Genomic DNA, 261660 nt, shown 5'->3' with positions numbered 1-261660 from the left:
AAACACATACAATTTTAAACCAAAAACAATTAGGGGTAGTAACATTAGTATGCCAGTAGTTGTGGGAGACCATCCAGAAAATATGTTATACCAATGGTAAAGCTGTTATGTCTTTCTGCAGTGGCAATTCTTAACATGTCCCCATTTGTGTGTATAATATGAATGGTTCTGTTTCCCACATTGTTTTGTTTGTTTGTTTGTTTGTTTATTTTTGTTTTTAGGAACTATGTTACCTCTTTACCTTTTTAAACAGATGATTGGTAACTGTTTGCCATTCAATGCCAAGATTGATAGAGAACTCAGCTAAATCAGAGCGCACAGTAAGCTGAGACTTTTTGGTTGTGGCAAATAGTAAATGTGATTATTGGTAAACACAGTACTTACATTACATGTACATTTGTCTACCGGTGGGTTGCTAACACTTTTATCCTTTTAAAACACTTCTTTCCAAGAATTAACACACACATTGCCCATTATACAATACTTTGGTCTAATTATTAATTTTATCCCACATACAGGATCCTAGTGAGATGTCTTTACTACAGGGCTTTGGAGCAACAGGCATGGATAAGCATACCCACTTTTGAGGAGTCCACTTGGTACAACCTCTAGTGTCCAATAGTTTCCCTTCCTCCCCAGCCCACTGGCTTGAGGTCTGGGGTAGCCAGAAGGATCCCAGGTGCAATTTGTGGAGTGGGCTAACTTTCCATATCTTTGTTTCCAGAGCCTGTTGATGTGCAATTTTAACAACAATTTCTTCACTTAACAAATTTTGTCTTACCGTACTGGAGCCATATTGCATCCAGTTATATTGATAGGTATTAAACAATTATCTTTTTCTTTGCTTTAACAGATGTATCAAAACCTTAATATTCTCTGATATTACTCAAAACATCTTATGTTCTAAATATCTGCATTTCAGTACATTCCGTAGCTATTGCAGTATGTTTTTTTAACTTTTATTTGTTTTTGTAATAGGTTGTTCTGTAGCTGGTATTAGCTTTTTCTGAAAGACAAAAATAACATTTTTTCTACCCCTTTCAGGGTGGCATTGATTATTGCTTAAAAGATTCCTTTCTTTTACAAATACCCTTGCTGATTGCAGGCAAAACAGAGGAATTACCCCCATATTTTCCTGTTTTTTTTGGTTCTATAGGCAGGCCAGGTTTTAATGGCTTCTACTTTTTAAGGGTTATGGGGAAATTATTCCACTGTTTAGTTATTAAATTCATGAGGTGGTGTACCTCAAGTTTTTCTTCTTATATAGCAGACCAAGTTTGTAATGTTTTTCCTGCTGTGTTAAGCTTAAGTTTATTCACAGGTAATAGCTGAGAAGCATCATTACCATATTACCTTAAAGGATTTTTCCAAAAATCATACACACTATACGTTGTTACAGGGGTACTTACTAACATTACATTTATTTCAATGTTTAATATTAACAATAACATTAGTGTCAAATCTATTAAAGATATTTTGTTATACCATGTCTTTTATTTAGGCAATTTCTTTTGTGCTGGCAGTTCTCACCTCCCTTTATCAGTTAGGTAATTTGCATCAACACAGGCTTGGCTTTTGGATTCAAAGCCATCAGCAGAGCTCAGAGACTCTGTCTTAAAAGGGACACAATCAACTTCCACCAGAGTTTTGATTTCTTTCCACTTTCAACTCCTGCTTGCAAAACACACAGAGATCTGAAAAAGAAAACACAATCTATCGCGACTCTTTTTGGAGCCCTAATAGGATTTTAATTCAGTAGCACGTTTCATTTGCATTTCTTTTACCCCTTTCTACAATATACACTGCATATGTTCTAGGGAAAAAGCGCATTCCTTCTATACTACAACTTTTTTTTTTTAAACATTAGCCATATCAATTTTTACATAAGGTGTAACTGTTTCTTTTGTTCTTACAGAGTTTTCATGTACCCTTATCAAAGTGACAGTCTGATTACACAGAGCCATTTTAAGGCTCAGTGTTTTTAACGTTGCTTCTTTTTGTTTTGTGCACCTCACCTCTGCTGTTGCTTCAGAGGGTCACTATTAATGTCTTATTCTTTCACTACAGCTCTTATCTGCTATTGTTACAAAAAAAAAACCCAACCAACCAACCAAAAAGACTCTAGAATCTCTCCCTATTCTCCTGATTTTGACTGTCCTATTGCAGCCATGACTTGGTCTTTATTTAAAAACATTTTAAATTTTATAAAGAATCAATTTACCCCTTAAGGGTTAAATGCTAAATCCCAAAGCCAAACAACACTAATTATCTGTGTCTTGCAAAAAGGTTTATCAGTTTTGAAACTTTAAGAGTCAAATGAATTTTTAGTGGCATTAAAAACAAAAACAAAACCAATTTATCTTACACCTACAAAACAGGAGTTTTACAAACCAGATGTGCTGGTTTAGATTCTTAGAACTTTACATATTTTCACAGACAAATAGATACATACACATTTTCTTTTCCTTAACATTCCTTTACACTGCTTTGTTTTTACATAGCTGTATATATATTTGGATTATTTACAGGCATTCTTCTGGAAAAGGGCCCATTTTCCCTTCAGAATGGCTGCAAAGAAACCAAGAATTCTCTCTCTTTAACATGGTCCTTTTTAACATTTTCACAAAGTTTAACTGCTTAATTCTCTTCAGCCTCTGTAGAGTTAACTTTTCACTCTCTTTCCTTAAATCACTTGTTTATCTCCCAAAATGACACCTTTTATCACCTCAGATTTCACCATTTTAAGTATTGTTCCAGGGGTTCATGCCTGCACTTACTGCTTTTCTTACTCCTGACACTATACCCTTAGGGCTTCCAACCTGTTTTTCAGTTTCTTTATCTGTTGCTTGCCTGCTTTTCTGGACCCGATCCTGCTTTTTTTTTTTTTTAATGAACCATTTGTGAGTGATATTGTGGTCACTTCACAATTTTGAAAGAAATGTTTAAGGAAAGTGACCAGGAAGGGTGGGGGCTAGTTGAGGAGCCCACCCTCTTTGCTGAATTGCTAGTGGAACACTAAAGAATCAGTTTTTGAGGCAGACAACAAAGGGGAACAGAACAAGGGGCTTTTTATCCTTTTTAAAATGAGATGGGAGTATTAAGGGGGTTGGATCGATCCGGGGTGGGTTTTTGAGAACGGGGTAAAGGGGAGCGCTCGGTCTGGTGGTGGGAGAGGAGGCTTTTAATAAAGCTTTTAACTTATTATTTGAATATTTGAGAGAGGCGAGTTTTGATTTTGTCCAGCTACGCTTTGCCTCTTCCCACCACTGAATGAAACAATTAACCTCTTCTTTAGCCAATTTAGTTTTAGGTTGGCTGAGTTTGTCCTTTAAGACGTCCACTCGGTCTTTGTTCCAAGATTTTAACAGTGGCCACTGAGTTTTGGGATCCTCCTGAGTTAGCCTAGACCATTTTTCCAGAAATTTACAGGAGTCCGGATCCTTCTTACAGGAGTCTGGACCCATCCTAAATACATACATGAGCCGGCATTCATTTAGGGAACTGTCCTGACTTAGATGTCTGGTTACCCATACAGGAGGACTTCACACACCAATCGCACAAGAAGGAAATTCAGGTTCGTCAGAGCGATGCCCGGTGCAACATACAAAAGGAGCCCACAGGCTACTGCCTCAATCGCCCTTGCTTTCACCCCAGGGGTTTTACCCAAAGTGCGGTGCGGCTGCAATTGTGCAGATTCCACTCAGTCAGACCGCGGGGACAGGAACCCCTTGGTTGGCCGATCCCCGGACGGAGATGGCACCCAGACTCAAACACTCCACAGACACAGAGACAGGACAGTCCTCAGTCCGGACAAAACACAGAAATAATTACCTGACCAGATTCCTGATGTCAGATCCCGGGATCCCTACCAGAACAGAGTGGGAACCAACAGGTTCAATGGCGTAGACTTCACTGTGGTCGTGCGCCTTTCCGTTCTGGTGGAGGCCCGCTTGGGCCAAATGCCCAGGTGCCGGCTGCCACGGTCGTCCTACAAAAACGGTCAGGAATCACACAGCCCCAGTGAAGACGGTTGCCATCTCGGTGGAATCTCCAAATTGTCAAAGTTAGACTCAGGACTCACAGTTTGTCAGACCACTCTGTTTTATTAGCACAGCGCTCTGCTAATAACGCCCAGATAATGTGAGCACCATGCAAGACACAAACTATCTTATTTATACAGATAAAAGGGTGAGAACTTAACAAGAGAAGCAGAATCAGATAAGTTTACCTGGGCTAGGCATGCATATCTTATTTCCTTACTAATTATTACCGATCTTCTGTTAATGTTTCGCCATTAGCACCATTGTTTATGCCTAATGTTTCTTTTCCTGGCACCTGTATTTCAACATTTCTTATTTCTGCTTAAAGGTACATACAACATTTCTTTAATCCATTCTTATTTTTACAATATAATTCATTCTACTTTCACATCCCCCATTATTATTATTGAGTTTTTTTTATTTTAATAGCCTCTCTAATCTCTCTGAGCATTTCACAGTCACTATCACCATCCTGGTCAGGTGGTCGGTAATATATCCCTACCACTATATTCTTATTATTAGAGCATGGAATTTCTATCCATAGAGATTCTATGGTACAGTTTCATTCATTTATGATTTTTACTTAATTTGATTCTACACTTTCTTTCACATATAATGCCACTCCCCCACCAGCACGACCTGGTGGCTATTTATTCTAACCAATATATATTATGTATTTTCTGTGACAAAAATACCTCATGAGCTGGTGTGCCAGGTCCGACCTCTCCTCCAGATGGCACGGACCTCTCCATCCTAAAGTAAATCTGGACCCACACTCCCTCACACCTGCTGTATAGTCCATTCAGTGCTGGAAAGTTCCACATACACCGATGATGATCTTTGGCCATATCTACACTACAAACTGTGGTCAACACAAGTCAATCAGGGTACAACTGCTGCAGTTAGTATATCGCTCATGTGTGTGCATGCTTGGCACTTGGCACGTCACATGCTCACCAGGAATGCTTGTGTCAAAGCAAAGTGTGGTGCACCAGGGATAGGTACCTGAGTGTACCATGCACCATTCTCTGGTGTAAACCCTTCTGGAGAATTTTCCTAATGTGTTGGGGGGGACACATGAGTCACACAGGAGGGGCTGGGAGCAAGGGGTCAAGTTTCCAGCATGCAACTTTCTGAATCCCGTAATGCCATCCCTATCCCATAATTTTTGCACCTCCTTTAAAAATCTCATAAACGTATGCAGCTCTTATTGCTGTCGGCCATTTCTGACAAAATCATGAGCCCATACAGCTCTGCACTATTGTCAAGAACGTTGCAAGCAGAGGACAAATGATCCTCCAGTATTTGCAGAGCTGCAGGAACTACCGCAGGAAGTACCACAACAACGGGGGACATGACAATTTCTGTGATTATACTTTTCTAATCAACATAGCAAAAAACAATTCAAGGTTATTGACATTCACAGAGCAGCTGCAGATGAGGGAGCAATGCTTCTGAGCCTGAGAAGGAAATATTAACTGGTGGGATCATTTTGTAATGCAGGTTTGGGATGATGAGCAGTGGCTGTGAGGACCACAAGGGCCCAGAGGAGGCACAGAGACTAGGGAGGAGCAGCAATTATATAAAGGCCACAGAGAGCTGACAGAGAGAAGTAGAGTATAAACAGATCATACCAGATTTATTACGGTAGGAAGCAAAGCTTGCCCTACACACATATAAGAGGAGTGGTACAAAGCAGTGCATATATATATATACATATTTTATTTTTTTTCATTTTTATAGATATACATATTTTATTCAGGATTTTTTACGTTTTCCTTTTTCACTCATTTTCTATTTTGTTTTTTTATTTATTTTTTGTTTTTTGATCCTATTTGGTCTTATTTATTTATTATTTAAATTATTCAGAACAACCATCATTCATTTCAACATCACAACACATACAACAAATCACATTATCCAAAAAATCAAATTATGAAAGCATTACATATATTTTCTATCCCCATTATTTATCTTTTTTCAGTATGAATATTTCCAAGCTTCAACTGTTTACTGTTTGCTGGTTTTAATATGGTGGTATTATACCATAACTCGCAAACTTCAAAATTAAGCTAAAGCTATGAAAGGCTAAACTAAAAATAAAGGGCTAAAGCATAATTAAAATTTTGTTTTTTAAAATTATATAAATCACTTGTGGCATATGGGACATTCCCTATTGCAGGGGGAGAGGAGTGCTGTATGCACTGTGGTTTCATCTGTGTTGCTCCTGTGTTTTGTGTGTGCACTGCTGTGTTTATCCTGTAAAACGTTATGTCCTTTTTTTATGTCAGTGGGGCTTGTGTTTTTTAAGTGTGGGAGGTTTGTTTCTTTTGGGGGTGTTTTTTTTGTTTTAGTGTTGTGCAAACTTTTATTTGGGAGTGGGAGGGGGGCACTGGGGTATTATGGGGGGGAAAGGGGAGTATGTGGGGAAGACTGAAGGGCGGGGGGTGAGGTGGCGACGGAGGCATGGCTTTTCTTCATCGGTATTTTTTTTTCATTTTTTCGTTTTGTTTTTTTTTTTTTCATGTTTTGTTTTTTGATATTAGATCTGCCCCGGGGGATTGATATAATGATCCCATGCATATCCAAATATAATCTATGTGTACCCACTGCTTGTGTGGTTGTTGTAAATATTGTTATTGTGTACTGGCTCTACTTCAGTTGTTGTCCATCTCTGCCAATCTAAATTTCAATGTATTCTATTTTTTAACCAAAATTTTATGAGTTTTGTTGCTTACAAACCAACATAAAATTTATTACATTATAATTGTGTATTAAACAATATAATGCAATTAGCATACAACCATCCTATAACCTGCATAATAACTCTGAGTGGATATATACTTCATATACACTTTACAGAAAACAGAGAAGAGACAAAGACAGTCTGATTTCCTTGCAATCTATCCTTTCCCTATCTTGGAGATTGTCAGGAGTCTTGAGGGTCCCTGGTCAGGTCCGGATAAGGTCGGGTCCCCTAACTACTGACATCCTAACACTAACACATTCATTCTCTGAACACAATAAAAAAAAAAAAAAAAAATATATAAAAACAAAAACAACCAACAAAACATGGATAAAACCACAAACACAAACTAGTTGAACACAGTGGGTTACTAACACAACAGAAAGTTACATACATTACCTTACAATATACCATACCATAATATCCTCCCCTGCTCCCTCCCAGTCTCCTGTCCTCCTCCTCGCGCGAGGCCTCTCCTCCAACCACACCTAGAGAGGCACCCACTTACCACTGTCCCTGCTCTGGCGGAACAGGCTCGGAACAAGATCTCTGTGTTGTGTTGTCTCTCTCTGTCTCTAGAGACACCGCCGCCCCCCCGCCCGCCCGGATGATCGCCAGCCGAGCCGCCAGAGAGCAGCTCGAGCAGCTTCTCTCGCTCACTAGCCAGCTAGCCCCAGTGTGATGTGATAGGGCCTGGAGAGGGCTCCTGCCCTGCCCTTAGCCTGCAAGGGCCTTCTCTCCTGAGCTAGTCAATTACCCCAAGGAGGCACAGAGACTGAAGAGGAGTATAGAGTAGAAGCACAGCTAGCATAGAAAGATTCAGCTGAGCGGGGGCCCCCCCTGGTTTCGGAGGAGTGACACATGACACACACCGTACAAATATATATATATATATTTTTATTTTTTGATCAGATATATCAGATATAGCATATTTTTTTTTTTTTTTTTTTTGCAGAGGTGGGGTACACAGGTATTATTACTTGTACTAAACGTTTTTTTTTTTTTTCCCTTGATCCCTGGTATATTCAATATTTATTATTTTTTATGTAAATGGATCATGATCATTTAGCAATAGCATCATTTCCTAGAACAACCAAGCACATTCCCAAAACAGACAACTAAGCACAAATCATATTATCTATCAGCTGCAAGACTTTAGGAAGCACAAGGCCACATTCCTGGATCTGTGTGCTGAGCTCGCCCCTGCCCTCCAGCATGGGGACAGCAGAACGAGAGCTGCGCTCACAGCGGAGAAGTGAGTGGTGATTGCACAGTGGCTGCTTCCAGCACCGCACTGCTGCCAGTCATTGGAAAATCATTTTGGTGTTGGAAAAGCCACAGTGGGGGGCCATTGTCACGCAACTGTGCAGGGCCATGAATTGTATCTTACTGTGCAGGACTGTGACTCTCTGCAATGTGCAGGACAATGTCGATGGATTTGCAGCTAAGTGGTTTCCAAACTGCAGAAAAGCGATAAATGATCTGCACACCCCTATTTTGGCACCAGCTCACCTTGTCAGAGAGTAAATCAGCACAAAAAGCTACTTTTCCATGGTTATGCAACTGTGGATGGAGCAACTGTGGGTGGAGCACCAGGGATGCTTCCCTGGTATCAACGTTGTCTGGTCAAGAAGGGTGCATGACGCTTGCAGCTTTAAGAACATAAGACTTTTCAGGAAACTGCAAGCAGGGACAATTTTTTTCTGACTGGCGGATTACCTTTGGTGATACTGAAATGCCAGTAGTGATCCTGAGGGACCCAAGCTACTCGCTCTCTTGACTCATAAAACAGTACACTGGCTACCTTGACAACTCAAGGATTCAACTAGCAGCTTCACAGGGGCAGAATGACATTTGAATCTGCTTTCGGAAGACTGAAGGGATGCTGGCAACGTTTACTCACTAGATTAGATCTCAGTGAGAAAAATATCCCAATGGTTATAGCCAGGGCCATCCCTAGACATTGTGGTGCCCTACGCAGCCCCCAACAAGGGGGGGGCTGGCTCCAGGCCTGTGCGGGGGGGGGTCCCCAGGCCTCCGCAGGGGGGATGGCTGTGCCCAAGTTCTGTGGGGGGCAGGAGGAGGCTTAGGGCTTGGAGAGTGGGGGGAAACTGCCCCCCAGCACAAGCCGGCGGAGCAGGTTGGGGCCCGGTTGCTCCACTTCCTACCACCCAGTGATTGCAGGGCGGGCCCGACCCGCACTCACCGGGCGGCAGGAAGTGGAGTGACCCAGCCCCAGCCCACTTCACTCTGCTCCCCTGCTCCCAGGCTTGGGACTTGGGGGTCAGAGGGGAACCGCCCCGCCCAGCACTCACAGCTGGGAGGCAGTGGAGCAGAGCAGGCTGAGGCCGGGTCGCTCCACTTCCCACCACCCGGTGAGTGCAGGGCATGCCCGATCCCTGCTGCGGTCCCCCAGGATGTAGCTCAGGGGAAGAGGTGGAGTGGGGGCAGGGCTGGGGCGGAGCAGGGCTGGAGGCTTTGGGGAAGGGGTGGAGTGGGGGTGGGGCTGGGACTGAGCAGGGGTGGGAATAGGTGGGGCTGGAGCAGAGCAGGGGCTTTGGGAAAGGGGTGAAGTGGGGGCAGGGCTGGGCAGGGGTGGGAAGAAGCGGGGCGGGGGCAGAGCAGGTGTGGGGGCTTTGGGGAAGAGGTGGAGTGGGTGCGGGGTAGGAGCGGTGGCAGCTTTCCTGGTTGGCTCAGCCAGCTGGAGGATTGGGCTGCCCACTGGAGCAGCATGCAGCTGCGTAGGGCACCAGGAAATTTGGGGCAATTTGGTGCCCCAAATTTCCTGGTGCCCTATGCAGCTGCGTAGTTTGCATATGGGTAAGGCTGACCCTGGTTATAGCTGCCTCTTGTGTCCTGCATAACATCTGTGAGGCAAAGGGTGAAAAGTTGCTGCCAGGGTGGAGGTGGAGCAGATGAGTGCTGGCTTTGAACAGATCAAAGGGCCATTGGAAGAGTTCCACGTGGAAATAGCGGCTGAGCGAGGCCTTGGAAGAGCATTTCATTGGTCCGCACAGTAATGTGCCATGCTGGACTGTGCTCTACCTGGCCCTGAAGGGCATTGGGTGTTGCTAGGAATTGTGTAGTGCAGGGGTAGGCAACCTATGGCATGCATGCCGAATGCGGCACGCAAGCTGATTTTCAGTGGCACTCACTCCAGACCGGCGTCCTGGCCACCAGTCTGGAGGGCTTGCATTTTAATTTAATTGTAAATGAAGCTTCTTAAACATTTTAAAAACCTTATTTTTTTTACTTTATATACAACAATAGTTTAGTTATATATTATAGACTTAGAGAAAGAGACCTTCTAAAAATGTTAAAATGTATTACTGGCATGCGAAACCTTAAATTAGAGTGAATAAATGAAGACTCGGAACACCACGTCTGAAAGGTTGCCGACCCCTGGTGTAGTGCTTGGTGTACATTTATGAATATCACTCTGTCTTTTAGTGAGCCTATGAATTATGAGGTGCTCCCTGTACATTTATAATTGTTACACTGTGTTTGATACTCTACCTATGAGTTCTGTGGACCTGTACAATTACAAGTAGAGGGTGCTTTGAATAGCACTAGGCATTCTGCAGTATGTGTTATGAAGTAATAAAGATTAATATATTTCCAAAAAATAAAAATTTATTGCATATCCAAAACAATGCAAAAAAATAGTGTGCGATTAAAAAACAAACATAAAATAAATTCACAGAACTCTACAATTAGAACAGTACAAAACTTTCGTATCCATTTCAATCCATGCTGCCCAACATACCTGACCTGCGAGAGCCACGGTTGGTGTAGTGAAGCGGAGGTTTTCTTTACTGTCCCCCGCCCGGTGTGGAGTGTTAGGTGTAGGGCTGCAGCCCCTGATGCCAGGTAGAATGTTGAGGGGAGTGGGGAGCTGCTGAAATGGAGTTCTCCATTTACCACAAAGGGAAGTGAGCTCTCTTAGACCTGTAGGTCAACACGAGTCTGCAGCATCTGGAATTGCTCCCTGAGAAGCCCCATTATGTCCTGCTGGGACTCCTGGGCCTTTCTCCTGGCCAATCTGTCTTTGTCCAGGCTGTCTGCTGTACTCCAGGCTCTCTGTTCACAGTCCAATGCAGCAGTGGCTTGCAGGATTTCGGTGAACATGTTCTTGCTAGTCTGCTTCTTTCTCCTCCTCATTAGGGTCAGGCGTGCCACAGCGGTGGAGGGAGGCAGCCCTCAAAGCCACAACGGCAGCAGCTACAGCTAAAACAGACAGGTGTATTATTGTATTTATAGTCACAACAGTAAGCGAAAGAGAAGATACATTTCAGAACTCCCTTCCCTTATTCACTTTAAATAAGACACACTTATTGACACTTCAGCATGGGAGCACCGCTGCACAGCACCACCAGGGACAAGGAGGGGGCAGTAAATGCGGAGGGATTTATGTATAAAACAATACCATTTTCAGCCCCTATTTCCATGGGCACGAGTACAGGGAATGGCACTGAACACTGGGATCATTTTCCACAGGCTGTGGTGATTTTAGCTGATATCTCACTCCTGAGGGTGACAACAGCACAGAGAGCACATCTGCTGCTGGTATCCCAAAGCTGCCCCAGCCCATATGCCACTAGACTGTTTATTGTAATGATGCCACCAAAGTCATCAGGGAGTGGCTGGGAAAGTGTCCCTCTGTGGAGGAAGAAATTAGGCAGCCATCCCTAAAAACCTTTGGGAGGCAATCAGAGAGTACCTCCATGAAAGTTTCATTGAGATCTCTCCGGAGGATACAAGAGACATCACTATGTGCATAAACCAATTGCTCCATATGCCACCCCACCTGCCTAACACTGCAGGGAACAGCTAATAATGCTACTTCTGTTTGTTGTATCGCTATGTTTGCTCTTATGAGTAAAACAAAACAAGCAACTACCCATGTCCTGCTAACCTGGGGATGTTCCAGGTGCTATTGTCACATTTAAACACTGTAAGGGAGAATGCATGCACACAGTTACCTGAGGTGCCTTCCCCTGCATCCGCATCTGTGCTCAATTGGCAGGACTGTTTGTCCATCTGTTTGTCCACGATGGACTCTCGAATGGATCCTGGCTTGTGTCAGAGCTGGACCCCACTGCCGCTTCTCCTCCTATTCTTCCTGCGCCTCATCACTCTTCCTGTCCGGGGTCTGTGTCTCGGACTCCTCAGAGGTATCTACAGTGCATTACGGGGTGCTGGTGGGGTCTCCGCCAAGTATGGTGCGCAGCCCATTGTAAAAGCAGCAGTCTGTGGCTCAATGCTGATTGTTGGCCTCCCTGGTCTTGTGGTATGCGTGGCACAGCTCCTTGGCTTTCACCCGGCACTGCTGCTGATCTCTGTCATACCCCGCTGCCTGCCTCCACCGTGCAATCTATTTGTAGATGTCCCCATTTCTACAACTGGTCTGTAGCTGTGCCCAAACAGCCCCTTCTCCGCACAGGCCTAGAGAGCCAGTACCTCCAGGCTACTCCAGGCAGGAGCACATCTAGAGCATGTAGCCAGCATAGTCGGGCAGTTGCACACATAACCCTTCTGCCAGGCGCAGTCAGCAGCAACTGGGGCCAGGTTCAATATCTAGGGGTCCGTCTGAACAATACAGAACAGAACTGGCTCGAGCCCGCACCCCATAACCTGGGAAACTAATCACCCCTCAGCACCTCTCAGAGGCAACACTTCCCCATCCACAAGCACTGAGTCTGTGTATAACAAAAGAAAGCTTTTATGAAAAGGGAAAGGGAAACCAGCATTAATTTGGCAAAACACCACAACCATGATTCAAAAGTGCCTAATCATAAGCAAACTACCTCCCCGCACAGTATTTTGGGCAGTGTCCTTTGCCTCAGTTTTCCAGCTCGCAGGGTGAAAGTCTGACAAACAAATGTTCCTTTAACACGCCACTCCCCTTCCCTCCAGGGCACCCCACTCACAGTTGGTCGTCTGTGGTGAACAAAGACCCAGACTCCAGAGGTGTGTTCACATGAAGGGGGGGCATCAAGCTGCCGCCACCACCTCTGCAACTGCTTCACTGCTCCTATTAGCTCTGCCGCTGCCACTGCTTGCCTCCTGTGCCACAATTATCCCTGCTGCTGTAATCGCTACTGGCCACTCACTGCCACTGCTGTGATGCTGTGTTGTGAGGTTCCACCACTGAGCCCAGCTCTTACTGGTTTCACTGAGTAGTGGGGAACCTCTCTGTTGCTGCCTCTTCATCCTTGTTCAGCATAACTCTGTCCCCCCACCAGGTCTAAATAGCATCAATAATAAAAAAAATAGTTGGTGGAAAAGAACATTTGGAGGCAGCTGTTTGCATTTCACTTGCATTTTCAGGCATTAGAGGAGTCCCGACATTAATGTAAAAATGGATTTCTAATAGCTTACAGTTGCTAAAAATCATATTTAAGGCTCTGGAAGGAAAGGACTGCTTTGTCCATAAGAGGCTTTCTTTATGTCTTCCAGCTATGCTTCATGTAGAGAAGCAAATTATGAATTAGAGAACAAAATGGAAAAGTTGATAAAATCATGAGCATATTTTTAAATTATGTAGAAAAACAGAAATTATTAATTATAGAGTGTGGGATCCAGTGAAGTTTGAAGTAGTCTATATATCTTAGTGCAGTATTTCTTCTTGCCATGTAACTCTTACCAATTATTTTTAAAATTATATGCTAAAGACATAGAAGTCACATCTTTTCCCTATATCTATTTTTCATTTATATCCATGGATTATATTTTGAGGGGATACAAACTGTTCAGAGGACTTCTAGCTATAACATTATATGCTTGGGCTTTTCTTTTAAATGTAATTATGGTAGCTTGTCAATATCGATAAAAAAGTATCATCTACAAAATCATGCCTGAGTCTGTGGGAACCTCTAAAAATCCTATCACATTCTCCCATCACAAAATCTAATGATAGACTAGAACTCTTAATCTTTGAAACACAAGTGACAGCAAATAAACTGTTCAGTTATTTAGAAAACCTGCAGGAGGCAAAACAAAAATCACATTAAATTGTATATATTCAAAGAGCAGAAGAGAGAGAGCAAGTTTAACATACCTGTACCGTTTCACTGGACCCAGCAAAGCCTGGACACAGAATGCCTCCACTTACAGTTTTTCACACCTCTAGTTCAAATTTGCTTTTTGTTTGCTTAAGAACTTAGCTCAAAAGAAAAGAATGTGTATCCCTGTGTGATTTATGTGCACTACAGTCTATACACTATAATACCTTCCTGTTACAGATGTCTGTAGGTCTTATTCTTGGCTGCATTAAGACAGTTAGCAATGATAAAGTATGTATTAGCAGCAATCTTTGGTCTCTCTTTTAACCTTTTCCTTTACTGCATGTTCTATTATGCTTGCATTGTGCAGCCTGTTGACTTCTTATTCAACTAGAGCAGTGGTTCTCAAACTTTGTACCGGTGACCCCTTTCACATAGCAAGCCTCTGAGTGTGACCCCTCCCTTATAAATTTAAAACACTTTTTTATATATATTAATACCATTAAAAATGCTGGGTTTGGGATGGAAGCTGACAGCTTGCGACCCCCCCATGTAATAACCTTGTGACCCACTGAAGGGTTCCGACTCGCAGTTTGAGAACCCCTGAACTAGGGTCACCAGATGTCCTGATTTTATAGGGACAGTCCCAATATTTGGGGCTTTGTCTTATATAGGCTCCTATTACCCCCCACCCCCTGTCTGGATTTTTCACACTTGGTATCTGGTCACCCTATATTCAACAAGGACCTGATTGAAAGACCACTGAAATCAATGTGAGAGTTTTCAATGACCCAATGGGTTTTGAATCAGGCCCCAAAATCCCCAACATTTGTTATTCTCCTTTTTTAAAATATTTTAAAAATTATAATTTCACTCTTTGTAACAATTAAAAGGAACAAGACATGAAAAAGACCCTTTCATAAAGGATGAAATGTGGGTGTACATTTACAAATAAATTTTGTTAGATTCTAACAGTGATATCAAAATGAAATGGTACAACTCCTGCACACTGCGGCTTTGATTACAACCACTTAGTGATCTCTCAGTCAAGCATAGGGAGTCTCACTCTGTGAAATAGGCTTTATGGGTGTGATCCAATGGCCACTGAAGCTAGTGGAATGTCTCCCATTGACTTCAGTTGTCTTTAGATCAGGGCCTGAGTGAAGACCACTCTGAGGAACTTTTCAGGGAGCAGCTCCAGCCATGGCTGTATTCTAATTCATTTAACAGCCTATTAGTGTATTCCAGAGGATTCCCAGTGTCAGTCGAGCTAGACAATGGGTACTCTGTTTCTGAGGGCTGGTCTACAACACAGAATCAGGTCAACTCAAGGCATCTTACATCGACCTAACTCTGTAAGCATCTACACTAAAATGTCGCTCCTGCCAATGTAACTTGCCCATTACTCCGACTTAATAACTCCATCTCTGCAAAGGCGTTGTGCTTAGGTCGATGTAGTTAGGGCAACACAGTGTCAGTGTAGACGCTACATTACTTACATCGACTTTAATGGCCTCCAGGTAGTGTCCCATAATGCCCCACCATGACCGTTCTGGTCACCTTTTGGAACTCTGCTGCCAAGGGGCCAAGTACACTGGTATATGCCTGTGACATTCCCCAGGATACAATCTGGACCATTATCAGAGGGGTAGCCGTGTTAGCAGGGGCGGCTCTAGAAATTAGGCTGCCCCAGGCAGCGCGGTGTGCTGCGCCGCCCTTCCTCGGTCCTGCGGCGGGTCCCCTCTTCCCGCGGCTCCGGTTGAGCTCCCGCGGCAGGTCCACCGGAGCCCCGGGACGAGCGGACCTGCCGGAGGCATGACTGCGGGAGCTCCACCGGAGCCGCGGGAACAGCGGACCTCCCGCGGGCACGGCTGCGGACGGTTCGCGGGTCCGGCGGCTCCGCTTGAGCTGCCGCAGTCATGCCTGCGGGAGGTCCAGCCGAGCCGCGGGATGAGCGCCCCCTCCGCAGTCATGCCTGCGGCAGGTCCGGTCGTCCGCAGCTCCGGTGGACCTCCCGCAGGCATGACTGCGGCAGGTCCACCGGCCCAGCCTGCCGCCCCCTAGATTTGGCCGCCCTAGGCACCAGCTTGGTTTGCTGGTGCCTAGAGCCGCCCCTGCGTGTTAGTCTGGATCTGTGAAAGCAACAAAGAATCCTGTGGCACCTTATAGACTAACAGACGTTTTGCAGCATGAGCTTTCGTGGGTGAATACCCACTTCTTTGGATGCAATCTGGACCATTGAACAGCTGTGTCCCCAGGTCTCCAACAAAGGGAGCCTTCTACACTGCTTTACTATGAGATCAGCCACTCCTGGCCAGATAACGCAGTCTCCAACATGTAACTGGCTCCCAGCTGCACACTATTGAGTGCTACTAGCTAGCCTCATGAATTAAACTGCCAGGCAATGCCAGCAAGTTCTCTAGTCCCAGACATTCCACCACAAATGTGAGTCTGGTACTGCCCATGCCGCTCACTGTGCAGTACAAGCTCATACAAAGTCCCTCATTTCTTCAAAAGAAAATGATAATGCATCAGCCTTATTGTCCCAAATAGAGTTTCCTATGCACTTTAATCCAAACACACTGGTTAAGATTAAACAGTAAAACAAGTTTATTAAGTACAGAAAGATTTTAAATGATTACAAGTCATGATGCATAAAAGTCAGAATTGGTTACAAAGTAAGTAAAAATATCTACATTTAGCTAGCTAAATGAACTTAAAAGCAAAAGGTTTGTCTCAACATAAGCTGCGGTAAATTTCAGCCTGAGACCCTTCCCCCTTAATTCAGCGTCCTTCAGGTATTCCTTGATGTCTTCAGAAGAGAGAGATGGAAGAAGAAGGAGAGGTGACGTGAAGGCCACTGTGGCTCATTTTTCTACCACCTTCCCCTCTGTGAGGATTACCCCCAGCTGGGGTGCAGGCAGCAAGCAGTTTGTTTTGGACATGAGATTTGCATCATCTCTGTGATGAAATGTAAATTTCTTGTTTATACCTTTCCCCCTGCTGGAAAATGGCTGCTAAAGCAGGTGATGACTTTAACACTGGCTGAGGCCAGTGTGTCTTTGTCTCTGAAAAACCAGTTTGTGGGTGTTACCTGAAATTACAGCATATTTCCATAAAAATCATACACTAGAATCTTATAGCTTCATACACAGTGTTGCTGCACATATTTAAACAGGACAATAATGTTCAGCAAATTATGAGTTTTCCAATGATACATTTTGTACAAAGTATGCCTTGTGAGGTATCGTAGTCCTGTAAAATGGATGAACAAAATGGTATAGCCTGTCACAACGCCCCTCCCCTCAGAGGCCTTGATAATTTTTGAAATTCTCTTTCCTCTTTGGCCAGAGTAGAGAGCTCTCCTAGCAACTACCCAGCTGACTATGCCAGCTCCACACTGCAGACACACTCCTGACTGAAGTACACAGAAGGAGGTGGATCGCCTGGGTCTCTGAGGTGAAGAGGCTGTGCAGGCACAGCTCCGATCCAGCTGTAGAAACAACGATATCTACAGACAGATTGCGAGGGGCATGGAGGAGAAGGGCTACAAGAGGGAGCTGCAGCAGTGCCATGTGAAAGTCAAGGAGCTGCAGCAGGCAAACCAGAAGGCAAGGGAGGCTAACAGTCATTCTGGTGGAAAGCCGCAGACAAAGAGCTGCATGCCAGCCTCAGTGTAGCCATCCCCCTACCCCCAAAAGCCCCAGGGATACTTCAGGGGAGCAGGAGTCGGAGCCTGAAGGAAGAGGAGGAGGAGTAGTGTGGGGGATCAGCAACAGAGGGAATCCAGTGGCGCAGCAAGCCAGGACTTGTTTTTGACTCCTGGATAGTTCAGCTAGTCCCTATAGTCCTGCATGGGCGAGCTTGATGCAGGGGAAGGAACCTCTGGTAAGTATGCAGTTTGCTTTAATATTGCAGGGACACAACTGTTTATTTACTCTTTTTTACTTATGCTAGAAGAGGTAGTGAAACAACCAGTAGAGGTAGAGTTGTTATCTGCTTCTCATTCCTCTGTACAGTTGGGCAGCAGGGGGCCTGAAGATCAGTTTGTTAATGTGCACCAGATGACCTGTGAATCCTTCATGGAGGTCTCAAGGAAACTTTCCTGGAGGTAGCGTGCAATCCTCTGCTGAAAGTTTCTGGAGAGGGCTGCCTTACTTCTTCTGCCGTGGTAGGACACTTTCCCATGCCACTCAGCAATTACTTCAGCAGGCACCACTGCAGCACATAGGCTAGCAGCATACGGACCCGGTCTGCAGCCAGACTCCTTCAGGAGCTGTTCCCTTCCTGCCTCTGTTACTCTCAGGAGTGAGATATCAGCTAAAATCATGTCCACCTGTGGAAAACAGAGCCAGTATTCAGTTCAATTGCCCTTTGCCCTATATGGATATACTTATGCCCACAAGCTATCCCCCACTTTTTGTCCTAACTCACTCCCTTCCCATCCCCCACCCCCAGGCTGTACTCACCATGGCTGGGACTGCTGCTGTGCTCTATGAATCCCAAGGAGAAGTGAGAATATGGTGCTTGCAACTCGTGTGGATCAAGAGGAGTGAGTTCAGTATACTAAGTTTCCATTTATCTTGTGAAAATACTTTCAATAGTACCTCTGTGCATTGTATCATGTCTCTCCACCCACACCAGCGGAGCAGTTCAGCCAGATAAGGAGGAGAAGGAAGAGGATGCGAGATGACATGTTCCAAGAGATGCAGCAAGCCTCTGCCACTTCGGATACCGAGCACAGGGCTTGGAGGATCACCCTCGTGGACAGCATGGACAGGGATGGAGCGGAGGGGAGAAAGGCACAGGAAAAGGAGATAGACATGCAGCAGGAAATGCTAGCGCTTCTCAAGTGGCAAACAGACATGCTGGGGACTCTGTTGACCTTCAGGTTCAATAGACCCATGCTCACCTCCCTCTGCAGCCCATACAGACCTGCATTCCGGGACCTCCCTACATATACACCCCATATTCCACGTGGCATCCAGGGCCACTGCACTCCACCTACAACTCCACCACAGGGAAGAGTGCAGACAATCACATCCGCACATACACCAACCATGTCTCTCATAGGTCAATGTATGTGTTTGTGAAATGGAAATGACTGTTCTTTCCCCTGTGGAAGTAGAGAAAGAACTGACAGGGATTTGAAGGGGATTTCAAATCCACTCAGTCTCCTTATGTGAGCAAGAGTCAGGCTAGCTGTAACCCTAATAACGTGAGATTTGTAGAAGAGAGGATTGTGTGAAGCGAGTGGGAAAGAACTGTATGAAAAGTTGTTGCGACTTTGTGTTAGATAAGTATAGAATGCAGACTATAGTCTAAATAGAGGTGAGAAAAAATAAGATATCAGGATGACCTATGTATAAACAAAATGCAGCTGTTGCTCATAATTGTATGTAACAAAGGTATAAATGCTTGCTGTAATTGTTTACTGGGAGAGATCTGTTTAGCTCTCTCCCTCCATGCAACTGCTAGAGCTAATAAAGTATCTGACTTGCTGCACCCAACCTGAGAGTGCGAACTCTGTTTTTCTCTGACATCCCATTCAAAAGTTCTTTTCCCTGTATTTATGAAGTTTCATTCAGTTATTTTAAAAAAGTCTGTTTACATGGTTTTGGAACAAAAGTCTATTTTTGGAAACTTAATTCATCTTTATTAGTTCACAAAATATGCTGACTGGGGTTGACATTATTTAGAGATAATAGCAATGTTATATTTCAACACACTCAGCACTCATTACAAGGGTCATAGCAGGGTGCAAAACAACATTGTCAGGCACAGCACATTATAGCAACACACATTACTGTGGCTCACTATTAAAATGGTATTTCAAAGCCTCCCTGAGCCATATAGCTCCCCATTGAGCTCTTCTTAGAGCTCTAGTATCTGGGTGCTAAAAAATCAGCAGACAGTTGTTCCACATCCACCCTGGCAAAAACGTGTCCCCCTTTGCTTCACAGATACTATGAAGTACACAGCAGGCAGCTATAACCCGTGGGATATTTTTTTCACTGAGATCTAAACTCATGAGTAAAAAAACAATGAGGAGTCTGGTGGCACCTTAGAGACTAACAGATTTATTTGGGCATAAGCTTTTGTGGGTAAAAAACCCACTTCAGATGCATGGAGTAAAAATTACAGATACAGGCATAAATATATATTGGCACATGAAGAGAAGGGAGTTACCTTACAAATGGAAAACCAATGTTGAAGGACAATCTAGTCAAGGTGGGTGTGGTCCACTTCCAATAATTGGTGAGGAAGTGAGAGGGAAAATTGCTTTTGTAGTGAGCCAGCCACTCCCAGTACCTATTTAAGCCCAAATCAATGGTGTTAAGTTTGCAAATGAAACTTGTTTTTGTGGATCCAGACTAACACAGCTACCCCTCTGATACTTTAAACTCATGAGTAGAGAGCACCGGCAGCCTTTCAGACAGCCAAAGGCACATTCAACTGTCATTCTGCACCTGCTGACCTGTAGTTGAAGCGCTTGGGGATGTCGAGGTGGCTGGTGTACGGCTTCATGAGGAGTAAAGGGTAGGCTGAGTCTCACAGGATCGCTACTAGCATTTCAACATTGCAATGATAATCCTCTGGTCTGGAAAGAAAGTCCCTGCTTGCAGCTTTCTGAACAGGCCTGTGTTCTTAAAGATGCACATGTCTTGCACTTTCCCTGACCATCCCCATGATCCACCTGCACTTGCAATACCATAGAGAAGTAACCCTTTCTGTTGATGTACTCTGTGGCAAGGTAGTCTGGTGCCAAAATAGGGCTATGTGTACCATCTATCAACCCATTGCAGTTCAGGAACCCCACTGCTGCAAAAGCATCCACTATGTCCTGCACATTGCTCAGGGTCACAGTCCTTCATAGCAAGATGTGATTAATGGCCTGCACACTTACATCACAGCAACCCCCACGGTGGATTTCCCAACTCCAAATTGATTCCTGACTGATTGGTAGCAAGCTGGCACTGCAAACTTCCACACAGAGCTCACCACTCACTTCCCCACTGTCAGCGCAGCTCTCATTTTGGTGTTGCTGTGCTGAAGGGCTGGGGAGAGCTCTGCACACACATCCGGGAATGTGGCCTTGAGCATCAGAAAGTTCTGCAGTCACTGCTCATCAATCCCATACCAGCATAACAATGTGATCCCACCAGACAGTGCGTGTTTCTCAGGCTCACAACCAATGCTCCACCATCTGCAGCTGCTCTGTGAATGCCAACAACAAACTTGAATTGTTTCTTCCTATGTCCCAGCAAGGCTACAATGCACAGATGTTCCCTGCATCACAAAAGTTCAGAGCTGTGCAGGGTCCTTGCTTCTCACACAGATGGTAGATGTGTGGGTTTGCGAGGCTTTTGAAATAAGGCACAAAACATTATGGGATGCAGATAAAATTATGGAACGGAGAAAACTGAATGATGGGTCATTGAAATAATGTTCCCAGTCACCACTGTATTACTCATTTGCCCCCATGAGGCATTGCAAACCCTTCCCAAACCCCCTGTGCTTGATGATGGTAGGTTGCACAGTGGGATAGCTACTCACGGTGCACTGCTCTCTGCATCGATGCAAGCGCTGGTAAGTGAGGAGACATTCCCACGACACAAGGAGCGTAGTGTGGACACGTAAAAGTGATTTAATTACTGTAGTGGCTGTATGTTGATGTACTTAAGTCAACTTAATTTTGTAGTATAGACTTACCCTGAGATGAAATCAGGCCTGATATACTGAACTAGTGGGGTTTCACCAAAAGATGGTGTTGCCAGCATAGAATCCTCGAGGACAGCAACAGTGGTTTGTTGCCTGGTGTGCTTCGCTCCAATAAAGACACCAAGGTGGAGAAGCAGATAACGTTTATTTGAGATCTCAAAGCTTGTGCGAGGAGACACACACGTCTCAAATCAAGCACACACATACAAGTTGTTTCTCCCTTCTTATACCTGATTTCAGCTAGGCATTCTCATTACCGCCCACTATTCTTTCCCCCCCCCCCACTCCCCTCCTATATAGTAGACACATTGTATAGCTAGCAATTACACTAAGCAGGTTAAATCATTCTTAACAGCAAACAATTCAACTTATTAGTAACTTTTCAAGGCTGTTAGCTTGTTTTACTTTCTTTGGCTGAGGGAGGCAGAATAACAAATCAGACACAAGTAGGCCTCTTTATTATCTCCTGGTGCCAGTGTTGCACTGATAAGGAGCTATTTACACATTCCATTCTTAATTCTGGCCTGTAAGGTCGATTAGGGTTCAAACATGGAAGTACTCTGGACAAACATAGCATTAACTTGGGTTCATTCAGGCCTGGTACAGAAAGGCTTCATTAACACTGTGGTTTTCCACCCTCCTGAGTTACCTAGGGCTATGCCTAATGACACCAACAATTCCCCCCTTTGAGAATACTCAACAAACTTTTGGCTGAGTGTTCTCATACTTTGAAGACAAAAAACAATTAAGCTCTAGGGAGCTGGGGTTATTAATGAGGGGGTATTCAGTTCCATATTCATCCTTCCCATGGACCCGGCAGGATTCGGTATGTGGGAGCCCACACCCACCCTAACCAGTCCATATGCTTGGAAGGAGCACTGTGAATGTCCACACTTCCATCCAGAAAGTGTCCAAATATGTCATCATGACCACAGATCAGATGGTTCCTGATGCATCTGTAAGGGCAGTGGACCAAGTCTGGTGCTCAAGATCAATTTAAACATACCAGATCCCACTGCAATGCCTTCCCAGTCTCAGTGATTTTCAATACCATCTCTGTCAGCAACTTCTGGGTCATAGAACTAAGGGTGGAAATGACATGTAACTCGCCAACTCCAGCCTGTACTTGGGATAGCTGAGCTTTAAAAATAAGGCTAGTGGCCTTGTCTAGTTGGCCCAATTTCTTATCATGTTCTCAGCTTTTAAGAATATTTCAAATGGCTGCCGCACTATTGGCCCTAGTCCACAGGGATCTGGTCAATTCCCTCTTCTTGCAGAGGAAATAACCTAGGCTCTCTGTTGTGCTAATCTAATGGCAGCCCCTTGTGAGCAATACATGCTGAAGGATTTATCCAAAACACAGGGCGCAGCCTGTAGAATAAACCCCAAAATCCAATCAATACCACATTCCCAAACAGGGGTCCCACAAATTTCTTCCTGCCAGTGTATAATTCTTTGTTTCTTCACCACGGTCAGTTCTTAATGTCCTTTTTGGTCAGGAATTCCTGGATTTTGGCACTTCACAACGGTGTTGGTGGTCAGCAGGACTTAATAAGGGTCTTTCCAGCGTGGATCCAAAGCAGTCTTTCGCTGGTGGACCTTTACATTAATCCAGTTTCCTGGTTCCAAGGAGTGGCAGGGCTTCTAGGGTCTTTGTGTAGTGCGTCTTTACCTGTGAAAAAAAGAAACCTAACACATTTCATTAGTACCTGTCAGTGATTTGCAGACTTTACAGCTGTGTGGGCACATTCAAGCCCCCCCCCTTTTCTTGGTTGTTAGCCGAGTCTTAGCTGAGAGCAGTGTCCTTGAATGGGGCCAATGCCCTATCCTTAAACTGAGCATGTTAGCTATTTTTCCTCAGTTAACTCATTCTTCTTCCTTTTTCTCTTTTTGGCTTCTTTTAACCTACAAAGGAAACTTAGTTTTCACTTATACACCTTTTTAACAATGAACACATATACATTGCCTTTATACAGTACATTAGTCTTATTATTTAAAGTTTGCCACATATATCCTTTTACTAAAATAACTTTTTTTAGAGCTTTGGGACAACAAGCTAGGACAAGCACACCCACTTTGATGAGTTTATTTCATACAACCTCTAGTCCAATAGTTTCCCACCGTCCCCAGCCCTCTGGCTAGAAGTCTGAGGTAGCCAGAAGGATTCCATGTACAATATGGGGAGTGGGTTAACTTTCCATGTCCTTGCTTCCAAAGCCTGTTGGTATGCAAGTTTTAATAACAATTTTCAATTAAAAAATTTGGCCAATAAAGTTTCTCTTTCTCTTACTTAAGGAAATGTATTAGACTTTAGTATATCACATTTTTCCTGATTTATCCAAACACTTTGTATTCCAAGTTGAACAGAACAAGTATCTGCATTTCAATCCAACCCTTTTGCCTGATTCCAAACCAGACCATCCCATAAAAATATTAAACACAACAATTCTGGCCACAAGACAAACACCACAAGACAGAACATAGAACACAAAACATAATGTTTACTCTGCCATCAAATGCATGGTATGTTGAATGCTGTTCAGCTAGCATCAGTTTTCTCTGATTATCTAAAAGACAAAAACAGAGGTCTACCCTTTCTGGGCAGTCAATCATCGCTTAATATATACAAGTACCTTCATTGATTTCAGGCAAAACAGGGGGATTACCCCATATTTTCTTATATATGTTTTATAGGCAGCCCAGGTTTCAGTGGCTTCTACCTTATCAGTTAGATAACTTGCATTAATACAGATGCTTTCTGGCTTGCTTTTTACTTTTAACTCCTGCTTTTAAACACTGAAAGAAAACATCACCACTTATAGTGCCTTTAGAGCCTAATAAGATTTCAATTACATAGCACTATATACATTCTTCAGATAATTCAACTAAATGGGTCATAGTTAAATGATTGCAATCTAATAATTTCTTTGCCTGAATTTATTTACAAACATTTCAAAGACACCAAGAATTTTTCTCTTTAGCATTTTTACAAAGTTCAACTGCTGTTCCCTCCAGCAACTACAGAGTTAACTTTTCACTCTGCCTTAAATCACTCGCTTGTTCTCCAACAACCACTTTTATTAACTTAAATCACCATTCCAAGTATCCTCCTGGGTATTTGAAATCCTCATGTTTATACCTATTTACTCCTTTCTTCCACTAGACCCTCAAAAGTTTCCAACCTGTTTTCCAATCTCTCTGTCTGTTGCCTGCCCGCCTGGGCCCGATCCTTCTTTTCTAGATGAACTTCCATGGGCACCAATTTGCTCCACTACCAGTTTTAACTAGGAGGGTGGGCTTCTCAACTAGCCCCCACCCTTCTGGTCTTTTCCCTAAAACATTTTTACTTACAAGACTACCCGAGTCCTCCCTTGTGAGGCTTGCCACCTGGGCAAAATGCATGGCCCACTGGTGTTTAATTATTTAATTTCCTCTTGTAGCAAACACACTGCTGTTACGGCGTATGCTGAGCACAAATGGTTAAATTTTGGCAAGTCCCTGAAGGACTGGTACTTGCTTAGCCAGAGCTTCCTTTTCTAGCTGGAAATCCTGTCTCAAGGCCTGCAACTTGCCCTGGGCGCAAGTTTGAGTTGCTGCCTGGGTCATGATCTATGCTCTTAATTGCTCAATTCTAGCTATCAGGTACATATTTGTTCCTTTTCTCCAACTACTCTATTGCCCAGTCCTGCTACAACTGGGGGTAGATCCACTTGACACCCTTCCCGGTCAACCAGGGTGGAGAGAGGAATGCTAAACCCTTCTCCAGTTCTCAGACTTACTGCAGCTGAAAGTAGGCTCACCTTTAATCATGCAATCCTCAACATATAACACCAACAGTACCAAACAAAAGAAACATAAAATAACAAGAGTAAAACAGATAGACAATATAAATTCTACAGGGCTCCCCCATTCTCAAGTGCTCACCAAACTGTGACAAATCTGTTACCAATTTATCTACTGCAGGACGTTGGGGGAGGATAAAACACACCATATAACCAAATTTTAACGCTTCATTAAAAACAATAAAACAACAATGGAGAGTATTGGGAATGCTCCCACATCTCTCAAAAAAATATAAATGCCCCAAGCCTTAAGCCACTTTAATACTCACACATATCCAGACTGGCCACGTCTGTATACAACATTCAAAGAAGGGGAATAGGTGGATGGGAGATTATCCTGTATACAGCTTGTCCAGAATTTCCAACATGCTTCCACTCTTGGGAGAGCTGTTCTTTTACACCCTGGAATCTCCTGCAGTGTTTCTTTCAGAGATTCCAGTCCAGGTCACCAAGCCACACCAGCTCTGGGGTTGCAAAGACTGTTAAATCTCACTGAACAGTTAAGCTTTGCGAATGCAATCTCAGTTCTGTAACTTGTATTGCCTTTGGTTTGCCTTTGTCTCTATTTTCCCACGGCCAGCTGGGGCCAAAAGCAGTTTTTTCTTTGTACTTAGCATAGTCTGCATTGATTCTTGACCTTGTACGCAGAGCAGCTCTCTCTTTATCTCTGGGCTTAGCCGAGTTTCAAATTAACCCATTCCTAGACAAATTGCTCACACTGTGTCAGAGGCTTTTCTTTGGTGATTAAAAGCTCCTCTGAGATATATGATCTTATCTAGATTGAAGGTACCTTCTAATGGGCATTGTTTAGATGGATTTTCACGCGTGTAAAGATTCCAATTCTCTAAATACCTGCAGGTTTCAGGACCATAATGTACGTACATATGATATGCTGGGGTACCCTTATGGGGTGAGGTGGAATGTTTAGACTGTCCCTTACCCATTTTCCACTTACACACACACACACACACAGAGGGTGCCCTGTCCGCACTAGCAGCTCATAAACTAAGGATCTCTCCCTACAGGGCACTCACACAGGAGAGACTAACGAGAATGACCATGACTCTCCTACACCTCCCTTCAGCAAAGAGCGTCGGCTAGTCTCTAGGAGACAGCGCCGCTTACTCTGATTGTGTCCAGTGAGATGATCAGACTGTCAGTAGCCCACACAGAAAGGAAGGGGGGAGGGAAGATGGGTTCACACACTCCTAGACCCAGGTAGCTTACTCGCCGGACGATGCCAGGCAGAGTCAGCCCACCGTGGGTTGGATCTCCTAAAGATCCACTAGTTACCGGGCTTGCGTTAGAGTAGTCCTGATCATGAGCTTTTGCTTCACAGGGTACTCTGGGCATCTTCCGGTAACAGTCACTCACGCTGGTATACACACACACCAAGGCCATTATTTCCTATTACCACGATGCATCTTATCTTGCTGCACAGTCAATAAATTCAGATGGCGTCAGCCCAACAGAGACAGACATCCCCCCGGACAGTTCTCCTCCCAGTGCAGCTCTGGGGCATATGATGGGGGATTTTTACAAGAGCTCTCCATACAAACAGCTTCAGAAGCTACCTGTTCGCTGACAAAACAGAAGTAATTGAAGGATCATGTTATAATTAAGTGATCCATCCGGTGGCCACCTTTCCTGGCTCTCTAGCTGATATTGAGGCCAGTCAACTATACAGAACCTCTTTAGTTTACTCTTAGTCATTGGATCCAAACCAAACACTTTCCAATTTGCTAGAATGCATTCTAGGGGCGTACACCGTGCCCTGCCTGTACTCTATCCCTGCCCCATACCTATGGGAAGACACTGGGCGTCCCCAGGTCTTAACAGGCAAACAAGAGGTTAACAGCACTGGACTGTTCCTACCTTATCCACAGGACCGGTTCCTCACCGTCGCCCACAACTGCTTCTCCACTATCTGAGTGTGTTGCACCATTGTGCCTTCCAAGGTCGGCCTGACGCGTCTCTGCCGAGGCCCCCGGTAAAGGCACCGGTGCGTGCTGGGCGTCGGCTGTGACTGTCGTCCACCGGCCATTGGAGGAGTCCGGGCAAGGCACAATTTTGCCTCGAGCCCACCCAGGGATGCCAAAACTGTTGCCAGCACAGAATGCTCGAGGACAGCAACAGTGGTTCGTTGTCCGGTGTGCTTCGCTACAATAAAGACACCAAGGTGGAGAAGCAGATAACGTTTATTTGAGATCTCAAAGCTTGTGCAAGGAGACACACACGTCTCAAATCAAGCACACACATACAAGTTGTTTCTCCCTTCTTATACCTGATTTCAGCTAGGCATTCTCATTACCGCCCACTATTCTCCCCCCCCCACTCCCCTCCTATATAGTAGACACATTGTATAGCTAGCAATTACACTAAGCAGGTTAAATCATTCTTAACAGCAAACAATTCATCTTATTAGTAACTTTTCAAGGCTGTTAGCTTGTTTTACTTTCTTTGGCTGAGGGAGGCAGAATAACAAATCAGACACAAGTAGGCCTCTTTATTATCTCCTGGTGCCAGTGTTGCACTGATAAGGAGCTATTTACACATTCCATTCTTAATTCTGGCCTGTAAGGTCGATTAGGGTTCAAACATGGAAGTACTCTGGACAAACATAGCATTAACTTGGGTTCATTCAGGCCTGGTACAGAAAGGCTTCATTAACACTGTGGTTTTCCACCCTCCTGAGTTACCTAGGGCTATGCCTAATGACACCAACAATGGGGTGCTGGAACAATTTATATAGTGAGGGCACTGAGAGCCATTGAACCAAACTGTAAACTCTGTAGTATATGATGGAAACCACTTCAAGCCAGGGGGTGTGGCAGCACCCCCAGAAACCTTAGTTCCAGCACCCATACCAGAAGACCAAGATGTCTCATTGTGGCCGAGACATATTCCAAAGGACAGGACACCGCACTGAATCCAGAGCATTAATCTCTTTTATTCCCTTTCTTGCATGCACATAACAACAAGGCTATTTCTGCTAGAAGTGGGAATGTGCAAATTGTCTTTTTGCAGAAATCAGCTATATTTTATGCTTCTTGCAGTCAGAGCCACTATGAATGATATTGTTCTTTATGGTTACACTGTGATTAAAAAGAAAGAAGGAGAAAATGGAGTAATAGGGACAAATTCACTGGCACTCATATCACTCTGTAAAAGTTTGGAGTAATCAAACACACCCTCGTGTAATATTTTCTCCCCTTTGTGTATGTTCCAAGGGAGAGTAATGAAAAGATTCACTCACAGGCTGACATCATTTCAGCCTATTTAGTTCCTCAATTTTAAAACCTGTCAGCTTTCAACAATCAGGCAGAGACCAAAATAAATAAATAAAGCAAATACAGTACAGAACTGTGGTAATCTAAACTACTAAAAAAGGGCAAGCAGCATTTTTCTTCTGCAGAGTAAACTTTCAAAGCTGTATTAAGACAATGTTCAGTTGTAAACTTTTGAAAGAACAAACATAAGATAACATGGCCGAGGTGTTCATAAATCTGAGGTTCTACTGTAATAGGCAGTTGTCACAGCACATTAACTTAACTTTGGGATCAGAGTAACTAGATTCTTGCTGTATCTTGTCCAGATGCCTCTGGGTGTAATGATGTGGGGGATATACATGCTATACAGTATAGACATCAGCATAAGAGGTTTTAACATCCTTACATTTGGTAGTATTGAAAGCAACAGCAGTGTTACAAAACAGCAGTGTATAAACTGAAGAAAAACCATAGTGCTCATTGCATAAAAATAATATCCCCATCTCCCCTTAATATCTCCCTCTGCTCCTGCCCATCTCAATTCCCAGCTTCTAGTCCCTCTCCCTTCAGGCTCCTATCCTCCATCCCCTCCCCATTCCCACTCTTCCCCCTTACCCAACCATTCCTTACTCCTCTATATTTGAAGCAGGCAGACTCACTGGGTACCTACAGCAAGTGCACTGAAAGCATTGAATAGACAGTCTCCCTGCTCTCAGTTCTGGCACTAAAGCAGCCCCTGGCATCTGGGAGGACCAATTTCAAGGAAAGTCCTGCTTAGCCCTTATAGCCGGGGACGGAGTATGCTCTTTGGAGAATTTAGCTGCAAAGCTCTAAGAAGACTCTACTGACCATATGGAAAGTGTGATTATTCTGAGTCTTATAATTTCTCCAAAGTTGGACAAATTTAATGGAGGCAGCAGACGGGACATCCACAATGATTATCCATCATGACACTCAAGCATTTTTCAGACTCCCTGCTTCCCAGGATAGAGTCCTTCACCTTTTTAATATGGTCTACATTCCTGGTCCTAGATGTATGACCTTACATTGGCCATATTGAAACATATGTTGTTTTCTTACACCCAGCTTTTCAAACCAATCCCAATTGCTCAATATCAGTGATAACTCCTCTTCATTATTTACTTTAGTCGCTGATGTTTAACATCCTCCTTAGTTATTATTGAAATGGAAAGTATTTCATCATTAATTATCACCACCCAATATGAATACCTCATGTAGCTTTTTCCTAAATACAGCACAAAAATATATATTGAACATTCTGCTTTTTCTTCATTATTATTGACAATTCTAGTATTTCCATCTAGTAACATACCATTGTTAGGATTCCTTTTATTCCTTATAAATTTAAACGCTTCCTTTTTATTGTCCTTTACTCTGCTGGTTATAGATCTCTCCTTGTGTCCTTTTTGCTTCTCTTATCAGTTTTCTGCAATTCCTCGCTTCTAATTTATATTCATTGCTACTATTTTCCCTTAAAAAAATTTTTTTTAATATAGCTGCTTTCACTTCCCCTCTAAGAGAGGCTGTTTTTTAAACCAATGTAGCCTTCTGTCTTGATTGTGGAATCATCTCTTTGAGCATCTAGTAAAAGTGTTCTTAAATTATTCCAAATTATAATTCATTTTTTGGTTTACATACTTCCTCCAAGCTGATTTGGCTAATTATTGTCAATTTTGTGACATTTGGCCCTTTCAAAGAACCAATTATATATATTCTAGTTGGGACTTTATTCTATTTACACATAGCAAATGTAATCAACCCATGATCACTTGTGTCTAAGCAACCAGAAATTTTTAGTTCTGTGACCAATTCCTCATTATCTATCAACATGGGATACAATATAAAATTCCTTCATGCTTGATGCAACACTTTTTGAATCAGCAAATTGTCATGTATAATTTTTAGAAATTCCAAAGATTGTTTAGCACTGGCATCATGAGACCTCCAGTAAGTCATTTGGATTGCAATTACCCCATAATAATGCAGCTGTTTTTCCTACAGATAGATAGGTGCTTTACAAGCCAGTCATTGTGCTCTCTAGTCCAGTCTGTAGCAAACACCAACTAGTACCCAAACTTACGTTTTATGTGTTAGAACATTGACCAATAAGATATTGTTCCCTAACCTCATTCTTACAAATGGCTGAACCATTTTAGCTGAAACTTTTTTAAAAATTCAGCCTTCGGCAGACAGCTGACATGAAAAAAAATCAATCCAAACAGTTAAAGATTGTTAAAAGTTAGAAGCCAATGAAAACAGGGTGTTATAATGGGAAGTGTTGGGCAACCTTAACCAATGGCTACTGTGAAAGTAGAATGAATTATATTGTAAAAATAAGAATGGATTAAAGAAATGTTGTATGTACCTTTAAGCAGAAATAAGAAATGTTGAAATACAGGTGCCAGGAAAAGAAACATTAGGCATAAACAATGGTGCTAATGGCGAAACATTAACAGAAATGGGTAATAGTTAATAAGGAAATAAGATATGCATGCCTAGCCCAGGTAAACTTATCTGATTCTGCTTCCTTTGTTATCTTGTTAAGTTCTCACCCTTTTATCTGTATAAATAAGATAGTTTGTGTCTTGCATGATGCTCACATTATCTGGGTGTTATAAGCAGAGCGCTGTGCTAATAAAACAGAGTGGTCTGACAAACTGTGAGTCCTGAGTCTAACTTTGACACTACCTTTGCCACCTATAACACACACACACGAATTTACACGAATAGAGAGAGACCAACGGTATAATAGTATTAGTTACACTCAAATTGGTTTATTATTTGCTCAAAGTAAACTAATGAAAAAGAGTCAAAGGTATTTAAAATCTCCACATGATACACATAAAAATGCAGGTGTGTCTCAAACTAACCTTTGGTAAGGAAAAATCTTAATGCCATGAAGCACGAGGGTAATCCTCACCATTCTATCCATGATAAGGGAGAGGTTCCAGGTTAAAAAATGAAATGACATTAACATTACATTCTTACTGATAGGTTTGCGTAAAAATGCATGAGTCAGACTGTAGGTCTGAACAATAAAAGGCAGGAGAAACACAGAAACTGATATCAATATCAGTAGTTGGGTTCCATTCTCTCTGCATAAGCCTTGTTACTCCATTCTGAAGAGAACTATAAATGATCTGGTTTCAATTTTAGGACGGCCACATTGGGTCTTCTAATATGTGGACTAGAGGGAATTATATCTGCAGCTCCACATGAACAACCAATCACATCCCTTTAGAAAAAAAATAAAGGAAAAGGGATCTTTAAAGTAAGATATTCCCAGTACCTTTCTAGTGTAACGGAAATTCCATAAGTATATAATATGGCTACAGTTAGCAGAACAACAACAAAGAATGACTTGAAGGACATCTCAGTTTTCCCTTTATTGAATGTTGTTAATACACCATTTCAAGTGTGCTTTAGCTACTTTATACACAGTAAGTGCCTGGTTTATATAGAATCAAAACAAATAGGTTGGAAGATATTATACTAAAGACATTATACTAGGTTAGCTTATAAAGGCCAAGAGGGACAACAATGTTAGCTGACACTCATTGGCTGTCTATACAGCCATGTAACAAAATTACTCCTTTGTATTGGATTGCAGGTATGAACATTTATACTTAAGACGCCGTCTATGATCACATAGTAAAGATTGTAGCATAAAATATATGCACAAGGAAATAGAGAAAAAGTTGCAACTGTATTTCCTAGGAATTTCAGGAATTTGGTGCGTTTCAGGCTTTTTGTTGATATTTGCTAGCTTAGACATGCAACATTAACATTATCTTAACACCACTTTACTCACATTTCCTAGTTTTTTAAAAAAGAAATTCCATCGTCTGGAAGACGTAGCACTGCCTCATTCAGTGTTTACCTTACTCAGTGTAACACTGATTCCTGCAGCTCCTGCGTCTCTTGGTGAACACCTTGTGCCACTGAAAACTTCATGCAAGAGCACATCAAGATTCAAACGTCATGGAAAAATCACCGGTCTTTGGAACATAACATTTCCAACTGTACTAGCTAATCATGCTAAATGAAACAGGTTTCTGACAGAGGCTTGCTTTATTCAGGTCTGAACTGTGACTGGCCCTTGCGTGCGTGCATGCAGCAAAAGGGCAGAAAGAACCGTCCCACTTTGTTTGCCCTGCATAAGGGCCAGTCATAATCCCAGTCCCAGCACTCAAGGAGCTGAGGACAATGGCTTCAGCCCCCCCCACCACACACACACTCTTTCTCTCTCTGGATCATGGAGGAGGCTAAGTACACCAGAGAGAACAGGCTGCTTCAATCCAAAGTATGATGCAAGCTGTGCACCTGTCTTGTAAACTGGGAAACCCTGAGGCACAATTTCTCAATCTAGGACTGTGTGGCTTCCCTACTGAGACTGTGTCTGGCTGCTACAATCTAGTTCTTAATGACCAAATCTCCCCAAATTTTAGGAAAGTTTAGACATGGACTCCACAGCTCAAGTTCATCATTAACAGGAGCACACTGGTAGCCAGTGAGGACACCAAAATATGAGTGAGCACAGTGTAGCACAGGGGTGGGCAAACTTTTTGGCCTGAGGGCCACATCGGGGAATAGAAATTGAATGGTGGGCCATGAATGCTCACAACATTGGGGTTGGGGTGTGGAAGGGGGTGAGGGCTCTGGTTGGGGGTGAGGGCTCTGGGGTGGGACTGAGCATGAGGAGTTTGGGGTGTAGAAGGGTGCTCTGGGCTGGGACCAAGGAGGTTCAGAGGGCAGCAGCGGGATCAGGCCTGGGGCAAGGGTGCAGGAAGGGGTGCAGGTTTCACCTGGGGGTGTTGGTTTTGGGGTGGGGCTGGGGGTGAGAAGTTTGGCGTTCAGGATGGTGCACCGGGCTGGGATCGAGGGGGCTGGAGAGAGGGAGGGAGATCAGGGCCGGGGCAGAGGGTTGGGGCATGGGGAGAGGCTCAGGTGTGCAGGCTCCGAGTGGCACTTACCTCTAGTGTCTCCCAGAAGCAGTGGCATGTCCCTTGTCCAGCTCCTACGTGGAGGTGCAGCCAGGCAGCTCTGACCACTGCCCCATCCGCAGGCACCGCCCCTGCAACTCCCATTGGAGCACCGGAGGGGTCCATTGCAGAGCCGGCTCCAGGCACCAGCTGAGCAAGCAGGTGGTTAGAGCGGCCAAGGGGAAGGGGTGGCACGTCAGGCTCTTCAGCAGCAATTCGGGGGCGGGTCCCTTGGTCCTTCTCAGAGGGAAGGATCTGCCACCAAAGAAGACAGCGGAATGGTGGAGCTACCGCCAATCGCGATTGCGGGGGGGGGTTTGTTTTGTTTTTCCGCCGCTTGGGGCAGCAAAAACCCTGGAGCCAGCCCTGGTCCATTGGAGCACGTAGGAGCAGGAGGGTGGCCATGCCGTGGCTTCCAGGAGCCACGTGGTGCGTCCTCCAACCCTGCACCTTGGCTGGAGTGCCAGAGCAGGCCAAGCTCCAGACCCTGCTCTTCAGCGGTAAATATGCCCAATGGTCTGTGATGAGAATTATTTCCTGGGTGCTGGCTGGTGAGTCTTGCCCACATGCTCAGGGTTTAACTGATTGCCATATTTGGGGTCGGGAAGGAATTTTCCTCCAGAGCAGATTGGCAGAGGCCCTGGAGGTTTTTCGCCTTCCTCTGCAGTGTGGGGCACGGGTCACTTGCTGGAGGATTCTCCTGCAGCTTGAGGTCTTTAAACCATGACTTGAGGACTTCAGTAACTCAGACATAGGTTAGGGGTTTGTTACAGGAGTGGGTGGGTGAGATTCTGTGGCCTGCACTGTGTGGGAGGTCAGACTAGATGCCCATAATGGTCCCTTGTGACCGTAAGTCTATGAGTCTATGTGCTTAAAACAACCCGCAGTTTGCGCCCCCGTGTAGCAATACTGATTTAAAGCGTGCGGGCTGCAGGGCTGCCCAGAGGATTCAGGGGGCCTGGGGCAAAGCAATTTTGGGGGCCCCTTCCATAAAAAAAGTTGCACTACTATAGAATACTATAGTCTTGTGGGGGCCCCTGTGGGACCCGGGGCAAATTTCCCCCTACCCGGGCAGCCCTGGCGGGCTGGTAGCTCAGTCTCAGGAACAGCACCCAGCATGGAGCAATTACATATACTCTTGGCTTGCTGAGCCATAGAGAGAACAATAATATCTAGCCACAGTCAATGGCCTAGAGAACAGAAGTGCTTGTATCTTAGTTCCTGGTAACTGTACCTTCATAGCCTTGACATTCTAATTTGTCAAACTTCCTTTACGGTTAATCTGTAAGAGTGAAATGCATCAACAACTTTAAGCCTAAAGAAATACAAAGATTCCCCTACTCAAACTTCCATAAGGAATTCAACAAACAAAGAATACTACCAATACAAGGCGGAGGTGACAAGTAACTGTTGATAGTGGGAGGACACAAATTTGAACCACTCCCTGAAAAAGAGGAAATAAAAATAAAAATATAAATTCATGCAGAAATCAGGGGGAGGGGAGGCAGGGCACATGACCCGCATGCTGGCCCCTCTCCTCCAAACAGACACACGCATCTCCTCTGATGCACAGTATTTCATTAGACACAGAAAGAGAAACTCTAGTCTATGGTATATGTTAAAGGTATAAACTAAAAGAAAATGGCTGCACAGCAGAGCAAGGTGGAGAGCCCTCCTCTTGCAGGCTGGTAAGAGCCAAGGGACTATGACAAGTTACTAAGCAGCCCCCTGCCTTCTCCTATCAGACAACCTCAAATGGAGAAGTCCCACTCTCCTAAACTGTATTAGACAGAAAATAAACAATTCAGAGAAGGGAAGAACACATCAGGGGAATGGCGCACTTCTGTTTAATGCATGGTATGCAAGGGGAGAGAGGAGAGCGTTTGCCTTTCCATACTTGGATGTCTGGCCCAGGCAAAGGTTCTTTGCCCACACACAGATGCCTTTCAGGAGGAGTGTCCGGCAACCTTTGATATCAGGTCCTTCCTACCTTCCCCAACCTTGGGGAGTCAGGATCTCCAAGGAGGGGGGAATTAACCTGACAGTGGAGGGAAAAGGGGTAAAATCTGACAAGCAGGAGGCAAAGAGGGACTCCTGGCAGTGCCCATAGTGCTCTGACTGCTGGGGCTTTTGCTTCAGGTTTATTTAAAGAAAATGTCCCTGTAGCCGCTCAAGCACTCACCGCTATGGCGCCTTCAGCTGGTCATTCAGGAATTAGCTCAATTCCAGGCTTGGAGCGCCTCCTGTTAGCCAGTGTCTCTCCTGACTCAGGTCCCTGTGCCCCTCCCGGACCCTGGTGCCTTTTACCTTAGGGTTCTGCCCACCGCAGTACCCCCACACTCTGGGTCTCCCCTCCCAGGGGAACCCCCAACCCCTATGCCCACTTTGCTTCAGTGCTACTGCCAGTCATCATCTAGCCCCCTTTCTCTAGGGCAGACTGCAGTCTGTAATGGCCATTCATCATTGGCAAGGGGGTTGGACCAGCTGCCTCTGCCTATCCGCAGGCTGCACCTCTGCAGCCCCAGTACCTGCTTGGGCCTTAAACAAGCAGGCGGCAAAGAGGGACTACTGGCTATGCTCATAGTGCTCTGACTGCTAGGGGTGTTGCTCCACGTTTATTTGGAGAAAATATCCCTAGAAATTTTTTTAAATACTGGTAAACAGGACTACAGTTTCTCCCCTTTCCTGCTACTTCATCCACGTCCTCCCTGTTCTATTACCATTGACTATGCTCCCCTTTTCCTAGGCTCACAAACTCCATTTCAGTTCTGACTCCTTCTTCGCCCACATCCTGTTTTTAAGGTAATAAGGCTGAATCACTTAGACATGCTAGTAAAGGACGGCACCTTGTTATATGTTATGGGCTACTCTCCACCAACTAAATCTCCACTCTCATTTACTCCTACTCTGCCGAAGAAAGCAACACTCTTCACAAACTTCCCTCTCTATAACGCCCTTCCTCACCTCTCACCTGTGGCTTTGCATCATCTCTAATGCTACCTCTTATTCTTGGAACATTCACTCCCATTACTTCTCATCTGTTCTATTTTTAAAAACCCACTTCTTCCATAGATCTTCCCTACCCTGATCACTTCATCTGCCTCTGCATTTCCAACTCCTTAATGGTCTCCTCCATGTTTTGTCTTGTCTCAGTTCAAGTGTAAACTCAGTTCAGGGCAGTGACATTGATGTATACCATGCTTTGTAAAATGCCATATGCATTTATGATGCTACATGGATAATTAACAATAAAACCCTACAGTCATTACTGGTAGGGCCCAGAGCCAAACCAGAGACCTAGAGAACAGACCTTTTTAGAGACCCATGCCATCCTAACCCCAATGTTTTCACTTCTTGGTTTAAACTCTCATACCATCCAATTATGAGAGCAAAAAGAATGTACAATCACATCTCCCACAAACACACCTCTTTATTACACAGTGACAGAGATGATGCATAACCCTTGATAGTGGAGGGGCACAATTTAAACATGCACTCACATATTTTGAACCCACTTCCCACAAAAAACGAGAAACAAATATATAAACTCTGGCAGAAATCTGGAGGGGGGGGGTCACATGACCCCCCCACATGTTCTCCCTCACGTCACTTCGCCAAAATCAATTCCTAAGAGGAAGTTTATAAACAGTATAATATATTTCTGCAGAGAGAGAGAGAGAGAGAGAGAGAGAGCAGCCTTTAAAGCTTTTTAAAGATACAGACTAAAGATACCGTAAAGCACAGCAGTGTAAGGAGCCTTTTGACACACTGGTAAGAGCCATGGGATCACAAGAGTTTACTAAGAAGCCTTCTGTGCTCTCCTATCAGACAACCTTAGATGGAGAAGTCCCGCTCCCCTAAATGGTATTAGACAGAAAATAAACAATTCAGTAACGGAAAGAACATGCCAGGGAAAAATGCACCTCCGTTTTATGGACTGATGTGCAAAGATGAGAGAGATGAGTGTTTGCCTTTACCCTCCCTGGATGTCTGGCCCATGCAAAGCTTCTCTGCCTGTGCACACCTTTTTACGAGGGCTCATTTCTCTTTTCTGTTTTATTACATGCAGTTTAAATAATAAAAGGTTGGTATATTCCTCTGTTCAGTGGGCGCAGCACATTCTGCCTATTATCATACTCTGTGTTGTATCCCTATTCCTAGCTTATATGGTAAATGTTTAACCCTTTTCTATGCCTCTGTGTGTTTATCATGTGCTTCATCCTGGGTGTGTGATCGACAATTTGTTTCCTAGTCATTTCTCTACCAAAAAATAATATAATGGGAGTTTTGATACTGGTTCAAACCCCAAATCCATGTAGTCTATTATTTTGCCTGAAGCAATTAACAATACTAGATGCTTTTAGGTGGTGAAATATTGTCACAGTGCACCTCATTAGTTGTGTGATCCTTTCTCACTTTCCCTCATCCCCCATTCAGTGCTTAAAGTGGAAGTGGAGAGGGACCACCAAGGGTTGCAGACCCAGCTAAAAATAATAATTGAGCTGGGTAACTGAGCAGTGCACTTTCAAGCACGTTTTACCAAAGCTGATTATGATAGACCCACTATTTTCAGACCACTTCAAGCACTGCCTCCACTTACCACTCCCATCACACACACACGCCTCTGGATCTCACATTCTGGAGTATGAAATGTAATTACCTATACCAACTTAGTTTGTATAATCATAATCATAAAATTATCCAGGCTACAGTATTTGACCGTGCTGGCCTCCTACTGCAGTGAATGTCCCTGGGGAACTATGAGGTAAGACTTCTTTTTATGTGTTCCAAATGTCCTAACGTTTACTTTCATCAGATTCCACATTACCTATGGTATTATGGGCCATTAAAAAAAAAGAAAGGACTGATCCATTTTCAGTATATTCTTCATACCTTTGTGTGCCTCAGTTAAATCTTTCTCTATATCTTGTGTTCTTATACCACACCCATCACCATGGCATCTTGAGTGTTTCACACTGTTCTAAGGTGTACTCATAAAGATATAGTAATCTTTTTTCCTATCTACCATCTGGCCTTTTGTTTTGGCTTTGGGTATTTTTTGTGGGCAGACTGTTTAAAGAAATAGGTTTTATATTTTGCTTTGAAGCTTCAAAAATTCATGGTCAGTCTGATCTCTTCCTCAACTGAGTTACAAATTCATGGGCCAGCTTCCCAGATAACTCTCTGGCCTGCTCAAAGAGTGTCACTTATAGATGATTGGGGGGGGAGGGGAGAAGAGGAGGAAATTTGCAAAACTTTTTTTTTAATTTGCCTTTTATTTTGAAATTCAAACTTGTATTAAATGACATACTGTACTTTGAAAACTTTTGACAGGCTCTATCGTTAGTCAAAAATGGGGTTGGTAAATTATAAAAGTTTTACTGACTTTTTTCCATTTTTTTCAAATTTTTACAAATTAAATTTCTTCAGCGTTTCAAAATTTGAAAAATTTCACCTGGCTCTATTTTCATTTTTAGGGTTGACAGTTCACTGTTCCAGGGCATCACAGCTGTCATGACCATGCAGAATGAGATGTTTCCCTGGGTAACTTGGGCCAGACCCCTGAAGTGTTTTGGAGATGAAGGCCAAAACCTTGACTATGACCCAGAAATTCCATTGTGAGCCAGTGAGGACAGCAGAGCACTGGGATGATGTACTCAATGTGGTCTATGTTGCTAAATAGAGAGGCTGCTGTGTTCTGGACCAATTGTATCTTTTATAAGGACATGTTTTCACCCCTAGATACAGAAAGCTACAGTCAACTATGGAGGTCACAAATGCATGGATCGTCTTGGCTAAGTCTGAACCTGACAGAAAAGGAACAAAATCTTCTTGCCAGCAATAAGGCTATTTCCTTGGCTGTGACGAGATCCTCCAGTCCTTCTGTCTAAATAATCTTAGCCCTGGTCTACACTTGGGGGGGGGGGGCGTCGAGCTAAGATACGCAACTTCAGCTACGCAAATAGCGTAGCTGAAGTCGGCATATCTTAGGTCAACTTACCTGGCCATGAGGACGGTGGTGAGTCAACCGCTGCTGCTCCCCCATCCAGGGCCGATGAAAGAATGTTTTGTGCCCTAGGTGAAACTTCCACCTTGCGCCCCCCCCACCCCTGCCCTGAGGCCCCCCCATGGCAGCTTCCCCCCTCTGCCCTGAGGAGCCCCCCTTGAGGCAGCTCTCCACCCCCCCCCAGCTCACCTCTGAAGTGAAGCAGCGATGGTGTGCTCGGGGAGGAGGCGGGGCAGGGGTGAGCTGCTTCACTTCTCCCACCTCCCAGGCTTGCGGCGCCAATCAGCTTAGGCATGCTCGGGGAGGAGGCGGGGCAGGTGTAAGCTGGGGTGGGGAGTTCCCCTGCGTGCCACCCCCCCCCTTTCCTTGCTGCAGATGGCCCTCCCCGCACTCCCCTGCCCCAGCTCCCTCCGCCTAAATGCTGGTGGCGACCGGGGTGGCCGAAGATCCGGCTGCCACGGTCGCTGCCGAAGAAAATGCCGCCCCTCAAATCCCAGCACCCTAGGCGTCCGCCTAGGTCGCCTAAATGGTTGCACCGGCCCTGCCCCCATCGACTCCGCTTCCGCCTCTTGAGAGCTGGAGTTCTGGGGAGCACATTCAGGGATCAATTTAGCCATGTCTAGATGAGACGCGATAAATCAATCCCTGATAGATCGATCTCTACCTGCCGCTCCGGCAGGTATTGAAGACCTGCCCATAGGCTTTTGGGCTATGTAAGTGCTGCCATATCGCCAACTTTTTCACATTTCCAAGGCCTTTTCAATCTCCATTCTATCATAATTACTGAAGTGGTCAAAACTGGATGCTGCAGTGCAGTGGTCTCAAACTCAATTTACCTTAGGGCTAGTGCCAGTCCTAAAATCCTCCCAGTGGGCCAACAATGTGACTGAAGATGGTGTTCAGAAAAGAAAATGTTTATATTGTATTTTTTATTTTGAATTTCTTAGAAATAATAAAACTGTCATACAACTTTATACAATTCTTCGCCTGCCAGAGAATTTTTAGTGTTTGCCAGACACCTGGCAATGCTTCAGTTCTGTCAGTTTGTTGATGTTTGGCTTCAGTGACTAAGCAATTGAAACCGTCAGGATTGCCACAAGGTTTGCATCAGAGAGTTGTGTTTGGTATTTTGACTTGTTTATATTCGTTGTGGAAAAAAGTGACACTGCTTCCATGGCTGACTCTCCCCAGTGAGTAGTGATGGTATCTCTGTCCCTCTCCCCCAGCCAACAGGATCTGCAGGAGGCAGCGCCAGGGGCGGCTCTAGGAATCCTGCCGCCCCAAGCAGGGTGGCGCGCCGCGGGGCGCGCTCTGGCGGTAGCTGGTCCCATGGCTCCGGGGGACCTCTTGCAGACGTGGCTGCGGAGGTTCCACTGGTCCCGCAGCTCCGGTGGAGCATCCGCTGGCATGCCTGCGGGAGGTCCACCGAAGCCGCAGTACCAGCGGACCCTCTGCAGTCATGCCTGTGGGAGGTCCACTGGTCCCGCGGCTCCGGTGGACCTCCCGCAGGCATGACTGCGGAAGGTCCGCCAGAGCCGCCTGCCACCCTGCCTGCAAAATGCCGCCCCAAGCGCGCACTTGGCGCGCTGAGGTCTGGAGCCGGCCCTGGGCAACGCCTACAGCAGACATTGCCAGCAGCGTGTCTGCCTGCATCTCTCTTTCACTGGCCGCAGTGGGGAGTAGGATGACCAGATGTCCTGATATTTAACCCTTTGCCCCGTGTCCCAATCAATGTACCATCGGGATGCCGTTTGTCCCGATATTCAGGTAAGGAGGCGAGTGTGAGGGAAGCACTGACCCTGTTGGTTCTCTGGGGCTGGGGCACCCACAGGGAAAAATTGCAGCCAAACTCCCCGCTCCTCACCTCCTTTTCCCTCTCTCCTCCCAGCATGCTGCATCCCCACTCTCCCCAGCACTTTGCTACCTCTTAAAGCTAGGATAATGCAGACCTTCTGGGGCTCAATACTATTGAGAACATGTTCAAAACCTTCCTGCAGGATCTCACATTTCCTCATGATGTCATAGTGAATGTTGCAATGCAGAAAAATCCCAATGAATGTTGAAATGTTCTGACTGGTGGTGGTGATTATTGTTGGATTGTTTTTATGTTTTTTTAGAATAAAGTTAAAAACTTCCTGGTCACTTCTCTAGGAGAGAGGAGTTGTTTGGAGTTTTCATTCTGGATCAGACCATGGGCCAGATTCTGGTTCTAGCTATGGCAGTGCAAAGAGTCTCCGAAGCGGCTACACACTTTTTAGCTGAGCATTCCCATGACTGGGGTGGGAGGAACCCAAGCTGGCACAATGCCAGCCTTTCTGCAGCTACACCAACTCCTTCCATCACCCACAAGGGTAGGGGACTTGATGGGGTGTGGTAAGAGCACTCCTGTACTCTTGCAATCTCCAGATGTATATGTAGTAATGATTCTGTTTGGTGCCCTGCACATTTACATGTAAGATGTCTGCCTGCCTGCTAGAGGATTCCCATTGGAGGCTCCTGCATGGTTAGGGACACACATTACTTTGTATTTTTTTATTAATTGAAAATCAAAACAATCTAGAGTAAAAGTGGATGCTTTGAAACATCTGTATATGGAAAGGCTATTCCCCAATCCCTTTCCCCCATCATACCAAGGATCTCTGTGAATTTCACATACATTCAATGCAATCAGATCAGCAGAAGGAAAAATCTCATACAGGTGGAACATTTGTTACATTGATTCAGTAGACAAGTTGTGACTCAAGGTGCCTAGGATAGCTCACAATGAAAATGCCAAGGTCAGGGCAGGCTTCAAAAAGAAGAGCAGATTTTCCCAAAACTGGTGGTTAACACTGACTATAGTTAGATTAATGAACCAGTCACAAACTGTGCTCCCAATCCCTCCCAGTGGTTATCAAGAAGCTAGAAAAAAGAACTAACATAGCCCCCTTTATTGCATTCCAGTCTCTGGCTCCCAATCAGCAAATAGGTCCAGAAAAGTGAAAAGTTACTTAAAACTCTATTCACCTTACAAAATGTTCTTCTGATCCCCCAAGGGCCAGCCACATTACCAGATCAATACTAGTTTGGATATTACCCAAAACACCATGCTTCCAGACAATCATTTAGTATCTAGTTTCTAGTATTAGAAAAGAAAAGAACAGGAAGAGAGTTGTTAGATGGTCAAAGCAATCAGATACATACATATGACCTCAGAATCCATATATCAGGTTCTTAGCAGCACTGGTTGGTTTGCTGACTTGTAAAGTCCCTCTGGAACACATCCAAACCATGGCTGGGTCTATCAGTCCTTTATTCAAAGCTTTAGTTTGTATAGAATCATAGACTATTAGGATTGGAAGAGACCTCAGGAGGTCATCTAGTCCAATCCCCTGCTCAAAGCAGGACCAACACCAACTAAATCATCCCAGCCAGGGCTTTGTCAAGCTGGGTCTTAAAAACCTCTAAGGATAGCGATTCCATCACCTCCCTAGGTAACCCATTCCAGTGCTTCAGAAGTTACTCCAGAGGTGAGAAGCATGACTGAAGATGAAATTTCAGCTGCCTTTTTATATTCTTTTCCATGTGGCTTATACATCTTTTGTCCCAAACACAAGTTCACAGCACATGGACATGGAAAAGTACTTGGAGTCCCCTGTCCATAGGCATATCCCGACATGTCCTGCTGACTCATAGATGTAGCCCTGGCTTCTCTCAAAGAGTTCATTGTACAGCTGATTGCCCTTGATGAGCTATCAAGGAGGCTGGATAGTGCTGATGCTAATCTGTCTGGGGGTGTGCCATAAACAGCTAGTTAAGGGTTAAGGTCTCTCTTACCTGTAAAGGGTTAACAAGCTCAGTGAACCTGGCTAACACCTGACCAGAGGACCAATCAGGGGACAAGATACTTTAAAACCTCGGTGGAGGGAAGCCTTTGTTTGGGTTCTTTGTTTTGGGGGGTGTTCTCTCTTTGGATCTAAGAGGGGCCAGACGTATATCCAGGCTCTCCAAGCTTCCCGAAATATTCTCTTCTATTCAGCATAGTGAGTATTAGAAAGGCGGATTAGTCTTTTGATTGATTTCTGTATTTGCAAATATGTGTTTGCTGGAACAATATTTTACCTCTTTGCTGTACTTGTACTTATGCTATAGTCTCTCTAGTTTTTATAAGCTGTATACCCTGTAAGCATTTCCATCCTGATTTTACAGAGATAGTTTTTACTTTTTCTTTCTTTAATTAAAAGCTTTTCTTTTTAAGAACCTGTTTGATTTTTCCCTTGTTTGAGACCCCAGGGGATTAGTCTGACTCACCAGGGATAGGTGGGGGGAAGGTGAATCCCTCTTTGTTTTAGATTCAAGGAGTTTGAATCAAAGAAGTTTTCCCTGATGACCAAGGGAGGGAAAGTCTGGGAGGGGGAATGGTTTATTTCCCTTTGTGTTAAGATCCCAGGAGTTTGGATCTAGGTTCCCCCCGGGAAAGGTTTGGGGGGACAGGGAATGTGCCAAAACACTATATTTTTGGCTGGTGGCAGTGTTACCAGATCTAAGCTAGGATTTAAGCTTAGAAGGATCCATGCAGGTCCCCATCTTTTGGACGCTAAAGTTCAAAGTGGGGAACAAACCTATGACAGGGTGTAACCCAGATACACAGCACAAGTTTGATATATCAATGAACAACACATTTATAACTCATGATACAAAGATGATAAATATATAAGAACGAACTTATCATATTTAGCAAATCATACCTTTTCCACTGATACTTTACATAGCATTTCTGGCATAAGAATCATTACAATTTTGTAATATTGGTACTGATAATATAATTAATGATGTCCCATATTCCATACAGCATCACACGAGTGCCTACAACTAATAGCTTTATGAGCTACAAAACACCAAAAGTGCTTGACTGCTACAATCAACCACCTGTAATCATCTTTGTAGACAACTTCATGCGATTTTCTATGAATAAAAACTGTCTTCCGGCTCATACTGTATCACTCTCATAAAGGTTCATTTTCAAATCATAAGGATAGTTAAACAAGGCAAAATCCTTCTGGTACAGCTTCTTGATCTTTTCAATTTGCTCTGAGCTCAGCTTTCTGAGATATTCCAGGGTGATATCATCATTAGTACGTTTCTCTGAGCTATGTGTCTTAAAGTTAGGGTAGTGCAGATCCTCTGGGGCTCCAATGTTCCTGAGAACATGTTCAGAATCTTGTTCCAAGGTCTCAAACTTCCCCAGGATGTCATAGTGAATGTTGCAAGGATCACAGAGTAGAAACATTGGTTGCCAGTGAATATCCAGATGTTCTTGTTTTTTTGTCAGAATAAAGTTAACAAACTCCTGGAAAGTCACCTTTTCAGTTGAATTTTTGTTTTTCCTGAACATGGCCTTGATCTCATTTGCCACAGTGATACTATAGTATGGCTCAGAGTGCAGAAGCTTGTCTCTGTAAGCTGAAACCAACCGTTCCAGGGGATCTCTGGTGAACATCACTTTGGTGTAACTGGTCAGCAATTCCTCCTGGTAGTCAGAAGGGTAAGAACTCAGCTTCTTTATCAGTGGGGTACGGTGGATGAAGTCCTGTTGGACTTCATTAGCCTTTCTGCTCAGGTTCATTGTGAGGAGAAGGATGATTTTCTTCCAGTTGGAGCAGCCCACCTTGGGCACCTCACAGTAGATGAACTTGTGATTATGTTCCACAAAGATCTGTCTTGCAACATTATGTTTCAGTTTGCTTTGTGAATGAGAGAGGTTGTTCATCAGGCAGGTGGAGTTCAGTATGTCTCTGCGATAGACTTGACTCATCAGCCAATCTTCCTTAGGAACTGGAAAAGAAGATGTGTGCAAGAAAGGAAGATACACCATCAGTGTAAAGTCATTTCGCTGAATTCTCTTTTAGGAAATGAATGAACTCAAACTAATCACTTGAGGAATGAAAATAGCAGCTCAAGATTAACACGAATCTCTAGTTCACTGTCACTTGCCTACACTATTACAGGTGTGCAACACAAGCTACCATGATTATTAAAAGGCTTGTTAGAAGGAGAACCTGGGAAATGAATGGCAGGAGCAATATTCTTACGGAGAATCCTGCCATGCATCTTCAAACACTTACCTTCAGTGGGAAATGTGGCTTTTTGTGGGTTTCTCTTCCCTACATGTGTCAGGATAACAAAGAATCTGACAGGCCAGGCCCATCAGATATTTTATTTGTATTATTTGTACATGCACCCTCGTTGTGCTACATATTTTATATGCTTCAAAAAGATGGTCTCTGTTCCAAGAAACACAAAATCCTTCTATCTATATATTCTTTACTTACTCATCATTTTTGTTTGCCACTTGTAGAATGCCCCAGAAAGAAGACTTCCAAAAATGAAAATTAGGACAAGGAAAATGAACACCTTCTGGAAAACCTTGTCCACCATGTTTTCCCAAGAAGGAGAAGGATGTGGCCTTTGTGCAGGGAATTTGTCTTCCTAGCTACAAGAAAATGAGAGACACTTTATTGTATGAATTTTGTTACAAAAATATCATATGCTACACAGAGTATAAGAGGTCAGAGAATCAGTGAAATGCCAGGAATGTACTAGAAAGAGGCTATTTATTCTAACCAATGTATATCATGTATGTGATATATTTTCTGTAACAAAAATACCTCACGAGTTGGTGTACCAGGTCCTACCTCCCCTCCAGATGGCACAGGCCTACCCATTCTAAAGTAAATCTGGGCCCATGCTCCCTCACACCTCTTATAGTCCATGCAGTGCTGGAAAGTTCCACATACACCTATGATGGACTTTGGCCGTGTCTATACTACCAGCTGTGGTCAACACAAGTCAGTCAGAAAATAGCTGCTATATTTAGTGTATCGCTCATGTTCATCCATACTTGGCTCCTTGCATCAGCACGTCACATACTCACCAGGAGTACTTGTGTCAAAGCAAAGTGCGGTGCACCATGAGTAGGTATCCCAGTGCACCATGCACCATACTCCAGTCCAATGCCTTTTGGAGAATTTTCACAATTTGTTCTGGGGCGCACAAGAGCGACGCAGGAGGGACTGGAAGCAAAGGGTCAAGTTCCAAGCATGCAACTTTCTGCGTCCCATAATGCCATCCGCACCCCCAGGGCCGGCTCTGGCTTTTTTGCCGCCCCAAGCAAAAAAAAAAAAAAAAAAGGGGAGGGGGCGCCAGAGCGGCAAAGCAGGGAAACAAACAAACAAACAAACACAGTGCAGCCAGAGCGGGGGGACACAAAAAAACGGCGCGGCTGAAACTGCAAGGCGGGGGAGAAAAACAAACAAAAAAAAACACGGTGCGGCCAGAGCGGTAAGGGGTTGGGGGGACCAAAAACAAAAAAATGGCACGGCTGGAGCGGCAAAGCAGGTGGAAAAAAAAAACCTGCAGCACAGCCGGAGCGGTAAAGCAAGGGGGACAAAATAAAAACAGCACAGCCAGAGCGGCAAAGCAGGGTGGGGGGAACAAAAAAACAGCACGGCTGGAACGGCAAAGCAGGGGGGGGGGAAACCTGCCGCACAGCTGGAGCGGTAAAGCAGGGGGGATTAAAAACAAACAAACAAACAACACGGCTGGAGCGGCAAAGGGGAGGACGGGGGGAACAACGGCGCGGCCGGCAAAGCAGGGGAAAAAACAAAACAAAAAACCCTACAGGGCAGCCAGACCAGGGTGCAGGGGGACTCCCTGTGCTACAGAGTGGCACCTGGTCTAGTGGGGGGGGGGAGAGAAGGGGGGCGGCCAGCACTTCAGCGGGGAGCTCACCCCGCAGCCCCGATTGCCGCGACGTCTGCCTGGAGGGCTCCGCGCTGCTCCGGTCGGTGGGGAGGGAAGGACGCGGGCTGCCCTGCCGAGTTTGCTGCAGGGCGCTCCCCTCCTCCACGCCCTACAGGGCGGCCAGAGCAGCAAACAAAACAAAAAAAAGCGTCCGTGCCGCCCTAGGATTGAGCGGCATGCCGCCCCCTAGAATCTGCCGCCCCAAGCACCAGCTTGCTCAGCTGGTGCCTGGAGCCGCCCTGCCCACCCCATAATTTTTTCACCTTTTTTAAAAATCCTATAAACGTGTACAGCTCTTATCACGGTCAGCTCCCCTCACCTCCCACTGCAAAACAGCACACCCACACCCCACTGCCAAAACCCATGATGGAGGGGACCAGTCAGTGCATGGGAGGGTCCACAATACTCCCCACTGCAAAACAGCAAAGCACTTTGGAAGGAAGGAGGAAACCTTGCTGCTGTGCCTCTGGTGCTCCCCCAACCCCAGCTTCACCTCCAAAACATCCCTCTCTTCCAGGTGCATTGTAGGGTGCTGGTGGGGTCCCCACCAAGTATGGTGTGCAAACTGTTGTAAAACCAGCAGGTCTGCAGCTAGATACCAGATTGATTGTTGGCTTTCCTGGTATGCGTGGCACAGGTCCTTGGCTTTCACCCGGCACTGCTGCTGATCTCTGTCATACCCCACTGCCTGCATCCACCGTGCAATCTATTTGTAGATGTCCCCATTTCTACAACTGGTCTGTAGCTGTGCCCAAATAGCCTCTTCTCCGCACAGGCCTAGAGAGCCAGTACCTCCTGTATCAGAGGGGTAGCCGTGTTAGTCTGGATCTGTAAAAGCAGCAAAGAATCCTGTGGCACCTTATAGACTAACAGACGTTTTGCAGCATGAGCTTTCGTGGGTGAATACCCATTTCGTCGGATGCAAGTAGTGGAATACATGCTCTAGATGTGCTCCAGACAGGAGCACATCTAGAGCATGTAGCCAGCATAGCTGGGCAGTTGCACACACAACCCCTCTGCCAGGTGGAGTCAGCAGCAACAGGGGCCAGGTTCAATATCTAGGGGTCTGTCTGAACAATACAGAACAGAACTGGCTCGAGCCCCCGCAAGGGGCGGCTCTAGCTTTTTTGCTGCCCCAAGCACTGCAGGCAGGCTGCCTTGTGTGGCTTGCCTGCGGGAGATTCCCTGTCCTGCGGATTCGGCGTAGCCACCGCCAAATTGCCACCAAATCTGTGGGACCAGCGGACCTCCCGCAGTCAAGCCGCCAAAGGCAGCCTGACTGCCACCCTCACAGCGACCAGCAGGGTACCACCCACAGTTTGCCGCCCCAGGCACACGCTTGGAGAGCTAGCGCCTGGAGCCACCGCTGGCCCCCACTGTTAAATCCTTGGGGCAGCCGGTGTAGGAAGCAATCACTTGAGGCCAGAGAGCAGGCAGCTAACCAAAACCTCCATTTTATTTACAGATATACAGAGAGCTCACTCAGCCGGTTGAAACCGGTTGAGCTAACCCATAATAATCTAACTCAGTTGCCATAGCAACAAAAACCATGACAACCAAATACACAACATATTCCTCCCCCCCTAATAAGAACATCCCCTAAATAAAACACACACTAGACTAGAGAATGAGGGTAGACTGCCTCCATTCCCGGCTAAACCCTGGGGATTATTTTGCCCCATAACCGTGGGTTCGCCCTAGCTAAAGATCCAGCCGATGAGGAGGCCTTCTGTCTCTAGGTGGATTACGGCGAACTTCTGGTGTTATTGCACCCGAAAGCACTAGGGGCTCAGGGTCCGCAGCACGAACAGGTGAGGAGGTGGTATCAGCTCGTGCTGGGCAAAGGGGTATCTCAGCCGCCGGCAGTAATGGAGGAGAACAGTCAGAAACAGGTGACTCGTGATTCGGTCCTCACCAGAAGAGGTGAAGTCAGACCCTCAACTGCAGATGGGTCCTGAGGACTGGCATGACCTGGCAACAGCTGATCTACATGTCGCCGCCAGGTAAGATTCTCTGCAGTCCGGACTGTGTAGGAAACAGGTCCTGTTTGAGTGATGACTGTGGCCGGAACCCATTTAGCTCTGGAAGTATAATTCCGAGCCAAAACTGGCTGTCCCGGGCTAAAGGTTCGGTCTTTTGCTCTGGGTGCCCGTCTGATGACTTGATATTGCTGCTGATGTTGCACAATTTGTCGGGGTTCAGAAGGTTTCAGCAGATCAAAGCAAGTGCGCAGCTGTCGTCCCATCATTAGAAAGGCCGGAGATGCGTTGGTCGTAGCATGAGGTGTGTTTCTATAGGAAAGTAAAAAGGTATCCAGACGCTTTTGAATGGAGTGTTGTCCCCTTGCTGATTTCAAAGCGTTTTTCATTGTCTGCACAAATCTTTCAGCTAATCCGTTGGTGGACGGATGATATGGTGCTGACGTGATGTGGTGTATCCCATTTGCCTTCATAAAATTTTGAAACTCCTGAGAAATGAACTGCGGTCCGTTGTCGCTCACAAGTTGTTCTGGCAGACCAAAACGACTAAAGAGTCCTCGTAGTTTTTGGATAGTACTCTCTGCAGAAGTGGACTGCATCATAGAGACTTCTGGCCATTTAGAATGGGCATCTATTGCCACCAAGAACATGCTTCCTTCAAGGGGGCCAGCAAAGTCAACGTGAATGCGTTGCCACGGGTGTTCAGGCCAGTCCCATGGGTGTAGGGGTGCCCACTGGGGTGCATTCCTCACACCCTGACATGACATACAAGCTTTTGCCTTCTCTTCAATAGCGCTGTCCAGTCCAGGCCACCAAAAATAGCTTCGTGCAATTTCCTTCATGCGCACTATTCCACAGTGACCGGAATGTAACTGTTCTAACATCTGTGATCTCAGTGGTGGTGGAATAATGACACGTCTCCCCCACAACAAACAACCAGATTGGACCGATAACTCCGTCCACTTGGACATGTAGGGAACAAGGTCGAATGAGACCGGAGAGGTTTGTCGAGATTTTCCATGCATCACCAGGTCCATAACGTGGGACAATACTGGGTCAACGCGAGTTGCCTTCTTTTATCTGAGTAGCAGTGATGGGTGTATTCTCTACCTGTTCAAAGTAGAAGATTTCCTTTTGGGCACTATCTTGGTGTTTGACCGGCAAAGGCAACCTTGAGAGGCCATCTGCATTGCCGTGCAGAGTGGATTTCCGATATTTGATTTCATATGTGTGTGCTGAAAGTAACAATGCCCAACGTTGCATACGACTAGCAGCTAATGGGGGAATGCCTGTGTAGGGTCCAAAAATTGATGTCAGAGGTCGATGGTCTGTGAGAAGAGTAAATTTTCGCCCAAACAGGTACTGATGAAACTTCCGAATTCCAAAAACAATTCCTAATGCCTCACGTTCGATTTGGGCGTAGTTAGTTTCTGCTTTGCTTAGAGTGCGTGAAGCAAAAGCAATAGGTCTCTCTTCTCCTGAAGGCATAATATGTGACACGACTGCTCCCACTCCATAAGGGGAGGCATCGCAGGCCAATTGCAGTGGTAAGGATGGATCAAAGTGCGTTAGAACTTCAGAATTTAGCAATGCATCCTTAGCTTTGTTAAACGCAACATCACAGGCTTCAATCCACTTCCAGGCCTTGTTCTGCCCAAGGAGCTCATGAAGTGGTTTTAGCAGTGTGGCTAACTGTGAGATGAACTTTCCATAATAGTTCAGGAGTCCTAGAAACGAGCGCAGCTGGCTTACATTTCGAGGTGGGGGAGCCTCCACAATAGCTTTAACTTTTGCAGGGGCCTTATGAAGACCTGCAGAATCAATGATGTGTCCCAAATATTCAACAGAGGGCTTGAAGAATTCACACTTGTCTTTGCGAACTCATAGGCCATACTCTTCCAGTCTTTGTAGGGTAGCCTCTAAATTCTTTAAGTGATCCTCTTCATTCCTTCCAGTGACCAGGATATCATCCAGATAGCACTGAACTCCTGACAAGCCACACAAGATCTGATCCATAGCCCTCTGGAACAGGGCGGAGCAGATGTTATTCAAGGGTAGGCGACAGTATCGATAAAGCCCCTTATGAGTCACAATAGTCAACAGCTCTTGGGACTTTTCATCGACGTGCATCTGTAAATATGCTTGACTCAGATCAATCTTACTGAACTTTTGTCCCCCAGCCAGGCCTGCGAAGAGGTCATCGATGCGGGGAAGCGGGTATTGCTCTGCACACAACACTGGGTTGACAGTGACTTTAAAATCACCGCAAATCCGGAGAGAGCCATCTTTCTTCACTATTGGAATGATAGGAGTGGCCCATGAGCTATGGGTAACTGGTATTAGGACTCCATTGGTGACCAGGCGCTCCAGGTCTGCTTCAACTTTCGGCCTGATGGCATATGGCACAGTTCGGGCTTTCAGATATTTTGGTGGACTGTCAGGTTTAATGTTCAATGTCACAGTAATTCCCTTCATACTTCCCAAATCATCTCCAAAAACAGCAGCATGTTTCCTTAGAATAGGGGTTAGACTGGTTTCTTCTTTAGTCATCCGGTGCACTTCTGCCCAGTTCAGTTGAATCTTCCCAAGCCAAGACCTACCCATTAAGGCTGGGTAGTCACCTCTCACCACAAACAGTGGCAATTTAGCTGCCTGTCCATTGAGCTCCACCTTAACATCAGTAGTGCCCAACATGGGCACAGCTTCACCTGTATACGTCTTCAGAACAGTTTTTGTTGCCTTAAGCGGAAGATGCTGTAGCTTTTCCTTATACACAGTCTCAGGAACCAGCGAGACAGCTGCACCGGTGTCTAGTTCCATGCGTATAGGTTTGCCCTCCAATAAGGGGGTTACCCAGTATTCATGTGAGCCCGCTGCCAAAGACAAAACATGCAGTGGCACTTCCTCTTGTGAGGAGGTGTCACCTTGATCATCCTGGGTCTGCTCTAGGGTATGCAAGGTTCCTCTTTTTGTCGGCCAGACCACAGGCCTCTTTTTCTTTTGTTTACAGGCATACTCAATGTGTCCCTTTTTGCCACAGTGGCGACACACCAGGTCCTTACACCAGCATTCTGATGCCTGGTGACCCAGCTTACCACAGCGGTAACATTCTTGACTCTGCACCGTTTTGTGGGTCAGTTCTTGTGACACTTTTTGCACCCTAGGGGATGCACCGATGTATTGTGCCTCCCTTGTAGCCAGTTCCATGGAGACAGCAAAATCAACAGCCTTCTGTAATGTAAGCTGAGCCTCTGTCAGTAGGCGCTTCCGTATAGCTTCACTGCAGAGGCCACACACTAACCTGTCACGCAGGGCATCATTTAACATCTCTTTAAATTCACAGTGTTCTGCTAGCTTTTTTAAAATGGCTACAAATTGTACAACTGTTTCATCTTCCTTTTGGTCTCTTTTGTGGAACCTATATCTTTCAGCAATTACCAGTGGTTTGGGGGAGAAATTAGACCCCAGGATTTCCACAATGTCACTGTAAGATTTAGTCTCAGGCTTAACAGGGTGTAGTAAGCTGTGTAGCAGAGAGTAGGTTTTAGCCCCTACAACAGTTAAGAATATTGGCACCTTCTTCACTTCTGTAATGTCATTTGCAATACCAAAAAGCTCAAAACGCTCAGTATACACATGCCACTGCTCTGTATTCTCATCAAAAGGCTCCAGGGGCCTGGTCAGAGTAGCCATGATTTTTAGTTTCACTTTCACAGTCAGTGCAAACAAGCAGCTTTTTTTGTTTGTTTGTTCTTTACCTTGACTTCTACTTCCTTCTGTTACTGGAGCAGCACCAGGATCCCATCCTCGTCGCCAGTGTTAAATCCTTGGGGCAGCCGGTGTAGGAAGCAATCACTTGAGACCAGAGAGCAGGCAGCTAACCAAAACCTCCATTTTATTTACAGATATACAGAGAGCTCACTCAGCCGGTTGAAACCGGTTGAGCTAACCCATAATAATCTAACTCAGTTGCCATAGCAACAAAAACCATGACAACCAAATACACAACACCCACCCAGTAACCTGGGAAACTAATCACCCCTCAGCACCTCTCAGAGGCAACACTTCCCCATCCACAAGCACTGAGTCTGTGTATAACAAAAGAAAGCTCTTATGAAAAGGGAAAGGGAAACCAGCATTAATTTGGCAAAACACCACAACCATGTGCCTAATCATAAGCAAACTACCTCCCCGCACAGTATTTTGGGCAGTGTCCTTTGCCTCAGTTTCCCAGCTCGCAGGGTGAAAGTCTGACAAACAAATGTTCCTTTAACTCACCACTCCCCTTCCCTCCAGGGCACCCCACTCACAGTTGGTCGTCCGTGGTGAACAAAAACCCAGACTCCAGAGGTGTGTTCAGGGGCGACTCTAGCAATTTCGCCACCCCAAGCACGGCGGCACGCCACGGGGGGGCGCTCTGGCGGTCGCTAGTCCCACGGCTCCGGTGGACCTCCTGCAGACGTGCCTGCGGAGGGTCCTCTGGTCCCGCGGCTCCGGTGGAGCATCCGCAGGCGACCAGCAGAGAGCCCCCCGCGGCATGCCGCCCCAAGCACGCGCTTGGCGTGCAGGGGCCTGCAGCCGGCCCTGGGTGTGTTCACATGAAGGGGGGGGCATCAAGCTGCCGCCACCACCTCTGCAACTGCTTCACTGCTCCTATTAGCTCTGCCGCTGCCAACGCTTGCCTCCTGTGCCACAATTATTCCTGCTGCTATAATCGCTACTGGCCACTCACTGCCACTGCTGTGATGCTGTGTTGTGAGGTTCCACCACTGAGCCCAGCTCTTACAGGTTTCACTGAGTAGTGGGGAACCTCTCTGTTGCTGCCTCTTCATCCTTGTTCAGCATAACTCTGTCCCCCCACCAGGTCTAATTTAGCCCCTGGACTTGTTTATCTGTGACTTCAGCTCTAGTAATCCCTGAACAGAACCCAGGGCTCTCAATTGAGTCCATTCAAATCTGTTGTTAAACACCAGAGAGGAAAGGGAAGGCGATGGGGAGGGGAGGGTCAAATGGTGTCAAGTGTTCTTTAAACACAGCTCACATCACCAGGTAACACCACCAGTCTCCACACTCTCTCTTTTTTTACTGGGATTTGGCATCCCTCCTCGCTGCTTACCAAGTGAGGTGAGGTTCAGGCTGGCATACTCTCCTCCCAACCCTGGCCCTTCAGCACAGCTTCAGGGAACGCAACCCTGTCTGCTCGCCCTGCCTGCCAGAGCCTGCATGGAGAGCATGTTTAGGAGGGAGTTTGGGGGGAAGGGTCTACACAAGCTTCTTTCAATTTGTACATTCAATCTGCCATGGATTACCAAACAGTTATCAATCCCAAACTGGTTTGAAACTAAGTACATCAGACAGTACGTAAGAATGAGTTATGATGAATCTGTTGCTGAAGTCTCAATACTGTAACCTTATGAAGGGGTCTTTGTCATGTCTTGTTCCTGTTAATTGTTACAAAGAGTGAAATTATAATTTTTTAAATATTTTTTAAAAAAGAGAACAAGAAATGTTGGGGATTTTGGGGCATGATTCAAAACCCACTGAGTCACTGAAAACTCTCATATTGATTTCAGTGGTGTTTAAATCAGGTCCTTGTTATAGATGACCTCAACAGGCTGCACAATGCAAGGATAATAGAACATGCAGTGAGGGAAAAGGTTAAAAGAGAGACCAACGATTGCAGCGAATCCATACTTTATCGTATTGCCAGCTGTATTATGCAGCCAAGAACGAGAGCCACACACATCTGCTACGGAAAGGTATTGTAGTGTACAGACTGTGAGGCATGCACAGCATTCAAGAATAAATCTTCTTTTCGTTTGAGCCAAGTTCTTAAGCAAACAAAAAGCAAATCTGAGCCACAGGTTTGCAAAACCTCACTGAACTCTGTTGAAAGGAATCCTGTGTCCAGGCAGGAAGCTTTGCAGGACTCCTACCCAGCTCCTGGTGTTCCTCGCACCAAGTCTAGTGGCAGTCAAATGAATTGTAATCCAAAACCAGCAGAATTGATCACTTTGACAAAGCAGCTCTGTTGGCTCAACACTGAGGCAGAATGGGGTGTGTTTCCATCCTGCTTACACACATGGCAAGGGAGAGTCGGTAGGTATGCTCACCAAGCTGGGGAACCAGGAAAAGGCCTTTAAAAAATACACAGGGGTTTCAAAGTGGGCGGTGGCTTCTAATCTCCATGACCTTTGGGCAGTGGAGTTCACATTTGTGACAAGAGCAGAAACTTTGGGGCATTGTGAGACAGTTGCTGGAGGACTGTTAGGGTCAGCATAGGTCACGCAGTGTCTACATTCACTCTACATTTACCGGAGTACATCAAGCACGGCTCACTGCCGTTGATAAAGGTACCATCACTGTGTAGCCATAACAGGGTTCTTATGTCAGCAAGTAACAGATGAGAGTGTAGACACATGCACAAGTAGGTCGACACAAGGCAATTTATGTCCACCTAACAGTAGCGTACACCAGGCCTCAGAATCATCACACGGAGTGGATCCATTGAGCTCTATTACAAAGAATACATAGATGAAGCCCTTAGACAACACGTTATGAGGACAGTAAAGGAAAGCAACCAAAGTAAAGCAAATCTGCATATTCCCTCAAAAAAAGCAGCATTTATCCTTTATAAAAATAAGTACAACAGTAGCAAACCAAAATATGACTGCATCACTAATGTAAACTACAGTACTTTGGATCATTATTGTAGAGTACTGTAGCACTTTTTTTAAGAATAGACTCATTCAATGAAATTATGAATTGGGGAATAAAGCTGGCAATTTACTGGCAAGTCAACCAAAGCAAATGGTACAACTAAGAGTCACCTCTGTGTACAGTCACCTAACAAAGAATCTCTTATAGGTCCCTTTCAAATTAATGACATTTTCCCGACTTTCTATCAGAATCTTATTCAGGCTCAGTCATTAAGACACAGGTAATTGTGAGACTTTTTCCTCTAAAATAAACTTTTCATCCATTATTTAAGAAAAGAGACATAGCAGTATATTTCAATCCAGCATAATCAGTGATGACCAATTAATTTAACATATAGAGAGGAACAGACAAAGATGGTTTCTGTCACCGTTATTGTTTTCACCCAGGTTTGGACCCATCAGTGAGTTAAAAAGAGAAGGAACTGCCAAGGCCCAAATTTTTAAAAGGGTAGAAACTGATGTCTCTGTGCAAAATTGTGTATACACGCCCATAGGCACAGGCACAAATAATTTACTCTTGTTTGCAATGAGTCTTTGCAACACCCCTTCAGTTATGAGCGTTGCAAAGCAGAGGGAGTTTAAAACTTCCATATGTTGTAGCAGAGTCCATCCTGTAAGAATAAATGTTGGAATTAGTTGGAAATTTTAGGTGACTATGACTAGGATAGGAGCCTAACTATCTTAGGTGCCTCTGAAAAATATGACTTACTATCACATATTTTAAGACTATAAAAGGGTTAATATGTTCTGGAAATAGCATCAATAATGAAAATACAGTTGGCGGAAAAGAAAATGTAGAGGCATCTGTTTGTATTCCATCTGCATTTTCAGGAATTACAAGAGTCCCTACATTATTGTAAAAATGGATTTCTAATAGCTTACAGTTATAAAAAATCATATTTAAGGCTGTGGAAGGATAGGAATGCCTTGTCCATAAGGGGCTGTCTTTATGTCTTCTAGCTATGCTTCATGTAGAGAAGGAAATTAAGGATAAGAAAAAAAATGGAGAAGTTAATAAGATCATGATCCTATTTTTAAATTATGTAGAAAAACAGAAATTAGTAGCTATAGAGTGGTGTAAACTCCAGTGAAGTTTGAAGTAGTCTATATATTTTGGTGCAGTATTTCTTCTGGCAATGTAACTCTTCCCAATTATTTTTTTTAATTATATGCTAAACATTTAGAGTTCACATCTTTTTCCTATATCTATTTTATATTGATATGCATGGATTATATTTTGAGGGGGATACAAATTGTTCAGAGGATTTCAGCTATAACATTATATGCTTGGGCTTTTCTTTTAAACGCAACTATGGCATCTTGTCAATATCAATAAAAAAGTACTATCTACAGAATTATTCCTGCGTCTTTTAGCACCTATTGGAAATCCTGTCATATTCTCCCATCACCAAATCTAAAGATAGAACTCATCCCATTTAGAAAACGTGAAGGAGGCAAAACAAAAATCACATTAATTTTATATATTCAAAGAGCAGTAGAAAGAAAGTAAGTTTATCATACCTGTGCTGTATACTTGAACCAAACAAAGCTTCCTGCCTGGACATGGGATGCCTTTCTATAAAGTTCAATGCAGTTTTGCAAACCTATGGCTCAAATTTGCTTTTTGTTTGCTTAAGAACTTGGCTAAAAAGCAAACAACACTACACTACAATACCTTTCTGTAGCAGATGTGTGTGGGTCTCGTTCTTGGCTGCATAAAACAGCCTTCTGGAAATCCAATAAAGTATGGGATTGGCTGCAACCTTTAGTGTCTCTTTTAACCTTTTCCCTCACTGCATGTTCTATTATCTTTGCACTGTGCAGCCTGTTGACTTCTTCTATAACAAGGACCTGATTTAAACACCACTGAAATCATTAGCCATCTTGTCATTGAAACATATGTTGTTTTCTTACACCCAGCTTTTCAAACCAATCCCGATCGCTCAATAATAGTGACAGCGCCTCTTCATTATTGACCATTCCCCCAACCTTTGTGTCACATGCCAACTTTTCAGCAATGATTTTATATTTTTCTAGGTCACTGTAAAAATATTAAATAGTGTTTATCCTTTTAAAATACTGGTACACAACATTAGTTCTCTTTCAGTCCTCTGAAACTTCCCCGGTGTTCCAAGATTGATTGAAAATGAACATTAATGATCCCAAGAGCTCCTCAGCCAGCTCTGTTTGTTTGTCCTGCGTAAGGGCCAGTCATAATCACAGTCCCAGCGCTCAAGTAGCTGAGGACAATGGCTTCAGCCACACACACTCTCACATGTATATCATGGAGCAGGCTAGATACACCAGAGAGAGAACAGGCTGCTTCAATTCAAAGTATGATGCAAGCTGTGCCCCTGTCTTGTAAACTGGGAAACCCTGAGGCACAATTTCTCAATCTAGGACTGTGTGGCTTCCCTACTGAGACTGTGTCTGGCTGGTGCAATCTAGTTCTTAATGACCAAATCTCCCCAAACTTTAGGATAGTTTGGATGTGGACTCCACAGCTCAAGTCCATCATTAACAGGAGCACACTGGTAGCCAGTGAGGACACCAAAATATGAGTGAGAACAGTGTAGCAGGACTGATTTAAAGAGTGCAGGCTGGTAGCTCAGTCTCAGGAAACAGCACCCAGCATGGAGCAATTCCATATACTCTTGGTTTGCTGAGCCTCGGAGAGAACACTTAGGCTATCTTGGAGAAAATACACAGAACTATCCAACAAGACTAGACAGGCAATAACCAACCAAGACAATAAAATCTATTTTGGTCTAGCAAGTCTTTATTGAGCATGCGTGAACTGCGATTTTTCAAAAGCTAACGACTTGGACAAATTTGTATTGATTTTCATGGGAATGGCAAAAGATGCATCCATCCCCCTGACAACATTAAAGTCCCTGCTCCACGGAATCGGGATGCTAGAATTTCTCGAAGAAAAGGTCAACAGAATTTTTGAACATGAGTAAAACAATACATTTTCCCTAGACTCATTCTCAGAAACAGCTGCAACATTTTGTCTGAAATTTTTCAAAAAATGAAGCCTGAGGCAGACAACTGGCATGGAAAATTTCAGTGCAAACAGTTATAAGAAACTGAAAACAGGCTCTTATAATGGGAAGCATCAGGAACCATCGTAATATCCAGTACTACACGTTCAGATTATAGTAATTTACAATAATATCTGGGTGCGGTCAATGGCCTAGACAATAGAAGCATTTTTATCTTAGTTCCTGGTGTCTGTACCTACGTAATCCTGACATTCTAATTTGCCAAACTTCTTATACCGTTAAATTATAGGAGAGAAAAGAATGAAAATCTTTAATCCTAAATAAACACAAAGATTCCCCTACTCAAACTTCCATGTCAGACAGGCAATTCAACAAACGAAGTATTCTAACAATACAAAGAGGAGGTGACAACTGTTGATAGTGGAAGACACAATTTTGAACTACTCCCCCCCGCAAAAAAATATATATAAATATAAACCTGGCATAAAAATGCGGGGGGCACGTGATCCCACATAACCGCCCCTCCCCCCATGCATCACCTCTGATACATTGTAATTCTTTCGGGGTGTGGGGGGGACTCTAGTCTATGGTATCTTTTAAAGGTGTAAACTAAAAGAAAATGGTTGCACAGCAGAACAAGGTGGAGAGCCCTCTCACATGCTGGTAAGAACCATGGAACCATGACAAGTTACTAGGAAGTCCCACTGCCCTCTCCTATCAGACAACCTCAAATGGAGAAGTCCCACTCCCCTAAACCATATTAGACAGAAAATAAACTATTCAGAGTGGGGAAGGGCGCACTTACATTTAATGCATGGTATGCAAGGGGAGAGAGAAGAGCATTTGCATTTACCCTACCTGGATGTCTGACCCAGACAAAGGTTCTTTGCCCACATACAGATGCCTTTCAGGAGGAGCGTCTGGCTGGCAAACTTTGTGACTGGAGGGCTCATTTCTGTCTTCTGTTTCACAACATACACAATGTTTAAAAGTTGGCGTTTCCCTATGTTCCCTGTGGGAAGCCCCATCTGCAAATTGTAATGCCGGTTAATGTCCATGTTTCTGGGAAATATGGTCAATGTTCAACCCATTTCCATGCCTGAGTATGGTTCTATAGCAACATCTTGTAGCCTGCCAAGTGCCTCATACTCATATAATCTAGAGCGAGAGGAGAGAGGAATTCACTGGAGTTTTCATACTGAATCAGACCATGGGCCAGATCCTGGCTCCAGCTATGGCAGTGCAAAGAGTCTTCAAACCTGCTTCACTTGTTTAGCTGAGTATTCCCATGATGGGGGAAACCCAGGCTGGTGTAATGCCAGATATATTGCATCTGTGTACCTCCTTCTTCCACCAAGCCAAAGTTAATGGTATCTAGTTTGCATATTAATTCTAGTTTGCATATTAATTCAAGTTCATTTATTTGACCATAAGCTTTCATGGGCTACAGCCTACTTCATCAGAATCATAGAATGGAACATACAGTAAGAAGATTATATACATATACATACATATATACACACATATATATACACACATACACACACACAGAGAGAACATGAAAACTTGAATTAATATGCAAACTAGATACCATTAACTTTGGCTTGAATAGAGACTGAGAGTGGCTGGGTCGAGGGCCGGCTCTAGCTTTTTTGCCGCCCCACGCAACAACAACAACAAACAAAAAAAGGGTGGCCAGACTGCCAAAGCAAAAAAAAAAACCGCAGCCACAGGGAGCGCGTGGAGGGCAGTCAAGGCAGCTCGCAGGAGAGTGAAGGGCAGCGCCCGCCCGCTCCCTCCACTCATGGGCAGCCAGGCACTGCAGCCCACTCGCAGCCAGGCGAGAGGGGCTCCCCGCTCTGGCCTTGGGGTGCTTCTCCCGGGGGCTGCAGGAGATGCTGGCTCAGCCGCTCCTTTAAAGGTGGCTCGGTGCAGGCGGCAGGGAGTGGCTCATCCCGGAGAGCCCGGCTGCAAGGTGAGCGGCGGGGTCGCTAGTTCCTGCGCCCCTGCAGGGCTGGCCTGGGACTGGCGGAGTGCAGGGAGCTGGCGGGGAGCTCTGGAGCTGCGGACCGGGCAAGAGGGACGCCCCACTCCGGCCTTGGGGTGCCTCTTCCGGGGGCTGCAGGAGGTGCTGGCTCAGCCACTCCTTTAAAGGCAGCTCAGCTGGGCCGGGCTCAGAGCGGTGCGGGAGGCGGAGGCTGGTGCAGGTGGCAGGGAGTGGCACATCCCAGGGAGCCAGGCAGTACGGTGAGCAGTGGGGATCGCTAGTTCCTGCCACCCCCAGGCCAGGGTCCGTGCCCCTGCAGGGCTGGGCTGGGACTGGCAGAGCGCAGGGAGCCAGCCGGGGGTTCCGGAGCTGCGGACCGGGCTGCCAAAGCAAAAAAAAAAAAAAGAAAAACCATGGCAGGGCCGCCAGAATATGCTGCCCCAAGATTGGCCGCAATGCCGCCCCTTACAATGTGCTGCCCCAGGCACGTGCTTTCTCGTCTGGTGCCTGGAGCCGGCCCTGGTTAGATCATTACACAAATTGAATCTATTTCCCATGTTAAGTATCCTCACACCTTTTTGTCAACTGTCTGAAATGGTCCATCTTGATTATCACTACAAAAGTTTTTTTCTCCTGCTGATAATAGCTCATCTTAATTAATTAGCCTCTTAGAGTTGGTACAGCAACTTCCACCTTTTCATGTTCTCTGTATGTATAGATATAGACGTATCTTTTTACTACATGTTCCATTGTATGCATCTGATGAAGTGGGCTGTAGCCCACGAAAGCTTATGCTCAAATAAATTTGTTAGTCTCTAAGGTGCCACAAGTACTCCTGTTCTATTTTGCATAAATAACAGTGATCATAAAATTATCGAGGCTACAGTATTTGACCATGCTGGCCTCCTACTGCAGTGAATTCCCCTGGGGGATGATGGGGTAAGACTTCTATTTTTGTGTTCTAAATGTCCTAACATTTACTTTCATTAAATTCCACCTTACCTTTAGAATTATGGGCAATAAGAAAAAAGAAAATTGACCAGTCCTTTCTTTATATCCTTCATACCTTTGGGCGCCTCAGTTAAATCTTTCCCTATATCTTGTATTCCTATATCACATCCATCACCATGGTATCTTGAGTATTTCACATGGTTCTAAGGCATACTCAAAGATATTATCATCTTTTTTCGTACCTACCATTTGGCCTTTTACTTTGTTTTTGGCATTTTTGCAGGAAAATTGTTCAAAGAAATAGGTCAGTCTGATCTCTTCTATAACCAAGTTACAAATTCATGGGCCAGCTACCAAGATAGCTATCTGACCCATAAGCGCCAACTTCTTCTGGCACCGGTGGGTGCTCGACCCACTCTGCCCCCAGCCCCACCCTGACTCCACCCCATGCATCGCCTCCTCCTTTCCCCATTCCAACACCTTCCCCAAAGTCCCCACCCCAACTCCGCCCCCTCCTTGCCCCTATTCAACTCCTTCCCCAAATCCCCGCCCCAGCCCTGCCTCTTCTCCGCCTCCTCCCCTGAGCACACCACGTTCCCGCTCCTCCCGCCTCCCTCCTGGAGCTTGCTACAGCTGTTTGGCAGCGGCAAGCACTGGGAGGTAGGCGGAGGAGCTGGGAGGAGTGCTCAGGGGAAGTGTGCTCAGGGGAGGAGGCAGATGAGGAGGAGGCAGGGGGGGCCAGGAGCTTGGCTGCAAGTGGGTGCAGAGCACCCACTAATTTTTCCCCATGGGTGCTCCAGCCCTAGAGCACCCATGGAGTCAGCGCCTATGCTCTGACCTGTTCAAAGATGGTCACTTACAGATGATTGGGGGGGGGGAAGGAGGAGGACAAAGTGGGAAATTTGCAACTTTTTTTTTTATTTTCACATTTTATTTTCCCAACATTTTATTAAATTCTCACGCTTTATCATCAGTCAAAAGTGGAGTTGGCAGATTATTAACATTTTATTGATTTTTTCCAATTGTTTTCCAATTTTTACAAATGAAATTTCATCAGAATTTCAAAATTTGAAAAATTTTAACTGGCTCTATTTTCACTTTTGTGGTTGACAGTTCCATTGTTCCAGGGCATCACAGCTGTCATTACCATGCAGAATGAGGTGTTCCCCAGGTAATCTAGGCCAGGCCCCCTAAAGAGTTTTGGAGATGAAGACCAACATTTTACTAGAACCCAGTAATTCCATTGTGAGCCACTGAGTACAGCAGAGCCCTGGGATATTGTACTCTATGTGATCTCTGTTGCCAGACAGAGACGCTGCTGTGTTCTGGACCAATTATACCTTTAATAGGGGTGTGGTTTCATCCCTAGATACAGAAAACTACAATCACAAAAGGGTAACAAGCCTTGTGGACAGGGAAGAAGCGGTAGATGTGGTATATCTTTGACTATGTGACAAGAGCATTTGAATGGGCTTACCATGCTTAATATCAACTGTGACATTGCACGAAAGCTAGATTTTTCCTCAATAATTGGTGCATTTGGGCAGAAAAAGGCTAGAAAAGCATTTGTTAAATAAAAAAAATATTCAAATTATGTCTCACTCTTTTTTGGTGCCTTATTTTGTTTTCATGTATTGTCATTTTTTATTTTTATTATGGCTAGGGGCTTCAAAAGCTGGAATGGCCTGGGGCTCTCTGGACCTCTGAGTGGACCTGATTGCACTGCATTCAAGCTTTTGCCCTTACTTTCAAGACTTGGCACAATCACGTTGCCAACTAAATCTCCACTCTCATTTACTCCTACTCTGCCCAAGAAAGCAACACTCTTCCCAAACTTCCCTCTCTATAACGCCCATCCTCACCTCTCACCTGTGGCTTTGCATCGTCTCTAATGCTACCTCTTATTCTTGGAACATTCTCTCCCGCCCCGCATTACTTCTCAGTTGTTCTACTTTTAAAAACCCACTTCTTCCATAGATCGTCCCTACCCTGATCACTTCACCTGCCTCTGCACTTCCAACTCCTTAATAGTCTCCCCCATGTTTTGCTTTGTCTTGGCTCCAGTATAAACTCTTCAAGGCAGTGACATTGATTTATACCATGTTTTGTCAAATGCCATATGCATTTATAATGCTACGTAGATTGTTAACAATAAAACCCTACAGTCATTACTGGCAGGGCCCAGAGTGAAACAAAGGGCCTAGAGAACAGACCTTTTTAGACACCTGTGCCATCCTAGCCATGAGGTTTTAATTTATTGGCTTAAACTGTCATACCATCAAATTATCAGAGCAAAAAGAATGAACAATCATATCCCCCACAAACACACCTCCTCATTACACAGTTTTCACACACTGGTAAGAGCCATGGGATCACAAGAGTTTACTAAGAAGCCTGCTGTGCTCTCCTATCAGACAACCTCCGATGGAGAAGTCCCGCTCCCCTAAACTGTATTAGACAGAAAATAAACAATTCAGTGATGGAAAGAATGTGCCAGGGACAGGGCCGGCTCTGACTTTTTTGCCACCTCAAGCAAAACAAAAAAAACCAACCAACCAAACAAACAAAATAAGGGCGCAGGGCAGCTGGACCCAGAGGCAAAGCAAAAATAAATAAATAAATAAACCCCAGGGCGCAGGGCAGCCAGACCCAGAGACAAAGCCCTAGAACTGGACGGAAGCCGCCCCTTAGAATCTGCCGCCCCAAGCACGAGCTTGCTTGGCTGGTGCCTGGAGCTGGCCCTGGCCAGGGAAAAGTGCACCACCATTTTATGGACGGTTGTGCAAAGGGGAGAGAGGTGAGCATTTGCCTTTACCCTACCTGCATATCTGGCTGTAGTAGGTTGAAGGCGCAGTACCTCGCCGGCTGGGTCCGGGGAGGGCTAGTCCACCTCACTCAGTCTCTGGACTTCGCTTGCTGTGGTGGGGGAATCAGCAAGGTCTGTCAAAGTATGGCTCCAGCCTGCACTCAGGTGGCGCTGCAAATAATCAATAAGTCTAGGCTCTGGTTCAGAGTGGGGCAGCAAGCACAGTCACTTACCTTGGGCCTGCATGCAGGTGGAGCAGCAAATAGGAATGTAGCCCAGGCTATGCTTCAGGGCCGGACAGTAAACAAAGTAACTCAGCTCCAACCTGTACTCGGGTGGGGCTGCAAGAAGTTAATGAGCCCAAGCTCTGGTTCAGAGTGGGGCAGGAAACAAAGTGACTCAGCCTGGGCCTGCACCCAAAGTCAGTTCATTCAGGCTTTCATTAACCCGCCCTCCTTAAGTCCGGCCCCGGTCTCCGGCATTGTCCTTCCCGGCCTCATGGCAGATCGAGAAGACATACTGCTGGAGAGTGAGATATCAGCGCATAAGTCTGGCATTGGAGTTCTTCATATTATGCAATGATTTCAATGGGACATGGTCCGTGACCAAAACAAAGGGGGTCCCCAGGAGACAATACCAGAGGGCCTCAATGGCCCATTTAGCGGCCTGGGCCTCTTTCTTGATTACTGCATATTTACGTTTGCGGGGAAACATCTTATGACTGAGATAAAGGACGGGGTGTTCTGTTCCCTCTACCTCCTGGGAAAGAACTGCTCCAAGTCCCACATCTGGTGCATCGGTTTGTAAGATAAAACTCTAATCAAAGTCAGGACTGAACAGACCAGGCTCCTCGCACAGGATTCGTTTGAGGGTCTGGTAGGCATGTTCACAGGCGGGTGACCAGTGTACCTGGCAAGGGCTGTCCTTTGTTAGAAGGGCAGTGAGTGGTGCTGAGATGGAGGCAAATTTAGGTACGAACTGGCAGTTGTAGCCGGCCAAGCCTAGGAACTGCCAGATCTGTTGTTTAGTTGTCGGGGCCAGGCAGGCCTGTAGGGCCTGGACTTTCCCTACCAGTGGGCGGACTAGCCCCCAGCCAAGAGCATACCCCAGATAGGTCACCTCCTGCCACCCAATCTGACACTCTTGGGGTTGGCCATTAGTCCAGCCCCTCATAGCCTAAGTAAAGTGGTGCCCACTCGAGTTGGATGGTCATCCCACTCCTGGCTATAAACCACGATGTCGTCTAGGTAGGCCCCAGCATACTCTGTGTGAGGGCCCAGGAAGTGGTCCATGAAATGCTAAGATGTCGCACGGGCCCCATGAAGGCCGAAGGGCATCCGAGTAAACTGGTATAAGCCAGTAGGGGTGGCAAAGGTGGTCTTTTCCTTGGAAACGGAGTCCAGGGGGATTTGCCAATAGCCTTTTGTAAGGTCCAGTGTGGTAATGTACTTGGCTGCTCCTAAATGATCCAGCAGCTCATTAACCCAGGGCATTTGGTAGGCGTCAAACTCAGAGTTTGCATTGACTTTGCAGAAGTCAATGCAGAACCGGAGTGTCCTGTCAGATTTTGGGACCAGCACAACGGGGCTATGCCACTCACTTTGTGAAGGTTCTATGACACCTCTCTCTAACATCGCTTGGACTTCCTTCTATACAATCTCTCAGGTCTGTCAGGGAAGGGGACAGGCGGCTTGAATAGTGTGCTGTACCACACTAGGGTACCCCAGTAGCACAGTGAACATCTTACGGAAAGCATTCAACAAGCAGCGAGCATTCTTCAGCTGGTGAGAGGGTGTTCCCCAGTTGTGGCTTCTCAATGGCGGCCTGATCAGAAATCTGGGGACCTAAGGCAGGCTCAGGAGGATAGGGGGTAACCATCAAGCCTTCCTGGATTCGCCACATTTTCAGGAGATTTGTGTGATAAATCTGGTTCTTCCATTTCTGGTCAGGTTGGTGCACTTTGAAGGTGACATCACCCACTCAACAGACTACCTCATACGGGCTGTCATAGGTTTGTTCCCCACTTTGAACTTTAGCGTCCAAAAGGTGGGGACCTGCATGTACCCTTCTAAGCTTAATTCCTAGCTTAGATCTGATAGCGCTGCCACCAACCAAAAATATAGTGTTTTGGTACACTTTCCATTCCCCCCAAACCTTCCCTGGGGAACCCAAGACCCAAACCCCTTGGGTTTTAACACAAAGGGAAATAAACCATTCCCCCACCTTTCCCCTCCCAGACTTTCCCTCCCTTGGTTACCCTGAGAGGCTACACTGATCCAAACTCCTTGGAGCTTAAAAAACAGAGGAATTCACCATCCCCCCTCCTTTTCCCCCCCCACCAATTCCTGGTGAGTCCAGACCCAATTTCCTGGATCTTAAAACAAAGAAAAATCAATCAGGTTCTTAAAAAGAAAACTTTTAATTAAAGAAAGAAAAAGTAAAATTTATCTCTGTAAAATCAGGATGGAAAAATGTTTACAGGGTATTCAGTTCATATAACCTAGAGGGACTCCCTCCCCCCTTCTAAGATTCAAAGTTACAGCAAACAGAGGTAAAAAATCCTTCCAACAAAATACACATTCACAAGTTAGAAAACAAACATAAGACTAATCCGCCTTTCTAACTAGTACTTACTATTTTGAACATATAAGAGACTGTTTCAGAAAGATTGGAGAAACCTGGTTGCACGTCTGGTCCCTCTTAGCCCCAAGAGCGAACAACCCCCAAAACAAAGAACACAAACAAAGACTTCCCTCCAACAAGATTTGAAAGTATCTTGTCCCTTCATTGGTCCTCTGGTCAGGTGTCAGCCAGGTTTACTGAGCTTCTTAACTCTTTACAGGTAAAAGAGACATTAACCCTTAACTATCTGTTTATGACACGGGCCTTGCCATCAGATGGGGAGTTCTGACTCCTCAGAGGGTAGCAGAAGGAGCACCTGGTCACCAGGCTCAAATGTCCAGGCCCAAGCCTGCTTCTTCTAACAACACTCCTGGGCTCCTTGGGCCACTCGGAAGTTCTCCTGGGCCAGGGCTCCCACCCAGGCTAGTCGGTCACGTAGTTGAAGAACATACTGTGGTAGGCCTTGGGAGGTTGACGGACTGTGCTCCCAATCTTCCTTCATTAGATCCAAGATTCCCTGGGGTTGCCGACCACACAGGAGTTCAAAGGGAGAAAAGTGGGTTGAGGCCTGGGGCACTTCCTGGATGGCTAGGAGCAACGAGGGGAGCATCTGGTCCCACTGTTGTAGCTCCCATGGGAGAAGCTTTCTGAGCATACTCTTCAGCGTCTGGTTAAACCGCTCAACTAGCCCATCTATTTGCAGGTGGTACACGGACATCTGCAATTTGCTGATGCCCAACAAGTCACCTACCTGGTGAAGAAGTGGGGAGATGAAGTTAGTCCCTTGGTCCATGAGAAGCTCTCAAGGAAGCCCTACCCTGGCAAAGATCTTTACCGTCTCTGCCGCAATGGTGTGGGTGCCGGGCACTGGTGTTTTGTAGCAGGATCACCTCAGAGAACTGGGTCACATAGTCCATCAAAACCAAGATATACCAGAACCCAGCATTGCTCTTTGGGAGGGGTCCCACCAGGTATATGGCGACCTGTTTGAATGGGACACTGACCACAGGCAAGGGGATTATGGGGGCTTTCGGCACCCCTGGACTGGCTGTTAATTGGCATTTGGAGCACGAGCTGCAGTAATTTTTGACCTCCTGGTAGACCCCAGGCCAAAAGAAGCAGGACAAAACTCAGACCAGGGTTTTCTTCTGCCCTAAGTGACCGGCGGCCAGGATGACATGAGCCAATTTCAGGACGGCCCTCCGGTGGCACCGAGGGACTACCAGTTGGGTCCGTTCTTCGTGGGTCTCGCTCTATATGGTAGAGCTCGAATTGGGACCATTGTCCAGCCCTATGGGGGACAGTGATAGGTCCGTTGACATGAGCTACTTGCTCATAAGCATAGCTGAGGGTGGGGTCTTCCCTCTGATCCCGACAGAAATCGGCAAAAGGACCTGGTGCAGGCTCTTCTGACTGGGGCCCGGAGAAGTTGGCGAGGGGGCTAGTTTGGTAGGGTCTCCTCCCTTTGGCTCCACCTCTTCATCAGCATGGGGTCCTCCTGAGTCAACACCCCTACTAGTTCCCTCCCCAGTTTCTCCCTCTAGGGCCATCAGAGGGTGTGGCATTCTGTGACTAGCCTGTCATGGCAGGTTCCCAAAACCTGGCAAGTCCCGTCCAAGGATGATCAGATATGCAAGAGTGGGAGCCAGCCTGACAGTCATCTCCTCGGTCACCCCGTAGATGGTTAACAACACCCGGATGTGAGGGTACGTCCTAATGTCCCCATGAATACGCTGGAGACATATTTCTCCTTCCAGCATCCTGGGATTGGGGAGGACCCCCCTGATGGATAAGGGTCTGTTCGCATCCTGAGTCTAGGAGCGCCACAACCCAGCGGGGTCCTTCTTCTACAGGGGTGGTCAACAGGGCCATCCTTAGGCATGTGCACCAGACACAGCTGCATAGGGTACCATGACATTTGGGGCACCAAATTGCCCCATATTTCATGGTGCCCTAAGCAGCTGCGTGCTGCTTACGCGGCAGCACCAGCCCCGGTGACCAGCCCTATCTCTTGGCCACCACCCCCTTGCAAGGGGCAGGGCTACCCTAGAAGGGTGTGGGGCCCCGGACAACTTCCTCCACCCTGCCTCTTACCCTTCCCCCTGCTCTGCCCCCGGACAGCCCCCATTCCACCTCTTCCCCCAACAACCCCACACTCACCAGCAGCAGGAAGCAGAGAGACGCAGCGACAGCCCGCTCCGCTTCCCTTGCCCCAGCCCCAGCCATGTTGCTCAGGTTGGGGAAAGGACTGCCCGCGGCTCTCACCGGCGGCGGGAAGTGGAGCGCCGCGGCTGGGAGCTGGCAGAGTAGAGCAGGCTCGGGCCGGGCTGCTCCACTTCCCGCCGGTGAGTGTGGGGGTTGGGATCCATTCCCTCAAGCTCCCTCCTGAGCGACACAGCTGGGGCCGGGGCGAGGGAAGAGGAGCAGGCTGCTACCAGCCCCTCACAGTTCCTGCCTCCCAGACCGTAGGGGGGAGGCATAGGCCCCCCCCACATCCTCCCCATGCGGGGGCTGCGTATGGTACCCATATAGCTAGGGATGGCCCTGGTGGTCAGCTTTGGGGAGGAAGACTTGCGGGCTCGGGATTCCCCAGCACAGACTTGTCCAAAGCTGCAGTCCATATCGGGACACTCCCTCTGTAACTGCCCATAGCCGCCGCAGGAAAAACAAGGTCCCACCTCGGACCATCCCAGTTGGGTGGCTCCCTCGGGCAGAGGGCTCCCGCAGTTGTCAGGGCCTCTGGCAGGGGGAATTTCTGGTGGTTCTCGAAACTGGGGCCTAACCGGATGGGGCGTTCCGCTGCCTCAGCCGGCAGGGTTTTAACCAGATGGACATCATTTGACCCTAGGGCCCAACTTTGGGCCTGCCGATGGGGCGGCCGCCATGGGGTGGGCGCGGAACCCCAGGGTCCAATCCCCATAGGAGCTTCCGCCGCCAAAATGTCCTCCATCAGGTTTACACAGTAATAGCTCCTTTGTCTTGTAGAATCTACATCTACAATGTAGATCACACAGAAGCAGCCAGTAGGAGAGTGGAGCAGCTTGCTGCAGGAAGTGTAAGACCCCTGCTGGGGCTGAGCTGTGCTGTCAGTGAGGGGCAGCTGGGGCGGCTTGCATGGCATGCTCGGAGAGCGGCCTGCAGGATCTGCAGGCTGAGGCTCTGCTGCTCCCTGGGGAGAGAAAGGAGGGACGCAGCTGCTGGCAGCTCTGCTGGCTCTCTCTTGTGGAGGAGCGGCTAAGCTGCTTTAACCCACTTCCCTGCACCCCAGCTTTCTACCCTCCCGACCCTGCTTTGGCATGAGGGCCACGCACTCTCTGCCTCATAGTCCTGCCACCCCCATACCCCCTTGCCAGAGCGAGAGCCCAGCATTCAGCTCCCCAGCCCGGGCGCAGGACGGACTCGTGAAGGCAAAGCAGGTGACACGCTCCCATTGCCCTGTTGCAATTGCACTTGGCCTGCTGCTGCATGCCAGGGACTGGAGAGGAGAGTGCCCATTTTACCTTGCGGCTCTTTGAATCCTACCCCACCCGCCGCCCCCCCTGGCCAAACCCAGATTGCGCCCTCTCCCCCGTCCTCACCCAAACCCAGTCTGCTTCCCTTCCCCTCCCCAGCCAAACCCGATCCTCCCGGTGACTGAATCTGTTCTGCTCCCCTTGCGCTCCCCAGGCAAACCCAATTCCCCACTGACCCGAACCCAGTCTGCTTTCCTTCTCCACCAAACCCAATCCCCCAGTATGACGAAGTAGCTGCCATTCTAATTTTATAAAAACAACAAGGAGTCCAGTGGCACCTTAAAGACTAACAGATTTATTTAGGCATAAGCTTTCCTGGGTAAAAAACCCACTTCTTCAGATGCATGGAGTGAAAATTACAGATGCAGGCATTATATAATGACACATGAAGAGCAGAGAGTACCTCACAAGTGGAGAACCAGTGTTGACAGGGCCAATTAGATCAGGGTGGATGTAGTCCACTCCCAATAATTGATGAGGAGGTGTCAATTCCAGGAGAGGCAGAGCTGCTTCTGTAATGAGCCAACCACTCCCAGTCCCTATTCAAGCCCAAATTAATGGTGTTAAATTTGCAAATGAATGTTAGTTCTGCTGTTTCTCTTGTCTTTTTGTTCAAGAATAGTTACTTTTAAATCTGTTATAGAATGTCCAGGGAGATTGAAGTGTTCACCTACTGGCTTTTGTATGTTACCATTCCTGATATCTGATTTGTGTCCATTTATTCTTTTACGTAGGGACTGTCCGGTTTGGCCAATGTACATGGCAGAGGGGCATTGCTGGCACATGATGGCATATATAACATTAGTAGACGTGCAGGTGAATGAGCCCTTGATGGTGTGGCTGATGTGGTTGGGTCCTCTGATGATGTCACCAGAGTAGATCTGGGGACAGAGTAGGCAACGAGGTTTGCTACAGAGATTGGTTCCTGGGTTAGTGTTTCTGTGGTGTGTAGTTGGCTGGCGGACTCCTTGTTGTTTTTGTGGATACAGACTAACACGGCTACCCCGATACTTGACACCATGCAAGGCTCTAATTTTATAAATTTTATTAATAACAATTGTAACCCTTCTGCCCCTCTGAGTTGGCAGCAACAAGGGCCGGGTTCAGATATGCAGCCCTCGTGGGCAGAGTTTTCCTTTGAACACATCGAGCGCAGGTCTCACATTTCCTGCGAACATCTTCAGCCATCCGGGGCCAATAGAACCTACTTCGGATAAGTTCCAGGGTCCTCTCCATCCCTAAATGTCCAAAGTCATCATGCAGGGCCCTCATGGCCAGGCCTCTGTACTCTTTTGGCAGCACTAGTTGGTTCCGTTGCCTTTGTAGAGGGTCTGTGGTCACACGGTGTAGCACTCCCTGAATCAGTTTTAGCTTGGTCCATTCTCTCAATAGTAGTTTACCCTCCAGGTTAGGTGGGACAACCGCAGCTGGGCCTCGCCCCTCCCTTTTGGCAAGTAGCGTATCACGAATGTCAATATCTTGCAGCTGGGCTTCCTGCCAGTCAGCCGCATTGAGCACGGGCAAGGGAGATTGGTCCAAAGCAATATAGTTCACTGAAGCAGAAGGCACGCATTCAGGGGGCAGTCCCAAAGCTTCAGCAACGCATCCATGAAGGCTCTCATGGGCCTCTGGCTCTCGGCGACTCACACTGCAAATAGCTCTCACTCCATCCGTGGGTATCACAGCAACTCCTGGTGCTTGTGGACGCCTGGACAATGCATCTGCATCTACATTGCTTCTCCCTGATCGGTATTGAATGCTGAAGTCATAGCTAGCCAAAGCGGCCACCCATCTTTGCCCTGTAGCATCCAGTTTAGCACTTGTTAACACATAAGTCAGTGGGTTGTTGTCTGTCCACACCTGGAACTGAGCACCATACAAGTAGTCTCGAAATTTCTCAGTGATGGCCCATTTCAAGGCCAAGAACTCCAGCTTGTGGGTGGGATAGCGTGTTTCACTATCAGACAGTCCTCGGCTGGCAAAGGCTACAGGTTTACGCGTGCCTTCCACCTCCTGGTACAGTACTGCTCCCAGACCCTCCAAACTGGCATCTGTATGCAGGATAAATGGCTTGCTTGGGTCAGCAAAGACTAGGACAGGGGCATGAGTTAGGCAAGTAATGATTTCTCGAAAAGCCTTTTCACATCTCTCATTCCACCGTGGCCCAAAGGTTCGAAGGGGCCATAGTGTCTCTGCACGGAAGGCCTTTTATTCCTGGTCTTAGATTTGTTCTTGCTGGACTGATATCCCTGGTAAGATCATTGAGGGTTTTACAATTGTAGCATAGTTTTTACAAATCTGCGGTAGTAGCCACTAAACCCAAGGAAAGTCTTGAGTTCTCTGTAGTTGCTTGGACGTGGCCATGTAGTGAGGGCTTCTATTTTATCAGGATCAGTACTCACACCCTCTTGGGACACGATGTGGCCCACATACTTCACCGAGGTCCTGCAGAACTGGCATTTGTCAATTGAAAGCTTCAAACCATAATCCTCCAACCTATCAAGCACTTTAAGAAGTCTTTCTTCATGCTCTTCCAAAGTTCTTCCAAACACAATCAGGTCATCCAAATAAACTAACACTTGCAGTAAATTCATGTCTCCCACAACTTTCTCCATAAGACGTTGAAATGTGGCAGGTGCTCCAGAAATCCCTTGGGGCATGCGCTCGAACTGATAAAACCCTAATGGGCAGATGAAGGCTGTCTTCTCCTTATCTTCTTCACCCAGAGGATCTGGTAGTATCCACTCCGAAGATCCAACACAGAGAACCACTGGCTTCCCAGTAAACAGTCTAAAGCATCTTGGACTCGAGGCATTGTGTACTGATCAACCACTGTACGGCGGTTCAGGGTGCGGTAGTCAATACACATCCGGATTTTCCCATTCTTTTTACGGACCACCACAATGGGTGAGGCGTATGAGCTGCGGGACTCTGTAATGATGCCATTTGCAGCCAGCTCTTGAAGATGTTGTCGCACATCTTCCATCTCGGAGAGAGCAAGCCTCCTAGATCTCTCTCGGAAAGGTCGGGAGTCATGTAGTCTGATGTTGTGCTCTACTCCTTTTGCACATCCCACATCCCACTCATGCAGTGAGAACACCTTGGGTCTTTCACAAAGTTTCCTCCTCAGGCGATCTTTCCACTCCTCCGACAATGGTGAATCTCCAAAGTCAAACTTTGCTGGGTCTATTGTCGGAACTTGAGTCTCGCACTGGGGTTTCACAATTGATTCAGGCTCGAAGAGCTATCTTTTGTCCTTGCTTCACAACAACATCTCGACTTGTTTCATTAGCAATCAGTATAGTCACCTTTTCCTGGGCTTCAGCAGGTAGGGTTATGACTCCACTGGGGACCAGCACTCCTTCCGGGAGCTCTCCTTCAACTGGCTGCTCTATCATTGCTAATGCCCCTTTACTGCCTTTCAGCCTGGTACTCATGACAAGCACCTCTTGCTCTGTCCTTGCGGGCACTACTAAGGGGGTTGTGCCCATGTACTTCAGTGCCCCAATCGGTAGCTCAGATGTCTCCTTTTTAGCACTCTCAATCTTCCTATAGGCTTCAGCACAAAGCGTATGGATCATCAGGGTACTCAGGTACTGGTCCCCAGCCCGTCGTCTGCAGTAATTCGCGAGCACCTTGAAGAGACTGGAGTTGGTCCCTATCAGCACAGACACATCAGAGGTCCCTTTAGGGTCAGGGCATATTAAGGCAGCTGTGTCTACCTCTTCCGTTACCCCAGCAACCTCCTCTGGGAATTCCAGGTGCACTATGACATACCCTTGGTAGGGGTATTCATCCATGCTGAGGCCACACAGACCAATGCCAGTCAGTGGCTGTATAGGCAGGTGCCTAAGCATCTGTTGGTAGAATGACTGAAATATAATAGTCACTTGAGATCCAGTGTCAAGCACGGCTTTACACTCCACCCCTTCAATCCTCACCATGACCTCTGCTCGCAGCCCTATCAGTCCTGCAGGGATCCCAGCTAGACGGTCTCTTTTGGGGGAATCTGCAAATCCTGTAGGTCTAGGTGGTCTCTGTCCCCAGACCTTCTGGCCGCTACTGGGTCTTTCCCAACTGCTCCTCAGCTTTTCATACACTAAGGAGGGGTTCTCTTCCTTATGGCAGTTAGTAGCACTGTGCCCATCCTGACCACACCGATAGCAAAAGAATTGCCCTTTCCCCCTTCGCCGGGGTGGGACAGTGGCTCTAGATACTGACTTCTCCATTGTCACAGTCTGAGGCTCCTTATTCCTGGAAATCTTAGCTCGGTCAACGGTGCTTTGCAGCTCAGCTATCCGTTCTGTCAGGACCTGCATTTGTTGGGCAAGTTCCTCTGTAGTGCTCACCATCAGTACACTGGCCATTTGCAGTGGCGTTGTGCTGGCTGGTTCCAATGTTTGGGCTTCCCAACACTCGCTGGCAGCCTGCCTTTCTTCCTCTTCCCTGACCTCCTTTATCAGCTGGGAGTAACTTGGGGGATGATCCTGCCGTTCTCTTAGTCGGAGATGAAGTAGGATCGGGTTCTGATACCGAGTCCCTCTTACAACTTGATCCAGTCTGGTCTGATCCATCTGCTCAGCAGTCACTGCTCCCCTCATAACAGCTCTCTGAAGCAGTCTCTCCAGCCTCTGTATATAGGCTGAAATTTTCTCACCCCTTTCCTGTCGGGAATCAAGGAATTTACAGTAACTGTCTTCAGGGCTCTCTACGCTCCCAAAGGTATTATCAAGGGCCTCTAGGCAGTCCTTCACACTGACCTTAGGGTCAATGAGCTTCAGGGTGCGAAGTACATCTAATGCTGGGCCACTAAGGCTCTCTATTAGACATCTTCGCTTTTCTACATCAGGTACTTCACACTCCAGCAGCATTTCAGTGGTATGCTCCAACCAGGGTTCAAACTCCTCTTCCCCAGCAAATAACCTTAACTTACGACAAGAGTTTGACGTAGCATAGGCCAACACAATCTTTTCCAATATATGCCCCAGTGCTTGTGCCCAATCATTGGCTGAGGCTGCCGCCCCTGAGCTAGGGGCTGCAGGACTGGGGCCCAAATCCGACATATTAGCCATTATACAAACAGTAATTCCCTCAAAATATAAAGACAATTGTTTCCCAATACAGTGGAACACTCAACAGGTGCTTGCGAGGGGTACTGACCCAGGGATCCCGGACGAGCCCCCAAAAATGTAACCCTTCTGCCCCTCTGAGTTGGCAGCAACAAGGGCCGGGTTCAGTATCCAGGGGTTCCGTTTCAATAACACAATGCAAAACCGGCTCGAGCCCCCACCCAGTGACCTGGGACAATTACCTACCACCCCCCCGGGCGCCTCTAGGAGGCAATACTTCCCCACTCGCAAGCACGAAGTCTGAGTGTAGCAAAATCCTTTTAATAAAGGAGGGAAACAATGTGGCATCACGTTGGAGAGACACCACAAACAGGACTATACACAAACCATAAGCAAAAAACCCACCTCCAAGTACATTTGGCACTGTCCTTAGGGTCTTAAGTCCAATCACCCCAAAGTCCAATAACCCAAAAGTCTCTGTCTCCGGTCAGTGCCACCCCAGAGTTCAAAAGTTTATCTGCATAGTTTTACACCCCCCTGCCTGGGTGGAAATGGGGTCGCACACAGGGTGCTAGGGACACCTTACGTGGGCCAGGGCCGACTGCCCCGCTTCTCCGTGGAGTTCTGCTGCAGCCTTCACCACGACTGGCTCCACTCCACCAGCTGTGCCGCTCCTCCAGCAGACCCATGAACCACGTCAGCCGTCCCCCACAAACCGCTCCACACTGCTCACTGTTCCATGGGCTGCTCCAACGTGCTGCAGACTGCTCCGCTCTGCCAGCTGCTTGGTGATAGATCTTCAGGCTCTCCCACTACTTAACACAGCACTCAGTGATCTCAGCTTAGTAAGCTTAGCTCTTTTAGTGATTTCAGCGCTTAGTGATTTCAACTTGTAGTAGGAGAGCCCCACTGCCACATGGCCCAACGTGAATTCAGGTCGGCAACCTCTAGATGGACTCCTAAAGGATTCAAAATTAGCTCTGCTCTTTAACAGTGGAGAGAGGAGGAAGTGCAATTGGTGTTCCAGGCCCTCAAAAGGGGCCCATACCATCAGGTACACACACCAGTCCCCAGCCTCTCTCCCTTCACTGGGTTTTGGAACCCATGTCCCTTATCTAGCAAGTACTATTTAATGTAGGTTGAGTCATTTCTGTCATAAAGCAGTCTCATAGTTCCTCATTCACATAATTAAGGTAACAGCCCCTTTTTTTCCTTCCTGCCCCAATAACAAAGAAATTGGGGATTCCACAGTGTGAAAATAACCATCCCATGCTGCTGTGTGTTATGCTAAGTGGAGTGGGTTTACCAATGCAACTGCACATTCCTAAAATTCCTTTGCCCACTCCTCATAATGTACCACCAGATGTCAGGGTAGATCTCATCCTGACTCTGCTTACACAATAATTGGATATTATAAAGGTAGAATAAAATGTAGTAGATTTTGATATGAAAGAATGAAGGAAGGAAGTGACAGTGTATTGTGTATAATGTATGTGATTTATTTTAAGATCCATGCTATGTTGTGCAAAGTGAAAACAATAACAATGTCAACACTGTCAGGTTATTCATTTATTTTTATTAAATATATAGTCTAAATAATTAAATTAATAATTTTTCAAGCCGAACGTGTATTAATTATAATGAACAATGCCATATTATGCAGTATTCATTTTTGAAAGTTTATAATAAGCGATGCTCCGGAGGGGAGGAGGTGTGGGGGGCAAAAGGTGGAAGTTTCGCCTAGGGTGCAAAATATCCTTGCACCGGCCCTGGTTGCCCCCAGATGGGTAAGTTGTTCCCCGGAGACGTCGCCAAAAAGTTTTGGGGCTAATATCCAGGGCATCTAGGATGGCCATGTTTACTCACTCATAGTCTCATAGAATTCAAGATCAGAAGGGACCATTATGATCATCTAGTCTGACCTCCTGCAAGATGCAGGCCACATAAGCCAATCCACCCACTCCTGTCTCATGCTGCCTCAATCGTTAACCCCCAATACGTTGTCTATGTGCTTCCAGTTAGATAGGGTGCAAAAACAGTTGCTCATTGTTCGCAGGGCCAGCCGGCCACTGTGGCAACATGATCAAAGGTCTCCAGGAACGCTTCTGGGTCGTCATCAGGTCGCATCTTGGCGAGCAGGACAGAGGGATGGGGGGGGGTGGAGCAGGCCCCCTCCTCTCCCCATGCCACCCGCAGAGGGTTTACCAGGTTGGAGAATCAGTGGCGCCAACTGCTGTAGACATTGCCACTGCTGTTCCTACCACTGAGCCCCCACTTGCTGGAGGAGCTGATGCTGCTGGGCACCCAGCTGCTGCACTAGCAGCTGTTGTTCCTACTGCCGGCCCTCAGCCAGATACTTTATAGGTCAAACTATTTCCATCATGTATTTTTTTTTAAGTCCTTGTCAATGGCAATTCCCGACCCCCTCACAGCAGGGGCTGGGATGATGCCCACATTCTCCACCATGTGTAGTAGGTTGAAGGCGGAGTACCTTGCTGGCTGGGTCCGGGGAGGGCCAGTCCACCTCACTCGGTCTCTGGACTTCACTTGCTGTGGTGGGGGAATCAGCAAGGTCTGTCAAAGTATGGCTTCAGGCTGCACTCAGGTGGCACTGCAAATAATCAATAAGTCTAGGCTCTGGTTCAGAGCGGGGCAGCAAGCACAGACACTTACCTTGGGCCTGCACGCAGGCAGAGCAGCAAATAGGCACGTAGCCCAGGCTATCGTTCAGGGCCGGACAGTAAACAAAGTCTCTCAGCTCCAACCTGAGTAGAATAAGGGCTCTGCCATCAATCAAACGTTAACCCCATCCCCTGATCCCTTAAACCTCACCCACCTGTCACCGGAAGTCCACCTGTGGAGGTATTACTTCCGGGGTCAAGCCGGACACATGACCAAGGTGTCTCATGTGACCCCTCTAAGAACTCATCCCACCACCCTCTACCAATCAGGATGGGTTTCACCCCCGTAGCAGCACCCCGAGAGGAGATTTGACCAATCGGGAGGTGTTCTGGAGCAGGGTGACCTGTCCGGAAGTGGGTCTTGTGAACCCTTTTGGAACTCCTCCCACCTTCCCTCTACCAATCAGGCGGGATTTCAGCCACTGAGGACCACCCCTGAGGGGAGGTTTGACCAACTGGGGGGAGCTCTGGGGCAGGGTGGCCCGTCCGGAAGTGGTTCGTGTGACCCTTCTAAGAACTCCTCCCACCATCCTCTGCAAATCAGAGTACAGCAGCACCACCACATAAGTTCCAGTGCTGGGCAGAAGAGGCCATCTCTTACCAAGAACACATGTTTTAGAAATGATAGAAATGCTGAGAGGAAACATGGACTCCTTCACCACCCCGTGAGAACTTGGACTTTGTTTTAGCCCCCAGCACCTTTGGACTTGTGTGGAGAAAGCGCTACATCAGCAACAGTTCTGACAAGAGCCCTTTGACTCAACCATTGATGGATACATCAGAACCCAACCCTGAAACCCAAGCCCTCGTGAGGCACCCTAATGAGTGTGATGGACTCTCGTTGTCCACCGTCCTGGAGGAGGAAGGCGATCATAGCTCAGAGGAGTAATCAGCAAACAAGGTGAACTGAAAAGACATCGCTCAGGTAAATGAATGATTAAGAAGTGACAGTCGAGGATGGGGTTTAATGGAGTTAGGAACCAACCCGGGATTGCGTAATCTAAAACAGCGACAGTTCTGAGGAGGAGGAGGGAGTGGCTAAGGGGAGCCCTTTGGCCCAGCCATTGATGAATACACCGGAACACAACCTAGAAACCTAACTGCTCATGAGGCACCCCTGTAGTAAGTGCAGGCCCTGATAAAGGCCCAGTATGAGGCCTGAGGCCTGAACTAAAGTAATGGACAAGACTTAGCTAAAAAGCAAAGTAAGGCTGTGAGCTGAAGGCCGGCTCAGTTCACAGAAGCTGGCAAGGACAGGGCTGATGTTGCATAAACATATATTCACTTAGCATACCGAAGTATAAACACAGCACCAGAATACACTGTACTGGAACATTCCATAGATAATAAAAGGACAGGTCGACCCATCCCAATGACAGGGGCAAAAGGGTAAAATGATGGATAGAGTTGTTTTGATCGAACCAACATGTACAAGGTAAGAGGCGGCACCTTAATACGTAGAGAGATTGAGCCTTGCTGCGTAGAGGGGTTGCACCTCAATACGTCAGGTGTGATGTGTAACTTGTTTGTATCTGTGTATAAGAATGCATCCCTGGGGCGGTGTCTTTGTCCAGCCGAGGGGACAGTGGACAGTCCCGCCACTGACTGAGCCGGGTCCATTGCCAAGAGGCACCTATTAGTAGTATGCCCGGTAGACTAAGTAATCTACGCGGAACTGCAATTGTGTCTGAGGTCGCAATAAACCTAGTCGACGTGACTTTGCATCTTACTAGACTCTGTGGTTATTGGGGGTTCTCGTTGGGTCTGCTGTATCAGCTATCTGCGCAGAGCTGGGGCAGCACACAGAGGGAACACACACACGCAGCCGAGTAATATCAACATTGGAGAAAGCAGAGCACCACACCGGTAGCATCTGACAACAACCCCGATGAGTGTGATGGCCTCTCGTTGTCCACCCCCTGGAGGAGGAAGGTGAACACATCTTAGGGGAGTCACTAGTGGACAAGGGGAACGGAAAAGACGTCACTCAGGTAAATGAACAATTAAGAAGTAACAGAGGATTTTGTGTGTGCGCGCGCAGGTGCATTTGCGTGTAATGGGGTTAGGAACCGGGGTTGTGTAAATCTAAAACCAAGCAGGGGAACATACACTTGTTTCTTTTCTGAAAAAATCTCTCAACAGTTCGAGGATGCCATTCTAGAGGATCTAGAGACTCTGGACAGCATTGCATTGAAGAGAGAAGTTGAACCAGGCCCACCTTGTTTTTGCTCAACACAGATACAAATTGTTGAAGAGGACTCCGAGGATGACAGCTATGAGGAGTTTAGGAGGAGGCTTGGCATGGAATTAACTGAGCCAGTGCCACGTTGGGAGCATAAAAAAAGTTATGCGGACTATTGTACTGTTTATGCTGTCCCTGCCTTAGGGAAAAGTTTTTTGAAGATTGTGAGGGCTGTGTCATAGATGTGTCAGGCAAGCAACACCATGACTCTGTGACTTGGACTTCAATGGATATAAACTGCAAGCTCCAGGGCCTGTGTGCTGAGCTGTGTTTGGAAAGCTTATTAAACACTGTTATTGCCATAGGTTATGGTATGCAATGTCTGTGCTTAACTCAAGAACATTTAGCACAAGGGGTGACCTTGATAAATGCTGTGCAATTCAGTGGAGACCCTGACCGTGTTTTAAAGAAAATGACCAAACCGGAAGATGCCGGCTTACAACGTTATATTGACCATCTGGCCTGCACAAAAAGTTACCGAGCCCTGCTTAAGAAAAAGACTGTTTGTAAGAAATCTAAAAGGATTAAGTTAGAGAATGGTGAGGGAACAAACATGCAATATAAAACTTGGTAGCTGTAAATAAAAAAAAAAAATCTATTGAAAAGTGCTTTTTGACTATCTGTGTTTCCGTTAGAACAGTGGTCTCCAAAGTGGAGTGCGCGCACCCCAGGGGGTGTGCAAAAGGACCCTTCGGGGTGCACGGCAGGAGGAGCACCGCTGGAGCAGCACCGCTTCGGCAGTTCGGGCGAGAGTCTGAGCACTCTTTTTTTTCCCCCTTCGGCAATTCGGGCAGGAGGGGGTGCGTGCTCAAAAATTTTTTTTACTTATAGGGGTGTGCAATCAAAAAAGTTTGGAGACCACTGAGTTACAGGGCCGCCCAGAGGATTCAGGGGGCCTGGGGCAAAGCAATTTTGGGGGCCCCTTCCATAAAAAAAATTGCAATACTATAGAATACTATATTCTCGTGGGGGCCCCTGCGGGGCCCAGGGTAAATTGCCGACTCCCTCCCTCCCTCCTCCCCTCCGCCCCAGGGTGGCCCTGGGAAAATAAACCTTCCGCATCTCAGCACAAACCCAGTTTTGAGAAAACTTCTTTACAAGGTATCACTGATTCTCAGCATCAGCTAGTGCTAAAAGGCACTAAAGCTCATTAAAAGGGTTGGACAAATATTTTCCGTCAAAACTTTTTTTGTATCGAAAACTAGGGGTTTTTAAAAAGCAGAAAAAAATCACGGACAATGTCTGCTTTCCTTCAAAATTTGTTGTGGTTTTTTTTAATTGAAAAGCTGAAATTAGTCTGCCAAAATCTGAATATGGTTTGGGGTTTCAGAAGTGTGGGGCCAAATATTTGCTGCTTGCTGTGTTTGATTGTTTAAACAAACAATAAAAAAATTCTGCTTAAAAAAAATCCAAAACTTTTGAACCACCTCAGCTTGTGACCAAACGCCTGAGCCCATCCAGTCAGAGATTTTTCCAGATTTCTGATACTCTGCTGGCTTCCTCGACTCATATCTGTCTCCATAACTTTGGGTTCATTTAGCTTAGAACATAAGAATAGTCATACTGGCTCAAACCAAAGGTCCATCCAGCCCAGCATCCTGTCTACTGACAATGGCCAATGCCAAGTGCCCCAGAGGGAGTGAACCTAACAGGTAATGATCAAGTGATCTCTCTCCTGCCATCCATCTCCACCCTCTGACAAACAGAGGCTAGGGACACCATTCATTACCCATCCTGGCTAATAGCCATTAATGGACTTAACCTCCATGCATTTATCTGTTTCCTAGAGACTGGCTCCATGGGGTCCCTCACAAACTGGAGTCGGTTACTGTGGGTTTGTCTTTAGTATAGCTTATGTATATACTCCACGAACTGAGCATTTGAGCTTGTTCCTGAATCTAGGATGAGCCTATGTTGTGAAAACTGAAATGCTTAAAATAATACATGCATGTGAATGGACACAGGGTGCTAAAATTAAATTAACCCAGGGGTTCTCAGACTGGGGGTCGGGACCCCTCAGGGGGTCATGAGGTTATTACTGGGGGTCACGAGCTGTCAGCTTCCACCTCAAACCCCGCTTTGCCTCCAGCATTTATAATAGTGTTAAATATATAAAAAAGTGTTTTCAATTTATAAGGGGGAGGGGGGTCGTCGCACTCAGAGGTTTGCTATGTGAAAGGGGTCACCAGGACAAAAGTTTGAGAACCACTGAATTAACCCCTCTGAAGCCTCAGGGAATGCAAGGGAGGGGGGTCTCCCTTGGTAGGGTTGGGAAGGAGGTAGGTAGTGTAGGATATTGCTCTTCTTATGTGATCCCTCCCCCAGTGTCTAATTTTAAATGAAGCTACCATCCCCTGACATGAATCTGCCTATGGCACTGAAACTAAATATAGACTATAATTTGGCATTTGAGAAGGGAAAGGGATGGTAGCCATAATGGAAAAGCTAACAGCTTGGCTCTTCCGCAAGCCTCAAACTGCTGAATGAGCTTTAGGGTAGGGAAGGCTGTGCCTCCCAAACAGCCTGGCCCTGCCCCCTATCCGACCCCCAACCACTTCCTGCCCCCCAACTGCCTGCCCCCCTCAGAATCCCCGACCCATCCTGCTCCTTGCCCCCTCACCATTCCCCAGAGACCCCCACCACCACCCTGGGACCCCACCCCTGCTCCCCGTCCCCTGACTGCCCTGACCCCTTTCCACCCCCATGCTGGACCTCCGGAATGCCCACAATCCAACCCCCCCCCCCCATTACCTGTCCTCTGACCACCCCCTCCAACCTCTGCCTTCTCCTTGTCCCCTGGCCTCCCTGCCGCTTATCTAGCCCCCCCAGCCACTTGCCCCTGGCTCCCCCCTCACCCGGAGGAGCCTCAGCGTGTCGCATCCAGGAGCGTCCCTGAACAGCTGCAGCATGGCTCCGGCGGGGCCTGAGCTTCTCCCCGCTCAGAGCCGCATGGTAAGGGGGTGGGGCTGCGAGCTCAAGCGGGGCCTGAGCTCCCTCTGCTAGGCCTGGAGCTCGCAGCCCCACTCCCTTACCATGCGGCGCTGAGCGGGGAGAAGCTCAGGCCCCACCGGAACCACGCTGCAGCTATTCAGGGACACTCCTGGATGCACTGAGGCTCCGGGAGAGGGGCGGAAATGGGGGGGTCAGGCCAGGGTGGGAGCCTCAGCCGTTCTCTTGGGGGCCCCTGCGGAGCCCGGGGCCAGGGGCAAATTGCCCTACTTGCCCCCTCCTCTGGGCGGCCCTGCTGTGTTAGAAGGTCTCTGTGGCCCTTAAGTGAGCTAAAAGTTTTAATGGAGCATCTTCATTTGTTTTCAAGGAGCTGTATGTCTTTTAATAAAAAAAATAGTTTGTGAGAACCTACTTTGTGTAAAAGAGTCCCATTTACAGCAAAAAGCTGAAATGTATGTTGTAGAATCTTGGGGGGGACCCTAAAAATGTGTTTACAATTTAAAAAAATAGGGATAGTTCAAGGATAGTGTTTGAGTACAATAAAGCTGACTCATCCTGTTGAACTGGATGGTTTTAACCACACCCGCACTGAATAGCGGGTGGGTAATCTCAATTACCCTCCCTTGTTTCCTTCAGGGTTAATCATACTAGTGATCGTTGTCACGGAGTGTAGGGGAGTCAGGCCCTGCACCCCCGGGCTCCCTGCCGATTCACCAGGCCTCTCAGCGAGCCAGTAAAGCAGAAGGTTTATTTAGACAACAGGAACACAGTCCAACACAGGTCTTGCAGGCACAGATAACCGGATCCCCCCCGGTTAGGTTCATCTTGGGGCCCCACAGCCCCCCTCGGGGATCAGAGCCCTCTCTCCCTGCTTCCCCTCTTTCCCCAGCCAACTCCAGTCTGCCCAACCCCCTCCGGCCCCTCCTCTCTCCTCCTCTTCTTTCCCGGGCCAGGAGGTCACCTGACCCCTTTGTCTCCAACACCTTTAGCCAGCACCTTTGCAGGGAGGGGCCCGGCCATCAGTTGCTAGGCGACAGAACGTCAGGCATTTGGCTGCATGGACTTTTGCTGCTAGATACTTAGGATCTGTACCCAGCCCCCAGTAAGACCAGTCCCACTTCGTCACAATCAGTAATTAAATTTTATGGGTGTCCACAGTAAGGGAGGTGGGTGGGTGAAGATGGTGAGCTCTGATTAATATGAAATGAAATAAAACCTCAGGAGTTGGTATAACTCTATTGGACAGTTTAAATAAAATCTCAGGAATTGGTTAAACGCTCCGGGTCACTCTTTCTAGCAACTCAAAGTCATTAAAAGTTTAAAATAATATGTTTACAAAAAAAACCAAGGATCTAACCCAAAACTGAAACGTTTCAAGGGTTCAGAAATCTCCATCAGACTTCAGAACAAGCATTTGCTCTAAAGACAATCAAACATTTAAAAGCTATGGGTATTTGTAGGGTGCTTACTATGGTTGTGATACACCCATTTTATTTCATAAACAACCCCCAAACTTTAAGCATGAAAGAAACATGTTTAAAAAACAAAACAAACAAGCCCCAAGACATTCATTGATATCTGCAAGGGGTCCCCACTTGGGAATGAGTACAGTAACATTAAGGATTGTTATGCATGGTGATTTACTGTTTAATACTGTAAGAAAGCCCTACAGAAAAATGTATTTTAACTAAAAAAAATTAGCCAAATCAGCCCAGTTGTGCAGATCACAAAAGGGAATGTGGGGGGGGGGGCCTATAGTCCTTAAGTATCTACTAATTCAGAGTTGTGATGATCTAATCTACTTGCTAACTACAGGCTTTTGAAGTCGGATTGAAACAGAGTTAGGGTGGTATAAAAACCTCAGTTTGTAGTTTCTGTTGAAAGAGGACAATCTTGAATTGAATTGCTGCTGGACTACAAGAGGAGGTTATGCTCCCTGTTTTTAATTCTGAAAATATATATTATAATGACAGGTTTCAGAGTAGCAGCCGTGTTAGTCTGTATCCGCAAAAAGAACAGGAGTACTTTAACAAATTTATTTCAGCATAAGCTTTCGTGGGCTACAGCTCACTTCTTCGGCTGCATAGAGTGGAACACACAGATAGAAGGTATTTATATATACAGAGAACATGAAAAGGTGGAAGTACGCATACCAACTGTAAGGCCTTGTCTACACTACAAGACTATTTCGAATCTACTAAAGTTGAATTTGTGGATTCGACCTTATGAAGTCGAATTTGTGTATCCACACTAAGGACACTAATTCGAATTTCTGAATCCACATTAACAGGGCCGGCATCGACTTTCGAAGCGGTGCGCTGTGGGAAGCTATCCCACAGTTCCCGCAGTCCCCGCTTCCCATTGGAATGCTGGGTAGAGCTCCCAATGCCTGCTGGGGGAAAAAATGTGTTGAGGGTGGTTTTGGGTAACTGTCGTCATCGAACCGTCAATCACGCCCTCCCTCCCTGAAAGCGCCGGCGGGAAATCTGTTCGCACACTTTTCTGGTCGGTTACAGCGCAGACGCCACAGCACTGCGAGCACGGAGCCCGCTGCGATCATCGCTGCACTTATGGCCGTTGTCAACTCCTCGCACCTTATCGTCCACCTCTTCCACGGTCAGCTGCTGAGAAATCGGGCGAGGAGGCTCCGGCAGCGCGGTGAGGAGAGTGGCGCAGACCTCTCAGAAAGCAGGGTACGCCGGGCAGTGGAGATCATGGTGGCAATGGGTCAAGTTCATGGTGTGGAACGTCGATTCTGGGCCCGGGAAACAAGCACGGACTGGTGGGACCGCATAGTGCTGCAGGTCTGGGATTAAACAGAGTGGCTGCGAAACTTCAGGATGCGTAAGGGCACTTTCCTTGAACTCTGTGACTTGCTGGCCCCTGCCCTGAAGCGCCAGGACACCTGGATGCGAGCAGCCCTGGTGTGCCCTGCAGTTGATCCTGCCCCCGATACTCTGTACCCTGCTAATGTAGGCTATCCCGTGCAATTATAAATCCCCTGCCCCCCCCCACATACACACAGTCTTCTGACACGAAAGACGTGACGGAAAGAGTGAACAACAGCAAACAGCTTTTATTAATCTACTACATAGTGGGGTGATGAAACTTGGATTTGGGACTGGGTGATCCTGTAAGGGAAGCGCTTCTACACAGTTATAGCGTCAGAGGTGTGTGGTACATTAGCGCTCAGCTGTGGTGCAGTGACAGTTCTCACGGCCCCTACCGCCCCTCCGTCTTGTAATTTTCGGTGAGGGGGGGACAGGACTTCTTGGCGTTGGAGGGTGGTTGCAGATACAGTGCAGGGGGGCTCTCTCCTCCTGCCTGCGGTCCTGCAGAACATCAACAAGGCGCCGGAGCGTGTCCGTTTGCTCCCTCATTAGCCCAAGCAGCGTTTGAGTCGCCTGCTGGTCTTCCTGCCGCCACCTGTCCTCCCGTTCGCTGTGTGAGCGCTGCTGCTGAGAGAGGGTCTCCCTCCAGTGGCTCTGCTGGGCCGCCTCGGCTCTGGAGCAGGCCATCAGTTCCTGAACATCTCGTCCCGAGTCTTTTCTTTCGCCGCCTAATCTGAGCCAGCCTCTGCGAGGGGGATGCCGGGGCAGTCCGGGAAAGACCAGAAGCTGTGTGATGGGAAACAGTAAGTGATTTCCTTGAACAGATACATGTTTGCGAACAGTGAACACAGTGTAGTCAGTTTCTCTGAACAATACCATACAGGGCACCAAGTTCCATGAGATCTCAGGACAAGTTCGAGATTTCGGAATACGCTCTCATTGGCGGCGCCATTGCACAGGAGAGCGGACAAGCGGGGAGAGACAGCTGAATCCGTCTTGCAGACAGTCCTGGTAAGCCTTAAAGTAGATAATGCTTATCATTTAGTGGATAGCTGTGCTCTCCTGCTAAAGGCAATCTGTAAAGCAGAAAGGCTGAGCCTTTTCCAGCCCCTCCCGCCAGTGCACGGGAAAGATCAATGTATGCTTGTTCTCTGTGGCCTCCAGCACGTGGCTGTTAAGCGAGGGTCGTTGTTATGCAACCTAATTTAAAACCATTAACAGTAGTAACAATACACTAATTGCCCTACTTAGATGCAGCCTGTACAGAACGACATCACCCTGAGGCGGGTCACTCGGAGTCAGAGAGAGCGGATGCTAAGGGAAGCCCTGCACAGACCAGGACCATATGCAGCAATGCTGGTGGAGGCGATGATTCCTCTGTACATTAGGATGTCCTGGCGCGGAAGAGTGTGCTTCCACGGAGCACCCAACAAGGCACCTCTCCCCAGGAACCTCCTGCGGAGGCTTTTCGAGCTGCTCTCTGAGAGCTTTTTTGAACTGTCCCAAGAGGATTATTGCTCTATTCCTATATGTGTGGACCTACTTTTTGTATAGTTTGAGATTTAAAATTTTTTATATAGTATTTCTATTTTTTATATACCTGTTTTTTAAAAAATAAATGTTTCCCTGTTTGTAGCACTTACCGCCTGATCCTTCCCCTGATTCTGAGTCCGGGTTAACGGGCGGGGAGGGTTGGTAGGGGATCTCTGTGAGGGTGATGAAGAGATCCTGGCTGTCAGGGCAAGCGGTATTGTGTTCGCTGTCGCCTGCGCCGTCCTCCACAAACCCTTCCTCATCTTCCCCATCGGCGAACATCGCCGAGGAACTGTCCAGGTACACTATGCCATCGTCAGAGTCCACGGTCACTGGTGGGGCAGTGGTGGCAGACCCACCGAGAATGGCATGCAGTGCCTCGTAGAAGCGGCATGTCTGGGGCTGTGCTCCGGAGCGTCCGTTTGCCGCTCTGACTTTTTGGTAACCTTGTCTCAGGTCCTTGACTTTCACGCGGCACTGCATCGCATCCCGGCTGTATCGTTTGTCTATCATGGCTTTGGAGACCTTCTCGAAGGTCTTTGCATTCCGCTTGTTGGAGCGCAGCTCCGAGACCACAGACTCCTCGCCCCACACAGCGATCAGATCCATGACTTCCCAGTCAGTCCATGCTGGGGACCTCTTTCTATTCTTGGATTGCCCGGACTCCTCTGCTGGAGAGCTCTGCATCGTTGCAGGTGCTGCGGAGCTCGCCCCGATGTCCAACCAGGACGTCAGATTCAAAGTGCCCAGACAGGAAAAGGAATTCAAATTTTCCCGGGTCATTTCATGTGTGGCTGGTCAGAGCATCGAAGCTCGGACTGCTGTCTAGAGCGTCAACAGACTGGTGCAGTGTGGGATAGCTCCCGGAGCTACTAAGTTCGATTAGCATCCACACCTAGCCTAATTCGAACTAGCCATGTCGAATTTAGCGCTACTCCACCTGTCGGGGTGGAGTACCAAATTCGAACTAAAGAGCCCCCTAGTTCGAATTAAATGGCTTCCTGGTGTGGACGGTTGAGCGGTTAGTTCGAATTAACGCTGCTAAATTCGACTTAAAGTCCTAGTGTAGACCAGGCCTAAGAGTCCAATCAATTGAGATGAGCTATCATCAGCAGGAGAAAAAAAACCTTTGAAGTGATAATCGAGATGACCCATAGAATGTGTGAGGATACTTAACATGGGGAAATAGATTAAATTAGTGTAATGACCCAGCCACTCCCAGTCTCTGTTTAAACCTAAGTTAATTGTATCTAATTTGCATATTAATTTGAGTTCAGCAGTCTCTCTTTGGAGTCTGTTTTTGAAGTTTTTAATGTCACTCTTCAGCCATGCTGTCCTTACTAAATAATGGTACCTATCTTTATTGCAGTGTGATCTGTTTAGCATGGAACCAGTAACTTTAAGCTGCATTTCACCACCAGGCCAAGGTAAAAACAAAAACAATCTTTAACTACAGTTGTGCTTAATACTGTTTAATACAAATTTTCAGGTATTACACAGGTTGTATGAGGGGTTTGATGCATTTAGGGAATAATACTAACTAAACATTTTGCTTGTTCTTTAACCCAAAGGCCCAAACACACATGGGGAAACAGAACCAACATGCGCCAGCAACCCTTTATCCTGTGGTAGAAGGTAACTTTCTGCATATGGCTTTTAAATTCATGTGGGTTTATTGAAAAGTATTTTGTTGTAAACTGTTGGTTTTAAACTGCTGGGTTTTTATGGCTGCAAACTGATGGTATGGTGTCTTTCAAACTATCAGAGTGTTTATCTCTGCAAAATGGTTTTTAAAATTTGGTTTTTAAAAGCAATTTGGTTTTTATTCTGCAAAAAATGAGATTTTTTTTAAATGGGGTTGTCTGTCTTCTTAAAAGAGTTGGCTTTAATGTTTAAATTGTTAGTGATTCAGGGGCCTAAGCTACAGAGAGGTGTGGGTTTTTTAAAAAGTATTTTGTTGCAAACAGTTGGTTTGGTGTTTGAAACTGATGGGGTGAGTAGGTGGGTATGTGTGCGCGCTGTGGTTTTTTTAAAAAGGTACATTGCGGGGGTTTGGTTTTTTAAAGTATATGGCTATGAACTGATGGTACGGTGTGTTTCAAACTAACAGGGGTTTCTGTGCAAAGTGTGTTTTAAAATGGATTTTAAAAGTTGGCTTTTAAAGAAGTTTGGTTTTTATTTTGCAAAATGAGATGTGGTTTTTAAAAAAAACTTGTGGTTTTTTTTTATGTAGTAGAAATAAACTCAAAACCTAAATTTGTTGTACAGCCTGAAATGGATTATTTTGTTTTAAAGCCATGACTTTTTAAATAGAAAAACACCCTAATAAGTATTTTATTTTTTAAGTTTACATGACAGTTTCATGAGATTTATAATAATATTGTTGTCTGCCCACAGTACGGTCAAACCACGAGAGACCCTTAGACCAGAGGGTAAACAAGCTCAAAAGAAAAAGGAAAGAGACAGCTGAAAAGGAAAATTCAACAGCTGATGGATGGATGAAGCCCAGTAAATATATTTTGCTTATTGGTTTGGTTGCTCTATGAGGTTTTGTATTTAAAGTAAATACATAGGTATGGGTGAGAAAGATGCTAAAGTTAAGTTTTGTAAAATGTCCCCCCCCCCCCCCAAATCAGGCATGTGAAGCTCTCCTGACAATGCACAGAAAAACATTCTGTTAGTTTGAAACACTAGCTGTTTGATGCAACACTGTCCAGGGCCTCTAGAAAGGCATCATTGAGCTGTCGAGAGATTTTCAGAAAGGACACAAGCATAAGTTCCCACTGCTTGTTTTCAGATTTACATAACCTAGGTTCCTAACCCCATCACACACACACACACACACACACACACACACACAAATCCTCTAACATTACTTCTAAATCGTTCATTTACCTGAGCGACATCTTTTCCGTTCATCTTGTCCACTGGTGACTTCCCCGAGCTGCGTTCACCTTCCTCCTCCAGGAGGGTGGACGACTAGAGGCCACCACGCTCATCAAGGTGTCTCACGAGCAGTTGGGTTTCAGGGTTGGGTTCTGGCGTATCCATCAAGGGCTGGGCCAAAGGGCTCCTCTCAGCCACTCCCTACTCCTCCTGGGAACTGTCGCTGATGTAGCACTTTCTCTGCAGATGGTCAAAGGCCCTCAGGGCTAAAACAAAATCCAGAGTTCTCATGGGGGTGGTGAAGGAGTCCATGTTTCCTCTCACCGTTTCCACGATTTCTAAAACGCGTTCTTGGTAAGAGATGGCCTCTTCTGCACAGGGCTGGGACTTGTGGGGTGGTGATGCTATGCTCTGATTGGCAGAAGGTGGTGGGAGGAGTTCTTAGAGGGGACACACAACCCTCTTCTGGGCAGTTCATTCCTCCCCAGAACCTGCACTATTTTGGTCAAATCTGCTCTCGGGGTGCTCCTCTGTGGCTGAAACCTCTCCTGATTGGTAGAGGACGGTGGGAGGAGTTCTTAGAAGGGTCACATGAACCACTTCCACATGGGTCACCCCGCCCCAGAACTCCCCCTGATTGGTCAAATCTCCTCTCAGGGCTGTCCTACATGGGTGAAATCCATCCTGAAGGGTAGAGGGCAGTGGGAGGAGTTCTTAGAGGGATCACATGACATGTTTCTTCCGGTCATATGGCCAGCTTGACCCCAGAATTAATGCCCCCAGGGGTGGGACTTCCGGTGACAGGCCGGTGGGGATTAAGGGTTCAAGGGGCAGGGTTAACATTTGATTGATGATAGGGCCCTTATACTACTTCTGTGGTTACAGTGTGATTAAAAAGAAAGCAGGGAGAAGTGAAGTCACAGGGACAAATTCATTGGCACTCATATCACTCTGTAAAAGTTTGGAGTGATCAAACACACCCTCATGTAACATTTTCTCCCCTTTGCATGTGTTCTAAAGGTGAGTAATGGAAAAATTCACAGCCTGCACAGCATTTCAACCTATTTTCTCATATTTTAAAACCTGTCAGCTTTTTATAAATGTGACCTGCAGTCCATAATTATTTATTACTGAGTTATCATGAGTGCCTAACAGCCTCAATCTGGAATGAGTGATCCATCATGCTATTCTGCATATACACAAGTATCAGAGGGGTAGCCGTGTTAGTCTGGATCTGTAAAAGCAGCAAAGAATCCTGTGGCACCTTATAGACTAACAGACGTTTTGGAGCATGAGCTTTCGTGGGTGAATACCCACTTCGTTGGATGCAAGTAGTGGAAATTTCCAGGGGCAGGTATATATATGCAAGCAAGAAGCAAGCTAGAGATAACAAGGTTAGTTCAATCAGGGAGGACCTAATGCTATGTACATCGGCCAAACTGGACAGTCTCTAAGGAAAAGGATGAATGGACACAAATCAGATATTAGGAACGGCAATATACAAAAACCTGTAGGAGAACACTTCAACCTCTCTGGACACACAATAGCAGATCTTAAGGTGGCCATCCTGCAGCAAAAAAACTTCAGGACCAGACTTCAAAGAGAAACTGCTGAGCTTCAGTTCATCTGCAAATTTGACACCATCAGCTCAGGATTAAACAAAGACTGTGAATGGCTTGCCAACTACAGAACCAGTCTCTCCTCCCTTGGTTTTCACACCTCTACTGCTAGAACAGGGCCTCATCCTCCCTGATTGAACTAACCTCGTTATCTCTAGCTTGCTTCTTGCTTGCATATATATACCTGCCCCTGGAAATTTCCACTACTTGCATCCAACGAAGTGGGTATTCACCCACGAAAGCTCATGCTCCAAAACGTCAGTTAGTCTGTAAGGTGCCAAAGGATTCTTTGCTGTATATTCACACACACCCCCAAATAGATGGTCCCTGCCCTGAAGAGCTGAATTGTAGTACAACTGTAAGACAGGAGAAGACAGGTGGATACAACAGACTGATGGAAGGAAGCACACGGTAACAATGAGAGTTATAATTAGTGTCATAAGCAGTTGCCACAGCACACTGAGTTAAGTATTTTTCAGAGTAGTTAGATTCTTGCTGTATCTTGTCCCAGTGCTTCTCGGTATAATGATGTAGGGGGATATACATGCTGCATGGTAAAGACATCAGCAGAACAGACAGGGAGATTTAACATCCTTACATTTGGAAGTGTTAAAAGCAACAGCAGTTGCTTTAATCCTGTTACAAAACAGCAGTGTATAAGCTGAAGAAAAACCATAATGTTCATTGCATAAAAATAATATCCCCATCTTCTCTTAATATCCTGCTCTGCTCATCTCCACTCCCAGCGCCTAGTCCCTCTCCCCCCAGGATCTAATCCTCCATCCCTTCCTCCTTCCCATTCTTCCCCCTTACCCAACCATTCCTCATCCCTCTATATTTGAAACAGGCAGTCTCACTGGGTACCTACAGGGGTGCACTGAAAGCATTGAATGGCTTGTCTACCTGCTCTCAATTCTGGAACCACAGCAGCCCCCACCAACTGGGAGAAGCAATTTCAAGGAAAGTCCTGATTAACCCTTACACTCTGAGGATGGAGCATACTCTTTGTAGAATTTAGCTGCAAAGCTCTAAGGGTATGTCTACACTACGGGATTATTCTGATTTTACATAAACCGGATTAGTAAAACAGATTGTATAAAGTCGAGTGCACGTGGCCACACTAAGCACATTTATTCGGTGGTGTGCGTCCACGGTCCGAGGCTAGCATCAATTTCAGGAGCGTTGCACTGTGGGTAGCTATTCCGTAGCTATCCCATAGTTCCCGCAGTCTCCCCTGCCCATTGGAATTCTGGGTTGAGATCCCAGTGCCTGATGGGGCAAAAATCATTGTCGCGGGTGGTTCTGGGTAAATGTCGTCAGTCATTCCTTCCTCTGGGAAAGCAACGGCAGACAATCATTTCGCACCCTTTTTCCATGGATTGCCCTGGCAGATGCCATAGCATGGCAACCATGGAGCCTGTTTTGCCTTTTGTCACTGTCACCGTCTGTGTACTGGATGCCGCTGACAGAGGCGATACAGCAGCGCTACACAGCAGCATTCATTTGCTTTTGCATGATAGAGACGGTTATCAGTCGTTCTGTACCGTCTGCTGCCATTGTAAATTGGCAATGAGATGACGGTTACCAGTCCTTCTGTACTGTACTGTCTGCTACTGTCATGGGTGCCCCTGGCTGAGGTCGGCCGGGGGCGCAAAAGACAAAAATGGGAATGACTCCCTGAGTCAATCCCTCCTTTATGGTATCTAAAAATAGAATCAGTCCTGCCTAGAATATGGGGCAAGTGTACTAGAGAACCAGTGTATCAGAGAACCAGAGAGCACAGCCGCTCCGTGTCAGATCCCTCAGAAATGATGAGCTGCATGCCATTCACAGAGGGTACCCCTGCAACAACCCCACCTGTTGCTTCCCTCCTCCCCCAGCCTTCCTGGGCTACCGTTGCAGTGTCCCCCCATTTGTGTGATGAAGTAATAAAGAATGCAGGAATAAGAAACAGTGACTTGTTAGTGAGATAAAATGAGGGCAAGGCAGCCTCCAGCTGCTATGATAGTCCAGACAGGACATTAAACAGTGTTGGGGAGAGGAGCCCAGCATCCCGCTGCTAGGATAGTCCAGGCAGTACAGAATCTTTTCTTTACACATGATGGAGCTCAGCCCCCAGTTGCTATGATGAAGATGGTTACCAGCCGTTCTGTACCATCTACCCAGGTGCCCCCAGCCGACCTCACCGGAGGCCAGCCAGGCGCACTCACGGGCTGATGATGAGGACGGATACCAGTCATATTGTACCATCTGCCACCAGGGAGGGGGGAAAAGGATGCTGCAGTTTACTGCCGCAGCATCGCATCTACCAGCAGCATTCAGTAGACATAGGGTGACATTTAAAAAAGTCAAGAGACTATTTTTTTTCCCCTTTTACTTCTGGGGGTGGGGGTAAATTGATGAGCTATGCCCTGAACCACCCTGGACAATGTGTTTGACCCTACAGGCATTGGGAGCTCAGCCAAGAATGCAAATGCTTTTCTGAGACTGCGGGAACTGTGGGATAGCTGGAGTCCTCAGTCCCCCCTCCCTCCCTCCATGAGTGTCCATTTGATTCTTTGGCTTTCCGTTATGCTTGTCACGCAGCAGTGTGCTGAGTCCCTGCTGTGGCCTCTGTCTGGAGATTTTTTTAAAATGCTTTGGAATTTCGTCTTCTGTAACGGAGCTCTGATAGAACAGATTTGTCTGCCCATACAGCGCTCAGATCCAGTATCTCCCGTACGGTCCATGCTGGAGCTCTTTTTGGATTAGGGACTGCATCGCCACCCGTGCTGATCGGAGCTCCACGCTGGGCAAACAGGAAATGATATTCAAAAGTTCGCGGGACTTTTCCTGTCTACCTGGCCATTGCATCCGAGTTCAGATTGCTGTCCAGAGCGGTCACAGTGGTGCACTGTGGGATACCGCCTGCAAATACCGTCGATTTGCGGACACACTAACCCTAATCCGATATGGTAATACCGATATTAGCGCTACTCCTCTCGTTGGGGAGGAGTACAGAAACCGGTTTAAAGAGCCCTTTATATCGATATAAAGGGCCTCTTAGTGTGGTCGGGTGCGGCGTTAAATCGGTTTAACACTCCTAAAATTGGTTTAAACACGTAGTGTAGACCAGGCCTAAGTCTTTACTGAACATGGCGAAAGTGTGATTATTCTGAGTCTTATAATTTCTCCAGATTTGGACAAATATTCCTGGGGACAGCAGACAGCACATCCACAATGATTATCCATCATGACTCCCAAGGGTTTTTCAGACTTGCTGCTACCCGGGATAGAGTCCTCCACCTTGTAAATATGGCCTGCATTCTTGGCCCTAGATGTATGACCTTACATTGGCCATATAACAACAACAACATAATTTAAGCTAACTAATAGCAATACAAGCAATAACATTTTTATAGCAATAATATGATGGGGTTGTTGTATGTATGCCGGCAATAAGTGTTGTGTTCGCCATAAAGGACAGCAGAGCAAGTGGTTCTATGTGAGAACGGGAGTTAGACAAGGGTGTGTTATTTCGCCCATTCTATTTCTTGTGGTCACAGATTGGGTGATGCGGAAAGCCACTGAAGATAGGCCAAGAGGGATCGCATGGGGACCCTCTGGTTATATTGAAGACTGTGACTTTGCGGATGACATCGCCCTGATTTCAAGCTCTCAGACGGACCTCCAAGAGAAGACTGATAGAGTAGGTAGAGTAGCAAGGTGCGTAGGACTTAATATCCATGCCGGTAAGAGCAAAATAATGAAAGTAAAAACAGCCAGCTCGACGAAGACAGTGTTATGTGATGTAGAATTGGAGGAGGTGAACGACATCAGATATCTTGGTAGTTACATATCGGCTGATGACAATATTCAGAAGGAGATATCTACCAGAATCGGTCTTGCAGCAAATGCATTCTATAGACTTCAGAATATTTGGAGGTCAACAATCTTGCAAAAGAAAACCAAGGTAGAGATCTACAGGTCAAACGTCCGCTCTGTGTTGCTCTATGCAGCGGAAACATGGAGGACCAACAAGAAGATAGAAAGTCAGCTTCGGGGCTTTGAAGGAAGGTGTCTTAGGCAAATTCTTAACATACATTGGCCGTAGCGTATCACCAATGTTGAAGTGAGCCAATTAACGGGCATCAACAATATAGTGGATGAAGCCAAACAACGAAGATGGAGGTGGCTGGGGCATGTGTTGAGAATGGATGCAACACCCTCGTATTGCCCTACGATGGACACCACAAGGAAGAAGGAGGAGAGGTAGACCATTGGGGACGTGGCGAAGGACCATTGAAGAGGAAATGAAAGGTATGGGAATGAAGTGGGATGAAATCTGTCGTCTCGCTCAAGAACAAAATGAATGGAGGAGAGTGGTTGGCGCCTTATGCTCCACAGGGAGTGAAGAAGAAGAAGAAGAAGAAGTTGTACAGTTTTAGTTATAAAGCACAATACATTATACTTAGTACATAAAATAGACACTTTATAAGCTGTATGAAAGGCATATTTTTTAACTTGATATATATTTTGAAATATGAATTTGCCCTTTTACTTTAGAGATTTTTTGAACTTTTGATAACAATGAAAGCAAATTTTGAAACCATTTAGGTACTAAACTAGTTTAATTAAAGGGTATTTGAAACCTAAGGGCTACTGGTTTTAACATACACATAGCTAGTAGCAGCTTGAAAAAAGTAAGTGTCTTGTCAGGGTAGTTTTTTGTTCTTTACCCTTTTAAACATTGTCATGAACAGTGACAACTTTTCCTGGCTTCAGTTTATGGATACACTGAAGCTGTGGGGTTTTAACGGCCAACATGTTTATTAACTTCTTATTTTTATTGAAATGTCGGGTGTTATTTTAGGGGCACTAATTATAAGTTAGTTAGGTGTACCAGGTGGTTTAATTTTCCAGATGTTATGGTGAATAATTTAGTTTTACATCATTTTTTCCATGGACCCGGCAGGATTTGGTATGAGGGAGCCCACACACCCCTAACCGGTCCATAAGCTTGGAAGGAGCACTGTGAATGTTCACATTTTCACCCAGAAAGTTTTTAAAGTATGTTTTTATGGCCACAGATTAGATGGTACTTTTGATGTGTTTGTAAGGACAGTGGGCCAAGCCTGGTGTTTAAGATTACTCTGAATGGCCATTAGCTGGACATTTAGGAAATTCTGAATTTTTAAACATACTAGATTTTACTGCAATGCTTTTTTAGCCTTAGTGATATTTAACACCATTTTTGTTAGCAACTTTTGGGTTATTGAACTAAGGGTGGAAATAACATGTAACTTGCCAACTTCAGCCTGTACTTGGGTTAGCTGAGCTCCAGAAATAAGGATAGTAGCCTTTTTTAGTTGGCCTAATTTTTTATTACGTTTTTGGCTTTTAAGAATATTTTAAATGGCTGCTGCACTATTGGCCCTATTCCATAGGGATTCGGTTAAGGTTTTTTTTTTTGTTTGTTTGTTTGTTTTAAAGAGGAAATAACTTAGGTTCTTTGTTGCGCTAATTTAATGGCAGCCCTTTGTGAGCAATTTGGGTATATAGAGGTGATTTGGAAACTGGATAAGGGCAATGTAAATTTGACAGTTTTTAGTGTTGTATTAATTACAGTTTATTGATATTTTAATACTTTTTTTGGTGTAGTATTATATTATACCTGTTATTTAACTATTTTTAGGTACTTTTAAGAGGCATTAACATTAATAGCATAGGAGGGGGTGTATTGCAATAAGGTACAGGTTATATTATTAGCTACTGGAATAATTTTAATACAGGTAAAATGTTTAGTGGCAGAACAAACTTTTTGGGTATTTGTTTGATTATTCACTAATTGGGTAACCAAATAACAATAAGGGCCTTTTTTATGTAACACAATACAAATTTTAGGAATAGCCATCATAGAACCCAGTATTTTAATTATAGATTTTTGGGGTTTATTTATAGTGATATTATAGATTTTTATTTTTATTGATTTATTTTTTACTTATATGAAATATTCTGAACTTTAAGAATATTTTTTTAAACAATTGTTAAATAAATTACTAAAGTGTGAAGGCCTTGGCCATTGGTGGACCTTTACATAGACTTAGTTTCCTGGTTTTAAGGAGTAGCAGGGCTGCTAGGGTCTTTGGGTAGCGCTTCTTTACCTGTGAGAAAAGAAACCTAACACATTTTATTAGTGCCTGGCAGTGTTTTGCAGATTTTACAGCTGCTTGGGCACATTCAAGCCCCCCCTTTTTTTGGTTATTAGCTAAGTTTTAGCTCTGAGCACTGTCCTTGAATGGGGCCAGTGTTTTATTTTTAGACTGAGCATGCTAGCTATTTTTTTTTTTGGCTTTTTTTAATTTACAAAGGAAACTTACTTTTTATTTATACATTTTTTTAACAATGAATACATAAACATTGTCATTATACAGTACATTAGTTTTATTATTTAATGTATGCTACATATACTTTTTTACTAAAATAACTTTATTACAGAGCTTTGGAGCAACAAGCCAGGACAAGCACACCCATTTTGAGGAGTTTATTTAATACAACCTTTGGTGTTCAATAGCTTTTTACCATTTCCAGCCCTTTGGCTAGAAATTTGAGGTAGCTAGAAGGATTTTATGTACAATATGGGGAGTGAGTTAACTTTTTATGTTTTTGCTTCTAAAGACTGTTGGAATGCAAATTTTAACAATTTTTTTAATTTAAAAAAATACTTAATTGGCCAAATTGTTTTTACTTAAGCAAATGTATTAGACTTTAGTATATTATATATTTTTTATTTATTTAAATACTTTGTATTTTAAGTTGAATAAAACAAATATTTGCATTTTAATGTAACTTGTTTGTTTGATTTTAAACTAGATTATTTTATTAAAATATTAAACAAAACAATTTTGCCCACGAGACAAACACCACAAGACAGGACATAGAACACAAAACACAATTCCTATTGTGCTAGTAAATGCATGGTACGTTGAATGCTGTTTAGCTGGCATTAGTTTTTTTTATTATTATTATTATTTGAAAGACAAAAAACAGGTCTACCCCTTTTGGGCAGTTAATTATTGCTTAAAACATACAAATACCCTTATTGATTTTAGGCAAAACAGGGGAATTACCCCATTTTTTTTGTATTTGTTTTATAGGCAACCCAGGTTTTAGTTGCTTTTACCTTATTAGTTAGATAATTTGCATTTAATACCGATGCTTTTTGGCTTGCTTTTGGATTTAAAGCTATTTACAGCTTAAAGATTTTTACTTTAAAAGGGACATAATGAACTTTACCAGAATTTTGATGGCTTTTTATTTTTAACTTTTGCTTTCAAGCACACAGTGATTTGAAAGAAAAACATTTTTATAGTGCCCTTTAGAGCTTAATAGGATTTTAATTACATAGCACCATATACATTTTTTGCTAATTTGACTAAATTGTTTATAGCTAAATGATTGCAATTAAATAATTTTTTGCTTGAATTTATTTATAAACATTTTAGACACCAAGAACTTTTTTTTAGCATTTTTACAAAGTTCAACTGCTGTTTTTTAAGCAACTACAGAGTTAATTTTACTTTTTTTTTTAATTACTTGCTTGTTTTTAACAGCCATTTTTATTAACTTAAATTACCATTTGATATTTACTTACTTTTTTTTATTATTATTATGCCCTTAACATTTTTAACCTGTTTTTTAATTGCTTAATTTGTTGCCTGCCCACTTGGGCCCAATCTTGCTTTTTTTGCTAAACCGTTCTTTTTATGGGCACCGTCTTAGTTTTACTACCAGTTTAGCTAGGAGAGTGGGCTTTTTAACTAGCCCTTACCATTTTTGGTTTGGGTTTGTTTTGTTTTTTTAAACATTTTTACTTACAAGGCTACCCAAGTCCTCCCTCGTGAGGCTTGCCACCTGGGCAAAAACGCATGGCCCATTGGCGTTTAACTATTTAATTTTTTTGTGTGGCAAACACACTGCTGTTACGCTGAGCACAAATGGTTAAATTTTGACAAGTCCTTGAAGGACCTGTACTTGCTTAGCCAGTGCTTTTTTTTTTTTTTTTTTTTTTTTATAAACTGGAAGTCCTGCAACTTGCCCTGGGCGTAGGTTTGAGTTGCTGCCTGGTTCATGATTTGTGCTTTTAATTGCTTAATTTTAGTTAAGTACACATTTAAAAAAAAAAAATTTATTGCCCAGTCCTGCTATGACCGGGGGTAGATTTACCTGACACTCTTTTCGGTCAACCAGGGTGGAGAGAGGAATGTTAAACCCCTTTTTAGTTTTTAGACTTACTGTGCCTGAGAGTGGGTACACTTTTAATTATGCAGTTTTTAACATACAACACCAACAGTACTAAGCAAAGCAAACAAAATAACAAGGGTAAAACAAATAGATGGTGTAAATTTTGCAGGGCTTTCCCCTTTTTAATTGCTTACCAAACTGACAAATTTTTGTTACTAATTTATTTTTTGTGTTAGGTGATTAGGCTGACACTACAGGATCGTTGGGGGAAGATAAAGAAAACACACCATAACACTGAATTTTAAAGCTTTATTAATAAAATAATAAAACAACAACGGAGTGTGTTGGGAACGCTTTTACATTACTTAGGAAAAACATTAATGCTTTAAGCCTTAAGCCACTTTTATACTTATACATGTACGTTCAGACTGGCCACGTCTGTGTATAATGTTTAGAGAAGTGGAATAGGTGGACGGGAGATTATTTTGTATACAGCCTGTCCAGAATTTTTAACGTGCTTTTGCTCTTGGGAGGGCTGATTTTTTTACACCATGGAATCTCCTGTGGTGTCTTTTTCAGAGATTCCAGTCCAGGTCGGCTGCCTGTGGCTTTTTTAGTTTTACCAAGCCACACTGGCTTCAGGGTCGCAAAGCACACTGTTGGATTTTACTGGACAGTTAAGCTTTGCAAATGTAATTTTAGTTCTGTAACTTGTATTGCCTTTGGTTTGCCTTTGTTTATATTTTTTATAGTCAGCTGGGGCCGAAAGCAATTTTTTTTTGTACTTAGCATGGTCTGCGTTGATTTTTGACCTTGAACGCACAGCAACTTTTTTTTATTTTTGGGCCAAGCTGAATTTTAAATTAACCTGTTTCTTTTCTTAATAGCCAAATCGCTCACACTGTGTCAAAGGCTTTTTTTGATGATTAAAAGCTCTTTTTAGATGTATGATTTTATTTAGATTGAAGGTACTTTTTAGTGGGCATTGTTTAGATGGATTTTTATGCGTGTAAAGATTTAATTTTTTTTTTAAATACCTGCGGGTTGTTGGACCATAATGTATGTACATGTAATATGCTGGGGTACTCTTAGGGGGTGAGGTGGAATGTTTAGACTGTCCTTTACCCATTTTTTTATTTACACACACAGGGAGGATGCTTTTTTCGCGCTAGTGGCTCATAAACTAAGGATTTCTTTTTACAGGGTACTTACACAGGAGAGACTAACGAGGATGGCCACGACCCTTCTACATTTCCCTTTAGCAAAGAGCGTCGGCTAGTCTCAGGGAGACGGTGCCGCTTACTTTGATTGCGTCCAGTGAGCTGATTAGACTGTCAGTAGCCCACACGGAAAGGAAAGGGGGAGGGAAGATGGGTTTACACGCTTTTAGACCCAGGTAGCTTCCTTGCCGGACGATGCCAAGCCGAGTCAGCCCACCGTGGGTCAGATCTTTTAAAGATCCTTTAGTTATTGGGCTTGCGTTAGAGTAGTTCTGGTTACGAGCTTTTGCTTTGCAGAGTACTCTGGGCGTTTTTTCGAAACAGTCACTTACACTGGTGTACATATACACACACACCCCAAAGCCTTTATTTTTAAATACCACAATGCATTTGTACTTTACATCCAGACTTAATACACATGAGGCGGTATAACAACCCCTCAGCACCGGTGCATACCTAATGCATTTTCCTATGCATTAACCTTATTGGCCAACCAAGCAGTTTCCCAGTACTGCTTCAAACTAACCTTGTTGGGGTGGCAAAACTGTTTTTCGATACCATTTTGCATTTGATTCTGCTGCACAGTTAATAAGTTAAGATGGCATGAGCCCAACAGGGACAGACGTCCCTGTGACAGGTTGGATCACAGGAACCCCCTTGGAAGCTGCCAACCGATGTGCCAAGACTACTTCTATCCCAGTTTTCATTGCCAGCTCAGGACTCCAGCACCCTGTCTTGCCGAGCCAGACACTCTTGTCTACTTCAACAAAGACCCAGAGTCTGAATTACCGGCCCCAAAGCTGCAGGTTTACCTGAAAACAGCTCACAGAAGTGTGCTTGTCTTTAGCACCCAGATGCCCAACTCCCAATGGGGTCTAAACCCAAATAAATCCGTTTTACCCTGTATAAAGCTTATACAGGGTAAACTCATGAATTGTTCGCCCTCTATAACACTGATAGAGAGAGATGCACAGCTGTTTGCTCCCCCAGGTATTAATACATACTCTGAGTTGACTAATAAGTAAAAAGTGATTTTATTAAATACAGAAAGTAGGATTTAAGTGGTTCCAAGTAGTAACAGACAGAACAAAGTAAGTTACCAAGCAAAATAAAATAAAATGCGCAAATCTATGTCTAATCAAACTAGATACAGATAGGATCCTCACCAGTTCCAGAATGCTCCCTTTTACAGGCTAATCTCCTTTTAGCCTGGGTCCAGCAAGCACTCACACCGGGTGGTGGGGGGGTGGAGAGGCTCCTTCTTTAGCCAGCTGAAGACAACCTCGAAGGGTCTCCCAGAGATTTAAATAGACTCTCTCTTGTGGGTGGAGACCCCCTCCTCACCCTGTGTAGAATCCAGTCACAAAATGGAGATTTGGAATCACATGGGCAAGTCATCTGCCCATGCATGACTCAGGACTTGCAGGGAGCAGCCATTACCCACATGCTACCTTGAATGTTCTCAGGTAGACTTCTTATGTGGATTGGAGTCTTCCAAGCTCTTTTGTCTATTAAATGCTTCCTGATTGAGCACATTCCTTTCCCAACGAGTGACCAAATGTTTTAACTAAGGCTACTTAGAAATCAAGCAATTATACAGCCAATGTTCATAACTTTGAGCACACAAATGGTGCCTACATACAACTAGAATGAACATAACCTTTACATAGATATGTTACATGGCATATGCAGCAAAACCCTATTCCAGTTATATCATACATACATTTATGAGCACCCCCACCCCATAAATCCTTATGGAGTACATTGTCACAGTCCCCACGGACAGTCCTCCTTTGACACCCCAATAGAGATTTCAAAAGGATTTTTACCTTTATTGTGGCGCCGTGGAGTTCAAAGGGGAACAATCCGTAGCAGCCGTCTGTGGGCTTTGCCATCCCGGACGAGCCCCCAAATTGTCGGAGAAAAACTCAGTTCTCACTTTTTGGTTGGGTACAGCAAAGTCAGATACTTTATTCTGTTTAGAAGCTACAGCAGGGAGATATGTTAACGCCTTATGGAGTACACTGTCACACCCTCCCCCTGAACTTACTGCCAGAGACTTGCACACTGTCCATGGCGGAGGCAGTACCTGTAAAATTTCTGTTTGTCTTTGGTCACACTCCTTTTCAGTACCTTGAAACCATGTGATGGTGTCTTGGCATTTAGCCATCAATGCCATGAGGTGGTGTGCCTCAGTTTCCCCTTCTGCACAGCAGCATGGGCTTGTTATGCTTTTGCTGCTTTTTACAGGTATGGTCTGAAAAGTAACATGCTGGTCAAGCTGTCTTGTCACCATTCCTAGCATGTACAACAGCTTCTTCCACAAATCAGGTATGTCCCACATCTTTAAAGGGTTTACCTGTATGAATTCTTTTGCTTTATTCCATAGGTGAATTAGCCAAAGACACAAGGTTAACAGCAAATCTACAGTGGACAGGCTTCATTCACTCAATTTGACTTGTTTAGCATCTATTGCATTGTCCCAGTTTTCTGTGCCCTCTGATGCAGATCCTTCTGCCTCTTTGGGGAAGGCTTCTAATTCAGGCATGTGGTTGAGTCTTTGGCCACGAAGGGGTGTACTACAACCATGCCTGCCCTTGGCCCCTCCCTCTGGAATTTCTTGGGGCTGGACCCCACTCCCTTGTGAAGTTCCAGCCATGCAGAACCTTCCCCGCCCCTGTCTTGGAGAGAGAGTTTAATCTCTTAAAAGTGTAGCAAGAACAACATTTTTCAGTGGGGTGCTCTGGACCCCTTTGGGCATCCCACTTTCTGTTCCCAACAGGTCAGCTGGATGGACCCTCTTCTCCAGAAGACCTAACCCCCGGGTTTCCCTTAGAACCTGACCCCCAGGAGAGGGGGCTGGCAGCTTAAATGCAGACTTTTCACCCTCCTCCTGGGAAAGTCCCTCCCTACAAAAGGTGGGCAGACTCTCTGCCCCCCCCCTCACCTTCCATCTGGGCTTCCCTCTCTGGGCTCCCCTCTGGGTCAGACACTCTTGTGTCCCCCAAAAGGGAAGGTGACCCTGCTCCAGCTGTGGGCTCACAGCTACTAGCTATGAGAGACCTCTCACTGGCCAGCAAAATTCCCCCCCTTTCGCTCAGGTTGGGCTGGCACCCAGCTATAGAGTCCTTGGGGCCTGTTCCCGCCGCAGCGGTCCCCAGGACCCCAACTTCCACCTTTGGGACACACGAATGTGGGCACCCCAGGGCAGGCCCTGCCCCGTCCTGACCTGCAACTTCCTGGCAGTCAGCAGCTGGGGTGGCCCTCCTGTTACAAGGTGGTACATCCCTCTCCCCCGGGGAGATGATTACGGGACAGGAGTTGGTTTTGTCCAGCCCCTCCCTCTGGAACTTCCTTTGAGCCCCGGGGCTACAAGAACTGGCTACAACCAGCCCTGCCCCGGAAGCTGTATCCTGCTGCAGAGGAATTCAAGAAACACCCTCCTATTCCACCAGCAGTCCATGTGACCTCACCCCCCCCTCCGGGGCTTTTAGCACAAGATTCCTTCTCACTGCTAACCAACCCTGGGATAGATTTTGCCACATTAAAGAAATCATTTCCCAGTAGAAACTATGCAAAATTGTGTGCCACCGTTGCAACAGTCAGTTCAGCCTGCAAATCCCGAGTTTGCATGTGTACTTTAGCTAAAGGTGCAAGGACTTTGTAACCCCCTACCAGCACTAATTCTGCCATTTTACCTGGCAACAAATCCTTTTCCTTGATCAGGTCCCTCCGGACCACAGAAATCTCAGCACCTGTGTCCCTTAAACCCCGAAGCACTGCACCATTAATTTTAACAGCATGCATATGCTCAGGGGTGGCTCCAGGCCCCAGCACACCAAGCGCGTGCTTGGGGCGACATGCCGCGGGGGGGCGCTCTGTCGGTCGCCGGGAGGGCGGTAGGCGGCTCCGGTGGACCTCCCGCAGGCGTGCCTGCGGAGGGTCCGCTGGTCCCACGGCTTCGGTGGAGCATCCGCAGGAGTGCCTGTGGAAGGTCCACCGAAGCCGCGGGACCAGCGGACCCTCCACAGGCACATCTGCAGGAGGTCCACTGGAGCCGCGGGACCGGCGACCGGCAGAGCGCCCCCCGCGGCGTGCCGCCATGCTTGGGGCGGCGAAATTGCTAGAGCCGCCCCTGCATATGCTCATTGCTTGGTTGTGTGGAAGCAAGCTTTACAAATCCTGTGTGGAAAGAGGCCACAGCCTGGCTCTGAGAAGCCGCAGCTTCATGTGTTACTTGTTGCCTGTTTCCTCTCATCAAGGGACACTTACTCCTCAGGTGCTCAGTGGACTCACAATGATAGCACCTCCTGGGCTCCTCTGCTTGCACAGGAAATTTAGGACAAGTACCAGGGGAATGGGGAGGTGACTGCCCAGCCTCTTTTTTCCCAGACCCAGGGGTAAAACGATGATTCTGCTTTCCCCCCAACCCTGTACCCCTCTGTCAGTGGGTTATGTTTGATTGCAGCTTGTGCTTGCTCAGAAGAGTCTGCATACTCAGCTAATTCACCCACTGCATTTACCTTTTTGTCCCACAAATACTGTTTTACCTCATCACTACACACATTCAGGAAGTGTTCCTGAGTAACCAGATCACACATCCCTTCAGAGCTTGTAATGCCTTTCCCCCGCACGCATTTATCTACCAAATCTCTCATTTCATTGGCATAAGCCACATTACTTAATCCAGATCCCCTCTTAAGACTCCTGAATTTAACCCTGTAGATTTCAGGTGTAACCTGAAACTGTTTCAAGACCAGTTCCTTAAATTTACCATAGTTTGAAGCATCATCAATAGGCATCTTATTGAATATGTCCAGAGCTCTACCAGTCAATTTTGCTATCGATGTGGTCATCTTCTGATCTTCAGGGATCACATGGAGGGTGCACAGTCTCTCAAAGGTGATGAAATACTCAGCGATATCGCTAGACTCGTTATACTGTGGACATAGTCGCTCCCATTTATGGATTTTTGGGGAAGTGGAGCCAGCAGGTGGAGGGTTTTGTCTCCTCGGCTCCATTACAGCCAGTTCATGTTTTTGGGCCTCCCTCTGGGCCCCCATAGCCCTCTTGTGGGCAACTTCTTCCCTTGCATTTTCTGCCTCCAAAATACTAATTTCTAATTGTTTTAGTTCTAGCCATCTCTTATGTTCATTTTCTTTCTCTTTTGCTTCCGGCTTGGCCAGCTTTAGTCTATTAGTGGCGACACTAGTACTCATTTTCCTGCTTTCTTGTGCTGGGCCACACCCCTCTGCAGTTCACTGAAACTGAGATGCTCAGCTCAGGGGATGCTTAATTAACAGAGACTTTCACAGTGCCCAGTGTTCAGCCTTTCTGGAAAATTTGCAACCAGTGCAGTTTTAGCTTCTTCTGACCTTCAATCTTATTTATTTTGCTTCCTTTTCTGTCCCTACTTCCCTTTCCCGAAATAAGCAAACAAAATAACAAACCGGTAACCACTTTGTCTGTTCTCCAGCCACCACACCTAAAACTCACCTAAAATCACTACCAGTACCTTAAAGCAATCAGCTGTGCACAGACCCTGCTCGACTACGCCACTGTGACGGATTGGATCACAGGAACCCCCTTGGAAGCTGCCAACCGATGTGCCAAGACAACTTCTATCCCTGTTTTCCTTGCCAGCTCAGGACTCCAGCACCCTGTCTTGCCGAGCCAGACACTCTTGTCTACTTCAACAAAGACCCAGAGTCTGAATTACCGGCCCCAAAGCTGCAGGTTTACCTGAAAACAGCTCACAGAAGTGTGCTTGTCTTTAGCACCCAGATGCCCAACTCCCAATGGGGTCTAAACCCAAATAAATCCGTTTTACCCTGTATAAAGCTTATACAGGGTAAACTCATGAATTGTTCGCCCTCTATAACACTGATAGAGAGAGATGCACAGCTGTTTGCTCCCCCAGGTATTAATACATACACTGAGTTAACTAATAAGTAAAAAGTGATTTTATTAAATACAGAAAGTAGGATTTAAGTGGTTCCAAGTAGTAACAGACAGAACAAAGTAAGTTACCAAGCAAAATAAAATAAAATGTGCAAATCTATGTCTAATCAAACTAGATACAGATAGGATCCTCACCAGTTCCAGAATGCTCCCTTTTACAGGCTAATCTCCTTTTAGCCTGGGTCCAGCAATCACTCACACCGGGTGGCGGGGGGGTGGAGAGGCTCCTTCTTTAGCCAGCTGAAGACAACCTCGAAGGGTCTCCCAGGGATTTAAACAGACTCTCTCTTGTGGGTGGAGACCCCCCTCCTCACCCTGTGTAGAATCCAGTCACAAAATGGAGATTTGGAATCACATGGGCAAGTCACCTGCCCATGTATGACTCAGGACTTGCAGGGAGCAGCCATTACCCACATGCTACCTTGAATGTTCTCAGGTAGACTTCTTATGTGGATTGGAGTCTTCCAAGCTCTTTTGTCTATTAAGTGCTTCCTGATTGAGCACATTCCTTTCCCGAGTGACCAAATGTTTTAACTAAGGCTACTTAGAAATCAAGCAATTATACAGCCAATGTTCATAACTTTGAGCACACAAATGGTGCCTACATACAACTAGGATGAACATAACCTTTACATAGATATGTTACATGGCATATGCAGCAAAACCCTATTCCAGTTGTATCATACATACATTTATGAGCACCCCCACCCCATAAATCCTTATGGAGTACACTGTCACGGTCCCCACGGACAGTCCTCCTTTGACACCCCAATAGAGATTTCAAAAGGATTTTTACCTTTATTGTGGCGCCGTGGAGTTCAAAGGGGAACAATCCGTAGCAGCCATCTGTGGGCGTTGCCATCCCGGACGAGCCCCCAAATTGTTGGAGAAAAACTCAGTTCTCACTTTTTGGTTGGGTACAGCAAAGTCAGATACTTTATTCTGTTTAGCAGCTACAGGAGAGAAAGTGCACTAGGACATAGGGTCTCCCCTTCCTAGACAGGTCTCTCAACAGGTAAACAATTACAGCAAGCATTTATATTTTTGTTACAGACAATAATAAGCAACAGCTGCATTTTGTTTATACATAGGTCATCCTGATTTTTTTTTTAAACTTTTAAAGAGACACCAGTCTACATTTCATATTATTTACACATTCTCTACACAAGGTCGCAACAACTTCTCACACAGTTCTTTTCCACTTGCCTCACACAATCCTCGCGTCTACAAATCTCGCGTTATTAGGGTTACAGCTAGCCTGACTCTTGCTAACAAAGACTGTCTTGCATTAAGATCCCCTACAAATCCCTGTTAGTTCTTTCTCTACTTCCACATAAGAATAAAGTTGTAGGGATATATTACTGACCACCTGACCAGGATGGTGATAGTGACTGTGAAATGCTCAGGGAGATTAGAGGGGCTATTAAAATAAAAAAATATATAATAATAATAATGGGGGATTTCAATTATCCCCATATTGACTAGGTACATGTCATCCCTGGATGGGACGCAGAGATAAAGTTTCTTGACACCTTAAATGACTGCTTCTTGGAGCAGCTGGTCTTGGAACCAACCAGAGGAGAGGCAATTCTTGATTTAGTCTTAAGTGGAACACAGGATCTGGTCCAAGAGGTGAATGTGGCTGGACCGCTTGATAATAGTGACCATAATATAATTAAATTTAATATCCCTGTGGCACGAAAAACACCACAGTGGCCCAACACTGTAGCATTTAATTTCCGAAAGGGGAAATACACAAAAATGAGGAGGTTAAACAAACAGAAATTAAAGGGTACAGTGCCAAAAGTGAATCCTAACTCTGCAAGCTGCATGGAAACTTTTTAAAGACATCATAATAGAGGCTCAACTTAAATGTATACCCCAAATTAAAAAACATAGTAAAAAAACCAAAAAAGAGCCTCCGTGGCTAAATAACAAAGTAAAAGAAGCAGAGAGAGACAAAAAGGCATCCTTTAAAAAGTGGAAGTTAAATCCCTAGTGAGGAAAATAGAAAGGAGCGTAAACACTGGCAAGTGAAATGTAAAAATACAATTAGGAAGGCCAAAAAAGAATTTGAGGAACATTTAGCCAAAGACAAAAAATAACAGCAATTTTTTTTAAAATACATCAGAAGCAGGAAGCCTCCTAAACAACCAGTGGGGCCACTGGACGATCGAGGTGCTAAAGGAGCACTAAAGGACAATAAGGCCATTGCAGAGAAACTAAATTAATTCTTTGCATCGGTCTTCCTGGCTGAGGATGTGAGGGAGATTCCCAAACCTGAGCCATTCTTTTAGGTGACAGATCTGAGGAACTGTCCCAGATTGAGGTCATTAGAGGAGGTTTTGGAACAAACTGATAAATTAAACAGCAATTAGTCACCAGGACCAGCTGGTATTCACCCAAGAGTTCTGAAGGAATTCAAATGTGAAATAGCAGAACTATTAACTGTAGCCTGAAAAAACAATGAGGATTCCTTGTGGCACTATAGAGACTAACAAATTTATTTGGGCATAAGCTTTCATGGGCTAAAACCCACTTCATCAGATGCATGGAGTGAAATGTACAGTAGGGAGGTATAAATACAGAGCATATGAAAAGATGGGTGTTGCCTTACCAAGTGGGGGGTCAGGGCTAACAAGCCAATTTGATTAAGTTGGAAGAGGCTAGTCTCAAGTTCTTGTCAACTGTTGAGATAGTCAAGACCCAGGCAGACTGCGAAGAGCTACACAAGGATCTCTCTCTAAACTGGGTGATTGGGCAACAAAATGGCAGATGAAACTGAATGTTGAAAAATGCAAAGTAATGCACATTGGAAAACAATCCCAACTATACATATAAAATGATGGGGTCTAAATGAGCTGTTATCACTCAAGAAAGAGCTCTTGGCATCATTGTGGATAGTTCTCTGAAAATATCCACTCAATGTGCAGCGGCAGTCAAAAAAGCAAACAGAATGCTGGGAATAACTAAGAAAGGGATAGATAATAGGACAGAAAATATTATGTTGTTTCTATATAAATCCATGGTATGCCCACATCTTGAATACTGTGTGTAGATGTGGTCGCCCCATCTCAAAAAAAGACATACTGGAATTGGAAAAGGCTCAGAAAAGGGCAACAAAAATGATTATGGGTATGGAACGGCTTCCATATGAGGAGAGAGTAATAAGACTGGGACTTTTCAGCTTGGAAAAGAGACAGCTAAAGGGGGATATGATTGAGGTCTATAAAATCATGACTGGGGTAGAGAAAGTAGATAAGGAAGTATTGTTTACAACTTCTCACAACACAAGAACGAGAGGTCACCAAATGAAATTAATAGGCAGCAGGTTTAAAACAAATAAAAGGAAGTATTTCTTCACACAACACACAATCAACTTGTGGAACTTCTTGCCAGAGGATGTTGTGAAGGACAAGACCATAACAGGGGTTTAAAAAAGAACTAGACACATTCATGGACGATAGGTCCATCAATGGCTATTAGCCAGGACGTGCAGGAATGGTGTCCCTAGCCTCTGTTTGCCAGAAGCTGGGAATGAGCGACAGAGGATGAAAGACTTGATGATTACATGTTCTGTTCATTCCCTCTGGGGCACCTGGCACTGGCCACTGTTGGAAAACAGGATACTGGGCTAGATGGACCCTTGGTCTGACCCAGTAGGGCCATTCTTATGTTCTTATTACCATTGTTAAGATTCCTTTTATTCCTTATATATTTAAAAGCCTCCTTTTATTGTCCTTAACTCTGGTGGCCATAGATTTCTGCTTGTGTCCTTTTCGCTTCCCTTGTCAATTTTCTGCAATTCCTACTTTCTAATTTGTATTCATTTCTATCAATTCCCCCTTTTTTCCATTTGTTTTTTTATTTTTATGGCTGCTTTCACTTCCCCTCGAAGCCAGGCTGTTTTTACAACCAATATAGCCTTATTGCTTGATTGTGGTATTGTCTCTCTTTGGGCATCTTGTAAAAATGTTCTTAAACAATTCAAAATGATCGTTCACATTCTTGATTATATTCTTCCTCCCAGCTGATTTTGCTCATAATAATTATCAGCTTTGTGAAATTGGCATTTTAAAAATCTATTATATCTATATGACTGGTTTGGTCACAGAGACTCCCTTGGGACTGTCACCTGATGTGCTGAGACTATCTCCACGGCACCCTCCGGCACTAACACCTCCGGAGAGGGAACTCAGTCGATCCCCAAGCTCCCAATGCTTGGTGCCCTGAAGCACAGCTCCTCCATGGTCTTCCTTTTTGGAGACCTTGGAGTTGGAGTCAGACTCCTACTGCTGCTCCGATAAGAGCAGGAGGTCCAGGTCACGGTGGGAGGGATAGGCTTACTTGGCGCCATGGCCACCACAGTGGTAGAACCCCTTGCAGTGGCCCTTCTGGACTCCCTGGGCTTTTCACCAGAGCAAGGGAAGGAGCCAAGAGTTCCACTCAGTGGCGACTTCAGTGGCATCGACCACATTTATCCCACCAGCTGAGTGACCAGACACTGAACAGCCGCAGCCAATTGACACCACCAGTGGCACCAATGGTGACCCCAGCACCGACAGCGCCCCCAGTGGCACCGCTGATGCTGACACGTTCAGTGCCAACAACCCCAGCTCCAAGCATGGCACCATCCGTGTCTGCTCCTGCACAGAACCTCAGAGTGACAGGATCCCTTGGGTGCCGATGGCAAGGAGCAGCTGCTGTTCTTTGGAGCTTCCTCCCCATTGTTGCTGGACAAGGCACTGGCTGACACCACCATAGCCCCGGCACTTGAGCAGAATCAGGTGTTGCAGCATTGTCTGGGCAACAAGGCAGTGGAGGTAGTAGAGGACTCCAATCCCATGGTGGATATCCTCATGCCCTCTGAACCTTCCTGTATTGCCCTGCCGCTCATTAAAACTATCACGGACACCAACAAAAACCCGTGGCAGACCCCAGCCTCATTGCCACCCACTGCCAAGCACAATGAATGATGATATTTTGTGCCCTCTAAGGGTTATGAACATCTTTATTCCCAGCTGCAACCTGATTCCCTTGTTGTGGACACTGCTAACCAGTGCGAGCGGCAAGGTTTTCAAGGCCCCTTCCCCAAAAACAGGGAATCTAAAAAACTTGACCTTTTCAGGAGGAAAGTCTATTCCACAGGTGGATTGCAGCTCCATATTTCCAACCAATAGGCCATTGTCAGAGGTACTCTTTTAATACCTCGACTGCAATGGCAAAATTTGCAGAGCTGCTCCCCTAAATTCTCATGCCAAGTTTTCGGCGCTGGTTAAGGAGGGGAAACTAATCTCCTGAGCTTCCCTCCAGGCTGCGCTGGACAGTGCTGATGCAGCCACAATAATCATGGCTACAGGGGTGGCCATGAGAAGGGGCTGTTGGCTCCAGGTCTCTGGTCTCCCATACGAGGCCCAGCAGACCATACAGGACCTCCCCTTTGTAGGTGTGACTGTTTTCAGAGAAGACAGATAAAAGGCTACACAGCTTAAAAACTGTAGCATCACCCTCAACTCCTTGGGCCTATACATTCCCCCCTTTGCAGCAGAAGCATTTCAGGCCTCAACCTCCTCCGCGGTTCTACCACCAGAATGGCTCCCAGAGGAGGAATAGTGTTGTGTATTTGGTTGTTATGGTTTTTGTTCCTATGGCAACTGAGTTAGAGTATTAGGGGATAGCCCAGCCAGCTTCGGCTGGTTAGGTGAGCTCTGTGTCTGTAAATAAATGGTAGTTTTGTTAGCTGTCTGCTCTCTGGCCTCAAGTGATTTCTTCCTAAACTGGCTCCCCCAAGGATATAACAAGTGGCAACGATGGATGGGATTCCGGTGCTGCTCCAGTAACAGAAGGAAGTAGTAGTCAAGGTAAAGAACAAACAAACAAAAAAACTGCTTGTTTGCACTGACTGTGAAAGTGAAACTAAAAATCATGGCTACTCTGACTGGGCCACTGGAACCTTTTGATGAGAATATAGTGCAATGGCATGTGTATACTGAGCATTTTGAGCTTTTTGTTATTGCAAATGACATTACAGAAGAGAAGAAGGTGCCAATATTCTTAAGTGTTGTAGGGGCTAAAACCTACTCCCTGCTACGCAGCTTACTACACCCTGTTAAGCCTGAGACTAAATCTTACAGTGACATTGTGGAAATCCTGGGGTCCCATTTTTCCCCCAAACCACTGGTAATTGCTGAAAGATATAGGTTCCACAAAAGAGACCAAAAATATGATGAAACAGTTGTACAATTTGTAGCAATTTTAAAAAAGCTAGCAGAACACTGTGAATTTAAGGAGATGTTAAATGATGCCCTGCGTGACAGGTTAACGTGTGGCCTGTACAGTGAAGCTATACGGAAGCGCCTACAGACAGAGGCTCAGCTTACATTACAGAAGGCTGTTGATATTGCTGTCTCCATGGAACTGGCTACAAGGGAGGCGCAATACATCGGTGCATCCCCTAGGGTGCAAAAAGTGTCACAAGAACCTACCCACAAAACGGTGCAGAGTCAAGAATGTTACCGCTGTGGTAGGCCGGGTCACCAGGCATCAGAATGCTGGTGTAAGGACCTGGTGTGTCGACACTGTGGCAAAAAGGGACACATTGAGTGTGCCTGTAAACAAAAGAAAAAGAGGCCTGTGGTCTGGCCGACAAAAAGAGGAACCCTGCATACCCTAGAGCAGACCCAGGATGATCAAGGTGACACCTCATCGCAAGAGGAAATACCACTGCATGTTTTGTCTTTGACAGTGGGCTCACATGAATACTGGGTAACCCCGTTGTTGGATGGCAAACCTATACGCATGGAACTGGACAACGGTGCAGCCGTCTCGCTGGTCTCTGAGACTGTCTATAAAGAAAAGCTACAGCATCTTCTGCTTAAGGCAACAAAAACTGTTCTGAAGACGTATATGGGAGAAGCTATGCCCATGTTGGGCACTATTGATGTTAAGGTGGAGCTCAATGGACAGGCTGCTAAATTGCCACTGTTTGTGGTGAGAGGTAATTACTCAGCCTTAATGAGTAGGTCTTGACTTGGGAAGATTCAGCTGAACTGGGCAGAAGTGCACCAGATGACTAAAGAAGAACTCTAGTCTAACCCTTATACTAAGGAAACATGCTGCTGTTTTTGGAGTGGATCTGGGAAGTATGAAGGGAATCACTGTGACATTGAACATTAAACCTGACAGTCCACCAAAATATCTGAAAGCCTGAACTGTGCCATATACCATCAGGCCAAAAGTTGAAGCAGACCTGGAGCACCTGGTCACCAATGGAGTCCTAATACCAGTTACCCATAGCCCATGGGCCACTCCTATTGTTCCAATAGTGAAGAAAGATGGCTCTCTCCGGATTTGTGGTGATTTTAAAGTCACTGTCAACTCAGTGTTGTGTGCAGAGCAATACCCGCTTCCCCGCATCGATGACCTCTTCGCAGGCCTGGCCAAAAGTTCAGTAAGATTGATCTGAGTCAAGCATATTTACAGATGCATGTCGATGAAAAGTCCCAAGAGCTGTTGACTATTGTGACTCATAAGGGGCTTTATCGATACTGTCGCCTACCCTTCGGAATAACATCTGCTCCCACCCTGTTCCAGAGGGCTATGGACCAGATCTTTGTGGCTTGTCAGGAGTTCAGTGCTATCTGGATGATATCCTGGTCACTGGAAGAAATGAAGAGGATCACTTAAAGAATTTAGAGGCTACCCTACAAAAAGACTAGAAGAGTATGGCCTACGAGTTCACAAAGACAAGTGTGAATTCTTCCAGCCCTCTGTTGAATATTTGGGACACATCATTGATGCTGCGGGTCTTCATAAGGCCCCTGCAAAAGTTAAGGCTATTGTGGAGGCTCCCCCACCTCAAAATGTAAGCCAGCTGTGCTCGTTTCTAGGACTACTGAACTATTATGGAAAGTTCATCTCACAGTTAGCCACACTGCTAAAACCACTTCACGAGCTCCTTGGGCAGAACAAGGCCTGGAAGTGGACTGAAGCCTGTGATGTTGCATTTAACAAAGCTAAGGATGCATTGCTAAATTCTGAAGTTCTAATGCACTTTGATCCATCCTTACCCCTACAATTGGCCTGCGATGCCTCCCCTTATGGAGTGGGAGCAGTCGTGTCACACATAATGCCTTCGGGAGAAGAGAGACCTATTGCTTTTGCTTCACGCACTCTAAGCAAAGCAGAAACTAACTACGCCCAAATCGAATGTGAGGCATTAGGAATTGTTTTTGGAATTCAGAAGTTTCATCAGTACCTGTTTGGGCGGAAGTTTACTCTTCTCACAGACCATCGACCTCTGACATCAATTTTTGGACCCTACACAGGCATTCCCCCATTAGCTGCTAGTCGTATGCAACGTTGGGCATTGTTACTTTCAGCACACACATATTAAATCAAATATTGGAAATCCACTCTGCACGGCAATGCAGATGGCCTCTCAAGGTTGCCTTTGCCGGTCAAACATCAAGATAGTGCCCAAAAGGAAATCTTCTACTTTGAACAGGTAGAGAATACACCCATCACTGCTACTCAGATAAAAGAAGGCAACTCGCGTTGACCCAGTATTGTCCCAAGTTATGGACCTGGTGATGCATGGAAAATCTCGACAAACCTCTCCGGTCTCACCCGACCTTGTTACCTACATGTCCAGGAGGACGGAGTTATTGGTCCAATCTGGTTGTTTGTTGTGGGGGAGACGTGTCATTATTCCACCACCACTGAGATCACAGATGTTAGAACAGCTACATTCCGGTCACTGTGGAATAGTGCGCATGAAGAAAATTGCACGAAGCTATTTTTGGTGGCTTGGATTGGACAGTGCTATTGAAGAGAAGGCAAAAGCTTGTATGTCATGTCAGGGTGTGAGGAATGTACCCCAGTGGGCACCCCTACACCCATGGGACTGGCCTGAAAACCCGTGGCAACCTATTCACGTTGACTTGAAGGAAGCATGTTCTTGGTGGCAGTAGATGCCCATTCTAAATGGCCAGAAGTCTCTATAATGCAGTCCACTACTGCAGAGAGTACTATCAAAAACTACGGGGACTCTTTAGTCGTTTCGGTCTGCCAGAACAACTTGTGAGCGACAACGGACCACAGTTCATCTCTCAGGAGTTTCAAAATTTTATGAAGGCAAATGGGATACACCACATCACTTCAGCACCATATCATCCATCCACCAATGGATTAGCTGAAAGATTTGTGCAGACAATGAAACCACGCTTTGAAATCAGCAAGGGGACAACACTCCATTCGAAAGCGTCTGGATACCTTCTTACTTTCCTACAGAAACACACCTCATGCTACAACCAAGGCATCCCCACAGCCTTTCTAATGATGGGATGACAGCTGTGCACTTGCTTTGATCTGCTGAAACCTTCTGAACCCTGACAAATTGTGCAACGTCAGCAGCAATATCAAGTCATCAGACGGGCACCCAGAGCAAAAGACCGAACCTTTAGCTCGGGACAGCCAGTTTTGGCTCGGAATTATACTTCCAGAGCTAAATGGGTCCCTGCCATGATCATCACTCAAACAGGACCTGTTTCCTACACAGTCTGGACTGCAGAAAATCTTACCTGGCGGCGACATGTAGATCAGCTGTTGCCAGGTCATGCCAGTCCTCAGGACACATCTGCAGTTGAGTGGTCTGACTTCACCTCTTCTGGTGAGACACTGAATCACGAATCACCTGTTCCTGACTGTTCTCCATTACTGCCGACGGCTGAGATACCCCTTTGCCCAGCACGAGCTGATACCACCTCCTCACCCGTTCGTGCTGTGGACCCTGAGCCCATGGTACTTTCAGGTGCAACAACACCAGAAGTTCGCCGTAATCCACCTAGAGACAGAAGGCCTCCTCATCGGCTGGATCTTTAGCTAGGGCGAACCCACCGTTATGGGGCAAAATAATCCCCAGGGTTTAGCCGGGAATGGAGGCAGTCTACCCTCCTTCTCTAGTCTAGTGTGTGTTTTATTTAGGGGATGTTCTTATTACGGGGGGAGGAATATGTTGTGTATTTGGTTGTCATGGTTTTTGTTCCTATGGCAACTGAGTTAGATTATTAGGGGATAGCCCAGCCAGCTTCGGCCGGTTAGGTGAGCTCTGTGTCTGTAAATAAATAGTAGTTTTGTTAGCTGTCTGCTCTCTGGCCTCAAGTGATTTCTTCCTAAACCAGCTGCCCCCAAGGATATAACAAATAGGAATGGCAGAAAAAGGCTGCACCTGTCCTCAGGCCAGGGCTCTGGCCAACCCAAACTACTTTCCAGCCCCAAACCAGCCTTTTGAAGGTGCGATCGAGGACAGTGCACCAGAAGAAAATCTGGATCTACCCGATCTTACCTTTTCCTCCTGTCTGTCCCCTTTCTACTTTGCATGGTCCCGTATCACTTTGAACTGCTAGTTGCTCTGCACAGTAGAGGGCTGGCAGTCTAAACATTCTCCCTAGCATCTCAGAACCTAAGGGTAACTCAACACTGACAGCTTCTTCATACTGGAAGGACTGCACTGTCTCCAGCATTGTATCAGCACAGAATGTTCCGGTGCCTACCCCAGCACCAAGACCTATGGAGACTACCACCTAGCCTCTGGTACCAATCACTTCCGCAGCATCTATCCCTCCTCCAGTACCAGATCTCAGCTACAAAACCATTTATAGTACCAGCAGACCTATCAATCAGTCCAATACCCAAGTCTTTTTTTCTAGATCATTGGACAGAGGTGATCCTTAACCAGCTCTCTCCTTTGGCTTCAGTCCATCCCACACTGTGCAGACTCCATATCCTGGACAGGACTGCTCCTCAGCTGGAGAAAACTTACTTCTAGATGTCCTCCACTCCTGAATGCACTGGTGGGGATCTCCCTCCGCCAGACCCCAATCTCCACCCTGGGTGACCCAATGGGAGATTAGCAGGGAGATGAGAGGGGTCTAGAAAGACAGACAGACCGTAACACGGACCCTTAGTACCTGTGTGCCCACTTCCACAGTTTTGCTACCAAATGGAGCAGTATTGGTCTCGCTGGAGTGTAAAAACTCATGTCAGAAGATCTACTCCTACAGTTTCTTAACTGACATCCCCTTCTCCAAGGAGACAGCTACATCTTCCTCCAGCTGCTCTGCTTCCCCAACCTTAGCAGGTACAGGAGCAGTACATCAGTGTGGATGACCAACCTTCCCTAGTCCAGGAGCCACCAACTTCTCAAGAAGCCACTTTCTCATCTCCTCTCGATGAGGCCATAAATCCACCTTCAACATCTCAGGATGAGTTTAAGATTTTTTCATGATCTCCTCAAGAGGACTGCTGAGACTCTAGACATTACTCCTGATGTTGTTCAGAACAAACAACATAAATTGTTGGTGATTATCCATGCTGCAACATTGGGCAGAATAGCAATGCCCATAAACAAGGGCCTTCTTAAGCCTGCTAAAGTGACCTGGCATACTCCCACCTCCATCCTACCAATCTCAAAGAAAGCAGACAGAAAAATATTAGGTCCCTGCAAAGGAATTTGAGTATTTCTTCCAACAGCTGATTGATGGCCCAAGAGAAGGCTAAGGAGCAGGAGGCTGCTAAGAAAACCCATCAAGAAAGAGACAAAAAGACTGGACTTTCAGCTACAAGGTGTACTTCTCCACCAGTCTCCAAAGGATGGTGGCAAGTCGCCAAGCCTTGCTCTCAAAATATGTTTTTCTCCTTTGGGGCAGGCTGTTGTCATGGATAATCTGCCACAGGGACAGCAGGGAGAGTAGAAGACCCTGATGACAGAGGACTAACTGACAGAGAATCTCCCTGCAAGCCATGTTGAATGCCTCTGACACAGCAGCAATCACAATGACATCTGTCATCACCATGAGATGTGCTTCCTGTCTCTAGGCATCTGGAATCCCCTGGAGGCCAGATTTTCTTTGCAGATCTTGCATTCGAGGCTACTGATATCTTTACCAGTTCTACAGATGTGAGACTATGTAGCGCTAAAGACACAAAGGCAATTCTGGATCATTGGGACTTTACGTACCTACATCTCAGATTTAAGCTGTAGTGTAGATCTGCCCTATCTAACTTGCGTCGCTCAGGGATGTGAAAAAGATACTCCCCCCAACAAGCAACCCAAGTTACAGCCACCTAAGTGCTGTCCACACCAAATGTACATCAGCAAGAGACTCTCTTCTGCCGACATGGCTTCCGCCTCTCCCGTCGGCATAGAGTGTCTTCACCAGATGCGCTAAAGCAGCTCAGCTGCATCAGTGCACCTGCGCCAATTTAGAGCTTCTAATGTAGACCTGTCCTCAGAGAAGCCTACAACAAGTGTAAAAGCACTTGTCTGAATCCACATGAAAGAGACCAGCTCCACAGACGTTATCGCAGTAGTCTTCCATCCAGGGGCGGCTCTAGGAATCCTGCCACCCCAAGCAGGGCAGTGCGCCGCGGGGCGTGCTCTGGCGGTCGCCGGTCCTGCGGCTCCGGGGGACCTCTGGCAGACGTGCCTGCAGAGGGTCTGCTGGTCCCATGGCTCTGGTGGAGCATCCGCAGGCACGCCTGCGGGAGGTCCACCCGAGCCGCGGGACCAGCGAACCTACCGCAGTCATGCCTGCAGGAGGTCCCCGGAAGCCACGGTACCACCGGACCCTCCACAGTCATGCCTGCGGGAGGTCCACTGGTCCCGCGTCTCCGGTGGACCTCCCGCAGGCATGACTGCGGAAGGTCCGCCGGAGCCAGCTGCCACCCTGCTGGTAAAATGCCGCCCCAAGCACGCGCTTGGCGCGCTGGGGTCTGGAGCCGGCCCTGCTTCCATCCACCATGCTGCACCTCCTCCCAGGATACAGCTTTGACGCAAGTGTTGAGAGCCCAGCAGGACAGCCTATCAATTTAAGAATTGTCAGCGATGGAGAATCTACCAGTATCCTTGGTAAATTGTTCTAATGATTAATTACTCTCACTTAAAAAATTACATCTTATTTCTACTCTGTATTTGTCTAGCTTCAACTTCCAGCCATTGGATCACATTATACTTTTCTCTGCTAGACTGAAGAGCCCTGTATTAAATCTGTTTCCTGTATAGGTTCTAATAGACTGATCATCCCTTAACCTTCTCTTTATTAAACTAAAATAGTTATAGATTTCCTTGAATCTATCTATAAGGCACGTTTTCTAATCCTTCAATCAATCTCAGGGCTCTTCGCTGAACCCTCCCCAATTTATCAACTTCCTTGAATTTTGAGCACCAGAACTGGACACAGTATTCCAACAGCAGTAACACCTGAGCCAAATACAGAGTCAAATAACATCTTTACTCCTACTCGGGATTCCCATTTATGCATCCAAGGATCGCATTTGCTCTTTTGGCTACAGCATCACACTGGGAGATGCTACCAAGGCTTACAGGCAAGAACAACTTGACCAGCAGACTGAATAGAGTTCTTTGTAATGTTCAAAAGGATGCCATTATCTGTGATATTGCCTTAGCTGCCATTCCCCATCTTCCTACGATGCAGGAACTGGACCAGATGCTAACTGGTTGGGAAGGAACTGTTGGGAAGGAAGCCACATACCCCAGGTTCTGAAAAATGCAAAGATAGATAATTACTCTATATAAAAATAAAGGGGACAGAGCAGACTGCAACAATTATCAAGTGATATTTGCTCAGTGTGGTCAGCAAGATGCTTAAAAGCGTCTTGCTGAAAAGATTAAGTCCTTGCTGAGAGAGTCTACCGAGAGCCCGAGTGGGTCCAGAGCTAGACGCTCGATGACTGACATGTCCTTCACATTGCACTTGTTGCAAGAAAAAAAAGCTGTGAACAGGCATCTCTCTACATAGCATTCATTGACCTACAAAAGGCCTTCAATATAGTTAGCAGGAACGGCATCTATAGGATTCTGTTGAAAATTGGATGTCCACAAAAGATCCTCTCCCTATTCAAGGAGTTCCACGAGTGAATGAGGACAACTATACAGTAGGAAAATGAAACAGTTTAGTATTGATACTGAATGAAGCAAGGCTGCATCAAAGCCACCAGCTTTGGCATCTTCTTCTCTGTTCTTCTTAAATAAGCCTTTAGAAATGATCACTCTGGCATACTAATTGAATCAAGGATGGACAGCAGCTTGTTTAACATCAGATGGTTCCAGAGCAGAAGGCATGTCACCCAGCTCATTATTCAGGATCTGTTTTTCCACAGATGATGCTGTGCTATATTTGACTCTAATTTACCTGATGAACTGCAGGTCATGATGAATATGTTCTCTGATGCATGCACCAAGTCTGGCATGGTAATCAGTATCAATAATGTCACAAGATACCACCTTTCCACCTAAAACCGATGTCAATGAAGCTCTGGATAACGTGGGTCTCTTCTGCTATCTCGGCTCAATTAACCTTGATAAAGAACTTGATGCTAGACTCAAAGCTTCTGTCACTTTTGGCAAATTTACCTCACGTTTGGAGCAACAAGTTGCTAATCCTGAACACAAAGGTGTCCATGTATTAGGCTTGCATCCCTTTGTACCCTCTTTTAGGATTGTGAAAACTGGGTTACATACTCCAAGCAGGAGCAAAGATTGAACCGTTTCCACCTCCGCTGTCTTATTAAAATCCTTGGAGTTACTTAGGACCAATGGATCACCAATGATGAGATCCTTGAGAGAATCAGCCTACAGTCTATGCAGACTATGCTGGATGTTTGCAGGCTTTGCTGGTTGGGACCCATGGAACGCAGGCCCAAGGCTGCGCTCTTAAGAACTGCCTGCAACGCATAGGAAGGCCAAAGTGCCAATACTGCAACAAGGTCAAGCAAAGTCTCAAGAAATTCAGCATTCCCACTGGGAAAATCCTGCTCACAATCACTGTTTGAAGAAATCAGATTAAGGCTGGTGCAATCACTGTGGAGTGCCATCACAGAGCCCAGGCTGAGGCCTGCAGGCAAGCCAGGAAGCAGAATATGCTTCAACCTCCACCTGGCAAGTGGACCTGTAGCGACTGGAAGGTTTGCCGCTTGTGCATTGGGCTCTTTCCCATACCAAACACCACTTGTGGACTTTGTTGCGTCTTCTTTAATCTGTCAAGATGTTGGATGGCGCACTGGGAGCTAGTGTTCAGCTGATTATCCACCAAGACCCCCAAAATCTTTCAGATCACAGCTTCCCAGGACAGCATCCCCCATCCCCAGGCCTACGTTACTGGTTCCTAGATGAAGGCATTTATATTTAGTGTTAAAATATGTTGTTTGCACTCAATTTACCAAGCAATCCAGGTCACTCTGAATCAGTGACCTGTCCTCTTCATTATTTACCACATCCCCCAATTTTTGGGTCATCTGCAAACTTTATCAGTGATTTTATGTTTTCTTCCAGGTCATGGATGAAAATATTAAATAGTGTCGGTCAATGCCTCTGGGACCCCACTGGAAATAGATCCATGATGGAAGGCCTGTTTTTACATAGATGACTGGACATATGAATTTGCATACCTTGGGGAGACTGGCTTAGAAAGAGAAAGTATTTGGAAACGTATGGTCTATTTCTTGGCATGTATGATCAGTGATCCATTGTTGTTCACTGTAGCCCTCTTATTTCCACTTTACCTATGCTATTCATCGAACACTTAGTTTGTCTTCTCTATTGCCAGTTCTTTCTTCAGGGAACCAGCACCCCCCATTTTTACCTACTTAAGAAAAAAAATTATCTACTCCCCCCACCCAAATATTGCCTTGATGAAAACTTCCAGAAGTCCTGTGACCCTGCAAGAATACACTTAGCATTTTAAAAGTGCATTTAGTTAAAATTAAGCAGGAAGACAAAAGCACAGATGTATTTTAAAGTGTTCAACAGTGACCAATAGGTATATACCTACCTAAAAGTGACAAGACAAACTATTATAAATAGCACACTTAGCAGATGATCCAGACACACTGAATTTTCCCAATGGATTTAGTGAGATGAGGTCAGTTTCTGCAGATTTGCTTTCTTCAGAAAAGATTCCTTGATGAGAAGTCTCTAGACCAATTTAGAAAATGTCAGAAAAAAAACATGCTACCAAAACAATAGTGTCCACCATATAAGCCACCTAGTTTCATGACAGCTCTCTTCAGACAAGGGCCTGTGTGTATGCAGGGCAAGCCAGGAGACAAGCCAGATAAAACTGAAGGAAGTTTAAGTGATGTGGGATCCATTTCTTTAAATAGCTTCTCTGATCTCAGTTTCATGTTTCAGCATTTCTGACAAATAATGAGATGGGAGAAGAGCAGCTCAGGTTTCTGTGGAATGAACAGAGGTAAGTTTGGGTCTGCAGTAAGGGACAATAGAAAGGCATAAATCATAGTGAACTATCCTTCCCAGTGGCTCTATTTCACTCAACAGCATCATGGAGCCCACACTTGATTTTCTTCAGAAGTAGAGAGCTGCTCAGAAAACAATTGTCCATTTTCCCATTATTGAAAAGTGCTGCTGTTATTAAGTTTTTTTTATAATGGTGGTGTTTTTTAATCATTTCAAGTCATGTTATGGACAAAAATGCATAGGAACATGGGAAAGAACACAGGTTCCAAGCATGTGGAGATCGGAGTGTCTCATATCAGGGATTAAACATGATCAATCTTATTAAACCAACCAACCAAGTTTATTTATAGAAGTCTGTACATTTGTAATGAACTCAGCTAGGACACCAATGAAACAAAAACAAATAAACCCATCCCTTCCCAATGAGCGGGAGGTGTCACTCACCTTTACATGCACTTAAAAAAGCAAAAATATGATTACATCTTCATACACAATTAGTTCTGTAACTAGTCAAGAAATGGAGTCCCTTGATGCAACACAGAGAGTGGTTTGCATACAGTAACTCCTTGGCTATTGCCTCTGTTCGACAGTATTTCCGCAGAAACCACTGAGGCTTCCAGAAGGTGGCAAGTGGTAGCTGATAACTGGGGATGCTCAGGACATAACCACTTTACAAGTTCTGCACACTAAATTCACTGTGTGCACCTGTCTTTTTAATTTGATAAACTCCATTAATTAATTAATGTGGGAAAACAAAGCAGATGTACTATTTACAACACTATGAAGGTCTCATCACGGTGTTTATTATAAAGCCTGTTTCTTAGTTTGTAACTCAGTTGTAGACGTTTATTCTGGGATGAAAAGCATGTAAAAAGAATTTAGGAGTAAAAAGTTGTCATTGTAACCCAAAATAGTTTTTAGTAATTGTTGTAGGCAATTCAAGTTTTGCCTTGCACAATTTTGCAGTTATTCTTTAGTAAATCTTCAGAAATTTTGATAGCTGGGAAACTGTCTACTGCAAATAAAGTTTTTTTATTACATATCTGTAACTTCATTGTAGTTGCTGCAAAACCAAAATGATACCAAATGCATATCTATCCAGTGGATCATGATGTCTCCTATGAAGCGATAATGGCAGATTCCATAAATCCACTTTTTAAAAAAAAAATGTCAAAAGGACATATGTAGATGAGAGCCCACAACAGCTCCAGAGAAGTTGCTACAGACAATCAAGGAAAAAGTCTCTGATTACATATTTACACAATAGTCCATAAAGGAGTTCCAAAGCTATGGACTATCTAGTAAATAAGCTATTAAAAAGTACACAACTTGTTTACACAGCAAATACGAGCTGCTTCAGAGGTGGAATTTTTTTTTATACACAGTTCATTATATCAATTTTCACACAATTACATGACATTTCTTTAAAACTACTGTTAAAAAATTAACAAAAGGAAATTAAAATAAGAGCTAGATTAAAGTTTCATTAAGGATCCAACAAGCAAGTCACCAAGAGTCAGATTCAGGTTTAGATATCACCACTATATAGGCTCTTAGAAAAATAATGCTACAACACTCCACCAGGAAGTGTCAGGATCTTCCTTTCCTTCAAGCCTCAATTTAGAAGAGCATCCTTATTTGTTCAGCACTTAAGCTCATGCTTTGGTGCTTAACTCAATCAGGGCCTCTGAATTGTCAGACCTCTAATGCTTTTTTTAATTTAGTTCTTAGTTCAGTATATTCAGTTGCATTTGTTTTGAAAAGCTCTTTGTTAAATGCCACTTATATTTACACTGGATTTTTACACCTGAGTGATTATCAAGCAGTCATCTTGTTTCTAGTCAAACATTCCATAAAGCCATACAATCCTTGTGCTAGTGTTTTACTGCACCTGTACCAGTTATATATAGAAAATATGCATCAGCAACTGCCCTCATACATTTTCAGTACAGTTTCTACCTTATCCTTCCCCTTCCACACAATATAAACTGATTTTTTTTTTAAAGCCAAGTTTAGAATTGCTCACAAAGCAAAAAAACCAAAAACCACGAACAGGTTGAAGCCCAGTAAAGACAAAGTGACATGAGAAAGATAGGACGCTGAACAATTAGTTGGATTTGTAGAAGAAATATAGGAGCCTGCCTAATGAGTGCCCAGGGGCATCCCAGAAGGATCTACTTCATTCAGTTACAGCAAGAGACTCAAGATACACTACAAATCTACAGAGGACGAGTCTCATACAAGAGTTGTTTGTGGGACTCTCAACAAGTATGTGTGAGTAAAAAGGGGAACGTGAAGGTACACAGCTATATCAGCCAGGCCTGTTTATTAAGAATCACATTTAATGAGTTTTTCTTTCTTTCAATTTCAGATGCTCAAATACAGCTGGTAGAAATTCAAAACAGCCGTAAAGAAATGTGACAGACTGATACAAATAGTACTGCAGCATAAAAAATGATAAAAAACACCTGAAAAAAAGTCACGTAACACCCTCCCCCCAAAAATTTACACTTTGAACCTAAGCCAGTTTTTGAAGTTTCCCTTCTCCAAAGCTAGGAGGAGGAAGAAGAGGAGGAAGAAAGTGCAGATGACCTTCAAGCCACAAAGGTCTTGTGCCAATGTTTACTCGCCATGCCTGGTGGTGGTATGTAAGGAGAGATCACTGAGTGCCGATGCTGCCACCACCAAAGAGATTCCTATAGAAATCCCAACTTGAGGCTAATACTGAACACTTAGAGTAGACCAACGAGCTGCATCAACAATAAAAAAAAATAATAAAATCAAACTAAAAGAAGTGGGAGAACCCCAAATAGCACAGATCCACATTTGTGAAAGGGCAAGAAGGGAGGTCTATACAGTAAATAGTCAAATGGTTTATGTTACAGATGACTGGCAGTTTTAAAGAGTCTCTTCCCAGCTCCATTGCTGCTCCAACCCAGAAGGGAAACTGAAAAGGGAGGAAGAAGAGAAGTTGGGACATCATCGTGGAGCATGCAGGATTGGAAGCAGCGGAGTGGGTATGCTCAAATAAGCCCCCGCCTTTTCTTGTAGTCTTCCAGGTTCAGTGATCGCCGAGGGGCACCATCTTTTGCTGGTGGAGCTTTGGAGGTGATGGCAAGCGTCTTAGACTCTGTGGGGAAATAACAGAAAGTCAGTGCTAGAAGACATGGAAGTGGAAGTTCTTTTGCTTGGTGGTAACGGTAGGAGAGAAGAGATTTCAGCCTTCCCTGCCACAAAATAAACCAAGCTTCTTTGTGACAACTTCACCTTGGAAGTATGTTTAGCTTCTCTGCTAAACATAAATTAATAGTACATTGAACTAAGGGCATTTCCAATTATGTGACAAGCATGTTCACTTTTGACTTTGCACCTCTTAAACCTGCTCTCTGCCACCAATGTTTCCATCTCCGGAAGAAACTACTCTGAAGTTACCAATGTTGCTGTCTCACATGCTGCATTGAAGTGTTCTGACAACGAAGGATATTTGTTACATGAGCATAGCAGAGACACAGGACAGAACTCACAGGGGGGTGAAACAGCCAAGTTTTCTATGCAACATTTCTTTACTTGCGTAATAAAAAGCTTTATCCAAGCCAGGTTTTGTCACGCTGAGTAGTGCAGCCTCCCTGACTCCCATCTCATTCTCCTTCAACCCATCCAACACACTAATGTTAAGATGCAACTTCACAAAGAATCTATCTGCTCTGAGCACATACAGTCACACTCAGATCCTGATACTGGTTCTCTCTCAGTAGTAAAAGCCAAATTTTGCAAAATCCCAACTCGTCACCCACTCTTACATTAGATTTAAGCTCCCTGCCATGGCATACACTGCGCTGTCCATCTTTTCGCTCTTCGCTTTGGATTTGCCTCCCTTGCTCACTTCATTCCTCCAAAGCCCTTCACTCCCTTGTGTGTCCTTGAACTCTTGTCTTTCCGACTGCTTCCAGACTGACTCTTATGCCTACAAGACCCTTCTTAGCCTGTTCTGCCACAACTTAATGTTCTCCTTCATTTCCCTCCTGAAACTACTACTTGGGAACATAGGAACTTCCATATTGGATCAGCCCCATGGTCCTCTTCAGAGAGGCCTGCTAGCTCTAGTACTCCAAGCAACCTGATGCAAGTTAATCTTCATTATTCACACTATGTTACACTCCCACCCACTCCCTACATTTATCAAGTTGTCTGTTTAGACTGCATGCTCTTTGGGACAGGGGCCTTGTCTTCCTATGTGTCTCAAGCCCATTGCTGGCACTGGATAAACAAACCCCACCATCAAAAAGGCTATGTAGAGAGGTAGCTACAAGTTCACTGCTACAATTAACATCTTATCTCCTTACCTCAGTAGGCTACTGTCCTGGTGCCCCAAGAGTTTTACTAGCAACATGCACCTCAAAGCAAAGTCACAGATGTTCCTGTGGTACAGCACCTTCTCTTAATAGGTATTTGCCAGAACTACAGTACAAAGCCCGCAAGTTCCATTCCCAAGTCCACTGCTGATCCAGACAGCAGTTGACTCCCAACTAAAACTGGCAGCCCTGGTCCATATACTTCTGTAATCTAGCAAAACTGGAAAATCACCTCCCTGCACATACATAAGACACACCCACCTGAGCTGGGAACCTGGAGATCAATCTTCACATCAAAGTCATGCACTTTGAACAGGTCCTCTGAGAGGTCACTAGCTGATTTCGAATTCACGTCTTTGTCCTTCCCCTGACCCTGAAATTTAAACAAAGTTTCAGCAGTAGCAGCAGCACAAATCTGACAAAGAGTCAAAGCCAGAGATGAGAAAGTTTTATTAGCTACCAACATGTTCAGTCTGGTCCTTCTGTTGTAAGAGAGGCTACACATTTATCCTAATTATTAGCTTAATTGTAAAAAGTGAGTGAAAATTCACAAAATGACACAATAACCTAGAACACCACAGATAAAAAGGAGTTCCAAAATGGAGACAGACTGAATTAGTCCAACTTAAAAGGCCTGCTGATATAACTCAAGGCCAGTGTTAAGATCATGCCAGGTAAACAAGAGAAGTAGGGAACTGGAAGTCAATTAACCAAAATGGGTACGTAGAAAATTAGGCCTAATCGGTGAACAAAATAATGAGGGGATGGGGTATTGCCCCACCACTCCCTTTTGGGGGTCTTTAAAAGACTTTGGGGGAAAACAATTGAAGGACGAATATGGACGCTGGCTAAAAGACTGGCGAACAGGAAAGAGCGAGCTTCACCATCGGGGCTGTCATTCTCACCATCTCTCAGACCTTGCAATCTACCGTGAAACCATTAGGTCTTCATCATCCTAATCCTGAAAATATGTCCTAACCAGACTGGGGGGTGTGTGTGCAAAAGGGACCCAAATGACATTGCCATCTCCACCTGACTCCTCAACACCACCTGGGGTACAAGACAGTCTTCCCTGTCCCCTTGTGTGTCCTTTCCCTCCCCCACTTCATTTTCTTCTCTTTTCTATCCCTCTCCTTTTTCCTTCTGTCTAATAAAAGCCTGGCTTAGCTGGCTAAGACTGTTGTGAAATACACACTGCTATAACCAAAAGATAAATAAAAGCAGCTCAACTAACTTCTTTTCTTTCCTCCAAAAGGACAGCTATTTCCACCTTTATGTCATGTAATACCCTGCCAATTAGAGGGTGTGCAGAGGTTTCTTTTTGAAAATGCTCTCCGGCAAAAGGGTACAAGGAAAGTTAATATTAAAACCTTAATTAATAGTTTACATTTCAAATGCTTTCTCCCCCTCTCCCCCCCCTTCTGTATTTGTAATAAAAGGTTAAAGACATTTAATGGTGTTTGCGCCATGGTACTAAGCAGGCTGAGGTCTCTGTACCCCGAACCTTGTGTAACACTGTTTAATACTGGACAGTAACAGGGTCATGTTAACACCTCTAATTCTTTGGGCCCATTCATCCCATCTCAATTAATACAACACTTCTCTATAGCCATGACTCCAAGGCACTATGATAATACAAATAAATAGTAATGGTACCTTAAAATTAAACTGCAGGATTCTAAATAAAAAGGTGGAGGAACACAGCAGAGGAGGGATGCAGTACTTGCCTTGCCCATGTCCTTTGGAGCATCCGGTAAAGCACCAGATCCATATTTTGCATTTAGTTGGGCGAGGATGGCAGCTTGGACAGCAGGATCCCTGGACTATGAGCAAGAGAGACAGTGAGCAACTGTATTTCCTTGGTGATACCCATGCGAGATCTGCCCTGACATTAAAACTCAAAATGCTCAGATTCAAAGAGCTTACGGCCCGAATGGGCCATTAGATCATTTCGTCTGACTTCCTATACACACACACACATATATGTGTGTGTGTGTGCGCGCGCATATATTAAAAAAAATCAGTTACCCTGTATTGAGCCCAATAATTTGTGCTTGGTGAAAGTATAACTTCCAGGAAAGCAACCAGTCTTGATTTGAAGACATCAGGAGAGGGAGAATCCACTGCTTCCCTTGGTGGTTTGTTCCAATGATTAATGACTCTTACTGCTAAAAAAACCCCAAAACCCTGTGCCTAATTTCTAACTTGAATTTTTCTGGCTTCAGCTTCCAGCTATTGGATCTTGTTATGCCTTTCTTCCCTACATTAAAGAGCCCTTTAGTATGGGGTATTTTCTCCCCATAAAAGGTACTTGTCCACTGTAATCAAGTCACCTCAATCTTTTTTTGATAAGTTTAAGTCTCTTCCTGTAAGGTATCTTCTCCAGTCCTCCAGTAATTTGTGTGACTCTTCTCTGCACCCTCGCCAACTTTTCAACATCCTTTTGAAACTGTGGACTCCTAAACTGTATGCAGTATTCCAATGTGCTATACAGAGGTAAAAAAACCCTCCCTACACCTACTCCCATTTACACAAGGATCACATAGCCCTTTTTTGCCACAGCATTGCACCACGTTGAGCTGCTTATTCACTATGACCCCTAAATCCTATTCAGAGTCACTGCTTTCCAGTCCACAGTCCCTCTCTTTCCCCTCGGATGTTTTAGGAAACTATGCACTCAACTGAATATTTTAAGCGTTAAAACATATTATGTTCCACAGTGAGACTTTGCAGCTATACCAGCACAGAGCAGGTTGTTGTCCCAGAGCTGTCCTATAAGAATTTACTAGTGAGTTCCAAAGCACCATCATCTCCCCGCTCCTCCATGCCCATGCCTGGATCACTACATCTCCAATACACTTCACCAAGAATAATGGGCTGTAACACTTTTTCCTTGTGGTGGGTGTACAGATCCTGGCCTGAGTATGTATCACCATTGTATCTGGACAACTGTTCCCAATAGCCCTTCCTAACTGTGCCACTAAGTATATTTATTCTTTTCCTTTCTGTTCCACACATGGACAGGCTGCACTGCTCCCTACCATCCTCCACTTGCCTTGGACTCAGTGTTATACTTACATTGGACACTATCGTGGGCTTGCACTGCCGCCTAGTAAAAGGGTCCATTTGCTGGTTTTTCATATTGTGACTTTCAGCCTGCAGAAGAAGCAATGAACAGTTTTACATAGCTCACTACTTTCATCTGTCTTGCCTTTGTCAACCCCCACACAGACACCATGGCCATCTGCAGCATCAAGGTTAGAAGGACAGTAAGCACCACCAATAACCTCTACTAGGTCATAGCCATAAATTTTACACTCCAATCACTCTACTCCCTGAAAGACAAAGTGGAGAGACTACTTGCATACCTCTCACGGATGTTGTGAGACTTAATTAGTGTTTGTTAAAATACTTTAAAGTCCCTTGAATGAAAAGCACTACAGGGCAGAGCAGTATTTCCCTCCATTACTATACCTCCTTAAGTCTGATTTCTTACTCATGCAATGCCTGGTATGCCAATATTACAACCACCATGGAAATCAGCTGAGAATGGGGCTGGTCATGGGAGGGGCAAGTAATTTCTTTATAATACCACTTTCTGAGTTTTGTTTTGTTTTGAAAGAACATCTTGTAGGATAAAATAAAATGTGGTAAACCTCACCATGTAATCAGCTACCCGCCACTCCCTTACAAATTCTTTTTTCTGGTAGCCCAAGTATTGCTTCAGCATTTCTTACCACTAGAGCCTTCTCCGACTCCACAATGTTCCATTCTCGATTCCTCTGGTTGATGTAACTACAAAAAAGAAGCGGGGCAGAGAGGAGGGGAGAGGAGACAGAGTACAACAACAGTGTTACTTAATGCACGCTACCCAAAAGCAGGAAATCATAGAAACCCAAGACTGGAATGGACCTTAATAGGACATCTAGTCAAGTCCCCGTCACTGAGGCAGAGCTATGTATTATCTAGAACAGCGGTTCTCAACCAGGGGCCCGAGGCCCCCTGAGGTGCCGCAAGCAGGTTTCAGGGGGTCTGCCAAGCATGTCTGGCATCAGACTTGCTACAGCCCAGGCCAGAAACCCAAAGCCCTGCCGCATGGGACTACAACCGGGGCCCCCAAGCCCCACCACCAGGGGCTGAATCTGAAGCCTGAGCAACTTAGCTTTGTGGTGCCCCCTGTGGTGTGGGGCCCCAGTAAATTGCCTTGCTTGCTACCCTCTAATGGTGGCCCTGGCTTTTATATGCTGAAAAAGTGTCATTGTGGCACAAGTGGGCCATAGAGTTTTTATAGCATGTTGCGGGGGCCTCAGAAAAAAAGCTTGAGAACTCCTGATCTAGAAGACCATCCCTGACAGGTATTTGTCTAACCTGTTCTTTAAAACCTCCAAAGGAGATTCCACAGCCTCCGTAGATAATTTGTTCCGGTGCTTAACTACCCTTGCAGTTAGGAAGTTTTTCCTAATGTCTAACCTAAAGCTCATTTGCTGCAATTTAAGCCCATTGCTTCTTGTCCTGTCTTCGGTAGATATGGAGAACAATCCCCTCCTCTTTATAACAACCTTTTATGTACTTGAAGACTGAGAGGGGGAGAAAACAATCTTCTCTTCTCCAGATTAAACAAATCCAGTGTTTTCAATCTTTCCTCATAGGTCATGTTTATCAGACATTTCATCATTTTTGTTGCTCTCCTCTGTATTTTCTCCAATTTGTCCACATCTTTCCTAAAGTGTGGTGCCCAGAACTGGACAAAGTACTCCAATTGAGGCCTTACCAGGGCTAAGTAATCCTTTATGTGCCTGGCTAGTTTAATCTCATTTTGTGCCTTGGCCTAATTTTTTCCTTTATGCTCATTTTTTTAATAGTCATTTTATTTAAATGATTGCTCTCACTGGCAATCATTTTCTGGCACACAACTCTTTATTTGAGATGGTTGGGAAGAAAGATTTCATTTTTGACAGCAGGAAGTGGATTCTGGTGCATATGATCAGAAACCGCAAGAGGATAAGTAGCATAATTAGCAACCACGGTATTCAGGTCATAAGTACATGTACGGGAAAGAAGTGCCAGAACTTGCAAGTAGCATTAAATTTTTTTTTAATTGGTTTCTCTCTTCTGTTGCCTTTTTATTGATGTGCTTTGAAGGGACAATGCCAACTTCAGGTACCTACCTGATTGCAGAAATGTTTTTTGTCCGCTGGCGGTCCAGGGCCTCTGCTCTTTCTTCCAGTTCATTAAGCTGATCTTGAATCTGTTTTGCCTTGTCCTGGTCCCCCAAGTCCTCTGCCATAGCCTTCAACCAACCAGTAATTTGTTAGGCATAATTCTCCACCACAGGGCCAGTCATAGATATTAGGGATAGACCTAGAGTCATCTAGCCTGTTTTACTTCAGTGGCGTTCTTACTTCTACCACTAGAATAAGAGGATCTCATTTTTCGTTCCTATACAGAAGACCGCTATAATTTGATTAAAACTCATCTTTCCCCTGCCCCATACAGGAAAAGACTGATTATTATTGCAATTGTGAATTTTAGTTTAGTTAATGCAATGGGAGTTTAAATCAGCCTCCTCATTCAATGAGATATACAATACAACCTTTGTCTAGCGTGCCACCTGGTGGCAGTGATCAGACATTCTTTCAGATAGTCAAAACTCAAAAGCTTCTCTCTCACCAACAGAAGTTGGTCCTATAAAAAATATTACCTCTCCCACCTTGTCTCACTAAAACTGAACATACACCATCACATACCCCACAACTCCACATAAGTGAATTTCAGTAAATGATGGCTTATCTATAAAGTTAAACCAGTCCAAAATGTGCAATAGCAAAGTTAACAGGATGCTAAATCCCTTGTTTTCTTGGGTTTGTATTTTCTAGTACACCTCTACACCTTGATATAACGTGACCCGATATAACACGAATTCAGATATAACACAGTAAAGCAGTGCTCCAGGGGGCTGTGCACTCCGGTGGATCAAAACAAGTTCAGTATAACACAGTTGCACCTATAACGCTGTAAGATTTTTTGGCTTCCGAAGACAGCGTTATATCGAGGTAGAAGTGTATCAACTTAATGAGAAAACCAAGTGTAGATTTTTCCTTGGTGTGAGAAGCTACGGCAATTTTTATTCTTCAAAAGGTATTTTAAACTGTTTGACTTTTAGGCCTGTGCTATGCACATGACCAAGTAAGCCACTCAAGGCTCTGAATATTCAAGTCTCTTCACATGAGATGTTGACATGGAAAGAAACCACAACAGCCAGTAAATGGTTCAGCCATCTACTTCTTTCAATAGGAATTTGAACAGCAAGCTGTAAAAAACCAATATAGGCAAGCAATTTTCAAATTCTCCGAAGAGTATATAGTAGCAATAACGAGGAAAGAAAGTGAACTTCTACAGCCACCAACTAGGAGCGTCTCACCCTGAGAACAAGAAAGGACAGCTGAGACCGCTGCTGGCTGTTGTGCCTCATCAGCAGGTGGCAAGTGCCCTCCAATGGAGGAGGAATTTAATGATTCTGACTGGGCTCCAGATGTTCTGGAACCCAGCAGTTCTCTGCGTTCTATTTGCTGTAGAACTTAAGTCAAGTTGCTGCAGAGTACGTTGTGCTTTGGTTATAATTAGCATCCAAATAAGCTTGGATTCTTCAATCAAGAGAGCTTTGCACTAAGTAGGTGAGTATCATCTCTTACCTTCTCCTTTAGTAGCTGAGTTTTCTTCATGGCATAGTTGGGAGGGGCTTTTCGGAACCTTTCTTTCTCTTTCACAATCTTTCACATGAAGCAGAACAGAAGAGAGAAGTTATAACAATATATTCATTTTATAATACCTGGAGGAGCTACAAATGACAGGCCAACCGGTCCCATTAAACATAAGACAATATTTACTTCTACAGAACTTTTTTTTTTCAGCTGTATCTGACCTTTGCATTCATTACGCTACCAAAACACAAATTAACAAGTTACAACTTTCACTGTATATATGGCCTATAACAGACTAATGACACCAAATTACACTTAGTAAATACTGAGCTAGTAAAGAGCTGAAGAATTGATAATAGCCAACTTTAACGTGATGCCAATAACTACTTAGGACTCTGTACTATTTTACTCAGCTCAGAAGAGTAACAAAGCAAAGGAACTCTTTGCAAGGCTGCAGAACAAGCCTGAGATTGGGCACAGAACACAGAGAGAATATAATAAAATAGGAGTGGGTATTAAAAATCAGGCCTATTTAGACCCCAAACTATTCTTTCCATCTCTGTCATTTATTCCACTTAATTTTGTTACTTGTACCTTTCCCATTCAGCCCCACTCAGGGCCGGCTTTAGGTACCAGCAAACCAAGCACATGCTTGGGGCGGCACAATTCCAGGGACGGCATTTTTTGCTTCGGCAGTCCGTCTTCATCCTAGTTTGGGTTTTTGTTTTTTGGCTTGGGGCGGCAAAAAAACTAGAGCCGGCCCTGGCCCCACCACAGTGAAACCAAGCACGTCTGACTTCACAAGTGCCAGAGCTCTGCTCTTGTGAATTCCTGCTCCTTTTGAGCACTGCCCTAGTGTCATTCTAGGAGACACTACTTACAGGGCCACATCTCAAAGTACAGTCAATTCATTTACCTCCTCAATGTCTTGGTCATTAAATTTGTAGTTGAGGGCTTCTTTGATGGACACTTCCTTCTTGTTTATCTCATCTAGTGTAGGCAACTGCATTCCAGCAGAGAACATCTAGATACAAAAACAGAAGGAGTCAAGATCATTCTCCACTCAGAGTATCTCTGGCAGAGAGCTGCTGCAAAGAGGAAAAATTTGGGCAAACTCACCGCTTCCTTCCACTTCATGAACTCACTTTCAGTAAATTCCTGATTTGAGACAAACTCCAGACGAAACACACGTTGGTCATTGCCATGCCTATAACAAAGAAAAAAAGTTACCAGGAACTAACGTGCCCATCTGCTGGATACAGGGCAATGACTTGGGTCTACAAAGGAAGACAAAAGGTTCAATGCACTCTAGCCAGTTGAGTGACAATTTAGGCTACTCTCATTTTGTTCACTACATGTCTACCTCCATCCCAAAATTCCTGCACACACTTTGGTGGGTCAGTTCTGTTCCATTCTGCATATGAAAGACTGTATTGGGGGGAGAGGGGGGAGAGAAGAAGCATACTGCCAGATAGCCGAGTAAAGTATACACAAGAAGCTGAGGGGAGGAAAAGCCAGGTAGACTGCAGTGGGTGGTGGTTTCTCTCAGGTACCAGAAAAAAAGTCTAACCTGATTCTCAGACTTGGGTTTGTGGACTTGTTTGGGAGCTCTGAAGAAAGGCTCTGGTGAACTGTTTGTTATAATGATTCCTGTCCTGTAACCTTATTAAGAGGGGAGGTGGCATTTGGTCAATGTGTGTTGGTTTCTCCCTGCCCTGAGCTATTTAAGTGACTCTACCTTGGGAAATTACTGAGACAGACTGACAATATCCTGTGATGTTGTGAACAAGCCTAATAGAATTAAGATAAATTTAATTCAATAAAGTTAAACCTCACTGAAATAGGGTTAATACTCTTGGGGTAAACTGTATTAAAAATGCAACTGTGTTGTTGTGGCATTGTATGCATCTTCTCTAGCAGCAGGGAGGATGCTAAATGAACTTCGTCCATCAGCAGCCTTTGAAGCCAGGCCATCCCTCTCCTTCCCCCCCTCTACTCCCCCCCCCCCCCCAAGAGATACATATTCTAGTTCAAACTGGATTCTAAAGTGACCAACAGACAAAGAAAATACTTTCTGATAAATAACCTGGGTTTAGATGGACTCAGGGCAGTCTTTCTGATCCAGCCAATGGACAGGACCGCTGATCCATGGAAGGTCCCAATCCTTTGGGGAGGGGTGGAAGAACTTGGTCTATTAAGGCCTCATAGGACTGGGTGCTTGTTCTGAGCTGGAGCTGTGGTGAACTGTTAAACACAAGGACTCTCCTAGAGTGGGTGGTTAAAGGATTTATCCTGCCAGAATCCATGTTAGGACTGGGGTTCCTGGTAAGCTTATTAGTGTGCATGGAGATTTTCTCTGTAATGTGTATACCTTAAGTATAAAGTAGGGTTGCTTAGAAAGCACTGCGTGGTAACATATTAATAGCAATTATACTCTTTATCCATCTCTGAAGAGAGAGCAAAACACGTCTGTTTCAGCAGACTGTCTTGGCTAGCAAATAAACACGGCAAGCAGGGAACTGTGCAGCCTGCAAATACCCTGATCACAAGGGGAAGAGACATGGGTCTCCACCCAGAAATGCAACGACTAGGAGCATCCACAGGGACACACATCTCAAAGAATCATCATTACTGCACAAAGCAAGTAACTTCCTCCTCTTCTTTGAGTAGTGTCTCTATGGGTCCTCCACGCCACGTGACTCCCGTGCAGTATCCCTAATGGGAGGCTGGGGCTTCAGCATCTAGTCTGTTATGAATGACAATGCTGCGGAAGCAAAGACAGCATCAGAAGCACAGCACCTGGTAATCGCATAGTGTTTTGCAAAAGTATGCTCAGACGCAGAGATTGCTGCCCTGCAGATTTCAGAGATAGGGACATGCCTGAGGAAGGCGACAGAGGAGAAACCCGATCTCGTGGATTGTGCGTGGATTCTGGATGTAGGTACTACATGAACCTGATAGGAGTGTTTGATACAGTCAAGTTCCATTTGGAGAGTCTCTAGGACGATATAGCTGCGCCTTTAAATCTTTGTGCAATGGAAAGGAAAAGCTTAGGAGATCTCCTAAAGGCCTTCAGCCTGTCCAGGTAAAAGGCCAGGGCTCTTCTAATGTCTACTGTGTGCAATATAGCCTCCCTATTATCATGGTGAGGCTTAGGGTAAAAGGTCAGGAGGTGAATGAGCTGGTTTATGTGAAAAGATGAGGTCACCTTGGGGATGAACTCAGGTGTAGCCTAAGAGTAAGCTTGTCCTGAAAAAATATTGTATAAGGTGTGTGTGCCATCAGTGCCGCTATTTCCTCTATTCTTCTCACCGAGGTGATCGCCAACAGGAAGGCAGTCTTCATAGACTGGTATGTAAGCAAAAGTAGCCATGGGTTCAAAAGACTGCCTAGTCAAGCTCTTTAGTACTAAGTTTAGGTCCCATGTTGGGGTAGGATGTCTGGGTTGGGGAAAAAAGGTTTACTGTACCCTTGAGGAATTGATCTGTGGTTGGGTGTGAGAGCACTGAGTATCCCTCTATTTGTTGATGGAAAGCTGCTATGGCAGCTAAGTGAACTTTGAGTGAACTAAGAGATAATCCTGATTTCTTGAGAGTCAGTATATCATCTAAGACCACTGGGAGAGTAGCCAATGTCAGGGAAATTTGTCTGGAATTACACCAAACTTAAAACAAGGTAAAGTACAATGTGTAGCCGATTTTCTACTGTGTAGTAATACACCCTGTACCTCCTCAGAGCAGGATCTTTCTATGATCAGCTGGGCAAGACACAAGCGCACCTACAGTGGAGCACCCATAAGGATACTACTCGAAGACGACGACTAAATTATAGTGTCCTTAATGCTAAGTGAAGGAGACAACCTCCATCTAGTTTCTAAACAGTATCAGAAGTTCTCACCACCAGCCAGTTAGCATTCTACTTCTGATGAGCATCTCACATGGCTCTCAGATTACCAGGGAATCCCTACTGTCTGGGGAAACTAGCTGCCCTGATGAACATTCCCTTAGGGTACGTCTTCACTACCCGCCGGATCGGCGGGTAGCAATCCATTTCTTGGAGTTCAATATATCACGTCTCATCTAGACGCGATATATCGAACCCCGAACGCGCTCCCGTCGACTCCGGAACTCCACCGGAGCGAGTGGCGGTAGCGGAGTTGACGGGGGAGCCGCAGACGTCGATCCCGCGCCGTGAGGACGGGTAAGTAATTCGAGCTAAGGTACTTCGACTTCAGCTACGCTATTCACGTAGCTGAAGAGGCGTACCTTAGATCGACACCCTCCCCCTCCCCCCAGTGTAGACCAGGCCTTAGAGCAAGGATTTATCTCCTTAAACTAGGCAGCAAAGGCTATTACCAGCCATCAGAGGTGTGAATGATTAATAAGGCTCTTTCAGAGAACCTATCAAGTTATTGCAGACCTGCACCAAATGCATTCTCCAAACATTTGGGAGAATTAAGAAAGCAGGTGTCTCATTTTCCTACCTCACCAGGATGTTGTGAGGATCATTGCATTACCATGCTGAATGCCTCACAATCTTTAACGGGGTCCATATAGGTACCCGAGAGAGAGAAAAAAAGAGAGATTTCATATTATGTCCACCTATCCACCATCTAGTGTTTAAGCAGCACTGTGCTCTGGTCCTTGTTCTGTCTCTGCCATAGAGAAGATACATTTCCCCATTGCCCTGTGTGGAGGTGATGAAGAGGAAGAAAAAAATACAGATGACTGACATCGCACAGCAGGAATATACAGACATCTGCTCTGGCAATCTCCAGCTGAATTTCTCAGACCACAAGGGACCGAGATGGCCATTTTGTGAGCTATTTACCATCTCCCTATTTAAGGGGGAAGAGTGTTCTGACAAGCATGTTGTGATGATAGAAAAAAAAAATCTGCTTTATGGCTCTCGTCTCCATACCACACAGAAAACATTACATCCCATAAGAAGGCAATGCACCAATTGATAAAATTACTGTGTCACCTTACCGTAACTGTAGTCCTTTATTTGTCCTGGTACCCCCAAGCTGGTAAACCTTTGCAGTTTCTACAACACCAGTTATTTCAGCAACCTAAACCATAAAAAAAGATGTGCAGAAGAACAGACTGTGAGGACTAAGTTCATGCCATTTTCTGAACACTATCCATACTTCAAAGTCCTCTCCACTTGAGACCAAGCTTAGTCTGATTAATAATTCTAACTAAAAATCATCATCTAGAGCAAAGAAAGTTACACTGAAGACTCGTCCCTGCTATGTTAGCAGATACTGTACAAGTTACTTTGTAGAGGTTTGTTCTTCACCTTCAGCTGGCAAGCAGCTGGCAGTTTACAATGCCAGCTGAAATAGGTATGGCATTTAAGTGGTCTCAATTCTTCCCCAGTAACATGGTGTGTATAATCCTACAGTAAAATAGCTGTATCTGGTATGGGGAGGAAATAAAATACACCTTCAGCACTGCCCCATGTGTTAAGCACAATCACTCTGAAGTACCAGTTTTTGACTGGAACTTCAGGAGGATGCTGCCATATTCTTTCATGTAGTCACTGTGATGAACAGCAAAGAAAGATTAAATTATCTCCCCAAGAGGAGTCAGATTATTTTATTTTACACAATTAGCACAAGAGGAAAAAAATGGATCTATGTTCTTGCTCATCAGTACAGAAAACCAATTTGACAGCACTATCTTGTCTTCACTGTTGAGCACAGCTGGTGTTAAATCCTTTACCAACGTCCTCAAATTCACTAACAGGTTTTGAAGCAGCAAAGCATTTTTTCCTCCAATTACTCTCTCTTCTGAAGTGCACAGGCAAAGTGGAAAGGTCTGGTACCGTAGTGCATACTTTCTGATTTCTCAAGAGATGAAGTGGTAAGAATTTACGGGAGTGACCACAAATTACAGGAAGCGGGAATCATACTGATCCTTACTTGGTCATAACAACAATAACTCAAAAACTAATTTTCAATACAGAACAAAGAGAAGGAGAGCAGCATCAGTTAGGGTCGGAAGACTAGGTTTTCAATATTGTTTTAGTATGGCCCCAATTTATCACATTGATTTAGAAATCAATAAGCTGCAGCTCCCTATTTGGCCACCTTACCCCTCGATTTTTTTATTTTTATTTTTTTTAAAACAAGCCGTCTCCACTACTCTAACAGCAGCAGGCTCCTTCAGTACATAATGAAGGATCTTTTACTTGTAACCACCCAATAATTATGAGCTCTCTCTCCTGAGAGACCAGACAAATAATGGTAGCTGTGAATATTGCTGTGCTACTAAATGGGATCAAATCCCTGGAAGACAAACTCACTCGATAGACAGGTTTACTGTTGTGGTTCCCAATGCCGATACGCACAAAGCAGCCGGTGACTGTCTTGGCAAAGAAGGGCATATGACACCAACGCTCTAGCTTATGCCGAGATAACCGTACCCGATTCAGTTCTTCGGGTAAGGAGACTGGCTGGGATTTGGGAGGAATTTCTTCTTTTCTGGTTTGGAAAAGACAAGGAGGACAAAAGAAATGTAAATCCATTAGCATCAAACAAAGGGGTTTCAATTAGTTATCTAAAGCATTTGTAAAAGGATTCAATGTGTCAGGATGGAAGAGTGTAGTTATTTGAATTTAGTGCTCATGAGAGGTGTCCAATAGAAAGCTCTGGAGAAAAAAGCCCTATATACATAGGACAGGTACAGCATGGGCAGTAGTTTCCCTTACACTTCTCAACTATGAGCCATGTTCTTCAGGGTGCAAGTACTGTTGTCTCCAGGGCAATTTAATCGTTGGCCCAAGGTCACCAAATCACAAATCAATGATAGTAAATTTCAGTCACTACAAATATGGGCACAATTTGAACAGTGATGTAGGATTCTTATCCCACCATTACGAGGCTCCTCAACCAGTCAGTTTATACTCAACATTTTTCACAATGCAAGTGTGTAGCTTCAATTTTTCAACACAACTGGGGCTATTTCAAAATGTTTCCCCAACTAGTTTAGCTCTCAAGGGTTAAGTGCAAACTCTGGTGCCAACAAGCAAGAATTACCTCATCTTCCAATCACTGCAGACAACAGGAAAGAACACACTTGGGTCACAGGAGAGTGTTAAATCCTAGCTGCTGATCCAGTGGTGGGAAACTGGACTACAAGAGGGAATGCAAATAAATCCCAAATCTAGCTGCACGTAGAAGCCCGCAAATGACATTGCCAAGAGGCAGAGCCACCTCTGATGCACCAAGTTGCTCCCACTTAATCCTCTAAACCAAAACATGGTCAGACAGGTATTTTAAACACACACACACACACGACAGCAGTTTTCTATAACCTGTGTTCAATACTTACTCTTCCTCCTCATCAGATGAGGATGATCTGGATGTGCGATCACTCTTCTCACTAGACTTATCATCCTCTTCTTCCTCTTCATCATCTGAGTATACTTCGCTAGTTTTTAATGGCTGTTTTTTTGCAAGCAACTCAGCTGAAAAAGGAAATAATTGAGCTTTTATTTTTGCTGAAAGCTTCTCCTTGCACTTGGAACCTTCAGTTGTAAGAGACAGGATAACCAGATAATAATGTGCTCACAAGCTGAAAACCAGCTTCATAGCATGCAGTTACACTTACATCTAAGCATTCACTTAGTCACTGTAGGTTTACTATTTGAAACAGAAACAGGAGTATGCAAAAGTTTCCTAAATCTCAGCTGTGCTCATTTGAAACACTGGGTGGAGAACAGCAAGGTGATAAGGAAACAGGATTCACATATGCATACTTGAGCTTATTGTTACCTTGCCAGTCTATCTGCTCATGATAGCAACTTTTGGAAGAAAAGGCACAGACCCCTAAGGGTCTTTTTAACCATTCTAGGCAAGGACCAAGGAAGGCCAAAAAGATAGTGTCACAACTTCCGTCTGCAACAAGATGCCTGGGGCATGTGGTGGAAAGAACAAAATGTGTTCTGGTTACATGTATAGAAACAGATGGCCATAGATAAAACATTACTAAGAAATTAACAGAGAGTCTAGGTGGTTTAGGGGTTCAGTAATGGAACCTTTCACCTCTAGGTAGCCACTTCAACCACATCTCAAGCTGTCAGGAATGAAATGTTGCCAAGTGATCACTATTCAACAGACTGCGTGAAATTATTTGGTGGTTTCAGTCCACTCCCCAGTGAATACACATCCCTGTCTCACAAGCCACCACCGACAACTGGCACCTTTGTTAGCAATTTCAGTCACAAAACCAAGGAATGAGTGAACATGGAAATGGCAATTTTGGAGTGAACAAAGGTCAAGGTTGGAGCATATTGGGGCGGAATGGGAGTGGGGAAGCTTGATTAAAGATTTTGGGCTACGTTTACATGAAGTTGTATTGAGGATTTAAAAAAAATTAAAAACTACACAGTTCCGAAGATATTACAGGGTTTAGAATCAGTTCAGTAGGCCACTAAAGAACAAAATGTATTGGCTTTTAAAATGGTGGAGGCAGCACTCTAGGGAGAAGTGGGTTCAGGAAAACTCTGCCCAAAACAAGAATTGGGGGCAAACAAAGAGGAAATGGGGAACAAGAAAACCACCATTAGTTTCAAAACCAAATCAACCCACTTAACTGAGCTTTTTGTATTGACACCAGTTTAAAGATTAGTGCCCAAGCATCACCTGCCAGAGCCGTATTACATGATTAGGAAATGCACTCCAAATTATGTTCTTTGCAGGTCAACAACAACAAATTTTCACACTCACCTGTTCTGTTCTTCCTTTTCTCTCTCTCTGCTTTCAGTTCCTCCATGGCCTGAGATTTCTTATCCAGTTTCTCATCCCGCTTTGACCGTCGTTCTTTGTTGTGTGACATCACCTAAAGGGCGTGCACAGAGAACACTTCACTACCTAGCCAAAGCTCAGAGACTGAAATGAAGAACAAAGTTAAAAGTTCTCTATTCTAGAATTCAAGCTGGTTGAAATTTTTCATTCAAACCATTCAATGAAGTCCCTTTTCCCTCCCCCAAAAAACCTGAAAATTTTCAGAAAAGCCTTTGAGACTCCTAAGCTCTGTGTCAAAACTGAAGATTGATATTTCAAAGTTTAAATTTTTGTTTCTCTCTTCTTTGCTTTTTCCTTCTTTTTTTTTTTCCTTTCTTATTCCTTTCTGCCATTGAGTGTTGCCTAGAGTTTGTTTTTTGGCTAAATTTCAGAACTTCAATTTTGGAAGAATTACAGAATGGCAAAAGCAAAAATGAAACTAATTTTGCGAGTCTCAGAAGTTTTGAAAAGTTAAAATAGCAAAAGAAAAATGGGGAAATCAAGGTAAATAATCCTGGACATCATTCATCTTATTGCACGCAGTGACAAAAGGGAAAAAGGGGGATGAGGAGGGAAAAGTTATACATTTTTCAAAATATATTTTGCATAGAATTTCAAAAAAATTTCAAACTCTGCAAGATGGAAACAACCTGAAGATGCCATTTTTCACAAGAGATTTTTCCATTCTGAGCACCTCTATCTCAAATGCCTGGTAGTGTAGTATGGAAGGTTCTATCAGCATAAGTTCTGAGCGACTTATGCAGGATATTCTTGGACAAAACCTTTCTAACCCACGACGAGCTGGGTGTTCTGTTTATGCTGTGGGTTACAGAACTACTATAGTACAAATGATTTGGATTCAAGAATTCCTATTTTTCCCCCCTCCAGACTTTCTTGGTACCACGAGCCCAACAGCATAGACATCAAGGGCAAAAACCAACTAAAATTTTTAGATGTCGCTGAATGTTTCCTAAAATAGCTCTACTACCATCACTGTAAAGTCTGATCTTGGAACTTCCCAATGGAACACAAGTAGGAAGCTCAGGCCCTTGCCTTTCCAGTGGTATAAAGCTCTCATTTCTAGCCCTCCTGGGTTATGAGATCTGTCACTGGTGCAAGAGTGCATATTACATAACCTGCACTTGAGACCGATGACATTCCTTTGCAAGGGCAAAAAGACCAACAACAATGAAAAAACATTTCACTGGCAGGTTGTTTTTCAAAAAAAAAAAAAAGTGGCAGTTGTTTGAAGTTGTTCAAATGTTTGGAATTTTAGAGGTAGCCCTTAGGAAAGATGGAATAGTTGGCAGAATATACGAGTCAATTAAAGATGCAGAAAAAAAAGTAACACGTGGCTCTGCCATTTATCACATACAAGTAAAGTACACACAAGGGATGTTACCCCGGTAGGAGATAAAAGACTGTATAGACAAAGCGGGTTCTTTCTTTATATTTGCTAGAAGAATAAAATTGTGTAAATTAAATTTCACACAGAAAGCTATATTAAGAGAACATTCAGGTTGCCAAGTGAAGCACTCAAGAGGCAAGAAATACCAAAGTATTCTTGCATAATTAACTCTTACCCCTTATGCATGTGAATTACAATACAGTCCTTCATGACATGAACACATTCCTTCAGAGCCCTACCTCTGGCCCTCCTAGAACATTGCCACATGCACTTGCACGTGTAATGAGAAATTCAGCTCAACTTCCTTATAAATGCAGGTAATATTCAGAGGTTGTTTTTCAAAGAGAATTCTTGTATAAAGTCTGGACACATGCACAACACAGGTTTAAGAACTCATAACTTGACTTAATTCTAAACAGATTTTCACCAGACTACAGAAAGCCTCTAAGTTGCAGATGTGCTTATGTCCCTACCACCTTTTACACATCTGCTGCACACCAGAGGGGCACTAGGAGCTATTAATTTAAAAAAAAAAATAGAAAAAAGTATTATTTATTTTTTGTGCTCAAAAATGGCTCAACTGTTTTCGGTCAAACTCCCCTAAAAAATTCACTTCCACCATGGGACCAATGTGGGAAATTTCAGCTTGAAAGGTAAAAGTTTGACAAAAAGATATAAGCAACAACAAAAAGCCCCTTTAGAATGAAAACAGTTAAGCAAATATTATATAATAAAAGAATATAGCTATATATTTTCTTTAATTTATACGCTCTTTGTGATCTGAAAACTCAAGACTACATTGAGCACAGAAGTGACCTGACTTCCCTGCCCCCCACCAGGTTGCTGGGAGGGGTATGGAAAGTGGCAGGAAGGAGGGCAAAAGGCAGCAGCATTCCGCTGTGGGATAAAGTGACTCTAGTAGTGAGAATTGCTGTTTCTTACCTGGCATTCCTGGATCTGAGAGAGCTTTTTCTTCTCCTGCTCTTCCTCTTGCTTTTTCTTTTTCTCCTTTTTTTCTTTCTTTTTTGCTGTTTTTAGTTTCTTCTTAATTTCAAATCTGGGCATAAACAAGTGGGGCAGAAGAAAGTAGATGAAAGGGCTGAAACCAATTTCTGGCATGACTCGGATAAGGACAGGGATCAGATTCAAGAAGCATTATGGATTAAAAACTGAGATGGACAGTAAGTATAAAATATTGAGTTCTCAATCACTGAAATAGTGCCTGAAGTTAAAGAAAATGGATACATGCTCAGAATCTCACAGCTGAGCCACAGTTATGCCATGATAAAGTGGGAATTGGAACAGTCAAGCCAAGTACAGTAAGAACCAGTAGTTGAAGTTTGATAGTAATCTAGAACCCAGACACCTACTACTTGGAAAGGTACATGTGATGCCATGTTATACCTAGGGGAACAGACATACTAACTTGCAAATTTTGTTATTTGTTACATTGCAGAACAGGGCCTAAATATAATCATGTTCTTTAGATTTCAACCTAAAAAGCTTGTGAAGTTTCTTTTTCAGCACCCATACAAACCTCAATGTTCAACTCTACAGCTATAGACCTTTCCAAAAGAACCAGAAAAAGCATGCCTCTAGTATTCATAAGCTACAAGAACAAAGTTTATTTCAAACTTGGTCCCAGTTCTATCATACACATAATTCACATTATAAAACAGCCAGAGAATAAAGACATGGCTTGACAACATTATAATAAAACTACAATTAGGGTTTCCATTCAAACACCAGCCAACTTGGGAGGAGACATGCACAGAATGGGTAGGAGTGCTGCAGCAGAGTGATTGAGCCTACAGCGGAGAAAAGCAGCATATTGTTGATGCCTGCATATACAAACTCAATGCTGACTTGTACAGCATCATTTATGTAGATGGGTCTTCCAGTGGGTTTATGCTCAAATAAATTTGTTAGTCTCTAAGGTGCCACAAGTACTCCTGTTCTTTTTGCAGGTACAGACTAACACGGCTGCTACTTTGAAACCTGTCACAGAAACAGTGTTAGTTTTGCTTTTTTTTTTTTTAGGAAGCGAAGAATCTAGATTTTCTGGTTAGAGAACACCATCTCTACTCTAACAGCCCAATCCTGCAAAAGATCGAGCATGTAAGTAACTTTACTCAAACAAGTAGTTCTATTGGAATGCTTAGCCCCCCAAGAAGAATGTTGACCAGCTTTTATTAATGTGCTCTGTTGAGGGACCAGAGCTGAGTAAATTAATTAGTTTCCAGTTCTCATCAACCGCCTTTCAAGAGGCTCAGTCAATGAAGGCTCTCTACCACCCCACTAGGAATCTCCAAAAACCCGCTGCTGAGCCCTGGAAGAAGGTATTCTGTTCACTCAAGAAGGGTACCACTTGCCAGCCACTGGTCCCAGCTCCCAAGATGTTATCGGAAAACCACAATTAGTGTTTCCAGAGTTTCAAAACACCAGCTCCATGCTGGTTGGGGGAGAAATTAATGGATTCCCTTTTCTCCTACCCTCTGATTCTCTGCACAAAGCCTGCATCAATTCACCTCAATAGAGTGTTAACACAAACCTAGAGACAACAGTTTAAATTCTCAGCTTCAACTACTTCCTCTGCTAATTGCTTTAGCAGAAACATCCATTTCAACTGAGGCTGTGAATGCAGAGTGGGTAGAATACCACCAATTTTTCACCCAAACTGATTCATGAACCATCTGAAGACAGAGACTGTTCAGAGAAGACTTGGAAGAAACTGCTAAAAACAGATTCTAGTAACAGCCAGGCTGGGCCAGACTCATGAAGATCCCATAACTGATCATACTGGCATGGGTAGTAGGCCAGAACCCTCCCCTCTACAGACCTGCCAGAGGAAAGGAGGGAAGAAGAGATGAAAACCTTTGAGAAAAAGTAGAATAGAAAGGAAAAATCTGTTTCATGTAAACCATGATTTTGTCAGTTACACGCAACAGCATCACCTTTAACAGAAAGAATTTTATTACTGAAATAGCAAGTTTGACAAGAGAGACACATAACCACTCAATCTAAGGCCTTGTCTACACTACAAAGTTTTGTTGACAAAAGGTAGCTGTTCACCACTCTGGAAGTGTCTAGCCAGACAATGAACCATCACCTGGTTAAGAAGCCATTCTTTGGCAGGAAAAAGGGGTGTGAGCAAAAAATGTATATCTTGACAGTAGAACAGATGGAAGTTCCCATGCAAACAGACTTGCTTTCGCCTGAATCCCAACTGGAGATGATTCTCAAAGAAGAGAAATGCTACAAGATAGATAATCTGGAGAATGTTCCCCTTTCTCCCCTCATCTCTAACTTATGAGATCAACAACATCTGAAAGACAAGGAAGCATCACTGAACTGGGGGAGGAGTCTCTCACCACATGCTTACAGCAGTCTGGCTGGATTAAGAAGCATGTGGTGTAAAAGCATGTGGTGAGAGAAACCTTTTTACTTTAAATTCACTTAGCTTGTTAAGTTAGATATTCACTTGAATTTTACCTTTTATATCTTTGTAACTAATTCTGACTTTTATTCCTCATTACATGTAATCACTTAAAATCCATCTTTCTGTAGTTAATAAACTTGTTTTATTGTTTGGACAAATCTGGGACTGGGAATTTGCTGGTGTCACTCTGCAATATAATTCAAGAGTGAATGGCTAGAGCACTCATATAACTCAGCTGGCAGTAATTTGCATGCGAGAGACCATATGTGAGCAGGCCAAAAGTGGATGCTCTCACAGCAAAGCAGTGTAAAAGGTACCCCAGCTTGAAGAACTGAGAGGACACAGCCGTTCAGCAATCCAGATTGTACCCTGAGTAATGTCACATGGTCTTCTCATGGATCAGTAGCTGGTTGGAAGACAGGAAACAAAAGGGTATGAATGCATGCTCAGTTTTCACAGTGAGGGAGAGGTAAATAGCAGGGTCCCCCAAGGATCTGTACTGGGACCAATGCTGTTCAACATATTCATAATAAATGATCTGGAAAAAGGGGTAAACAGTGAGGTGGCAAAGTTTGCAGATGATTGCAGTTAGCTTTGGATTTAACTAAGAGTTACAAAGGGATCTTACAGAACTGGGTGACTAGGCAACAAAATTGCAGATGAAATTCAATGCTGATAAATGCAAAGTAATGCATGTTGTAAAACATAATACTAACTATACCTAAGAAATGATGGGGTCTAAAAATTAGCTGTTACCACTCAAGAAAGAGATATTGGAGTCGTCATGGATAGTTCTCTGAAAAACATCTGCTCACTAGTAGCGGCAGTCAAAAAAGCTGACAGAATGTTAGGAAGCATTAGGAAATGGATAGAAAATAAGACAGAAAATATAATGCTGCTAGATAAATGTATGGTACGCCCACACCTTACTACTGCATGCAGTTCTAGTTGCCCCATCTCGAAAAAAGATATTAGAATTGGAAAAGATACAGAGAAGGGTAACAAAGATAATTAAGGGTATGGAACAGCTTCCATACAAAGAGAGATTAAAAAGACTCTCTCTGTTCATCTTAGTAAAGAGAAACTAAGCAGGGATATAACAGAGGTCTATAAAAGCATGAATGGTGTAGAGAAAGTGCATAGGGAAGTGTTATTTACCCCTTTGCATAATACAAGAACTAGGGGTCACTCAATGAAATTAATAGGCAGCAGGTTTAAAACAAACCAAAGCAAATGCTTCTTCACACAATGAACAATCAATCTGTAGAACTCATCGCCAGAGGATGTTGTGAAGGGAAAAAGTGTAAGTGGGTTTAAAAAAGAACTAGAGAAGTTCATGAAGTATAGGTTCATCAATGGCTATTAGCCACGATGGTCCAGGACATAACCGTATGCTCTCGGTGTCTCTAAACCTTCAACTGACAGAATCTGGGACTGGATGACAGGGGATGGATCACTTGATAACTGCCCTGTTCTGTTCATTCCCTTTGAAGCATCTGGCACAGGCCACTGTCAGAAGACTGGATCCTGGGCTAGACAAACAATTGGTTTGACCCATTATAGCCATTCTTATGTTCTTAAGAATTCATAAACTTACCTTCTCTTCAACACTTCCCTCTTCTCTATCCGGTTAAATAGCTCCTGTTCCCTCTCCTTCTCTGTCATCTGTTCCAGCCGAGCTCTGTCCTCCTCATCTCCCATCAGGTCCTCCCCATAACCATCATGGAACTCCTCATCTTCAGATGATGAATCTGAATCTGAGCTGGAGGAGGAGCTGTTGCTCTCAGAATCAGACACTTCACCTGAAATGAAACCATGGGACAGTTACGTTATGCTGAGGTAAAACTAAGTACTCCAGCTTGGCCCTACCAACAATGGATGTGGAATATGGCAGCTGTATTAGTTCTCCACTATGCTAGTAACAGTATGGAATAAGAAGGAATCAGATTAAAGCCAATTGAAAGACAGTACATTTAAAAACTCAAAATGGAATACTTTGCTTTCACCCAAAATGCACTACTATCTACAGGGTATCATGAGTCCAAGGACTTTACAGAATTTCCAAGAGATTATGGTGTCACTACTGTTCCACCATAATGTCCACTCAAAGATGCAAAGTTTTCATTTTGATAAGACTGTTAAAAACTTATTTTTCATGAAATGTAGAAGTAATAAAAATATTGAGTGAGAGTATGTGAATTTTTCACGTTGTTTTGATTCAGATCAGGTTGACACACACTGAATATAAGATATCAAAAGTGACTACCATTTTTGAATTTTTCAACCCTTTTTGACAGGAACGTTAAGGTCCTGTGATCTGATTTTTGCCCCATATATTACTTTGCATCTGCTAAGTAAGACGCAGTACCACTTAGGGGTTCCAATTTTCCTACAAGTTAGTTTTAATACACCAACATGAAGCTGGCAGCTTAAGCACTGTCAACATCATCATTCCCATAGCTGTTGAAACAACAGAATGTTGTTTGCATAGGACTTCAGGTGACAACATTGCTGAGGATACATCTAGAGTACCCGCCGGAGCGGCAGGTAGTGTTCAATGCATCGGGGAATCGATTTATCATGTCTCATCTGGACGCGATAAATCAATCCACTAATCGATGCTCGTATTTCACCTCGGCAAGAGTAGTAAGCGGGGTCGGGGGGGGGGGGCAGGGGGCACGGCAGTCGACTCACCGCCATGAGGACAGCCAGGTAAGTCGAACTAAGATACTGAGACTTCAGCTACATGAATAGCGTAGCTGAAGTTGAGTATCTTAGTTCGAACCCCCCCGCTAGTGTAGCCCAGGCCTAAGCTACAACACAGGCTAGAGCTGAGACAGACTCCCCCAAGGGATAGTTCCTTGAGGAGACCTTAAGTTCATCTCTCAGCTCAACTGATGGTAGTTTATAGTTCCATACCCTTCACCACCTTTATTGCTAGACAACCCAAGAAGGCAATCAATTATAACTGCCAGTACCTCCCCACCATCACTTTACAAACAAATTAGCTTCAGGCACTGCTGAGAACAGAGCTTAGGCCTCTGATAGGACCATCCAAATATTACCCAGCCATACTGTATTTCAGATTGATTGGTCCACACTGTTATTTTAACCAATACACCATACTGCCCTCCCAGAGTCACGGATGGAATCTTGGATTCCTGACCCCACCCCCAACAGATACTAAAAAGCAACACAGCCCTAGGACCCTATGAAATCTGTTTTTTTATTGTGGATTTTCAGATTTATTATTTTCTGATTGCTTTTTTCACCTTTTTTAAAATGAATTCGGTCTTTATGGGGTTTTTTTAAATCAAAATTGTTTGATACATTGACTACAATTAAGTAGTCTTAATGTAAATGCATAAAAGTGTTCAGAATTGGATTGCAATGGGAAAAACTGATATCACAGAAAAACCCTACAATTTAAACCAAACATCCTGCAGATAGAGTATACAGTAAAAGTAACACATTTTAAATCATTTTTTAAAGTAGTGCTCAGTAATGTGACCAAACTAACATTGCTGAACAGTAACACAAGTACACAGAAGTAAGAGCTCTTAGTGTCAATTCAATTGAACTAATATTTGAATTAAAAAAGTAAAAAAAAAATGCACTAAGCATCAAATATTTCATCCTTGCAGCAGTCATTGTTGCCATTTTAAATTCAACTCAGTACTTTCAAACGTCCTATATTCTGAAGGAATACTTAAATTCATTTCAAATTTGATTAAATGATGTGATAGTTTGAAATTAGTTTATTGCTGAGTAGCATTACAAATTGACAAACAAATGTCATTTTTGCCATCTCTGGCAGACATCTCCACTGTGGTACAACATGGTTAGTCTTGTAGTGTTTCCTTCAGAAAGTGATTCCCTCTTGGCTGCAAGTAGATTTTTATATTTACTAAATCTTCTCTCTGCGTCTACAGAGCTGACAGGGAAAAAGACGTAAGGGTAAGACAACCTGCTATTTTACGTATTGGAGCATGAGCATGAGCTTTTGTGGGTGAATACCCACTTCGTCGGATTCATGGGTATTCACCCACGAAAGCTCATGCTCCAATATGTCTGTTAGTCTATAAGGTGCCACAGGACTCTTTGCTGCTTTTACAGATCCAGACTAACACGGACACCCCTCTGACCCCTGCTATTTTAGTCGCTCGTCCTTTCATAACCTTCCTGTAAGTGCGAAGATACAGTGGATCTGGGATGGGCTCATTTTGAGTGCTGCGCAGAAATACCAGCCATTGTTCATACAGTTCTGGTGAGTGATGAGAGAGAGGTGGTAGCCTGCTGTGCTGATCAATGTTTTGTTGCATGGCTGGAGTCTGCCTGAGAGCCGCAACTCCTGTGAAACTAACACAGCAAGGAACTGAGTTCTCAAAAGCTGCACTTAAATCCCAGATGCTGGCCCTTCTCCCATAGCCCTTGCACTCCCTGGTGGCCCTAGCACCACGCAGTTAGCTCAGCTGTGTAGCCTGCACTGCCCGTCTGCCACTGCAGTCCTAATGTTAGGGAGAGCCTGGATTCTGTATTGTTTTGATTCCACGATTCCATCCGAGTGCTTGTTAATGGAGATTTTATAGGGCTCTACATCCCCCAACTTCAATCTTGCAATCTAGCACAAATCCTTAAACTCATATGCTCTTATATCAACAGATTGGCATATCTGATTGTCACACAGTTCATTCACTTAGGAAATTATTCTGCCTTAACATTGCTGAGGTCACTGTTAAGTTTTCCAGTCAGAGTTTGTTTGATAAAGCTGGGGAACATATTGCTTTTCAGTATTTGTTGGAAATGGAAGTAACAAACCTAAACTTCTCAGAATGTTATCACCACTACGGCAGGCATTATGAAAGTGGCAAAGAATATGGGAGAGTCTTCCCTTAATTTATTTTAATGCTTTTAAGGTTTTGAGTCGGTGGGATGTATCTGGATGCAACAAGAACTGTCATTGTAAGTTTTTCTTTGCATTAACATGGATTACAGCACCTTCCTCTGAAATCTGTTACCAGCCACTGTTCAAGACAGAATAATGGAATAGATAAACAATGGGTCGAAAGTCTTCCTAGATCTATTCCATTACCAGATACCTGCCTGACATTTTTACCATAAACAAAGTTACACTTGACTTTTCTTCTACAATGTCAGAAACACATAGTGTAAGAATTTTGATACAGTGTATAGGATAATTATATGAATACATAATTAAGTATTCCCCATACAGCATAGTACCTGTAATGACAGTCAAAGGAAAAGTTTATGGGAATGTGAGCAGGGAATGAGGGGGAACATCCATGAGAATAAAAGATAGTGGGCCCTAAAGGGGAGGAACAAACTAGGGGGCCTAAAAACTCTGCACTCCCCATCTTTAATTTCTAACAAAGACAGATAGGTTTAACATTTTTCTGTTGAAGTACTATTTAGTATTTTTAATAAGTGCTTTCAGCAATACTGTACTTAACTACATGCAGTTTGAGGTCAGTGCCGAGCCACCGCAAGTCTAAAAATCATTTGATGAGACCATCTAGATTACTAGAAGCATAAAACAAGTATTCTGAAGATGATTTGGGGTATCACTGACATACTGAATAGCACATAAAATGAGGTAGGCTTCATTCTGAGTAGCACTGTCAGCTGGTGCACAAAGAGTGTTTTCTTACCCTCTTCAGGTGCTGAACTCTCAGCTGAGCTCTCTTTGTCTGAGCTGCCTGAGGAGGCAGCTTTGTTCATCTGTTTCTTCATAGCTGCCTTCTTCTCTACTTTGCCAGCTTTTCCCTTCTTTTTGTTTTTAGAACCTCCAACAGTCCACTGAAAAGTAAAAGAAAAGGACAAACATGAGACAAGGCACTGGAAGAACCCACCCACTATCCTCAAAAATAATCAAGTTCATACCACTGTGTTAGAAATAGTTTTGAGAAACATCCCAATATACAGGCAGCTGGAAGACAAATCAGTGCTACAAAAAAACTGAGGCAAATGGCAAGCCATGCATTTGTCCCATCAGACCTAACAATCGGTCACATAAAAAGCAACAAAGAGTCAGGGCTGCCTGGGGAGGTGGGGGCGGGGGCAAATGGGGCAGTTTCCCCTGGGCCCCGCAGGGGCCTCCCCATGAGAATATAGTATTGCAACTTTTTTTTTTATAGAAGGGGCCCCTGAAATTGCTTTGCCCCAGGCCCCCTTAATCCCCTGGGTGGCTCTGCAAAAAGTCCTGTGGCACCTTATAGACTAACAGACGTAAGGACTCTCTGTTGCTTTTTACAGATCCAGACTAACACGGCTACCCCTCTGATACTTGACAATCAGTCATATGAAAATCATCCAGATTTTTACTAGCTGCTAACGGATGGCTCATATTGATAGGACAATCCAGTTTTAAGGCACAGAAAGGTCCCCAAACTCTAAAATCATTGTTTTGTAATATTTAACAGCAAGTCTGAGTACTGAGGGCTTTTACCCAGAAAAAATAAAGTTTACCACTATAGCTGGACATTTCTTATTCAGTGTTTTAGCTTTAGTCTCCCACTATTAAACAGGAAAAAGTGACTGATTTGTTTCCAAATCAAGTTTAGTCAAGAAGCACATTTTAGATTCCACTAAGGGAAAGAGGTATAGAGAGAGTCCCACAAAAAAAGTCCTCATCCTCAACCCCTACCAGGAATACACAGAACAGACAAGTATCATATGTGCAAATAATTGCAGTTTTTTGTCCCTAGATTAATGCATGGAACACCAAATGCAATAATACAAAATATTTCCATATACGTAAGACACACAGTAACCGTTGCAACAGGAACTATAAATTTAGTTTGACTTTTATACTTAAAAGGCTCAACTTCAGCATTCTCTTAACATCCTTCTCTGGTTGTTATGATGTTTAAATTAAAAGCTTCCCGGGGCAGGACTGTACCATCTTGTAAGGGGGTGGGTCAATGAGATTCTGTAGCCTGCAATGTGCAGGAGGTCAGACTAGAGGATCATGATGGCCCCTTGTGACCTTAAAGTCTGTAAGTATGTATGGAGAGCCCCTAGGACATGATACAAAAGATTAACATTGTGTCCCTGTAGTTGCACAAATTCCTTTTACCTTCTATTACACTATATATTTTCTGATTAGGTTTCTTCTTCATCCTTTACCACTCATCACCCAGTCACAGCTGATCGACCCACAAGAAGGGTCAACGATCATTCAGTAAACATATAGTGCTGTTAATATGTTCTGGTCCCTTATTAACTATCAGTAGTCTTGTACTTTTGGGAATTCCCACTGGATATGAAAGAAGGTTCTATTTCCAAAATGGGTAAGAGTTTTAAAATTTTTGTATCTTCACACCATGCCATTACATTAACCTCATTCCCGTGACCACCCACAGTCAATGTCAGGTGGACTGAACCCTATTTAAGCAACTAGTCCCTTAAATAGAAAATCCTTGTGGTAAAGCAACAGATATCCTTTTGCATGAATGAGATCTTGCACTCAAGACCATTCCCCCAGGCTATTTTAAAAAGAGAGGAGACACAAAACTACTGCCTAATTAATAGGTCTGTCAATTAATCGCAGTTAACTCACACGATTAACTCAAAAAATAATCACGATTAATCGCACTGTTAAACAATAGAATACCACTTGAAATTAAATATTTATGTTTTTCTACATTTTCAAATATATTGATTTCTGTTACAACACAATACAAAGTGTACAGTGCTCACTTTATATTTTATTACAAATATTTGCACTGTAAAAATGAAAAACCTCATACATTGCACTACAGTACAATCTCTTTATTATGAAAGTGCAACTTAAAAATGTAGATTTCTTTTGTTACATAACTTCTCTCAAAAACAAAATGTAAAACTTTAGAGCCTACAAATCCACTCAGTCCTACTTCTTGTTCAGCCAATCACCAAGACAAACAAGTTTTTACAATGTCACCTGAAAGTGAGAACAGAAGTTCGCATGGCACTTTTGTAGATGGCATTACAAGGTATTTACATGCCAGATATGCTAAACATTCGTATACCCCTTCATGCTTCAGCCATCATTCCAGAGGATATGCTTCCATGCTGATGATGCTCGTTAAAAAATAATGTGTTAATTTAATTTTTGACTGAACTCCTTCAGGGAGAACTGTATGTCTTCGGCTTGGTTTTACCTGAATTCTGCCATATATTTCATTTTATAGCAGTCTCGGATGATGACCCAGCATGTTTGTTTTAAGAACACTTTCACAGCAGATTTGATAAAACGCAAAGAAGATACCAATGTGAGAGTTCTAAAAATAGCAACAGCACTAGACCCAAGGTTTAAGAATCAGAAGTACCTTCCAAAAATCGGAGAGGGACAAGGTGTGGAGCATGCTTTCAGAAGTTTTAAAAGAGCAACACTCAGATACGGAAACTACAGAACCCGACCACCAAAAAATAAAATCAACTTTCTGCTGGAGGCATCTGACTCAGATGATGAAAATTAACATGCGTCAGTCTGCATTGCTTTGGATCGTTATCGAGTAGAACCCAGAATGGATGCATGTCCCATGGAATAGTGGTTGAAGATGAAGGGACATATGCATCTTTAGCACATCTGGCATGTAAATATCTTGCGACACTGACTACAACAGTGCCATGCAAACGCATGTTCTCACTTTCGGGTGACATTGTAAACAAGAAGCGGGCAGCATTATCTCCTGCAAATCGTAACCAAGTTTGTTTGTCTGAGCGACTGGCTGAAGTAGGACTAAGTGGACTTGTACGCTCTAACGTTTTACATTGAAAAATAAAACAATGCAGTTATTTTTTGTACATAATTCTACGTTTGTAAATTCAACTTTGATGATAAAGAGATTGCACTACAGTACTCGTATAAACTAAAAATACTCTTGTTTTTTACAGTGCAAATATTTGTAATCAAAAATATAAAGTGAGTACTATACACTTTGTATTCTGTGTTGTAACTGAAATCAATATATTTGAAAATGTAGTAAACATCCAAAAATATTTAAATAAATTGTATTCCATTCTTTTTTTAATTGCGCAATTAATTGCAATTTTTTTTTTAATCGCTTGAGAGCCCTACTAATTAAGTATTATTCGGAGTCAGTGTCAGATCTGAACGTAGTCACATGTATACCTCAGACCACACCTGTTATTCCTTTTGGCACATATCAACTCCCATCCTCCTTGCCTGCAATCAATGGTCACGTTAATCAAACCTGACTTTGTTTTCCTTCAGCAAGTATCCTTTTTCATCTGGTTAGCCTGCCATTCCTAGAATGCCTGGACACCATAGCTTTCTGAATTAACTCTCTTGATACTCAGTTATAGACCTCATCCTCTGACCTGTCAACAACTTTTTATTTTTCCCTAGCTCTTGATTTTTATGTTCCCTCTTTCATCCTCTCCACAACTGAAAGTTACTTAGTGCTGCGCAGTGCGTTCTCTTCCCATGTTTAAATATCCTTTGCTCATCAGTTTATGGAGGCTCCATCACTTCCATAGTTTTTGAAATTTATACAAGTATTATAGACTGATCAAACAGCTAACGTATATTTGTCTCAAAACCCACTAGCAGCTATTATTAATACTAACCACCAATGATCTTGTGAGATCTTGGGATAGTGAGATTTGACAGATACTAGCAAGGTGTTTATCGGTGTAGTCCATGCTCTCAGCATCCCTCTAAGTGTTCCACTTATTGTCACAGATGTTAAAGACCTGCAAAAATCATGTAATTTCTTTATGGATTTTTTTCTCTTTTAACATTAAGCTCTGCCCTGCTTCCACATGGCTGTTCAGGAGGGAAAAAAAGCAGAGAGGGAATGAAGTAGAACAGAACAGATAGCTTCCTTCCCCCATTTCCACTTCACAAGATATTGATTCAGCAAAGGTGCTGCTGCATTTCACTTAAGAGGCCAATGAGTTGCTAAACTGTTATAATTACATCTGCTACAGATCACTGACTTAGAAACACACTTCTCACCAAAGCAGAGCAAGCCTCAGAGGAGCCACAAGAGCTGCAAAAATAGTGAGGTGATAATAGTGTACTGCTGATTCTCAGCTGGGCTAGTTTACAAATCTGGGGATGCAGAACACATGCAACTGGATAACTGACTGAAGGAGAAAGTCATGGCTCTGTCCCTCCCTTCTCGCAAACCCTACCATGCCAAGAGCACCAAACACTGCAGAATTCAGCCATAATGAAAGAAGAGGAGAGATGAAGATGATTTTCCATGGTTACCTTCTTGCTAAGACGACTTCCATCTGTTGCATGCAAGATATTTTAAAGTCAGAGTCTTCACTCATGGAAAAATCTACTGCAATGATCAACGTGCATGAATAGCACATGGTGGAGCAGAAATATGTACTCCATCTTAATCAGTGTGGGTGAAAACTGAACACTGCTTTATTTTTTCTGTAAATTTATATTCCTATTTTGTGCACAGTGAATATGGAGGTTTGCAGATTGAATCATAATGCAATCAAATCCTAAATTAAACTTCAGAATATGTATGGACAGGTTTTTTTATTTGTATTTATTCAGAGTCCAAAAACTGAATATAAATACTTGTGCAAGGTGACGAGACAGTCACTGACTATGAACTGAATTTTTCACATCCCCAAGATGTACATTACACTTAAAACTACAACAATAGATGGCTTAGAACAAATCAGCTGTGTGCCAGAAAATCAAAATACATAAGGTGAGTGATTAAAAGCCAACAGTCATCAAACAAAACAATTTACTTGTTACTAATACCACCTAGCTCTGATATAGCATTTTTCATCTGTAGATCTCAAAGATGTACAAGAATAATAAAAAGTCACTGGAATGAAGCTTCACAGCATCATCTCCTTCTTTAAAGACAACACCACAGTTTTGTTTCAATCCTTGTTTTCTATAAATGTCTCAGCAGAAGAACTATAGCCAATCGCATTCTTCCTACTCAGTTATATTTATTGGAAAAACACTTCACTACGTGCTAGAAATTTGGGAGAATGGCAGTTTATCATTGGTCTACGCTAGTGGTTTTCAATTTGTCAAAATGTTCTTTCCTGCGATTGTAGAAAGAAGAATTCAAACAGCTCCTGGTGTGACCATTTTTAAGAGGTGGAATGAACCATCAACTCCACTTCCTGCAGAAAGATGTTTGCAAAGCCAACTGTAACATTGCAACAGAATATTTTTACTCGCGTAGTTGTGCAAACAGCTTGTTAATTTCTCTCTGTCTTACGGGGTCATTATTATTTTTAATAAAAACGAAATTAGGAGACACCGATCCCCAGTTCTAGAATTCCTAGACACCAAGACCAAACAAAAAACCCCAAAGCCAACAGCCAGGCCTTACCATATAACAGAAATAGCCATCCAAACCCTTAGAACAAGAGAGATCAGAAATATCTTGCTCTCCTCAGGCATTCCCACTTCCTCAAAAGCTCTGGTAAAAAGATGTGCTCTGTAGCATGCTGATGATCATCAAATTTGGGCTATTTCAGACAAGGTTTTCTGGAGGAGGTTAGAGGGGAACAATGCAAAGGGCTGTTCTAATGCCAAGCCCCTCAACTCCAAAGAATACTCAAGTTCTAAAGCAAGCAGTCCCTCAAACTGAAGGGCTCTCAAGCACCTCCACAGATCTCACCTCTGACAATATCATATGGGGAGAGCAGTAGTTTTAAGCAGGCAGGTCAAAAACCATTTAGGCCATTTTCTCATAGCATTAAACAAGTGCTGAATTTTCTAAAGATATTTGGTGTATTGAGCATACAATTACAATTCTGCATTTGGTGAATTCCAAGTGAAAGGAAGACAAGTTCTTTCTGAAGCCATTGTCTCTAGGCTTGGTTATGCCTCTCAGAGAGGCCAGCCTCACTTTACATGTGTCTATACACGGGGGTTCTGAGTATACTGTATAAAAAAAATATTATCACTATTAATAATGTCAGAACTTTCAGACAAACAAGCTATAGCATCTCAGATATACCATGTCAAACTTACCTCATCATCACTGTCTGAGGTCTCGGAGTCTGAAGAAGCTGTTGGTTTGCTAACAGGTGGCTCTTTCTCCTCTGAGTCGCTGCGTTTCCGTTTGGCCAATGACAGGAGCTCCTATACAAAAAAAAAGTTTACACTTATTTTAAAGCCAAATAACTGAATCTGCTAATCCATGTTCTTATATTTGTGCCCTTCTCTGTAGTATCCAAGTACTTTCCAAAAGCAGTAGGCCTCTCAGTCAGCGTCAGTCATCAAGTTTGTGTTTGTATTGCATGAAAATAAAAACAGGTCAATGCTGGAAAAAGATTTTGAAGATGACCAGCCATAAGTGCTAAGTATTATTATTACTGTTTACTTTGTAAAGAGACACGGCATCAAGACAGATTACCTGTTGGTGATGCCACATGGCAAGATGCGTTACAGACACTTTAAGTGCATTGTTGCATGACCCAAAGGCCAACTGCCTCTAATTAGTCAGGTAATTCCTAAGTAATCTAATTTTTTGAAGAATGTTAGTAGTTATATACGTTTTAAATAAGTTATTTTAAAGTTACAAAGGCATCAAGACATACATGATTCAAAATCCTAACTGGTCTATTCAATCCCTCTTCACATCCCATAACTACAATAAAATGATACACTCAATCTTTGGATAAACACATTGATATGGCAGGCCTCAGGCTGGAAGACTGTAAATTAGCAGAGTCACGCTCCCACAATTCAAAGTTCTAGTGAGCACTTTCAAAAACTGGAACTGAAAAAAAATATATAAAAATGCATTATCAAGAGGAGTAAATCTATTAGCCAAAAGTAGATGTCAAGTGTCAAGAATCAAGGACTCCACTAGTAGGTCCAGGCAGGGCCGGCTCCAGGGGTTTTGCCGCCCCAAGCAGCCCCCCCCTAAAAAAAAAAAAAAAGCCGCGATCGTGATCTGCGGCAATTCAGCAGAAGGTCCTTCGCTCCGAGCGGGAGTGAGGGACCCTCCGCCGAATGGCCGCCAAATACCTGAAAGTGTCGCCCCGCTCCGGAGTGGCTCCCCCAAGCATCTGCTTGATAAGCTGGTGCCTGGACCCGGCCCTGGGTCTGGGGCAATAAAATAAACTCTTGTTACCTCAGCTAGGTGGGGCTGGGATTCTATGTTCTGGTTTATCAGACACAAACTAGCCAAAGGCTGCTGCAGAAGTGTCAACTCTCCCTAGCTTTTAAAAGGAAGAGGAGCTTTTTGTCTTCTGTTTGCTGTAAGGATGTAAAGTGCCACAACTTCTCTACCCTTACCTTATTTATGGGCTCTCCCACCATGAATAATTCCATTCCCTGGTATCATTCCTAGCTTTTTCAAAGAGCACAAGCAACAGCATGAAATTGACATGATTCTAGAGTTTAGCTGTTACCTGCATGGTTCTGAACAGCAGATTCTCTAAAATCCTTCACTACTGCTGCTGCTGAACTATCAGCAGCAGCATCACCACATGGGAACTTCTGCAGTCTTGGGAAGATAACACCAAACTGGTTTACATTAGTTTGTACAAATGGAAGCTTGACTTCACAACCATATGGGTTGGAACTTCATTTTTTAAATGCATGTAAATTCTGCAGAAATTGATGGCTTAGGTCCGCACACTTGCTAGGGAAGCTTCCACTGGCAAGTGTTTTTTTCAAACCTCTCTCTGAAACAAAGGCATGTAACATCAGAAGATTAAGTTTATATAAGTTATTGTTTGAAGCAGGGGTTCCTGACCCTTTTTGTTGGAACTCCTAACCACTTGCACAGAAATGGCTGAATGGCATCCCTCACCCCACCTCCCTGTGTATCCCCTCGCACTGTCACCATTGTCCTTTTATTCTTGACCATTTTCCTTCTTCTGTCCTAAATGTGGTTTATTTGTTTTTCTTTTCTGAGTAACTATTCTCAAAGATTCCTCCTTCTCCAATTTACCAAAAGACTATATGCTGCAAGGCTAGAGATGAGGCACCAATCAGGGCCCTATCTGGCATATGCTTTCCCAGCTGAGCCATGCTTTCCCAGTGGAGTCACAGAAGACAAAACTGCATCTCTCTGCTACCCTGTGCCTTAAGTCCAGTACATGTGAGCTGCTAATATGGTTGTCTCAAAGGCCTCTGTGGAACAGTAAGAGTCAATGGGTAGCTTTGATGGAGCTATCCACAACTTCACCCACAGCTGAGAACATGTTTATAGTGCATGGGTGAAAGGATCCACAAGCTACCCTCACCCACAATGTTCCTCTTCTCTGGCCTATGCCAGCCTGCTCTAGCCCTGGCTTGTGGTGGTCACTCTCGAGCCATTTAACACTGTGAAATTTGTATGAATTTAGTGATGGTGAAGAGCTGACAGCCCTGGAGACTGAAGTTCATTATTCGTGCAAAGAACAGAGATACAACCATAGCATCCATGCAAGTTTTCTCATCACTGCTCCACTACTGTTTCTCAAACTTTCCTGAAGGAGCCACCTGCCTAGGTCAGAGTCAAATTCAGTCTCCAGGCGATGTTCATTCTTCATCTTTCTACCAAAACTCCAAACAACAGAAGTTTGTTTAAATTTGTTTTATTTCCCAACATCCCAAAAACTTCTCCTATGAAGTTACCAGTTAATGACCCAGTACCTGCATCTGCTTCAGATATACGTACGCTTAAGAATATTTAGCCAAGATACCCAACTGAATGACCGTCCTTATGTGATTTATAATATATACTGTACAGAAATATATCACATCACCAGTGACTGTTAAGATTACAGAAAATTAAGACGACAGGAAGTCTTTTGAACAAAGTCCACTCCACAGGGCACAAAAAGTGGAGTCTAACTTCCATGCCGTTTTTGAAGATCTCATGCACTTTAATTAATGCCATGTACAGTATTTATCTTTGGGGTTCCTCTTGGGATGTACAGACACTCTACCTCACCACCATTTTTGGGCTCCTAACCTCAAGTAATCTCCCACCAATTGAGCTCCCCAGGGTCACCACTGAGGTTCAGTGGAAACTAATGAATGTATATTAATAATTCCCATAGTAGCCTGTCTCAACCCTCTACGGGCATACTGTGCTAGAGGGTCTGGAGAGAGAGGGGACCTGATTGAATTTATCTCCTCCTAATTGGTCTCCTAGCATCTGAAATACCATAAGAAAATTAACTGTTCCTTTAACTATATTCCACTTACTCCTGCAGTTTTTGGTGTACCTATAGGCATAGGCCACCTGAACCCTCAATGTGAGGAGCATCAGCAACTGAGTGACACTTTTCCCATGGAGCCAGCACCAGGAATAAATCCAGGGGATTAAAGCATTTTAGAGCATCAATCTTTCTCCAACTTTTAGCAGCCTATATACCCTCAGACCTTCACCTCTGAAAGAGAACACGCTAACACCTTTTCCTAGCAAGTAAGACTAGCTATGAGAGAGGACTTTACAAATGCTCTCTTTCCAGGGCCTGGATCAAAGTAGCCACCATTCTACACTACAGACATGTACCCTCTGCCCCACATCCTAGTCCAAACTGATGTCAAGGTTTCCATGGATCCTTAGATTATCCCCAGGGGAGTTGTACCTTAATTAGCACCTGTATCCAGGGCTCTAGCGTTTCTGTTGGCACCCCCACCGCCCCACGTCAATTTCACCCCATGCCACCCCCAGGTGCCGAGCTACTCTCTACCAGCACCCGCTGCCTCCCTCCCCCCACATACGCTATGCCCGGGGGTCTCTCCCGCGGCCCCGGAAGCCAATCGGGACCCCATCCCCGCACGGGGAGGCGGGTCCGAGGCCTCCCCCGGCAGGGCGGAGCGAGCTCCGGCCGGCCCCGGCGGGGGGACAGTGGCGCCCAGCCGTGTGCTCCGAGCGGGGAGCCCGAGCCCAGGCCCCGGCCCTGCCTCCCGCTCAGCTGCGTACCTGGTCCAGGTTCTCCTCACTGCCGCTGTCCTCGGTGTCGGAGTCGATGAGGACCCGGCCTTTCCGCTTCTTCACCATGGCGGGGCCGGCTCCGCCGCGCTGAGGGGCCCGCGGACGGTGCGGCACTGAGAGCGGCTCGGCCTCCCCCGCGCCGCCCGACCGCCCTGGACACAAAGGGCACCGAGCATGCGCCCCGCGCCGCCCCGCCCTCTGGGGCGGGGCCTCCGCTGCCACTGGCGGAGGGGGGCGGGGCCGGGCCTGGGTGCACGTGCCTGTGTGGGGCTGCTGGGACGCGGCGTCCCCCGGGGGATCGGGGTGTCTGTCACCGCTGCGCCGCGCCTGCCGCCACGACCCCTCGGCGCCCCGGGTCGCCCGTGGGCTGCAGCTCGTGGCTACCGGGTGACTGCGGCCGACAGGGAGTGCGGAGAAATATGTTCTCCTCCGTTTTCCAGCGCGGGCTGGTGTCTCAGTGCATCTGGCAGCGCTCTGAGCGCAGACACGTTCACTGCTGCCCCGGAGAGTCAGGCTGATTGCCCCCGTGTCGGGGTGGGGCTTTCATACAGCAACTGGGGAGAGAAAACATTTAAAACGCGGGAAAATGTGACTCTGAAGTCTCCAAATTGCGAAGGAGGGGCGACTACAAAAAGGTGTGTGTGTAATACACAAAAATAATTTGAACTGAGGCTTGAAATTGACTAGATAGCAATGTAAGCAGCGACACCCTGGGCAAAGCCCCATTGACGTCAGTAGGGCTCCTTAGGGGTGCAAAAGTCATGATGCAGAGCTTGTTTCAGGATTAGGGCTCAAGGGCTCGATCCTGCTTCCACTGAAATGTTTAAGTCAGCGATCTAACTCCGACGGACTTCACTGGTGCAGGATCAGGCCCGAAAGGAGGACAAAATGTATCCTGTTGTTTTTATATTATAACTGAATGGGTTCAATCATGAGAGCGGGTTTGCAGCACACTTTATAAAATCACCTTTTAATAAATAAAGCTATAGAGCATTGCAGCTTCATGACCACACAAATATCAAAACAGTCAGCTAGCTCTGCGTATGAGAGTACAACCTGAAGTTTTTACTTAGGTTGTACTTGGGCAAATTTCCCATTGACCCCAGAGAGATCTGACTTAGCGAAGTGCTCAGATACCATACCATGGTGATAGGTACCATATAAGAAATATTATAGAATTCAAGATTTGCCCCTGGATAATAGAATATAACCTTCTTTTCTAAAAGCACAGATTATATATTTCGTCCTCGATTCCGCATGAGGCTCTGCGCAGGCACAAGATCCACTTGTATGGAGCTCATTGTCTCTGTAGTTGTCAAGACATTTTCTTAGCTGTACATAGCTTTAGATAAGGACTAACGGTTGTCATTAATAATAATTACTTTTGTAGTCAAGACAAAAGTCTTAAATAAATGGTAGTTAAGATTGTAAATCAGTATATATTAAAATACCATTGATATTGGAAAGCCATGAACATTAAGGTAATGCTTAAACCCCCAAACAACAAATGTTGAGATGTATCAATGATATAGTTAAGGTATTTTAAACAGCCTTAACTCTGACCTTCCCTAACACCACAGAGTATCGTCATTACTATGGATACTTTCAATGAACAGTAGTATAAATTAGCCTGTACTGTAGTAAGTATCACACGCGTAACTAGTTAACAGTTCGTATAATGAAAAAAAAATCCTTAATGCTGTTCATAGCATACAGAAAAAAACCCTTTTAATGTTCCAGTAAAACTACATGTAAACATTAAATACTTTGCACTTACAAATTTCATTTAAAAAATTTCAGCTGAGGATCTCAAAACACTTTACAAGCATTAATGATTTAACTTTGACAACCTCTTTGTGGCGTAGGGAAACGTGACGCACACAGGGGACTTGCTCAATGTTTATCACACATGGAGATAGTGATACAGTTGGGACTAAAAACCAGGAATCCTGAGCCCAAGCCCTTGCTGTAACCAGTAGGTGATGCTGCCTCCTGGCAGAGGGATCCGTATCCTGGAGGGACACACACACACGGGAACCCAGCAGCAGACAACGACATGAAGGCTGAGCGGGGAATGCGGTGGGCGTAACTGTGAGCACTGAGGTTCCAAGTGCCTCGCTCCCACATTGCAACGCCTATGGGGGGTGCGGAACCTTTGCGACGCGGCCAGGGTTCCCCTGACGGGGCTGAATGCGGCGGACCCGGTCGCTAGAGGCCGAGCGGCCTGCGGTGAGGGGGAAGCCCGCGGTCTCTGCTGTCAGGTGAGGCGGGGGGCGCGTGGCTGTCCCATGGCGGGCTCACTCGGGAGCAGCGGGGGGGCAGGCTACCCCCGGGGAGGGGGGCTGGTCTGTGGGGAGGAGGTTCCTGACTCTGGTATCGGCCCGTCTCTCCTCAGCAGCGATCAGCGCCCCCAGCCTGGTGTTCCCCCATGAGCTGGTCTGGGGAGGCCGGCCGGGCGCTCACCCTCGCAGATGTGTCTTGCTGCTGCAGCTGGGCGCCTTGGGACAGTCACCCTGTCCTGACGTGATGCTGCCGAGCTAGCCCTAGAGTAGCGTCTAGGGCCGCTGCACTCATAGGCGGACGCCGCACATTTCCTTAGGGGGTGGGCACCCAGGGATTTTTTTTTTAAAGGCGAACATTTATTGAATACTCAATCAGAAAGGACATTCTTTTTATTTATATTTATTTATTATTATTTTTATTGCATAATACAACAATCCGTACTTTAAAACTAAACGAGCGTATCATGTAATTAAATCAAAATGCAAATCTTTTTTTTTTTGAGGCATTAGGGTGTGCCTGGGCACTCTTGGCATACCCTGCATGCAGGCCTATGGCTGTAATCATGCCTGGAAGGGTTGGCCCCTCAAAGGTAAATGGTGGAGCTCCTTTGTGCTATTTGGGCATAAGTTTTCGTGGGCTGAAACCCACTTCATCGGATGCATCAGGTTTTAGCCCATGAAAGTTTACGCCCAAATAATTTGTTAGTCTCTAAGGTGCCACAAGTCTCCTCGTTCTTTCTGCTACGGACTAACATGGCTACCATTCTGAAACCTTTGTGCTATGTGTCATGTCCCTGCACCCTCACACATCAGGGGGATTAGAAAAAGCAACCCATCAATTAGGGCAGTGCTTAAAACGCATATGAGTGCAGAGGGGAGCTTGGTGGGAATGCTTGTGTGTTAAGGGGAAGTGAATGCATGGGGATTATTCAGCTATGGGTGCATTTGTATAGTCACAAAATGCTTCAGATTTGGTAGAACTCCAGCTCTCCAAAAGGTCTCTGAGGACCCCTGGAGACTGGGCAGTGAGGTGCCTGCCGAGGCAAATTTTAAAGGTAACCTGCAAAGAAGAATAATTGGGCTTTTGCTCTGAGTTGCTTCTCTGTGATCTATAAAAAAAAAAAAAAGGGCTGAACTTTTTTTTTTTAACGATAGTTTTCTCACTCCTCCCCTTCTCTGCTTGTGTTTTACTTTAGAAATCTGGGTTCTGCTTCCATGGAAAATTCTATGATGACCAGCAAACTAGTGAAATGGTGACATCACAAAAGTCAAAAGAGTAAAAACTGAGCCCTTTAGAGAAGGGGTTTTTAGTCAGACTGTTTAAAACTCTCTTTTGAGTTGTTTTAACATCTGTGATAAATTAACACTTTGGAAAAAGGATGTCTTTGCTAAAGAGTAGAAGAGCCCTCCACTAATATATGTGCTGAAATCTGACTTTACTTATAAAAACTTCTGCAATAATTTCTACTTAACTGACTCAATTGAAGTTCTATAACAGTTACGTTTTATGAGTACTCTGTCTCTTAGATCAGTGTTTACATGCTTTTAAAGTGGAGATCAGAACTGTCATGTAATTTATAGAATGAATTCTCCAAAGCCTATGGGGGACCAGGATAAATCTATGTTGAGCCTGGCCTATTAATCTTCACTGTACTTCGGAAGGGCTGAGGGCTGCATAACATTCCCAGGACTGTCAATTCTCTTTTAGTTAGTAACTGTATTTTTACTTCATCCCTAGCCAGCAGGGAACTGCAAAACTTGAGCGCTTTCCTTGCCAGCCATTCTGATTGAACGGTAGTGTGTATGTTTATGGGGTGGGAATTCCTTGTCCTGAAAATGATTTTAGGCTACAATACATATTCCCTTGGTCTGTCAAGAAGCAAACATGGGACATGAGAATAACAATAATGCTACAATCTGTTTCTCCACTCTCATATTAGTTATGTGCTGGATAAGCAACACTTTCTTCTTGACTTGACACATGTGTTCTTCTGCCATGCTCTCTCATCTTTGGTCTGCTACTGCCTGCCTGGACATATCATTGATTAGGTGGCAGACTCCCACAGGACAACTAACAATAGCTGCTGCAGAGTAGCACAGTGCTAGTGTTGAAGCTGGCTATAGAGGCAAATGGCAAACTAATTATAACTGATATAATTTCCTGATGCAGTCAGTACTACATGTAAAGTGCTTCTGTGCTTGAGCTCGTTGCTCCTATGTAACTGCTTCTGACACTGCAAGGAAAGGACAAGAAAAGAGAGGAAGAAAATGAGAAGAATTGGAGGATAAGCAAATGCAGAGGGTTGGAGATAAGAGTCCTACTGATGTTCCACAAAGATTTTTAACTTTGAATTATATGGGACATCAACGTTCAAAAGAAACTCTGGATTAGGGAGGTTGGACTTTTTAATTAAGAATTCCCATGGGGAAAGAACAAGTACAATCGTCACATGCATTATTGGTGCTTTGAAAATATTTATCTTGAACACCTCCTTTCTTAAAAGCCCAGAGGAAATAATGTATTTTAAAATGTCAGGTCAAGTTCATAGCAAGTCCAATCCAGTCTAGTTTTACTTGTCTGAAATTGTAATAGCCAATACATGTGGCCTTGAACATTAGGGATGTGAAATAGAGGGAAAAGTGTGTGGGGGGAGAGTAGCAGTTTAAAAAGACTACAGAGAACACCCTTTCTTCTCCTAAGGGGAAGATTGTCATACTTTTTGGGGGGGTGAGAGGGGGAGGCTTTAAAAGCATTTTTGGGAGTTTTTTTTTTCAGATGCAATCTGCCATCTTAAATCCTCCAGCCAATTTAACTCTTCCTGGCATTTCTATGGTGCTAGCCTAAATTTGATCTGTTAGGCATGCAAGGTGAGTGAGTGACAATAATGACAGGCAGAATGAGGGAAGGTACGGTATGACGGCTTAGACTTTCTGCATATTTGCATCTGAAAGGTCATAACTGAACGCCAGATGAAAGGACCATAGCAGTCCATATGGCATTATGATTAAGCTGCTGTGCTTTTCCCTATGGACTGAGCTACACTTAAAATGCTACAGCTACGCTGCTGTAGTGCTTCAGTGTAGACACTGCCTATGCTGACAGGAGAGATGCTCCAACTGGTGTAGATAATCCACCTCCCCAAGAGGCAGTAGCTAGGGCCATGTCTACACTAGAGAACTTACAGCAGCACAGCTGTAAGATCTCTTGTGTAGCTGCTCTATGCTGATGGGAAAGAGCTCTCCTGTCAACATAATTACTCCACCCCCAATGAGCAGCAGTAGCTATGTCAGTAGGAGAAGCTCTCCTGCCAACATAGCGCTGTCCACACCAGTGCTTATGTCAGTGTAACTTACATTGCTCAGAGGTCTGAAAAAACATAAGTGGCATAAGTTATGCCAATATAAGTGGTAGTGTAGACATAGCCTAGGTCAACGGAAGAATTATTCCTTCGACCTAGTGCTTTCTACACAGTGGGTTAGGTGGGTATAGCTACGTTTCTCAGGGATGTGGATTTTCACACCCTAAGAGATGTAGCTATACTGATGTAAAATTCTGTGTAGACCAGGGCTATGCCTCTTACTGACTCCGTCACTTTCCCCCCCTGGGAAGAATACGGTGCAGCTGAATTCTGGGCGTTTCAGTTTTTCCATGTCTGGCATTTGGTACTGTTGGAGACAAGATAGAACAGGGGTTTTCAAACTTCATTGCGCCGCAGCCCCCTTCTGACAACTAAAATTATTACATGACCCCTGGAGCGGGGAACTGAAGCCTGAGCCAAAGCCCGAGCACCACCACCCTGAGTGGGGGAAATGGGGCAAAGCCAAAGCCCAGGTCCCACTGCCCCAGGTCGGGAGGCCAAAGCTGAAGTCCCAGGGCTTCAGCTCCGACAGGGGGCCTATAACCTGAGCCCTGCTGCCTCGGGCTGAAGCCTTCGGGCTTCAGCTCTGGTCCCAGGCCCCAGCAAGTCTAAGCCAGCCCTGGCAATGCCATTAAAATGGAGTCGCAACTCACAGTTTGAGAACTGCTGAGATAGAAGATGAGATGGACCGTTGCTGTCCTGTATGGAGTTCCTGTTTTTTTTCCCCCACGTTAAATACCAGATTGCTTCAGTTACTGGAATGGCCAACACTGGATGATATTGTCAGACAAAGATCACAAGGGATGTTGGACTGAATCTGGTCTTTCATAACCTTTGTTCCATTACTTCTTTAGATGAGAGTTCCTTCAGGGTTGTCTTTTTAACTTGTGCCTAAATAAGGGATATAAAGCAGGGGCTGAGCTATTGCATTATAAAGTCTACCTTTGTCAAGTGACCTTCTCCTGTCCTATGACAGAATTCAACACACTGTGGTATCTGGGTACCACCGAACTTAGAGTCTGAGTCCCAGTCTTCATGTTAATAGCTAGGCTGTGAATATTTCTATGGAGTTACGTATCTGCAATTCTCCTTTCACTTCCTGTCAGGTTATGTTGCACATATGTAGTGATTGTTCCCAGACATGTAGTTATCTTGAAATTGTGCTCAGATTTGTTAATTTAGAATTCAGGAGTCCTCCAACAGTTATGGTAGGGTATTTAGGAGCTATTTATACAAAGAGATGAAATGGGTATTTTTTGAGCTAATGTGACTTTTATTTTTTGCTTTCTTCAGTTTTCTCTTTTGCTTAAAGTATTCCCTGCACACTAAGTTCCATCTAGTTACAGAAACTTTGCAACTTTTAAAAATATTATATAAGAAATTCTGTGGTTAGGTTATCAGACTTGAGCATCTTTCAGTCTGTGAGTTTCTAGTGGGATGCCTTTGATATGAACTCTAAAATAAATTCAGTAATGAATTGGAAAATTAATAGTCATTGAGCTGGATAATAAGATACAGAAGCCAAAAAAAAAAAAAAAAAGCGAGGAGGAAATTCCCTCTGAATTACTAGGTTTCATGCAATTTGTACTTATTTGTCCTAAAAACACTGTTAACTATGCAATGATTCCATAACTGGTTTGGGTCAAAATTGTTCACAAAATTCTCTTCACACAATGCTTTAAAGCAGGGGTTCTCAAACTGGGGGTTGGGACCCCTCAGGGGGTCATGAGGTTATTACACAGGGGGTTGTGAGCTGTCAGCCTCCGCCCCAATTCCTTCTTCGCCTCCAGCATTTATAATAGTGTTAAATATAAAAACGTGTTTTTAATTTATAAGGGGAGGGGTTGCACTCAGAGGCTTGCTGTGTGAAAGGTGTCACCAGTACAAAAGTTTGAGAACCGCTGCTTTAAAGGTACACCATCAACTTTTAAAATTATATATCTCTTTGTAAAAGTTGCATCTATTGTTGTTACAAGTAGCACCTGAATTTACTATAATGGAAAGAGACTCAGGAAATATTTTCAGTTGATTTCCTTTATGCATTTGACAGTACTTTGTGTAAGTCAGTCAGTTTCTCCTGTTTGTGTGTGTGTTTCACACAAGGGCAGACAAAAAGTGTTTACAAATTAGGAAAATGCCACTATAAAGTCACAGGACGACTCAGCAGGTGGAGTACCTGAAACTACTTTTAACTCATTTATTTTTTAAATTGACTGGATTTCAAGTTGGTGTCCCTTTTAAATTAAACTTGCAAGAATGCTTCAAGTGTAGCTTCTCTAATTGTTTCTTCTCATTACAGGTGGAGGCAAGCTACATTAACCAAAATAGGATATATCTATTTATTTTTTTGAAGAATTTGTTTCAAACCTGATAATCAGAATTCCTTGAGGAAGATAACTATTCTTCAACCTTGTTTATCATTATGGCTCTATCTTTTAAACTGCTGGACGGTGTCTTTCTTTCTAGTAGGTGCCATAGGCAAAATGCCTTGCATCCTTTGCTTGGACCTCTCCTCACTGATTGCATCTCAAAATTGTACAGTAGCTATAGGAGACCAGGGACAGCGCCTGATAACACTCCACCTTGGAAGATGAATTTCAGCTTTGAGAAGGGAGTGGGTGAAATTAAGAAACATTTTGGCCTCCTGAAAAAGGAGTTGGTGGATCACTGGAAAGGGCCTGAGGGCTATCCTTTAGACGAGTACTTGTTGGAACAGACTAGAGTGGTCTGGGAGTTTCGCAGCCAGAAAGATTTAGATGAGTGGGTGGTTTCTTCTGATGCCGAGATCGGAGGGAAAAGTGAAGCCTACCTAAAACTGGGTAAGAATAATCAGACTGCTCTGCTGTATGGGACCCTCAATACTGAAGCACCTCGAGATGGGGAGACAGGATACAGTGGATATTGTGCAATGAGAGCCAAACTGCCAAAGGTGAGTATAACTTAGTGACTTGAGTTATTAACATTCAGTGTTGAATCAGTCAGCATTTCTCTGCAGTCAGGACTGCAGCAGTAGAGACTTGGGTGGGATTCTCTCTCTAGAAGAATACCTTTTTGTGTCATGTTTGTTTTCTTTCCTCATTTAAATTAAATTCTCCTGGATGCAAGAAAATAGAAACAGGCTGAAGTTACATACTATGCATCTCAATCTTATTGCACAAAATTAACTTCACTCCACGCACAACTGGAGAAAACTCTACTCCTTGGGTGTTTATTCTTCTGAATATGAATAACTGATGTATTTACTTGGCATGGTGCAGGGAGCTTACAGATGAACTTTCATTAGTTCACACATTTCACAGTCTGTCCATTGAATAAAAAATGCAAAACTCATACTATTGCTTTTTACTGGTGTTAGCTAATTAGGTTTCTTGAATTTAAATTTATAACCACTTAATGTGTCAATTTGGCCAAAACAAAGGCAGCCTTTCCCCTAAACTCAGAACCTCTTGAGACTTTCACAGGAAAATCGATTGCCTTGTGTTTTACAGCTGTACAACTGCTTGTCATACCAGCCAGAATAAAGTGGTCTTTTACTTGTTGCAAATGTATCAGAGCATCTGAAGGAATGAGACATTGCTGCGTCAATCCCTTCAGTGATGTAATCGCTGCCCTGCTCTGTGAGCAGACTCAATGAAGCCTTAGCTCAGGGCTAGATCTTCATTTTCAGGAAAGAAACAAATGACTCTTTTTTTTTTTTAATCAGTATAAAGTGGATTTCTTACTACACCTTGATAACTGAGTAAGAGACAACCTTGTGTATGGTCTCCCCACAAACCAAAGATCTCCTGCAACAAGTTTTGTATCCAGAATTGGTTTGTTTTAAATGACTGGTTTAGTGTCTAATCTGGAGTTAGTGTGTGTATACATATACAGCCAAATTGTCTAGGCCTTAACTCTCAGGATATGCATCCAAACTCAATTTTAGATCAGAGCACTTCCTATTTTAGTGGAGTCAGGAGGGAAACACTCTATATTGGAATATGCCTCTTTAAAGATCTGCACTTGGGTTCTGTAGTGTGTCAGAATCTGCAAGGGACAAATCTTTTTCTGCCAAGAGACTGAACCTAGTTCTAACTTGAACAAAAACCAAAAAAGGTGAAGTTAATATGGTTTACTATTGTCTGTTTCCTACACTCAGTGAGGAACTATTTCCCTTCCTATTTTACATTTACAAAAAAAGGTGGATGAACACCCAGTCAGAAGGAAAAGCGTAGAGTCAAATGTATAAATAACACTGCTTTTGTAAAGCAGAATAAAGAGGGTATGCAGTTAAATCACTTTCTTAGGACTAGGGCCCTGGGGGATAGAAAGAATGTACAGGTCAGTCAAATGCCATGATGACAGAAGCAATACAAGAACTAGAATAGGTAAAAATGGACCAAATTAAGTGTATGGGTGAACACTTAAGAAGTCATTCAAAGGGAGACTGCAAAGTCCAAAGAACAGAACACAAGACTTTCAGATGTGGATATATTCCCGCATCTGCCACTTACTTGCTGTGTGAAGTTGGCCTTGTTGTTTAACCCCTCAGCTCCTCAGTTGTAAGAGTTACCCTCTTTTCCAAAGAAATTTGAGGGTAATTAATGAGGCATAAGGGCAAGGTATAATTTTTAAACTAAGGAAGATGCATACCACAGCACTGCCACAAGCATAAAAAGAACAGCCCCAGCCTTCAGGCTAGCGTTAATATTATCTGTTGTCCATGTTACCTGAAAAACTAGTAAGCAGGAAGAAAATTGCTGCTAAGTAACCATGGAGTATACCTCAAAACTGAGGGAAATTTAACATGTTTCTTTGGTACTGTCGTAAGCCCCGAGTGTGCAACTGTTCGGCAGAGGGAGGCTCTGTTTCCCCAGAGCCTCATTAATCTCAGTGGGGCTCCTTGTAGGTGCTTGGGTCTGCCTGTGTGGAACCAGTTGCAAGATCAGGGCCCTATCTTATAAAATAAAGGCGATGAGATAGGGAAGGTGTGCAAGATTAAGAGGAATTGGACATTTATATGGATAACAAGCGTGTTGGCATCTAACACATTTTGGAAAGGATGGTAGTTATATAAAAGCTAGTTTCAGGGCTTAAGCCAATTTTTATTAGGGATTAGAATGTGACTTTCATAGGGGGCAGATTGTCCCACATCTGCCATCTGTGAGGTTTCTTGCACCTTCCTCTGAAGCATGCTGAGCTAGATGGAGCATTGGTCTGATGTGCTATGGCACCCCTTTTTATGTGTGGAAGTAAAAACAGATGGTAGGTCTGCTACCTTTGAGAGGGTAATCTGATGCTGGGAATGAAGTCTCACTTGTTGTTGTGATTGAAGAAACAGCAAGTATGAACTTCTAGAGCAGTGGTCCCCAACCTTTTTGTGTGGTGGGCGCCGGACGACTAGCCGCCGAGGAGCATGGTCGCCGGACAAGCAGCTGCCAAAATGCTGCCAAGAAGTGGCGCCATCAAGAGGCGTCGCCGCTGAAAATCAGCGGCATTTTGGCAGCAGCACTTCTTGACGCTACCGCTTCTTGGCGGCATTTCGGCAGCAATGCTTCCTGGTGTTGTCACTTCTCGGCGGCATTTCGGCAGCTGCTTGTCCGGTGGCCAGTAGGTGGGCGCACATAGATGCCCCGCTGTTGGGGACCCGTTTTAGAGCATGCAATCCCATTTGAGGCCTCTTACAAAATTTCAGTAATGTGTGTGACTGATAGTGTAGTGAAAGCCACTCACTCTTGCTTTCCTTATCCTCTAGTTTCCAGTAGGTCACAATAGATAGTTTGGATAAGGAGTGTCCAGAAAGGGGAAATTGATCAAAGTGGTAGTTACCTATGGTCTTCGTAGTAGTAATTCTCATTGAAATATTAAGCTGCAGTAAGATGCTTTGTTTATACCTTCTAGGGAGCGTTTGAAACTAAGAAGTATTATGATTGGTCAAACTTTAATAGTCTGTATTTACGCATTCGTGGTGATGGTCGACCCTGGATGATAAATATCTATACAAACCCATACTTCTCCCATCAAAAGGATGACCTGTACAATTACTTCATGTTCACCCGAGGGGGTCCATACTGGCAGGAAATTAAGGTAAATTTGAATATTTCCTGGGGACTGAGGAAGATTAATTCTCTTCAGTACTGTATTGCTTTAAAGATTGCTGCATTTATGCATACTTAGTTCTTTGGCTTATCAATACTGACAGAAGTTTCCCGAACAGCTATTCTCTGTTTCTATTGAGAAAACAGTTAGCTTATATAATTTTGTCTAGTCACATGGTCAGATCACGGAGTTCCAAAGAGCAACCAGCAACAGTCACCACAGAAGAATATAGGGCTGGAGTGGACTTCAGAGGGAAACAAAGAATAAGTTTAATCTGGTCTATCTTCTGCGTATTAACTCCATGTATATGATTGGTACTATTGAAAGAGCCAGACAGAGCATAAAATGGGTTATTAAGCTTTATGGGGAAAGTAGTTCTCCTAGTATTGTATGTGTACATGTAAAACTGAAGTCCATATTTCTTATGGTCAGATACCATTCTCCAAGTTCTTTCTCTCAAGTCAGGGGAGGATCCAGGATGATCAGCACCCACTCTGGTTAGATAAGGTAAGTTGTTTCTGCACCTTACTATCATTTAATGAGAATTTCAGTAGTGTAACTGTATAAAGGAAGACCATTTAAAACTCTTCAAGGTATCTAGAGCTATATGAATTTGAAATTGCAGTATTTTTTTCTTCACAGATTATATTAAATATATATAGTTTCTCACCTTTCCTCTTAATTTTCCAAATTTAAAATCTCTTATCAAAACAAATTTGAAGAGATGTAGTTACTGAGAATCGGTTGACAATTTGAGGCTTTCAGAGTCTTGAAAGAAACTACTGATGAGAGGAGGCAAAGTCCCGCACTTGGACAAAAAACTGGCAAAGAAAAGTAGATATAAATGGTCAATTATGGCAAGAAAGTGGGATCTACTAGAAGAGGTATTAAATATGTATTAGCAACGTCAAAAGGGTGAGTAGGGAGGTGATAATTTGTAGCTAACAATTCTTTAGGATAGTCAAGGCAGAAGAAACCAAAAATTAGGTGAATGGGTAACACTGTTGCATATGAAATTCACTGTTGGCAAATGCAAGGTAAAAAACAATGGAAGCAATGGGCTATTTGTACATCTTACTGGATTCTATGTTAACTAACTCGGGAGAATACTGGTCATAACTGAGGACTGGTCAACGTGCAGTTTCTGTCAAAAACAAACAAAGTTAAGAGAAGAAAAGTCATTTTATGTAGTACCCATTACATAAATCAATGCTATGTATTCACCTGGAATACTGGGTTCAATTTAAGTACCCAGTTAAATAAATATATATATAGTAGGGGGTTCAGAGAGGGGTGATGAAAGTGATTAACAGCATGAAAACACTTCAGTAGTAAGAATGAAGAAACTGGAACTGTAGATGAGACATGGTAAAGATATACAAAATAGCAAGTGATAGAGTAGGTAAATCAGATACAAGAACAAGGGGAATTCAATGAAATTAAAGCTTAAATGCAAACTAATAGAATACTCAACATTACCCCATCAGACTCATTACCACAAAATATAATTGAGATTACAGGCTTAAGGTTTAAAAAAGGAGTATACCTTTTGTATAGTTAATGAGAATATCCAAAGTTACGTTAGTGAAGATTAAAAATAAAACCCAAAATGTTGTAAGAGAGGCCTCACATTTCAGGGCATTAGCCACCCACTGTTTGATGAGGGCCAGGAAGAAACTATCAGAGAGAGTAACAAGCTATAATTGGCTACTACAGAATTTCATGTACTTTCCTTGGTCTGATTGGGTATGGGAATTCTTGTATGTAATACCTGACATTCCCTCCTTACACACCCCTAGCTCCCCCCCAATGGCCTCCATCCTTTTACCAGTTTTCTTTGTGAAAACCTTTAGTAGTCTACTTAAGTCTGAAATCCTAAATTACATGGAAATAGTCATTATGTCACATAGGAAGTTTGCCATGGATAAATGTCTGCATTTTTAGCAGTATACTTAAAGGCAGAAACACAGAAATTTGCAGCATTGAAGAATTTTCCAGGTTAAAAATTCCAGGGCTTTTCCAGGCTCAATAAGACACCCCTTTTTCCATATTGCTCAACATCATTCAAAGACTTAATTGTTTAGCAAATACACAAGGGCACATTATATCACTCTTAATCACTTTCTGTAGTATTAATCCAAAGAGTTTCAGGAGTTAATTTTGCTGTAGCAGTGTTGCACATTTGGATAGATTTATGTTGTAACATGAATATGCCTGTGTGGTCAATGCACTGTATGGAGAACATGGAAAAGTTTCCTAGGTTTTACTACCTTTAATCTCACCATTACTTGAAACAGTATCCAAATGAATAACCAATTTCTATTATCAGATTAGTACTGTTGGATTCACATTGGGAGACAAGGCAGATGGCCCTTTCCAGCTGGAGATAGACTTTATTGGATTGCTGAAGGACAGAGCTCACACAGAAGAATTCGCCTATGAAAAATATGAAAGAAATCCCAAGGTCTAGATGGACCTGCAGTCCTGTGGAACGTACTTCAGTAGCTCATTTTATTAAATATTTATACAACACCTTGTTAAACTTGAGTTTCTTCATGCATGGTGGGAGAGGGAGTTCACGTAAATATTAAAGAGTAACTGCATGAAGTGAGTGGGACAAACTCCATAATAAACTGAGTAGACTTGCATCTTAAGAACATATAGTATTAAAGGTTTCTTGTGACTTCCACCAGCCTGTTGCAGAAGTCCACTGTGAAAACAGACCATCTGAGATTATTGCTCTGTTGGTGGGGAGATAGTTTCAAAGAGAATCAGGGTCTAGTAGTGCAAAGTTATGTTAGAAACTGTTGTCTGGATCTATTGTTCAGGCACATGCCTATTTGTTAGAGGCAGTTTCTATCCCAAAACTGACAAGGCACAATTCATAAGATAATAGGGGCTTGTAATGCTGTAAGATTTCCTGGTTTGTATTTTATCTCACCTTTTAGAATTAGAATAACCTTCCCTGTTTAATACTATTGCACAGAGAAAACCATAGTCCTTTTCACAGCCAGGGGACTAACAGATGTTAGGACTGTTCCATAAATTGTGGACCAACTTCCCCAGGGCCCACAGAGGAGTAGACATGGGGGTGGACAGGAGTCCAATCTCAGGCTTCCATTTAAAAAAAAATCAATCTGTCGTGGTTACAAAGCAAATCTTCAAAACATGAGCATGTAATGAATGGAGAGAACCTTGGGGGGGGTGGGAAGCTTTGAGGTGTCAGCTACCACATTTCAATGGACATTGTGTCAATATCATCATCACAGACATCTAAGTATTTCATTACTCCACGCCTTTAAGAAAGGAGAAGTATATGAAGATTGTCTAGGATTCTCCAAAGTGGGGATTCAAAAGCTGGGAAAGGCCTACATGTGTTAATTTATACAACAGATAGAGTGCAGAGGTGATGAGATTTTCCCGAAGCAGGTTTGGTTTTCAAAATGCATACATTTGTTTTAGGATAAGGAGTGCTGGGTTTCAGTTCTTCTGTAATCCCGAGGAAAGGTTTATATTTAATAAAGGATTTCAATCAAAATAGTGTTCAAAAAGTGCTCAACTTAAAGTCTAGAGAGTTAAAACAGTTCAGATGCTGTATCTGCTTATAGTCCCTGCCAGTTGTTGAGACATATTTTCCTATTTAAGTGTCTTTCTCCCATTTGTCAGACTCAGACAGTAAACTGATAGAACCATACACAATATTGTCAAAAACAAAGTAACAGATATTCTGTAACATTATCCCTCTGTCCCTGCTAAACACTATCAGTAAGTGTTTCAAAATTCTAATTTAGGACATCTCAACAAGTGGCCTGCGTCAGTAGAAGTGATTAGGTGGACCATGAAGCCTGGCAAATGGTAATACATTCCTTTTCTTTAGTGGAAGAGAGGATATGACCTGTATGTATGAGCACATCTGGCAATTGCATATAGTTAAACTTTGAGTGTCTGCCTGTCTTACACCCACACTTATTATTTAAGTCATCAACAGCATTAAATACAAAAAAAATTTATTTTCCCCAATTAAACAGTATAAAATTTTATATAAAAAGCTTTTCTATTTCTGAATCTAATGTTTCAGCAAATATCACAGGAAAGGTTAAGCCTAAACACAAAAGTGAACCTATTACTTTGTAAATATTTGCTCAGAAGTCCAAAGAGCTGTAATGAAACAACAACTGCAGTGCCTCCTCCCGCACACCTTCCCCTGCGCTTCCAGTCTATTCCATGATGTTTAATGATAAAAATCAAGGTAATTTTCTTTACAGATTACCTTTGGGAAATTGCTGCTATTGCTGCTACAGGCTTTCTAAATCTACTCTAAGTACATCATACCTCGAAAGAACTTGGTTTACTAATAGAGTACCTTCTAAATGCTTCAGGCTAGACAACAACTGTTCTATTATGCCAAATTTTATCCTGTAATAAATGTGGAGAGGGACAAAAAACTAATAAATTGCTCTTCACATATCCAATTAGCAACCTACCAAGGTTTGTGTTAACTTCTACTTATTTTTTTCCTATCTCACTCTAAAAGGATACCATTATTTAGGGCTTTTAGTTCTCCAAAAAGCCCTTATAATATGGTTTCCCCTCTCTTAGAGATTGCTGTTTACTTCACAAAGGACTTATATATAGGAAACAGCTCTAATTGCTGCAACACATACCCTACTTGTCAGCGAAGTCTCTCAGTGTCTTAAATTTCTTGATAATGGAACATATTTTGAAGTTATTTTCATCTAGAGAAATATGCCCAACTGATAAGTGACTCAGTGTGAATAAGCTTCATGATTATCCCTTTAACATTTCCTCTTTTCCCCCCTCCCTTAGTATCTCATCAGTCTAATAGTTTTATGAAATCTGCTGACTTAGGAGGAAGCTTTTGTTCAAAATTTACAACCAAGAAAGTCCAGCCAATCTAAAATCTAACTGGATGAATGGCTCCAAGTAATTTGAGATAATCTGGCCTCTACTTAAAACATATAAGATTTAAAGTTTCGATATTTTATCCAACTTGTAAAATCACTAACAATGTTAAGCTCAACAGCACTAAGAAAGCCTGCCCTACATGGCTAGTAACATCCAGTCAACTCAGGTGACCTGACTCATCCTTTAATGCACACACAAACAGAAATATTTACAAAAGGTAGGAAAGATTTTTCCTGAGAACAGTATTTACAGTGAGTCCTTAAGAAGTTACTAAATTCCTCTTAAGCCATGGATAGTCCTCTGCGGGTTCCAAGCAGCTGAGCCTTTTTCTGCTTTCTCTCCAGCAAATGCTTCTCACGCCTCCCTTCTCTGAAAGTGAAAAAACAAATCACACGAAATTGGAACAAATGAGCAATTAGTTGCATAGGCATAGAGATAACTATATGCATAAGCAATTAGAAGGAATCCTTTAGGTTAGGTAGAGGCTCCCAGATTCGCTTAGTCAACATGTTGCACAGGCCATCTGCTCCATTTTCTACTCATTAGATTCCATTTAGAAGTGTATGGCGGGAAGAAACTTCAAGGAGTCATCTAGTTCAGCCCCCTCCACTGAGGAAGGACCAAGTAAACAGAGGCCATCGCTGACAGGTGTTTGTCTAACCTATTTTTAAAAATCTGACTCTTATGAACTCTTTTGCAGAAGCACAACCCATAAAGCATACTGGTCCCACCGTACAAGGCTATATCTTGAGCTGATCAACCACCTGTTAAAATCAAGGTGGGGCCCAGCATGCTGGGACCTGTACTTTCCAGCAGTCAAATTTAGCCCAGGTAGAGAGGAGCTCTGAGCTATACTTTGGCCATCCTGATGCTAAACATTTTGATAGAGAAAAATTTCTCTAACATAAGTATGGTTCAGGACAGAGCATTTATTTAAAGGTGTTGGCTTGTCATATATTTAAGTCTTAGTGTTCTCCTACAGAGTTCTAGTGTTAAAATGGCACCTAAAACACCCTTGTACTGACCTGGTCTGGAGACGTGGCTGTTTGTAATCTTTTGTGTGTGAAGAGACACTGCTATTCATAGATTTATTCAGGACAGTGTTTTCTTTTGAGTCACCCCAAGGTTTCAGTCTTCCTACATTGTAAGAAGCAAATAATAAAATAAATAAATAAATATAAATAAATAAAACAGACCAGCTAGTTATTAAAATTTAGTAATTGTCAGTATTAACAACATAAATACACATATTCTCATCCTCAACTCTACAGATAACATAAGTTGCCTGACTGCATCTAAGATCAAGCACAAACACCCCAGTCAATTACATCAATCTGGATACTAGCTGGCTATTTGGGGAGAGGGCTTTTTGCTGGGGGTGGCAGAAGCCTCCCCCCACAGAACCCTGCCTGTGGGGCAGCATAATGGAGCCCTCTCTGCTATCGTGGAAGGCAGGGATCTGCCACCATGGTCCTTGGCTGACCAAATCCTTCTTGTTCCTTAATCTACCGTGCCCTGTTTTAGGGGGAGAGGAAGTGGCCTGGTCCAGGAGAAGAGCAGCCTCAGTTCCCTGCCATCTGAGCAGAAAGCTCTGAGTGGGGCTGTCTTGACAACACAGCAGCAGACTCTAGGGTCAGCAGAAAAAACTAACCGTACTAACCTTTCATAACTGTTGTTGTTCGAGATGTGTTGCTCATGTCATAAAATCACAGAATATCAGGGTTGGAAGAGACCACAGGAGGTCATCTAGTCCAACCCCCTGCTCAAAGCAGGACCAATTCCCAACTAAATCATCCCAGCCAGGGCTTTGTCAAGCCTGACCTTAAAAACCTCTAAGGAAGGAGATACCACCACCTCCCTAGGTAACCCATTCCAGTGCTTCACCACCCGCCTAGTGAAAAAGGTTTTCCTAATATCCAACCTAAACCTCCCCCACTGCAACTTGAGACCATTACTCCTTGTTCTGTCATCTGGTACTACTGAGAACAGTCTAGATCCATCCTCTTTGGAACCCCCTTTCAAGTAGTTGAAAGCGGCTATCAAATCTCCCCTCATTCTTCTCTTCTGCAGACTAAACAATCCCAGTTCCCTCAGCCTCTCCTCATAAGTCATGTGCTCCAGCCCCCTAATCATTTTTGTTGCCCTCCGCTGGACTCTTTCCAATTTTTTCACATCCTTCTCGTAGTGTGGGGCCCAAAAGTGGACACTGAGGCCTCACCAATGTAGAATAGAGGGGAATGATCACATCCCTCAATCTGCTGGCAATGCCCCTACTTACACAGCCCAAAATGCCATTAGCCTTCTTGGCAACAAGGGCACACTGTTGACTCATATCCAGCTTCTCATCCACTGTAACCCCTAGGTCCTTTTCTGCAGAACTGCTTCCTCGCCATTTGGTCCCTAGTCTGTAGCAGTGCATGGGATTCTTCCGTCCTAAGTGCAGGACTCTGCACTTGTCCTTGTTGAACCTCATTGGGTTTCTTTTGGCCCCATCCTAATTTGTCTAGGTCCCTCTGTATCCTATCCCTACCCTCCAGCATATCTACCACTCCTCCCAGTTTAGTGTCATCTGCAAACTTACTGAGCATGCAGTCCACGACATCCTCCAGATCATTAATGAAGATATTGAACAAAACTGACCCCAGGACCGACCCTTGGAGCACTCTGCTTGATACCAGCTGCTAACTAGACATGGAGCCATTAATCACTACCCATTGAGCCCGACGATCTAGCCAGCTTTCTATCCACCTTATAGTCCATTCATCCAACCCATATTTCTTTAATATTCTAGCAAGAATACTGTGGGAGACCGTATCAAAAGCTTTGCTAAAGTCAAGGACTAACATGTCCACTGCTTTCCCCTCATCCAGAGCCAGTTATCTCATAATAGAAGGCAATTAGGTTAGTCAGGCATGACTTTCCCTTGGTGAATTCATGCTGACTGTTCCTGATCTCTCCAGTGTAAGTGCTTCAGAATTGATTCTTTGATGACCTGCTCCATGATTTTTCCAGGGACTGAGGTGAGGCTGACTGGCTTGTACTTAAGAACATAAGAAAGGCCATACCGGGTCAGACCAAAGGTCCATCTAGCCCAGTATCTGTCTACCGACAGTGGCCAACGCCAGGTGCCCCAGAGGGAGTGAATCTAACAGGCAATGATCAAGTGATCTCTCTCCTGCCATCCGTCTCCATCCTCTGACAAACAAGAGGCTAGGGACACCATTCTTACCCATTCTGGCTAATAGCCATTTATGGACTTAGCCACCATGAATTTATCCAGTCCCCTTTTAAACATTGTTATAGTCCTAGCCTTCACAACCTCCTCAGGTAAGGAGTTCCACAAGTTGACTGTGCGCTGCGTGAAGAAGAACTTCCTTTTATTTGTTTTAAACCTGCAGCCTATTAATTTCATTTGGTGACCCCTAGTTCTTGTATTATGGGAATAAGTAAATAACTTTACCTTATTCACTTTCTCAACATCACTCATGATTTTATATACATCTATCATGTCCCCCCTTAGTCTTCTCTTTTCCAAGCTGAAGAGTCCTAGCCTCTTTAATCTTTCCTCGTATGGGACCCTCTCTAAATCCCTAATCATTTTAGTTGCCCTTTTCTGAACCTTTTCTAGTGCTAGAATATCTTTTTTGAGGTGAGGAGACCACATCTGTACACAGTATTCGAGATGTGGGCGTACCATGGATTTATATAAGGGCAATAATATATTCTCAGTCTTATTTTCTATCCCCTTTTTAATGATTCCTAACATCCTGTTTGCTTTTTTGACCGCCTCTGCACACTGCGTGGACATCTTCAGAGAACTATCCACGATGACGCCAAGATCTTTTTCCTGATTTGTTGTAGCTAAATTAGCCCCCATCATGTTGTATGTATAGTTGGGGTTATTTTTTCCAATGTGCATTACTTTACATTTATCAACATTAAATTTCATTTGCCATTTTGTTGCCCAATCACTTAGTTTTGTGAGATCTTTTTGAAGTTCTTCACAATCTGCTTTGGTCTTAACTATCTTGAGAAGTTTAGTATCAGCTGCAAACTTTGCCACCTCACTGTTTACCCCTTTCTCCAGATCATTTATGAATAAATTGAATAGGATTGGTCCTAGGACTGATCCTTGGGGAACACCACTAGTTACCCCTCTCCATTCTGAGAATTTACCATTAATTCCTACCCTTTGTTCCCTGTCCTTTAACCAGTTCTCGATTCATGAAAGGACCTTCCCTTTTATCCCATGACAGCTTAATTTACGTAAGAGCCTTTGGTGAGGGACCTTGTCAAAGGCTTTCTGGAAATCCAAGTACACTATGTCCACCGGATCCCTGTTGTCCACATGTTTGTTGACCCCTTCAAAGAATTCTAATAGATTAGTAAGACACGATTTCCCTTTACAGAAACCATGTTGACTATTGCTCAAGAGTTTATGTTTTTCTATGTGTCTGACAATTTTATTCTTTACTATTGTTTCAACTAATTTGCCCGGTACCGACGTTAGACTTACCAGTCTGTAATTGCCGGGATCACCCCTAGAGCCCTTTTTAAATATTGGCGTTAAATTAGCTAACTTCCAGTCACTGGGTACCGACGCCCATTTAAAGGACAGGTTACAAACCTTAGTTAATAGTTCCGCAACTTCACATTTGAGTTTTCAGAACTCTTGGGTGAATGCCATCTGGTCCCGGTGACTTGTTAATGTTGAGTTTATCAATTAATTCAAAAACCTCCTCTAGTGATACTTCAATCTGTGACAGTTCCTCAGATTTGTCATCTACAAAAGCCAGCTCAGGTTTAGGAATCTCCCTAACATCCTCAGCCGTGAAGACTGAAGCAAATAATCCATTTAGTTTCTCCGCAATGACTTTATCGTCTTTAAGCGCTCCTTTTGTATTTTGATCATCAAGGGGCCCCACTGGTTGTTTAGCAGGCTTCCTGCTTCTGATGTACTTAAAAAACATTTACATGTTCTTCCCTGTGTAGTGTCCATTCCATTGTAGGTGGGTGTGCTCACAACATGCATCGGTGCTGAAAGTTTTTCCCTCCATGGTATTCATAGGGGACCAGCTCTGGTGCCCTCTGGAGTGGCCCACGTATTTGCCGGTATAAGGGGCGCCGCTGGCTTCTTGCTGGAACTCTGAGAGAGGGGAAGGAGAGTGGGTCATGGAATGGACATTAGCAACACATCTTGAAGAACAGTTACAAAAGGTTAGTAACTGTTTTTTCTTCTTTGAGTGATTGCTCATGTCCATTCCATTATAGGTGACTCCCAAGCAGTACCTCTGGAGGTGGGCAGGAGTTCATGGTTGTGTCAGTTGCAACACAGCTCTGCCAAATCCAGCATCATCTCTGGCCTGCTGGGTAATGGCATAACGTGTGGTGAACATGTGTACCAAAGACCAGCTCGCAGCTCTGCAGATGTCCTGGACAGGGAGATTCACCAGGAATGCAGCCGAAGACGCTTGAGCTCTAATAGCGTGAGCCTTCGCTATCAGTGGAGAAACAGCCTGTGCCAACTTGTAACATGTGCCGAGGCAGGTGGTAATCCAGTTTGAAATCCTCTGAGATTACACCAGAAGGCCCTTCATCCTGTCAGTGATCACAGTAAAGAGATGAGTCGATCTGTGGAAGGCCTTGGTGCACTCCAAATAGAAAGCCAGGGCATGCCTGAAATCTAGAGTGTGCAGGCATCTCTCCTCATTGATCATGTGATGCTTTGGACAGAACACTGGGAGGAAGATATCCTAATTGTCATGGATGTGCGACACCACCTCCAGCAGGAAGGCCGGATAGGGTCGCAGCTGAACCTTGTCCTTGTAGGATACTGTATACAGGGGCTCTGAAGTGAGGGATTTAATCTCGGAGACTCAATGTGCTGAAGTAATTCCTACAAGGAATGCAACCTTCCACAACAAGTACAGAGGAAACAAGAAGCCATAGGCTCAAAGGGTGGACCCATGAGCCTGGAGAGGACCAGGTTATGGTCCCATTGGGAACCGGGCCCCAGATTGGCGGAAAGAGTCTTTCAAGAACCTGATTGTCATCTCATGTGAGAATACAGATCTACCCTGGATACGGGTTTGGGGGGAGGGATAGCTCAGTGGTTTGAGCATTGGCCTGCTAAACCCAGGTTTCTGAGTTCAATCTTTGAATGGGCCATTTAGGGATCTGGGGCAAAAATCTGTTTTGGGATTAGTCCGGCTCTGAGCAGGGGTTTGGACCAGATGACCTCCTGAGGTCCCTTCCAACCCTGATATTCTATGATTCTAAGGCCAATATGGCTGCCAGGTGCACCTTGATCGAGGAAAAGGCAAAGCCCTGGTGCTTCAAGTGAAGCAGGTAATCCAGGATGGATTGCAGGGGTGACTGGGTCAAGGAGATAGTCCACTCCGAAAGGGAGAAATGGTTCCACTTTTCCAGGTAAGCCACTCTGGTGGAGGGTTTTTTGTCCTTCAAGAGAACCTGCTGTACCTGACTAGAGAACATTTGTTCCTCTAGGTTCAGCCACGCAGCAGCCAAGCTGTGAGGTGGAGAGAGGTGAGGTTCGAGTGCAAGAGCTGACTGTGATCCTGTGAGACTCTCTCTGGGAGGCTGTAAAGTGGCCACAGGGTCAGGTCCATGAGCATGCGAACCAATGCTGGTATGACCATGACCCACACCTTGTCCCTCCTGATCTTCAAGAGAACCTTGCTCATGAGTAGAATCGGCAGGAAGGCGTGCATCAGGTCTGTGGACCATGACAGGAGAAAGACATTGGAAAATGAGCATCTGCCTAGGCCTTGCAGAGAGCAGAACTGATGACACTTTCTGTTCTGTCTGGTGGTGAACAGGTCCACTCGGGGAGTTCCCCACTTCTGGAAGAGCATCCTGACAACTTCCGAGTGAAGGGACCACTCGTGGTGAGAGAAGAAAGGCCTGCTGAGGTGATCTGCCAATATGTTCAGGATGCCAGGGAGGTGCGAGGCTTCCAGGTGGATTGCATACTGAATGCAGAAGTCCTATAGACATAGGGCTTCTTTGCACAGAGCCAACAAACCAGCTCCCCCCTGCCTGTTGACATAGAACATGGAGACTGTGTTGTTCGTCAACACCTGCACCACCTGACCGGACAGCTGGGGAAGGAAGACTCCACAAGGTAGGCAAATGGCTCTGAGTTCTCTGACATTTAAATGTAACACAAGCTCCTCCCAAGACCATAATCCCTGCGTCCGCAAAGAGATGCGCTTCCCAACCGAGGTCAGATGCGTATGAAATCAGGGAGACCGTGGGTCATGGGCTTACGAACGGCACACCTTCCATTACCAGAGTTGGATCAGACCAATGCTGCAGGGAGGTAAATACCTGTGGGGTGGGATCGTGACAATCTTGTCCAGGTGATATCTGTCCAGGGAGTAGACTGACGCCAGCCACATCTGGAGGGGACGTAGCCTGAGTCTCACATGACAGACAACATACATGCATGCTGCCATGTGCCCCAGTAGTCTGAGGCAGACCCAGGCAGTGGCAAGCGGATGGGCTGTGATACTGGCAATCAGATCTGCCATTGCCCCGAACCTGGTCTCCAGCAGGAATGCTCTGGCTCGGATAGAGTCGAGTACCGCTCCAACAAATTCTATCCTTTGAATCGGAATTAATGTTTATTTTTGTTCGTTTATCAACAGGCCTAAAGCTTGGCAAGTGGCCGGCAACTTCTTGACACTGCGCTGGACCTGGAGCGGCCTTTGATGAGCCAGTTGTTGAGGTCTGGGTAGATCTGGATACCTTGACATCTGAGGTAGGTCGCTACCACCAACATGCACTTCGTGAATACCCTTGATGCCTTTGCTAGGCCAAAGGGGAGCACTGAAAATTGGTAGTATGAAATGTAGGAACCGTCTGTGTCCCTGAAATACTGATATGTGAGTAGGCATCCTTCTGGTCGAGGGTGACGTACCAGGATCCAGGGAAAGAATGATGAAGGCCAGGGAGACCATGCGGAACTTCAGCTTCTTGAAATATTTATTGAGGCCCCGCAGGTCGAGGATGGGGTATAGACAACCTTTGGGATCAAAAAATAGCAGGAATAAAAAACTTTTTCCCATAAGTGCAGAGGAACTTCCTCTACTGTTCCCACCTGCAGAATGCCTTGCACCTCCTGAGCGAGTAGATGCTTGTGAGAAGAGTCCCTGAAAAGAGACAGGGAGGGAGGAAGGGAACAGAAATAAACTGAAGGGTATATCCCCCTGCAACTGTGCTGAGGACCCACTGGTCCGATGTTATAGAGGCCCAGGCAGGGAGGAAGGGAGACAGGCGGTTGGGAAAAAACAGGGATGCTGGATCCAGAACATAGGCTGGAAGTTCACCCTTGAGCACACCCTCAAAATGCCTGCTTATTACCTAATTAGGTGAGGCTAGAGCTTGAGTGAGCTGAGGAGGCCAGCTGATGGCCTTGCCGGCGCTTGTAGCCCCTGCCCTTTTTAAGGAATGGCTCTGAACGGGAAGGGCCCCTGAACCTGTGGGACTGTTGCGGCTTGAACCACTTCCTTGTGGGCACCTAAGTGTACAGGCCCAGCGAGTGCAAGGGCCATGCAACTTGCTGTCTGTTCTGCAAACAATGCCAAGCCGTCAAAGGGAAGGTAATGGATGGATTGCTGAACTTCTGCTGACAAACCCGACGACTACAACCAGGATGCCCGCCTCACTGAAATGGCCGAAGTCATAGACCGGGATGCGGAGTCTACTGCAACTGAGGCTGCTTGCCTGCCCTGACTACCGTTCTGCCCTCCTCCAGAATAGCCAGGAATTCCTTCCTGGGCTCCTCAGGCAGCGACTCTGCGAACTTGACCACTGACTGCCAAATGTTATAATCATAGTGGCCACGTAGGGCCTGATGGTTGGCCACTCTTAGCTGAAGACTGGCCATAGAACAAATCTTTCTACTGAAAAGATCGAGCTTCATCATCTCCTTATTCTTAGGGGTCGATCCCGGTTGGCCTTGTCTATCGTGCTCATTGGCTTCTGACACCACCAGCAAGCTTGGAGCAGGGCGTTTGTACAGGTATTCAAACCCTTTAGTGGTGATATAGTAACTTCCGCTCCACCCACTATGAGATGGGTGGCAAACCCCCTCCTCCCTGCCCAAGGGCTTTTATCAGTTTCACAACTCCCTCACAAACTGGTAATGCCACCTTTGAGGGGGCTGCTGCACTCAGCACATCGAACAGGGAGTCCAAGGGCTCCACCAGCTGCTCGGCTTCCAGCCCGAGGTTTGAAGCCACATTCTTCAAAAGCTCTTGGTGGGCTTTTGTGTCATCCTGGGGGACTGTGTGAGAGGGCCCCACTATCGCCTCGTCGGGCAGAGGAGGCAGGTATAGGTGGGCCTGGTAACTCCACTGCCTCTGCCAGAGGAGCCTTGGTTGCAGCTGGCTGTCCCTGTGGAGCTTTCTTTGACTCCGCTTCCGAGTCAGGGGGCGGGCAGGAGACTGTGGCCGACTGTCTTTCCGATGACCCTGAGACCAACTGATGCCCCAGTGATGGTTGCAGAAATGCCCAGGGATTACACAGATGCCAGGGGGTTGGCAATTGGCCCGGAGGCCATGCAGCCCCTGGGGGCCCAGAAGGAAATGCCGATGGTCCTGGCGGCAGGTGGCCTTGGCCTGCGGGCAGGTCTTCCTCCTTGCTTTCAGAGCCTGAAGAGGGGGAGACTTGTCTGGGGGACCAGGACAGGACTGATGTCACCTATCTACTCTGTTCCTGTTGGCTTGCTCTGCGGATCTCCACTGGGATGATGTCTCTCGGTGCCACGTTTCCAGTGACTGGCGGCTGCGTTCCGGTGACAGGCAACTGCGTTCGGCGGTACCCCGGTGATCGAAGCCTCACGCTGTGAGAGCGGTGCTGCTCCGTGGACCAGAAGTGAGAACGGGAGTGAGAGGATTGACATCTTGGAGACCGTCAACGTGCCCATGGAGATCTGTACCAGTGAACTGGAGACTGGTAACAGGACTCAGGGGACCAGTGTACCAACCCTCTGGAATGGTGCCGTGAGCCTGGAGACCTATACAGACGCTCTAGGCCGGAGTTCTGGGGATTGGTGATGCGCCTCCAAGGGTCTGTGCCAGACAGCTGGTGATTGATGCCGGGATCCCAGTGAACACTGCCTAGAGACTGGAGAACAACACTGGGAACTCTGGTAGGTAAGCTGACCCACATCTGGGGGCTGGTGGCACTGTTCAGGTAAGCGCTGCTGCACTGACAAAGACCACTGGAAGGGTCCCAGGGCGGGTTTTTCCCTGGAATGGTGCACCTTAGTAGCAGGCATGGGCGGCACCAGAAGGGACAATATATTCTTAGCAGCCTCTGGCATGGACAGCACCACCAGGTGCTGAGTGCCTCTGCTGCTTTCTGGGGTGGTAGGCGAATCTCAAAGGGGGCCCAAACAGCTCTGTAGGTGCTGGAGCCTGGCCACCATCCATAGAGAAAAAGCTGCCCCTCATGGTCTTTGCTGTCCTCTGGCTCTCTCCTTCCATTTACGGGATACAGGATAACGCCCTCTCCTGGTCTTTCTTTGCTTTTCAAGTGGTACCAGGGATGGGGATCGGTGCCAGTCTCAGGTTGGTGCTGGTGGCACGCTCCACACCGAGGCTGCACTGCTTGGAACAGAGTCAGATCTAGTCGGCTCCGATGCCAGTGCGAAGGCTGACTCCATAAAGAGCACTCAACGATACCTGCTTCTTTTTCCATTCGTGGTCTGAAGCTCTTACAGATGTGACACTTGTCACTCACATGGGTTTCCCCCAAGCACTTTAGACATCTTTTATGGGGATCACTGACTGGCATAAGTTTCTTGCAGTAGTCACAAGGCCCCATCCCTAGGCTAAGTCCCATCCAGGACTAACCAACTATTACTAACTCTAACACTAGGGAACTGTAAAACTATAAAAGTTTTTAAGAACTATATACAAAAACTATATACAAAAAGTTCATAACTAGACACTGTTGAGAGAAGTAAGCTAGCCGAGGCAAGGAGATGTTCCAGCACTGTCACTGGTGGTACGAAGGAACTGAGGGAGGGGGGAGCCAGCGGTGCCCCTTATACCGGCACATACGTGCACCACTCCAGAGGGTGCTGGAGCTTGTCTCCTATGGATACCACTGAAGGAAAAATTCCCGACACCAGTGCATGTGGCGAACACACACCTACAATGGAATGGACATGAGCAATCACTCAAAGAACTTGATTTATGGGGGGACATATGTTGTTGTAGAGGTGTCCCAGAACTGACTTGTTTTGTGTGGTGGTGGTAGGAGGGCAGCGTTAATTGGCAACAGAGCTCAGTCAGCAGGAATCCAGCATCTATAGGCTCAACAGGAGGGTGTGTTTTTCAGCCTGGTGAATAGGTATTAGACAGGGCTTGGAAAAAGTTGCCTGTTTATTTGAACTTGATGTTCTGACACCTAGAATGCAGTGTGTCTAAACACTTGAGAAACTAGAATTCCTCTAGCAGCAAACAGAAAGAACCAATCCAGCTGTTAAAAGCCCAGATTGTCTTAACAAAAGCCTCTCTGCTAGAGAACATACTTTGAATGATTTAACTTCAGAGCACAAGTGATCATTTTTAAGGCTACATCCCCATGTAGAGTGTGTGATCAGATATGTGATATGACAGAGGTGCTTTGTTGCTGCACATAATGTAAAAATGCCCTCTTTCATAAGCTCGGTGCTTTTGTCTCCCCCATGGAAATAGCACAAAGTCACAGTACCTTTGTGTGGCTGATATCCAAGTGGCCTTGACAGACTTGCTTTCAGATCAAATGTTGGTTTCTTGGTACTTGTGGGTTCTGCAGTCTGAGCTGCAAACTTGAATGGTGTAACAGCTAAAAAGAAAACCAGGGTACCATGTTTAGAGAGAGGGAACAAGAATTTCTGCTCCTAAAAGCAAACAGTTGGGAAACTACACAAGGAGAGCACTACAACAGCCCAGTTCTATAAGCCAGTCAAACCGAAGTACCATAGGGTCTTACAAACTACCAAGCATCCACACACTATACAATGTATTCCATTGAAAACACATTTAACACTTTGAACAACAGGGAAGAGGTTGAACAATATGGGGCAATAGCGTACGAAGGGAAGATGTGGAAGGTCTCCCTCTTTTGGTTTGGTTTTAAGTAGATAGCCCTGGTGTGTATCAGATCTGCTAAGCCATATATCTAGTTCAGTGTTTCTCAACTGCCCTGTGGTCTCCCAGTGGTCTACGGAGAGCACACTGATCACATGATGCTTATTTCCAGTTGTCACCTTAAAAATCACAACTAAAAATATATTAAGTACTATTGCTATTTTTTCATGTAAGCAATTACTGTAGTTTACATAAGGAGGAGCAATCATGAGGAGCATGGAAAGTGGTCCACAAAACTATGACTAGAAAAGGAAGTGTCTGTGACACAGTCTAGCATGTGGTCCACACTAGAAGACACTGAGGGTACAGGATGGCTGGGAACAGTTCTACTTGCACACCACTGAGCAAACTCATAGTACCAAGTAAAAGTTGTGAGTCACATGTATAATGCAATTTACATGGTCATGTAGTTTGCTACAGAACCAGGGATTATTTTTAAAATGCTACATAAATTTACTCCAGAATCTAAGTCTTCATTTAAAAACATTAATTCTCTAGCAGTTCAAGATTCTCTACGTCTTAATCTCACGTTTCAACAGAAAAAACAGATAACCAACAAATGGATACTGTACTGATTGGCATAAGTGCCTGCATATCATTCTTGGGTCCTTGACACATACGTCCTATGTGGCACATAGGACGTGAGGTGTCACTAGTGAGGAGCTCAGTCCTTTCTTAAGATGTTTAAGAAAACAAGACTACCTGGGGTACCTTATTCCTTATAGTAGCTGGCCTACATATCCCATACAAACTTTTATCAGTGCTTCCAAGATATGTTGAATTTAACCCTAATCCCGAACTACCCAAAACACAAGTAAACCACTCAAGCTGTTCTAATACTGACTTCTTGCTCAGGATTGATTTATTTTAGCTATCTAATTTATTTCTACCTCAGGACATGGCCTTCACATGCTGTCCCAACGCTTGGTTCTCTGCTCTCAACTTCAATATTCTGTAGGATATGAACTGTTAGTTTTATTATCAGAAGTGGGACTTCTATACAATTGTATGGGTATATTTTGAGACTAGTAAGTCATGCATCACACCATACATGGCTTTCCACTTCTCCTGAGCAAGTATGATAGCTCGTTCCCTATTCCATTGCGTGGTTATTTGGTGGTCCAGGGAGCTTTTCTACAAGGACACTTAAACCTCTTCTGGAGTACTCTAGTACCAAGTCTGCAATGGTGCTTTTATGTTTCCTTGGGGCACTTTTATCTGCTAATACAGGGGTGGGCAAACTTTTTGGGCCGAGAGTCACATCTGGGTGGGGCAATTGTATGCAGGGCCAAGGCAGGGGGTTGGGATGTGGGGGGGGGGAGGGGTGCGGTGTGCAGTGCAGAAAGGGGCTCAGGGCAAGGATTTGGGGCAGAGGAGGGGTGCGGGGTGTTACAGGGGGCTCAGGGCAGGGAGTTGGGATGCAGGAGGGATGCACGGTGCAGGCATGGGGCTTAGGGCAGGGAGCTCGGGTGCAGGAGGGGTGCAGGGTGTACGAGGGGGCTCAGGGCAGGGAGTTGGGGGGCAGGAGGGCTTCAGGCTCCGGGGTGGCAGTGGTGCGTACCAGGGCCAGAGCAGGCTCCCTGCCTGCCTGCCCTGTTCCTGTCCCCATGCCATTTCAGGAAGTGCTGCAGCCCCTGGAGGGGAGGGGGGGCAGAGAGCTCCATGTGTGCTGCCCTTGCTGCACCTCCAGGTACCTCTCCCGAAGCTCCCACTGGCCACGGTTCCCTGTTTCAGGCCAATGGGAGCTGCGGGGGGCGATGCCTGGAGGCAAGAGCAATGCACAGAGCCCTCTGCCCGCCCCCCCCTACCCCGACCAAGGGCTGCATGGGTGTGGTGCCAGCCACTTCTGGAGAGCAGTGCGGGGCCCACTGCGCCACAGGGGCAGTCCCGCGGGCCAGATCCACACACAATATGAACAGCTAGACTGGAGAGAATTTCCTCGCCTTTTATCTTTTCCAAAGATTTTTAGCACCTACCCTTTTCAGGTCAAAGGATTGAAAGAAAATATAAATTTAAAAACAAGATATTGCAGTCCCCTAAAGAATCACTCTAGTCTTGGGAAATAATATATTTCCCCTTGTCCTTTGCTAAAGCATTAAAGCTTGTTTCCAAATATTATGTACATTTTATAGCATCAGTTTCTCAGAAGATTACCATTAGGGTTGGTCTTTGATGCAGTCATCTCATGGTTTGTTCCATTTCCATTAGTGCTCTTTCTAATTGTGGGTTTGCCACTTTTCTGGCTATCAGGTGTGCAAATCTCCAAGAATGGTGACTTTCTAGATGGAGTCTTGGTAAGGGAGCGCTTGTGTTCATTATCTTTTGTAGCTTCTGAGAATCTGAAAGGAAGTAGTTATTAGTCGGAATAAAGATCTGAACCTTCCTACATTAACAGGTGTTCATTAAAAACATTTCAACCAATGTAAGTCTCTTATCTATTGGAGAAAACATGAAACTCTGTAATACATAATCCTTTGGCACATTCCTTGTCATGAACATGGAACAAGAATTTGAATCTGCATCAAGTGCTATCAACAACTAATGCAACAATCACACAATGTTTTTATTGCAATTTAATTTTCAAGTTCAATTTTTAAATTTCATGATTTAGTTCACTGTGTTGTTCATATATTATACCAAATACTTGACTGATGTTTTTGGTGAGTCCTTTTTACCTGACATTCATTTTGGTTGTTGAGAGAATGGAGGGATTGAATGAAGATTTCTGAGATAAAATACTCCGATTTGCGGTGCCTACAGAGATGCGTGGGGAGCGCCGCAAGTTGCCTGGAGTACAGCTGGTAGAGAACCTTCCTCTTTGGGGATGTGGGCTGAATAAAAACACTCTGCCGCCGGAGCGTTTCTAGAAACACAGAATTGAGCATTTAGCACATTCCACAAGAGTTTAGCATTCGGATAGGCGCTGCTGCCTGGATTGTGCTGGAGCTACAGAACATAATACATTTAATCATAAGTGCACAGATCAGTCTGCTTTAAAAGAATAATATTTCAAAAAAAAAAAAAAAAAAGAGAAGATCTCCCTCGTAACTAGACAGACAAGATTATCGGTGGGGGGAACGGGGACTCACGTTAGAATTGCTGCACGGAGTTCCTTTCTCACATGCCTTTGGGTGGTTAGTTTTTTTAGCCAACATCTGCAAAAATAAAATGTATGGAGTCTTAAATAGTCATCCATAAACTTGGTATCTTTCAGCAAGATAAGAAACGTAACATTCAGAATAAGTTTCAATGTTCTTGTTTTGACCATATTCCTTGGTGTACATTGCTGTAAATCTTGGCATGTGCACACATTTGTCACATCTGGAAATGCCATTATTTTGGAATTCTCACACATTTAAGTTTAGAATACAGAATTTGAGAGAGATCAAGGGCCATTAAGAACCATTTACATGCCATTTTTTTGAAGGTGAGTCGAATGCCTTTCCATAAGAAGGTATATAAAAAGCACTTAAGTTTTCCACCTTGGATGGGCATTAACAGGTCAAGCCCACCATTTAAATCCCACTTTGTAAGATGCTCAAGTTCCATGGCAACCCAGACAATTAAGAAGGTAGACAAAAAAGCCAAACAACCCCACCAATGTAATTAGTAGTCTACTTTTTTTTTCCCGCCCTTAGGAACTACTTATCAAGTATTTATGCTACCACGATAGAGTCAGAGAAAGGTTAGTTCTGTGGCAGGCAGAAACAGTTCTGGAGGTATAGTAAAAGTACTCAGGATAGACTTATATCCTCACAGTCTATGGGATGTTAGGATCGTTGAAATTGCATGGGCCTCCTACCAGTCAACTACTCCTCAAAAATGGTTCTTTAGCCACATGCACAAATGTATGACTCATACTGAGGGACTGTGAGGAGATAATGCAATAAAGAACCCTCGCTAGATTTTAGAAGAATGTAGGGATGAGGGATATGATCCTCTATTGATTCCTACCTTGACCTCATTGATAGAATTGCTGAAGTTTTCAATCAGTTTATTTTTTCTCTCAATGTAGGCATCAATAGACTCCATTTTCTCGAAGTGAGCCTCATGCAGCTTCTTGAAATCTTCAAAATTCCAAATATATGAAAGAGAAATTGTCAAGATTGCTCATTTATAGGCAAGTTTAAATGATCAGAGGATGGAGCAAACCTGGAATAATTGTCACTAGGGGATAGGCAGGAAAGAAAAAAAAAAATCTAAGTGCACTATTTTTCCTGACTGTATCCTGTGAGTCTAAGTAAGTGGTTCTCAGACTGCGGCCCGCTTGTGGCCCAACCAGCACACAGGTGTGGCCCATGTGACAGCCTCAGGGCCATACAGGCTGTGTATAGATATATATATTTTAGTGTAGATGTGGTCCACATAACAGAGCGCTTCATATGTGGCCAACAATGGTAAATAGGTTAAGAACCATTGGTCTAAGTGATTAAAAACAAGTGGAAGTGGTCGCCTATCTCTGCCTTGACTAGTCCTAAACGAATGGCAAGTCATTATTTCTTCAGTTACTGGGCATCCATTTTAGAGCAGATCATTAGTTCAAAGAAAAAATGATAGTAACTTAATTTAGCATTCCTGTCTGATGTTAAAAAAACCCTTACATATATAAATGCTTTTCACCCAGAAGGGTTTCAAAGCACTTGACAAACTGATTTTAAAACTAAGCACATTTATCTACTACCAACACACAACCAGCTCTTTGGAGAAACACAGGCAGATATACACCACACTGGAACACTTCAGAGCCATGACAATTGCTTTATAAAAGAGCAAGATGTTTTCCCCAAGCAAGCCCTATGAGATTTCGAGCCCCACATTAAAAAAAAAAGAATGAGATTGGATTCATTTAGGCAGTAACAGGCAAGTGTCCTTTCATACATGGACAATAAGCCTGTTTTCAGAGATAGTAAATAACTTACTTGGCGTAATGGGTTTCACTCCTGTTTTTCCGGTTTTAGACAGACGGTTTACATATCGAGGGATCTTCCCAGCTGGAGGATGGGCTGGGAGAGTGTCATCTGGTACAATCAAATCAAACAAGTCTGTTAAAACTACTGGAAGGTTAGTTTAACGCTATTAAAACTCGAGTTATTCTTTTGCTTCATGAAACTCTGGAAGCTTGTATGCCAAAGAAGTATTCACTCCCTTAAATTGGGCTCTAGTACAAGAAGTAAAAATGGAATTGTGGAGTTCCATGTTTATAGTCTCTCAAAGGCTTCCATATCAAAGGTGTACCCAAGTAATAGGATGACTTTGCCAACTGCAAGCTCAATATGGTATCGGAAAGTCAAGGCAGATTATTTCCTTCTCATGCATCCCCATCAGTAAAGGTTCTGCAGGCCAAATTCTGCTCTGGGTGGCAACCCAATTGCCTGCACAAAGTGTAAGTGGATTGGCCCTGTCTGAGTAGTACTCCATTAGAATGACTAGTATTTTGTTGATTATGCATAAAGAAGGAACATAACCCAACTCACTTTCTCTTAAAAGTGTTGGCTCTGCAGCACTAATACAAGTAATAATAAAAGCTTCCATGACTATTGTAAGCAGAGATACCCGAATGCACATCTGGGAGCTTATCTGTTTCAACAGGGGGGGACATTTTTACTTAGAGACTTGAGAGCAGAACCACACAGTGACTAAAGATTTAGCCAATAAGTCTTGAATCTTTTCCTAATTTTTATGGTTTGAATTCAGCTTCTTTTGTATCATGTTTACACCGATATTTCTGTTGAGTTCAGTTAGTCTTCTTTCTTCATTTTAATACAATTCACAAACAGCGGTATTTTTTAAAAAGACATTCGATTAGAGTATGATAGCATTTGTAGACTGAAAGCGAGTGCTCAGTTATTTTTTATTTCAGGTCTGTGTCAAAGTCAGTATAGAATAGCCCCACAACGGGACCAAAGGATGGGAAAATTAGTGATTTCTTTTAACCCATGTGTGTAAGATTCTCTGTAAGCTTGTAACAGAACACTTGTGTCACTAGAAGGAACCATTGCTTAGACAGAAGGCAGCAAGTGTAAACTCAAACAAGAACTATGATCATGATGTAAGAGAGGGATACTACAGCTGTTTCTCAAATCTGAAAGCTCAACTTGTTGGGTCAAAGAGATGGCTCATATATTGTGTGTTGCTTGAAAAACTCAACTGGGTGTGTTGAATGGTATATCTAACTTGGGGCAAAACATTAAAGTTGGCTTCCCATAACAGTTTTCTTGCATACTCTATTGAACAGCAGTTATGCCCATGCTGCAATTCAGGGACTGTACATACCTATTGTGCTATCTTGGTGGAGCAGAGCATGAGATTGTATATGGCTTAGTGCTTGGGTTCTCAACCTTTTTCTTTCTGAGCCCCTCCCCCCAGCATGCTATAAAAATTCCATAGTCCACCTGTGCCACAACTATTTTTCTCAATATCCAGTAGATTGAAAGCCAGGGCTGGCATTAGGGGCTAGCAAGCAGGGCAATGGCTCAGGGCCCGACATCATAGGCCGCTTCATAAAGCTAAGCTGCTCAGGCTTTGGCTTCAACCCTGGGCAATGGGGCTCAGGCTTTGTGTCCTGGGGTCCAGCGAGTCTAACGCTGGTCCTGCTCTGTGGTTTATTTTGGCAGATCCCCTGAAACCTGCTCAAGATCACGGCAACATACACAAGTGAGGAAGACACCAGTTCTGATTTTCAGCATCACATCAAACACAGCAGGCAGGGAATGATGAAGTGTCACTTGCCTGGACATGTTTTTTTGCTGTCTAAGTTGCCCAACAATAATTTTTTTTTCTAGCCTGAGTATAAATTTATACTAACTACACATCTGGGAAAGTTGAGTCATCTGCAAGCAGAGGCCAATGAAGTACAACACATGAAGTACTCTTCCCCACCTCTTTCCTCAGGAAGAGTACCACATTTATGATAATCCAAGAGGCACTGAATTTAAAGGTGACCTGCAAAGGAAAAGAGTTGAGATTGTGCACCCTATCTTCATCTTCTTCTTCTTCTAAACAATGTATAAAGCAGGCATGAAAGGGTTTTTTTTTTTAATATTCAGCTTGCTTTTCACATAAGAAATTCAGGTCTTGTCTATCCTGAAAGGCTATGGTAACTGGATTTAAATAGTTAACAAAAAAGGTTTTGAACAGCCTGACCCCAAATCCCTTCCATTCTCAACTGCGTACCTTTCACTCGCTTTAAGCTTATGAAGATTATTTTACTAGTTCTCCAAGAAGTAATGTTTGGGAAATGGACCTTTGCTAAAGATTTGATACACTGGTTTATTTAAGTAAGGGCATGTTCAGACCCCCAAGAAGTTCTTCACCAAAACTATGGAAGACCAGACTTGACATTCCCAAGGCAAAAACCCAAGCAGAACCCCCACCCTCTTCCAACTTTCAAGCCTTCTTTAAAATTCATAAAGAAAACAAGTGCACAAGTCCAATTTTAAAAGATTCTTCACATATCACCTTTAAGTGAAAGGTGTTCCTCAAACAAACGATCTGTCATGGGACAACGATCTGGGCTATTAGACCACCAGGACATTCCACAATATTTTTATGGACATAGTATATAAATCAAAATTCCTGTTTGAAGTACTGTAAGTAACCAGACTAAGAACTACTTGCAGTTTCCGCTTACTTTCAGCTCCATTTCGTTTAGCAGAAACCATCTTCTCCCTTTGCTGGCTCTGCATGGGATGCATCGCTGGGTTCACAGGGGCTTTGTTCTTAGCTACAGGTTCCTCATTTTGGCGTCTTTTCAGTCTCTTGCTGTGTCCATCCTGGGGTACTTTTTCTGTCATATCTGAATAATTCTGGAGTTCAAAGATGTTTCGGTTAGGCCTTTTTTTCAAGGATGTTCTGCCTGTTCTGTAGGACAAGTTCTACAGTAGAAAAGGTTTGCTGGTATAGCTATACCATCAAACCATAGTAGTGTAGATGCAATTTATACCAGCAAATAAGTGATTTTTCTGATGGCTTATAGTTGGCAAGTAAAATAAGCCTACCGACAGTCACTTTGTTGCCACTATACCTGCATCTACACCAGGGGTTTTGCTGGTATATGTGTTGCAATCTCTTACCCCTTATAAACAAAACAAAACAAACCCCCCACTGACATTGCTATTGTCACAGTTCTGGGTTTAACTGCACATCTGCCCCCTTTGTGGTCTCCTCAAGAGCATCCCCTTAGGTGTCAGGCTGGGAACCTCCATGTTCTTCTCCCTCCAGATCAGAGTTTTAGGGATGCAGTCCCCTTGCAATTCACTGTGCTTGTCCTAGCAGCTCTGACTTTAGTTTAACACTTGCAGTTCTGCTCTCTCAGGAACAATGAGAGTCAGTGACCAACCAGCTTTCGCAAAGTACAGTACGTTTATTTAAGTCAAAAGCATTACAGAGGAAAAAAAAATCAACAATCTATATGCATCCTAAGCTTACGCAGATATGACTGATCATCTACATGAGATCCTGGTAGGTCCATAAGTTTGTTAGTTCTCTGTTCCAGAGTGACTCTCTCCGTGAGTCAGATCAGGCTGACTCTCTCTACATTTATTTGGCCTCTCTCTCTCAGGCCTCCTAAACCAGGTAAAACCAGTTAATTTTACTTCTCCTATGGGGAGAAGCTTCCAAGGGCTGGGTATCTGCATAGTCAGCACTGGAAATTTGCATTAAAATCTCCATGTAACAGTCTTTCATGTTTCCAAGGTCTCACATCTGTCCCAGCTATACCAGCAAAAAAGCTTTTAGTTTAAGACCTAGCCTTATATGCTATACCCGTTTGGCACCTTTCAAACAAAACAAAAACCAAACCAAACCAACCCAACATTCTCTTTCTGCATCCCTTTTCTCCCCTCATTTTTTTTTTAAATAAACAAAAAGTCTCACATTCCAACCTAGAGAGAAAGTCCTACACAAAGGGAGATCTACTGTCTATACAAGGGAAAGTGAAACATTCCATACACCAAATGCTGTTAAATGCAAAAGCAAACCAACTGAAGAAAGTTTTTCTTTCAATTCTGGTCATCTTAGGTGTTGCTTGTATATACTAGTTAACCTTTCAGAGAGCGGCGTGACTTAAACTAAAAACATCCTTTATTCTATTTTTCCAAACTGACCAATGCTCTTTAAGCTTAGGCTAAAGAGTGAGATCATCTAGTTATCTCAGCAATTACATAATGTTCCAGGAACACTAGGAAAAGATTTTTACCATGTTATTTTAATTAGATGGACTGCTTATAAACAAGGTAGGGCAAGCAAAGTTCTCCATCTTGCTAGAACTCCCTTTTCATCAAAGCTAGCCAGCAGAGATAAAGAGTATCCTAGAAGCATGGAATTTAATGCAAATTGATTGGTTGGATGATGAACATGCTTGGCACCAGTGCTGCTGGATGTATCAGGTACAGCACAGAGTTCCACCCTTTTGTTGGAATACGCAAGAATGTCGCAATACACAGATGTGGGAGAGGAGAACACAGAAACTCTTATTTATCTGAAGAGCACAAACATGAAGGAAAATATTTTAACAAAGATAACAGATGAGAACGAAAATTCTTGATTGTCATTAGTTGTCATTCTGCCAGAGTAAGGGGAGAGGTGGAGGAGGAGAAATTCAACAGCTGCAGGACCAAGTTAAGAAATAGTGATGTCTCTGCAGCCTTAGTGCAACTGCACCTGGAATACTGTGTACAGCTCTGCTTCAGACTGCACAAATACAAGCAGAAAATTGGCTGTATCCTCAACAATGACATTTCAAAAGTTATAAATAATTTAAAAAACTGACAAGAGGGGGATCATCATCTTTCTTTGAGGGCAGCTTGGTTTTAATCCCATTAGGGACAATGGGGGGGAAAGGTGGTGGCCATTTTAAAAGAGGGCAGTTCGTATTCAGAATTCTCTAAAGAACAAGCTTCGTCAACCCCTGCTGAAGAAACCTGCAGTTATGAAGAACACGAAAATAAGTCTAAAAATGTTTCTTCAAATTTAAGACAGTTTCAGCAAGTTTAAACGATATGGGAAAATTGAAGAGTTTGCACTATTCCATTACTAACTAAAAGAATGCCTTCAAAGGCAAGTCAAGCACAAAGTGTAATTCTGTTTTGATGATGATTATATAGAGAGAAATTGTGGCTTTATTCTAAAGCAATCGAAAAGCCATACTTAGAATATGGTGTCATATAGAGTACAGAAAGGAAGAGGATATTTCAATGCTTGAAAAAAATGGAAAGATGGCTGCTAGACTCATCTGGTGATCAGAATGTCTATTAAGAAAAAGCCTTCAAGAGTTGAGTGTATTTAGCCTGAAATCAGAGTGAAACATGATTATAGTGTCCTGGGACTTAATCTCTAATGAGGTGCTTAAACTGTACCCACTGTGGTATCTGAGCACCTGAAGTCAAATTATGACTCTGGGAAAGACCCATGCAAATTACAGGTGATCTGAAGTTGATAATAAGCTTAAACAACAGGAATAGTTGATTGCAGCTAGCAGTTGACACAAGTTTCAGAAAAGTAGGGTACCAAAATACAAATCAACAACAGTATTGGTCTCAGAGTAGCAGCTGTGTTAGTCTGTATCCACAAAAAGAACAGGAGTACTTGTGGCACCTTAGGGTACGTCTTCACTACCCGCCAGATCGGCGGGTAGCAATCGATTTCTCGGAGTTCAATATATTGCGCGGGGGAGCCGCGGACGTCGATTCCGCGCCGTGGGGATGGGTAAGTAATTCGAGCTAAGGTACTTCGACTTCAGCTACGCTATTCACGTAGCTGAAGTTGCGTACCTTAGATCGACACACCCCCCTCCCCCAGTGTAGACCAGGCCTAAGATACTAACAAATCCCACCTTTTCATGTTCTCTGTATGTGTGTGTATATATATATATCCTTACTATATGTTCCATTCTATGCATCCGATGAAGTGGGCTGTAGCTCACGAAAGCTTATGCTCAAATAAATTTGTTAGTCTCTAACGTGCCACAAGTACACCTCTACCTCGATATAACACTCTCCTCAGGAGCCAAAAACATCTTACTGCATTATATTGAACTTGCTTGGATCCACCGGAGTGCCCAGCCCCGCCCCCAGCCCCCTCCCCAGGACCTGCTTTACCGGGTTATATCGGGTTGTGTTATATCCAGGTAGAGGTGTACTCCTTAACATTACTGGGTTTTCCTATTGAAAGCAGGCATTTCCTGCCAAGTGGTGGCAGAATAGACCAAAGGTTCTATTTAACTTGCATTTCTCTTAATAAAGAAATAAAACCTGAAAAAGAAAGTTACCTCTTTCTCAACAGGAAGTGCCATGTCTTCTTCATTAGTATTAATTTCCTCCTTGGAGGCCATCTTTGCACTTGCTACCTTCCTCCCTTTCCCACGCCTTTTTGTGACAAAGGACACTGGAATAGGTTTGACCTGCTCTGGACTGCTGAGCTGCTCTGTATCTGTGGAGGAAGACGCGCTCCTTCCAACGTCCTGTATAAGAGAAATGGAACCATTGTCTAACATCCTTACATGTGCATACTCATGCCAGATGCACTAACGAGAAAACTTCACAAGTTATTAAAGGAACACAGATACATCACACCCACTGTTCACAAACAACCCTGATGGCATTCTCACTGTTCACTGGCATCACAATCAGTGTGCTGATGTCAGCTTTTTCCTCAAATACTGAAGTTAGTTTTTTGAGGGCAGTTTGTTAGCCTTCCATCTGAAATCCCTTCATTTAATTTTTATTGTATGCATAGCATTCCGTCAAGGTATTTAACACATGCAGCATCTCGCATTTGACATGTGACTGGGAGAATCCTGGGGCTCTCCAAGTTTTTAAGAGCTCATAGATCTTTTTAAAATCCTGCAAATCATGTCATCTGTGCTCCTCCTACAGGGCTACTCTGATCCCTAGCAATGGAAAAGCATACCTGTGCTGTTGCTACTGCATACACCACAGTTCAAGGACTCAGCAGAAGAGTGAATCTGACAAGGATCATATCAGTTCTTAATGGTTTCACAAAAAGGGCCACAATAGAAGTATATGCAATACATAATGAGAGAAAAAAAGCTTCTGATTTACCTTGTTTCATAACATAAAAACAAGGGGACATTCAATGAAACTGAAAGGCAACACATTTAAATAAAAGAGGAAGGTTGTTTTTGTTGTTTTTTTTTTTTAAATACATACAGTGTAACAATATATTAGGATAAAAAAAACAACTAAATAAACTTTCTGTCTGGGATATCCTTTGGTTATAGCATCCTGAGGAGTAACTTGTAAATGTAGTAGGCACAAAATGGCTAGACAAAATAGGATTAGACATTCATAGAGGTGAGAACCTCCAGTTAGAGAATATAAAAAGGTAGATAGGATAAACAAACAAAAAAAGGAAGGGACACTCCCTCCCCCCCCAACTGCCTAGGTTTAGCAAAAGGCTTCCCATACAAGCTGGTTTATTCCATATAATAATTGTCTTTATGGGGTTTCTTATACCTTCCTCTGAAGCATCAAGTATTGACCACTATCAGAGAGGATAGATTCAATGGACTACTGATCTGGCATAGCATTCCCTGTTTGTAGGCTATCCTGGGAAAGCATTATTTGCAGAAGCAGCACAGGTGTTCCCTGGTGGTGGGTTCAAACCTTCACAGCTCGTGTTTAAAATATTGAAATCTAGGTTGTCATTAGGCTTGGTTCAGCTCCTGAAGATGATCTTCTCTCAAAGGACACAATGGAGAATTTTGTACATTTCCCATTGCTCATGTCTGGAGCTGAACAGATCAGAGCAAAGTAGAACATGAGCATATCAGTTTCCATTTGACCACATTTTAATTCACACTAAAGATAAATCTGTTTAGGTACTGGAGCACAAGTTTTAACTCCAAATTGTTTTGTCACAATTCCATTACTAGGATGGACACTGGCCTGGTCATATATGGAACCATTTCTAAACTAAATACCAAAAATGTCAATTTCCAGCAGTAGGTGAACACATTAAGCATGATGCACTGATTTTAAGTAAAAACTTCAATTTATATTACCATGCGCACTACATGAAAAGCACTTTTCATTAAATGCAGTGCGCTGCAATTATCAAAAAAGGAGCAACTTTCTTAGAAAGAATGGTTCTGCATATTGTCTTTCATAAGATTATAAGAAGTCAGCAGACATCTGTTCTTACCTTACTTCCATTTTCTTGTTTTGGCTCATGAAAGTGCTGCTTCAGAGCTTTCAGCAATTTGTCTGCCTGCAGAGGAGTCAAGAGTATAAAATGTGACCCAAAGAAGACACTAGTCCATTACATAAAATGTTGCATAAGCCAACCCTGTATACCAACCAATTCAGCACAGCACTTAAGCATCTGTATAAGTCCATTTCTATTCAGAAAAACACATGTTTAAGGGTATGTCTTTTGGCAACATGTAGAGTACCTACCTGCCCAGCTTTCCAGCACAAGTATAAATAAGCAGTGTAGCTGGTGAGGCATGGCTTAGGCAAGTAGAGTAAAAGACATGTCTGTGGGGAGGTGGGTCTGTCTGCACAGACTAGCCTACACACTGCTGGCCCAAGCCGTGCCTCCCCGTCTACACTGCTGTTTTTATCAGTGCAGTGTCCTGCTACTGGAACCTTTTCCCTCTGCAGGAAAAGGCTCCCACAGCAGGGGTGTGGTGGGGAAACCTCTGCCAGCTCCCTGCTGCTACAACTCTTCCTTGCCACAGGAAAACACTATGGAAGCTATAAAAGGCTCTGGCAGGAGGGAGGCAGCAGGGAAAGACAGACTTTTCCCGCTTCCTTCCCCCTGCTAGAACTTTTCCTTGCCGCATTGAAAGGTTCCAGTGGCAAGGAACTGCTGAAGCCTTTTCTTGCTGTCTCCCCTCTGCCAGGGCATTTCACTGCAGCATGTAGCTACATGTACACTACACACTGTTGCCAGTGGCGTGTAATGTAGACATAGCCTAATTTTAAGAAGGTACTTGAGTCTCATTAAAATCAATGGGACTTCAGATGTGCTTAAGTACTTTGCTGAATAGCTCACTTGCTTCATTGGAGTGGAGATATAGCTTTTCCTGACCAGAGATCTTACAATCCATTCGTTTTCCAGAGAAGCCAGTTTTAGGACAAGGTATTTTGACTCATCTAGTTAAACACAACCCAATTAAAACTTGTATCTAATTTCTGCAACAGTATCACTTACTTTGAGCCATGCTCACATGCAGATCATACTTTCCTAAGTAAATAATGCCAATAGGGAAAACACTCAATACAAAAAATTGCATAATGGAGTTTTTAAGCTGCTTAATGGCAATTTTCCAATGACCTAAACGGAAAAAATCAGCATAATACCAAAGTTTATCTCCTCCCTTATGTAAAAGTTCTTATTGAATGAATGTTAAGGATCAACCATTGATTTATATAGTTCTAAATCTGAAAAACATGGCAATGTGCTACTTTTGCAGCACTGTAAATGAGAACATTAGTACTGCCATAATAATTTTATTTCGTTTGTTTTAACCTCTGAAAATTAGTTTAATTAAGTTTAATTAACCCTAACCCAAATTATTTTATTTTATTTTAGGCAACTTGGCAGGTGAAGTCTCAGCCCAACACAAATTTGAAGACATTATGGCTCAAAGAAAACTATAAGCAACTTGAAAGCAGTAGCTATGCATAGTATATCCTGTAGCCTTTTAAAAGCCCTTGCAGATTTTATACATATACCAATTTTTTTTTTCAAAGTCAAGGGTGCTCATCCCAGTTGGAGATGAAAGGGTCAAATTCAACTTTGATTTGGCATGACTTCTTTTTTGCTCTAAATACACAGCTAGTTTAGCATTTTAAAAAATAACATTAGTTCCAAACACATTATAGGAACAGCTTATTCTCTATTCCTTATTGGGTGTATAATGAGACAATCAAGTGATTGGTAGAAGCTTTCCAAGATATTAAACGGAGTTTGAAGTTTTTAGGAGATTCCAAAGTAAAGAGAAAGCTTTGGAAAAGTTTTGAGGAATTTTTGAAAGGAGTGACTATTTTCAGTCCAACACCATGTTTAAAGTCATTGTGAAGCCATTCATTCTAGCAAAGGTGCCAGAAGTCAGTGCAAGTTTCTCAGAATGTAAAAAGTTGATAAAATTAAGGCTGTTAAAATGCACCACCAGTTACATTTTAAACACTTATACTTCTTCCATACCACCCACTTTGTAATCTTAGACCCTATCTTGACAGGCAAAAATGCTGTGGTTTTTCCATTGTGTTAAACCTTACAGATAAGGCAACTTTTTTTAAGTTTGCATCAGATAATACTGCAAAGAAGTTAGCTTGAAGATGTGCTCAGCCCAGAGATAAAAACCAAGAACTGGGTACACACTGTAAGTTTCTGGGAACAGGAAATTAAAGTACCTGTTGTTTAAAATCTTGTACAGACACGCTCTCTCAAACCACCACAAAACAGCAACAATTCAGTGATTTTAAGAACAGGACAATTTTACGTACAAGCCTGATATGACAACAATTTAATTTAAATAAATAGTCAAGAGTGAAACTTGCTTGGTTTGTTGCCATGAAAAACTGAAGTAAGCTTCTGGTCTCTTTTTGGTCACAAAAGGCAGTTTACTCCAGTGTCTTCCTGGGTAGCATTCTTACCAAGCATTCCCTTCCTCAATACCTTCTCCCACTTTTTCTTTGTCTAAAATAATAGTTGCAAAATGAAATACTGCAAGGGTTCTCAAATGTGATTACTGTACAAATACAGATTTTGATACACAAATGGTCTAATGGATCATTTTCTCTCATGTGCAGTCACCGTAATATCCGTGAGGCACCTATAGCACTTACTGCATAGGAAAGTAATATTAGGAAAGTATTAATTTTGTTTATTTCTTTTAATGCAATTTAGTAAATGAAAACAAGGCAAATCAGCATCATGAGAACAATGCAGCCTCCATGGATTACAATTTAAGAACTGATGTATATTGTATTTAACTTTGGGGATGGGTTATTGTCACAGATCTGATTGAGCGCTCCCTGCTGGCGACTCACCAGGTTGCTGTGAAGGGACCCAACTGCTGAATCCTCAGGTGTTTTTAACTCTATTAAGACTCCTGGTAGCTTTACAATTGTTATCATAGAGAGCTCCTGTGTCAATGTATATCAAGCTATGCACTGGAGCAGAAAGAAAGACTCCGGATGGGCCCAATGGCCTCTGACCCCAGTCCGCAGAATACCCTGGAGTAGTAAGGAAATGGAGGCAGTGAAATGCATATAGAGTTTGCTTGTGTATAGTTCTGTGCATTCCTCATGTGCTTAGGTAACAAGCAATAATGTGGTATAATTATGTGCAAAGCATCTCTGTGCTATATTCTCCACTTACAATGTGGCCCCTTGAAGAAGGAAACTAGAAAGCTCACTCTTTTGGGTGGAGTTCTGGGAGAGGCTTTGTTTAGGGGAGTCCAGGAGTCACCAGGGTTTCAGGAACTGGGCAGAGGGACCATGTGGTCACAGCTCTGAGGATGAGGTAATAGAGGATCCAGACCACAAGACGGGGCAGTGACTGGACTGGACTCTAGGTAAGATAGATATGTGTGTGAACTGTTGTTTCAGAATCCTTTTTTTCTCTAATGCTTTGTTCCTAGTAGTAAATACTACTTTTGCTTTAAGAAGGGTGTGTAGGTCACTATATGCCACTGATCACAGACTCCTGAAAGGAAGGCAGCAGATGACTGAATTCAATTGAACCAGCATAATACATGGTGGATATGTGGGGTATCATAGCCTAGGTCCCACTTAAAAGTAGAAGAATTGTGAAATTGGATACGTAAAGACCTGATACCTAAGCTAAGATGATGCACTCAGAGAGGCCAAAGAGGGGACAGAGGTGCAGCTAGCCCCGTAACCATGATGGTCCACATCATCTCTCCTTGTGTCTCTAGGGAAAGCCTCAGTGTACCTACGGCTTAGTCTACAGCTTTGAGCTGGTCCCCGATAGCTGCCAAGTTCTGTGCACTGTAGTTCCTACAGTGATGTTTTCCATGGAAGTCAGCTAGTGATGAGAATGTGTGCTTTCTGGATAAGCTTACCACCCACCACAAGGGGTCACTATCAACTGCAAAAAACCAACACACCCTGCATGTGCCTGATGTTATCTATCACATGACAGCAGACAGGTGGGAAGAAATCCTTCCCTCCAGATTACTTTGTGCCTTTGACAGCACCTTCTTTATAGCCAGAAACGCATCTGGCATTGTGTTGCAAGTTATTGACACGTAGGGGGTGGGAGGAATCAGAAATAGCAGAGCACAGAATTCTTTGAGGGGACTAGTGCTGTTCAACATATTCATGAATGAATGATCTGGAAAAAGGGGTAAATTGGGAGGTGGCAAAGTTTGCAGGTGATAAAAAAATTATTCAAGAGAGCTAAGTCCAAAGCAGACGGCAAAGAGTTACAAAGGGCTCTCGTAAAACTGGGTGACTGGGCAACAAAATGTCATATGAAATTCAATGTTGATAATTGCAAAGCAATGCATATTGGAAAATATAATCCCAACTAAATATACAAAATGATGGGGTCTAAATTAACTGTTACCGCTCAAGAAAGAGATCTTGGAGTTATTGTGGATAGTTCCCGGAAAACCATCCGCTCAATGTGCAGCGGCAATCAAAAAAACTAACAAGATGTTAGGAAACATTAGGAAAGGGATAGGCAATAAGTAGTAAATATCATGCCACTGTATAAATCCATGGTATGCCCATACCTTGAATACTGCAGGCAATTCTGGTTGCCCCATCTCAAAAAACACATATTAGAAATAGAAAAGGTACAGAGGAGGACAATAAAAATGATTAAGGATGTGGAACACCTTCCATATGAGAGATTAAAAAGGACTTTTCAGCTTGGAAAAGAGATGACTAAGAAGGGCTCTGATAGAGGTCTATGAATGGGGTGGAGAAAGCAAATAAGGAAGCTGTGGAAGTGTATAAAGGGAATTTGGATGTAGACATCTGAGTTTTCAAATCAGAATAGAGCAAGAGTCAGGCTAACTCTAACTATGCGAGACTTCAAGGCAGGGCCTGAGCAAGTGGGAAAAACTGTAAGAGATGCTGTTTTGACCTTGTGTTAGATAAGCCTGGAACACAGACTATAGCAAGAACTAGCAGAGAAAAGTAAAATATCAGGAAGGAATATATATGAACCAGACACGGTTGTTGATCATTATTGTATGTAACAAAAGGTATAAATGCTTGCCCTAATTGTTTATCTGGCAGAGACCTGCCTAGGAAGGGGGAATCCCTGTCCATGCGCACTCTCCCCCTTGCAATTGCTTGAGAATAAACTGTTCCTGACAAGTTGCAAACAACCTAAGAGTGAGGACTGTGTTTTCCTTCCACAAAGTGTTATTTACCCATTCACATAACAAAAGAACCAGTGGTCAGCCTATTAAATTAACAGGCACCACTTTTAAAGTAATATAAGGAAGTACTGCTTCACACAAAGCACAGTCAACCTGTGGAACTTGTCAGCAGGGGATGTTGTGAAGACCAAAAGTATAACTGGGTTAAAAAAATAGATATATTAATGGAGGATAGGTCCATCAATGGTTATTAGCCAAGATGGGCAAGGAGACAACCCCATGCACTGATTGTCCCTAGCCTCTGCCTAGTTGGCCCAGCCAGGGGATGGAGCACTTGAGAATAGCCTTGTTCTGCTCATTCCCTCTGAAGCACCTGGCATTAGCCACTGACAGGATACTCGGCTGTTGGACTAACCCAGCATGGCCACCCTTATGTCCTAGAGGTTCACATGGAAGCTTAGGGGCTGTGGTCCCACCTCTGCGCCCTGTAAACCCACGTTTAATAGGGATCAGACTGTAAGTTGGTCGCCTCCACACATAGCGGTGACCTGTGCACCCTGTGTCCCCACGGCGCTCGCTGCAGCCGCACAGAGAACTGGAGCACTGCTAGGGCAGGGACCCAGGCGTCAGCCGCGCCCGCTCCGCCACCCTTAACCCAGGTCCCCGCTCACACCTTTGCTCGGCAGTCTCAGCCCCCGCTCAGGAAGCAGAGTCCTGGCCCAGTCCCCGGTGCCATTCCCTCTCCCTGGGTACCCCCATCTCCCTTCCCAGCGGCTGGGGGGACTCTCCCCGGCCGGGGCGCCATCCCCTCACCTTCAGGTTGGCCCGGAGGCCGACAGCCTTGGCCACCTGCTGTAGCTCGCTGTATTTGAGCGACTCCAGCTGCGACAGCGAAGGCAGCTCCATGGCGGCAGAACTATGGCAACGACCGGTCTGTGAGCGCGGCCCGCGGTAACCGCCGCGCCCGTGCTTCGAATCTCGCGCTCAACTGACGCCAAACTAATTCGTCCCACCCCCCACCATTCGAACTCACCCTTCGCGCCCTGTAATTGGCTGAGCCACTTACCAGCAGATGGACCATGAGACACAGCGACAGCCAATGGCATCCTGGGGAACGGGATTTGTTTTGTTTAAACACGATTGGCACATGTAAACAGTCTATCAAATTAAAGCCCCGCCCTATCTCAAAGTATCATTATCTGATTGGGAAGGAGAATGATTGGTATCCCCGCTCATCCAATGGCCGGAGGAAGTTATTTCCCTGTTGCGAGCACTCGGTGAAGTGATTGCTTGTATTCCGCCCAATCGGAGCGCAGAGCTATAGGTTGTACTCCAATTGGAATAGCGAGGGGGCGGGCGTTGGGTTCGAATCCGGGCGGGAGCGGGAGGTCAGGCACCGCGAGAGCAGAAGATGGCCGTGCGGAGGTGCATCCAGCAGTTGTTCCAGGAGCCTCAGCTTGACGGCGCCATCACCTTCGAGCGGCCGGGCCCTGTTCTGCGGAGCTGGGGCCGCCCCCCGCGGGAGGACGTGGGCACGCCGCGCGGCGCGGGGCCCCAGCGGGAGCCGAACAGCCCGGGTGGCGGGACGCTGCTGCGCCGAGGGCTCCGGCTGGAGGAGTGCGCCCTCTTCCACTGCCGGGGCTGCCGCGCCGTGCTGGGCGACTCGCTGCACCTCTGCGCCCAAGAGGACCGTTGCCTGCGGGTCCTCGTCTGCTTCAGTGAGTCCCCGGAGCGCCAGACTCTGTGCCTGAGCTGCGACTGGACGGAGCCTGGGCCTGGATTCACCAGCGCTCCCTTGGCCTGGTTGCCTGTGGGCGCCCCGGGTCAGCCCCGGGGGCTGGGCTGGGCAGGGCAGGGCTACCTGGCACGGGCGCTGACGTGAGCCTGCGGGGAGGGATGCGGCTGCTGCGGTTGTGGTCCTCAGTGATCTAACTGCGGGCCTAGCATCCCCTCCGTGGAGAGCAGCGTAACCAGGGGGTTATCCCTGCCCGAGTGAGCGGGTCTTGCAGCGCCTTGTTTCCTATGGGCCACCAGATGGCCCTAATGCGTGCTCGGAAAGCACGAAATGTTGGGAGACTTCATAAAACGTGGCATCAGTTTCGGTTCTGCTCTGAAGTGACATTAAAACAGTAACTCTCTCTCAGCTCTACTCAGTTTGCAAGGGAAACAGCAGTCCTGTAAACTCAGTCGGGACCTATGTGGCTGTAAAGCTGCCCCCTTCCCCTCACGTTGCCACTGCCCAGCGACTGTTAATTTCATTCCCACTGAGATCTGCCCCACTGTCTGCCAGCTGTGAGCTGTCCCTTCCCTTTTCCTCGTGCTCCATTACAGGATATTCCCACTAAAGTGGAATTTGCATGCGTCTTTAAATAGACCCGTTTTTGTGCTAGGGGCTGGCACCAGCAAAAAGTCAGTATTCTATTATGCTTATACAAATTAAAAATTACAAAACATATTTGAATCTGGGATTCAGTCACATAGTCTGAATAACAGCATTGGAGGATTTTAATTTTCTATGAATGCAAACATTTAAGTCAACACAAATGTTAAAAAAAATCTAGGATTAAAATGTTTTTTCTGTTAAAATAAATATAGAACAAAAATGAATCCTTCCAAGCCTAAAGATAGAAAGTTCACAACCTTAGTGTTGGGGACAAATAAAAATATTGGTGAATGATCAGTGGCGTATGACTATCTATGGGTTTATCTTCTCAGAAGTCACAAATGATGTTGTTTTGGACGATTCTTTAATGGTCGGTATTGAAGGACCCCTTCTAGGATGGTAGGTATCTCAGATGTTGCTTTTTTGCTTTTGGTATTAGTTCTCAATTTGAGATGCTCACAAAGCAGAGCAGAAAGGCATTAATGTGTTGCTTCTGAATTTTAGAAATGTTTGTGCTAGAAGAAAATAAGTTTCTAAAATCCCTCCAGCTCCCTCCTAGAGATGTCTCATAGAATTGACAAATAATCTAGTTTGGTTTTGGACCTGTCCACTGCTTTTTCAACTGAGAAAGCCTTTGTAAATAGATAGCCTATATTCACCCCCACCCCCCCAATAAAACTAAGCTTTTGCCCTATTTACCCTCGAGATGGAAGGTAAATCAAAAAAGGATGCAATATCTATCCCAAAAAAATAACGGTTTATATATCTGTTAAGATGGAAAGTCTTTTTATATTCTTTAATAGTGAAAGTGAATAAGTTTTGCTGGTAATGAATTAAACAATCAGAAGTTGGTTCACCTAGATATGATGATGCTTTTTCTTTACCTATTATGGGGTGAATCTAATGGGAGGGAAATAATTTGAGTTCATCAAAACTCCGCAGAAAGGGAAGTGGCTAGAGGAGAGTATCTTTGTCAAGCATGGTTTACAGTGTTTTTATTAGACTTCACTGAAGAAAATAAGAAACTGAGTTTGAATCAGGGGTTGCTACTTTCAAAGTAGAGTAGCTGCAGTTGCTTGAGCTGCCCTCAAATTTGAGGAGGCAGCCCTGTATCTGTATTGTGCTTGATTCATATTTGGAAGGTTTGTCACAATTATAAGGGTTAGAAACTTTTTAAAGGCAAGTTTGTATTCTGCGGAAGGTGATGGCACTTACTTTCTGCTCCCCATGGGGAAGTGAATTTTTCATAGGCATCTTGTAATTCTTACCTGTTAAGTTAGGTACTGTATTTGCATATCCCAAACCACTCTTAGGGCCGTTTTTAGCTTTTCTACTCTAGTGGGGTAGGAGGGACAGGACAAAAAGGAAAACTTAATGTTGTATAGCTAATGAGTTGATGATGTTATGGTTTCACATACCTCAGTTTCCTCTGTGCATCATTGTATTTTTTTGTTTTCATTTTTAAGTCTGCCTGAAATAATTTTCACTTTAAAATTCATAGATGTGTTTCAGTAGCAGCAGGGTATCCTGAACTGACCTTTTAAGTTAGATTTCAGTTTCCATATTTTAACCTCAGCTTCTGGGGTTTTCCAAACTTTTGAGTGGGTAACAGTCTTTGTATTAAAGGCAATCTTGTAGACAGCCTAGCCCACTACTTTGTCACAGAGGTTATGGGACTCCTATTATAGTGCTTGCTTATATGGAGAAGTAATACTACATTTATTGTTATGTGCTGATGGCACCAGTAAGCAGTGTTTGGACTACAGTTTGGAAACTTCTGCTCTACTGAAACCTTTTCTCTCTCTCTCTCTCTCTTTCAGTGCTTACTATGCATTGTACTGTCATTCGTGTGGATTAATGGTGGGCTTCAGCCTCTATTCTGCCTTTGCTGCCCTGGTTCATCTGCGAGGCCTCTTTTGTCTTTTCAAGGACAACATCCTCTGGTTAGTACACACCAATATGATGGAGAATGACGAGTTAGAAATTAAGTCCAGAGCAGAACTCTTCATGGAAAGGGAAGAATACCAATATAAGGAATAATATTTTGATCTGTATAAATCAAGAATAGCAAATGCAGGTTGGTGATATTTCCTGCTGCCAGTGAGAACTGATAATATCAAAGCAAACCCTGAACTGCTTGTTCGTAGTTTCTCTTTCTGGTAGTAAATGCAGATCAATCAAAACCTGTGTGAATTCTAGTAATAAAAATGCTTCCTGTGGAAGTCCTTACTTTGTCCATAAATAGCAAAATCCTCAGCTTTCAGTCTACTCTACATTTTTTTTAATGTAGTGCTGAGACGCTTATAAGAAGGTACATTAAATTTGTCTTCTACAAATATTCCAATATCATTACAAGCCTTTTTGTTCAGAATGGCACGGCTAAGTTTTATAATGTATTGATTAATGTACATTATATTACTCTGTCTTATACCACCATTAGAATGTAGCCACTGTGGTGCAACCTCCACCTCCAGCATCTATGTAAATTCTTAACTTGGAGAAATTATTTTGCCCTTGCTTTCTATTGCAAGGGTAATAGAAGTAGAGAGAATGCAACTTTCCAAATTAATACATCTCAGCTAATACAGCTGTACTGCTTGAAGACTATTTCTAGCCAGCTTAGTCATAAACACTGTTTTGTTCCTCACAATACAGAAATACACCTCTACCCTGATATATCGGGTCGCGTTCTAACACGAATTCGGATATAACACGGTAAAGCAGCGGGGAGCCCGAGGCCTTTAAAGCGCCACCCGAGCCCTGCTGCTTTACCGCATTATATTCGAATTCGTGTGGAGCCCTGGGGCCCTTAAATCACCGCCCAAGCCCCATTGCCAGAGCTCTGGCAGTGATTTAAAGGGACCAGGGCTTTAAGCTGGATCACCGGGCCCTTTAAATCCCTGCCGGGGCTCTGGCAGCCAGGCTCGGGCAGGGATTTAAAGGGCCTGGGGGTCCCCACAGCGTCTGGAGCCCTGGGCCCTTTAAATCACCACCAGGGAAGCTGGTCCAGTCCAGTACACGTACCGGACCAAACCCAATATAACACACTCACCTATAAGGCGGTGAGATTTTTTTGGCTCCCGAGGACCGCGTTATATCAGGTAGCGGTGTATATCACAATTGTATATCACTTAACTAGAATTGAGTCAAACTTACTAATTGTTAGAATAGCATGCTGGTTGTCAAGTAAAAGTGATCTTTTTAGACTGAGGGTCTATCTGTGGCAGCTATAAATTGTAGTTGGTGAATGAGAGATCAAACAATTGAGGAAAATGAAAGCTTTATTCTATTTTAATATTTATTTATCACATTGACTATTTTTGGTCATAGTTTGGCACCTGCATTAGTTTCTACATAAACTACCTTTTTATACAATGAATGTTTCTCTGGTTTTTATTACTATTCTCTCTTTTTTGACTTTTGTTTTTCAGTTATCGCTTAAAAACTAAAGCCATGATAGAGGCCTCTGAGATGAACTTTCCTGCTTTGAGCCTAAAGGAACACCTGGGAAAAGTAAAGTTGCTTTGTGATTTTGTGTGTTTTAAAACGGGTGAAATGCAAATTTCATACAAATTAAGTTTTCAGCACCACCGCAAAATACACTAAACTATTAGAACAGTCATGCTTAATAATCCCATGAACAAATGGATGTGCATGTTCTTCTGGCACAGGACAGCAACGTATCTTTAAAGGGGATTAAAGGAACACAAGCAGGTTTAATTTAACCTATAGTTCTTGTCTGTGTCAACATCCTGTTATTGAAATTCATTTTTCTTCAATTTATTCTTCACCACTGACATTTACCTTCTGCATCAAACTTAGGATGGACAACAATTAGTCACAGTCTTATCTAATTGACTTCTATGTTCTCATATATTACAACGTTTGGGCTGTGCTAAATGTAGAAGAATGCTGCTACTCTAAAATTTGATTCTACTGTCTTTCAGTTTCTGGGGATACTTCTATTTAAATCCTTTAACTGCTTTTACAGTACCTATATTTTAGGCCTATATTAGTTTGAATATCGCATTTTCTTCAACATTTATTCTTCCTAAGTTGTAAACCACTTCTGCTTTTGTTTTTGTCTTTGTTTTCTGGTCTGAATATGAAATTGGGCCTGATATGTTTTCTGAAGACTTCTCTCCTCCTACAAGTCCTCTTCAGGCCTTTCTGGGTACATCTACACAGCAACTAGATACCCCTGCAGCTGGCCCGGGCCAGTCAACTTGGGTTTGGGCTGCAGGGCTGTTTCATTGCTGTGTAGACTTCCAGGCTTGGGCTGGAGTCTGAGCTCGAGGACCATGCGAGGTGTGAGGGTCCCACAGCTCAGGGTGCAGCCTGAGCCTGGAAGTCTACACAACAGTGAAACAGCCTCATAGCCTGAGCCCCATGAGCAAGAGTTGGTTGGCCTGGTCCAGATGCAGGTGTCTAGTTGCTGTGGTAGCATTTGATCAGAAGTGCAAACAATGTTTTTGAAAGGTTTGCTTACAAGGGATGTTGCTAGAATGATCATAGGATTGAACTCTTTATGGAATGTTTGCCATTCATAAAATAATGATGTGTGCAGGACTCTGTTTACAGTGATAACCTGATGGTATCTCAGGTTGTCCTTCAAATAATTGTCCACACATATTCCGTTGGGGGGCATTCACTTGTGCGAGATCAGACACTGCTATTAAAAAGAATCCTTTATGACTGCATCTATATCCTGGATGTCTTATTGCCCTCTGTAGTTGGGGACAAAAAGGGTGGAGAAGTCTCAACCATCACTCAGTTCCTTCTTACCATCTGTGGCTGCAAGACAGAACCTCTTTTTAGTGTCTGCATCCTATGTGGCTTTAGCTTTAGTATTTCAATAGTTACTACTTATTCTGTAGGTTACTTTTACCCACTGGTTTTATTTAAAAAAAAACAAACAAACAAACAAACCCATATAATACCTTAAAATGCCTGACATCAAATCACCAGGGTTCAAAATGTGTCCCTCTTGTGATGCAGCAATGCCCATTATTGATGGATATTTCTAGGTGTCTAATTTGCCTAGCGGGGGGATATGTCTCGGAGTGCTGCTCTGTATTCCACTCTTTTTCTAAGTGCGCTTCAGCAGACAAGGGAGGCAAGGCTTAAGCTCTTCCTCCTGGAAAAGTTGATGTAAGCCTCATTGGATCGGCAGACCCCTGGCATAACTTCACCAATTAGGTCAGTCACAGGCCTCCAGAGGCCCAATGAGCCAAGACACCACTCTGAGCTCCTGGGCCACCTTTTAAGTTCTGTTCGTCCACTACATTCACATCTGCTTCCAAAATGATGCTTCAAGGAGAGCCACTCCTGGGATCAGGGCAGGTACCACCCCCTTTCCAAGCAGGAGACAGAGATCCTTTCCTAAGACTACTTCTATTAAAAGCTTGAAATCAGAGTCCTCCATATTGAAATCAGATTGATGGTTCCTTTTCAGCATAAGGACCTGTCAGCACTGAGTGCCCTATATGCAGTACTGGCCTCTTCAGTACAACTTCAGTGCTGGGCCTAAAACAAGGTCTCTTGGTGCTGTGGAGTCACCTCTTATTGAGAAACTTGGAAAGGTGATCACCAAATCCTCAACTTCTCACCCAAAGGTTCACTCCTTTTTGTCTTACTCAATGGAATACACCAGGCCTCTTCCTCTGAGCATCCCCTTTGACCCTCTGTGGGTAGCACAGTGGGAATTGGGCTGGGAGTCTGGGGATTAATCTCTGAAGGGTGTCAGGAAGTCATTGGGGTCCTGCAGTGAGCACTCCATTGGTATCCACCCATGTGCCATCCGTCCCACTGCTCTTACCAGGTCTGGCCATATTTGTCTCCTTCAACTGGGAAACCATATTCTAGGAAGTCTAAATCCTTCACAGTCTACAATGCCAGAGCTTTATCACCAAAGAAACAATTCCAACCTGCACAAGTACCTATCCTAGCCACAATTCATGAAAGTTGAGGAAGACTATAATGGAGACAACCATGCTCCTGAACAACCACTTTATGCCGTATCCTTGTGCTCCTCCAGATGAAGCAATTAATCCTCTATCTGTTGCCTCACTGGATGAGCTAAAAGTCTTCCAAGACCTGATGAGATGACTGGTGGAAATGCTGAATACCATGATATCCTGCAAACTTAATCTTCAAGGAGATGGGTTAAAATAAGTGCTGGACTGCTTAAACCGGCCAAGATAATTTGGCATACACATACCTCAGTTCCACTTACCTGGTATCCTCCTATCAGTTTTCTTGGAGGTATCAGCCATGAGATTTGAATATTATCAGCATCCTACTTTAGGCAATCTGATGGTATAGGCATTTCAAGTAAATCTAAACATCAAGGCCAGCTGAAATCTACCCCTCAAGAGACGGACCCCAAAAACGATCTCTGGTAGAAAAGTCTACCAGATGAGAATAGCAAATTACCAGGTGCTACTCAAAATATGATTATTTGATTTGGGTTCGGCTTTCCAACTTTCTCAATAAATTCTTGAAGGAGACCCAAGAGAATTCAAAATCTCTAATGGCAGAAGATCAGCTTATAGGCAGCCTTGTATTTTAAACAGCACTAGATATATCTGATATGGCAGCAAGAACTATGCCCACTGCTGTTACAATAAGAAGGTCCTCTTGGCTGCAAGCATCTGGGATCCTGAGGGAAGTCCAAGTTACCACTAAGGACCTCCCATTTGAGGGAAACTAGCTATTTAACAGTGGCACAGATGATCACTTCCCACTCAGAAAGACTTGTGAGTGATCCTGCAATCCTAGGGACTGGAACATACAGCCTCAAAGAGAGAGCAACAGAAGCATCAGCTGTTCTATGGTAATTTGTGTATCACAATATTATTCTCAGACTTTCAGCGCCCCCAAGAAAGAGGCAGAGACTTCACCTGGGCAAACCGCTGCCTCTTCTTCAGCTGCCTCACAGTCTAGGGCATCAAACAGAAATCAAATTGGCAACACTGTCAAGGGGCTGCCTGGACCACCTTCAGTTCCTTCTTTTTTCACCCCTGCCTGGCAACTGCCTTACTTCCAAGAAGCGTGGGTTAGAATAACCTCAGACTGATTGGTCCTCAAGATAATCATCAATGGGTATCACTTCCAATTTTAAACTGGTTCAATGCCCTCCTAATCCTCCTAGTCTCTCTTCAGGAACCCTTCCCATGCAGGAGTCTACCTCCTGCTTCAACGAGTTTCTCATATGACTGGGAGCAGTGGAGGAAATGCCCCCAGATTTCTGTGGTAAGAGCCTTTATTCCCATTGGGGTTAGGAAGTGAAGAAGAGGATGGGTCTCTATTTCCCTGTCTTTGATGTTTTAATGCTTTCATCTATCATTTCATGTTCCACATGCTTGCCCTAGATTCCGTAATACCCTCTTTGGATCCAATGATCTGTAGTTCTCAACTTCAGGATGCCTATTTTCACACTTAGATTTATTCAGCTCACAGAAAGTAGCTGAGATTCATAGGAGCATCTTAACAATACAGGGTTCCTACCCTTTGGCCTTTCCACCGCCCCATGAGTCTTCAAAGTTCTTACTATGGTGGCAGCTCATCTGAGAAGGCAAACAATCCAGGTATACATCTATTTAAACTGGCTCATTTGAGGGAAATCCCTATAGTAAGTGATCAGCTCTTTTCATGTCTTTTAAATCTTCATCTTGCTGGGCCTCACGGTCAGAGACAAATCCACACTAGCACCAACTCAAAGGATAGAGTTCATCATGGAAGTGATTAGATTTCACACTTGTAGGAGCATACCTCCCTCAGCAGAGATTCCAAACTATGACAGATATCAGACAGCTCCAAGCACTCCCCAAGACATGAGTGAGGACCTATCTACTTTGTATACTGTGTTGTAATTGAAATGTAGAGAAAACATCCAAAAATATTTAATACATTTCAGTTGGTATTCTATTGTTTAACAGTGTGATTAAAACTGTGATTAATCACAATTTTTTTGAGTTAATTACATGAGTTAACTGTGATTAATCAACAGCCCTATTATTTACCTTACAGTAACACAGCAGATTCCATGCCTTGCCCTCCTTCCCTGCTAATTCAGAGTCCTGTTATAGGATTCTTATTAGTGAAGGGTGGTTGAGGCTGCTCTCCCCTTTATGCCCTCTGTTGTAGGGGCGAGGGCACTCAAGGTGTAGGCACAGCTACAAAAAACACTGCTGTTAAAAATAATTTGATCTTTGGCACAGGCGCACCAACAGTGGAATCTGGACAACATGTCTCAAAGAACCACAGTTACTGTTGGGCAGTGGTCCCCAACCTTTTCGGCTGGTGGGTGCCAGCTGAAGGACCACTGCGGCGGTGGAGCACCCGCTGAAATGCCGCCGGCGACGTCTCTCGATGATGCCACTTGCCGTCGACAAGCGACGTCATCGAGAGGCGTCCCTGCCGAAATTCAGGAGCGACGCCTCTCGATGACGTCACTTGTCAACGGCAAGCGGCATCAGCGAGAGGCGTCCCCGCTGAAATGCCAGCGGGTGCTCTCCCAGGGACCAGGACACGGGTGCATTACCCGCGGGCACCGCGTTGGGGACCAGTGCTGTAGGGTATATAACTGTTCTTTACCTACCCTTAATTTTTTTTTCTTCTAGCTGAAAGAACAACTTGTGGGGGTCCATGTGCGCCTAGAGTTACTGATTAAGAAGATGGAAGAACTGAACCAACAGATCACCATGGCTGACAAGCAGGGCTATGCATCAAGGACAGTTGGCCTAAAGCTAGGGTTTGCAGGAATCAAGTCAAGCAATTAATATGCCGTCACAGAATATGGAGCCATTTGTGTATCATTGCAGGTTTCTTCACTGAGGTGAACAAAGTGGTTTGAAATCACCACCACCCTGAAAAATGTCAGAGAACGCTAATTTGCCACTTTGTTTTATGTGTGAAAAGCTTTTGCTGAAATATAGCTCAGACTGGTGAAGTGGACTGGATTTTTGAGGAGCAATAAACTGTTTCCTCCTTCTGAGACTTCAAAACAAATACCTCATCCTTGCAGCACTTCCACTCTTGGAGGTGTAATACAGCTTCTACTGTGGTTCTTCCTGAGCAATATATGGTTTAAAAAACAGCTGTTGGAAACTAAGATTTTAAGTTCCTGAGAGTGATTCAAAATATGCTACCATGTGATGTTACTCAAGATCAACCATTATACGATGTTCTTAGTGGGGGCTGAAACCCTGGTATCATCTCTTCATGTAGAGGAAATGTTCACAGGAGCTAGGCCTTGATCCAGATGTCTTCCTGTTGAGTCTTGAATGGGTTCTTTCTCTTGCTGTGAAATTTTTTTTTATTTATTTAGTATGTGTGAGAAAGAGTGAGAGGGCTCTTCTTCCTCCCTGGCTGTGGGGGTAGAAGCTTCTCTCTATACCTGGGAAGATGAAATGATCTTCCCTTTTTACTCCCCCTCCATAGAAGGCATACTTATGTTTTAAAGCCTCAATATGTTGGGAAATTATGCCTGAAATTTTGTATCAGGCATAGAGGGGAAAGTACTTACATGCTCATTTTAATTCCATTGATAAGTGATCCCCCCGCCCCCCTTACCTCCATGCCCTGAGCAAAAGACTACAATCAGTATTGGTTCTGGCCTGAGTTGCTGATCTCAGCAACCCTAGTACCTCATGCTTTTTCAGTTAGTGGTTTGTTTGATTTTTCTCAAATCTGAGCTATGTAGGGAAAATGCAAACTTCTAAATGAGAGAAGCGAGTCTGGGACTGCTGGAAAATAGCCCACTCCATGATACTAGAATGGTCTGGATCAGCAGCTATCACATAATAAATCATGTGGAGTTTTTTGGTTAATGATCATAGGAAGTCTTAAGTATCCATTCTGGTTATGCCAAATACTTGGCAATAACCTAGAATAGCAACACCTGTGTTTTGAGGTACTCAGACTGAAATATGAGAACTTAATATCTCCTAAACTAGTGCTAAATTCAAATCTTGTAAATTACTTACTGCATTTTTAAGCTGTATAATTGTGTACGCTCCACAACCATCACAAGTGCTGATACTCCAATATATCATAGCACTTTTCAATAGTAACAGAATTAGTAACTAAAGGTGAAGTTGAAAACTAGGTGTTTGATGTAAACGTGAGATTTTTGTATAAGTATTTTGTGTATCAACCGATTTGTTTGAGACCAGATAGGTGCAGTAATCTCTTTTATTGGACCAACTTCTGCTGGTGGAAGGTACAAGCTTTCAAGCTACACCGAGCTCTTCTTCAGCTCGGTGTAGCTTAAAAGCTTGTACCTTTCACCAGCAGAAGTTCATCTAATAATAAATAGCAAATACTTCAGAAGTCCTTATTTTTGTTAAAGGTCCAAAGTTACTGTATACTACTTCACTAGTGTAGGAATAAGGGAATTTCTTGGGTGTTGTTCAAGCAGTGGAGATGACCAAATTCTATTTTAAGGTCTAGGCTATACTACCAGTAATACATAGTTGATCTCCTTTTCATGTGAATAGACTACCCTTGATCTTTGGACAAGAGTATGATCTTAATATTGTAACTTCATTTTTCAGTTATTTGTTCAGCCTCTTAACTGTTGCATTCAGCATTAGTCTTGAAAAAATGCCTAACCGTGGGACCAGTTCTCTCCCCGCTTCTCCATTTCCCCTACGTCTTTCTCTTGTCCCCTCTATCTCTGCAGTAACTCCAGTTACCTTCCATGGGCTTTAGTCCTACCTCCTGTCTGCTAAGATTAAATAAATGGTTAATTTTTATAAAAAGTGCCATGTTTCAGAATCAGCACCCTAATAGGGGAGCAGGGGTATCGACACACTCACCCACTGTTTCATTGTTGTTAACTTGGAAGAAAAGTCTGTCGGTTACATTTTGTTCATGTATTCAGCACTATCTTTGCCACGGTTAGGGCTAGAATTTTTTTTTGTTTTTTTGAAAGCTGAAATTCAGCAGAATCTGATTATATTTTACAGCTCATGTAAATCAAACGGGCTTGATCTGATCTCTGGAGTCAGTCTAAATCCCCTTTCTCTTAGGCCAGTGGTTTTTAACCTTTTTTAAATTTATTTGCAGACCCCTAAATTTTTAATGGAGGTGTGGACCCCTTTTGAAAATCTTAGACATAGTCTGGGGACCCCCAGAGGTCTGCAGATCACAGGTTGAAAACCACTGTCTTAGGCCATGTCTACTCTGCAGCTGAAGAGCCATAGATGCTTCCTACATTGACAGAAGCGGGTTTCACTTAGGTGGATTTACTACATACCAAGAGGTGGTAGTTAGGTCAATGGAGGAATTCTTCTGCATGTACCCAGGGACTGGGAGCGGGGTGCGGGAGGTCAACCTAACAATAGTGCAAAAATTTTCACCGCCCTAATGTGACTTAGCTCAACCTAGCTAACTTTTCAGTGTAGAGCAGGTTACAGATACTAGCTCTTTGAGGCAGGGATAATCTGTTTGTTGTCTGTACAGCAGCAAGGGTGATGCTGTCCTGGTCCATGAGTAGGGCTCCTAGATGCTACAGTTAGTAAAATAGTGCACCGTTGCAATATTTTACTACTACTTCGAGTGATTACTCATGTGTATTCCCCAGTAGGTTTGTGTGCTCACCATGTGCACCAGTGTCGGGAGTTTTTCCCTTAGCAGTACCCCTACGGGGGGAGCACCACTGCGACCCCTGGAGTGGTGCCTCTATATTGCGCTATAAGGGGAACTGCGCACTCCCCCCACCCTCAGTTCCTTCTTGCCACCAGTGAAGGTAGTCAGAACTTCGTGCTCCAGCCTTGCTGCAGCTTTTTTTCTCCAGTTAGTCATCTGGGCTCAGGGCATGCCCCGTGCCCCAGGCTTCTCAAGTCATGCGACTCCTGTCGCAGTTCTATGCCAAGAAGCAACCTGCACACTCAGTGTCTCCGTTGCTTGGGCAAGACCCACGTAAGTGAACACTCTAGGATCTGCACATCATTCAAGCCCCGAACTAAGAAAGAGAGGGATATTAGACTTCGTGCTCTCCTAATGGAATCAGCGCTGGCCTCAGCAGCAGCACGCTGAACGGACTCGGCGCCCAGCACTGCGTCTCTGGTACGGAGTGAAGTCCCCTCCACTAGCCGGCACTGCTTCCCCTCCAAGAAGTAGGGGAAAACTCAGCGGTGCTGAGACAAAGATAGGGGTGAGGCCAGACCTGGGCAGCCCACAATCCTCCTGGGGACCCAGGCCTCCGACTCGCATTGAGCAGAACAGCTCAGTCCCGTCCGCACGTGCCTCCCCTGCAGTGAGTATGCCATCAACTCTGGAGGCTGCACAGGCCACATGTGACATCTTAACCCTTCCGGTACTCGGGGCACTGCCTGAGATGGGCCCCTGGTCTCGAGGGAAGCTGCCACTGGGAGCACAACAGCCCTACCTGATGCGGCACAGTCCCCACTCCGAGGACCGCGCACTGCCTTGCTCGACGCGGTCTTCCCACAGCCTGCGCCAGCCCTCTACCCCGCTTAGACTGACAGGCTTGTCGCCCGTGAAGGAGCCTCAGGGCTCCTCCATGCCCAGGGACCGGGGACGCAGGCACCGGGATAAGTGGCACCGACGCTCCTCTTTGCGCCGCAGCTACCGGAGCCAATCCTGACGCCACCAATGTAGACGCTCCAATTCGAGTTCCCGCTGTACCAGGTATCGCACGCGGGACTTCTCTCGAGATTCTCCGGCATCGAAGCGTCGTAGCTCCGACCGCCGGGGCGAGTACAGGAGCAGCACCTTGGACGGGTACCGATCCTCATTGGTGAGGTCCCAGTCACGCAGACAGCACCATTGCTCTCGCCGCTCCTACGGAACCGTATGGTCAACGGTGACCTCATCTGCACCGAGCCGCCTGTCTCCTAGTCGTATGGCTCAGCGAGAACAAACTGCGCTGCCCGGCCCCCAAGTCGGTCAGTGGCACGCTACACCATGGCAGGGGCAGTGGTGTCAATGGGCACCGTGGCTGCAGATGCCCGCCCAGGCGAGATCTCACTCGGTGGCCGGAGCATCCCAGGCTCCTTCGACCTCCCCTTCTTAGCAGAGGAAAATGTCAACGGGTCTCGAGCCGACGGCACCGCACTGGGACTCTGACCTGGGCATCGACCCACCGGTACCCCCCCCCGATGCCCAAGGCACTGTGCCGGTCTCCTTGCCAGCACTGGAGGAGGCCATAATGGCACCGCCACCCGTCCCATAGAAGGACTTCAAGGCTCACCAGGAGCTTCTTAAGCGGGTGGTGTCCAATCTCCAGCTCCGGGCTGAGGAGATGGAGGAGCTGTCTGACTCTCTTTTTAATGTGCTCTTGTCCCTGGCACCGGGCCAGGTTGCCCTGCCTCTTCACCAAGAGGTAGCCAATATCTCGACTACGCTGTGGCAACCCCAGCTTCCTTGGCCCCCATCTCCAAGAAAGTGGAGATACTTCATGCTAGCTAAGGACCACGAGTACCTGTAGTCCCAGCCGGCATCTAACTCCCTGGTGGTGGAATCAGTGAACCACCAGGAATGTCATGGTAAACCCGCGTCCACCCCAGAAGATAAGGATGCCAGGAGACTGGATACGTTTTGGCAGGAAGGTTTATTCCTCAGCGAGTTTCCAGCTCAGGGTGGCCAACCATCAAGCCCTACTGAGCTGGTATGACTTCAACCTATGGGGGTCCCTACCAAAGGTTGAATCTCTCCTCCCGGAGCGGGACAAAAAGGAGCTCAAGGCTCTGGTAGAAGAAGGAGCAGCAGCAGATAAAGCAGCCCTCCAGGCGGTGTCGGACACGGCCGCCATGGCAGCCCGCTCCATGGCGTCCGCCATATCCGTGCGCAGGGATCGTGGCTTCTTTCCGGATTGTCTGCAGAGTCCCAGTCCTTGATGCAAGACCTTCCCTTTGACGGGAAAGCGTTGTTCAGAGATCAAACTGATGTCCGCCTGCATGGGATGAAAGACTTCCGCACCACCCTGCAACCCTTGGGCCTGTATGTCCATCCTCCGAAGGACAAGCCCAGGCTGCAGGCTTCGGCTCCCCCTGCTAAGAGCACATACGAGCCCCTGCCCAAGAGACCGAGGGAACAGAGGTATGGGTCCCAACGTCAGTCCCGCTCGGCCCCACGACCAGGCCCCTCAAAGGGCAAAAGGCGGTTTTGACTCTTTGCAGGGGGCCACCAGGCCTGTTGCCAGGGAAGTCCCCCAGTTAATAAAGTTTGTGGTCTGCAACCGTTTATCTGCCTTCCGTGTGGAGTGGTCCCATGTAATGTTGGACCAATGGGTCCTCAACACTATTTCCAAGGGCTACAAGTTGCAGTTCACCTCCCCCCACCATCCCGTGTCCCGGCTGAGCCTCGGGGAGCTGGAGCATGCCCGCCTCCTAGACCAGGAGGTGGCACGCCTCCTTTGCCTGGGGGTGGTGGAAAGGGTACCGGTAGAATTCCAGGGCAAGGGCTTCTACTCTCGATATTTCCTGATCCCAAAGGTGAAAGGTGGGCTCAGACCCATCCTAGATCTACGGGATCTCAACAATGTTATGGTCCACTACAGGTTCTGGATGGTATCCCTGGCCTCTGTTGTTCCCTCCCTGGACCCAAGGGATTGGTTCACGGCCCTGGACTTCCAGGACGTGTATTTCCATATCCATATATTTGAGGGACACAGGTGCTTCCTCCAATTCCTGGTGGTGGGGGGGACTATTACCAGTTCACGATCCTTCCATTGGGCCTTTCCACAGCTCCCAGGGTTTTCACCAAATGCATGGCGGTGGTAGCAGCCTACCTCCGGAGGAGAGGGGTGCAGTTCTTCCCATATCTGTACGATTGGCTTCTCAAGGGTGCCTCTCGGTCCCAAGTGCAGGCCCACGTGGGACTTCTCCTGTCTATGTGCACAGATCTCGGCCTAGTGGTGAACGAGACCAAGTCTACATTAGTTCCAGTTCAATGCACAGAATTCATAGAGGCGCTGCTGGACTCATTAGAGGCCACAGCCTCTCTTCGCCGAGATAGGTTCAAGACCCTCAAAGGTCTCATTGCCTCGGTCACAGCCATCCCTGTTATGATGGCGAGGGCATGCCTTCAGATCCTCGGGCACATGGTAGGGTGCACATATGTGGTTCGCCATGCCAGGCTCCGAATAAGGCCCCTCCAGCTCTGGCTGGCCTCCCAGTATTCCTAGGCCTGGGATGGGCTGGACAAGGTTGTCACAATACCGGCCTAGGTAGTTGCTGCCCTTCAATGGTGGTCCCACCTGTGCAACATGCTGCAAGGGATCCCCTTCCGAGAAATCTCTCCCTCACTAGATGTGGTGTTGGATACCTTAGACCTGGGTTGGGGAGCTCATATGGGGAACATTCAAACACAAGGGAGATGGTCGGCCTCGGAATTATCCCTACACATAAACGTCAGGGAGCTCAGGGCAATACGGTTAGCATGCGTAGCTTTCAGCGGGCACCTTTGCGGGAAGGTGGTCAGAGTCCTCATGGACAATACGGCTGCGATATATTACATCAACAAACAGGGAGGAACGCACTCCTCAGCCCTATGCCTGGAAGCCCTGAGCCTGTGGGAGGTCTGTGTAGCCCACGATATCTCCCTGCGAGACTTCCACCTACCCGGAGTCCACAATGTGTGAGCCGATCACCTCAGCAGGGTTTTTTCCCACCAGTACGAGTGGTCACTCCATTGGGAGGTCATGCTACAGCTTTTCCAGGAGTGGGGAGTTCCCCAGGTCGACCTCTTTGCAACCGACCAGAACCGATGCTGCCCCTGGTTCTGCTCCAGGGGAGGGGCAGGAAGGGGGGCAATCTCGGATGCTTTCCTCCTTCAGTGGTCAGGCCAATTTTTCTATGCCTTCCCACCTTTCCCCGTAATAGGCAAAGTACTGCAAAAAGTAAAAGCAGACAGGACGTGGGTCATCCTCATAGCCCCAGACTGGGCCCATCAGCACTGGTATGGGACCCTCCTGCAACTCCTAGCAGCTCCCCTGTGGAGGCTGCTGCTTTGCCCATATCTCCTCTCCCAGGAAGGGGGCTGCCTCCTCCACCCCAACCTGGCCGTGCGTCACCTGACAGTGAGGTTGGTCTGTGGTTAGATGAGGAGGAGGGGAAGTGTTCAGAAAACGTCAACAAGTTCTGCTGGGAAGCAGAAAGCCGTCCACGTGACGGACGTACCTAGCCAAATGGTCCAGGTTCTCTATGTGGGCGGGGAACCTCCCCATCATCTGCATCACTCCAACTCATTCTTGATTATCTCCTGTCCCTTAGGCCCCAAGGGCTAGCGCCCGCCTCTGTCAGAGTGCATTTGGCAGCCATATCAGCCTTCCACCCCACCCCACCCCCGGTACAGGGCCACTCGGTCTTTTCCCACCATATGACCTCCTGCTTTTTAAAGTGCCTGGATCATTCATTTGTGTGTGCCAGGCCCCCTGTCCTGCAATGGGATCTAAACCTAGTGTTCTCCTGCCTCACGGGTCCTCCCTTTGAACCCTTGACCACATGTTCCTGGTCCAAGCTGTCATGGAAGGTAGCATTCCTTGTTGCTATCACATCAGCTCATCATGTCTTGGAGCTTAGGGCCTTGACCTCAGAACCCCCATATATGGTCTTCCACGAGGATATGGTCCAGCTTTGCCTACACCCTGCTTTTCTCCCAAAGGTGGTCTCTGCCTTCCATATGGATCAGGACATCTTCCTACCAGTACTCTGTCCTAAGCCCCATTCCTCCAATGAGGAACGCCGCCTACACGCTAGATGTGCACAGGGCGCTGGCCATTTACTTGGACCGTACCAGGCTGTTCCGGAAATCCTCGAAGCTGTTCGTTGCGTCAGCTGAACGTATGAGGTGGCAACCGATTTCAACCCAGCACCTTTCCCGCTGGATCACCTCGTGCATACGCACGTATTATGACCCTGGCAGGGGTTCCCCTGCTTCCTATCGTTAAGGCGCATTCTACGAGAGCTCAGGCCTCGTCGGCCGCCTATGTAGCTCATGTCTCTATCGAGGACATATGTAGAGCTGCCACGTGGTCCTCTGTCCACACCTTCTCTTCACATTATGCGATTGTCTCCCAAACATGGGATGACGCCGGGTTTGGTAGGATGGTACGCCATCCTGGAAACCCTTAAACTCCTACTCACCTCCATCAGATATAGCTTGGAGTCATCTACTGTGGAATACACATGAGCAATCACTTGAAGAAGAAAGGACAATTACCTGTTCCATAACTGGCATTCTTCGAGATGTGTTGCTCAGGTGTATTCCACATCCTGCCCTCCTTCCCCTCTGTTGGAGTTGTCTGGCAAGAAGGAACCGAGGGTGGGGGGAGTGCGCAGCTCCCCTTATAGCACGATATAGAGGCGCCACTCCAGGGGTTGCAGTGGTGCTCCCCCTGTACAGGTACTGCTAAGGGAAAAACTCCCAGCTCCGGTGCACATGGCGAGCACGCACACCTACTGTGGAATACACCTGAGCAACACATCTCGAAGAATGCCAGTTATGGAACAGGTAACTGTCCTTTTCCTGGGGAAGAGTAACTGCTCAATGAACAAGTAAAACTAGCTTTTTCTTTCTTTCTATGGTGGAGTGAATAGATATTGTGCATGGACTAGTAAACTCATGACTTTGTAACAATGCTGTAATGGGAAATGCCTTAAATAGTAGAGGATGTTCTGCCATGCTAATTCCCCATTATACTTCACTGGCCTCCAGTGCTGAGGAGAAACTAATCCTGCTTGATTAGACTGCAGTGCTCTTTGTGGACTGTCTGTTTCAGCCTTAACATTTTTCTTCAGTTCCAATTAAAGCCTACTGTATTCTATAGCACATTCCTGTTCTAAATTTCCACTTACAAAATCCCACTCTGCTGTGTGAAGAAATCCTTCTATAGGTGAAAAGAATGTAAATTAATAGATTCAGGCAGTCATTACTGCAGACAATACAATAGCTGTGAGGTATGAACTGCCTCATACATCTCAGTAGGATGTTGACCTTTTTAACCTAAACACTGCACTGTGTCAACATTAAATTATTTTATCAGAAACATCCAGTGCTTTGTGCCTGTTCCACAATGCTGAGCAGCCCCTGCCACCCAAGAAATCTAACTACCATATGCAGCTTATTTTGAATGTACAGTCAATCTGCTATTCCTTGTTTTATGTAGTTTACTGTGTGAGAGATCTATTGCAGAACTGAGTCTGTTGTAACAGAAGGCTTGCTAAAGAATTCTGCTCCTGCTTCTCCGAGTACAGAGAGGCCTATTAAGTCTATCTGTAATACTACAGTTACGATGTTTACAGTTTCACTGTGCAATGTTTAGTCAGGGCTGGGAGAAATTATACTGCACATTGCTGAAATGTTAATTCTCTACTTCTAGACTTGAGACTAATGCATCTGCACAGGGAAAGCTTTGAAAGGAGCTATAACTTTTCTTAACATGCTATTTGCATGTTTAATGCTGCCTATGAAGGTTAAATAACTGAAAGGGAGAATGACAGTGACAACTAAGCTTAATTTAATGTTTATCTCCAGCCCTCTGGCATAAAAGGAGAAACAGACTATTGGCATTTTTCAGAGGTGTTAAGCAACCCCAGGTCTGTTTGAAGTAACCTCTGAAAGTCAGGCCATACAGGCATGTGTTTAGTGTAAAGGGCAAACATGTAGACTACACCTTACTGCTACAGCTTGGTAGTTTTATCCCTAAAGACAAAAGATGAGAAGAAAATGGAGCAAGGACAGTGTTGTAAAAGATGACTGATAAAGCAAACAATCAGACTAATGATTCTGGTACAACATTTTTCATAAACTAGCTGTTTTGGAGTTTCTAAGCAAAATTGTATCTCCTGTTAGCTTTGTATGAGGAAAATATAAATACAGAGGCATGACTAATGCTAGCTGAGGCCATAATTGCACATTCATCTGTTTTTATGGAGTTGCAAATGGTCATTCTATTTCAGTGGTTCCCATACTTTTTGCCAGCCTTTGGCATCTGAAGAAATTTCCTGGACTCTTCATTTTTTATACTTAAGTTTCATGTTATTCTATTAGGTTAGTTTATTTTTAAAACATTTTATAATTAAGACTCCCAAAGGAACAAAAAAACAAAAACAAACCTGTAATAATTGCAGAGTCTTTTTTATCATATCACCCTTTTTTCACTTTTAACTACAATTTTATGGTGTGGTCTTGAATGGGCAAGTACTGGTAGTATCACAGTGCCCCTCCCACCAGCATGATTTCTCGTGTGAAAGAGGTAACACTCTGCGAAGGATGTGCTAAAAGTGCCTGAACACCATTCTGGTTCCACTGCAGTACTCTATAAGGGACAGACCCCCTGCATAACACATGATGGGACCTCACTTTGGGAACCAATATTCTATTTTGTGTATCACATGCATAAGCTACATTAAAAGAACACAGACTGCAAAAGTCAAGCTCTCAAAAGTTAGGAACTACCACTTTTAAGAGGGCCTATGCAAGGAGAGGTTGTTACTTGTACAGTAATAATTCTTTGACATGTTTGGTCCGTAGGGGTTCTTCACATGAGGGATGTGCACAATCCTGTGCACTCAAATGTGTTAAGGGGGTCTGTGCCTGTGCTGTACATCTCCCTTTGCTTGACTACAAGGGCATATAGGGAGGAGAGGACCTGCACCATTCCAGTTCCTTCTCAGCTGTAGAGCATGGTAGATTATGAAGCAGAGGGGAAAGAAGTGGGATAGTGGAGCACCCCATAGGGACAAAATATATCCAAAAACTCCAGTTATGGTACAAAGTAAGTAACCTTTTTTGGTTATTGTCCCTTGGGGTGCTCCATATGATAAGACTCCTGAGCACTACCTTAAGGAGGAGAGTGCCAAGGAGGGGGATCCAGGACACAGTGTAGAACAGCTTCACCAAAGGCCACGTCCACTCTGGAAGCACAGAGTAAGGTATAATGCTGTGAAAACTTGTGAACTGAGAGCCAGGTGGCAGCCTTGCAAATGTCATTAATGGGTACCTTCCTAAGGAGGGCAATGGAATTGGATTGAGCCCTAGGAGAGTTAGCAGTGAGACTCTAGGAGGTGGGGTGCACACCAGTGGACTCATAGCATGCCAAAATGCAACCTGAGGACCACTAAATCTGAGAGGAGACAGGTGACCTCTCAGCAAAGGAAACAAAAAGCCTCCAGTGGGAACTCTGAAGAGCTCAGTTCAGTGAAGGTAGGAAGCCTGGGCTCATCTTCCATCCAGCCTGGTCTTTGCCCTGAGCAAGTAGGGCTTAGCGAAAAGGCCAGCAATTGAATATCCTGATTGATGGGGGAAACTCTGACACTTTAGGGTAGAAGTGAAGGTGAGCATTCAATATGATTGTCTGGCTACAACTGTATATGGGGGAGGAGAGGTCAGCTTGAGAGCTCCTAGTTCCACTAGCCTGGCTGAGGTGATTGCCACCAGGAATGAAGTCCTGAAGGACAGATGGAGCAGTGAGCCAGTCACCTTGGGCTCAAAAGGAGGCCCTGTTAGGTTATGTCTATGCAGACATTGAACACCCATGGCTAGCCCAGGTCAAGTGGCTCTGGGGTGGGGGTACTGCAAAATTGCTGTGCAGCTGTTTGAGCTCAGGTGGGAGCCCAAGCTCTGGGGCACTGCAAGTGGGGGAAGGTCTTGGAGCCCAGGCTCTAGCCTGAGACCAAACATCTGCACAGCAATTTTTAGGCCTATAGCCTAAGCTCCATGAGCCTGAGTCAAGCGATCTGGGCCAGCCACAGCCTGGGTCTTTTATTCTAGTGTAGATGTACCCTTAATATGTAAGGCACTGAATTGAGGTCCCAGGGTGGGGGTAGGCTACCACACTGAAGGCAACAGGTTAAGGAGTCCCTTGAAGAATTTTGCTGTTGTATGATATGTGAAGACTGAGAAACCATCAATTGACAAATAGCGTGCAGTGATGGCAGCTAAATGAATCGAGGTCAGGGACAACCCTAGTAATTTCAGGTCTAGGAGGTAGCTGAGGATGGATATCACAGGAACACGAGTAGGAGATATGGAGTGTTGGGTGCACTTTCTGGAAATGCTTCCACTTCTGCAGGTAAGTCTTTTGTGTGGTAAATTTATCTAATAGCACTGACCTGGACTTCGGGAGAACATCCCTGCTTTAGGCCTGAGAACCATCAGGGAGCCATGCCTTGTGGTGCAGGGATGATAGGTTGGGGTGGGTTATGGAGTTCAACTCCTTGGGTTGGTGGGGCTGTCACTAGAGGGAAGCAAAGAGGCAGACATGTTGCCAGATCAGTCAGGATTGGGAGCCATACCTCAGCCACATCAGGGCTATGAAAATGGTCACTGCTTTTTCATTTCAGTTTGAGCCGGGCTCTGTGGATCAGTGGAATTAAGGGGAAAGTGCATAAGGGACCCAAAGGGCAAGGAGGGGGCTCCCAGGGAGTTGCAACCATGTTCCACCACTTTAAGAACTGATGACATTTAGTGTTGGAAAATATGGCAGCAGTCTACCTGCAGAAGACCCCAGGTAAGGCAGCTCTGGCCTGTGGTCTTGATGGAAAAATCTGCTCAGCAAGTCTGCAATCAATGTTCTATAATGCCCTCAGAGAGACTGCTGAGATAAGTATTCATGGAGCTATGCATTAGTTCCATAACCTTGGCAGATTATATAGTACATGCTCGTTCAGTTGTCCAACATCATTGTGGTTGGCCTTGAATGAGATGTTGGAAGTAAAGCCTAAGGTACTGCTCAAAGTTTGAGGACACTGATGTGTAGGAACCACTGTAGTGGAGCCTATCTGTATGATCTTTTAAAAGAGTGCCACAGCTGGGAAAGGAGGTGGAGGTGAGATGGGGATTCCCATGCAGACTGACATCCTTGCACCTAGGTGTCTCAAACTGGGTACCCAAAACCACCTTTGAGAAGTTTTTGGTTTAGTGACTTGCCTAGCATCACAGGAATGGGACAGAATCCAATTCTCCAGAACAGCATTCAACTGCCTTAACCATAAGGCCATCCCCTCTCTTTCTGCCATCCACTGCCTTTTTCAGTGTATGCTTTCCAACTTCTGCAACAAATGAGGCAGGGTCCTATTGGCAATAGCCTCCTTCACTACACAACTCTGATTCATTGCCAAAGGATGTCTATCCTGTGCACTGATGGGAAGCAGGGGTTCCTGTGGAAAAACCAGAATGTGATCATGTAATTAAAAGTATCAGAGGGGTAGCCGTGTTAGTCTGGTTCTGTAGAAGCAGCAAAGAATCCTGTGGCACCTTATAGACTAACAGAAGTTTTGCAGCATGAGCTTTCGTGGGTGAATACCCACTTCTTCGGATGCTTGCATCCGAAGAAGTGGGTATTCACCCACGAAAGCTCATGCTGCAAAACTTCTGTTAGTCTATAAGGTGCCACAGGATTCTTTGCTGCTTCATGTAATTAAAAGACACTCTCAATGCATGCACACAAGGGGAATTAACTGACATTGCACAGGAAACCTTAATTCTGGCATTTCCTAACTTGAGTATGACTCTGCAAGGTTAATGTAGTTTGTGTATGCAGGTTCCTAGGTTTTTAAAAATCAAAATTCCATCATGTGGCATATCAACACCCACACAGGTTGTCAGCAGTGTTGAAACCTTTACATCTACCACACCAACCTCTGCCAGTTGAGCTAATACAGTAACTGATTAGCAATAGTAGGGTCTCATCCTTTCTGTGGACCAGTGCTAGATGGGGACTGGACACTCAGGCAGTGGATTTCCCAGATATTTGCTGACAGCTGAGGAAAGCAATCTTGGGTTCCATTCCTGACTCTGGAGGAGACTGTTCTCTAATGTCACAGACTCTTTTCCATCCCTTGTGTCCCAGTTCCATCTCTTCCCTGCTCCTAATCCCACTCTCATCTTCCTTAGCCATTCCCAGTGTGCCCATCACCTCCAATCATTGTCCCAGTCTCCTTGTCCAAACAGTCCCACTTCTCCCACGTATACATGCTAGTTCCTATCTGATCTCTTTCCCCAACTCCGCTGATCTTCAGTTCCATTCTCCCTCACCACTCCAACTCCCAGTTTCAATTTTCCTCTCCCCCTTCAGTCCCAGTTTCTGTCCCCCTCTCCTCAGGCTACCTGTCCTAATCGCACTGAGCTTTTGTTCCCTCTACATTCAAATCAGGCAACTTCCTCCTATGCACTGCTCTGGGGGTGCGGGTGGAGGTGCGTGGTGTGAGTACAGAATTACCCAGTGCAGTCCAGAGCTACAATTGCATAGATAGTCCTGCTCAACACTGGGCTGGAGCATGCCCAATGTGGACCAAAGCATCAGGGGGTGTAGCTGCTGAAATCTACTGAAACTGAGCAAGCTGATTTTTCAAAATGATTTAACTTGAACAAATTTGGGCAGATTTTCATAGGAATGGCAAAAGGCACATCCCTGACAAAGGCCATCTGCCAAATTGAGTGCTAGAGATTTTAAAAGAAAAAGTCATCAGAAACGTTTTAAGTGTGTGCAAAACAAAGTACATTTCCCTAGCTGTGTTCTTATAAATGAATGAATCATTTTGGCTGAAGTTTTTCAAGATAATTCAGCCTGAGGCACATTAAAGTTTTGGCAGAATTGTTTATAACTCTGAAAACAAGGTCTTATAAATGAGAAGGGTCAGGTAACCTTATTAGGCAGAATTACCAGTTCCACCTGAAACAACATGGCTACCTTCTAGCTTGTCTTCTTTTCCTAACAAATGACACACAATGAGGTTTCAGTGCATTCTCAGCCCGTGCTGCTTTATTGCTAAAAAAAAATTGTATACAGGTGCAGAGTTTCCAAGTTCATTTTTAAACAGTTCCTCTTTACAGTGTCAAAAGAATAAAGTCTTTTCTTCAATTCCCCAAAGATGCATAGATATAAAAGCAAGCTGCCTTTTGGAAAACTTCAGCTATATACAGGGAGAAATTTTCAGTATTACCACATAAAACACACTATGCAATGGAGTAAATGGTTTTCAGTGTTACCACTAAATTCCTTCACTAATCTTTCCTGTGCATGGTCTATTGAGTACAATAAAAATGTGATCATACTATCAGAAGTTCAGTATTCTCTAACCTAGTTTCCAAACTTAAGGACAAAAAAATTGTTTTTAAAAGGCATCTACTCTATCCCCTTCCTATGTTGGAGCTGAAGACCACCTTCAACACTTCTCCTCTGCTCTTCCACCATGCACCTCACAAAGATTATTTATAATGAAGTTTTATTTCCTTTTTGTTTAGAAGGGAAATAAGTGTGTATTTGTAAATACACTAACTGCTTACCCCTCAAGCAACATCTACACTACAAATACTACAGTGGCACAACTGTAGTGTACATTACAACAATGGTAGAGGTTTTTCTGTCACTGTAGTAACTCCACCAACTTGAATTCTTAACCTAGCTACTGTTACTCTTCTGTCTACCTAGCCGTAGGGGGTTTATGTCAGTATAGCTGCAACATTCAGGGGTGTAGATTTTTCACACCCTGAGTGCTGTTACTATGTTGACCTAAATTTTAAGTGCAGACCAGGCCTTATTTGGGGGAAAAAAATGTACTAATGCAGGATTTAAAACTGAAGAGTAGTCCTGAAGGATGTCCAGTAGGGTTTTAGTGGCATGGTTGACCACTTGGGTTAAACATGTTTTAATCATTCCTTTTTGCCTACAGAAGTTGTCCCAAAGGAAAAATTTCAACCATACTCTGTGACGACTGTATTTTATACTATCAGAGTAAACCTTAATATTCCCTTTTTCATTTGGCAACTACTCTATATCTAACGAAAGAACAACAATGAGGAAAAAAATATATGGCCCCCACACCAAACCTACAAGTGTGGGTGTGCTTGTATTACTCTGGCTACGAATGTAGACAGGTGTTAACTTGACCCATAAACCCTTCCTCTTGCCCCATTATGTTTGTTCAAAGAAACAGGAGGAAATTTCTGACAGAGGGATTTTCACATAAACTAGGTCCTCCTGCAAAGTTAGATGTAGCCATAATAAGATAGAAGTAAGGAATCTTGCAGGCTAATTGTCTCAGTCTGAGAGCTTCTATGAGTTTATATGCTTCAGTCTAGGAAAAGCAGCATTAGTTCTTGTGCTCTGCTACAGATACCATAATTTTTCTTTTTTTTTTTTTTTAAACATTCTCAGCAGAATTTTTCCCCAAACACCCACAAAGTGGCTCAAGAAATATTCTTTGCAGAAAACATAGTAAAAGTTTGCAAACAAATAGATGGCACCTGATTTCCATTAGTTCTCTCATGTCAATCACTTTTTTCAATCAGTGAATTAAGAACAAAACATTGTCACCTATGTTGCTAGAGGTCAGGACATCCACTGAGCAAATCTCATTTTATAACTTTTAAAAAATTTTAGTCACAGAGCTCAACAAAATAAAAACACAAATTTGTCAAAAACTTCAGGTTCATTCTTACAGGGTGCCATTACTGCTGGTTCATACCAGCATGCTTCAGTACAGCGGCCTATGTGGCTAAAGAGTTACCTGAAAATACTATTAAAAAGCTATTCAACACCTGAAATATGTGGACTGTGCTTATTGATTTCAACACCCTCCAAAGAATTTACCTCACTAGGCCAAGAACTCTTTCACCTATTGTCAAGCAAATCCTACACTCAGTTTACTATGAGTCAGTTTTTATGTTATCCAACTTGGATTTCACCTGTTGCCCTCCCCACACCCTGGGAAACTCTGCACCTTTCTGTTTGCTACAATTGCAGCAGCTGAGAAACCTCATCTCGCCACTAAACATGCTTAGTTCATGCCCTGTTTTTTACATGCTCAGGGCCTAATGTGAACCAGGCAAGAGGTTAAAAAGGCGAGTTCTGATGATCCTCGTTCCTGATATGCAGTTTTGGTGCCATGCTTCTGTCCCTATCTGTATAATCTGCCCCTTTCTCTACAGAGGCAGTGCATTCTCTAAAAACAACATTTGAGAATCAAAGCAGTAAGTTCAAGCTATTGGTATATTAGTTCCTATTGCTTCATTATGAATAAATGCATATCTGAATTTACTGGTAATAACTATGTAACACTAGACATTTTGAATCATGCATAATTAGAATACTAGCTCTATAAAAGACTTGATTTGTGGGCCTGTGCCACTCTTCCTCATTTTGTCCATGCAGTTCTTTGTGCCTAGAGCTTCACAAATGAACATTCTCTTAGTTGCCCTGCAAACACACATTCAGTTTGGAGAGAAAACAGAATTTACACAGGACATATACTACAGCAAGTTAGAACATCTGACAGTAAAGATAGAAGGTAAGCCTTAGAGAATTTGGGTACACTGTGACTGCTTAGTATGTAGGTTTAGTGCCAGACATATCCTTTACTTATGCTGTGTATGTATACACATTATTCTAAAGTCAAACTTCAGGAAAAAGTGCAAAGCAGACTGAAGGAAAATGTGGGAGGATGGGGGTGTCCATAGGTAGCATTCTGCGCTGCTATGTGAGACACCCAGGTTCCACTGCTGGCCCTTGGTGCTTTAGCCTGGCCATACTGTGGAGGCAACATGCTGAACCTTTGGGAGGAAAGGCTGCACCTTGAATTGCCCAACATATAGCCCTCTGGCTCAAGTAAAAAGCTGTCCAAATGGGCTTGGAAGGAAATCTCAGCTAGTCTCCATTCACAGCTGAAAGGATGGTCACTGCAATCCAGGGGAAAAAAGGGGTCTCTAGGAGCACTGACAAACTTCCGCAGAAAAGGTTCTGTTCTCCCGTTATTACAGAGGAGTACTTCCATAAAGCCCTGAAAATAACCTTGACAGCAGAGCTGGTAGTGAAGCCCTATTTAAAATATCATTGTCCTGAAGCTTGCCACAGCTCTCTATTCCCAAAAACTTGCCACAAGGATTTCATAGTGCTGAGAAGGTCTTTAACAGCCAGCTGTATTGAGCAAGAGCTGCAATTCACAGCACAGGTACTGGCTAGAACTTCTCCAGCAGCACCAGTGAGCAAGACAGCAGACCACAGGTTTCTGCACAGCCCATACATTTCTGATCTAGACTTAGCACTGCTTAGACCTAGTATTAGCATGGCACTACTTGACAACCATCACATTAGCTGAACTTTTCCTTGCTTGCAAAACAAAGCAGAATCAAGGGCTTGGGAGGGAATCAGACCACAGCTCAGTAGCCTTAGGGCAGCAGGATCTCTGACAGTGCTGCTGTGAGCAGTCTTTGGAAATTTAGTCACCCCTGGAGAATAGTACACCAGAAAGTCTGCACTGGCAGCAACAAGCCAATAGCCTTCAAGTTTTCATTGTAACTGTGTAACACAGTCTTGCAAAACTCTACTCAGCTAGGAAAAATACATATTCTGGAAATATGAGCAAGATAGTGTTTTCATTAGTATGGTAAAAGACTGGCAATTAGACTTTCGTAATTGTATACGGCTGGTCTAATACCATGTGGTATGACTAAGACATGGTCAAGTTAAGGTCTCCTCTTGGTATGTTTCCTGTTTTAATAATAATTTAATGGCTGGAATTTATTTCAAATCATCATCTTTTAGATCACAGGTTTTCATGTCCAAGACTACTATTGGATATGCCCTACTTGCTAACACTTAACTACTTATCCATACATCCATCTTGGTTACATTATATCAGGGGTGCCCACATTTTGGCTCAACACAGGGTCATGTTATCAACTTGCCAGGGGACAAATGGCCCCACGAGTTTACTAAATAATGAAGCAAAGTTCAGCCACTCTCTGACACTACAGATGGTAGCATGCAATATCCCATCCTGATCAAAGAGATTAAGCCACCACATGGATCAATACACACTTTGGTTTAATAATTCAACTCAGGACAGAACATGGCATGCTGAGCTGTATATTCTCTGCAGGCTACACTTCTGTACTGAAGACAAGGTCAGCTGTGGGCTGTATTTTAAAACTCCATGGGCTCTTTTGAGTGCCCCTCTAATAGTTGCCAGGGACAAATACCACAGCAGCAGATCAATTCTCCTCTGCCTTACCAGAGAATCTACTGCAACTGGCTTTGCAAAACTCAAAAGGTGAACAGAAAACAGTTTTAATCTTAAATGGAAGCATATGGCCAGTTTGTACTTAACATTTTAAAAGAGGAAGTAGGATAGTCTTTTGAAATAAATAAATCCTGCAATTCTGTCCCTGCAGAACAAACATTTGATTTGTCAACATTTTGCAATACTTTCTTTTTAAGACCTGTCACAGCTCTACTTAGTTTCTTTATACAAAAAACAAAAACTCCTCTCTCCAATAAAAGCTTGAATTATGCTTTCCAACTGTGGGAAACGAGTCTTCTTCATATCTCAGCACTTTCCTCTCAGAGGCACTGCACATGCTACACTACAAAACAAGCAATAGGGAAACCAGTCACTCATACACAACTGCCCACTCTTCCCCTACATGCACCAATTCTGACGCATGACCTATAGTTATCCAGGTTAAATACCAGGCTCATTACCATGGTATTTAAGCGCCATATTCCCTCAAAAGAGGGGAACAGTAAGAGGAATTCTTCTATCTTCTTAAAAAAAGAGACACTGTTCTCTTCATGCAACTCCCTGCAGCACAGACCACAAACTTATTTGGTTATTACCACTTATTCTACTGTACAATCTTGCTAATGCAAGTTAGTTACTATTACATGCAAAACAGTTATTGCTACTAAAATTCTAGTTTTATTAAATCTTTTTATGGCTTTGTTTGCATCAGGGATATTTCCCCCTACATACTGTGCTATTTTGCATTCCAGTTTCAGAGGTATTTTTTAATCAATTGATTCCCCCAAGCACTAAACTACTTGATTCAATGGTATAGCTACTTTTGTTCAGAACTGAACTAGCTTTGAGCACAGTTCCCCAGAGCTCTACTGTAAACAGCCCACCTGCCCAATATACATGGAGAGATGGAATATGCAGAGACTCTGTTTTTTATTACATAATTAACTCTGCAAGAATCACTGGTTTTGTTATCTCAATACATTTTGCCCATTTAATTAATCTAGATCAACTCAGAAACCCAAGCTACCCATTTTTCCCAGGTGGCCATTTACAGGCAGGTCTCAAGAAAAGATGCAGTATCCTCTTGTAGATGACAGCAGTCTTTGTTATTTTTAAAACAGAGGTGGGTGAAAAACAATAGTGACAGCAATTAAAAAGCTATTCCAGGAAATCAGATAGATACGATACATAGATTGTTGCAAACCTGGGTTGGGAGTCATTTCCAATCTCTTGTTTCAGTAGCCTAAACTGCCTGAGAAAGTGATAAATAAAGTTAAGATTTTGTCACAGTTATTTTTAGTAAAAGTCAGGGACAGGTCACGGGCAATAAAAAAATTCAGGGAAGCCCATGATCTGTCTCTGACTTTTACTAAAAATAATGGGGATGGGGGAACTGAGCAGGGGACAACTGAAGCCCAAGCCCTGCAGTTGAAGGAGGGGGGAGCTCCAGCACCCACTGTGGTTGACAGCTCCAAGGCTCCTGCAGCTGCTGATGGCTCCAGTGCCAGTGACTGAGAGCTCTGGGGCCCCCACTGTCCACAGCGGCTGACAGCTACAGGTCCCCTCTGCTCACAGTGGCTCAGATCTCTGAGGCCAGTGGCTCAGAGATGCGGGACCCCACTGCCTGCAGTGGCTGATGGCAGTGGGGGCCCTGCACCCGCAGTGGCTCAGAGCCCCCGCCAGCTGACAACTCTCGCCCCACCACTCCGGACGCAGGGCTGAAGCTGAAGGGAAAATGTCACAGAGGTCTCTAAAAGTCACAGAATTTATGACTTCCACAACAAAATCTTATCCTTAGTGATAAACCATTTGGATTTCACCTAGCTCAGCTTTCCATTCTCAGAAAGTAGAGGGAGAGGCATTATGGAGAGAGAGAGAAAACTGCCACGCAGTTAAAAAAAACCAAAAAAAAAACCAGATAGCTAGGAAAAGTACTGGAAGTGTCAATCTATAATTTAGGGTTTTAAGTGTACAAATCTGACAAAACTTGTAGACAGCAATTTGAATTTAATAATTTAACTAGTCTTACTAATTAAGATTAACATTAGTATCATATTTTTTAAACAGAGTTATTTCTGCAAAATTACTCTGTTCAATAGTTAACAGAGCTCATTAATTATACCCATATGAGAAGGTGGCAGAGTTGCCTATAAAACACATACAGTGGCTCTTCAGCTTCTGTATGATGGATGGGATGGGTAGTAATGAAGCGGTCTACATGAAAATAAGAGTCTGCAAGAACAGTTTAGTGTGTTTCATTAAGACTAAAAGGAAACAAATGCCATTGTCAATTTGGTGTGTGTCCTGGATCTGTCTTGCAGTTCACTTTATATGGACGAAGAGATGATTAGTCTGGATGCTCACAGTCTACTGTTTAGCTTGGACAGACTTTACCAAAAACAATACAAAAAAAAGTCAGCTATTATTCCACAAAGCCCATCAATTTAATAAATTCTGGTTCCAAAGATAGCATTGTCACTACGACTGCCTAAGAAGGATACTGCATCTTTAGACCACGTTCATAACATCTGTTACTGTCTACTTTCTACTGTTAGTTACATTATTGTTTATCATTGTCATTAAATAATTTGCCACTCTGAAATTGTAAAAATACTACTAGGCTCATGCACTGATCCTAACATGGCACTACAGTTTGCTACGAAGCACTAATGCTTATGGAACTATACACATCTCAAAATGGAAGACATTGGTGATTTTGTTGTTTTCAAACAACTTGTAACATCATTTTGTCCACAAGTATTAAAATATATATATGTATATATATCTATTGCACATGCCCCTTATTTATTTGTTTAACCTTTCATACGGGAAGATTTCCAACCAATATGGAGAAACAGAAGCGGAGCAAAGAGTAAAGTCTAAAGGCTGAGGCAGTATTGCCTGGCACAGCAGTTTCATAAAAAAGGTGGCAGGAAGCATACTGGGGTGGGTTCTTTTGGGCATGCACAACTGCATCCTGTGACGCCACAGAACATTAGCCCTATCTTAAAAATTAATCAAGTGGTTACATGGTAGGGGGCAGGCAGGGAAAGTCAACATTTGTTTCCATTTTTTCATTATCAGGCAGAGCGTGGAGACAATTATTCCTATCAATGTGGCAAAGTGGGCTAAAGTGTGTCCACCTTCTCCAGAGTCCATTCTCTGCCTTTTACAATATATGGGGGAAAATATCAAATTTTCTATCAAGCTGTGCTAGAAACAGCTGCAAGTGGTTATGTCAGAAGGAGGACAAATAAGAGTCAGGAAGGTGAAAAGAAGAATCACCAGGCTTAAGAACACACATTTGCCATAACGGATGCCTTCTAATCACATCTAAACCTGTGACATTGACAGCAGAGATTTCCCTCACTAATGGCCTGATCCTGCCTCTACTGAAATCAATTCAAAATCCCACTGACTTCAGTAAGAGGCGGCCCTAAAAGGGAACGTATTTTTCCAGTTGTCTTTAACACTCAAAAATCCAAATTCTGTTTGGCAAGGGACTGCACTGTATTTAAAGGAAACCAGCCCAATTGCCTACCCATGACAAATATAATCATTTCTCCAAGTGAACAATACACGTAGCTGACTGTGCTGCATTGGTGCTTATTATATTCTGATGCCATTACATCTTGTGCTATTTTCAGCATGAAATGTACAGCTCAATAGTTCCTACCCAATGAGACTGATTTTCTCTCCAAGAGAGCACAAAACAGGAAAAGATGTAATTAAACCTTATTGTTACAACACAAGTTCACTGTGGCTCTACACAACTTTATTCCCAGGAGGGAAGAGCAGGACCAAAGCCAGTGCATGAGTTTGTTCAACTCCAGAATTTGTTCTCCTTCAACTTCCACTATGATAGATTAGACAGATATAAGAAAAAGTTTTTTTTAAGAGATTCTCTCTTCCCCATCCTTTTATAACCCCTTCCCTTCTCTACCAGTCATAAAATGTTGCTCTCGCTACTTGTCACCAGGAGCTAAGTAGAATTTCAGCTTTTTTTTTTTTTTTTTTTTTAAAGCCATTTTTAGGCTGCCTGACTCTCTCCAGTGGTTTTCTAAAAGAAAACAAAAAAATAATATAAACAGAGCCTATACCCCTTTTTTGATCCAGATTTGAAATTGTATTTTTTTTAAAATCAGCAAATCACATTTGCTAAATTCACATTAACACAAGTTTGGAATAAGGTGCACTATGAAGAGGTCCAGGTTCAAGCGGAAGAAAACAGATAAACCAATTATGGCCTTTCCACCAAGAAACCTCATTGACCAGACAGACAACCACTGCAGGGAGCAACTAAACAACATAAAGCTTCTATCTAAAATGGAAGGAAAACATCCCGTATAAGTCACAAGTGACAGAGACAAAGAATCTGGTGTAAACACGTGAGAACCATGATCTCCTCCTTAGTTTGGGATGGAGGAGCCAGAAAAAGAGCACACTTTCCTCAGCATTTCTGCTTTCTCTGAACTTGTTTCTCCATCAGACCTCCCAACTACACCCTGGAAGAGTACTCATCCCAGTTCTCCAGTAGCCAAAGGAGAGTTAAAAACCAACTCCATTAGCTGTTTGAAGAAGTTATAAACTGCACTCAGGACCCTGAGGGGACGAGTTGGAACATTATATTTGTAGCCTCTCCCATCCCACCAGAGGCCAGTTCCTTTATTAAAAAGAAGAAGTTCTGTCCCATCTCTTGGATCACAGAGTTTTTTGTTCCTTTTGCTGCTGAAGCTGCTGGAGAAGATTGGAGGTACAATGTAAACCCAACACTATAGGATCAACTTTAGCACTAGGAAGTTCTCAAAGATTCACCTTCTTAGGGAAGGGGCTTGCTACAAAAAGAGACAGTGCAGAGCAACTTCTTTTCCTGGTGAAAGCTCTTCACATTCACTGGTTATGTGGATTTACACATGCAAATACTTTTGATCACAGAATGTGATGATTCATTCATCCATGATGAACAAGGTAATTCTGTATTTGTTTCTGTGCATTAGCTGCTTCACGAGGTGACATTGAGATATTTATCTACAAAGTCAGTTCTTTGTTCTGGATTAGGACATCCTCGTTATGGGATTTTCCAGGATTGTGGGGTTTTTTTTGTTTTTTTTTTAAAGTTTGTTCCTCATTTCAGGGTGGAAATGTATTCATGCTGCAACCTTTCACACATGTTGAAATAGCTTGGCACAGCATCACATGCAGATGCATTATCCATTTACTTGGTTCTCCAATAGGACACAGTGGAAGAAGATGTTACCCTCCTAAGATATAGAAAGGAGATACCATTCAAGAAGACTGGTTTCTGTGTAAGCATGCTTGTAAAACTCTTCTCTAGGGTGCAAAACAGAGCTCAAAAACTCTGAAGACATCACTTCAGGGACATATCAAACATTGATTTCAGTTGCTCGCTTGTAAGGGTTGGTAAAATGCTTGCTGTGTGCTCCTATGGGGGAAGCCAGCTGGTGCAGACTCCATACATCAAATGCCGGTTTAAGAAGTTGAAACATAAAGAGAAGAATACTTCCTCATTACACGCTATGGAGATAAGGAAAAGACTTTTCTTCACCAGTAGTGGAGCATCCACCATTTGCTGTCTATGATCAGTTTCTAAGCAAAAGTAACAGGATAATTTCTTCTGGGATGCCAGGAACAGGCCTGAAAACACAAAAGGAAAAACAGAAGGAATAACAGAATGAAATTAAGTCATAATTAAAATGCTCAGAAGTGCACTTCTTCAAAATCTGATTTCAATTTACACAAGATCAGGATGTTGCACAAACAGCAATGATAGCTAGACTTGAAGTTCTTAAGAGTTCTAACTAAACACTACAGATATACTGAACTAAAAACTTACTTGCTCACACAGAAGCAGTGTGTCCAGCAACAAATATCACACTGTTGGGAAAGTGGTAGGTAGCTATGTCGTTTCTTAATTGTGACACAGAAATATAATGTAGCAAGGGAAGTGTGGTGCTGGGAAAAGAATACACACATTGCACCTTGATTGTGTATTTGGCCACAATTTCAAAACAAACAGGTACCATAAACCAGGAGCTAATTAACCACAATCTACAAGTCTATGGATACCACAAGTGAAGAAAGGTGTTCATAGTGGCTGTAAGAACACACAAGTTAGGCACTTTTCCTGATCCCACTTGCTTTTCTTCATTCACTCAAGCGTGAGAATCCCAGTGTGACTACACCTATGCTCCTGCACCAATAGAACTTCCTTGGCATCACTGATCATAGTGGCAGTTTGAAATGAAGTCTTTGTTTTAAACTGATGATGCCAGCATTACTGGCAAGATGAAACTGTGCAGGGTCACAACCATGTTGCTGCCAAGAGATCATTTTTCTCTTCTATAGCAGGAAGCCCATCAATCACCCTCTCTATGCTGCAATGTGGAAAAGGGGGAAGATTTCATATACACACCAGTTTTTATTCTTCCTCTATTATCCTCTTCCACCCTTTATCTGGTTTTTCCTTGCCTATGTCTCCCTCCCTGCTCTAGATCACCTTCATTCCTTGCTTGGCAAGTAGCTGAAATGAATCTTCTAGTTAACATTTTAAGGTCCCATATTGAAAAAGAGTGGGTGGATATTAGGTGGATAAGAAAAACACAACTATTGTACACATTTCTCTAACTTTCTCATCAAGGAGTTCAAAGCACTTCACAAATATTAATGAATTTCACATCATCATCATACCCATATAAGTAGGAAGGTCTTATTCTCATTATACAGATGGGGTAACTGTGGCAAAGAGGATGAGTGACTTGCTTAATGTCACACCAGAAGTCTGTGGTGACCTGAAAACAGAATCCAGTGTTTCCTGACCCCCTGTTTTTTGCCTTAACTGCAAAAACATCTTTCCTCATTGCAAGAGACAAAAATGAAATCAAAGCCCTGGAATTTGTTAGTCAAAATGTCAAATATTAAACATCAGCATAAAAGTCAATGCAAATAGCATTTATTCTTGCTGGAATAAATTAAATCAGGCTCAGTTATCAGGAGCAACCCAAGCAGACACTGTGGTAACAGTCCAGTACCCCTATAGCATCCCAAGGAAAGCCAAATCCCCCTGGGGCTGACTTAAAAAAAATCAGAAACCAAAAAGAAACAGATAGTTTATACTTACCCTTAACCTCATGGCCACATGTGCCATCATTTTCCACCCAGAGCCCTTCCTTTTCAGTTTGCTGATTGGCACTCAAAATGGAATACAAGTGAACCTGATTGGCACAACAAGGTTGATGATAAATAAAACAAACAAACAAAAGAGCAAAGCAAGAACAAAATTTCTGTATGAGGGCAGATGTGCTTGACTGAATGGGAGAGGCTAGGGGTCAGCCAGGATCTGCAGGGGGAAGCTCCCTAACAATCCTTCCCTGCCCCCACCCAAAAAAACCAAACCTGTTCCATACTTTTCCACCCAAACCCAACAGCTCTCCAAGTTCACACCTAGGCTCTTTCCCAGCAATTTACTTCCCTCTCCCTCAGTTCCTTCATTACCCCTGGCTCCCCCAAGCCATTGCTCTGCTTCTGAGGGGTGTGGGAAATATGGTTCTGTATTGTTGTTTAAATGAATTATTACTCATAGTTATGTATTAATATGCCTAGTAAGGAATCTATTTGTCAAAAAACATTCCCTGAATCTTTTGTTGTCTGTATTGTTACATACTTGCTGACAGGTATTTTGAAATAAATAACCAAAAATAATTGAAACGTGGTGTGATTATATTGTGTTATTTTGACAAATAAAATATACAGACTTTTGCAGAATTTTAAAATATTGTGAGCAGAATTTTTAGGTGCAGAATTCCACCAGGAGTAAACACTGTACTCCTCAGCCTCCTAAAATGTACATACCCATACCTCATTAAGAACACCAGTAAATCCATGCACAGAAGAGCTCACTTGGAGAACTAGGTATACACTACATTACTGCCCACACTGCTTTTAACTGGATTTGTTCTGTAAGAATTTTTTTTTTTATGGTGATAATTGCTCAACGCACTGGGACTGAGATTTCTTAGAAACTGAGGTGAATGGAATTATTGCAGATTGATAAAACAAATATATCTTTAATGCCTGTCTAAAGAATTGTAGGGGGAAGGAATAATATCAGGCCTCAAGAATGTGATGCTGACAACCCAACTGGTAGAATGATGGATCACCTGTAAGCAGGGTTGCTTCATTACACAGAGCTTACACAATTAAAAAACACTCCCAACATACACATGAAAGCATTCTGATCCTTTTTATTCTCCTCCTCCTACACTGCGGAACATTTTCACAGGCAGAGAAGAGCCAGAACCTTTAGCCAAGATACAATCCACTGTGATCTATTGTGATTTCTAGCTCTATTTTCTCAAGTTAGTCCTTACATTTTCACATTGTAAAAGGTCAGAATGTGACACTATTAAAATAACTAAATATACAATAGATAATTTTGAGAGCATGGAACACAACATTAAGTCCTTCATAGAAGGATGATTGATTTGATAAAGAATAGTGAGCCTGAGCTCTCAGAAGCCTATGCATCATGACCAAAGGAAAGAGGAGACAATTTCCAAGAGATGTTAGAATGAGCAAAGTAAGACCCGAGACTACAAGTGAGTGAACTACATATTAAAATAAGTCACATTTTTAATATTTCATCTGCTGCTGCCGCCCTTTCATAACTACATCATGCAAATCAGTGCCTCAACTAGTAATGTATCAGAGAGGTAGCCGTGTTAGTCTGGATCTGTAAAAAGCAACAAAGAGTCCTATGGCACCTTGTAGACTAACAGATGTATTGGAGCATAAGCTTTCGTGGGTGAATCTAAACATCACACTCACACAGGTAGCATCAACTAGTAATATACCTCAATTTGCTACGGGCAAAATTTTCAGACATATCCACTAACTTCATATTTAATTTTTAGGGTGCTCAGCTTGACATCCTTTCTACCTGATTTTCAGAGGTGATGTGGAACCATTAATCACACTAACATCAATGGAAACTGCAGGTGCTCTGAACTTTTGAAAATCAGGCACAAGTGAATGAAGTTTATTTAAAATTAGTGAACACTTCTTTAAAAAATTGCTACTTACAAAAAGAGGATTGTTTGGTCATAAGATTAGTAATTTAAAGGTATGTTGCATAGGATTTAATTTTAGTTGATAACTGTCAGTAAACATCCATTTTAGCTGACACCGAAATCAATGGAAAAAACAAGCCCTCTGCACCACTGGTGTCACACAGGAGTAAGAGGTGCAGATGAATCCCTGTGCTGCCTCAGGGCCTGTGACACCTGATCCTTGCAGGCATAAGGTGTGGGGGGAGGCTGCAGACCTGGCAGGGCAAAGCAGAGACCCCTGGCTAGGACTGCAAGAAGGACGACTCACCTAGCTGAGGGTGAGGTCGCAAGGTGCTGAATGGCTCCTAGGGCAGTGCAGGGAGCCCTCTGCCCCGCTGCTACAGACCCACTCTCTCACTCACCATCAGGGAATGTCAAAGGTCTCTGCTCTGCCCTGCCAAGACCACAGCCTTCCCCACAATTTGCACCTGCAGGGATTGGCAGCTCCCCTGTGGCAGAAGTGTGGCCATGACATGGGAGGTGCAGACGGCTCCCTGCATGGCTGCAGGGACGTGGTGCCCAATCCCTGCAGGCACAAGGTGCGGGACAGGCTGTAGTCATCCTGGCCCAGTGGATCAGAGACCACCCAGCCAGGGCTGCAAGGAGGAAGAGGAGGAGGAATTGTCCCCAATGACAGAGGCGCCCACTCCACTGCTGAATGTCTCCATCCCCCGGGCAGGAGCCATTTCAGCAACAGTGTGATCTCAACCATGGATAGGGTCTCACAGAAGGGTGGGGGGAGGGGAAGGGTGATGTTGGTTCTGCTCCACCCAGTCAGGATGCCAGCCTCCCCCGCACCTTCTGCCAAAGGGATTGGGTGTCACCAGCCTCGCAGCCATGGACCCCTCCACAGCTCCACTGTCATGACCACACTCCCTCCCTCACATGCCAGGAAGGTGGGAGCCATCTCTGGACAGAACTGCTCAGCAACAGGGTGACCTTCCTCACAGCGGGGGCGCTCGTCCTCCTTGCAGCTCCAAACTTGGAGAATCTGCTCCACAGGCTAGGACCACAGCCTCTCCCGCACCTTGCACCCTGGTGTCTTGGACCCCTCAGCCACTCAGGGAGGCTCCTGTAGCCCTGCTGTTAGCACTGCCCTAATCCTAACCCCAGCCTTACCCACCCCAACTGTAAAAATAAAAATACTTAAAAATGGGAGGGGGTGGGGGGAGGTTAAATTGATAAAAACTGTCAAAATTAGGAAAAAAATTCTAATTTTGCCAAGCCTATTTACTGGAGTTTCTCCCCATCCCGGCCAGCATTCCTATTGACGTACATATTTACCATCGTGAGGTTAATGTGCTATTGGCAAAGGAAAATGGGATTCTAAAAATGCATTGTTGTTCGATACTAGACTTCAATAGCTTCCACAAAAGGGTGCTTAGTTTACAAGACAATCAGATTTTCCACCTGCCAGCACTGAAAACTTAAGGTGGTTTCTAAAATACTACAATTTGCATGCAAGTGCTCTCACTCTGCCCTCCATACAGCATCATTAAAAATTAAAGTTAGCCAGCACATACGGAAGCATGAGGCAGAATAAGATACAGCTCACCTTTAAATTTAAAGACTTATTTTGTTGCCAGTAAACAAAGCAGTTACAACTTGAAAGCTCTGTATGGAACACATATAATAGTAAGGTGTCCTTTTGATAATTACTTTTCTATTAATTATGGAGGTGTCAGTAGCAACTCCAAAGTTAAGATTAAGTAGCATGGGAAAATTTACCAGCATAATTATACTGGTATAACTTCATGTGGACACTCTTAAGGTGAAACAGTGCACTTTTCCAGTTAGTTTATGTTACTTTGGAAATGGTATAAGCTAAACTGGAAAAAGGCACTCATGCTAGAACAAGACTGTCCACACAAGCAGTTATACCAGTATAACTACAGTGGTATAATTATGCCAGTGAATTTCCCTGTGTAGACAAGCTCTTAATCTCCTAATTCAAGATAATTTGAGTTTGGTCCAGATTAGCCAACAGAACTGTTCAGATCTACCAGATACTTGTTTTTCCAATACCACCTGCCTGACCAGCTGTGCTTTGCCAAGCAGGGCAGCAAGGGCTGATATCTGGAGAAGAGAATGGGTTTGGAATGGATGAGGGTGTGGGAAAGAAGTAACATAGGTTTGTAAGTGCACACAAAGGCATAGCGATTGAAGGTCATGTGATGGATGTAGGCAAGGAAGTGTGGAGAAGGCAAAAATCAAGATTACAGATTACAAGAGACTGATAACTACGGATTTCCTGTTTTTCCATGGTTGCACCGGTGGCATGGTCACTTAAGCAAGTTAAATAAACCAGGGGTGGCATGGTATTTATGAGGTGGTTTTTACCATCATGGGAAAAACCAGTTAGTCTCAGTTTAAGGCATTTTCTATTTCTATTTTCTATTTTGTCAATGCACACCTCATTTCAATTAGTTTTAGTTACATAGTCAAACTGTGGTTACATAAGGCAGTAGATTTGTAATTCATTTAGGGTAATACAAATAAAGTAAAACTGCAGTGGGCATAATACAAATATATGTAATTACCGTATTGTCCCGAGTATAGGCCGCACTTTTTCCCCCTAATGTGAGTGTTTAAACTAGGGGTGCGGCCTACAATCGGGACAATAGCCGCGGCGGGAGCCCAGAGCCTTTTAAATCCCAGCCGCGGCCGGGAATCAGAGGGCTCTGGGCTGCCCCAGCCGTGTCCCTGCCTCCCCCGCTGCCCGGCTCCGACCCCGGCCGCGTCCCCACCTCCCGGCCCCCGCCGGCCCTGGCCTTGCGCCGCCCAGCTCCAGCCCCAGCCACGTCCCCGCCCCCCCTCCCCGCTGCCCGGCCCCAGCCCCGCGTACCTGCCTCCGCCGGCCGCGTCCCCGCCTCCCCTGCCGCCCGGCCCCGCGCCCCAGCCTCCGCCGGCCCTGGCCTCACGCCGCCTGGCTCCAGCCCCGGCCACGTCCCCGCCGGCCGGCTCCGGCCCCGTCCCTGCCACCCGGCCCCAGCCCCGCATCCCCACCTCCCCCGCCGCCCAGCTCCAGCCCCGGCCGCATCCCCGCCTCCTGGCCCCAGCCCCGTGTACCCGCCTCCGCCGGCCCCGGCCTCAGGGCCACCCAGAGGGGGGGGGGGGCAAAGGGGGCAATTTGCCCCCGGGCCCAGCAGGGGCCCCCACGAGAGTTTTTTGGGGCCCCCGGAGCGGGGTCCTTCACTCGCTCTGGGGGGCCCGGAAAACTCTTGCGGGGCCGGGCGCAGGAGCTTCTTCTGCTCCTGGTCTTCGCCTGCGGGGGGGGTCCTTCCGCTCCGGGGCGGAAGGACCCCCCACTGGCGAGTTACTGCCCAAGCGGGCTGCACTTCAGCGGCGGGTCCCGCTTCGGTGGTAATTCGGCGGCGGGGGCGCCCCACGGCGGGTCTTCGGGACACTTCGGTGGCAGGTCCCGGAACGGAAGGGGCCCCCCCGCCGAAGACCCTGGGCCCCCGGAATTCTCTGGGCGGCCCTGCCCGGCCCCGCGTCCCCCGGCGCCGCATCGCCCGGCCTCGCGTCCCCGCCTCGCTCGCCCGCTCGCCCCCGCCGGCTCGGCCTCGCGTCCCCGCCGCCCGGCTCGGCCCCGCATCCCTTCGGCCGCCCTACTCTGGCCGGCCAGCTACCTGGCTCTGGCCGTCCGGCTGGCTCCCGCCACATCCTCCAGCTCCGTGCTCCGGCCGCGTGTCTCCTGCCCCGGCCCAGCATCCCGGGGCTCCTGGCTCCAGCCGCGGCCGGACTGTAGTGCTGCCAGCCACATCCAGGCAGCGCAGTCAGGGGGCAGGGAGGGGGTGGTGGCGCGAGGGCAGGAGGGTTCGGGGGGGGGGGTGGATAGGGGTTGGGGGGGTCAGAGGGCAGGGAACAGGGGGATTGAATAGGGGCAAGGGTCCTGGTGGGGCAGTTAGAAAGGATCAGGGGATGGATGGGGCGGTGGGAGGCAATCAGAGGCAAGGGTTCCAGGGGCTGTCAGGGGTGGTTGGATGGGGCAGGGGTCCCTGCGGTGGGGGGAGGGGTCAAGGAACACAGGGGGTTGGATGGGGCAGGAGTTCGGGGGAGGGCCATGATCCCTAACCCTAAGAACATTTGCTAATGTTGTTGATCATTGTGCAGGGGAGAGGGTGAGAACTGTTCCCATCAGTCTCCTTGTTGTCCATTCCTTTTCCCTTCTTTATTTACAGTATAACTACAAAATAGTTTTCAATATTTCTGAGTATAACACATATGCCGTCAAAAGCAGGACTACCAAAAGTGTTAAAAATACTGGTACATGTCTTCCTATTCATTAAATAAAATACTGTTTTACTGTTCTACTAATGTGTATATTTTCTTTAAGTTAAAAAAAGTTAAAAATTTAATTTTTTTAAAATAGCACCAAACTTTAAGGGTGCGGCTTATAATCAGGAGCGGCCTATACTCGGAACAACACGGGGTATACTACTAAATATCAGAAGGTCTGTATACAATTTAGTTTGATATTTTCTCAAGGAAGTTATACATGTTATCACATATTTCAGCTTTCAATATTATATAAACAAAAGTAAAAAACATTTGATTATATGAAAATGACAATAATGCAGGGTTGCACACTTGAAGCATTAAGCGATCAGAAGCACAAAAAGTTGCAGACTACCAGTCTAGATCCATTTGGCCAGGCACCTATTTGTAGCAGAAGACTAACTGATGTAGTGGACAGACCAAGCCTATTCCTCTATTTTTAATGGATGTATCCATAGTTTCAAAAGATTCATTCTGTGTTTGCTGAACTTGCTGGACACCAGTACAATTATTTTTCCAGTTCAAACCAAGTTTAAGACAGTATTTACCAGCACTCTGTCCTAAACTAGTTTTTCCAGGAAATTGCCAATCGGAGTTTAACTGCTTTATAACCATGTTTTTGATTTGAGGGAATATACATGAGAGCTACACTACCTGCTAGGCTCTAATGGTTTCATAAGCAATGGTCCCCAGAGTTAATTTTTCCTTCAGATCCTCCTTTTCTATCACAATTATTGATTTAAAATGCAGTTTTGGTCAGAAAAGCAACTAAAAATGGCAGCTTCTTGATTGATCTGCTTTTTGTATTGCTTCTAGTACTTTCTTCTGTATTCTTTGATAAAAAGATTTTGCTCATGTTCTCCGGCAGCATAAGTTGGATTCCATTCTACCTTCTGCATCAGCAACAAAAATGTGAACAAACTTCCAACTGCAGATTTATTTATTTTTACTGTCAATTAGGTAAGAAGGAGTATCTTGATTTTTACATAAGTGCGGAATGGAAACAGAATAGTAAGGGAAAAGTTCTTGTAAAAAATACCATCTGAACTAGGATTCCATGTTTTCGCTGAAGAAGTTAATGGCACCTCAAGCACTTGAAGCCTGACCACAAAATGCTCCAATAGGTGCTTACAATCAGCCCAGAAATGAATGTCCTTCACTCTCCTGCTATTGTATTCTAGAGAGAGGTTTTATACAATAATGGGGAAAAATAAAACAGAATCAAGGTCAGAAAAAAAAAGTTTTAGAGAACTTCCCTTTCTTTTATTTTTCCTTCTCAAAGACTACGTTGACCTATGAAGGTAGAGGGATGGACATAGATAATCTCCTGAGTTCCTCAAACAAATCCTCCAGACAGGGAAAGGAAGGTAGAAATTGTTCAACAGCAACTCTTCAGATTCAGGAAGCATTTTTAGCCCCAGCTGCCCAAGGGAGTTTAGAACATTGACAGTCAGGTCCTCAGTCCCCCCCCAACCCCTCGCCCACGGGAACAAGATTATTAGGTTTTATTTTCTGCAGCTCTTGGGGAGCCAATGCAGCTTAATGTAATCATTAATCCAGGTTCAATGTATGTACTCCTATCATGGGTTGAGTGGAAGTGGTGAATGCAAGCATGTGAAGGAGGAGGGAGTTGCTTGGCTTCTTATTATTCTGTTAATTCTAGTCAGAAGCATGCCCATATTTATTCTGGAATATCCCAGCAACATATTCACCTCTTGCAGAATCGAAGAGAACAGAATCTAAGCTTTAATTTGAAAAAGAAAGATTTCTTGTAAGAAAATCTTCCTAATACAAACTGAGAGAATCAATATGAGTGCAGTCTTCCTGAATATGCATACAACCTAAAACAATAGTTAATTCAAATTTAAATACAGTATAATTTAATTATGGACATTGATAACTATTTCACTTCTAGTTATTTTATCAGTAACATGCATCTAATTTCAAACATCCTGCCATGTTTTCCACAGGTGTCCGAAACTCCAAATGTCCTCTACCTACCTACCTTCCTCCTGAAAAGTACACTGTAGTGATGTATTTTCAACATCAAATTCTACAGCAAACTGAAAATTTAATGACAGCATTACCAAATTAAACACTAAGAATTCTATACTGATTGTATTAATCATTTACAGATTTAACTGAGTAAAAATTGTGGAAGTTCTTTCGCTGGAGGTTTTCAAAAGGAAGCTGGATAGCCAACTGTCATGAATGGGTTACACAACAAATCCTGCATCTTAGGCAGAGGGTTAGACTAGATATGGGGTTATCACAACATTTTTGGGGACCTCAAGAGTGTGGCCCAACTCTTGCTGGTGGCTGCTCTGGCAATTTTTCCTAAAATAATTAATTTTAGGAAAAAATAAATAAATATGCACATGTACATGTCCAAATTGTAATTTATTTACATAGGGTTTTTTTCCCCAGACTCAACAATAAAAAAAAAATATATAATTGTCTCTATTTTTTACTGGACCGAAATAAAATAAAAACTCAAATAAGGTGCTTTTCATGTTCTTGTCTTTTTTTTTTAAATTAAAGACTTGCTAGCTAGTAAATCTGCTGCTGTGAAAAGTGATATTTGTATGTTTGTTAATATCACCTTTCACAGCTCTCAGCTAGCTACTAAGTCTGCTGTGAAAAGTTATATTAGCAAACCTAGAAATATCAATTTTCACAGGAAAGTCTTCTTAGACCTGGCAAGTCAAGGAACAAACTAAACTCTAGATGGGGAGGTGGGTAGGAGGCAGCAGGGGCCGGGGTGATGGGGAGTGGTGGTGAGCCTGGGGCTGGTGCCTGCTGTCATGTGGCCAGAGTCACAGCCCGGAGCCTCATGGCTGTAGCCCAGAGCCCTGCGGCTAGGCCCTGGAGCCTGCTACCCTGTGGCTGGAGCCTGCAGACCATCACCCCCAGGCTGAAGGCCAAAGCCTGAGCACCAATGTCCCCAGGAACTCATACTGGTTGCCTGCTCCTCTGGCATTTGTGGCTCCAGGAGGCTGTGGGAGAAAGAAAAAGCCCCTGGTGGCCACGTTTGAGACACGCTGGACTAGATGACCCCATGGTCCCTTCTAACCCTATGATTCTATGACAAACATTCTTTTACCACATCAGAGCAAAGGCCTACGTGCATAATTTAGTAAGTACACTGACCTTGGCAACAAGTTACAAATCTGGAAAAGGGGAAGCCTGTTTTTAAATAATATTGTATTATGTGAATTTTCCCATTGTTTTTAGAATAATACTTTCCTGGTTGCTGTCTTCAATAATCATTTGGAAACTTGAAACTGAAATCAATTTTCTTGTTAACATTTCCCTCTCTCCAGGGTGCATACAATCTCCTTTACTGCTGTAGGATTGTTTGTGAATCCTGACTTTGAATTTTAAGCATCTGAAATCCATTCCCTTGTGTGCACCCCTCACCCAATGCAACACACTCACAGAAAATAGAGGAAGAAAAAGTAGGTGAAGTCATCAATTTAACAGAGTTCCACTAAGATCCAGACTTCATGTATAAAAGATACAATCTTTTAATAGTGTAATTTTCAGTCCTCTCCATTTTTGTAATCTGAAATATTCAGCACTCTTTTCACCAGCTGAATAGACTAAATTCAAATTATGTGTTTTGATTTTTCTGCCACATGCACACCAACAGTTGCAGCTGTTCTCTGAACATAAATTACAGCTGATTTACTATGCAGGAAATGTGTTCTTTTAACCATCTGCTGCAGCCTACTAACAACTCTGTATCTAATGCATCACTCTGGGTTATCCATACTTCCAGCGTCTCTAAAGTTATTCAGATTTCTTCAGGGTGTATTCGAGCGCTCCTCATTGAGACAGACTTGAATTCAGCACCCACACTATTTCTGCTATAGTTTTCTACGAACCCTTGAACTACATTAGTATTAAAGTACAACAGCGATAAGGCCAAAGATAGACAGACGATATAAACCACAGCAGCCGGGTAGCTTCTAGAGGAGAATTATCAACTTGAGTAAACTAGCGTGTGTGTGTGTGTATGAAATTCAGATACGTGGAATCGAATTGAACACTCCCCCTGGAATGCTGAGGCTCCAGTTTTGGAGCATCGCTAATACACAGAGTCTGCCAGGCCCAGCCCAATCCGGGGGGTTGAAGGAGAGGGGATGAGATGGCGAGAAGGGGGCACACAGACACCCAGCCCCATCATGGGAATACCATACACACAAACACACACGGCGGGGGAGGAGACTGGGGACATCGAAGAGGTACGTGCCCGTGCCCAGCCCGCTCAAGCATTAACGGGGGTGGGCACTTCACCTGAGCGAGTACCAGCCGGAATTCGTACCCGGTCAGGCCCAGCCCAGCCCGGCTGCAGGAAGGGGAGGCGGGTACATAGATACCCGGGCCCAGCCCAGTCAGGGAGCGGTGAGGTCCCGCCGCTAGCCAGGCTCACTCCCGCTCCTCAGGCAGTCGGTCCCCGCTCCGTTTACCTGCCCCTGGCCGAGGCCGCCGGGCCGGGGCCGGCCGGCCGGCCCTCTCCCCTCCGCCTCTTCCTCTCACTCCGCCATCTTCCCCCGCTCACCTCGGCCACCCAGTTGAGGGCTCAGGGCCCACCGCCTCCAGCCCCGCCCACTCGAGAGCCAACCTATCGGGCACCGCGTCGTCATCCATCCGCCTTCGACGAGCATTTGTCAGTGGACGCATCCGTCAGAAATACTTGGCGCCCGCCTGCAAAACTCTCTCCTCTGATTGGCCAGAAGAGAAGCACTCTTTTGCGAAAGTATTGGTTACCCTGTGGGATAAGACCTCCCCTCTCACTCAACTCCCACCCCTCCCCACACCTATATTTAAAGGGGCCGTTGAGAATGAAACGTGTGTTCGTGTGACTGCGCGGGAAAGGGAGCGGGCGGCACCGCTACTGGGGAGCGAGGCCAGGTGGACGGAGCCCAGCCCTTACCGAAGGCGTCGAAGGTTGTGGCGCCCTCCTCACCTAAGGCTGTTTTAGTAGGAAAGCCCCACGCTGCCTGAGCTGATCACCCGCCCGCATGGTCATGGGGTTTGAGCCTGTTGTGCTAGGGAAGGTGCAGTACCACCAGCAGCGCCTGCCCCGCCCTATCAGCTGGGCCAGACACCCCGGAGCAGGCCTGGCACCTAGGCTAGTATCCCCCTCAGTGTTCATATAAGGGAGGGGTAAAAATTATGTGCATTTGTGCCCCATTCCCTCCTTTTAAAAAAACAACCCTAAAGCAAAATCCTAGATTGGCTCCCTTCTAGTTTTTCCACAGGAACCCCCACATGTTGTTTTAAGCCTTTACACATTGTCCAGTGGCCCTACTGATTGTTTGGCAGGCTTCCTACTTTTGATATACTTAGAAAAACTAACACTCTTTTTGGTCTAGAGTAATCAGGGCAACTGTATTTTAGACAATCAACACCCTAAAGAAGTACTCAAGGAAGATAAGGAAATTGTGGGAAAGTTCATAGAATTCAAGATCAGAAGGGACCATTATGATCATCTAGTCTGACCTCCTGCAAAATGCAGGCCACATAAGCCGATCCACCCACTCCTTAAGCCCCATGCTTCGGAGGAAGGCGAAAAACCTCCAGGGCCACTGCCAATCTACCCTGGAGGAAGTTAAACTAATTATTTGCTTTGGTCTTCACTG

The 261660-nt window shown here is 44.5% G+C and overlaps 5 protein-coding genes and 1 long non-coding RNA gene across 12 annotated transcripts; 2 read left to right on the top strand and 4 right to left on the bottom strand.

The window, feature by feature from the left end:
- Nucleotides 1-44395: 44395 nt before the first annotated feature.
- Nucleotides 44396-53196, bottom strand: LOC120405023 (carbohydrate sulfotransferase 9-like). Of its 3 annotated transcripts, none has more exons than XM_039538207.1 (3): nucleotides 53153-53196; nucleotides 45945-46105; nucleotides 44396-45447 (listed from the first exon to the last, which is right to left on the bottom strand). In XM_039538207.1, the coding sequence occupies exons 2-3, from the start codon at nucleotides 46048-46050 to the stop codon at nucleotides 44603-44605; spliced, it is 951 nt and encodes a 316-aa protein (XP_039394141.1). In that variant the 5' UTR covers nucleotides 46051-46105; nucleotides 53153-53196; the 3' UTR covers nucleotides 44396-44602. The 3 variants fall into 3 exon arrangements, with proteins under 3 accessions (XP_039394141.1, XP_039394142.1, XP_039394143.1); XM_039538208.1 differs by lacking the exon at nucleotides 53153-53196 and adding an exon at nucleotides 46547-46667; XM_039538209.1 differs by lacking the exons at nucleotides 45945-46105; nucleotides 53153-53196 and adding an exon at nucleotides 46547-46654.
- A 71611-nt stretch (nucleotides 53197-124807) lies between these two features.
- On the bottom strand, nucleotides 124808-165269 carry RTF1 (RTF1 homolog, Paf1/RNA polymerase II complex component). The gene is made up of 18 exons (XM_039536210.1): nucleotides 165077-165269; nucleotides 161176-161286; nucleotides 154847-154994; nucleotides 150775-150979; nucleotides 146681-146795; nucleotides 144274-144385; nucleotides 142877-143012; nucleotides 141849-142026; nucleotides 140528-140610; nucleotides 136659-136746; nucleotides 136456-136563; nucleotides 135531-135608; nucleotides 134007-134128; nucleotides 132576-132633; nucleotides 131917-131994; nucleotides 130566-130661; nucleotides 129100-129211; nucleotides 124808-127616 (listed from the first exon to the last, which is right to left on the bottom strand). The coding sequence occupies exons 1-18, from the start codon at nucleotides 165152-165154 to the stop codon at nucleotides 127510-127512; spliced, it is 2013 nt and encodes a 670-aa protein (XP_039392144.1). The 5' UTR covers nucleotides 165155-165269; the 3' UTR covers nucleotides 124808-127509.
- Nucleotides 165270-166976: 1707 nt separating this feature from the next.
- NDUFAF1 (NADH:ubiquinone oxidoreductase complex assembly factor 1) lies at nucleotides 166977-179630 on the top strand. 2 transcript variants are annotated; one of them, XM_039536214.1, is made up of 5 exons: nucleotides 166980-167349; nucleotides 173029-173658; nucleotides 176610-176795; nucleotides 177240-177314; nucleotides 179137-179630. In XM_039536214.1, exons 2-5 carry the CDS (start codon nucleotides 173152-173154, stop codon nucleotides 179275-179277), a joined length of 909 nt encoding a protein of 302 aa, XP_039392148.1. In that variant the 5' UTR covers nucleotides 166980-167349; nucleotides 173029-173151; the 3' UTR covers nucleotides 179278-179630. The 2 variants fall into 2 exon arrangements, with proteins under 2 accessions (XP_039392149.1, XP_039392148.1); XM_039536215.1 differs by lacking the exon at nucleotides 177240-177314 and having other exon boundaries at nucleotides 166977-167349.
- Nucleotides 179631-180797: 1167 nt separating this feature from the next.
- NUSAP1 (nucleolar and spindle associated protein 1) lies at nucleotides 180798-213510 on the bottom strand. Of its 3 annotated transcripts, none has more exons than XM_039536213.1 (12): nucleotides 213295-213510; nucleotides 207062-207127; nucleotides 205167-205358; nucleotides 201531-201705; nucleotides 198820-198918; nucleotides 197855-197967; nucleotides 196990-197055; nucleotides 196576-196763; nucleotides 196055-196239; nucleotides 193482-193595; nucleotides 182759-182870; nucleotides 180798-182102 (listed from the first exon to the last, which is right to left on the bottom strand). In XM_039536213.1, exons 1-12 carry the CDS (start codon nucleotides 213307-213309, stop codon nucleotides 182015-182017), a joined length of 1413 nt encoding a protein of 470 aa, XP_039392147.1. In that variant the 5' UTR covers nucleotides 213310-213510; the 3' UTR covers nucleotides 180798-182014. The 3 variants fall into 3 exon arrangements, with proteins under 3 accessions (XP_039392147.1, XP_039392145.1, XP_039392146.1); XM_039536211.1 differs by lacking the exon at nucleotides 213295-213510 and adding an exon at nucleotides 213042-213231; XM_039536212.1 differs by lacking the exon at nucleotides 213295-213510 and adding an exon at nucleotides 209428-209497.
- A 67-nt stretch (nucleotides 213511-213577) lies between these two features.
- Nucleotides 213578-225377, top strand: OIP5 (Opa interacting protein 5). Its single transcript, XM_039536217.1, has 5 exons — nucleotides 213578-213946; nucleotides 214944-215010; nucleotides 216432-216554; nucleotides 218043-218124; nucleotides 223236-225377. Exons 1-5 carry the CDS (start codon nucleotides 213640-213642, stop codon nucleotides 223392-223394), a joined length of 738 nt encoding a protein of 245 aa, XP_039392151.1. The 5' UTR covers nucleotides 213578-213639; the 3' UTR covers nucleotides 223395-225377.
- Nucleotides 225378-239690: 14313 nt separating this feature from the next.
- On the bottom strand, nucleotides 239691-260681 carry LOC120404177. Of its 2 annotated transcripts, none has more exons than XR_005597842.1 (3): nucleotides 260577-260681; nucleotides 249745-249838; nucleotides 239691-248261 (listed from the first exon to the last, which is right to left on the bottom strand). It is a non-coding gene; the product is annotated as an uncharacterized LOC120404177 (long non-coding RNA). The 2 variants fall into 2 exon arrangements; XR_005597841.1 differs by having other exon boundaries at nucleotides 260485-260619.
- Nucleotides 260682-261660: the final 979 nt, after the last annotated feature.

The sequence above is a fragment of the Mauremys reevesii genome, linkage group 4 (assembly GCF_016161935.1).
Source record: "Mauremys reevesii isolate NIE-2019 linkage group 4, ASM1616193v1, whole genome shotgun sequence".
Classification (NCBI taxonomy): domain Eukaryota; kingdom Metazoa; phylum Chordata; order Testudines; family Geoemydidae; genus Mauremys; species Mauremys reevesii.
This window is presented reverse-complemented; position numbering and strand designations above follow the sequence as displayed.

Coding starts and splice junctions, on each gene's coding strand:
- LOC120405023 (XM_039538207.1), bottom strand. CDS start 46,050: ATGGTGGACAAGGTTTTCCAGAAGGTGTTCATTTTCCTTGTCCTAATT. Junction 45,448..45,944: donor GTGGCAAACAAAAATGATGA/GTAAGTAAAGAA, acceptor CTTCTTTTCCAG/TTCCTAAGGAAGATTGGCTG.
- RTF1 (XM_039536210.1), bottom strand. CDS start 165,154: ATGGTGAAGAAGCGGAAAGGCCGGGTCCTCATCGACTCCGACACCGAG. Junction 135,609..136,455: donor ATGACCAAGACATTGAGGAG/GTAAATGAATTG, acceptor TTCATGTGAAAG/ATTGTGAAAGAGAAAGAAAG. Junction 132,634..134,006: donor AAAAACATTTCTGCAATCAG/GTAGGTACCTGA, acceptor TCTTTTTTGTAG/TTACATCAACCAGAGGAATC.
- NDUFAF1 (XM_039536214.1), top strand. CDS start 173,152: ATGGCTCTATCTTTTAAACTGCTGGACGGTGTCTTTCTTTCTAGTAGG. Junction 176,796..177,239: donor CATACTGGCAGGAAATTAAG/GTAAATTTGAAT, acceptor TCTTATGGTCAG/ATACCATTCTCCAAGTTCTT. Junction 177,315..179,136: donor ACCCACTCTGGTTAGATAAG/GTAAGTTGTTTC, acceptor TTCTATTATCAG/ATTAGTACTGTTGGATTCAC.
- NUSAP1 (XM_039536211.1), bottom strand. CDS start 213,134: ATGGAGCTGCCTTCGCTGTCGCAGCTGGAGTCGCTCAAATACAGCGAG. Junction 205,359..207,061: donor AACAAGAAAATGGAAGTAAG/GTAAGAACAGAT, acceptor TCTCTTATACAG/GACGTTGGAAGGAGCGCGTC. Junction 196,240..196,575: donor ACAACCAAAATGAATGTCAG/GTAAAAAGGACT, acceptor ACTTCCTTTCAG/ATTCTCAGAAGCTACAAAAG.
- OIP5 (XM_039536217.1), top strand. CDS start 213,640: ATGGCCGTGCGGAGGTGCATCCAGCAGTTGTTCCAGGAGCCTCAGCTT. Junction 213,947..214,943: donor GCGGGTCCTCGTCTGCTTCA/GTGAGTCCCCGG, acceptor TTATCTTCTCAG/AAGTCACAAATGATGTTGTT. Junction 216,555..218,042: donor TTCAAGGACAACATCCTCTG/GTTAGTACACAC, acceptor TTTGTTTTTCAG/TTATCGCTTAAAAACTAAAG.